Source organism: Chionomys nivalis, chromosome 13 (assembly GCF_950005125.1).
Source record: "Chionomys nivalis chromosome 13, mChiNiv1.1, whole genome shotgun sequence".
Classification (NCBI taxonomy): Eukaryota; Metazoa; Chordata; class Mammalia; order Rodentia; family Cricetidae; genus Chionomys; species Chionomys nivalis.
The window spans coordinates 11,937,770-12,194,678 of NC_080098.1; the positions used below are offsets into that span (position 1 = coordinate 11,937,770).

General features: G+C 41.9%; 2 protein-coding genes and 1 long non-coding RNA gene across 3 annotated transcripts; 1 reads left to right on the forward strand and 2 right to left on the reverse strand.

Moving 5' to 3' along the window:
- Window positions 1-46,645: 46,645 nt before the first annotated feature.
- Window positions 46,646-49,351, reverse strand: Otud1 (OTU deubiquitinase 1). The gene has a single exon (XM_057786893.1). The coding sequence runs from the start codon at window positions 49,202-49,204 to the stop codon at window positions 47,849-47,851; it is 1,356 nt and encodes a 451-aa protein (XP_057642876.1). The 5' UTR covers window positions 49,205-49,351; the 3' UTR covers window positions 46,646-47,848.
- Window positions 49,352-119,909: 70,558 nt separating this feature from the next.
- On the reverse strand, window positions 119,910-136,138 carry LOC130885431 (uncharacterized). The gene is made up of 3 exons (XR_009058172.1): window positions 135,996-136,138; window positions 122,560-122,658; window positions 119,910-120,132 (listed from the first exon to the last, which is right to left on the reverse strand). It is a non-coding gene; the product is annotated as an uncharacterized LOC130885431 (long non-coding RNA).
- A 2,082-nt stretch (window positions 136,139-138,220) lies between these two features.
- Window positions 138,221-233,108, forward strand: C13H10orf67 (chromosome 13 C10orf67 homolog). Its single transcript, XM_057788010.1, has 17 exons — window positions 138,221-138,330; window positions 148,860-148,980; window positions 151,307-151,450; window positions 156,724-156,798; window positions 164,030-164,185; window positions 171,681-171,828; window positions 172,907-172,965; window positions 178,163-178,228; window positions 192,751-192,810; window positions 193,586-193,888; window positions 212,772-212,834; window positions 213,145-213,224; window positions 213,299-213,364; window positions 215,877-215,964; window positions 220,311-220,391; window positions 220,477-220,537; window positions 233,038-233,108. The coding sequence occupies exons 1-17, from the start codon at window positions 138,221-138,223 to the stop codon at window positions 233,106-233,108; spliced, it is 1,752 nt and encodes a 583-aa protein (XP_057643993.1).
- Window positions 233,109-256,909: the final 23,801 nt, after the last annotated feature.

Consider the following 256,909-nt stretch of genomic DNA (forward strand, 5'->3'; position numbering starts at 1 on the left):
AGAGCAAGGGAGATCCTTCCATTTTCTGGTATCCTCTTCAATTTCTTTCTTCAAAGACTTAAAGTTCTTGTCAAATAGATCTTTCACTTCCTTGGTCAGAGTTACCCCAAAATATTTTATGCTATTTGTGGCTATCGTGAAAGGTGATGCTTCTCTGAATTCCCTCTCTGCATTCTTATCCTTAGTGTATAGCAGGGCAACTGATTTTTCGGAGTTGATCTTATACCCTGCCACATCACTAAAGGTGTTTATCAGCTGTAGGAGTTCTTTGGTAGAGTTTTTGGGGTCGCTTATGTATACTATCATATCATCTGCTAATAACGACAGTTTAACTTCTTCCTTTCCAATTCGAATCCCCTTAATCCCCTTATGTTGTCTTATTGCTATTGCTAGCACTATATTGAAGAGGTATGGAGAGAGTGGACAGCCTTGCCGTGTTCCTGATTTTAGTGGGATGGCTTTGAGTATCTCTCCATTTAATTTGATGTTAGCTGTCGGCTTGCTGTAAATAGCTTTTATTATATTTAGATATGACCCTTGTATCCCTACTCTCTCCAAGACCTTTCTGATGGGCATCTTTGTAACACATCCATCCTACTGCATCTGAGGGTCTTGTTGGAAGATGCCGGCAGCTAAATACCAAAATAATTGGAAAACAATTCCTCCGTGATGAACATGTAAGGACTTTATTCTTGTGTTTATTCCCCAGTCATTTTAAAACCACAAAATTACGCAACATTTACACTGTACCAGGCATTAGAAATAACCCTAAAATGACTTAGTCTGTGGGAGACGCACATGGCTTCTGTGTGAACGTGACATGACTCTATATAAGGAACTGATGTAGCCACGGATTTTGGTGTCCATTAGAAGCACAGACCCAATCTCTCATGAATCTAAAAGAATTGCTGTGTAAAATAATCCAAGCCATATTAGCATATGCTTATTTAGTATGCCATCCACTCTTAGCATGAATATTCACCAGTTAAGTATTTGGGGCTTTAGTAATAATTTAGCTAAAAATATTTTTATTCGTGCTACAGAAAAAAATAACAATATTCACTTCTAAGTTATCTGCACTGTAACTCCAAAATAAAAAGATAAAATAGTGAGTGCATGGCAGAAATAAAATAATTTATACCCTGTGGAGGCCCAAAAAGGCCTATTTCCACCTTGACCAATGGTCAGAGAGTTGGGATTCACTGCCAGTTCCTTCAAAGTTATTGTGCTCTACCTCAGACAAAGGTCCCACCAAGTTGTAAATCAGAGAGTTCTGCTCTCACAGGCATGGCTAATAGTCAGACCTTGTGCTCCAGGAATAGAGAAGTAGACCTGTTCCTACCTCAAACCAAAGTCTAAGGAAACAACTAAGTTCCAGTTCCCATAATGGAAATAACTTGGGATTCTACCCAGGGAGTGGTTTGCCTACAGTGTTTTGGTCTAGGGCCCGCGAGTGTGACTTGATGATCTGTTTTGTTCCAGGAACAGAATGTTTAACTATGAATGTTGCCTGTGACCTTCAATTGCTACGTTCATTTCCTGGTATCATGTTAATACAGTCTTTTGGAGTCAAGGGTATGTTAAGCAGTTGGAAATTAAATGCAAGTGAATTTTCAGCACCTATTGAAAAATTCCCTCCCCATACTATCCTATATGTTTCTCGGTTTTATTATTTTCATTCGAGTCTTCATATTCTTTATTATATTTCTAAATCCCTGCACCCTTACCCTGACAAGAGGTATTTTTGTCGAGGCTGGTCTCCAACAACATCCCCTTTTCTATGAGGAATTGACCTACATAAATCAGTGTCTTATATTTCATTTATTTTGGATAATTCTATAAACACTTCCAACTCTTAAATATAATGGAGTTGGTTCTTAGGATACTAATGTGTTTAGAATGAACTTTAGCTCTCCAAAATCTTTAAAGTCTGGGTCAAAAAAATGGAAAGCCAGTCAAGTAATGCTCTTAGCAATACCTTCACCACCCCAGGCATGAGAGAGAGAGAGAGAGAGAGAGAGAGAGAGAGAGAGAGAGAGAGAGAGAGAGAAGCAGAAGAATGGTCACCAACCCAGCTGGAGAAGTGGCAGCAAAACCTGTTCTTATGTAACAGACAAGGCCCACCTTGCCCAGTTACATAATGAAGCATATTTGGCAGGAAGTATAAGAAGGCTGGATTACCATGATCATTTGTAAGTATCCCAGCAAGCAGAGAGGGAAGAACAAGCATCCAGGCTGCTGGTTCATCAGATTCAAACACTGGGGGAGCACACTCTAACGTACATGCCGGAATCAACAACCACCAATCACATGAGGGCCTGTTTCAGGGAAGACTTTAATCCTCAAATTTTATTTTCTTGACTTTTTCCTTCAAATTCCAATCTCAAAAAAAAAAAAGTAAGCCCTAAAGATATGGCTTAATGGTAGAACTCTTGTCTAGCAGGCAAAGGTCCTGGATTCTATCCCTAGCACCATAGAAAACAGTGAGTCTTCACACACAGCCTTAGCTTCCTTAGTCTTTACGGTCTCTAAGCTTCCACTGGGAACTAGTCTTTCTTTTCATCAGCAAACCCAGTTATCGCTTTCTGAATCTTCATCCTACCCTGTGAGGGATTTGTTTGTTTTCCTCTCTGCCTTGCTTCTCAAATTCCCCCACAGACCTACGGTACAAACAAGAGAAGCAGGGTCTGAGGTGGGGTCCCAGACAGTGGTACGTTGTTACGGTGACACCTGTAGCACATTAGCCTCCTGCATCTCAGAATCTATAAAAGTGAGAATGTCATTGTCTACCACCAGGAGCCTGTTAGAGATTCATGAACCGAGTCCATGAGAATCGTCGATTGCTCCACGGCTTATCAGTTGTTTACTTCCTTTATCCCCACAGCCCTGCTTGTTTCCCAGAGCATACAGGTCCACAATTTGTACTTGCCTTGAGCACACCTTCACCTGAACATCCTGCTCAACTTGTCCAGGGCGCTTAAGCCTTTTCTTCACGCAGCTCATTTGGGATAAATGACATCAACTCTTTTCCATTACCTAGCTTCCAAAAACCATGAAATTAAATGAGGATATAAGACCTAGGAACTTAGAACTGGAACATTCCTGAAGGATTTAGTCCCTGTCCAACAGCCACAGCAACTTTCCAGTATCCAGGAGGTTCAGTGCAAAGAATCTCCCTCCAGACACTTAGACCACTGCAGACCCCACACCAGAAGCTATGAATTACCTATCGGCTTGAGAAGGCAGTGATGGGCTTTTCTCCAGACCTAGCGAATCACGAGGTCTAATGCTGTCTAGTTAGTTCAAGTGTACCCAAACATTGGTGTAAAGAGCCTGCTATCTGGGCCCTTAAGAGAGGACAGATATCTAAATAGTTGTGTAAATAAGCATTTGTAATTTAAATCAATTAATCCAAAAATGTATTAAATAGGAAACATCTTAGTATACATCATTGTACTATAAGAAGTTCAGACATAATTTTGGTGTTTTGGAAACTAAAAATATTGGAATATTTGTTATTTTTAAGGACAGAATCCTGCCAGGCAGTGGTGGTGCACACCTTTAAACCCAGCAGCTGGCAGCAGAGGCAGGGAACTCTCTGTAAGTCCAAAGCCACTCTGGTCTACAAAGTGCGTACCAGGACAGCTAGGACTGTCAGAAAAGAAACCTGTCTTGAAAAGAAAAAAAAAAAAAAGAATCTTACTGTATGACCCAAGAAAGCCTTAAACTTGTGATTCTCCTTCCTTTATTTTGTAACTGCTGGGATCATAGGTGTACCCAACAATGCCCAGAAAAATTACATTTTACATTTCTAAAGATAAAATATTTAGAAAAGGACTTAAAAAAAACTGTCTTGATGATGAAAATTATTATTATTATTATTATTATTTTGGTTTTTCAAGACAGGGTTTCTCTGTAGCTTTGGAGCCTGTCCTGGAGCTAGCTCTTGTAGACCAGGCTGGCCTCGAACTCACAGAGATCTGCCTGCCTCTGCCTCCCGAGTGCTGGGATTAAAGGCGTGGGCCACCACTGCCCAGCCTGAAAAAATGTTTTTAAGGAAACAAAAAGTAACTTTATTCTAATGTTTCTGCTGGGATCTGAAATATTGTGGAGGCAGACACACTCTGCTCAACAAACAGAATGGTAGGCTATAACGAAAAGCTTCAGAGCAATACAAGAAAACAGGTAAACACGGCCTGCGACTGCTTATGAAGCTTGTCTTTTCAAAGAGTTATTAACCAAGATAAAAACAAAAGACTTCAAAAGATTTTACTTTTTAAAAATCATTCCGGCCAGTTATTACCATGCTCTGGATTAGGGAGTGCGAGTGAATACACGTACGCTGAAGGAAGGCCAGTCTTCCGCCGCTTTCACCACCTTCCACTGCTGCTGACTTGCAGTTCCTGAACAGGGGCTGCATACACCCGGGCTGTTTCCTCTCCGCTCTCCTGGCTCCGTTAGCTATGGAACCCTCCACAACCAAATGCTAAATACTGAGGGAAATAGGTATTTACTATGGTGTTTATAATAACTACCCAAGAAATACCTCTGATTTCCTAGTCTGGCTTGGTTTCTTATCTTGAAGTTTTTATTTTGAGAGATGATATCGCTGTAGATCGTTCTTGCATCCTGATCTGTCAGTCACAAATTCAGAGAGTGCCTAAGAAATTAATTATGGCTTCCTTTTTCCTTGTCTTTCCTTTTCCCAGTATAATAATCTATTATTTGTCTCATGTTCTGTGAAATACCTTCTGTGTCTTGGTGTAAAGCTCTTGTCCCATGCATGTTGCTTCACTCTGCGATGGACGGCTGCCTCTGTCTTCCCAATGCCTCTTCAAGTATTTGTTTCTAGTCTATCCAAACAACATTCTGGAAGTTCTTGTCAGGCCAAAATCTTTCGAATTTCTTTAACTGTTTAATAGTGATCTTTAGAATGATTTTTTATGACTGATTTCCCCCGTTGTTATCAGTTTTTAAGTAAGAAAGTAAAGCTATGTCTTCAACAGACATGATTGGGCCACAGCCTGGATGGATGCATCCCAGTGAGAGAGGACTTGTTTAATATGCAGGAGACTCTAGGTTTAGTTCTCCAACACAGCAAACAAAACCTGCAACAGTAAGAACAAAACAACAACAATAAAAAGCCAGTCACAATTCCAACACCGAGGAGGGAAGAGAGCTCCACTCTGAGCAGAGGAGCGGCTGGCATTTGCTGGGTGGAAGAGGCAGAATCGGTTTGCTCCAGGGGTCTGAACCCTGGTAGGTTTCTCATGCTCCAGGGATGTCCCACACCCATAACCATATGGGCAGCACTAATTGGACTCGATGGTTAGTGGGGATAAAATCAGAAGGCATGAGTTAGGAAGGGACACAGTGAGGAGGGTGATCTGAAAGGAGCTGGCAGAGTGACCTGGGGAGGAGGTGTGACGAAAATATATGTATGTATGTACATATGCATATGCCAAAATTCTGGAACAATAAGAAAAAATATATTCTAAAAAAGGAAACTAGAGATGTCTCAATATTCCCCTTACATGTAAAACAAATGGACACAAAATATTCAAGTTTTTAGTTCCCTATTAAACAAACACATACTAGTTTTATTCTGTAGTCCTCAGTGGTATTGATATAAATGACCCCACGTTTGTGATTTAAAAAACAAATAAAAGTAAAACCTTTGCAGAGAGGAACTTAACTGATATTCATCACGAAAAATAACCAAAAAGTTCATCAGGTTTCATCATAGCTGTCTGTCTTTCCTGTCACTATGTGTCAGCCGGACAAGACAACTCTCGACAGATGGGAAATTAGCTAAGAGAAAGTCCCTAAATAAACATAACTGTGTCTGTGGCCAGTAAAGACGGGCACGATGAGGTGCAGTGGGGCTGCAGAACCAGTCACATGGAAGCATGATGGTGTCTACACACTACTGTTACTTATTTACGTTCTTTCATGGCACAGCTTGCAGTGCCGAGAGCCAAAAAAGAGCACTCAGTGAAATTAGCCAAATTGAAAAATATCATCAAATCAAAAAGGGTTAGACATTAACTTTGATGACCAGAGTGAGTAAGCTTGGCAGGCTTTCGAGAGAAAAAGGGCAGATATATGTATCAGGAAAACACACATACACACACACACACACACACACACAGAGAGAGAGAGAGAGAGAGAGAGAGAGAGAGAGAGAGAGAGAGAGAGAGAGAGAGACAGGTTTGCCTCAGCTTTTCAACAAAAAGTAGACTGAACAGCTACCCTTTCATAAAACACATTCATGAGTGTGTGTGTGTGTGTGTGTGTGTGTGTGTGTGAGAGAGAGAGAGAGAGAGAGAGAGAGAGAGAGAGAGAGTCTTCAATTTAAAAATAAAAATGTCCCAAAGCCAGCTTGAGATACAAAATCAAGATTCATCCCTAAGAGAAAGCAATAGCAAGTTTTATGGGAAGGCAGGAGTGCGGAGTAGCTCAGCCTCAATCAGTACAGATACATTCAGATATCCACAGGGGTCACTCCAGCCTTCCTGTGACACCAACCTCAGCATAGTCTCACATGTCTGTACAAAATGACAGTGTATTTACATATGTCCTGTACACCTCCTCCCATACTTTATAAACCAGATGATTTATAATATTCAATGCAATAAAAATCTACATAAATAATTGTGTTTTTAGGGAATAATGAAAAGCAGTCTGCATATGTTAGTACAGATATATATATATAAATATGTATGTATGTGTGTATACACACACACACACACATTTTCCATTCTTGGTTGCCTAAATAAGTGTCCATGAGACCAGTGGAGCAGCTGGAGGGACAACTCCACAGGACAATGAGTGATTGTACTTTAGATTTCTCAAAACATTCTTGGGTTCTTTCCTCTGCCTTGTTCTCATTGGCTGGCTCTTCTCACACAGCAGGAGGATGTGTTGTTCCTAAGCAAAGACCACTGCTCCCGCTGCCCTGGCTAACACATTGATGAGATGCTGACTTCCCATCCAACTTCTGAGCCTCACCAAAAGTCATCTGGATGGAAAGCCTTAGGTTGCTGTTGGTTTGTCCTTCTATTTATTTTCAATATTGCAGTTTGGGGTTTACAACAAACCAAGAAGGACTATCCTGTGTGCCCTGTCTTCTCCCACTATCTAAATTGTTCACCAAGATGGCTATATCTTGTGATATAGCCATATGGTAGGCATATCTATAGTTCCAACTACTCAGGAGGCTGAGACAAGAATCTTGAGTTCAATACTAACTTGGGCTACATAAGATGGAGGCCAACTTGAACAATTACCAAGATCATGGCTAGAAAGAGAAAGATAGACAGCGGGGAGGAGCAAAGGAAGGGGAAAGAAAAACAAAAAGAGTAAAAAAGAATGCAGTAAGAGAGAGAGAGTCATTACCACCCCAAGTCCATAGTTCATTTCTTGGGTTTTCACCAACACAGACTACTATGACTTCATCATGACATGTATCATAAAGAACATACCCTAAAATGTATCAATTTCTTAATTGGAAATCTTCTATTTCTATATATTTTTTCTGAGCCAGGAAAACCAGGAAGTGAGGACAAGTGGGCAGCGCCGAGTAGTCCCTAGGGTGTATAAGAAGCTGAGGAAGCAAGAAGGGGGCTCTGCTTCAGGTCCCTGCTTCGAGTTCCTGCCCTGATGATGGGCTGTCACCTTCAAGGTGACTTCCTCAGGTTGTTTCTGGTCATGATGTTGCTCACAACAATAGAAAACAAACAGACGATGAATTGAACTCACAGCACTGCAGGTTTAAACACAGGAGTAAATATGCAAACTCCAGTTGCTAGAAAGTGCTCCAGTGTTTGCTCCACAGAAACAAACCGGCATAGTTAGCTGCAGGGGTGGTTTCCACGGAGCCCTGTGGCTGACTAAGTGAGGTCATGCTGAATTAATACCTGAAGAATAGTATTGGAGAGATGTGTATAAATGTCACAATAAAAAGATTAGCTAGCGACCCAGAGGAATGGTACTTGGGAGGCAGAGGCAGGTGGATCTCTGTTGGTCTACAGAGTGAGTTCCAGGACAAGCTCCAAGCTACACAGAGAAACCCTGTCTCAAAATAATAATAATAAATGATTAGCTAGCATGTTGAAATTAAAAGGCATGCTCAATGCTAATTTCCTCAAATTTTACACAATGGTAATTGAAAAAAAATGCTATTACTCAGTATTTCAGAATCTTTTCTACTACTGTTTGTGGTCTCACCGTTCCTATAAATTATAATTTCTTAATAGTGCCCACCTTTGTATGGATAACAGTGTTGTCTTTATTATCTTGAATACTATAGAATATCTCAATCAATGAAAAGAAAAAGTGACCCTAATTTCATTACCAAGAAATAAACCCTTTTCCATTTTAAATCAGTCCCATTAAAGTATTTTTTTCACATCATAAATATTGTAAGCAACTCTTTTTGTATTTGACCAACCAAAAGCCTTAGGTAGCTCAGAACCCTGTATTTACTTCAGCAAAGCCGGCGTCCTCTTCCGGAGACATTCCAGTGTGCTGAATCAATAATCTCACCAAATTAAAATGAGAGAAAGCAGAGCAAGCACCTCTCATCTCTGGCACGGCTCTTTACTTGATACTTTTGTTTGTGTATTCAATGTTCTGAAAAATGAATTTGGATAATGGCAGGTGAGGCTTATATAAGAGTTAATTTCAACATAATTTAAGAGCAAGCCTCAGCTTCTGGCATGCTACCAAAGACAATTTTAGTAACTTACAGAGAATTTCAAAAAACTAATAAGATGTACATATGGAAGGCGATTATGAAGTCATTTTTAGAGATATCTGTAGCATTCTGCAGCCCAGCCCATGATTTTTTGCAAGATCACAGGCTCCATCCTAATTCACAACTCTTTTGATCAAAGGTTAATATTCAAAAAATATTAAGAGTTCAAAAAACTTAATAACAAAATAACATTTTAAAAGGGTATATGCCCTGAATAGGTAGTTCTCATGGGAAGATATACAAATGACCAACAATGGGCAATGTTCAATATCATTAGCTCTCAGGGAAATGTCAATTAAAACTATGAGATGTGACTTCAGTAAAAATAGATTCTATTATTATTATTATTATTATTATTATTATTATTATTATTATTGCTGGTGAGAGTGTAGAGAACAGAGAACTATAAACCCTGTTAGGAATGTGTATTAGTGCAGTCACGGTGGGCAATAACATGGAGGCTCCTCACAAAACTCACAATCAGAAAGTGATAAGAATCGTCTGTATCACTCCTGGGTATCGTGCCAAATGAAGGAAAAGCAGCAGACCAAAGAGCTGTGGACATGCCCGTGTGTGTTACAGCATTATCCTCATGACTGAAGTGTGGAATCAATTCCCACCCATGAATGGATGGATGCAGAAAATGTGGCGTGTGTCCACAATGGAAACTGGAGATAGAGTGCAATCCTGCCATCGACAGTAGGTTGGACAGATCGTGTCAAGTGAAACAAGCAAGCCATCCACAGAAAGACAAACACCTTGTGAAGTTGACCAGGATACAGAACAGAAATCACAGGAGTCTGGGGAAGGTCGATGAGGGGAGGGTGGATTAGATTACTGCATGCTGTCTGTGTGTGCTGAACTATCACACTGAACTCCGTTAATAGGTACATGAAAATGAAAATTAAATGTTTTAAACATATAAATATATTCCTCTGCAAGTCAGTTTTTGAAGTTAGAATAAAGACTGTTGTTCTTTGACCCGTGTTGTCCCACCAATATATAAATCCAATGACTCTAAAAGGTTCAATAAAATTACAAATTTATTTCTCTCCCTGCACTTGGGGTCGTAAATCAAATTAGCAGTTGGTGATCACTATTACATTACATTCATTTACTAATACATGTACACACCCATATGTGCCACAGCTTGTGTGTAGCAAGGGAGTCTGCTTTCTCCCACCACTGCACAGGTCCCCAGGAAGGAGCCTCGGCACAGTTTACCTGTTGAGCATCTCAAAGGCAAAAGTCACTATAAAGCAGCTTACCACAAGGCTTCCCAAGCCCTTTCTTAGACAACAAATATTGCAACAGCAATGATAAAAGAGTTTGCTATTTGCAAAACGCTCTTAGAATTTTCTCTTCAATCAAAATACCACATTCCGGTTTAGGGCAGTTGTCAAGAACAATCTACACAGTGAACAAGCCCAAAAGCGAGACAGTGAGAACTGAATGGCTTTTCACCTGTATTTTCTGGTTCAGGTGATGCGGTGAGAGGCAGAATCTTTGAAGCAGACACCCACACAAGATCAGAGGGTCCTGCTGTGTGAGATGGGCAAATCCCTGCGCATATTCATCTGCCCTGCTGACAAAGAGTCTGGGGTAGTAGAAAGATTTTTATAAGGTCATTTCTCATATTTAAACAGAAATCAATGACAGATACTTTGCTAGTGTTCCGCCTGGCTTGACGTGGAAAACAAGGAACAGTAGCCGTCCATCAGTGTTTTAGGGGCAGACGCTGAGCCCATTGCTAACCATGGAGAATCAATTCTGTTTTTCGTTCCTGGACTTTGCCAAAGTCATAGAGCAATAACCTCTATGTCAGATTACTTGGCAAACATGAACACAACCAGCCCCCAGCACGGCAACATGCCATCACCTTCATCATCTTCATCCGTGGATTGCTTTCACCTGCTTTAATGTAAGTGGCAGGGGATAAAGCCAAACTCCAGGACTTGCTGGAGACCATAGTGCCGCTCCACCTACAGGTGCATTTTGAGGACCAAAATGCTGGAGATTTAACTATGAGTGTTGGCGTGTTGTAAAAGAAGAGGTTGGAAAAGCAGAAGGTGGGGAGGGAAAGAGGAGTATGAACAGGGAGGGGGAGAGAGGAGTCACTTAAGCAGTGTGTACCCAGGAAGCTATGCACCTACAAAATGAGACCTTAACTGGTCTAAAATACCATTCCCGGGGACACACACACAGTCCAGCAGTTTCCAAATAACTCAATCCAAGTAACTTTCATCACCTGCTCCTTTGTGTAAGTATTGCTGTTAGAACACCACACACACACACACACCAGGCTGCCATTTAAATTCATCTTGGCAACTGAATGTCATACTACTTCCTAAACAGTACTCAATGGAAAGAATTCTTCTGTATTTAAAATTGTTAGAAATATTTTTATCACAAATGTGAATATTCATCAATATGATTAAGAGAGATATCCAATGTCAACATGGGCCTTCACATGCATGCAACCATGTTTACCCACACACATAAACATATATGCACACAACATGCACACGCATGCGCAAAAATAACTAACCAACATATTTACTGTCTGTGAAGAGCAATTCTTTCAAAACTTACCAATGAACAGACCTAAACAACTTTCAAAATATCAGTCACGATACAGATTTCTCTAGCTAAAGAGCTTCAGTTACTAGTGATTACTCAAAACATACTCAGAGATCTTAATTAAATTATTTTCCTAAAATATTTTGGAAAGGAAGAAAGGTTGACTGTCATGTTTGCTATCTTTCCACTACTCTAATAAATTCCTGAGCTATTCAACTTCTCAGTAGGAAAGATTTATTTTGAATCGCAGTTTCAAAGGTTTTGTTCCATGGTCACTTGGCCCTGTTGCTGTAGAGTGCACGGCAGCAACATGTGCCAGTGGAGGTCTGTCCCCTCATGGGACCACAAGGAGAGTCACAGGAAGGTGCCAGCTCCCAATACTCCCTTCAAGGGACTATTCCAAGTGACTAACTTTCTTCCACTAGGCCTGCCTCCTCAAGACCATACTGCCTGTCTAAGGGTGGCAACCCCTAATATAAGCTGAACCTTCCCATATCCATCCCCAGCCAGGGAAATGCCTTGTCATAGACATGCCTACAACCCGACCTGATGGAGGCAATTCCTCAGCCGAGGTTCCCTCGTGCCAGGTGACTTTAGCTTGTGTAAAATTAACAAAAGACTACCCAGCAAAACTGACCTCTTTCAATCTATCAAGCAAGCACATTACTGTTAAACTATAACCTTTCTTTCTTGCTTGTCCCTAAGAATTTATGTTAATATTCATATCACAACATGAAACACGGTTCAACTTTTAAAAGTACTAAGTCTACAAAAATTTCAACCTTTAAAAAATTTCAATGTCTCTTTAAAATATCCAAAATCTCTTAACTGTAGGCTCCTATAAAATCCAAAATAAATAATATTCTTTTTTATTCCAAGAGAGAAGAACCAGGGCACAGTTACACACACACACACACATCTACATTTTCGGTAATATTTGTCCAATCCCAGTAAAAAGCTATCTCCAATCACAACCTAGTTTACCTAACCTAGGTAGATATGTCACAAAGCAAACCCTTCAGACTCCTAAGGCAGCCAGGAGTTAAAAGAGAAAAGATTTACTTTCCATAGCTGTTTCAAAGGTTTCATGGTCATTTGGCCCAACAGTTTCAGGTCTAAGACCAAACATCATGGTACAGAGAATGGTACATAAGCAATTGTAGGTGGAAGTTTCATTCCTGCCGGCAACTCCCAAATAAACACAATGAGGTATATATTAATTACAAATGACTTGTTACTAACTAACTCTTATTTTTAAATGAACTCATATTTCTTAACTCCTCTTTGCCACATGGCTTTGTACCTTTTCTCAGCACGTCATAACCATCTTGCTTCTATCTGCATCTACTTGCTGCTCTTCTGACTCCACATTCTTCTTCCTAGAATTTTCCTAATTGGCTCTCCTGCCCAGTTTCTCCTGCCCAGCCATAGACGAGTCAGCTCTTTATCAACCAATGATAGTAATACATATTTACAGTATTCAAAGAATTGTTCCACAGCAAGCAATGATGCTCCAAACGCAGCAAGAAAAGAGGAGGTAGGCTGAAAGAGCCCCTTCAAGGGCATATTCCCAATGACCTAACTTACTTCCACTAACCTTCGCTTCTTCAAGTCCCACTACTTCCCAACATTACTATCACATATGAACCAAGCCTGCAACACATAGCTTTTGGAGAAGAGTTATTAGCAAGTAGAGACTAGGAGAAATGTAGTTTACCCACACCTACTGTGGGCTTGAGGCCTTGAAAAGACTTGAGAACAGCCAATGATAGTGTCCTGTTTCTTATTCTTGTCTTTAAAAGACTTCTATCTTCTGCATGAGTGTTTGCCTGCATACATGTCTGTGAACCATGTGTATGTCTGGTATCCATGGAGGTAAGAAGAGGGTACTAGGTGCCCTAGAACCGGAACCAGGTGTGTTGTGAGTCATCATGTGGGTGCTGGGAACCGAATCCAGGTCCCTTGAAAGATCAGTAAGTACTCTTAATCATTATGGTCCCATCTCTTCAGTCGTATAGTGTTCTGCTTTTTAAAAAAAAATGCTGAATTTGGGACTGGAGAGATGGCTCAGTAGTTAAGAGTTCTGGCTGCTCTTCCAGAAGTCCTGAGTTCAATTCCCAGAAACCACATGGTGGCTCACAATCATCTGTAATGAGATGATGCCCTCTTCTGGCCTGCGGGTATATTTGTAGAACACTCATACATAAAATATAAGCCCAAAACTTTAAATGCTAAATGTTTATTCACTCATTTTGGGTGTGTGGATGTGAGTGTGAATGCACACATGCCATGGTGCACATACATGTGGAGGACAGAGGGCAACTTGTGGTTTTCTCCTCCTACCATATGGGTCCCAGGGAATCAGACTCAGATCCCCAAGTAGGTACCTTACCTTATGGACCATCTCTTCAGTCGCTAGCCCTACTGCCCTCTTTCCTGACTAGGAAGTCTTTGGGGGAAGAATAAACAGTCCCTTGAGACAGCCTCAGGGGAGTCAAGAACGGAGACAGCATAGGGCAGTCTGAAGCTGAAAGGGATGTGTTAATAACATCTAGAAAGGCCAGAGGCATAGCAGAGGGAGTACGGACCAAGGAAGATGTGAAAATAAGAGACGGGTGCTGGTGGGGTTGACGGTGTGCGCAAGAACTGCAGATGAAACATGACGCCTCCCGGACGCCCGCATTAGCAAGGGGGCTGAGACTCCTGGCGTGGACAGGTTCCTTTTCTATGACGCCTCCCGGACGCCGGCATTAGCAAGGTGGCTGAGACTCCTGGCGTGGACAGGTTCCTTTTCTATGACGCCTCCCGGACGCCGGCATTAGCAAGGGGGCTGAGACTCCTGGCGTGGACAGGTTCCTTTTCTATGACGCCTCCCGGACGCCGGCATTAGCAAGGGGGCTGAGACTCCTGGCGTGGACAGGTTCCTTTTCTGCGTGGGTTGGTTCTTGCAGCTGAGACCCAGGTCTGGAACACGGGCAATGGACTGGGCGAGATCCCTGGGCCCTCTCGCTTGTTTTGGCTCGCCCTACTCCTCGCCCCATGTTTCTCCAGAGACCAATCTTGTTCTGGGGTAATACATTCTTTCCTAATGCATCTAATACCAACCAAGATTCAAATAATAAAATCCATCCTTAATTGAGCGTTTTAAAGAGTGGTGGTTCCCTTGTGGGCTGAAAATACAATGACACCGTGTGGGGCAGCTGTGAGGAGAAAATGAAGACAACCATATGCCTTACGTGAGTGAAGTCTAGTGCTTCCCAAATCCAGATAACAGCAAATTTTCTAAGAAACTTAAACACTGCCTGAAATCTACAGAGTAAAAGCGAAAAGACAGAACAAGACACGGAATTTGTATTTTACTACAATCATCGGCTTCCCTTTCCTCCCTTACTGACATTTGAACAAAGAACAAAAGTTGGGGTATAGTTTACAAGACATCAGCAAATCTTGTTCGGGGCTTTTGAAAAATAGGCTAAGATCTCCACATCCCATCACCTGAGTTCAGGCTCCTCTGGTGCAGAATCTTTACAGAGACCCTGGGAAGCTAAGGGTGGAGCACCCACGTGACTCTGAAGCACCTGGAGTCTGAGTGGCATCTCAGATGATGTATTCTAAACTCAGAAATCCAAAGAATTCTGGGGCACTCCTTAAACCCTCTTTAAGCCAATCAAACTGCACTCTTTAGGGAGGGGCCTGGGAATCTAAATTTAACAAGTCCTCCCAGGTGACTTTTATCACGAAGCAAATCAGGAAACGTGGCTTGAAGTCAGCAATGGCCCAGGTTTACTGAGCACACACCTGCCCTGTGTGGTGCTGTGGGGATGTCTTCATTTTCTAACAGCCAGCCCACTATTGGCTCCTCTTCAATTCACAGGGGAACCACCCTTCTTCAGCCAATTAAGGTTGGATTTTACTATTTGAATCTCCGGTTAATCTCATTTCCATATCCGAGGTTTCTTGAATGAGATATTAAGATCTCTATCACCTTGAGATTATGCACTGGCTTACAAATGAATTTTACAAAGGGCTCTATAGACTTCAATGCATAAAAGAGACACCCCGTGCCTCTAGGTACTTCTAAGGAATCAATGGCTCCTTCTGCTCTTTGTCCAGTGCACTTGGCAGTGTAAGAGTCTGCCTTGATTTTGGAGATTTGAGACAGAAGTTGGCTGCAGAACCGCTATTGAGAGCAAAGATCTTTTGAATAACACTGAGAATCCGAGTCCCGCAGAAACCGAACCAGGAAAAGGAAAACAGAATGATCATCTGTTTGGGCTGGCCCTGCAAGCCCGGGAGCTGGCTGGGCAGAGAATCTCAGCCGCTGAGAAAAAGGTAATGGATATTTCCAGTTTCCTGTCCCGCCCTCCTCCCGCATTCTTATCTGAGTGCTCATCGGTCTTTGGAGACTCAGAGTTTCCAGTTTACTGAAGGCCCGCACTCAGCTTTCCCTTTCTGATTCCTCTTACACTTGCCTGGACTTTACAGTTTGCACATCTTGCACTTTCACGTCTGTGATTATTCAGTAACTGTGTTTCATTCGTCTCCACCCAGGGACAATCAGGACAAATGATGTTTGAGTCCTCTCTCAACAGTATCCTGACTCCTTCAACGCGGGGCAGCTTTGTTTCGCTCTGTAATTCAGAATCCTCCTCCAGAAACTTAAAACACTCCTCAGGTACACACCATTGGGTGTTTTTCTACTTAAGCCCAACGAACTCGGGATAACAATACCTTTCTTTTCTTCCTGGCAGATAAAACGGGTTTCTCTGTGTAGCCATGACTGTTCTGGAACTTACACTGTAGACCACGCTGGCTTCAAACTCACAGAGATCCACTTGCCTCTGTCTCCTGGGTGCTAGGATTAAAGGCGTGCGTCACCACTGCCCAGCAAGAGAGATTTTTAAAGTTCCCTTTTTTTCCCCTAAAGTTTTTGACCATGAGATGGCTCAACAGGTAAATGTGATGTGATTGGAATTTGGGGGAGGCCGTCAGCTTTACAAGTTACTAGGGGCTTTGGGGCCCCTTTTGAGGTTTTTAGTCTCACTAATAAAAGAATTTAAGAGTGAACCAAAGGGAAGCTTGAAGATGTTCTAGTAGAGTTTAAATGAAAAACTCCAGGGTGGAAAGCTGTAAATCTCAGCAGTTCCCTGGAGGAAGAGGATGTTGGGAAAGCAAAAGGCCACAACCCACTTGAGCTAGACACAAAAGTCAGAGGTACAAGAAGCCACCTGAGGAGAAGGAGAGCTTAAGAAGTAAGGAAAGCCAAAAGTGGCAAGGAAAGCATGCTTTGAAAAGAAATAGAAGAAAGGTTGTGATTTTCTGTGTAATTCAGAAAAGTGAACAGAATTACAAGGCTCCAGGGCTTCAGCTCTTTGAGTGACTACCCTACGTATAGAAATTCCAGGGGGAAAAGTACATTATCTAATTAAAGGGATATTTATTCCTCATAGTCCTTTAGTGTGGCCTAAGGTGAACCCTCCTTCCTGACCGATGGTCAGGTGATGGACTGGCCTATTTGAATGAACTCTTTCTTTTATGTTTTGGGTAGCTGTTAGGTCTCCACTGAGACCAGAGAACTAGTTTTCCCTAATGGGCTCCAGGGACCCTGCTCAAAGCTGCTCTCAGAGTGATATTTTTCACCTTAGCCTGAGTTCAAGCTCTGGAACTCATGTGGTGGTAGGAGAAAACCACACACACACACACACACACACACACACACACACTCAAAATCAATCAATCAATATTTTAAAACCCAAATTTGTAGGTCATGTATTTGGCAGGATTTGTTGGTAGGTACGACTTCAGTGTCTACATTCTTCCTACCACATTGTAATACTGTGTTCCCAGCATTTTCTTCAGTGGCTGATTCATGTGTTTATATGTGATTCCCACGGGAACACAGAACACAGACACATGCGGTGCTTCTTCATCCTGGTGGCACACTGAATGGAACAGTGTTGATTCCTCCACCTAGCAAAGCCAACCTCACCAAACCACTCGTGAGCACAACCAATAAAAGGCGCATCAACTAACTTGACATTCCATAGACTTACACCAGAAGCACAAACTCTCCAGTGTTTTTCACCATTTAAATACGGAACTGCTGTCTGGGCAACCACAAGTTTGGCTCACACGCTGGGTGACCTCTAGCATGGAAGATCTCCACTCAGTAGATATGCACACTCAAGGACTCAGGAGTGACCTTCTGATCAATGAAAAGCTTTGATGATTCAATACCAGGAATATTTCCCCTTTGCTATCTGTTGGAAGTGTCAGAACACCATTGCTTAAGATTTGGTGAAATAATATGTTCTGTTACCTGTAATATTACCCAGTAGGGCTCTTCCACTTAGTTACTTACTGTAGAATAGTGAAGAGACATTGAGCTGGAGATCTTTTCTAGGACTTGGGATAAAAAATATACAAAGAGGGTACATGGGTATGTGTCCTCTAATTTCAAAATTGTTACAGATTTGTCTTTCATGTGAGAAAAAAAATGTGTACTTGCTAGATGAAGTCTGAAGGCTCTGCTCAGGGAACTGCAGGCTCAAATACATAGTCAACCCGACCCTATGCTTTACCCATTGCCTCAGCCTCTGTCCTATTTCACACTCTCTCAACACTTAGCTCTCTGCAGCTTTTTCTTTACACAATACAGCAATTCTTTCTTCTTTGTTTTTCCATGTTTAACCTGGAATCCAGAGTACTGAAGAAAGAATTGCTGTATTGTGTAAAGAAAAAGCTGCAGATAATCTCAAACAGTAAACCAAATCCTCTGTTCCTTTACTCTCTGACTTCAATTGCTTAACTACTTTCTTATAATAGTTTTTCTTATAATATTTCCAGACATCATACGAAGTCTGATTGGGTCCCTTCCCACATCTCTGGCCCCATCTAATTGCTCACTGCATAAATATTTTTTGAATGAGTCAACAGCATTTTTCTGTGATTAGAGAGATTTTTTTTTTTTGAAGAGGATGTGAGTTCAGTTCCTAGCACTCATATAGGACAGCCTCAGACCCATGGGAGTCCAGGTCCAGGGGAACCCAATGTCCAGTGTCCCCTGCTGACCTCTGCATTTACATGTAGATCACACACACGTGCACACACACACACACATTCAGGCACACACATATACACATAATTAAAAATAAAATTAAAGCCTGGTGGTGGCAGCACATACCCTTTAATCCCAGCACTTGACAGGAAGATCTCGGAGTTCGAGGCTAGTCTGGTCTACATAGCAAATTCCAGTATAGCCACTGGTACACAGAGAGACCCTGTTTCATAAGACAAAGTTAATTAATTGAAAACTAACATTTTTTTTCTTAAATTTTGTAACTTATGGAAGCATCACAAAACTATTGTGCTAGGACATAACATGAATTCCAGGAACTAATGGTAAATGCCATTGGGAAATACATCTGTTGTTAGTCATTAGCTCTGCTTCATCACCCCCTCGACATCTCAGAGGCAATTTGCGGAAGCCATACTCTTTCATTTCTGGTTGTCTGACAGTTAATAAGGCAAAGCTCAAATAGTATTGTACTAGGAATCAGCTGGGGCTGTTGTAGGGATGGCAGGTTTGACTGAGAGTGGAATGCCGTATCAGCCCAGCAGTGCTAGTTATGAATGGGAAGTCTGGGAATCTAGTAACTGCTCAGCCCGACGAAGGTGAGTGTCTCAGCTGGTCTGCTGAGATCCCAGAGAAGGAATGGATGTGCTGATGCGACAAAGGACAAGCCCCTCGTACTTCCACTGTCCTCTACAGGCTTCCAATAGAAGTGTGGCTGGGATTAAATGTGTGCCTTCTAGCCTCAAGGTCTGGATTAGAGGTGCATGTCATCCAGCCCCAAAATCCTGCTCAAAGGCTTGCTCCTTCTTGCCTCAAGCTCCAGATCACAAGTGTGCCTCCATTTCTGGATTAGAGGTCATTCCAGATATATTAAGTTGACAACTAGGAATAGCCATCATAGCTATCCCTAAATTTACTAACACCCAGCCAACTAACAACAATTACTCAAAACCCTAGGAAGGGAAGTGCCATTGTTGGTGTGATCTATGACACGTTGACAAACAGTAAGTAGATGGTGATGGGCAGGTTTAGTAGTGCGTTGGCTTCATCCCGGGTATCCTCAAGCTCTTGCATTTGGATGAATGGCTGTGAAGCAAAAGACTTCAGACAAAACCCATGATTCTACCTAAACAAATCCACTGAAAAGCAACATAGATGGTTACTTCAACTTATATTTAGAGACGTAAATGAGTCCAGGTAAAAATATATAATTACTTTGAAAAAGACTGCTTTTCAAGATTATGATTCACTTAATTGCTCCTTTCTTAACCAAGGTTTATTTATAGCAGCGAGGCCCATGAGTGTTCTTGGTGCAGGGAAGTGGGTTCTTCAAGTCATGCTTCAAGACTTAGACTGCACCCTAACTAAACTAGGCCACGGGCATGTTTCGTGATTCATTTTCATTGTGTTTTTCAAACTAATCTATTTATCCTGAAAGTCCATTCTCAATTCATTCTCAAAGGCAATGGGGGAGAAAAGTCATTTTTCCAGACATTTTTAATTTAGACTGGAAAGAAACCCAGGGGCTTAAAATGCTTAATGCAATTAGAAAATATCATTTAATTCCTTATCTCCAAAATATAATCTCCTACAATAGACTTGAATGACACAAGTGCACAGAATCGGCAAACACACACAGACTAAAGAACGAATTGACATTAATGGGTTTTGCTATATCAGCTGAGAATCACAAGGGCTTCACATGCTGTGATCAGCCCAGGAAATACAGACGAGCCAGCAGTGCCAGGAACAAATCCAAAGGAAAATTTAGTTATCAGACTCCGATACACTTAGAAATGGCCTGTTTCCTACTTGGAGTCTTCTGACTTGGGGTTAGAGTGACAGCTTGAGCTAAGAGTGCTTCTTGTTATTACAGAGGACCCTGGTTACACCACCAGCACCCAACCATGTTGCTCTAACTCCAGATAACCCAATACCCTCTCTGGCCTTAAAAGCACCTGGCGTGATCACACACACACTAATGTGCACATACACACACAAGCACACACTCACATACATAAAAATAAGACTTTTGCAAAAAATTAAACCTTACTATTATTTAAAGAGAATTTTTAAAAATATCATCACTAATTTTTTTTTTTTTTTTTTTTTTTTTTGGTTTTTCGAGACAGGGTTTCTCTGTGGCTTTGGAGCCTGTCCTGGAACTAGCTCTTGTAGACCAGGCTGGTCTCGAACTCACAGAGATTCACCTGCCTCTGCCTCCCAAGTGCTGGGATTAAAGGCATGCGCCACCACCGCCCGGCAAAATCACTAATTTAGAGGAAGGGCTTGATTTTTTTAAAAAAAAAAATCTTCAATTTAATGCTAACTTCTTTTTGAAGGGAGAGAAAGACCTTGCAAAGAGGCAATGCATCCCACAGTTCACAAGAAACCTGAGTATAAATCAGTAACTTTGATCGCTAGCTTTGTGCTGTGGCAGGTGGGTCCAGGTCCCATGTGCACATGCCAGCACCTGCTTCCCCCAAATGCCTGCCTTCAAAGCCTGCCACCCCAAAAAGTTCCTTAAAGGGGAGGAGACAGCAAGCACCATGCTTTCTCACAGAGGGGTAAAATACTCAAAAATTTTTAGTTTGTAGAGAGGAGAAAAAGTTTGGACAGGCAAAAGAAAACTGCCAGCAAATTTTCATGCTGCAGTAACTTTTCAAATATCTACTCTATGTGATATCTGATGTTATGCAAATGTTAATATGGTAGGATGTACAGAATAGTGGATTACGTACACCAAGATTAGCATTTTCTTTCTTCCCTAATTTAATGAATTAAAGAAACCAGGAATAAACAATGTGTACCCAATTATGTTCTGCTTTCAACTGTTTCCCCAACCACTACTTTAACCTTGATTCTTCATTTTTAATTAGCATCAATTCAGTTTTCAAATAAGCTTACACTTTGAAGTGTTTGGCACACATTGCTGTAATGAATTAAAGAATTTAATAGAGGTGCACTCATCCCTTAGTTGTTGCGGGAGGTCCTTTCGCTCCTCCAGCCAATAGCCGCTGAGATACCAGCCCATTGGGACGTGGTCTCTCTTCCTTTAAAAAAGCGGCCACTTCCCTCCTTGCGCTCTCTCTTACTTCCTGCTCCACTTCCAGCAACTAGACTCCCTTCCTGATTGTGCAGAGGGCTGTTATCTGTGACGTTGATCTGTAAGTTTTTTCCCTTTTAAATAAATAACCATTTTATTAATCATAATTCCAAACTGGTGTTTGTGACTTACGCTTTCGCCTTCATCTGGCGCCCAACGTTTGGTTTTAGGACCCCTCCTTCCCCCACTCGGCTGCCTGCCGCCAGTTTGGCCGCAGCCTGTGCCTTGCGGCCTGTGCCTTGTGCGTGGAGCCAGCAGTTTAACATAAATCATCACGCAGTGGCTTTTCTTGCTGCAGTTCTTTATATTTTCCCTTTAGACACCTCAGATTGACTTCAAGTCCCCACGCAGCCTATCGTTTGCCTCCCCACGTGAATTTAAGCTCCACAGGCCCATGTAGTCTCTGCCCATGTGGTTTGCTCTTTTCTGAGTCGTTTTTAAATCTCCCTTGCAAGCACGGCGCTTGAGTGGCGGGAACCAGAGCACACAGTTGCTGGTTGCTGAAAGCTGCAACCCCTCGGGGCGACTCTGTCACGTGGAGGCATACACAGCTTCCGGGTTACTCTTCTCTACCCCTGGATTCTGGGTTTATGGTTCTGTGTACGGAATTGATTTAATTACATTTACTTTGTTGAGCAACTTGCATTTCCCAGTTTTAAACAAATACTAGGCGGACACTGAAATAGGACCCCGTTTTCATCGTGACTTGGCAACAGCGCCACGAATTTTACTGTTTTGGTTACCAAAACAATGGGTTGTCTCATGCAAGGTTTATATGACTATGGGGATAACTTAATTTACTGGTTACTAGGTTTCAGTATTCTTTTGCATATTCTATCATTTAGGAAGAATATGGCACTCCTAAGAACCATACAATCTTTACTAGAAACTCATGCAGGTCAGGAGATTCAGGATTCAAAAGCTTTGGAATCACAGGTGCAGAATGGGGACCAAAAAATTGATACCTCAGTGAAATCACTAGAAACACATGCAGGTCAGGAGATTCAGGATTTAAGAGAGACAATAATAAAAAGACTTGAAATGATGGAAGAAATTATTGGAGCTGATGAACAGAGTAAGAAGGCACAAGGACAGGATACAATGCCACCACCAGCTATTAGAACTGGCTTACCCAGGGTTTTAGTGACATATCCTGTAATTCGTTCTGACAAAGCATCAACTTCTAAAGGCTCAAAGGGAGTCAGAGAAGCTAGATGGATGCCAACAGCAAGGAATGATGTAAAAGAAATTAAACAAGCTATTGTTACTTTTGGCTTGCACTCTGCATATGTTAAGGAAATGATAAGGACTTGGGCTTCTAATGCTAGAGCTACCCCCATGATTTTTATCAGTTAGTGTCTGCAGTTTTAGATAATGGAGCTTCCTTGATGTTTGGAATCTATTTCAGAGAAGAATCCAAACATATGGAACAGCAAAGAAGAGCAAAAGGTGTGGAGGTTTCCCAAGATCAAATTCTTGGTGCAGGAGAATATGCTGATCCACAGGTCCAAGCTCTTTATTATGATGAAGTACTGTGTCTATGTCACCAAGCAGCTTTAAATGCTTGGAATAGGCTACAAGATCCAGCAAAAAGGGTTGAATCATATACCAGAATTAGGCAGGGACAGGGAGAACCCTTTATTGACTTTTTGCAAAGATTAATTAAGGCTCTTGACATGGGGGTAACAGACCCAGAAGCTAGACGAATACTTCTTGAATCTCTAGCTTTTGAGAATGCAAACACAGAATGCAAAAAGATAATTGGGCCTTTAAAGTCTAGATCAGCACCTATGGATGAATGGATTCAGCATACAATAAATGTTGAGACGTTTAGATATAATGATGACCAAAGCTAAGAGTCTGTATAAATGGCACTTTTATTGAAGGCTTATTAGACACAGGTGCGGATGTAAGTATCATTACTCCAGAATATTGGCATCCGAATTGGCCTCTTCAAGAGGTAGATGTTCAGTTCCTGGGAATTGGAACCCTATCTCATGTAAAACAAAGCACAAGATGGATTGAATGCATAGGGCCCAAAGGGAAAATTGGAAGACTAAGGCCATATATAGCCAATATTGCAATAAATTTATGGGGCCATGACCTGCTACAGCAATGGAATACCCAGATTAAAATTCCTGTAGTTCCAGGAACTCATAATTCTGGGAAGGATATGATGAGGTATTATGTAAAAAGGTCACCAGCCATTCAGGCTGTACAAGAACATACAGCAAATACCAAACCTTTAGAGGTACCAACAGCCCTACCTTTAAAATGGCTAACTGAGAAGCCAATATGGATCAAACAGTGGCCTCTAGCTGAAGATAAATTACAGGCATTGGAACAGCTGGTGCAAGAGCAACTAGATGCTCACCATATTGAAGAATCAACCAGCCCTTGGAATTCTCCTGTGTTTGTTGTAAAAAAGAAATCCGGTAAATGGAGAATGGTGACAGATTTAAGAGCTGTAAACAAGGTAATTCAACCTATGAGCTCACTACAATCTGGAATTCCTTTGCCTTCTCTATTACCAAAAGGATGGCCTCTTATAGTTATTGATTTGAAAGATTGTTTTTTCACTATACCGTTACAAGAAAGGGATAGAGAAAAATTTGCCTTCACAGTGCCTACTTATAATAATTCTCAGCCTAATAGGAGATATCAATGGACTATCCTCCCACAGGTTATGCTCAATAGTCCTACATTGTGCCAATATTTTGTAAGTAAGCCATTGGAAATAATTCGTAAACAATTCCCCAAGTCCATAATTTATCATTACATGGATGACATCTTGTTATCTGATTCAAATAAAGATACTTTAGAAAGGATGTTTGAAGAAGTAAAGAAAGTCTTGCCTAGGTGGGGATTACAAATTGCCCCTGAAAAGACTCAAAGAGGAAATTCTATTAATTACCTAGGTTACAGAATAGGGTTAGAGAACTTTAAAACGCAAAAGGCACAAATTAGGAGAGACCGGTTAAAGACTCTTAATGACTTCCAAAGATTGTTAGGAGACATTTCCAGTCTATGACCAACTGTTGGGATAACACTTGATCTAATAGTTCATTTAAACAAAACCTTAGATGGTGATAAAGATTTGAATAGTCCAAGAAAACTGACAGCTGAAGCAGAAAAGGAATTGACAATGACTGAGGAAAAATTACAGGAGGCACATGTGGATAGGGTGAACCCAAATCTTAGCTGCATCCTAGTCATATTGCCTTCCAGAATTTCTCCTACAGGGATTCTAATGCAGAGGGAAGATATTATTTTAGAGTGGATATTTATACCTAATAAACCAAGTAAAAAATTAAAAACTTATGTGGAAAAAGTCTCTGGATTAATTATAAAAGGTAAGCTGAGACTTCGTCAACTAGCAGGTATAGACCCAGCAGAAATTATAGTGCCTTTTACTATAAAGAAATAAAAAAGTTATGGGAAGACAATGAATCATGGCAAAGAGCTTGTGCTAATTTTTTTGGGAGAAATTAATAGCAACTATCCCAAAAGTGGTAGACTTAACCTCATAAAGAGAACTTCTTGGATTCTTCCTAGAATTGTATGTGATGCTCCAATAACTGGAGCCCGTACGTTCTATACTGATGCAAATAAATCAGGGAAAGCAGGTTATAAGTCAGATGAATTGAGTAAGGTGGAACAAAGCCCTTATAATTCTGTCCAGAAGGCAGAATTATATGCCATTCTTATGGTACTAAGGGATTTTAAAGAACCTTTTAATATAGTTACAGATTCACAATATGCAGAAAGAGTTATCTTGCATATTGAAACCGCTGAATTTATACCAGATGACACAGAGTTGACTTCGTTGTTTATCCAGGTACAAGACATAATCAGGAACAGGCTTTGTCCGATGTACATAACACACATCCGGTCCCATACAGGTCTGCCTGGTCCTCTAGCAAAAGGTAACACTGACATTGATCAATTATTAATTGGAAGCATGTTGCAGGCCTCAGAATTTCATAAGAAGCATCATGTCAATAGTAGAGACCTAAAGAAAGAATTTTCCATTACATGGCAACAAGCTAAGGACATTATAAAGAGATGTCCTACTTGTTCTTTCTATAATCAAACACCGTTGCCTGCAGGGAGTAACCCAAAGGGTACTAAGAGAAATGAAATCTGGCAGATGGATGTGTTCCACTTTATGGAATTTGGTAAATTAAAATATGTACATCACACCATAGACACATATTCAGGTTTTCAATGGGCTACTGCCCTGAGCTCGGAAAAGGCTGATTCAGTAATCACACATCTATTGGAATTTATGGCCATCATGGGAATACCTGCACAAATAAAGACAGACAATGGTCCAGCATATGTATCTAAGAAAATGAAATGCTTTTTTGCTTATTATAATATAAAACACATTACAGGTATACCACATAATCCCACAGGTCAGGCAGTTATAGAAAGATCAAATCGTACTATAAAGGATATGCTGAACAAACAGAAAGGGACCAAAAATACCCCCCAGAAATAGATTACATAATGCTTTATTAACCTTGAATTTTCTTAATGCTAATGAGAAAGGAAAGACAGCAGCAGAAAGACATTGGATAATGGAAAAGTCTGCTGAACTAAATCAACCAATTTATTTCAAAGATGTGCTGACCTCTCAATGGAAGCCAGGAGATGTGCTACATTGTGGAAGGGTTTTTGCTCTTGTTTCCACAGGAGAAGAAAAATTGTGGATACCATCAAAATTAATAAAGGTTTGATTTGAAGAGGAGAAACCTCTTGGAAAGGAGAAATGACAACTCATCCACAATGGTGATATTCATACAGGTGGTAAGAAAAACATATAGAATGGGGGCAGGGTTCTGTTCTTATCTCCACAGGAAAATACTCATCTTTGAAAAATTCAAGGGACCCTGGATGTTTGGATACTGACAGATGGAAAAATACCTGCCCAATAGGAACTATCAAGAAAACTGAATAGGTTGTGTAAGTAAAATATATTAAACCATATTTCTAAATTTATAGAGCTGGTTTTGAAGTTGGACTCTGGCTCAGTCCCTCTCCAATTCCAAGCCTGTTGATAAGAGAAAAATCCAGAGTTTCTGGAGTTTCTGTCTCATGTCAAGAGCCATGATATGGGACAGAAAGAAATATGAGTTTAGAAAACATCTTTGCTTTTCTTCATATCTATCATACTTTTCATTAAATATATCTATCATGCCTTTTGTTGAATATATATATATATATATGTCTTTATGATTAATGTTTAAGTTTTTCACAATGAACAATGAGTTTTTCCTGAAGTGACATTTGAAGTTTACAGGAAGAAGATGGGGCCCCACAACAACAACTCCACCTGGTTGATATGACGTCATGATACTGATAGCGCTACTACAAGACCTGTTTTAGGTACCAGCTGCACAAGACAGTTCCAACTTGGTTAGCTGAAACGGTGCACATCTTATACAACATTCTGGCCAGACCTGCACAAAATACTCAGAGACTATTTGCAATTTTAAAAGACATTGATCTTGAAATTTAACCATCATTTTACTTTCACAGGATCCCCCAGAAAGAACATCGCCCCCATGACAGCTGGAAGTAACTCTAGAGGATGACGTCCTCTCTCCCAGTAAAGTTTGCCCTTGGGTTTAGGGACATCATTTAGGGGTTGATTATAATTAGGATACGGTTGAGGGTTGGGGGAGGAATTTTATAAGCTCAGGGATCTTTTGGGAAAAAAAAGAGGGATAATGGAATGATGGGATAATAGATTGGTACTTGTTGGTACTTGTGAGTTATTGTTTTGAGACAAATATATTGGTATCGATTCTTATATATTGATACAAAGTTAAATTATATTGACTATTGTATGCATGCATGTTTCTACGTCTGTTTAAAACTTTTTTATGTATTGACATATATTGTATTGATATATATTGTATATATTTACCATATTGCAGTGTACATTTCTACCTCTGATTAAGATACTTACATATTGTTTGTGTATTGATATATATTTACCATGATGCAATGTATATTTGTACATTGTTTATATTTGGAGGTCATTGTCCTCATTTGTTTCACAGTCGTTTATTGTCTTAGTCTTTAAGTTAGGTAGATATTGAGAATTATATAGATCAATAGTATTCTGAGTTTGTCGTTTATAATTAGACTAATCAGGTTCTTTAGATGCATAGAGATTATACTCAGTATAGATAGATAATCTTCAAGCTCTTCAAAGAGCTGCAGAAAATGGCCTTTAATCTAACTCAGAGTTTTGTGGTAGTGAGACACAAAATTGTTCCTGGCAACACAGCTCTATTCCCGAGAGAATGTTGAGCACCAAAGACAATCCACCTGGAGCATTTCTTTTTGGCAGAACTGGCCTTTGGGTAAAGAAATGCCCATACCTCAACCGCTGACAGAGATACAGAGTGTTCATCAATGGATAAAACAGGACTGTCATATCCTGCCAAGACAGGGTAAGATAGTTTTGAAAAGTTGCTTGCCTTTGAAAATGGTATGTTAGTTATGTTAGGCCTTAGCCAAAGTTGGTTGCTTCAACGGTGCAAACGTGACCTTGGGTGATTGCCCAGGTAGCTAGTTGTCTCTGTGATTTGTTGCATGTTTTGGAAGTTGTTTTATTGCACTTCCTAATTACTCAGGTAACATTATTTCCCTTCTCAGATCTTCGATGGGGTTGAAGACTATATAAATATAGTTACTTTCCACTCATGACTTGGCCAAGCTATTTATTATATAAGACTTAAGCTAGTTAGAATAGGATATTTGTACTTATTGTATATAATTTCGTAGTAGGTTTAGAACTCTCTTACTTAAACAAAAGGGGGAGGTGTTGTGGGAGGCCCTTCAGCTCCTCCAGCCAATAGCCGCTGAGATACCAGCCCATTAGGGCGTGGTCTCTCTCCCTTTAAAAAAGTGGCCACTTCCCTCCTCACGCTCTCTCTTACTTCCTGCTCCTCTTCTGGTGACTAGACTCCCTTCCTGATTGTGCAGAGGGCTGTTGTCTGTGACGCTGATCTGTAAGTTTTTTCCCTTTTAAATAAATAACCATTTTATTAATCATAATTCCAAACTGGTGTTGTGACTTACGCCTTCGCCTTCACTTAGTTTCCATGGGAAATTGGTTTCAGGACTCCAGAGACTAAAAAAATTTACAAACGACGCTGGGGAGGTGGCTTAATAGGTAAAGAGGTTGCTGTTCCACACGAGGAACTTAGTTCAAATCCCAGCACATGAAAATGGGAGGTGTGACATTGACCTCCACACATATGGTGAAGTTCACCCCCCATAAACCTGTATAAACAAAATAAAATTTAAAGTCCAGAGATGCTCAGGTCCTTGTGTAAAATAGTACCATATATATCCTTCCATATATTTTAAAACATTTTAGATTACTTAGAACACCTAACATAATATAAATTCTATGCAACTAGTTGTTAGCCTGCCTCATTTACATAATTATGACAGGAAAATGGATTTTCATATATTTGACATAAACTCTATTTTTTAGATTTATTTTGTGTATATGAATACTTTGCATACAGAATGGTGCCCACGTGGATAACTGCATCCACAGAAAGCCTGAGAAAGTTTGGGAAAGAATAAAGCATGTTTTCTTGGTAGCAGCAATTTCTCGGGGCTGCTCTGCTTGCTAGAGGCTTTCTGACTCAGCTTTAGCTGTAAAACCGTGTAGCTCGTTAAGAGGTCCTGCCATGAATACTTAAATAGTGTTGATGAAAATCTGACTGCATGCCTTTTGGTTTTCAGACATAGCAGGAAAAAAGCTGTGCCATTTTAAAATGCTGGCCTTTTTGGTCATCCTGCCAGGGCAAACTCTGACTCTTTCACGCAGGCAGTTCAACTACAGAGCATGTGAATGTGGTTTGTGAGCACACTGCTGCAGCTTGCTTGCTGGCAGGGACCTTGAAATGCCATAGAGTTACGGCAATAAACATGGCTCTGGCCAGTACTTCTGCCATGAGGGTGGAAAGCCAAGGAATGGGCTGGATCCAGCCATCAAAGCCATGGCTTTAATCCTACCTATAATGCTTAGTAAATTGAAGACTCATGTGGTCAGAAAAAGAGAGAGAGATACAGTAAAAATAGATTCAAAGATGAAGAAAACATCTAAAAGGTTTACTGTGTGTTTAAAAATATATACAGGCTTAAAAAAGGTTAAAGTCCTTAAAATAAAAAAGAAAGAGAGTAGTTGGGTGTGGTGGTACACACCTTTAATCCCAACATTTTGGAGACAGAGGTAGACTGACCTCTATGACTTCACACACCTTTAATCCCAATGCCTGAGAGGCAGAGACAGACAGATCTCTGTGAGTTCAAGGTGTGGTAGCACACATCTTTAATCCCAGCACTGGGGAGGCAGAGACAGGTGATCTCTGTGAGTTTAAGAATAGCCTGGTCTACAGAGAGAATTCCAGAACAAAGATACACAGAGAACCTGTCTCAAAAAGCCAAAAGTTAAAAGTAAAAATAAAAGAAATAGAGGTTAAAATAAAGCCATGTAAAGATGAAAAATACACAGAGAATATTTATACTGCATGTTATTATGCTCTCTTTGAATTGTTTGAATGCTGAGGAAGGAATAGCAGCTGCTAAAAGATATTTGCTTATAAATGTTGCTGAATTACTGCAAGAGAGGTATTTTGAAAATACCTTGATTTCAAAATTGAAGTCAAAAGGTATGTTACCTTGAAGAAGAGGTTTTGCTTTTGTTTCCACAGAAAACAAGAGGCTCTGGATTTATTCAGTGTTAAGAAAAATCAGGTTTGATCAAGGAAAACCACCTGAGAAATCTCCAGCAGGAACAGATGGCCCAGATGTCTGAGTTCTTCATCCAGATCAGGTTCAAGACTGTTGCCTGAGATGATCAAGACTCACAGGATATTCCAGTCAGGAATTGATCATAATTCTAAATTTTCTTTAGGTCCCCGTAAGATTATCAGTGCCCCTAACCAGCGGGAAGTAGCCTGGAATACTACATCCACATTCCCCAAAAATGGACTATGGATATTTTCCTTTGTTTTTTTTTTTTTTTTTTTTTGTTCTTTTTTTAAAAAAAAAAAGAGGGGAAAGTGGTGGTGCAGGAGAATTGTCTGTATTCTGTCAATCATGTTTTAAATAAATGCTGATTGGCCAGGCAGGAAGTATAGGTGAATCAACCAGATAGGAAGTAGAGACGAGGCTTTGAGAACAAGAGAATTCTGGGAAGAAGGGAGCTCTTTCCTCAGTCCTGCCCAGATCACGGAAGAAGCAAGCAGTATGTGACCTGCCCAGCTGAAAAAGGTACTGAGCCATGTGGCTAACATAGATAAGAATAATGGGTTAATATAAGCTACAAGAGCTAATAAGAAGCCTGAGCTAATGAGCCAATCAGTTTTATAACTTATGGAGACTTCTATGTGATTTTCTTTGGGGCTAACGGCTGCAGGAACTGGGCAGGACAGAAATCTCCAATGAGCAGGATCTCATGTTACATATATGTATTTATTTGTGTATACCAAGTATGTGCCTGGTGCCTACAGAATTCAGAAGAGGAGATCAGATTCCCTAGAATTTAAGTTAGGGGTTGTTGTGAGCCACTTTGTGGGTACTCAGAATCATACTGTGTCCTCTAAGAGAGTAATGAACGCTCTTAACCACTGAGCTCTCTCTCCAGCCTTCACGTTTTATTTACTTATTTGTTTGCTTGCTTTATTTTAAGCAGTTTTGATTCACAGTTGGTTTAATGCATCGATATGAAACCTGCCAACATGAAGAGCTGTGTTTCAAATCAGGAGAAAATAACCCCAGCCCAAAAAGGGAAAGTATGCACCTTTGCAAGTTGAATTTTTATCAGAAAAAAATGTGTAAGTGTATTTCACTTGATAAAAAAAACCATTTTCATACAGCAATACATTCTCACTTGCTGATTCTGAGTAGATGTCCAGAGAGCTGGGCAAATCCAATCCTCTATTCAGAACTTTCTAACTCCCAATCCAGTGCGCTATCTGGACTCAGGTTGCTCTTGAACACTGGGTTAACTGGAGCACAAGTGTGGGAAAGGGACCCAGCCCACTCGTAGGAGCTCCACAACTCCCAACCCAGGGACTGATGGGAGCCACCCTGCAGCCTCACCGCAGAGGAAAACACATCTTCAGTGGAATGAGACGAGGTTATGTATGGCCAAGATCGCCAGCAAACAAGGACCAAAGTCCAAGTCTGGGCCAGGACCAACCAATGTGGACAAGTGTGTAAACTGCAAATAATTATATGATGACTGCAAATAACTGCAGATATCTGGTATGAATTTAGACTCTTAACTTGTAAATTATAGAAACCAGTGCAGGAAGGCAGCTGGGCCTTGGAAAGGGACCCTTGCCAAGAATAAAACTCTCTCCATCATCCCAGGCTCTTAGCACATTCACTACGTCATTCTGAGAACCAGCTACGTTTTCTGCCCCTCTGGGACTTGGTGGAATAAATTACACACATAATCTTTTAAGTTTAGATTCAGTACCCCTGGCACCAAAAGTGCCATTACTCCAAAAGAAAAACCCTGATCCCACATGAGCTGAGTGCGTACCCGGGTACACGGAGCCATCTGCATAGCGTTTATGACTTCCCCTTGATGGATTCCCATGAGCAAAGGCAAGGAGACATTTCCACAGAAAGAGCTTGAATTGAGAAACCCTTTAGACCAGTTTAAATGACAAAGAAACCAAAGTTCAGGAGATTCTGGTTAGTGGCAAGCCGCAAGATGATGGCTGTGCAGAGCTGATCGAGCCCAAGGGCTCTTAGCAGAACTGTTGCACCCAACCCTCCAGTGACAGAGGGCGCGATGTCCCCACAGGCCCCTGTGTGTGTGAACTTGTGGTCCTCAGAGGAAGGCATTGTTTCAGAGGTGGGGCCTAGAGCTGAACAGTGAGTAGCTGACTGGCTGACCCCACCCATCTTTTTCCTGTCTCATTTGTGAGGTAACCATCTGTCTCACAATGTTCCCAGCCGCAAGCCTGCCCACCATCATGTCTTCCCCACCTCAATGGATCTACTCTCTGAAGACATCAGGTAAACGAAATCCTCCCTTCTTTAACTTGCTTCTTCCAAGAACTCTATCAGAGCTATAAGAAAAGTAATACGCCTTTAATCCCAGCACTCGGGAGGCAGAGGCAGGCGGATCTCTGTGAGTTCGAGACCAGCCTGGTCTACAAGAGCTAGTTCCAGGACAGGCTCCAAAACCACAGAGAAATCCTGTCTCGAAAAAAACCAAAAAAAAAACCAAAAAAAACAAAAAAAAAAAAAAAGAAAAGTAATACGCTTAAACAACAATGAAAAGAGACACTTGTGTTTGTTGGTGTTTTTGTTTGTTTTCTGAGACAGGTTTTCCCTATGTAGCCCTGGAAGTCCTAGAACTAACTTTGTACAGTGGACTGGCCTTGAACTCACAGAGATCCACCTGCCTCTGCCTCCTGAGTGCTGGGATTAAAGGTGTGTGCCACCAGCGCCTAGCCAGTATATTTCCCTCTACAGGAAGGCTCAAAGTTATATTTTAAGTCAAGTATACACCAAGAAAAGTCACTCCATTGTTCGAAAGCCGGGTTCTACAGTAAGTTGTCGCCTTCAACACTTCAAACTCACCTCCGTCTTCTTGTTATGGCTTCTGTAACGGAGCCTCATTCTAGGCGGTAAAGTTTCCTGAGGGTTGGAATTCCCCAACCACCAGCTCTCGGGTACTTAATGAGTTGTTACCAGAAATATAATTACTCCTGTAAGGAGTGAGCAATCTACTGCGAACTCTAGTTCTTTTCCTCCGTCTCCTTCCATACCTGAGCCTACTTTGTCATCTGCACAGCAGAGGCCTAACTCTCGCTGTGCTTAAACATAGGCAGTTCATAGCTTACCTCTCGCTCTCCCTCCCACCATGCACAAGTGCCACAGTTATGCTATTAAAAGTATTACATACTATTATAAGAATCAGGGTTTTCATCATTGTACCATAGCATTAAAAATCAGTGCTGAACTAAAATTTGGGATGTGGAGCTTGCAAGAGCCCGTACTGTATTTTTACACTGTGATTTTTACATTATTAAGTTGTGCATGTTCACATTTTTTACTGTCAACAGCTCTACACAGCTCAAAATAAAAACCAGCAGTCCCAACTACGGTCCTCCCATTCTCAGGCATAAGTCCACTCCTGCTCTCCTTACTCTGGTTTTGATTCTACATTTTAACTAATGTGCTTACCTTATTGTTACATTATAGTTATGTGAGTTGATATTTAGTATTATTAAGAATATAAATGCAATTTGATGGAAACATGTAATGTTAAAGTATTTTACCGAAATGTTAGAACACTTGATTTTTACATTTAGACATTACAAGATTTGTTTACTATCTATTAGTATTTTCCTGTGGATGTGTGGATGTGTGTGTGTGTGTGTGTGTGTGTGTGTGATGGGTGCATGTGGAGGTCACAGGACAACTTGCAGGTGTTGGTTCTCTCTTTCCACCATGTTAGCCCAGGGATTGAACTCAGTCAGGTCTTCAGGCTTGGTGGCAAGCGCCTGATCCATGTTTTCAATACTGGAAGATAAGAATGCAATCCTCTTGCATTCTCCATTTTTATGTGCAATCATGCATGACTTGTGAGACCCCTTATGCCCTTGGGGAATTTCATCATTTCAGGAACTCAGAGCATGGATTTATGTAACCTGAAAGGTTATATATTTACTACACTAGCTACACTTAATAATTTGAGTTCTGTAGTAAATATCTTCTAATCAAAGCCCCACAGGGAGTTGGAGGTCATTATTCCAAGGTGCAACTGAGAACATGCTATTCTGAGCTGGGGTTCTCCCAATGATACCACCGCAAAACGTCAGAAGTAAACACCACGAGAAAGCAAGCAGTTGTTTGCTGAATGTCTCTGGTGAATGGGAGACTGCTGGGTGGGGGCTTCATCACAGCTGTCTGGGACACTCTGTGCAGGGGATATTTGTACCCGTGCAGCCCCTGCAGGGCTGGGAGAGACCCTGGTAATATGCTGTAAACTCCCACGTTCTCTCACCAGAACAGCGCATCAACAATTTCAGCAGTCTAAAGTCAGTGACTTTCTTACTTGTTTTAGCCACAGACAGTCTGCTACCTATATTAAGAATACTGAATGAAAAATAAATGAAAAGGAAGGACATGACTGCTCCTAGGTCTGGAGGAGGAGAAAATTTATTGTAGATAAAGGGGGAGCAGAGGCAGAGACATCATGGGGAGTCCAGAATGGGCACAAGCCTAAGTCATCGTAAGAAAAGAAGAGGAGGTGGGGGGAGAGGGGGGACCAGGCGCAGCAGTCAAGAGGGCAAAGGTACAAAAGGGGTGGGCAACCAAAATGGCTGGATTATACAGAAAAGAGCCTCTGCGGGAAGGGCAGTCCAGGTTGGGACTGTGGGATGCTAAGAGGACCTGGTGGCCAGGTCCACTTTGATATGTTAGTCACCTCAGCCACTTGCCCCAGGGTTTGAAACTTAGGGGTCCTGTTCCTATCTGAATCCACAGATCCAACTTCTATGGCTGTCCAGGATGACCCTGTGGATACTTAAAGGGACCTTGCAGTCTGGAAACTGTCACAGAGTTCTAAGAAATCTTTTTCCTAATCTTTCCTGTCAACCAGTGCCATGTTCTATTTCAGGATCACAACAGTCAGATATTGGACTTCCTAGATTAATCTTTTTGCTTTCTTTTTTGGTCTTAATTTTATATTCCATGCCTCCGTGTTCTACTTTGAGAGATTTCTTCCATTTTATCACCCAAATTTCTACTGAATATTTGACTTCAGTTATGCTATTTTTAACTTAGAGAATAGTTTTAAAAATAGCATTCCACTCCCCAGGGTCCAAGACCTTCTCCCTGCAGATGTCATTTGTCGGTTGATTTGTGGCTTATCTCTTCTTCGGAGGTTTGTTCTAAGTCACCATATTCGTTTCTACTGCTCTTCTCCTTCCCTTTCACTTGCTGTTTTCTTCTTGGTTGTTTTGCTGTAACTACCTCATGACATAGTGCTGGTCCTCAGAGGGGGCGGAGCCAGCCTGGAGTGGTGGAGTGTCTCAAGACGTGTGACTTTTGCTGAGGATCCCACTGAGTGTTTCTTTAAACCCAAATCAATAAAAGAAACCTTCCTCAGGTCAGGGTGAAAGTCTGGCAGTCAGCATGCTCAGAATCAGGTTGGGGCAAAGCTGAGGCTTCACCTTTTAACACCTAAATTCCCTGCTAGGTGCCTGATTTCAGTACGGTGGGCCTTTCTTGGTTCTCTATCCAGTGTCCATGAGGTCAGAGTTCCTGGGGTTCCCCCAGGATGGGGAAGCCCTTGACAACTAGACATTAGCATCCATGAAAGCGATTCAGGGGTCCAACCCTGTCTCCAAATGCATGGCCTTTAACTCCACCAGAGGTCACCATGGGTCTTCACTTCTATCCTCTGTTCAGGATTCTGCAGAAGAAGGCTGTGCCCAGACACCCCACAAACTGTATAAAAATTTTCAGTTTTCCAATCAGTTAAATAATTTCCCAGCCCCCCTTGGTGGAATCCAAAGTTATCTCCTTAAGAAAACTAGAACTTAGTTGGATCCTTAGACCTAAAATACACGGTCTGGCTATTAGCCACACCTGTTGACAATAACCTTGAGAGAGCAGACCTCTCTGATCTGAATCTAGGTGGGACCTTTGAGGTAGAAACACAATAACCTTGAAGGAATAGATGTAAGTTCCAACTCCTTGACCTTTGGTCAACATAGAAATAGGCTCACATTTTTGGGCCTCCATAGGCTCTGAGATCTCCCTTGCTCAAGTTTCCCTCAATGTGACACATACCACTTCCTGTTACCTGCTGGTCAAGGAAGTTAGCACCATGTCTTCCTGCAAGCTACCATCCTCCCCACCATGATGATGATACTGGACTGAACCTCAAAAACTATAAATGAATCACCCCAACTAAATGTTTTCCTTACAGGAGTTGATGTGGTCATGGTGTCTCTTCACAGCAATAGAAACCCTAAGACACCTGGCAACCAGAGTTCTAGCCCCAAAACCTACATAAAGGTAGAAACATAACCAATTCTACAAAGTTGTCCCTGACTCGTACATGTGCACACTATGTATGTGCACCCACACCCACACATCACGCATAATAGAATAAAAATTTGAGGGCTGGGGAGATGGTTAAGTACTTGTGCAAGCATGAGGGTCGGAATTCAGACCCCCAGAATTCATGAAATTGCCCATGAAGAATCGAGGCTCAAAGGTGGAGACAAACGATCCCCCCACCCACCCAAAGCAAGTCAAATAGTGAGATTAGCTGCACTGGGGAGCTCTGGATTTTATTGAGAAACTCTGCTTTATTGAACGAGGTGAAAGGAAAATTGAAGATGATTCCTGACACCAACCTTAGTTAGACCTCCCCATGTAAGCTCACCCACATGCATGTGTACCCACACATGTAAAACATGAGTATACATACAAGCAAACACACATCAAAATGGAAAAAAGGTAAAAGAAGCTTACATTGAAAAAAATCTTAAATCAGAGTAAGGATAAAATTGAGAGATATAAACTATGCTCAGTGTGAAGGACCTCGCTCAGGAAAGGGTGTCTCAAAACATACTTTGAGCAGAGGGTACTTGGGAAAAGAGGTGGCCAGCATACATTTCTAAACTCCCCTCAAGTGTCTAAAGACCAGTCCTCTGGGAGGAGCTCAGCCTCAGGAGTCCTCGCCCTAAGAACTTTATTAACCAAAAGGACAACTGAACTTGGATCACAGGAAAGTACCCTGCTTAACTGTCCCATCTGTCAGTGTTCACAGACAGCCTCCATTGACCATGCAAGTCCCCCTCTTCCCTTCCCTGGGCTGAGTGTCTACTACTCTAAGGATCCCTAAGTCTGTAGTCCTCTCCCTACAGCTCAAGACAGGATGTAAGCTTTAGTCACTTGTCCTTTTTATGGCCTATGTCCTATGGGACTCCCATGCATACATGTATAGCTGGTTTTTCCTATTAATCTGTCTATGTCAATTTGCTCCACAGCTCAACTCAATCTAGACTGACATGGGAAGATAATTCTTTAGTGCCCATAAATGTATGTTGGTTCATTCTTGTGATTCTAAAGTATTACAGAAGTAAATATAAAATCCACTGAATGCTAATTCTATACTCTGTGCTTAAGATATATACATAATTGTATCTATAATTTAATACCACCACAGCCTCTGAAATAGATTCACACGAGAGATGAAGCAAGGTCAAAGAGGTTAACCAATTAGTCCAGGGCCTTACATGTGCTAAGTTCTTTAGCCACAATCTGAACCCCAGCTGACTGTTCCAAAGAAGACCCTGGTGAGTAAAGTGATTTGTGAGAAAGAAGGGAGTCTAATGATTAAATACCTACTGTGTACAGCCCGAAAGCTTACACCACAGTGCACACAGCACCTACCTTCAGGCAGTCAGTGTTTGTTGAATCTTTCCTTCCTACTTCCAAAGAGTAGGTTTATCGTTTTTTTCTTTTTCCTAAGTGACTCAGCACATCATTGTAACCAGGCCTTGATTCCTCTCACCAGTTTTCAGTAATTGATGGAGGAGGGTCATCTTTCTATCTGTTGCTTTCATTGGTTAATTAATAAAGAAACTGCTTGGCCTCTGATAGGGTAGAATTTAGATAGGCGGAGTAAACAGAACAGAATGCTGGGAAAAAAAAGCCGAGTCAGGGAGTCGCCATGATTGTCCCACTCCAGACAGACGCAGGTTAAGATCTTTCCTGGTAAGCCAGCTCGTGGTGCTACACAGAATATTAGAAATGGGTTAGATCAATATGTAAGAGCTAGCCAATAAGAGGCTGGAACTAATGGGCCAGGCATTGTTTAAAAGAATACAGTTTCCGTGTAATTATTTCGGGTAAAGCTAGCCGGGTGGTGGAACGCAGCCCCACCGCTCCACCAACAAGTAATTGTAGTAAAATGTCAACTTAACAGCAGGAAAGGTTCCTTTGGCTCAGAGTTTCTGAGGCTTTGGCCTCTGGATGGTTAATGCCATTACCTGGGCCTTAAAGAGAGGAGGAGCAGAAGAGCTCGCATCACAGCAGCTGGGAAGTGGGGTAGGACGGGGCTAGGGTCCCAATGTCCTCTTCAAGAACGAGCTCCAAGGACCTAACCTCTCCACATAAGGCCCACTACCCAAGGTCCCATCACTTCCCAACAGCACCATAAGTTGATGATCAACCCCTTTAGCACATGAGCCTTTGGGAAACATTTAAGATCCAAACAGAACAGATAGCAAAAACAACACACAAAACCCCAGTAGAGATGGGGTAGATGACCTCCAGCCCTCACGCCCACTTACTCTGGAGCTATTGGCAGTGGATACATGCTCCAGTAGTTGGCCATGCCAACAACTAAGCAGCATTAATGGAATTAATGGATGTAGGTGAAGTTTTCCTATCCCAGCAGCCATTTCCCAAATAATCAATACTTGTTATTTATAAATGCTTGCCAATAGCTCAGGCTTATTACTGAGTCTTACATTTAAATGAACCTATGTCCCTATCTATGCTGTACTACATGGCTTGGTACCTTTTCTCAGTACAGCAAGCTCATCTCACTTCTCCCTGCATCTGCTGGCCACTCCTCTGACTCCGCCCTTCCTCATCCCATCATTCTCATTTTGGCATTCCCACCTAACTTTATCCTGTTCAGCTATTGGTTAGTCAGCTTGTTTATTAAATCAATCATAGCAACATATATTCAGTGTGCAGAAGGATTATTCCACAACAAAATGGGTTATTTAAAAAAAAAAAAACAGGAAGTTGTGAGGAGGCAGGTTTGGAGGTAAATGGGAGTTGGAGCAGAGAGATGGGGTGAGTTATATATGAACACATTTCATTGAATTGATGATTGAAATTCTCAAAAATATTTTTTTAAAACAAAGCACACTAAACAATGTAGTTGTCTCTGTTCCCTAGGTTTCATAGAGATCACTACCCTGCTCTGTGGCAACACAATGCTGCAGAGACATTATATTTAGAACAGTTATCATTTTCTTTTTATTAGCTACTTTTACTGAGTTTTGCTAATATGCTACCCAGGCCCCATATCCTCTCTAGAAAACGGGTGACTCGATGTATTACTATTCCCTTTGTCTATACCAACTCATTCATGATTATTCTTAGCACATTTCATTTTGCAGGATTAGTCCCATGGTTAAATCAAGTGTGACTCTTTCATATAGCCTCCTGACCACTCAGCGCTTACAGCAGCGCCTGTAAGCCTTTCTGGGAAAGCTGAATAAAGCAAGGTTAAATCTTTATATATAAGTTAGTAAAATTAGTAAGGTAAAAACTAGAGCATTTACAAATACTAGAAAACAAGTGAACAAAAAACTAATTTTACGCAAACCAGACCACAGACCACACATAAGTATTCGAAAAGAAAAGCACACAGAAAATCAGGAAATAGAATCAGAAAGTAAAAAACAGGAACATGCTAAACAAAGTCTATAAAAAACCTAAAAAGGAAAAAAAATTCTAAATTGTTCTTTCTAAAATAAAATGCATGGCTTACATTGGACACAGATTTTTCAAGATATTTCTGATACACCACTCAAGAACAATTAAGAACAGAAGGAAACAGAAAAACAGTCCAAACTGTGAGATGCCTTGCACAGGCACCACTTGAAACCTGACAACTGCGTTATTGGGGTTCATAAGGACCCTAAATCATAACATCGTAATTCTACTCTCATGTGAAATAATTTAGTTTTATTTACTTCATTACAAAAAACTTCATAGTGTTCATAAAGATGTATGAGCTCTAAGCTATTTCTAATAAGTACAGATTTTGAAAGCCTGCTATTCTGGACCAAAATTCATTTATTCACCTTTCTTGGACAATGTCCTAACCCACCAAACATTTCCAGGTCTAATATTCTAATGTGCTAGGTGCCCAACAAAGAGGACAGAGGTGAACGGTGCATCTTGGCTCGGGAAGCTTTTCTCTTCTTCAACAGCTCCATTCTAGCGATAGTGGTGACCCAGCTCTCCTTACTGTGGTGACAGGTCTGAAGAGTAGAGCTCCCATGCAACCCACACTGTTCTCTTACATCTTTTAAGAAACAGAGAAATCTACTTTTTGCTACAGCAGCTTGGCCTAGCTAGTATAACTGTCTCTTCTCATAGAGTCAAGCTGTCTTCTAAATCAATGAAGTCAGTCCTTGGCAAATCACTGTCCTTCAAGACATTCAGCTTTGGCCAATAATAAAAGCAACAAAATGAACAGATTTTAAAAAGAATCTGAGAAACAGTTTCTTTCTAAAGGGTTCAGCCTGCAGCTGGCCTATAAGTTGAGGTAAATTCTTTCTGAGGTCTCTGCTTCAGGCCCGCTGTGATTTACTGAGACAACAAGCATGGCTTAGAGTAAGAGATGACTTTAAAAGATTACTCCCTTTCGATCTAGTGAGCCCCTTACTAAGGCAGTGAAGTGATGGTCACAGGAGAACTTCCTGACTGCATTCTTCCTCAGCTGTGGCATTTCCCCTGCTTTCATCCATCCTATGACATCACCAGGCTTGTTCATATCTCACTGTGAGAAACAAAAGTGTGAATGCTTCCTGTTTGTCACAGAACTGAAAGCCTCCTTTGAGTTTACAGACTGGCTGCAGGGTGTCACATGACACACTGGTAGAAGCTACCTTCACAATTACCTACTTTGTATGGGGTCTTAAATGGCACCTTAAGCTAAGAAATGCAACCATATCCTCTTCCTCAAAGTCTTCCAACTGGGAATTCTAATTCAGGAGGAATATCAGTTTGGACTTAAATCAGTGTTTCAAGTACACATTACTGGTGACTGTAATATACACATATACACTGCCAACCTACTGGCACCGAGTTCAAAATTAGTTCAAAAAACCTGGTTCAAACAAAGAATGGTGTGTGTGTGTGTGTGTGTCACCACATACAAGCATGTAATTTCTACTTCAATTGCTCTAAAATATCAAATGCACATACCCTTTGGTACCAAGTTATCTTTCTTCAAATCACCACTGCTTATATTCTGATTGTCAGTATCTGAATGTGGGGCGCCTACTCAGCGTATTCAGTCATTACAGTTAATAGAAGAACAAAGTGCTTTACTCTCGTGGACAGCAAGGGCTATGGAAGACCAGTTCACTTCTGGCGTAGACATAATTCATCCTCGTTCAAGAGGTCTCAATAGTGACATTCTCAGGGAGCAGTCACGTCTGTCCCAAGCGTGTCTGCACAGTGCGATGTGGAGGAGTAAAGATGAAATTTGCACTATTTCCAAGCTTAGCAGTGAACTAAACACAGAAATGCATAAACAGAAAGGAGGCGGTGGCAGATAGGTTCATGAATGATTACCTCTGCTAGGAAGGAAGCAAAACATTAACCAGGTCTGAAACATCCCTACTAATTTTGAGGATGTTTAGTACAGCCAGCGTTTGACATTTAAATCAGACATTGCATGCATTCAGAGACCTCTGCATTGGCCAAACCCACAAAGCCATCAGCAACTACCAAAGAAAAGGTAAAAGGAGTGGGGGGCACTTAGCTGTCTCCAGTGGATCAAATCTAAGGCTTAAGCACCTAACTCACAGGGGAGCCTCCCTGTCTAACTAAAACACCACACACACACACACACACACACACAAAACCCAAAAACTAAAAGGTAACTCTTTTAGAGTTAATTCTAATGAAATCTGTCTCTAACTGATGTAGGACATCACGATGGGGTATAAGGACCAGAGAGGCAACTGTGAGAGACCAGGATGTTCAGAGGGGACAAGGAAGAGGAAAGCTGGGGCAGGAGGTTCCCAGGAAGCTGAAAGCCTGTGGAGCAGAAGCTTTTCGGCCACCCACTGAGCTTCCCAGCCGCAGGCCCGGTCCAGCAGGGCAATGCAGGAAGAGTGAGCTATTCTCAGTTACTGTCTAAAGGCACACAAATTCTTAAGGAATTCCATCTAAAGCAATTACTTTGTTTACATTTTTATACACAAACTGACCATTTATTTAGAAATTTCAATGGTGAGCAATAATACTTAGATCAAGTTTTACAAAAAGTGACTGTAACAGTGAATTCTCTCTCTGGTCTATTACTCAGAGGACAATTGGCAGTGACCCACTTTACAGCGGAGGAAACACTGACGGTTTTGATCGGATCCATGCTACTCACCCTGGCCCCACTGGTCAACTGCACAAGCTGTCAGTGTCACTGGACACGCCACCCTGAAGGAATGCTTGAAATGTGTCCAACTTTTCAGGCCAGGCTACAGAAAGGGCAAAGCTAGAAACTGCTATAATCTGGACTTGGTTGGCGTATCCTCATCAAAAGCAAGCCAGACTAAGGGTCTTAGACCAGGCGACATCTTCAAAATCAACTCAGATTAATCAAAGCTCTGTATTTAAATGAGCTTTATAGGCTCAACACCTTAAGGTAGTTGAAAGGTGACATAAAGATAAATTCTATAATTTCTAAGTTTGTTGATTACAGAATTCTAACACTTCAGGGCTAGAGATGTAGCTCACTGGTAGAGTGTATGCTTATGCCATGTGTGAGTTCTGGGTGTTTTTATAACCAACAATTTCAGTTTAAAATGCCCAGATGACTATAAATGACTATGCTCTGTACTTTTAAAGATGCTCTGTACTTTTAAAGTCAAATCATTTTCGATATTATACCCAGTCACTAAATATCAAAGCTCCTATTTCCTTCCAATTTACTCTCCTACTCAGATGCTAAGTACCTACTCTGTTAGGTATTGGGTTGGAACCTAGGAGTCAACAGTAAACACAGTATAGCCTACACCCACTATATTTTACATATATAAGGAACTAGAGGTGAAATACATGTATTCTGGCTTCTCGGTGACTGTTGGACTTAGTCTAGCTACACCTGCATATTACAGCTGTTAAACACGAACATGCTACAGACCCATTCTGAACTGATCGGGTATGTCTGTCTTAGCCAGCATTCTGTTGCTATAACCAGTACCACAGGCCTGGTTTATCTCACAGTTCTGAAGCATGGCAACTGCTTCCAACCAGGGCCTTCTTGCTGCATCAAAACAAGGCTGATGTATCGATTGCAGAGCAGAGCAAGATGCCGGACGGCTGCTTTTGTAACAAAGCTACCCCCACCACAATATCCCATTAATTCCCTAACTCAGCTATCAAAGATCCCACCTTTCATAAAGTCACACATGCCTGGGGACTATGTTCCTAACCTACTTTTTGGGGGAGCTCCTGTTGCGGAATTGTTCCTGCTGTAAAGACGGCTCTCTGCCTAAGGGACCTTCCGATTGGTTTAATAAAGAGCTAAATGGCCAATGGCTAGGGAAGAGAAACTGGGTGGGACTTCTGGGAAGAAGAGAGACAGAGATGCCAGCAGGACTCTGAGAAGCTGGAGAGACACTACAGAGCATAAGTAATCAAGCCATGTGGCAGAAGGTAGATTACTAGAGACAGGTTAGTTTAAGTTCTGAGAGCTGGTTTGGATAAAGCCTAAGCTAAGGCCAAGCTTTCATAGTCACTAAATCTCCATGTCGTTATTTGCAGGCTGGAACGACGAGAAAGTACCTGCGAGGTCCCCAAACCATAGCACCTACATAGAAAATTCTAAGAACACTTTTTCATCCCAGATGCCTTTCTTGCTATCTCATGATAAGAGAAAAATACATATTTCACTAAAGTAGTGCGATTGTCTCAAGATCTTGATTTTTTTTTTTTATTCATGCACAGAAATCACAAAGAAAAGCTTTCATCCTAGGTCTGTCCACACACTCCGAAGCACTGCGTCTCTATAAAGTGTGGTTTCGGAGGAAAGCTTTATACTAACAAAAGTGAAGCCTGTGAACCCCGGGCACAGGTCGCTATCTACAGTGACTTAACCCCAATCCCATTAGATGCATCTAAACAGGTAAACTGTATCTCAGAGGAAACAGCTGAGTGGAACGTGAACAAAAGATCCAAATATTGGGCTTCTGCCAAATGCTAAACTTCCCTGCCATCTTAGATTTCAGGCAGTAATCAAACGCACATTAATAATTATTTCATCACAGGGTTTTCTGTGACTTTTGCTCTTTTAAGGTAGGGTCTCACTACAGATCCCAGACTGGCCTGGAACTTACTATTTAGTTGAGACAGTCTTCAGTTCAAGAGCAACCTGCCTCAGACTCCCCAATAGGATTTACAAATGTGTATCATCACACCCCATTTCTATCATAGCTTTTAATCTATATGCCACTTCAACAAAATATTCACGTTTAATAGTGTGATTTTTCTCACTAATGTACTTGAAAATACTTGTTGCGTTTTTTAGATTCTATCCTCCCCAGGTTTTAGAGGGAAATAAACTCTAAGAAAACTTGTATAACTCACGGTACCAACTGTCTCCCTTCATAGAATGTTGGGGGCCTTGGCTACTCTGCAAAGATTAATTCAAGGAATGACTATTTAATAATTTGCTTGCCAGGCAGATCTTAGTTCAAGGCCAGCCTGGTCTGCAGAGCAAGTTCCAGGACTACACTGAGAAACCCTGTCTCAAAAAGTAAATAAATAAATAAACCAAATTATCACCTACTTTTCCAGCTGTTTATAAGTACTGTGTTTATTGATCTAGGTTTGCCACTACTAACAACACACAAGATCGGCCCAGCAGTAGAAAAGAAATATTAAATACAAAGGAGTGAATCTACGTTTAGTTCTCCTAAAACAAGCAAGCACTAAGCCACACAGAACAAATGAGGATGTAAGAAAACTTTTCAGACCAGACAACTAAAAACAAACCTTCAGCACCATCTTTACACACAAAAACACACTGTGTGTGTGCACTGGTTGCTACTGACACTCACCTGCAAAGACGTAGAAGTATATGCACTTGAATTAATGCTGCACTGGTTGCAGCTGACAACTGCTCTGGATAAATACTGCACTGCATCTCACTACTGTCTCATCTGATCACAAACTCAAAATCCTTACACTTCTCGGTGGGAACCAAGGCGCAGGGATCCTGACTAGAGACATAAATTACCTATTTAAGTCAGTAAGACTTAAAGAAAACATTGAGGAACATCATCTATTGTTTGCTGGTGTAGGTTCTGAAACCTAACAACACTTGTTTCTGACCAAATTATATAACCAGTGGAGACAGAACAAAACTTTACCTAAAAATCTAAGAGATCTGCAATAAAGATTGAAATTTCTGACAATTTTCCTTTCCTTGGTAACCAATGCAATCCTTCCAAGCAGGTGGTTACCAGATTCGGGTGTCTGAAGTTTACACTGAAAAGTAACAAATCCAAATTAGTTATTGTTATTCTACAATCTACCTCATATCCAAATGATACACACAGACAGGTGTGGTTTTTTAGTCTGTGCTGCTGTAACAAAACACTTGAAACTGGGTGAGCTACAAAAGAATCTCTCACTTTTGGGGGGGGCGGGGCGGATTCCAAGAAAATGCCTGTTCCTCATCTTGTAAGGGTCAGTTCCTTACAGACAGTGGCTCTAGGCATTCATGAACTGCAGAGGCCCAGAAAAGGTCTAAAGCTAGAACTTGCAGCCCTTTCATGAGGCATATTTCATTAAAGAGATCACAGCCCTCATGACTTAAATCTCTTCCCAAATGCCCCACCTAGTGGGAATTAAGTTTCAAACTCCTGATTTTTGAAGGTGCATATTTGTACCATAACCATGCATTTTACAACTAAATCTGATTAACACATTTTAAAGTAGATTCCCATAACCAAGATGAAAAGATTAGGTAAATTCAGGACACTACTTTGGCTAGTCTTTAATATAAGAAAGTCTAAGGCAAAAGAATGGGTCACAAACAATAACTGGGCTGATGAATTCCACTTTTCTATTCATTAGTCATTAGATACAGCTATAATTTGATAGGAATTAGAAATAATAAAAGCAATGTCTTGAGTCACTCCACCTTTAAATATATTTCATTGAGATGTACCCTTTGAAATAAGACTTTCCTGTTCATGTGAGAATTTGGGAAAGCATTTATTACAGGTGAAAAAAAAATGTGCGTATTTAAGAAAAATTAAAAAACCACTCTACCCAGAAAGATGTAAAAGTATACATTTTATTCATTCATTCCATCAGCTGAGACCTGCTATATTGTACAAATACAATATTGTACAAAAAAATCACAAAATGTTACAAAATAAAAAAGTACAAACTTCATTACTTAATAAATACACTAAAGGTAGTTAAAGGTGGCAATATAGATGTTTTTCTTTGATTTGGAAACACTGTTTGACCCAGCAAACCATACAAGCTGTTTACATTTTTACATAATACAAGGTAAATTCTACTTTACCTTTTGGAAGAACTTTAGAATGACAGAATATTAAGACAGCAGCCTCCTGCTAAAAATAACGGCCATCTGTGAGGCCCAGCCACTTAGGCTCATTTTTAAAATCTTAGTTGGAACCAAGGAGCTGTGTAATGCAGGAGGCTGAACTTCCCACAAAATTTCATACACGTTAAATGTCTTTCCTAAGACGCTGATGAATAAAAGGAAAACAAACGAGAGCAGCAGACAAATTACTCTAAACCCTAGAGTACAGAATTATCATTCTGCCACGGCAAACAGCAGACTTCTATTCAAGTAAGGCCTGGCACTGTCCTTTAAAGGAAAAAATTCGTCCCAAAGCTATCCTTTCGTTAAATGTCTTGAAAGCGGACTAGTTCTAAAAAAATAACATTTTCCCCAAACAACAAATCCGCTTGTTTCATCAACGTGGAATGGGCTAATCATCTGGTAACATAATGTGTCAAAATATCCATTTGAGATAATTAAGAATTGTGAAACAATGTAAACTAACTACTAAATCACAAACTGAGATAAACTTCACAGAAAGCACTTCTCTGGATTATGCTTAAAAGCCTTTACTCGCAATTGCAACACGTCATAGATGAAAGTACACCCATTTTTAAAAATGTGCAAAAATACATTTTTATAGAAAATAGACTACCAGGAATGAACAAATTCATACCGTGAGACATGAGCTTGCAAACTAGGTAGCGCTCACTTTATACAGCAAATTATAAATAGCAGTAGGCTCACCCAAACCTATCCGGAAACATCGTCCAGGTGCCCAGCAACCTGCGGCTCTGAGAGAACACTCAAACACTGATTGAGGCGGTACACCTACAGCCAATGTACTAGGAAGCTGAAAAGTGCCATTACCCTAATTAGAGTTCCTGCGGCTCTCCCAACAACTGACAGACGCCACTTCCCTGGCTCGTTAGGTCCTCAGACTTTTCAAGAGCATGCATTTTGTTCGATATACATTTTGGACAGGGATATGGCCATGGACTTGGCAAGTTCTTCATCGCGTTTTCTCTGCATCTGGGTTTGCTTGCACCAACTGTCATACTCTGGGTTAGGATAGGAGTGGTCAAAAACAGCATCATAGTGTCCATTGCTGAGCCAACTGAGCCAAATGCTAGGCCTTAGGGAATCCTCCGGGCCCAGATAGTGGATCATGGTAGACACGGTGGGGCTCTCCAGCCTCCCTCCAGTAGTTAAGTGGATATTCACATTCAGCATCTGCCCCATGGCCAGCAATTCGGGGTACCCGGCCCACGCCCCGTCTTGCGCAGCAGCGATGATAAACTCCCCCACGTCGCCCTCAATCAGGGGGCTGAAGTGGTCGAGGTGGTCGGCGATGTAGTGCACAGTCTGCTCCCTCAGCTCCCGGTGCAGGCTCTGGTCCCCGTACACGGCCTTGCTGACGGCTCGGTAGAGGCAGTTGCCGTCGGGGATGATGTGGAATCGGTACTTGTTCCTCTGCCGCAGGTACTTGTCCTGCCTCTCCACCTCGGCCAGGTACAGGGCGAGCTTCTCGTCTCTCGGGTCCGCCCGGGGCGCGCCGACCGCTTCGCCCGCGCCGTTCTGGGCCGGCTCGCCGCTGCTCCGTGCGAGCGCGGGCACGGGCTGAGCCTCGGCCTCGGGGTCGTGCCGTCGAGGAGCGTCGCTCCCGGAGGCGTCGCTGCGGCCGCTCGCCCGGTCCCAACCTCGGGGGCTCCGCTCGGCCCGGCGCTCCTCGCCCCACGGCCCGGGGCCGGGTTCGGGGCTGCCGGGGGCCGGGGCCCGGTGCTGGGCGGCGGCCAGGGCCTGGCGGTGCTCGCTCAGTCGGAAGTTCCTGTCGGGCGCGTCGCGGGCGGCGACCGGGGCCGCGGCTTCGTCGGGCCGGAGCAGCTCCTCCAGCAGCCAGGCGGAGGAAGCGCGGCGCGGCGGCGCGGGGGCTGCGGGCGACGGCAGCAGGAGGCGCTCGGCGCCCAGGGCCCGCACGGCGATGTGCGCTGTGGACGTGAAGTGCGGCGGCAGCGGCGGCTTGCAGCACGCGCCGGGCGGGGCGGCGGCGTTGGCGGCGGCGGTCCCGGAGCGCTCGAAGCAGGCGGAGGAGAAGGCGGGCATGGCGGAGGCGTTGGCGGCTTCGCGGGGCTCGGTGGCAGCGGCGGCCGGGCGCTCTCCGGTATCCGGCTCCGGGGCGGCCGCGGGGCCGGCGGACTGCAAGGAGACCTTGAAGGCGGAGGCGGCGGCGGGCGGCGCGGCGGCTGTGGGGCCCGGTGTGCCCGCGGGGTAGTGGGTGCACACGCTGCTGTAGAGCTGCATGGCCGCGGCCGCCCGCGGCCCCTTATAGCCGCGAGCCCGGGTCGGGGACACACCCTCGGGCGCAGCCCGGAGCCCGAGAATAGCGCTGAGCTCAGAGCCGCGGGCCGCCGCGTCAGGAGCCGCGAATAGAGCCCGGGCCGCGACCCAATTCCTGCTGCGCCACAGCGCGCGGGCGGCCAGAGGGCACCGGAGGGCGCGCGCTCGGCCCGGGACTTGAGCGCACGACGCTGCCGCGGCTGTGCCCCGCGCCGGCCGCTGGGGACGGTTGGAGGAGCGGCCCGCGCAGCCGAGCGCCGCCCGCCCGCGAGCTGGAGTGCAGCGCGCGGGTGCTGGGAGGCGGGGCCGCGCTTGTTTACCTCAGGCCGCGCGGCCGCGTCACGTGGTCCCGCTGGAATGCGCGCCCCATTCAAGCGGGGGCCGCCCCGCCCCTAAGTGGCGGCCTTGTGGGCGTGGCCCGTGCGGATGGGGGGCGGGGTTGGGCTTCGGGCATGCGCAGTGAGTGCGCTGCCTTCTGCACGGCTGGTACCGGCTTCCAGGTACCCGGAGGCTGGTCTGCAGTGTGGCGCTGGGACGCGCATAGCGGGGGCAGACCCATAGGTTAGAAAAAAACCGAGTTTCTAAAAAGCTCTGCTTTGGAGCTTGCAGGGCCTATGGCGTTCAGCAACTTCTTGAGCCGTTCCTCGGGTTCATGTGTTTAGGTCCGGTCTTCACCGTGGTCTTGCTCCCAGGCTAAGCAAAAATCGACATTCCTGAACCCCTAACTCAAGTCACCTGGGAAATACATGAGCTAACAGAAGTCTTTAAAACAGCTTTCCTCAGAATGCCAAATGACACACCACTCGAGGCATTTTCAAAGTAGATGCGGCAGCTAAACTTTGAGGCAAGAGGGAGGCTTACAACCTGTGTTGTGGGACAACAGAAAAATTAAAAACAACCGTGTTTCCTTTGCAGAGGTACTTACTATAACAGTAGTATTTGCTATATGCTAAGCTTCACCCCGCTCTTAAATTTAGTTTCCAAACATTCAGACTGAATTTGGAGGCGGAGGCGCGGTGGCCATGGGGCCCGGCGTGCCCGCGGGGTAGTGGAAAAACAGCCTGTAGCTTATGGTACATGCCACCATTCCGGTGCAATGTAAGTTCCGTTTGTTACTTTGGGTCCTGCCTTGGGGATTCTGAGTCTCGCTGAAGAATTTTAAGACTCAGAAGGAAGCTTGGGGACATTTTTATTTATGTTTGAGAGAGTAGGCAAAGCGCTAATCATGTCAGGTGGCCAGAGAAGGGAGGAGAAGAAAAAGGAAAAGCCACGCCCCTTTAAGTAAGGGCTGGAAAAGGCGGGCCAGCAGGTTCAGCGATGGAGTTTGGCCAACTGTTGCACCAGTAAGGGGTGGTGTAATCTGCCCATCAGGAAAGAAATGGGTGTGTTCTAAACACACATTTGTGTCCCCTTAGCCCGTTGAAAAAAATGGACATACACCCCAGGGATCTGTCACTGGGAGAAGGAATGGCTGAAGCCCTGGGGGCGCCCAGAGAAGAAACTTATTTTCTGGGGATGACATTGCAGGATTTGAGCTGAGAGAAAGGTGGACTTGCTAGTGTTTAGTTAACTTGTTTTGTCTTTAAATCTTACCCTGATGTCAGGAGACTCAATTCCAGGACAGAATTTGTAGATTTGTCTGGATTTCCAGTGTGACCTCATTGAATAAATCTCCCTTTTCTGCTCTCCATTATTGTGGCACCTCTACTTGCCTTATTGAGGAAAGACGGCCAAACCTGAGTTAGAACACAGGCTGTGAGCCGTCTTCTGATAACAGTAGCTTTAGAGAAAGGTGAGACAGCCCAAGAGTGTTCATAGAAACATGCCTAATGTCTCCAAGCAGACAGAGTAGAAGGGAAAGTTCCTCTTTCCTGAAAAGAGCTCAGAAAAGCAGGAAGGCCAGGGCCACAGTGCTCTTAGCAGAGACTGACAGCGGTGCAGTGTGGGCCGGGTCTTCTGGGAAAGAAAAGTATATTAAGAGAATCAACATTCCTTCCCCCTTTCCATTATATTAGAGCTTAGACTGTGCCCCCATGCTGGGCTGGACACAGAATCTTTTGACCAGGAGAAAGTAGCTTTGTCTTAATGCTCCTCAACAAAGCTTCCACCTTTTACAGGGTCATTTAAATCATGAAGCACTTCCCTTTCTAGGTGTGGGGGAAGTGATTTCTAAAGTCCCCTAGGGAGGGTTCATCCTCAGTGGCCTCCCAGCTGGCTAACAGCTATCTAGATTCTAAACAGAAGAGATCATTAACAATGAAAGCTCAGCCTTAGCTTAGGCTTGTTTCTAACAGTTATTGTAATTCAAATTAACTCATTTCTATTAATCTATGTGCTGCCAAGTTGATCGTGGCTTTTACCTCTCCTTCTGCATGAAGTCAGAATTGCTATCTAGGACTCTTGGCTTTCAAGGACTTGCTAAATCCTAGGTACTGTCAAATGCTCGTATGTTCCAACCTGCTAGGTAAATTCATTGTGGAGAAAGTAAATGACTGCCATTATAAGGAAGGCTAGATTTTGCCCCTGACTTACTGGGGATCCATTGTTCTGCCTTTAAGCAATGATGTTGCTCTCAGCTCAACCTTCAGCCTTTCAGTACCTGGAGCGGTGAAGCAAGAAAATGCTATTGACAATAGGATAATTTTCAAACAATATTTGCTGAGTACCAGTGTGTGGCTAGCAGGGCTAGTCAACATAACAAGAGCCTGAGGGAGATAAAGAAAATATGAAAATTCAATCATCAAGTAATCCGTGGCAACAAGTTGAGGTAAGCACAAGAAAGCAAAACAAAGCGTGCCAAGTACACAGAAGACAGGTGTGTCTAGTGTACCAGTTAAGAAGAGGCCCAAAGACAGAAAGCCTAAGCTTTGACATAGGGCACTGCTTTTCTCCTTTGGTTCCCGTGAGCATGGTAGACTGTACAAACTGTACATTCATTGTGGGTCTCAATAGGATCCATAGATCATCAGAAAGGCCTCCCTGGGGACGAGAGGACTAATGGTTCAGTTCTGGAAAAGCAGAATTTGTGTGTCTACAATATTATGTGCAGAAAAGTAGCAGAAATTCCAAAAACCAAGATTCTAAACTAGAACTTGTTTAATACACTAGAAAAATAGGAAATGTTAGCAATTATCAATCAGAAACCCAGTGTGTTTGTTTATGCACACACTGGATAAGGTAGTCAGCGAGGAGCATTTGTCAAGCACCAACTATGCTGCCAGTTAGAGTCTCCCATGCTTTCCGGGCGGCACAAGCCAGAGGTCTATTTATAAAATACAATCCTAACACATTTTCCCGTGACACGTACACTAAGAACCACCAGCTCAGTGTTTCTTAACTTCCCCAATAAAGTGAGATTTCAAAAACACTGTAAGCGCTCATCCATTTCTTCATTTGTCAGTTATTTCTTTATAAGCCTGCTATGGAAAGTGATGGTAGACCCAAACTTCTAAATTCCAAAACTTACCACAAGCCTACAGTCATGCAAGATCCTCATGCTACTTCCTTGAAGACAAATATGAGTCAATGCAATATATTTCATAGTTGAAGAGTAAATTTATACGTTTAAGATCAACTGATTTTTATTGTAGACATTTATGTTACTTTATGTGTATGTATATGCCACATGTGTTCATGCCTGAGAAGGCCGGAAGAGGGGATGAGACTCCCTAGGACTGGAGTTACAGTTGATCGTAACCCACCTGACCTTGGTACTGGGAACCGTGCTGGAGTCCCAGCTACTTAGCTATCTTTTCAGCCTCTCAAATGCCTTTTAACAGTATGTCAGGGCAATGCAGTTGAGAAACAATTGGATATCTGCATGCAACAAAATAAGTTAGATTCCTGTCTCATAATATTCACAAAAATTAAAATCCCAAAGTGTTGTGGGATATTTGTACACTGTGTGAAGTGATTGGTGTAATAAAGAGCCAAATGGCCAATGACTAGGCAGGAGAGGGTAGGCAGGACTTCTAGCGGAGAGAGGTCAGAGGGATGAATCTAGGCATGCAGAGTCTCCAATCATACATGGAAGAAGCAGGACAGGCAGTACAGAGATGAGGTAACCGAGTCATGTGGCAGAGTGTAAATTAGTGTAAATGGGTTAAGTTATGAGAACTAGTTGGGAACAAGTCTAAGCTAAGGCCGAGCATTCATAAGTCTTCATGTCCTTGTTTGGGAGCTGATTGGCAGGACAGAGAAAGACTCATTCCACCAAAGACAAGAACTTAAGACCTTAAAAACTCTTAGAAAAAAAGTTTGGCATAGTTCCTCATGGCTGTGAGTCAAATAATAGTTTCCTAGGTATGACACTAAAAGCATTAACTACAAGAGAAAACTCATTGGGCCTCACCAAAGTTTGAAGCACTTCAGTTAAGACACGTAAAGAAATTGCAAGAATAGGAGAATGAATTTACTTGCGAGTCATATATCTGATAAGGAACTTGTATCCAAAATATACCATATGTAAAAGTTATATAAGACAGAAGTGAATATTTGAAACCCGGTCTTTTGAAGGTAATTGCAACATATTTTCCCAAACGACATATACAGCCAATAAACACTCAAGACGCTCAGTATCACTGGTGTTCAGGAAAGCAAATTGGAGCCCCAATAAGATGGCTACAAATACCAGGCTAGGCAGGGTGTGGTGGTGCAGGCAGATAAATAAATAAAGTTCTTGAGAAACAGAGGATCTTGAATCAGGCTAATCTGATTTAGAGTGGGAGATGAAGGGGCAGGATAGTCAGCACTGGCAGCTATATGGATGGTTGTGTGTGTATGGGGGGGGTGTTCAAAAGTACAGTGCCTGCCTGTAACAGTCAAGACCTTCATCTCTAGAATCCAGCACTGGACAAAAAGATAACAGAAGCAGAACTGGTGCATTGCTTTTGAGATAAAATTTTGAAAAGCAGTTTGACGGTCCCACAAAAGATAACTATATTAATAAATTTTCTACTATTACAACCAATACCTAGTTCTGGTACTGTGTATGTGTGTGTGTGTGGTTTACCTGTGGTATGATGATCATCGGGCTGCCCAGAACATCATCCCTGCATCTCAGAGATGAATGGGAAGCTCACCGGCATGGCCTTCCTGTATTCCTACCCTCAATGTGTCTGTAGTGGATCTGCCATGCCACCTGGGGAAAGCTGCCAATTAGGATGACCTCAGAAGGTAGTGTAGCAGGCATCAAAGAGTGTGCTAACAGGCATCCTAGGCTCCTCTAAGGACCAGCTTGTCTCCTACAACTTTAATAGCAACACCCACTTTTCCACTTTTGATGCTGGGGCTGGCATTGCTCTCAATGACAACTTTACAAAGCTCGTTTCCTGGTAGAGGTATAAATATGACTACAATAACAGGGTGGTGGACCTCATGGCCTACACGGCCTCCAAGGAGTAAGAAGCCCTGGACCACCCACCCCAGAAAGAACACGGAAGGAAGAGGGAGGTTCTCTACTGCTGACCCTGTCCCAACCGAGCCTGCCAACACTTAGCATGTCTCCTCACAGTTCCATCACAGACCCCTAGAAGAAGGGAGGGCACCCAGGGAGCCCTGCTCTCTTGAACACCATCAATAAAGTTACTGCACACACACACACACACACACACACACAGAGAGAGAGAGAGAGAGAGAGAGAGAGAGAGAGAGAGAGAGAGAGAGAGAGAGAGGAGAGAGAAACCATTTATTTGAGTGTAGAGGGGTCAAGGGCACAGTGCCAGCATCTGAGCAGCTATGATGAAGGCTTTCCTATGACAGACAGCGTCACAATGGCAGCTTTACATACAGGAGGAAGTCATTCCATGGCAGCAGAAGAAGTCAGGTTAAGATGATGAGGGTGGCAGTAATCTGCCACCAGTAATTCTCAATCGGCCCCACCCCTCTGGACGTCATCACTCTGAAGTTCAATCTCCTAGCACATGAAGCCTAGGGAAACATACTCAAACCACAGCAATTACTCAGAGAGTTACCCATACAATCCAGAAATTTTGTTCCCAGAGAAATGAAAACATATGTATCTATATTACAACTTGCCTATCCACATTCACAGTAACATTATTCATAATAACCATAAAGTAAAAACAACTGAACTATCCAGCCACCAAAGAGCAGATAAACAAAACGTAACATATGCATGTGATGGGATATTAAACTAGTCATAACTGGAACAAGGTATTAACACATGCTACATGAATGGACCTTGAAAACATGCTGTGTTCATTTCTTTCCTTGTTACTTATTCAGGAAAGAAGAGTTGGTTTTGGCTTTGAAAGCATCCTGTCCAGTTCATCGGGGTGGCGAAGTCAGGGAAACAGAAGCAGGCTGGTCATACTGAATCTGCAGGCTGGAACCAGGAAGTATTCATCTTGCTTTCTCCATTTTTCTTTCTGGTTCAGTCTGGGACCTCAGCTCATGAGACAGACCCAGCCATATTCATGGTAGGCCAAGAGAGAAAGGGAAATTTCATGGGAGCAGGAGAAGGAAGGTCCCCTGACTCCCAGATCCAGTTGAAGCCTTTCATCAACAAAGAAGCAAGAGTTCCAGCATTCACAGTGCTTAAATCCTTTTCACCACAACTGTTCCAGAAATCTCATCAGAGAAACCCCGTTACAGGGAAAGATCCGTTCTAAGCTCCTTGTGAAACTCTTGTGGCTTCCAGTTTCATCTGATTGTCTTTTCATCCAAGCCGTCCCTAGAGCCACCCCATTTGTTAAGACAGAAAAGAAGAAGAAAGATTCTTAGCTGCTTTTTGAGATGTAACTTGAGAACCATCAAAATGGTAGACTGTGTAAGGCCACTGCTAGGACAATAACTCACTTTTCTGGAGGTGCGGCCCCACACTTGGGCATGTCTTACTTTTGCTGCATTTCTTCTCTGTATAAATGCTTTCAGCATGTCTGACCTGAACCCCGCCGCACCTCTCTCTCTCAGTCCTCTGGTCTGAACAGTTTATTTCATTTACAGTTCAATCCTGCTTCATAAACTGCCTAATTCTGAAACCATTCTACATCAAACACATGAATCTTGGCTAGCCCTGAGTCACAGTCCCAACAAAGTAGGGGAATACTGTTGGGGTGACAGTGTCCCTGTCCCACCACTGACAGCCCTTCCTTCCGTAGTTAAGCCTCTCTGGAAACACCCTCACAGACATGACCAGAGTTGTGTCTCCCTGTGACTTTGAATGTAGTCAAGCTGGCATTGAGATTAACCCTCCCACATTATGTGAAATAAAGCACATGCAAAATGCTACTTATTGCATAGTATCACTTATATAAAATGCACCTCTTAAAGGGAAATCTGTAAGTCAGTGCCCTAAGTTTGATCCCTAGCTCTGGAAAGAAAGAAAGATGGGGAAAGAAAGGGGAAGGGAGGGAGGGAGGGAGGGAGGGAGGGAGGGAGGGAGGGAGGGAGGGAGGGAGGGAGGGAGGGAGGAAATAGTGGTGGTCAGGCAGGAACTAGGTAAGGCAGTAATGTAATGCAGGCTAATGCTAATTACTAATGTGCTTCCTTGGGGCCGACAGAAATGTTTATATACTAGTACGGCACTGTCTAACAATTTAGACGAGCTGGTTGAGTGGTTAAGAGCACTTGTTACTCTTGTGGGATTCTTAGGTTCAGTTCCCAATACTGACCTGGTGATTCACAACCATCTTTAACTCCAGTTCCATGGGGATCTAATGCCCTCTTTGACCTTCATACACAAGTGAAACACTCATATACATAAAGTAAATCTAAAAATAATGTTAAATGTATTTGAAAACCCACTGCATCATACATTTTAAAGTGATGTGCTTTGTGGTGTGTGAGTTATGTGTTGTGCTTGGGAGGAAGGGATATATTTCTCGTCTGTAAATACCTCAGCACAACACAGAGACATTACTGTGTAAATTGTAGGCAGTTCTATGTACGCTTCTGGTAGATTCATGCCTGACATTCCAGCACCTGGAAGTCAGAGGCAGGAGAATTATTGTGAGTTCAAGGCCAGCCTGGGATACAAAGAAAAACCCTGTCTCAAGCCCACCTCCACCTTCACAAAATACTACTATAATAGAGTTGAAGCTTTCTGAAGCCAAGTCATTTATGCTCAGGTGGAATGAATATTTAAGGAGTTGCATGTTAAAATCCTACTTAAATTTATAATTTTGCTTTTCCTTATACATTTTTCAGTATTAAATCTGAAAATATCCATGGCCCAATGTTTGCATCATAGTCAAACAGATCACCTGGGGAGATTTGGCTATCTGGTGATGATCCATTATGCTAATGTCAAGGCTACCAATGCACTGTACACTCCCTCTGTTCTTCTTGTCGTCTCATCTGTCACATGATCATGAAAGAACCAAATTCTGTCAGTATTACTGGGACATGAGGGCTGGCATGTCATATTAATGGTGACTCCTGGCCCAAACTTTTCTCATCTCGGCACTGTAAGCGTGGCTTGTGGCTTCTTCTCAGCACTGTTTTGAACAAAACCCATGTTCTGCTTCGGGGTCCAAGGAAGACACAACTGGGGAAAAAAAGCCCACAGAAAACTGTAAGTATCTCCTGAATGCTGTCAAATCAAACAGAATGTAAGCAACAAAGGCAAACCTCCCAGTGAACAATGTGTGACGAATATATGCTCATCCTTAGAACGCTCACTCTAGAACTGACACTCTAAATCAATAAATAAGAGACTTCATAATGTGCAAACACCTGAACAGTTTTTCCCTGGCTCATCTACCATGGCTGACACGCCACTGGCAAGAAATGACATTCCCAGGAAAAGTGAAAGCGTCTCACCAATTTTAACCTTCAGGTTCTCTGAAACTGAATTTAAAAAAAAAAAAATGATAATTGAATAACTTTAATCCTTTGCTACAGATGAAAATCCTATTTTTTAAAACTTATTTTATTATTATTTTTGCTTGGTTTTATGTTTTTCCAGACAAGGTTTCTCTGTGTATCAGTCCTGGCTGTACTAGAACTCTCTCTGTAGACCATGCTAACCTCAGATTCACAGAGATCCACCTGCCTCTGCATCCCAAGTGGTGGGTTAAAAGTCATGTGCCACCACTCAGTGAAAATCCTATTATTTAATGATCTCACAGCTCTAGGAAATTTAAATCAAGTAATACTAACAAATCAAATAATCCACAAGTTTTTGTTTCATCCTGAGTTTTTTTTCCTTGAGAATGAAATTGCAACATCAGGATGTTACAACATTTATGTTTAAATATAATAATTGTAGCAGGCAAACTCATCTAAAATATGTCAAGCATTTATCATTATTTCTCAGCACTGAAAATATTAAAAATAATTTACTACTGAAATACACAATTTTGAAGTTGTACAGTTTTGAAAAGAATATATACATGAGCCTTGGACAACCATAGCCTGTTAATGACTTTTTCTGTGCAGTGACTAAATGTGAAGAAACAACGTAAGGGAGAAAAATCTAGCTTGCCCTCATGATTTCAGAGGTCTTATTCTATCCTAGAGGAAAGGTTGTGATGCATACAAGCAGCTGACATGACATTCAGGAAGCAAGAGACGATGCTGTATTTAATTTTTAAAAAATTCCATCAGAGCCCAACCAGTAGGATGGTGCCACTTACATGCAGAGCAGTCTTTTCCCCTAAGTTAATTCTCTCAAGAAACAATCCCTCCAGATATACCCAGAGTTGGGTTTTCCTAAATCTGTTAGGAGATGCTCAATTCAATCAAGCTGTCGATCAATATTAGCTAAGACATCCCATCTAATCAATCTGTAATTGGTTTGGGGTTTTGTAAGAAAAAACCACAGAGAAAGGATTGACCCTGTGTGCGTGGGCTTGGAAGAATGACTGGAAGCTGATGGCAAATAGCCGGAGTTGCTATCTACTGATTAACAAGCTTGAAATCTGCTCAGAGGTGGCATTTGTCATCTTACGAATTCAACTGAGACCTGAGAAGAGTCGGGACTGTTAGTCACAGGAGGTTTAAATGACATAGTTTGAATATTTGTCCTCATGCTCAGCTTTCAGTCACTTGGGCCTGAATGGGAGGAGCCCTGCACTCAAGTTCCCTGAATTCTGTTCCTTTCTATTAAAAAAGGAAGGGTTGAGAAGCATTTTGATCTGTGCCCTTCTGCCTACCTCTAACTAACTTCACCTATATGGTGGTCAGGTCTCTTACAATAACCAGGCCTGATAGATTTAGAAGGCAAAACACGTAGCGTTGTTTATAAAGAGCTTAACAGAAAAGAATAGGTGAGTGAGCGAGCATGTGCAGGCTTGCACGCATACTCATGTGCGCGTATGCACACACACAAACAAGTTGAGTAACAAACATAATCAGCGGTTGCCATGGGTGATTTTAACACAACTCAGTTGTCTGTATGACATTACTAAAAACTATCCACTCTCTATAATCCTTTCCTAGTCTGGAATTATCTATAAATGAGTGGACTTGAAAGTATTTTTCACCTCTTTAAAGGCCTTTGGGGAATCTCCAGTGGAAGCAAAGAACATAGCCCTGCTCCATGCTCCTCCTGTAAGGGTGGAAAGACAGAAACATGCTCTTCATGGCCTGGAGGTAGATGCTGAAAATGCCTACCTATTATACAGCTATTATCCTAAGCCTCAAGAGAAGGGGAGCAGGGCTGGAGAGATGGCTCAGCAGTTTAAGAGCATTGACTGTTCTTCCAGAGGACCTGGGTTCAATTCCCAGCACCCAACGGCAGTTCACAACTGTCTGTAATTCTGGCTCCAGGGGATCCAACACCCTCACACAGAGTATATACAGGCAAAACACCAGTGTACCCTAAATAAATAAATAATAAATAAATCTTTAAAAAAAGAAAAAGGGAGGAAGAGATCTCATCTTCAGTTATTTCAAACTTGCTCTTAATTTCTGAAAACAGGAATTGAAAGCAACGTAAATATGTAAAAAGGCTCCAAAGGGAAGGGGTTGTGGATTGGTGGTAGAGTTCATGTCAGAATGCATGAGGCTCTGGCTTCCAAGCTTGATTCCTGAAAAAGTATACTTCCATTACATAACATCTTCTCTACCTCCCATCTCCTCATCTTCCACCCCAGTGGGAACTAGTATGTATTTCATGTATATATGAATATCATACATATTTCATATATATATATGATATATATATATATATATCATGTACATTGTGCTCATAGAATTTTTCTGCTTTTCATCATAGGCCCACACTGCATATTTTCTTTACAATAGGTCTTTATTCATTGTGTTGGATACTTTTTATGTCACAAGACACAACTCTTTGTTTTTAATTTATTTATTTTTTATTGAAAATTTCCACCTCCTCCCTTCTCCCACTTCCCTCCCCTCCCCCACTTCTCCTCCCTCTCCCTCTCTAGTCCAAGGAGCAGTCAGGCTTCCCTACCCTATGGGAAGTTCATGTCCTCCCTGCTCCCCCCAGGTCCAGGAAGGTGAGCATCCAAACAGGCTAGGCTCTCACAAAGCCCGTCCATGCAGTAGAATCAACACCCAGCGCCATTGTCCTTGGATTCTCAGTCAGCCTCCACCGTCAGCCACATTCAGAGTCTGGTTTGATCATGTGCTCCATCAGTTACAGTCCAACTGGCCTTGGTGACTTCCCATTAGATCAGTCCCGCCGTCTCAGTGGGTGGACGCACCCCTTGCGGTCCTGACTTCCTTGCTCATGTTCTCCCTCCTTCTGCTCTTCATATGGACCTTGGGAGCTCAGTCCAGTGCTCCAATGTGAGTCTCTGATTCTATCTCCATCCATTGCCAGATGAAGGTTCTATGGTGATATGCAAGATATTCATCAGTGTGGCTATAGGATAAGGCCAGTTCAGGCACCCTCTCCTCTGTTGCCCAAGGAACAAGCTGGGGACATCTCCTTGGACACCTGGGAACCCCTCCAGTGTCAAGTCTCTTGCCAACCCTAAAATGGCTCCCTTAATTAAGATATCTACTTCCCTGCTCCCTCATCTACCCCTCCTCCATCTGATGATGGAGGATGGGACCCCTAAGTAAGCTCAGGGTGGGAATCTCTTCACAAACAGGGCTTTCTGAGCCACACATGGACTTTTGGGAAGACCCAGGTGGAAGGAATTGTGTCTGACTAAAACTCTTGGCAGAAGCTTTGCTGAGCACCTGCGCTGCCTCTGGACAATGGCACTGGGAAACGGAGGTTCATACAGGAGACACTGGAATGCACACTCACCCCCATCCTCTCCCACTGCTTCTCATTGTGTAACTGCCCGGCTCTATCCTTTAAACAAACTGAGAAAGCTTACAGAAGCATTGCCCTGAGTTCTATCAGATACTCTAGCAAATTAATCAGACCACAGCTGGGGTCAGAGAGACTCCAGGCTGGGTGACACAATCTGTCGAAACAGCCCAACCTGCTAAGGGACCCAGTGTTCAAAGACATGGGTCTGTGACAGACATTTTATTTTAAACCATAAGAGGTACCAAGGTTGAGAAACTGGCATGTGCATGTGTGCATGCACACAGACACACACACACACACACACACGTACATATCATACACATGTACATATTGGACACACCTTTTGGCAACAATGAGAACATACTCTATGATTTTCTGTCATTTATTTTTAACTTACATGCCTAAACAAAACTGTATACTAAACTATACTTCTACAATATCTTAATTGCATTTCAACAAATCAGCTATTCTTGAATCTTTTAGAAAAATTGTAACGTGCTTGCATAAAGGCATGGTGCTTGTTCCAGACAGTCTGTGCAGCAGCTCTCGCTCTGCCTTGCCTTACTCACTTAATAAATGCTTGAGAATAAAAAGACACCTAAGAGACACACTTTGAAATGACATTGGATCCTCTAACACTACCCGACAAAGGCAGCTTTATTACAAGTTCTTCACCGTGTTTCAAAGTTCATCCATTTTAATTGCTATATTGAGACAGCCAGCTCATTCAGTACCTTGCCCTAAGGTAGTGTGAACTGCACCTACGGCTGTGTCTTAAGTTTTGAGAACGCCCTTCTCCCTCTTCTATTATCTACCCCTAACCTCAGCTGAGAGAGTTATAGATACCTAAATATGTGATGGTTGTTCCCACTTTCATTCTGTAGCCCACAACCCCCCACACTCACATGTATGCACGCACACAACTGAGTCATTTAATATAGTAGCACCACCTTCTGTACACAAGATTAGCCCTGCTTTCTGTTTGACTTCTAAATGTTGGTTATGTCTTTAGACTCATTTCATGGGTACCATTGATGTGACTTAGAATTTGGAAACTGGTGTACTGAACCCAAGTCTTTCTCTGACTAATCACGGTTTTACAGCATTGCCAACTCTTTTTGTCCTATCATTGGAGAACAATGAAGTAGTTTGTTTTCTTTTTTTCATGCATGTATGGCAGGCTGGAGATTGAACCCTTGGCCTACACATGATAAACACGTGCTCTACATCTGCACTACAACATCCCCAACCTCAGCAGCGTTTGAATTTTAAATAAATTTTACCGATTAAGATGCTATAAATATGTCCATTGGGTTTTCTTTTCCACTCTTTTTTTTTGTGTTGTGCAATATGCATGCATGTATACATGCACATTTCCATGCATGTGAATGCTCATGTGTGTACACATACGTGCACATGGAGTTCTAAAGTAGACACTGGCTATCTTCATTTATTTATTGAAGTGAGGTATCTCAGGGAAGCCAGCGCTCATCAGTTCCACCTCCTCTAGATAATCAGCCTGTGCCAAAATCCCCTGTCTCTGCCTCCTGAGTGCTGGGACTCCCCAGGCAACTGCTCCGCTTTCCAGGCTTTTTAGTGGGTACTAGCGACCTGAACTCTATTCTCAAGCTGGCATGGTAAGTGCATTATCCACAGAGCTGTCTCCCAAGCATGAGTACATTTTTGGAGTATACTGAGACATTGTTATTAATAATTATTTTAGATTTGGTGTGACTTGAGGGAACCCCAAACAAAACAGGATGTATGATTACCAATAATAGACTTGGAAGACACAGAGCTAACTTCTGTTTTCTTATCATACCATGAATGTTTATGGTCTGTGGTATTTGGCATATGAGTGTTACAACTTGGTAAGGTGAGCTAGAATTAGTTCCTTGGGATTCTCCTCCCAATCTCAAAACTAATTAACTTTGAGAAAATGATTACATTTCCATGACCTTTAATTATCCCATCTATAAAATGACAACTTAATGATCTCTTTAAGCTTTAAAATTATATGATTTTACGCTGTAGGACACGATAAGAAGCAATCTATGAAAGCTTACAGTATAAATGGGCTTGTGCAATACCTAGGTACTGCCCACATCTAATTTCTTAGAACGCTTTAATCTGGACACCAGAATGAGACAGAACCTCTGGACTGGGCTCAAGCAGGGAATAGACATGTGGAGAAAAGCATTGAAGGCTTCAAAATAGTTCCCTTCTGCCTATAGGGCCATACTTTAGAGAAAAAAAAAAAACATGATAAGAGACCCCCTGTGATGGGCAAGAATCTTGGGAAGAACATCAGGAAAACACCGCCTCCAGAGAACAGAGAATTTGGAAGCAAAGGAAAATGTGCCAAAAGATCGAGCGACAGACCAGCACACGCGGTTTCGAGAACCGCTGACTGCAGCGTTTGTCATGTTTGTCACTGTCCAGCATCTTTGGTTTCTTATGTGTGAGGGGACTATGTGTGCCTGTCTTTGGGTGAGGCTTATGTGAATGGATGTCTGTGTATGTGTCCTGTGTACATGTTAACACACTTTGTTGATGTCAGAGATCTTCCTCAATCATTCTCCACCTTTTCACTGAGGCAGGTCCTTGCAATTGGATCCAGAATTCTAATTCAGATAGTCTAGCTAGTGGGATCCTATCTCCTCTGCAGATCAGTGGATTATAAATAGGCTGTCATTCCCACCTGCATTTATGTGGTTCCTGGAAATCTGAAATCCATTCCTCAACACTAGTGCTAGAAGTGCTTTGCTATCTCCCCTACCTTCCGGTGTCTTTTTAAACACCCATTTCTCCCTTACATGCCCTTCCTTCTCCACATGGAAGCCTGGATTCAATCATGAAGCTGCTGACAAATGATGGACAGGATTCAGGCTGGGTCCCAGTCATCAAACGTGCTCATCTGCCGTGTACTTAAGTCGCAAAATAATAAAAATAAGTAGCTGAAGGGAGTCCCCAGCAATAGCCCGGCAACTTTGGGGGACCTATGCACAATAGCAATAACACAATAGCAGCTTTCTTTTAGAAGCAGTTGTTGCCACAGTGAGAGATTCCTAAAGCTTGATTCAGACTTTTCCCTAGACATTCTCTGAATGTTCTCAGGCCATTAAATACACTTAAAACTACTTACAGTGGACACTGTTGTTTGCAACTAACAACTCCAACAGGTACTACACAATGTGTTCTATTAGTAACACTTTGTCAAAGAGATAAAAGGATAATTTGTACTAAAGACTTGAAACTCTGTTTGAAACTATATTCTATTCTGGACATTAAACGTGGTTATCTGGAAAAAGAAGGAAGGCTGGCTGTTGAAAAATAGATACAAACAGAAGTAAAATAGTAAAGGGGAGTCCCTGTAGAACTTTAGAACACCAGACAACACGCATGTGTTTGACCTGAAAAAGCAAAAATGATTTAGTATGGAGGTCCTCTTAAATGTTAGCACATGGGGGCTTGATATGGACACTTTCGGGCCAAAGTTAATTCACCTCAGAGGCCTCAATATTATTTGTCTTAAAATACTAGCTCCTTATTACAAGTTCATTGGAATCCCAGAAGAATAGAACCAGAAAACAGGTCAAAAGAAGAAATGACCTCTTCTGACTATAGGGAAAGTTCGGAAGAAAGACAGGAGAGGGAGCAAAGAATGTTTAGAATCAGGTTCAATATAACCAGCTACATCATAGGACTGGAATCTGTGTGTTAAACTATTGCAGCAAGCTGATCATGAGGCTGCCCTAATAAATAACAGGCCAAGACATGATCATTTCAACTCTGTGACCCACACTTATGCTGTCACTAGAAAACGCGGGTTAGTCATTTCACAGTCTAGTTGAGTGACCTTAGGTCAGTCCTACCCACACGACAGCCAACACTGGGCATAAAGAACAAGGTGGGGAATAGAGGAGAAATTAAAGTTGAGCAGTTAGTCACTTCTGAACTAGTTTGTCATCTTTATTGATTTGCCTTGGCTTATGTAACTTTCACAAATATTACCTTCTTGGGTATCTGGGACTTGAAAATGTGAGGGAAGAGACCATGGAAATGATGTCATGGGTGCACTGTTAGCAGGGCACCTGCAGCTGCTGCTCATAACATGGCAGGGTAGGAACCATGGGCATCAAAGTCTTGCAGTCTAAAACGAAATCCTGTTTCTCATTCACAAAACAAAGTGGAGCAAGTTGAAGGGGATGATCATCTGGGAAACTGCTTCTGCTCTCACTTGCAGAGAAATCACTCCTAAAAGTTTTCAGTCTTATCCACAGCTGACTGGGAGATCTCACTGCTTACGGTGACAGCTCAGCCATCAGAACTGAGCCGAATTCCACACCTTCAGTTTCCTTAGGACATCTTATTTGAAGACTAGCAATGATTCACCTAAGAAAATGTTCTACAGATTAAGTGGGGGGAAATTTGGAAAGGAAATGGATGACAAGTTTACCAAAACACCTACCAAAGATCAATAGTATATTAGTCATCTATAGCTTGTGATTAACTTCCAAGACACTCAATGGCTCAAAATAATACATGTTACTTATAGGAGTTTGTGGACACCTAATATCAGGAGAATAGGGCCAAGAAAAACTACAAGACAGGTTACATATATGCTGATCCCTCTACATGAGAACAGCTCTGAGACTGCATGAGACATAAATCTTGTTAGCCACGGAGTCCTCACGATGTATTATTACATGGCATCCTTTCATATGGCATGGTTGCCGATTTATATTATAGTTTGGTTATGCAGTACAAACTTGTAAAGTTGACAGATATCTTTTACCTCAAACACAGAACAGAAATCTTTACCTGCTTTGTGCACACTGTACATTCCATACTTGGGATACTACAGATGTATGTTACCTTTAAAAGTTTGTGTCTTTTCAGAACAAAAGGATCAGACATCAATGAAGACAAGTAGCCCAGGTGATTCAGCCTCTCAGAATGCCCCTGTTGCAGTTTCCTCAAAAATCAGCATCCAGAGCAACTTCAACGCTGCTGGCTGATACAGTCCAGCCTCCCAGACTATTCTAGACAGGACTTCAGACAAGCCCTGCATTTTCCTATTACATAGAGACTGAACAACAAATGATACAGCTAGCTCTCCCAGGACTTGACCATTATCCCTTTTTCTCAGGGGACCCTGAAGATGCTGCTACCCCCAGACAACAGAAAGTAATTTTAAGAACATGATGCCCACATTCCCAAGAGGAGGGGTGTGTTATTTTTTTTCTCATAGGCTGTTCACTTACTACAAATATTGACATTTCAACAGTGGAAACTAAGATTTTATAAAGGTGATAGGGTTTGCTAAGTATGCCTCAATATCCACTTAAACTTTCTATTTCTGACACTCCAACCTCTGTAGGTTTGGCTGGACACATGGCTGACCACCTGAGGATGAGAATTCTGAGTCTCCATTGTTGCTGTATGTGTCATGGGATTGAATTGTAGTCAATAGAATGTGGCCAGAAGTGATTGTAACTTGTAGATCACTCCCTTTAACCTTGTGTCTTCTGCCACCATCTGTGTCTCATAGTCCATATGATAAGAGTACAGATACGTGATGTTGAATTCAATAATGCAATTAAGACATACAAAATTTCAAGTCCGTGGATGACCACATAAAGCTTAGACTTCCTACTTTGAAACATGTATTGTTATTACTGTGTGTGTTTATGTGACCACAATGTGGGCACACGAGGGAATTATCTGTGAGGGACTTTTTGTAGGGAGAAACAACTTGCAGAATTCACAGCCTATCAAAGTAGCAATTGTACCAAAGTCCAATTTGGTGACCCAATGAGTTTTATTTGGTCTACTACCAAGAGCCTGGGCCAAGGGTGACAGAAGCAGGGATGACTCACAAGTCCTGTCACTGTGTCACAGAGAAGCCCACCCTAACACTCACAATGTTTTGTGAGCGGGTGACAATTCATGAAAGCTCTATTCATGGATCCCTATACACGACTTGCTGGTGGCTCAACATATTCAAGAGTGTCCTCTTGGCAGGGCTGGTTGTCAGTCTCTTCTCTCAACAGTTGTTTACTCTCCTATGAAGCTGGAGAGGGGCCTTTGAGAATCTTCCAAGTTACTACCTTATCCAGACATAAGATGCCTTTTTACCTCCCTAGTCTCATGAACCTCTACCTCCCTACTACAGGGAATGTATCAGTTTGGAGAAAGTGCTATACAACTGGCCCTGAGGTGGAAGAATAAGAAGGAGTAGGGATAACTTTGTTGCAGAGTTGGTTCTAGGGATGGGGTCTGAGGTGAACAGGATTGCATAGCATGTGCCTTTACCCCCTGAGCTGACTTGGGGCCCTGCACTGCCTATTTCTAAAGTAAAAGGAAAATAATGGATCTGACTCAATTCACTGTTATTTTGTTCGCTATTAGGGTGGTTAAACCAATATTCTAACAAGTGCATTACCTTGTCAGAGAGCACACAGCAGCAGAGGCAGACCTGGGGCATCCTCAACCTGCCATATCCTTTGACAAACACAATGCCCAGCCAGAGGAGAATGCTCCCTGATGCCCTCTGTCAATGCACTGATGTGTTCTAAGAGTTCAGTAAACATCTGAAAACAGTCATCCATCGCTGACAGTTGTATGCTCTGATTTATGACAATCAGAGCAAAGGCTCCTCTAAAGTGGAGTTCATCTGATTCTGTTAAGTGATCTGCTTTTTGGAAGTGAGCTCTGTTTATCACTCTTCCGAGGTTCTGGCTCATTTTCCATGGAGCATAAGTCTATTTGGGAGATGTTACGTTTGCTGATTGTTTTCAAATGAACTCTTCTCCAGGCATGTTTTTCGCTGTAATCCTGTTTACATGCCTCCATCTTACCACCTTTGTATAGCTCTTCCTAGCCCATTCTAAAAACAGGAGTCTACATAGCTGGTATTGAGCCAACACCTACTAGTACAACCACACTTGTTCCCAATAAAATACTGCACAACTTCTATATTGGTGACTAGCCAACATGGCCTGCAAGACCTCCCCACTGCCCTAGCCTCTGTGATTCTTTGTCAAGCACTCCACAGAATTAACAGTCCCCAGAAACCAGGTGGAAACCTCCATTTCCATGACCCAGTATCTTTCATCTTAACTGGCACTTCTAGCAATTGCTAGCATTTCAAAATGTCTCTGGAAAGTCAGGCATGCTAGCACACACATTCAATCCCAGCACTCAGGAAGCAGAGACAGGTGAATGTCTTTGAATTTCAGGTCAGCTTGGTCTACAAAGTTAGTTCCAGGACAGTCAGCACTATACAGAGAAATTCTGACTCAAACAAAACAAAACAAAAAGTTTCTGGAGTGATAGCCAGTTTGTGTCTTGCAAAGCAAGTCCATAAAAATTTCAAGTTGGGTGGTGGTAGTGCACACCTTTAATTCCAGCATTTGGGAGGCAAAAGCAGGCAGATATCTGTGAGTTTGAGGCCAACCTGGTCTCTAGAGCAAGTTTCAGGACTGACTACATAGCTACTAAAAAACCCTGTCTCGAAACACAAACAAACAAAAATTTAGTATCTTGTCAATTGTCAGTTTCCATAGGTAATAACTCCTTCAAAAGAACCTGTCAGTAACCAAAATAAATAAATAAATAAATAAATAAATAAATAAATAACCTATCAGTATAAAGATACTAGCAATAATAATAATAATATAATTTTAAAAGCTGCTATCCTCTTGATAGTTCTACATCTTCACAAAACTATGTGCATACCCTTATGATTCAAGGCCTGTGTTTGTAATATTATCCAAAGTCTTCCCTACCAAATCCCTCTCACTATAACACACAAACACAGATAAACACACACAAACACACATAGACATACATATACAGACACACACAAACAATACACATAGATGCAGACACATATACAGACAGACACACATACACACACACATAGAAGTAAACACATGTAAGCTAACAGAACCATGCTATAGAGAAATGAATTAAATCATACATAATTCAAACCTACTTTCTGTAGCCTAGCTACTGTTCCTGCATAACCCTACAGTCTTTGAAGGAAAGGCGTTCTGCTAGCCTACAGCGTTAAGACACAATCCCTGTAGCTGCAGTCCATTTCTGCATGAAGCCTCACTTGGGTTGGTAATTAAAGAGTAAGCCCTCCTCAAGCAACCTCACCTTTTTCTCTTCCACTTTGACAACTCTAATATAATTGATATGACTTTTATGGTTAGCTACAGTGACATTACTTGAAAAACAGAAAACACATGCTGTAAAGCATTTGCATTTTCCCTGGTGTTTAATCAGCAAAATAAATGTTAGCAGCCATTATTGGTGTTAGTATCAGTAACAGTATTGTTACATCTACAAAGACTAAATTTCTCTTGTCTTTCTGCTTAAGCTCCCATGTGGCTCTGATCTCAGGCTTTCTGTTGCTGAGAGAAAAGAACACGACTAAAAACAACTTGGGAGGAAAGGGTTTATTTCAGACTACAACTCTCAGGTCTCTATTGCTGAGGACAGTCAGGACAGGGATTCAGTTAGGAACCTGGATTCAGGAACTGACACAGTGGCCATGGTGGAGTGGCTTGATCAATATGAGTTGCCCGGTCACCTTTCTTATACAATTCAAGATCACCTGCCTAGGGGTAGCGCCACCTGGTGTGGCAGGCCACTTGTTTGTTTCCTGGCAACACAGACCCCTGAAAATAATCACACAGAAACTATATTAGTTAAATCACTGCTTGGCCAATCACTTAAGGGTATGCTAGCTAGCTCTTATATCTTTGGTTAATCCATTTCTATTAATCTGTGTATTGCTACATGGCTGTGGATTACGGTAAAGTTCTGTTCAGCATCCGGCATCTCTCTCCAGTGGGGCTACATGGCTTCTCTTTGACTCTGCCTACTCTATATATCTCTTTTCCAGCCTGGGTATATTCTGTTAAGCCTTTGGCCGAAAGCAGCTTCTTTATTCATCAACCAATAAAAGCAGCACATATACAGAAGGACTTCCCACACCAGCCACCAACAGTGGTCTACGCCCTCCCGCATTAATCATTAATCAAGAAAATGTCTGATAGTCTTGTAGTTCACTATCCAGGGAAATCAGAGCAGGAACTCAAGTAGAAACCTGGAGATAGGAGAAGAGGCCCTGGAGGAATGCTGCTTGCTTGTTTGTTGCTCATGGTTTGCTCAAAATGTTTTCTTGTAGCACCCAAGACCACCTTCCCAAGGGTGGTACCAAGGATAGGCCTCCCCATATCAATCATTAATCAAGATAATACCCCATAGGTTTGCCTATAGACCAATCTTACAGAGGCATTTTCTCAGTTATGGTTCCCTTTTCTCAGATAACTCTAGCTTGGGTCAAGTTGATTCAAAACTAGCCAATCCAGCTCCCCTTGCTTTTCTGTCTTTCTTTTTCTCTCCCAATGCCAAGGGTTGAACCTAAAACCTTGCAGAGGATAGGCAAACACTTTACCTTCTGAGCTACATTCCTAGCCCTTCCCAAACTGTAATATTTATATTATTATTTATATTTTGCTTATAATGATTGTGAACTTGGCAATATCTAGAGTCCCATAGGAAACAAGCCTCTAGGCACACCTGGCAGGATTCTCTTGATTAGATTAACTGGGATGGGGAGACCCATTCTGAAAGTGGGCTTGGGTCCTTGACTATAGAAAAAGAAGAAAGTGAACTGAACACAAGCATTCATTATTCTCTGCTTGCTGATGGAGATGCCATGTGAGCTGCTCCACTCTCTGCTCCCTGATGGAGATACCATTTGAGCAGCTCCTTCAGGGTCCTGCTGCCTGATTGCCCTTCCAGGGTGGGCTGTACCTTCCTTCCTTGAGTTGCTTTTGACAGTCTATTTCACCACAGACACAGAAAAGCAAGTAAGACGCGATTATTTTCCTTGCTGGTGTTTAAACAACCGGATAAATGTTCGCAGTCATTATTGGTGTTTGTATCAATAATTGTCTGGTTATATCTAGATTGGATAAATTTCTTTATAGTGTACAGTGTCCTTTGAGGAGGAGTGTATCTTATTTCTAGCCCTCTCCTCATATCTTGCTTCTTCCATTCAGGTCTGCGTTAGCTGTCTCTTACCCACGGCCACCCGGAATTTATCACACAGATGTAACCCACAGAACCTCTCCATTTTCTAGACAATAGCTGTGTACAGACAGGCGCTGTGGTTTGCATCAGGATATTCTCCGACAGGGCTCATCTTGTCGCACTAATTTGAAAGCTGCAGAGCTTTAAGGTGAGGCCTGGATGGCACAAGCAGGTGATTATGGTTAAGCCTTTGAAAGTCATACCTGCCTCTGGTTCTGTCCTGTGCTCCCCGCTTCCTAGTTGGCACCATTGTAAGAATCTTGGTCACAAACTTCCACACAGAATTACTCCCATCCATACCTTCCCTACTGTAATGGATTGAACTTTATCTAATCCAAAGTGAGTTTTTCCTCTCTGAAGTTGTCTCTGCCTGGAATTTGACCAAAATAACTCAAAAATAATTAATACAAAAAGAGAGTCATCAAACTTTCCCTTGTTGAGTGTCTTCATAGGTTTTCTGGCAGTCTATGCATGGCAAGTCAATATTTGAAGAGGAACTTGTGCTCTCTCTTGAAATAAATCAGTGCTTTCATTTTGAAGCAATTCATATCCTTTGTAATAAGACTGAAACCAAAACAGAAACATGAATTTATACGTAGCTTCTATATGTCAATATATGAATGTCCTCTTTTCTTAAGCTAAACTGTGTGTTTTCATTCTATGTTTTATAAAATGGGGAAAAGAAAGCATAAATATTATGTTATTATCATTCATTCTTTTTGTTTGCTTGCTTGCTTGTTTGTTTTTGAGATAGGGTCTCTTATGTAGCTATAGCTATCCGAGAACTCACTATTTAGACCAGGCTGGAGTTGAGCTCATAGAGACCCTCCTGCCTCTGCCTCCTGAGTACTAGGATTAAAAAAGGTTCATTCATTCTTAGTAGCAGGTTAATAGACATGTAGCTATGCATAAATTTGATATCTTTCTCTACTAATAACATCTTCAACGAATACAGTTGAAATACAAAAATGCTAAGAAGATGAATTATAATATTTTTAAAAAGATGATCTATGGTTAAGTTACTCCTGTTTTAAACACCACAGTTTAGTCACGCTGATCAGCATTTGCATATACTTTTTAAAGAATGAAAAATGGTTTTTTTTAAATTGTGTGTGTGTGTGTGTGTGTGTCTCTGTGTTGTCTATATGTACATCTGTGTATATGTGCATGTCTGGTGCCAGGGAGGGTACAGGATCCCCTGGAAGTGGAGTTACAGACAGTTGTGAGCCTACATGTGGGTGCTGGGAATCAGACCTGGACACTCAAAAAACAAGAAGTGATCTTAACCTCTGAGTCATCTCTCCAGTCTCTTTTTGGACTTTTTTTGAAAAAAACTGTATGTAACCCTTTCATCAGTTCCGTCTTTCCAGGGAGGACAAATACTCACATGCACTCAGAATTAAAAGGAGTGAGCGAATCTTTTGTTGTTATTTTCCAGACAGGGTTCTCTGTGTAGCCCTAGCTTTCCTGGAACTCGTACGGTATACCAGCCTGGCCTCGAACTCACAGAGATCTGCTTGTCTCTTCCTCCTGAGTGCTGGGATTAAAGGCGTGCGCCACCACTCTTAACACTTTAAAATATAGGTCAATGACTAGTTAATTAATTATGCCACATTCAATTTAGAATCCTCCCTGAGGAAATTTTTATATGCCAGATAACCTGTGATACTTCTGATGTGCAGTGTTCAAAACTGAAGAAAAGTATCTGGTACTTATTTTTCTTCTTTTGTAAATTTGTGTTGGGGGGAGAGTTTCTCTGTATGGTCTTGGCTATCCTGTAACTCACTCAGTAGACCTTGAACTCAGAGATCCACCTGCCTCTGCCTCAGGAGTACTGGGATTAAAGGCACATGCCACCACTGCCTGGATCTTTTTAAAAAAAAAAAAATTAAGATTTATCTTATTTTTAATTTTGTGGATATGTGTGTGTGGGGTGAACTTGTGAGTGCAGGTGCCCTCTGAGTTTAGAGGTGGAGTTACAGGCAGTTGGGAATTGCTCAGTATGGATGCTGGAAACCTAATTCAAGTTCTCTGCAAAAGCAATACACATTCCAAACCACTGAGCCATCTTCCAGACCCTTATTAATCACTGGGCCATCCCCAAGTCCATATTTGGCAATTCTTCAAAGGGAGAAATACAGTTATCTTGTGACTCGGGAATTCCCCTTCTGGTTATGTGTAAAATGCAGTTTCTTGATGAACAAAGCGTGTTGCAAGCATTCAGATAATGATCTCATTCACAACTAAAGTCTAATGTGTTGGACATGGTAGAACACCGCTGTAGTGCCCCCAAACTGGAGGCTAAGTAGGAGGATCTCAATTTCAAGGTGGCACAGTGAAGCCCTGCTTACAAATATAGATATCCATCTGAAATGAAAGAAGGCTTGAGCCTTAGGAGACAGTTGCCAGAGCAACTGTCTAAGCTCTAACCCTGGCAGAAATAGGGAAAAAAAAAAAAAAAAAAGATGTGAATTCCAGGGAAAGGAGGCAGCCTGCCTTCAGATCTGGGCAGCTTTGCCACATATATGCTTATATTTCCTGAAGATACCTGCCTTTTCACGGCAGGATCTATTGACTAACACTGTTGCTTATTCACGTGGTTGGGGGAGGGGTGGCAAGGAGCTGAACACGGACCGAGGCTGTTTGCATCTAAAACAACACGAAAAAGAAGAATTGCAAGGCTTTGGGTTTGAGGAGAAAGTGAAAAGTCAAATCTATGGATGTGCTCACACTCTGGATTGAAGAAATGATTTTGCCAGGAATAAAGAGGTCAAGAGAGTGACCTCACCAAATGGAAAGAAAATGCACAGAAAGCTGACAGTTCTGTCAGTCCGCGTGTGTGATAGGGAACCTGTCCAGACAGGTGGGAAGAACTCATGGTTCAGCAAGACATTAGGCTTGAAGAATGGGCCAGGCACTTTAATAGACTAAAGGAAACACAAGCCTGTGGAGTAATCACTGAGCAAGAGCCTCACTATTCTCCAAGAAAATGAAATCAAAATCACAGCTACATCAAGCTTGTAGTCACTGGACGGTCTGTAATGAAACAAAACAAAAGCAGAAATCTAGAGGCAAAACGTAGATTAGTTGCCACCCTCTGCTGCGGGGGCGAGGAGCTGGGGAAATGGAGGGCAGTTTTGACAGCTAACTTGTGTCTCCTGCGACTGAGAGATGATGTGAGCCTTGACGGCTTTGAACATATTAAAGACCGCTGGAGGGGACAATTTCATGGGCAAGCTGTATTGTGTTAAAATAGTGTCTCAATAAAATTCAAAGAACAGTAGCACGTGCTGATTAGTGAGCCCAAGAACTTAGGAACTGTACCCACTAGGGCGAGGATGAGAACCGAGGCCGCCCCCATGGCAGAGACTTGGGCAGCTGTTCAAAGTGACAAATGTGGAGTTAGGGGACCCAGAAGTCTCCTAGGTATATGCACAGAAGATACGAAAGTGCTGTGGAACATTATCTTAACCAGACAAAGATGTGCTGTATTTGTTTACGCTGCAAACTATTACTTGAACTGTGTAAAGGTGTGTTACTTTTGTTTCTGCTGCATTGTTAAATTATGTAAAGATATATTGCATTTATTTCACCTTGGCTGCCTAAGGTGAAACCAGTCAGGTGATTGGTTTAATAAAAGCTGAACAGCCAATAGCTAGACAGGAAAGGAATCGTCAGGGCTCCCTGCCTATGCAAAATTCCCAATCAAGCCAAATTAAAACAAGCCAAATTAAGAAATACCAGGTTTAATGAGAGTTCTGCACTCTCGGGTGGCCCAGAGGGAAAACCAGGAAGCCTCACAAAGGCAACCACCAGGAGGGAGAAAAGGAGCTGATTTAAATGCCCTGGGAAAAGTGGGCCTGACCACCCCCGCCCAGGGAGGGGTCAGGACCTGGCCTTCTGGGATTTGGAGTCCATTGTGCTAAATCTCAGGGTCAGGGGGTTAGGATAGATTCAAGGGACTGGGGCCTAAGCTCCCAACTTGACAAAGAACAAATAGGAAAGGACAAGAGAAGAAGAAAAGAGGGAAGAAAAGAAAGAGAGGGACACGTTCCGGGCAAGAAGCCAGGAGCCACCAGCCAGTCTCTAGTCAGCTGCCTGCCAGCCAGGAGAAGCAGTGAAAGTAAGATATACAAAAGTAAGGAAGTAAAAACTCCTAAGGCAAAAGGTAGATGAGAAAAAGGTTAATTTAAGTTAAATTAAAAGAACTAGCCAGAAATGAGACTAAGCTAGGCTGTGCATTCATAACTAATAAGTCTCTGTGTCATGATTTGGGAGCTGGTGGTAGCCTAGAAGAAAAAGCCGCATCCAAGTCAGTGTGCTACATAGATGAATCTTGGGAAAATAATGCTAAATGAAAGAAGTCACAACATCTGCAGGATCTATTTAAATATTGCTCAGAACAGACAAGACCTTAGAGACAGAAAGTGAATCAGCGGTTGCCTGAGTCTGGAGGGAGAACGGGAAGCGGGGAGTGATTACTATTGGTATAAGGTTTCTCAGTGGGATGGTGGAGCTGCTCTAAACTTAGGTAGTTTTGTGACTGTAAATAAGCATTAGAAAATGTTGAATGTGCCAGTTGTGCTGCGGAACATGGTGGTTTGTGAGCTACAACCCCAAAGACTGCTGAATATGTGAAAGAGTCTGTAGGACAGGATCAGCCTGCAGTTGAGGTCATTCTGAGGACAGTCCCTGTCCCCTGCCTTGTCCCCCTTTCACACTTTTCCTTCCTCCTAGTGCGTCTGTCATCTTCATGACTCACTGTTCCTCTCCCTCCTCTGCAAGTGTCTTTTATTCTTACCTCCTTCCTCAATGTGTGCCGCAGAGATCTGCGTACAGATCTTAAATCAGATTAATGTATGTTGCCTATAGCTGGGTGAATTAAGATGAACCTTTCTCATAAAAAAATAGCTAAATCTGCCTGTTGCTTCTTCTGGAAGATAGGGATTATGACTCCCAGACTGAGTCTAATCGAGGCAGCTTTCCGCAGGTTAGGGCTCTGGGGCACTCCTTTGAGAACCCTCATGCTTTCCCTAGGCTAGTATTTGCTCAGGGGTCCTAGCCTACACTATGCTGACTTCACTTGAACTGTAAAGTCTCTACCTCCCAGAGTTAGGATTTACCACCCGTTAAAATCCATTTTAGAAAAGAAGGTATACCCCTCCATCTGAATGCCACCCCACATGTCAAACCTCACTCCTCCAGAGCTAAACTTACAATGACAAAAGAACGGAGGATGGGGAAATGAATGGCCTCAGAATAGTGGGTAGAAATAGCAACTTCCCTTTTTCTGTACGGCTTGGGTTTTGAGCGTTTTTTTTTTTTTTTTCCTTTCCCATCCCTCTTTTTTCAGAGAGAGAGACTGTTCTTTATGTCAGGCTGTGACATTATGTCGGAGACTCTAAAATACCACATGTGTCATTGGATGGGACATTTCTCAGAAGGGCATTAACTTTGGGAAGAGTTTGGGCGGTCCCAAATGACTCAGATGTAAACGATGAGTCAATTCATGTTGCTAAAACTGTGTTCCCTTCATCTCGGCCTTTGGAATATTGGATTCTTTCAGCTTGGCAATGGCAAGCATTTATTGATTTCTTGAGTAGATTCTTGTGACCATGAGAATGAAGACCAAAGTAGACCATCTTCCCGTGTTGATGCAGTCTATCAGGCATTATCTGATACCTGGAAAAAAAGGATGGACTCAGGAAACAAGATTTTTGTTTTTAACCACATTAAAACCATTTCTGACAAAGCTTCTCAGGAAACTGACATACTGTCAACTATTCAATAATAAACCAAGACCGGATGACTTTTACTGAACACATAGCATATTTTTCAGCATGGAGAGAAAGCCCGTATTGTCTCCGGCCACCACACAGCAAGCTGCCTGCTTGCTGTCACCTCATAACAAATGTTGTTTGAACAGAACCCTCTAGGATGAGGTCACATATGAGTACTACTGGTCGAGGGTTTTGTTGTGAGCACTGTTTCTTAGAAACTTTCCATATCTTCCTTCAGTTCAACCCCTCCTCCATTGCATAGGAAAGTTAGCATATCACCATCAAGCTACACAGGAGGAAACTGAGTCACAGAATAAGCAGTAAGAAGCAGGACAAGGTTTAAACCTTGTCCTAGCCAAGGGACATTCTTTTTATGGCTGCACTTTCTGGATTTTCTATGTACAAAGTGCTTCTGGGGAAGAGTCTAGCGGCTGGGCTGTTGTGATACAGGCAGGGAGAATTAAGATTGACTCAGATGAGTTTTGTTGTAGCCTTTCCCTTTCTGAGTGCAATTCTGAGGACCCATCTGGAATCCTCACATTCCTGAAGGGATCGTGAATTACTATATAAACATTTTATTTATCCAGTTGAGGCAGACACTTAAGTGACTAAAGTCATGCGTTCATAAGGGATAGGAAATGGGATCTTAATACATAAAGCTCTTCAAGTGTGGGCTTCTAGAATGGTTCCAAGCTGGGCCTTACTGGCATCTGCATTTAATCTCGGCATTCAGGAGGCAGAGACAGGAGGAGCTCTGTGAGATCTCTGTATGCTACACAGATAGACCATGTCAAAAAAATGTCTCCATATTTGATAGTTTACAGTATCTTGGCAGAGAAATCGCAAGGCCTTGGCAGCCGGAGATTTCACTTGGGATCCTCCCCCTCAGGAACTTCATCAATACTGTTTGATCCAGACGTGTTTCACAGGTTTAAAATTGTCTATTTCTTCTTGAAGAACTGATAAAAGCTTAATACATTCAAGCAGTCTAGCTAATCAATAACGTATCTGGGGCTAGAGTTTCTGACTTACAGAGATACTGATGTCACACTGTTTGTGGTGATGAGATTGTGACATAAATAGTGGCTCCAATAGGAGCCTAAGATAGAGTGTAGAGTTCTTTTAACATTCGTATTATTATTTGTGTGTGTGTGTGTGTGTGTGTGGATGTGTTGTGTGTGTGTGCGCATGCACGCGCACGCTAGGGGCACACACGTGGAGGTCAGATGACAACTCTGTGGTTCTGGTTCTCTTTTCCACCTTTAAGTGAGTTCCAGGCTTATGTAATGAGCACCTTTACCTGCTGAGTCAGCAACTCAGCAACACCCCCCTCATATTTTAAAAGATGAATAAATTCATAGTTAAATAAGGTTACTCCAGATAGCTAGACACCCATTTCTTGGCTTTTATTAACCTATGTCCTAACAGTGTGCTTCATCACACTGGTTGGCAGCCTGCTGTGAGCTCTTCTACAGAGTTCCTGTTTCGGTCATCTTTTCGGGACGGTGTTTATGACACGCAGAGCACATGGCAGCAAGCAAACAGTTATTCAGTGCAGACCCCGACAGCGCAGCACCGCTAAGACAAAATTAAGTAAAAGGTACTTTTATATGTCTGTTCCAGTTGTATTAGCAGCTTCAAAGGGCATGGAGTTAAATTACAACCGAAATGCTGGCTTTTTAGATGTGCAAAAGCGAGGTGAGGACCGCAGTGTAATGAATTTTCTTAGGTGTCCATCTTTTTACTTAGAAAGTATTAGACACTGACCCTTCTCCAGATAAAGAAAAGTACTTAACTGTCACAGAGAGTGTAGAACTCTAAAATAATTCTGAGGCCTCTCAGCAGTAATGGTCCTCCCTCCCCTGGTAACCAAGGACCTAACAACTACACACGCACATACTGAAATGTTCGGAATTTTCCATCTCCCTAAGTCCTTGTGAATGTTCTCCAAATAGAACTCAGTTATTGAATAGGGTCAAGATAACCCTTAGGTGTTGACTCAGTTCCTGGTGTTTTGACTCAGTCCCTGGGAAAAGAACAAAGTAACCCTCAAATGTTTCCTCTTACCTCACCTGATCTGGCAACTGCTCTCCAGCCAATTATTGGTAATAGCCCTTTGAATAATCCAATCATAATAGTTGAAGAACAACCCTCAGACTACCCCCATTGTTTCTGTGGCGTTTTTCTTTAAAAGTACCCTGTATCATCTATTCAGGGTCTTTCTGGCTTCTCAGATGCTGAAAGACCCTGTTGCAACAGAATTAATCAAATCCTCATGCTTTTACATCAACTGTGGTGTGAGGATGGTCTCTTGGGGCAACTTTTCCTCAGTGATTGGACTCCAGGGTCAAACAAGAACAGGATAGATGTGGTTCCTGCCCTCTGGAACTTGCCTTCTTGGAGAAAAGAAGAAAAGTAAACATTGAATAATAAAAATATTTATTACAAGTGATGAAGACACTGTACTGTATAGTTTTGTTTGTTTGTTTTGTTAACTTGACACAAGGTAGAGTCATTGAGAAAAGGAACCTCACTTGAGAAAGTGCCACAGTCGGACTGCCTGGAGGCATTTTCTTAATTGATGATACTGTGTCTGGGAGGATCCAGTCTACTGTGGGTGATGCTACCCCTGGGGAGGTGATCTTCAAAGGTATAAGAAAAGTAGATGAACATGAGCCTGGAGAGCAAGCTGGGAAACAGCAATCCACCATCACCTCCTTTCCTTCCTGATGGACTGTAGGCTGTAAACTGAAATAAACCACCAAATAAACCTGGTTCTTAATCACAGCTATAGAAAACTAAGGCAAGGGCCAATTTCCTCCATCAGAGCCTACCAGGAGCTCACCTGTAGTTGAACAAGTTGATACTGGCCCTTGCATTCAAGAGAAAACACACAATGTGAATTGTGTGGTGTGTTGGAAAGAGAAGCTGGGATAACTCTGATGGGTAAGGAGTCAGAGGCCCTGTTACAAACAAGGCTAAACATGGAGGCACTTTTGCCAGTGTTGAAAATAATCAGCCACCTAGTTAAGTTTAGAGGGAGAATGTGATATTGAGTGAACCACATGGTGGCCTTGTTCTTGTCTTGTTCTTTGCTTTGATTCATTTCGTTGTCGTCTCAGAGGAAACTTGTCCAAGTTTGAGAGTTTATAATATTGCTTATATCTGGCTACTATAAATGCCAGGACAGTTTCTGCATATCAATACTTCGTCTTTCCCACCCCGACTTCCAGAGGAAACAAATAAGGGATCAGGTAGCAAGTGCTGGTAAAGAAATCTATGTTCCTTGGGGGTGATTAGCTATTGTTCTTATCTCTCCCAACATTTTATCCTTGGAATCTTGGGAAAGAAACTAAAGGACACAGCAGTTAAAGATGCAACTGGGTAGGTATCTTGTCTTTCCATGTGGAAGAGGGTGTATGTGTGTGTGCATTTGTGTGCACTTGTGTGCACATGCATGTGTGTGTGTGCATGCATGTGTGTGTGTCCGGAGGGGAGGAATGTTAATGAAGAACATAGTCGGAGTGACTTGGATTCTTCTTGTTTATCCAGTCTCTGACAAGACAGCACATACATGCTTAGTGACAGAGCAAGCATCAGTCTGGTGAAACTGACTACAAAGTAGTTCTAACCATCGTCTATTAATAGCTATCGGTAACACAGGCCTCAAATAAACAGGCAAATGTCAGTGATGTGAGTCCCGAGGATGATTGCTGGTACATTGGCAAGAATTAAAATAGTGGTTTTAAAAAGAGTCCTAAACGTAATGAAATGCCTTCATTTTTCAAGCCCCCCCCCCCACTAAATTCACTGATCGCTCAGCATTCTATTTTTACTAGAAGGAACTATATTAGGAAGATGTTTGCTGTAGATGCTGTCTGGGATGTCATGGCAACCACTTGCTTTTCATCAGGCAGTTTGTGTCAAGATTATACATTTAGGAACTTTCCGCAGGATGCCTAAAATGATGGTGTATTTCAGCCATCACTTCAGTCATGGGAGTCTTATCCAGAGGCTCATAAATTCAAACTTGCGTGAGAGAAGGGTGGGACACGAGGATCACCTATGCTTCTGGAGAAAGCTTCCTTTCTTTCAGCAACAATGGGTGACTTAACAGACATTCTGTAGCTGGCAGACACAGGACACAATGCCACCACACAAGCTCAGAGGTGAGGCAACAATCAGATCGTGAAATACAGTTCAGCCCTGGTTTCTTAACCCTGCTATGAAGCATGACACCAAAGACTGCAGGACTCAACTTCCCTAGCTCAATGATAATAAGAAAGTCCTTGAAGCCTTATGTTTCTGTGGTTGGGGCTTTCCTTTCGTAAGTCTATGTTCAAGAGAATCCTCCAGCATTTCCTCCTAGACAGAGCAATGTGGTTAAGAGTTCATGCTTGGAATGAAAACAAGCCTAGGTTTAAATAAGCCCTGGCTCTGCCCACACACTTGCTATGTGTCCTTGGAAGGGTTCCTCATTGAGAAATGAACCTTATAATAGTAACTAGCTCATAGGGTTGTTGGGAGGAGCCACAAGAGCTTAACTTAGTATCTACCTCATACGTTATATTAGTTACGTGAGTGTGGTGGTTTGAATGAAAATGGCCCCCACAGGCCCATATAGTTTCATTTTTGGTTCTCAATTGGTGAAAATGTCTAAGTGGGGGTTAGGTGTGGCTTTGTTGAAGAGGTTTATCATTAGGGAGGACTCTGAGGTTCCAAGGCCCATGCTCTCCCCAGCTCACTGTGAGTGTTTGTGACTCAAGATGTAAGCTGTCAGATAGGGCTTAGCATCATGCATGCCTGCCTGCTGACCTGCTATTCCCCTTCCCCATCACGATGGGCTTAGACACTAACCCTCTGAAACTGTGAGCCCCAAACAAACAATTTCTTCAAGTTGCCTTGATCAGGGTGTCTCATACAACTAAAGAACAGTAGCTAAGACATATGAGACAATAAAATAAAACTTACTCAGTATGGTGTTTGACCCATTGAAAGTAATCAATAAGCATTAACAAATAGCAATGCCAGCCTTAACAGATATTCCCCTTAGGGAACTGCTAACATAACACATGACTAGCCAGCCTTGTAGAGTTAAAAATAATCAGACCAACAAATCCTCTTCATAATAAAGTGAGTCTGAGATGTGTTAATGTTCTCACATTGGAGCATAGTGTGTATTCTTTAGAGTTCTCTGCACCTGCAGCCTCTAATCACGCGCAGCCGACAGTCCATTCCATTAACCTACACCACCGAGATTAATCAGGCCTGGGGATCAGGCACAGAAGGTCTCTGCAGAGGCCTCTTTCTTAGCTTTGTGCTATCACAGAAGATATAATTATCATGATAGGGGGTTGATTATTTCCTGTGGACCAGGAAGCAGAGAGGAAAAAAGAGAGAAGTGGCAGGCATCCTAATGCCCCCAATGACCTAACTTCCAGTAGATTCCATCCTTTCAAGGTTTCACTGCCTCCCAATAGAGCTATGAGCTGAGCAGGGAATCTTCAATACACAGGCCTCTAGGAGATATTCAAGAGTTGAACTGTAAGACCACTGTACAAAAGAACACACTAAATGGTTGAATTCCAGACCTAAGCCAGTGAAAGACTGCATCCTAGTTCTCCAGCTTTCCACACTAATTTTAATGTTCATAGTTTTCCTAAGAGCAGAGTTAGTTTGCTTTCCTGCTCTAAGTTACATATACATAGAATCACATGCGTATTTTGTCCTTTGTTACATACTGCCTGGCAGTCAGTTATATATATTTATATAGTTTATATATATAATACATATAATATATGTAATATATTAATAAACCTCTATTAACTCCATGATTACTTCTGATGCCTCTGGATTTAATTCAAATTTTTATAGTTTTATAAATACTGTATATTTATTATTTATCCAGCTATAATATAAGTAATAGTTAAAAATACCAATCTTGCAAAAATAATGAAGGGCCCTTCATAATCTCAGCCAGAGACAGTCCCTGCTGTCTCAGTTTATACCTCTAAATTTCCTCTATGTTTACAGCCACTTGATTAGGATAAACATGGAGTGTTAAAAACACGCAGATTCATTTTTCTCTGTCAATAAATTTGTTTTTCTCTGTGGAGGTTTGAATCAGATGTCCTATGTAAGTCTCCTGAGAGTTTGATAGTCTCTAGTTTGTGGCTGTTTGGCCTTGTTGGAGAAGTGTGTCACTGGGGTGGATGTAAGGTTCCAGAAGCCTCCTGAATTCCCAGTGAGCTCTCTTAACCAGTGCTCCAGTGATATCCTGCCTGTCTGCTGCTATGCTCCCCGCCACAATAGTGACAGACGCTCCTGTCCCTCTGGAACTTTAAGGCCCAAATCAACCTTCCCTTCTACAAGTTACCTTAGCCAAGGTGGGGTTTTTTTCTTTTGTTTTTCTCAAGACAGGGTTTCTTTGTGTAGCTTTGGAGTCTGTCCCGGAACTTGCTCTGTAGACCAAGCTGGCCTTGAACTCACAGAGATCTATTTGCCTCTGCCTCCTTAGTGCTGGGATTAAAGGTGGGCACCACCACCACTCAGCTAGCCAAGGTGTTTTATCACAGCATTAGAAAAGTAACTAATAGAAATTCTAAGGTGGGGAAATTCAGACACTGTACAAATCAGATAATCTAGCATTCTGAAGAAGGCAAAACTCTAGTGAGAGTCAAACAAGTGTCTGGCAGAGGTGCAGCTGAGGAAGAATTCTGGGTAAGGGGGAAAGGGAGGAACACTGGGTAAGGGGGGAAAGGGAGGGGGAACACTGGGTAAGGGGCAGTGGAGGGGGAACACTGGGTAAGGGGCAGTGGAGGGGGAACACTGGGTAAGGGGCAGTGGAGGGGGAACACTGGGTAAGGGGCAGTGGAGGGGGAACACTGGGTAAGGGGGCAGTGGAGGGGGAACACTGGGTAAGGGGCAGTGGAGGGAGGAACACTGGGTAAGGGGGCAGTGGAGGGGGAACACTGGGTAAGGGGGCAGTGGAGGGGGAACACTGGGTAAGGGGGCAGTGGAGGGGGAACACTGGGTAAGGGGCAGTGGAGGGGGAACACTGGGTAAGGGGCAGTGGAGGGGGAACACTGGGTAAGGGGCAGTGGAGGGGGAACACTGGGTAAGGGGCAGTGGAGGGGGAACACTGGGTAAGGGAGCAGTGGGCTGGATAAGGGGTCACACCAGGGAAGCAAGCCTTAGAAATAGTGGGGTAGGGGTTATGCTCTGACACTGTAAAATGGGTGCATGTCATCATTCATTTGCAAAACCCACATCGTTAGTAGAGACTTGTTAGTAGTGATGGTATAACTGATTGACAGGAAGTGTGTAACTAAGGACAGAAACACACAAGCGACTCTACCTAGATGTTAGAAAAATATAAAGATTAGACTTTAATAATATTTTGTACAAATATTAGTTCATAATTACAGCAAATGTACCATGTAATTGCAAGACATTAGTAAGAGAGGAAACAAGAAAGGGCTTGGGGGTTTGCAACCTCTCTGAATTTCTCTCTAAAACTAAAACTGCCCAAGAAAGCAGTCTCTATTTTAAAAGCCAAGTTAACAAGTCTAGGTTCTTGTGAAAATTATACTTCTTATGGTAAGATCCAGGTTCCTTCTAAGTCACCAATGTGGCCCCCAGCTTGCCCAGGGTACCATTATTGTCTGCATGGATAAAAGTAGGACACAATCAAGTCTGGATTCCGGTTGGAGATAGAGGGGAAGAGAGGGTGAAGAAAGCATGCCCACCGTCCGTGAGTCCAGACCTGCACACTGCTCCAGGAGTTATTCTATTTTGAGGACTTAGTCACTTGTCGCGGCTGAAAGAAATGCTGCAGAATATCTACACAGGTGCCTAAGAAGCCAGGAAGCAAGTAAGAATTAGGCTGTGGATAATTGCCAGACACACAAACACATGCACTCATTAGTACGTATTTTGTGTTTTCTATATATGTTTAAATACATATTGTAATTATTTTCCCTGAAAAATAGGATCATCTAACACCATGCCACCTATTCTTTGACATTGATCTGGGACATATATGCATGTTGCTTTGCCCTTGAAATATTAGTGACAACAGTAAACTATTCTGTTTACAGATTTGCTGTTTTAATTGATTTCTGCTCATGAACTTCCATGCTGTTCTACATTTTCCTGTCTTGCATTTCCAGACTGGTTCAGGTCTATATTTCCATAGTCACCTGTGCCTCTTCGCTGAAAACGAGGCAAAAGTTTAATGAATAATTTATCACTGCCTTCATTTGTCTTTTTTTGGATTTGTTTTGAGACAGGATCCCTCTGTGTAGTCCTGGCTGTCCTGGAACTCACTCTATAGATCAGGCTGGCCTTGAACTCAGAGCTCCACCTGCCTCTGCCTCCTAAGTGCTGGGGTTAAAAGTGTGCACCGCAGCACCCAGCCCCCTCATTTGTCATTTTACATTAAGCAGGCAACCAAGCCGTAAGTTAGATGGCTTGTCATTTGCGGATGAACTCTCTTGAGAACCATGACTGCATTTGTCTTCTGTGACGCTCCACCCAGGTCCAGGTGCTAAACACACTGCACTCATCAGATTAGTTGTTTGAGTGAGGGTGTTAATTATTTTATTGTCACCGTGCTAAAAGATTTCTGCTCGTCCTAGAGGTTCAGCTCATGGTTGGCCCATTGTGAGGCAGGAGTGTGTGGCTGCACAGGCTTCACCTGGCAGAGGCTGGGGAGCAAAGAGAGACCAATGGCGCTCTCTGGCCCCCTATGTGCTCTTTATTCCACCCAGGTCCCAGACTGTGGGATGGCACCACCCACATTCAGGAAAGGTCTTCATCCTTAGTTAATCCTCTGAGACATTCTCCCAGGCACACCAGTAGGTGTGCGTCACTAAACCAACAGGCACTGCTTCCTCCAGTGAAGCTGGTAATCAAGATTAGCCAGATGACTGAAGAAGGGAAGTACCTCAGAGTTCTCAGGGCACTTCTGGGATAATTCATAAAGTGCAACTGCTTCATCAAACTCATATGAACATTGCATGCATTTATAGCTGCTCCAGGCTGACCTCCAAAGAGTTGATACTGAGCTTTAATTTCATCTGCAGGGAATGAGAGGCTCCACCTGCCTCTGCCTCCTAAGTGCTGGGGTTAAAAAGGTGCACACCGCAGCGCCCAGCCCCCTCAATTGTCATTTTACATTAAGCATTTTACCATATCTCCCACACTTTCCAACAAAAAGGAATGCGGATTTATCTTTCAACAAAAATAAATAAGATCGAAGAGAGCAGTTATTTTAAAACCTGAGTTAAAGCATCCCTATAGTTATGAATAGAGAAAAATGTTTCTGTTGTGGGAGAAAGTTGAAAATCATAAAATGGTGACTCTTGTTAAATAACTGTGTCTGTTGGGTGTAGTTAGAAGGAGGCTTGCTGGTTCCTGGCTGCTTAGCCCCGAAATAATCACACATAAACTGTATTAATTAAATCACTGTTTGGCCCATTAGCTCTAGCTTCTTATTGGCTAACCCTTACATCTTAATTTAATCCATTTCTATTAACCTGTGTATTGCCACATAGCTGTGGCTTAGTGGCTAAAGTTCCTGTGTCTGGTCTCCGGTGAGGCTACATAGCATCTCTCTGACTCTGCCCTTCTTTCTCCCAGCATTCAATTTAGATTTCCCTGCCTACCTAAGTTCTGCCCTATCAACAGGCCAAGTCAGTTTCTTTACTCTTTAACCAATAAAAGCAACACATAGACAGAAGGACCTCCCACGTCATTTGGGCTCTCTCTTTTTTTTTCTCTATAACATTTCTGAACACTAATTCAATGTTCAATACAGCTTAAATATATCTTGGTGTATATAGATGGTGTGTTATCATAACTTTCTTTTTCTTAAAAAACATTAGACGGTAAGGGTGTGCCTCAGTGGTACAGTAAATGCTAGATATGTGTAAGGCTCTTCATCTCCAGAGCCACACAGAAACAAAGCAAAACCCAAGTCGAAATAATGAACATTTAAAACCAGTTTTGAAAAACAACAACATTATGCAGAAAATGACACATATTTTAAATCTTTGGTTCAAGGAATGTTTACAGACTCAATGTGCGTATATAACAAATCTCAGACCAAAAAAATGAAAACTATCTTTACCTCCCAGAAGTCCACTAAGTACCTTTTTACTTATACAGATGTTCATCTCAATGATGTCAGAACAATCATTGATACTAATATTGACAGACATTCTTGCTGTTATTGTTTTTATTATTAGTGAGTATTGAACCAAGGCCCTATACACTTATACACAGACTCTACCCTTGTTCTACGCTCTCAGACAGAATGTACGTATGTATGAGTGCAGTTAAACCACACTTGTATGTAGTGGCGTTTCCTCCATCATTACGCTGCATATTTTAAAGGCAGATCAATGCAGACAAATAGAAGGCTGCTCACGTCATAGAGAGCTAAACTTAACATCCCTGGTCACTCTGCACATTCTCTGAGGTTTCCAGATGGCACCAAAAGCCAGCCACACAAGTCATGGAAACAGCTGGGGACTCTGTGTAACAGCCAGTGAGGAAGATGATTCAGGTCCAGGGCTATTATTAGAGTCAAGTATGTGCTAACTGTGTAAACAGATCATTAAATAATCTCTTGGACAAGGAGAGAGAAGAGGAAGAGTAGACTTCGCAGGCACTTTCTCTCTCCCCACTGTACCATCCAAGTCCAAATCCAGCATCATCAGCATCAGTCTGGGTTCCCACGGCTGGACTCCATGTATCTGTCAGCTGCCCGGGAAGACCAAGCAGCAGGTGTCTGTGCATCTGTGAGTGACTCAACTCAGTGCAGTTCAAACAGTGCTCCACACAGCTGCAAACGAAGTTCCAGAACTTTCAATGAGCAGGCGCACTTTCTTTCCCTTTGCTCTTTTACCATGTTTTCTGTGACCTCAGATATGAGTGCTTATTCTGTTAGACTTGCTCTGCTGCTGCCACTGTGTGTGGCAGTTTGGTTTAGGGTAATTGGTTAACATCTTATATATGAAGACTCAAGTCAATATAAACATCTACATGCGTTTACATGGAAACAAATCAGTCTTCCCCAAAAGAGACCCATGAAAACAAAATCGACCACATAAACAAACCAACTGTGGTACAACTTGAAACAGGATCAGTCCTTGCTTCAGTTCCCAACACAAAACTCTGTCTCAACTCCCCTAGTGACAAGGGCACCAGAAGCATCTGTTGCTGTAATGTCTGGTTCTTGAAACATCTTGTTAAAACCTCGGGGATCCACCAAGTGGCAACTGCATCCTTATTTCAGTCCTGTGAAGATTGGCTTCAGTGTCAACTTGTCACAAATTAGAATCACCTGACTAGGAGCCTCACCCAGAGAAGTGTCCTGGTAGCGTTCATTGATGTGCAAGTCCCCACGCTGAGTGAGAGTGCGCCTTTGCTCACTTGGCTTTCTCTCTTGCCTGCAGAGCCTTTCTTCTCATTGCCATGTTGATTTACCCTGGTGTCCCTGCTGCTGCTGTTACTAGAACCAGCATTTCCAAGCTCCCATCACTGACGGAGGACCAGAGGCACTCCAGGAACCTCCCAGGTTTTGAGTGTCAGATCAGGACTTCAGCCTCAGCTCACTCACGGACTGAAGAGCTACCAGCTTCTCAGCCTCTTGGTGTGAAACAGCCATTGTTACTATCTAAATGTAAGTCGATTATCATACAAACAAATATGCATATATGTCATCCTATTGCTTCTATGCGTCTAGAGAACTCTGACAATCCAAAATCCTTCGGATCACTTTGGAATTGGTGGTAATGGGGTAAACTTGGGTCCATGAGGTCTACAGACAGCATTAGAACACAGTCACGTCTCCGGAAAGAACAAATGATCTTGGTGTTAGTGTGCCACTTCACCGTCATACACCAGTCTTGGAAAGAGGCTAAATCACTGGAGACTGACTTCTGTAGAAACTCTTAGACAATAACACTCAAGGAGCTTCCAGTTGAACACACCAAGGGGCTAGCAGGATGGTGGGCCCAGAGAAGATCATGGAGTTGCCAGTCCTACAGGCCAAGTCTTTGGCTTTGGGTGCTCCTCTTTACCTTTTGCAATGTGTTTTCAAACAAACGGCTATAGTTTGAATATGAAATTTCTCTGGCAGTTCATGTGTTAGTGTTTGGTCCTCAGTTGGTTAGTACCATTTAGGGGGGTGGTAAATACTTCAGGAGGCTGGGCCTACCCAGATGAAGTAGGTGACTGTTGGCATGCTTCTGAAGTTGTACCTGCTTCCTAGTCTTTCGTTCTGTTTCCTCTCCACTATGAGGTGAACAGCAGCCTCCTCTGCGAGCAGTCACCACTATGGCGTTCTGATGGAGTGTGTAAGGCCAAGTGTCCATGGACTGAATCCTCTGGAGTTACAAAAAAATAAAACTTCTTTCCCTGAAGCTACTCAGTCAGGCATTTTGGTTTCAGCTACACAAAAGCAACTAGTTCAAAGCTGAAAAATGCTTTTCCCTCAGCTCCAGGAGCCATTCAAGCCAATTAGTCAAACCTGAGAGGCCCATGGGTCAGGGGCAAGGATGAGCCACAGTACAACTGGTACCTGAAGAGGACAGAACATTGTGGGAGTGAGCCTTCAACCTGTGGGGCTCTGTCTCTGAGTAAATAATGTCAGAACTGAATTATAGAACACTCAGTCGGCGACTCCTGGAGAATTGCTCAGGGTGTGGAAACTCCCACACATCAGATCACAAAAGCTTTCTGTGCTGTGCTGAGTGTTTGAGTAGAAAAGAAAAAAACAACTTGTTTTTCCCTTAACACACACACAAAACATTTTAAAGAAGTAATAGTCCTAAATGTACCAAGTAATTACAAATTTGACTTTCAATCTTGGCAGACTCCATCAGCATTCAAAATCCTGGTGAAAGAGAGAAACTGTCTAAGAGGGAATAAAGTTCAGTGTCAGCCTGCAGCAGAAAGCTTGGATACAAGTGTCTGTCTGACAAGCGCTTTCTTTCACATTCTCTTCTTGTTTTGCTATCATGAGGACATGACGGCCATTGTGATCTGGTGACTAAGGGCCGAGTGACAGGAGAGACAAAGGAAAACAACCCAGGTTTGTTGGCTTTACAAAGCAGGTTCTGGAAACGGCCACACATTCTGTCAGCACAGTTACCCTGCACTGTTTGGTTAACGAGGGAGCGGTACTGTGAAGCAAGTCAAAGCCGAAAGTTGTGGGGGTTTCCGGACTCCCTTCAGGCCCGTGAACAAATGCACCTCATGAACGCTGCAGCAGCTAGGGTCCCAAGGAAGCCTGGTGAGGTTTGGAAGGGTTAAAGCAGGTAAAAGAGATGGAGGTGGACTTGAAGCCAGGTTTGTTATTTTGATTGCAGATTATGACTTTCCCAAATGGAGTCCTATGCAAGTGAAGTGCTTCTGAAGAGTTACCCTACACAAGTCTTCTGTTTCTTGGATTGAGCACTAAAGACTTGATTACTGATAAAGAATAAAGGTTTGTTTTTAGAGGCTGGGAAGTCTAAAGCTAAGGGCTACATAGGGTGAGGTCCTCTCTGCTGGTAGGGCCTCAGCGGTAAGGGCCTGCTGACAGGTGCTCTGTGGGTCCTGAAGCAGCACAGGGCATCATGGGAGACACAGCAAGCATGCCCCTTTGGGTCTTTCTTCCTCCTCTTTACTCTTCTTTCCTTCCTCCCTTTCTCTTGTTGTCTTTATTTTTTATTTCTAGGTGAGATCTTTCTTTATAGACCAAACTGGCCTTGAATTCATGTTTTTCCTGACTCAGACTCCTAAGCTAAGAGTAAAGGTGTGTTCCTCTTCTTTCCCTTCCTCCTCTTCCTCTCCTTTCTTCTCTCTAAGGAACAAATTCCCCCACAAGCCCCTCCCCTCAGCAATGCTTCTTATACTAATTGCTTCCCAAATCCCAAATCACCAGGTGACAGGGTGAACTTGGGTAGAGCTGCCCAAAGCTTGGTCACAGTCCTAGTTTATATGCCTGCCTTCTGAATATGATTACTGTAAACTTTGGAGGCACATGGTTCTCTCTACAGCCAAATGGCTTATGGGCGCTCCTGGCATAAGTACAAATAAATGTGTGAAGGCCACATGACTAAATATTTCGATATGAACAAAGTCCCACATAAATGATACTGATCCTTCTATCAAGATGGACGGAACTTTAAGATGCTCTGGATGGCTAGGCTCCATTTTGTAGTTCTCTTACTCCTTGTCATTACAAACCGCAGGTGACTACATAGGCCCACACTTACCCTCCTCTTCCCAGGCCTTAAAGGAGCTCTTGCCATGCTTCATGTTGATGAGAACTCTGTGCCCGACCTCACCACTCAGGACCCTGCTCCGTGGGAAGACAGACCTCCCTGTCTTCACACACACACACACACACACACACACACACGCACACACAGTCTCTATAAAACAATTTGTGGTCAAACTGGGGAACTTAGGACCACACTCCAGAAGAGTGGGGTGCAGATGTTGTATGGGCACATTCTTTAATGCGGTCACCCCATGCAGAGGCAGCAGCTGGAGGAGCACCAGAGCCAGGTCCTGCTGGGTGTAGGGTCCCTCCTGCTGGGCCTATGGACAGCAGGAAGTGCTCATGGTCCCCAAGTCAAATGTAAAGATGGATCCTTCAGGCAGTCAACATTACCTTTTAAAGTGAATTCAATTTTTTTTTTAGCTAAGTAGGCTATCAAACATGAAATGATTTTTGATGTTTAAATTCCAGTAACATTTTTTTTAAATCTTGACATCTATTGCCATACCAAATGTATACATTCCTATACCAAAATATCTGATGAAAATATCTGAAGGAAAAAAATCTCTGTTTTACTTCGTGGTGGAGAATGGCATTAGGAGCATGAAGTTTGTGGCTGAGTTGTAGCCACAGGCAGGAAGCAATGAGAGACTCCCAAGTGCTGACACTCCACCCACTCCCTCCCTCCTAGTCAGTCTGGCCCTGAGTCTACCAGAGGGTTGCCACCCATACACACAGGGCAAGTTTCCCATGTCGATAGAAGCTTCATGAGGAATGAATGCTTCACAAAGAGGTCAAGAAGTTTGTCGGTAGCTGATTCTAAATCCCACCAAGGTGGAGCTTTACCGCCGCCATATTTCTTTTCCTGTTTTCATACCACTTCATGGCTCCAAAGACTACCTCCACACCTGCCCAGTTAAAGGTCATTTCTCCCCCTAGACACTCAGCTCCACTCTCTTAGCTTTCCTTCCCTCCTCTCCCTCCGACTTTCCCTTCCTTTAGCTTTTTATTATATGAGGCTTACCTTTCTTAAGAAAAATTCCAGATTTTTTAGACATCTTCTACCTCTTTCAACTGGGGTTCCTCCCGTCTCACAAATTTACATCTCAGGCATCTTTAACAGAAAGGGAGGCCGCGGAAGGGGTGCTGAGACTAGAAGGGAACTGGGGGTTGGATGCGGCCGACGGGTGGTATGGAAAGAAAGAAAGAAAGAAAGAAAGAAAGAAAGAAAGAAAGAAAGAAAGAAAGAAGGAAGGAAGGAAGGAAGGAAGGAAGGAAGGAAGGAAGGAAGGAAAGAAAGAAAGAAAGAAAGAAAGAAAGAAAGAAAGAAAGAAAGAAAGAAAGAAAGAAAGAAGGAAGGAAAGAAAGAAAGAAAGAAAGAAAGGAAGAACAGCTTCTTTGGGTGGAATCTGAGAAGAAATCTGAAGATATGACTCAGATAGCCTCAAAATACATCAAATACATATTCCTCCTTTGGTGGAAGAATACACTGAAAATCTGATTTATAAAAGTACAATGCAGGGAAATGACTTAAAATATATTTGTGTGACATGAGTGTTTTTATTGATTAATTTGGTTTCTTGTCTAGTATGGTTTTTTAAGGGGCAAATGTTCCTCTCACACTTCAGGACGTACCATGTGGGCACCCCAAGCACACATTTCCTTTCTGCTGGCACTGTTGGAGGGCGGGGTGAGGACTGAACCTGGGTAGAGTGTCTGACCGCTGAGCTATAACTCCACGTCCAAGTTTTCTTAAGTTCAAACGAGAGGTAGTTTTCCTTTGAATTTTGAACTTGTTTTTGAAAAGTAAAAATAACTACGACATTGCTTCCACTGGCACTTAGCTTATACAAATGTTAATGTTTGAAATAAAAATATTATCTTCCTTCAGCTGTATTTGCTCAAAGGCTGATAGCTTGGTATGTGAGGTTCTTTCTTACTGAGTGCTATGTTCTTTCTAGGAGACAGCTCTGGAATTTCATTTTGAATAACATGAAGAAAATAAGGGTAGATCAAGAGCATAATTTATAGGTGATATTTTATTTTAAGAATGTACTAATTCCATAAAATAAAGTATGCTGCCTTCTTTCAAGGCTCCACTTTGTATTTTAAAGGCAAATTCATCCTCTGGTTGCAGATTTCTTCAGAAACCCTGCTGGAAAGGAGACATCTGCTTCCTGTGAGATGAAGCCAGAGCAACACTTCTCGGGGTTTTCAGCCGGGAAGTGCGGTAGTAGGACAGTGTTGGTGCCGAGGACTGCGCGGTTAATTCTGGAGTAGGCAGGAGAAGCTATTTGGAGCTGTAATTTTGCAGTAACTAGGTCTTAGGGACATGAATGCCAGGCAACTCAAGTATGAATCATCCTTCACTTCCTGGTTCTTTTTCTGACATTTTAAAGGGCTTCTCAGCTCCACATGATGCTCCATTTGTGGAGGGCTTGGAGGCCTTTTGGTCCACGAAGGTGAACCATCAGCGAGAAGCTCGACCATGACTTGGTATCTTCACTGTTATTTGGGAAGTCTATTAGGTTCTAAAGACGATCAAGGGAGCTGAGGCACCAAAGGAGTGAAGTACACAGCAGTTGTCCCTAAGCTTAGGACCACATCCTCGATTTGGTTCTGGGCTTTGCGTCTCAAAGAGGACAGAAAGGTTGGAGAAAGTTGACAGGAAACACAAGTACCATTAAAGGTTTGAGAAACCAGTCCCATGAAAAGCTTCAAGGGACTCTGGGAATCCTCCTGTTGTCGAGAACTTGAGCTCAAAGGGCTGAAGTTTTCATCTGTAGGGTGGCCACTGACTTGCCACTCTACAGAGAGGCTTTCAGTTAAACATCAAATGACCTGACCCTGGAAGGATTTACCCCCAAAGAACTATGCGTGCAAAAAGCACAACTCTCATCTCATAGGTGACAGTTTATCCTGGAGCCAAATATAAGGGAGCATGGCCTGGGAATGCATATTTAGGTTACCCCAAATTCCACGTTCCAAGGGGGAAGTTGTTTCATGAAGCTTTTATAGTAACAGAATCAAGAAAGTCATAAATCAAAATACTTTTCAACTACATTGGAGGAAACATGAGGTAGGCAGATGAAAACACAGTAGAGAGACTCTGCTGTAGATCTCGGATGCTATTGTACACCCCAAAAGATTCACCTAGTGCTCATGGAAAGATTCAGTCAGGTACAGAAGAGGGTACTATGGATATTGAAGGGCCAAAGATGGCCCAAGATAATTACTCTTTGGATATGTAACATTCTAAACTCTCCACTGAAACTCCAATCAGCTAAGGGTCTTCCAGAAGTTTCAGTGAAGGATTGAAGCTCTTTTCTGTAAGCTTTTGTCCACAGAACATAGAAAATTCCTTTGCAAAGAACAATGAAAAGTAGGGTAGATTTTAAAAATAGATCTACCATATGATCCAACTATCCTACGCTTGCATATATATCCACAGAAAATCAAAGCAACTTGCTGGAGAGAACCCTGCACACCACCCATGTTCATTCACAGTAGGGAACAGAAGCAGCAGAGGTGCCCATCAACAGACAGAGTGGATAAAAATATACATGCAGCAAGAGAGCCTGTCTCAAGGGAATAGAGAACAAGAGATGAAGACTTCCAAAGTCCTCCTCTAGCTTCTGCATGCACACCAATTTACACACTCACACATGTGCATCACACATAAACACCACACACAATGGCTATAAATACAATGGAGTATCTTTTAGCCATTTGCAGCAGAACAGGTGACCTGGAAAACGCTTTTTAAAGTGAATACACAAAAAAAGGTAGATATTGTGTGCTTTCTCACACAGTGGGAGCTAAACAAACAAAATAACATGAAAATAGTCTGAAGATTGGGAAGGGTCTGAAGGTGTGGCGGGAGAATGGGGGAAGGGAAAGCGCATTTGATCACTGCAGGATATATGTGCATATGGAAATACCGCACTGATACCTGTTCATGGATACAGTTTATATCTATACAGCTACACACACACATAGACACACACACAGAGGTATAGCTGTATAGACGAAGAGAGGGGAGAGAGGGGAAAGAAGGGAGTGAGGAAAAGAGGGAGGGAAGAAAAAGAAAATGATTTTCAATTTTCAGGTAGGAGAGAGCTTTGGCATACCTGATTCAAAGAGAATGCAATCAATAGTACTCTTGAATTTTTGTCTTAGTTTCACAGCCATTTCCACTTACATAATCAATGATTGATCTTATGCTGCAAATGGCGAGACTCCCAACCTCAAAGTGAAGATTAAGGTCAGTCAGACATCGGTGGCGATTCAGTAAACAATGCTTAAGAAGACGACAGTGCTGTACGCAAGAGCCCATTTCTATTGATGTTTAGACCAAATAATTTGTGACTAGAGATTATAATCTCTTCAGCTGGATCTCAGCTTCACTGGTAACCCACAGAACTTACAGGAGGGTCTGAGAAAATGGCTCAGAAGCACAAGGACCTGAGCTTGGACGCCCAGAACTAATAAGAAGAGATGAATCAGGCAGTGGCCTAGAACCCCAGCCTTGGAAAGGTAAGGGAGGGGAGGAGTCAGGTGGTTTCCAGAAGTGCTTAGGCTGGCCAGCCTAGCTGAATTGTTGAGTTTCAGGACTGTGAGAGACCCTGTCTCAAAAAGCTAAAGATGGAGCATGATCAGGAAAAGACACAGAGCATCCACCTAAGGCTTGCATACATGCACGTGCACGCACACACACACACACACACACACACACACACGAGAAAGAGAGAGAGAATAAAACTTAAGCCGTTGGGAATTGTGCTAGCTATACAGGCTTAGTTATAAGTGAATGCTTGGGTTTCCCTCCTCCACATTTGTATGTTGAAATGCTCAGCCTCACAGGAAGAGTATTAAGAGATGCCAGGTGATTAGGTCATGAGAACAGAGCTTCATAAATGGAATCAGTGACTGTGGTATGAGGTGTGTTTGATATTTCTTGCTGGTTCCCATTGCAGAGGATTTAAATCCCTAAGGTGCTGTTGGGTATTGTGGTTTAGATCTGGAATGTTCCCTACAGGCTTACATTTTGAAACCCTGTCCCTAGCTGGTGGCCCTGTTTCAGGATGCATGAGCTCAGCCTAGTGGAACCTAGCTGACAGAAGACGTCAGTGGAGATAAGCCTTTGGCGGGGCCCCATCCCTGCTTCTGGAGCCTTCTCTGACTCCTGGTCACACTGTTGCCCAGAGCCTCAAAGTCATAGTCCAGCCATCATGAACTCCATAGGACTCCTGCCATAAGGGACTATAGATCCTTTAAACCCCCCCCCCCAAATTGTGGGTGTTTTCTCACAACAATGGGAAAGTAATAAATAACAGGAGATAGGAGTGAGTTTTCTCCTCACAGTGAGTCAAATACCTGAACTTATCCAAAGAGATGACTGGGGGGGGGGGGGGGGGGTGCTCCTCCATAGTCGCAGAAAGAGTGCTGATTCCTGGAAAGGCCAAGTGGAATAAAGGTAAAGATCAAACAGTAGGGATCGGGGGCCAAAGAGAATAATTATTACAAAAAACAGCTTGATCTTTGAAGAGTTTCCAGGTTGCTGAACACATGGAGGAGCTGTGGGGGCAGGGCACTCAGAGACACATAGGATCCCTGGGGCATTTCTTCATTTGACTGATTCTCTTTATCCTTTAGATAAACTAGAAAGCATAAGCAAAGCATTTCCTGAATTCTGTGAGTCACTGTTGCAAATTAACCAAACCTCATGTGGGGCGCTGAGAACAGTTCGTAGCCCGTCCTTTGCCTAGAGGCCTAGACTGTTGTCGTCTAAGAAGGGCACGATCTGTGGGATCTGACGACGTCTCCTAGGAATGTCAAAATTCAGCTGAACTGGGGGACGCTGTTGGCTACTGAAATATCCCTTATTGAGTATAGAGCGAGAGAGTGTAGCTGTTTTTCTTTATTGCAATCTTTTAAAAATGTCTTTCTTTGCTGCCGCTTTGACCACACAAGGACAGAGTGAGGGGAACGCTACTGTGAACCAAGAAACTTGTCCTCCTCTTGAGACATGGATGGCGGCACAGGATTTCCTAGACAGCCATTTCTGCTGTTTATAAGCTACCCGGTCTACGTAGCACCCAAACAGACCAGAACAATTATGAACACCTGTAATTCAAACACTGTTAGAACAATTTAAATAATGAAGAAAATGTATTTAAAATTGCCGTGCTGTGACTGCAATGTACTTTTATTTGTAGAGTCCTTCGCTTGCTATTTATTTTGACCCTGTGGATTCTCAGATGACTTTGGAGACTCAGTAGGGTGTGGATGATAAGCTGTATAAACATGCCTATAAGTGTTGACTGTTATAAAAAGGAGGAACCATAAATCCTGAGCGTTTGCATGGGATTAAGAAGGCTGGAAATGCCCCGTCCTCAGGAAAGCAAAATCTCCTAAAGAGACAAATGTATTTGCTAGCAGGTCCACACTGCTCATTATACTTAATATTTTTAACTCAAAATGTCTATATACTTCATTGCCAGGGATGCTAAAAATATCAAAGAAAATTTAAAATTTAATTCTCAATACTAATGTAACAGTAACACAAGGATATTTTCCAAATTCATTTAATATAAGTTTAATATTAAAATCTAGAATATGAGACAATTGTTCAAGACTCATGAAAAAAGTCACTATCAGAGAAGTGTGTGTGTGTGCCTCTGTGTGCCTGTGTGTGTGTGTGTGCCTGTGTGTGCCTGTGTGTGTGCCTGTGTGTGTGTGCCTGTGTGTGTGTGTGCCTCTGTGTGTGTGTGTGCCTGTGTGTGTGCCTCTGTGTGTGTGTGTGTGTGTGCCTGTGTGTGTGTGTGTGCCTGTGTGTGCCTGTGTCTGGCCTGGAACTTATTAAACTGGCTGGCCTCAGAGCTATGAATTACAGGTGTGCACCACCACACCCAGCTCATAAATTTTTGTTTTGTTTTTGAAATGTGCTCTCTCTACATAACCCAGGCTGGCCTGGAGCTCACAGAGATCCCCCTGCCTCTACCTCCCCAGTGCTGGGAACAAAGGTATGTGCTACTACCACCTGGCCTTCATAGAGATATTCTTAAATTGGGCTATAATCTGAATTAAGATCTAAAGAAAAATAATAAAACAAGAAACAAACCTGGGTTGAAAACAAGATTAGGAAAAATAAAATTTGTGTGCAAGCTATTTTTAGAACATTTGAGAAAATCTTATATAGTTTATTCATAAGTCAATATTTATGACTAATGTCAGTTTTCTTAAGTGTAGTGACAGTTGTGGATGTGAAATGCATAGCCTTGGTTTAAGATGATATGTCTTCCCTCTATCTGTGCATATATGTGAATAGCCAGTTGAATTTTTTTTCAAAATGCACAACGGAAAATTCAATAAGACAAATACAATTTCCAGATATGTATATATAGTATGTATGTGTGCATGCATGCCTGAATATGTGCATAGGCAAATTAAGCAAAATATGGCAAAATGCTAAAAACTTTGAAATAAAGGAAATAAAATGTGTGTGCATTTGCTATTTGCTGTGGGATAATGCTCTTACACACTGTAAAGATTGGTAAAGATATTGGTTTAGTAAAATGCTGGTTGACCAGTAGCCACACAGGAAATGTAGGCGGGGCAACCAGACTAAGAGAATTCTGGGAAAGGGAAAGGGAGAGAGGCAGTCATCAACCAGAAGCAGAGGAAACAAGACGAGGCTACTGTACTGAAAAAAATAGCAAGCCACGTGGCTAAACATAGACAAGAATTATGAGTTAATTTAAGTTATAAGTGATAGTTAATAATAGCCAAATAGTTTATAATTAATAGAAGCTTCTGTGTGTTTCTTTGGGACTGAATGGCTGCAGGACCAGGGAGGACAAAAACTTGTGTTTACAGCTATTCTTTAACCTTTCTGTAGTTATTTAAATTTTATTTAAATAAAAGTGGTCATGCAATGTTATAGAATATTCATTGAAGATGTGTTGCATTTGTTTATGCTGTGGAATATTTGTTTAATAATACAAAGATGTGTTGCATTCTTTTCTGTTGCATTTGTTTAACTCTGTGGAACTGTGTTACTTTGCCTGTCTAAAATGCCTGGTTGGTCTAATACAGAGCTGAATGGCCAATAGCTGGGCAGGAGAAAGGACAGGCGGGGCTGGCAGGCAGAGAGAATAAACAGGAGGAGAAATCTGGGAAGAAAGATGAAGGAGCAACAAAAGGAGGAGAAAGGACACCAGCCATCCAGCTGCACAACAAGCCACAGAGAAAGAAGTAAGGAAAGGTATATGGAATAGAGAAAGATAAAAGTCCAGAAGCAAAAGTTAGATGGGATAATTGTTAAAAAAAAGTTCGCTAGAAACAAGTGAAGCTAAGGCTGGGAGTTCATAACTAAAATAAACCTCTGAGTGTTTATTTGAGAGCTGGGTGGCAGGCCCCAAAGAGTAAAAGAGCAAAGAGTTAAAAAAAAAAATCAACTACAATGCAGTGACTTCAAAATAATCAACAAACTCTGATTAGTCATTAGGAAGCCATACAGTATCTGAGTTTACAAGAGCAATTTCCTTTGATGGGATTGTTTTCTATCAGCCCCTTTCTTTTCCAGGCAATACCTGCTGTTCAAGAATTCACTTTAATGCACAAGCTTTCAACACCAGCTGAAGCACTAAAGGAATTGAGCACAAAGGATTATGTGCAGGTTGAACATTCTTAAGCTCCAAAACCTGAAATTTGAAAAGCTCCAAAAATCTGACACTATCTGAGCAACAGGATCCCACAAGTGGAAAATTCCACACTTGACCTAGTCGGGTGGCTCACAGTCAAAACACAGGCTCACTGAAGATACCATACAAAATTACCTTTAGGAGAGGTGCCCAAGGTGGAGATGAAACAGAATGAATTTCGTGTTTAGACTTGATTTCCATCTCAGGGATCTCTGTCTATGCAAATCTTCCCAAACTGGAAAACTAAAACCTGGAACACTTCTGTTCTCAAGCCTTGCGGGTTTCAAATGAACACTCATTGTCACCATTCATGGTTTTGTTTTAACCCCTAGTTTTTAGAAATCCCATCTGTGTTGCCAGTGTAAGCATATCTGTCAGTGGAAAGTGAATAACAATTAGGGGCATAATTAAAAATGCCACAAGCACTGGTAAGATGGCTTAGTGGGTAAGAGTGTCTGGGGTCAAATGTGAGACCCTGAGTTCACTCCTGGGATCCACGTGGTGGAAGGAGAACCGAACACTTAAAGAGAATCTCTAGACTTGACTGTCTGCCTGTTGAAAGAAAGGACGTTAGGATTTCCCCCTGAATCTCCTGTTGGCATAAACCCTGGTGGCACCCAGAGGAGAAACAACTTGGGAGGTGACCTTGCAGGCGGAGAGACTTGGAGCTGAGACCATGTTGTTTAGTTAGATATGTCTCTTAATTCTACCCTCATGTCAGAACCCCCAAAGACAAAATTGGAGGAGTTACTAGATATCATTGTCCCTCTTTCTGATATGGCCACATTCTATGTCCTTTTTTTGCTTTTTCAGTGTTAATTTGGCTCCTTTAAATTGCTTACTGAGGAGAAGTGGATGAAGCTGACTTCCTGGGGCACAGGCTGTGAGTCCTCAGTATAAAAATATGAGTTGTTCTCTGACCAGACTATTTCCAACACGCGCGCACGCAGACACACACACACACACACACACACAATAGTTCACTCATTAAATAAATGACTAAATAAATAAATAAATATTTTTTTTCAAAATACCTTGGGTTCTCAACCTTTAAAGTATCAGCTCATAAGCCTTAGGCTATCATTTGCTCAACTATTTTAATAGTGCATAGAATTTATTTAAGCAGGCTGCCCGTGGAACACATTCCATTAATACAAACTGCCATAATTCTAAAATATTTGATGCTCTGATTTTATCAAGTGTAAATAATTAATGAAATTCTGTTTCATTTTGCCAGCCTCAGTTTTTCAATTGGCCTATCACAATCCCATGTTCATTGGTGGTTTGCCTACGGGCTACAACTCGCATATTTCATATTTAGATTAGAGAATCCTTCTGGAATGCTGCAAGCTTGTTTTGCTTTGCTGATTGAATTCTTTGTAAGTTGTTTTGCAAAAATAATCCAGCTGGCTCACAAAGGGCTCCACCCAGTAACAGCTTCAGAAATACAAGTTGAACAGGGCATTTTGTCTCTGCTTAGGAATTGCCTGAGTCACCGGATGACTTGTTGGGTCTTGAGAGCCTACTGAGCAGAACAGGCTGGGCTGTCACAGCAGCAGTGTGGCATGTCAACTTCAAATCACGTTCAACGTATTTATGGCGGTTTTTCTCATTATTATATCTACATTCCAACATTTCTTTGGAACCACTCCCTGCTGAAACAGTATTCCAACTCCCTTGCTTTGCTCTGTCACATAAGGAGTGAACAAGCTGGGGGGAGAAGGAACCTTTAAGATATTCTGAAAACATGTAATGCATTCTTGCAGGAAGAAGCAGTGCCATGGGAGTGTTTTGTGCAGGAGAGTTCGAAGGCTCTCTGAGTAATAGCAGAAGAGAGAGCTAGTCATTATGACGTGTTTACTTCTGCGGAGAAGAAGCTGAAGCCTTGTGCCATGGACACATTTGAAACAAATTATCTAGCTCATGGAATGTGAGACAGAGCAGACCAGAATATAAAAGTTTGATATAGATACACGTCTGCGTACATGATCTATCCAAGTCCTGCATTGTTGAAGAGTTCCAAGAAAATACTCCTCACTTTCACACACGGATCATTTGACTTTAATGAATTGAGAACAACTCAGAGTGAATCACAGTGAACATATTCTCCTAGATGGGGCTCCCACTCCCCATTTCTACGTCTACACTCCTTGCTCCCTATTGCCATAGAATTGTGCAGTTTTCATTAAAAGGTATATGGCATCCAATGTCTGGCATGTAGGACCGGAAAAGGCTGAATAAAAGAAGTTTCAAACAGGCTTGGTGCCCTTTTAAGAGGCCTGCTGCTGAACACTTGAATGGGATTTCTGAGTGGTGGGCAATGTTTGCTACTCAGTGGGGTGGCGGGAGACTAGGTAGAAATGCCTACGTACCTCAGCAGGGACCCAGAAACTTCCCAGAACTGATGGACCTGATTCAGACCAGGATCCATGGGCATGAGGGTCTGAGCTCACCTACCCAGAAGTGGGAGGAGCCAGCTGCCAGGCCATATCCTAAGCAGAGACAAGCAGTGGGAGGGCCTAGGCTCTGCTTTAGCAATGCAAGGTCTGGTGGCAAGTGCATGACTGCGGGCACTTAGAAGGTCAAGACCAGACCTGCCTTGAAAAACCAAAACCAAAACAAACAAACAAAGTCAGAACCAGAGAAAACCTCTGAACAGATGTAGTATGGTTAAAAATGTGCTTAGAAGCTGAATAAAGAGCCGGACGGTGGTGGCGCACGCCTTTAATCCCAGCACTCGGGAGGCAGAGGCAGGCGGATCTCTGGGAGTTCGAGGCCAGCCTGGTCTACAAGAGCTAGTTCCAGGACAGGAACCAAAGCTACAGAGAAACCCTGTCTCGAAAAACCAAAAAAAAAAAAAAAAAAAAAAAAAAAAAGAAGCTGAATAAAGAAAAGGAAATGGATAGATAGTCATATAAAATAAATAGTTTAAAAATAATGAAGTGGACTCTTTAAAGAAAGAGTAAATTAACATAAAATAAGCCAAGTAAAGATGGGACATACACGGGTGTCTGGATCCTTTCTTGACTTCAAATTGTTTAAATGCCATTGAAATAAAAAGCAGTAGCTGCTGAGAGACACTGGATGTAAAAACTGCTAAATTAAACCAATCTACATAGGTTAAGAATGTCTTAATTTCAAATGGATATCAAAAAATATGTTGCTGTGGAGGAGAAACGGTTTTGCTTTTATTTCCACAGGAAAAAGCTATGGATTTCTTCAAAGTTAATGAAGACCATATTTGATTGGGGAAGGCCTCCTGAAAAATCTTAGCTATAGACATGAAGGAAAAAAGAAAGACAAACTGACGTATAAGCTGATCCCTTGCCATGAGAACAGCTCTGAGACTTGGTGAGAGGGGATAAGTTTTGTTGACTGCAGAGTTCTCATGCCTTTCATATGACATGGATAGAGGTTTGGCTACTTACAGAGTCCAAACAGACTTAGAAAGTGAACATATGCCTTCTACCTGCTCAAACAAAAAGCAAAAAAAATCATCTTTAGATGAACTGTGCACACCACACATTTCCTACTTGTTTTAATGTAGATATATGTGTTACCTTTAGAAGTTTTGTGTTTTCAGAAAAAAGGGACCAGATACCGATGAAGACAAATACCCCCCCCCCCCCCCCCGTGATCTAACCTCAAAATGCCTCTGTGTCAGCTTCCTCAAAGTTCTGCATCTAGAACAACTTCAAAACTCCTAGTTGAAATGATCCAGTCACACACACTACTCCATCAAGGACTTGGATAATGCTTGCATTTTCCTATTACACAGAGACCGGACAACAAATGATACAACTGGCTCTTCCAGGACTTGACCATTATCTCAATTTTCTCAGGGTTCCCTAGAGATTCCATCATCCTCAGATAACAGGAAGCAGTCTAGAGGACACAATGCCCACAGTTCCAGAAGGTGGGGTAATTGACTTTTGGTTATTTACTAGGTTATGGATGTTTATCATCATTTAGGGGTTTGGTGACAAGTTGTTATTAGTCATGGTCAGGGAGAAAGCTAAGGAAAGTTAATTAGATTCAGGAATCTCTTTCTGAAGGAAAAAATAGTATAGAAATGACAGAAAAAGGATAGATTATTGAACCTAATTTTAAACTAAAAAGCAACTACTAGTCTTTTTTTTCTTTGTTTGTTTGTTTTTCGAGACAGGGTTTCTCTTTTGGAGCCTGTTGTAATAAGAGCGGCGGGGCTGCGTCCCCGGCACCCAGCCGCCCGCATGGCTAGCTTATGCCCCCAAATAATTACACGGAAACTGTATTTTTTTGAACACTGTCTGGTCCATTAGTTTTAGCCTCTTATTGGCTAGCTCTTACTTATTGATTTAACCTATTTTTAATATTTTGTGTAGTACCACGAGCTGGCTTACCAGGAAAGATCTTAACCTGTATCTGTCTGGAGTGGGAGAATCATGGCGACTCTCTTACTCGGTTTCTTTCTCCCAGCATTCTGTCTGTTTACTCCACCCACCTAAGGGTTGGCCAATCAAATGGGCCAAGGCAGTTTCTTTATTATTTAACCAATGACTTTCCTCCATCATTTAAATGATGGAGGTGGGTCATCTTTCTATCTGTTGTTTCATTGGTTAAGTAATAAAGAAACTGCCTTGGCCCCTTTAATAGGACAGAAAATTAGGTGGGTGGAGTAAACAGATAGAATGCTGGGAGAAAGAAGCCGAGTAAAGGAGTCGCCATGATTCTCCCACTCCAGACAGACGCAGGTTAAGATTCTCCCTGGTAAGCCAGCTCGTGGGACTACACAAAATATTAAAAATGGGTTAGATCAATATGTAAGAGCTAGCTAATAAGAGGCCGGAACTAATGGGCCAGGCAGTGTTTAAAAGAATACAGTTTCCGTGTAATTATTTCGGGGCATAAGCTAGCCATGCGGGCGGGCGGCCGGGTGCCGGGGATGCAGCCCTGCCGCTCTTACTACAACAGGAGCCTGTCCTGGAACTAGCTCTTGTAGATCAGATTTGAACTCACAGAGATTTGCCTGCCTCTGCTTCCTGAGTGCTGGGATTAAATGTGCGCACCACCACTGCCTGACTGCAACTACTAGTCCTAAATAGTTTACGTTGGTATGGATTTTGTGTATTGATATAAATTTAAGGTTATTTTTGTTATACTGTATATATGTTTCTCCTTTTGTTTAAGGTATTTTACCTATGTACCTCAATTAATAATGTAATGTAAATTTCTAGCCCTTGAAATTTATTATTCCAAACTATTTAGGATAATAGGAAATACAGGTTAGTAGTTAATCATCTATAATGATCAAATTTGTAGCCTTACTAGGTATGCTTTCAAGGTTAACAGAGATATATTTTAGATAGATAGATGGTCTTTAAACACTTCAAAGACCTATAAAATATGGCATTTAAGAAGTTCTAACAACCTAAGGCTTTTCATGACAGTGAGACATGTCTGCTCCTAGCAGCATCAATTTACTTCAAAAAAGGAAAAGGAGTATCAAAGAACTTCCATATGGAGTTTGCTTTTATTGTGTCAAAGTTAGCCACTGGGCAAGAAATTTCCCTTGCTTCAACTGCTGACAATATGCTGTTCAAACTGGACAAGCAGGAGATAACAGAAGCCGACTACCAAACTTTACCAAGATAAGGTAGGCAAGTCCTCCAAAGTTCCTGCTTCACAAAGAAGTTTGTCAGATTCTCTAGGCCTTAAAGATGGGTGTGTGCCCCAACATTTCAGAAGAACTTTGGGGTTATTCTCCAGGCTGCCAGATGGTCATTTCTATAGTTTTAGAAGTTGTTTGCTCTGCACTTCCTGTTTACTCAGGTAATATTATATCATTCTTGGGTCTTTGATGGTGTTAAACACTAGATAGTTATAGTTACATATTTCCTTGCTACCGAATTCAGAAAAATAAAACTCACAAAAGAGGTGTAAAATGCATGGAGTTGAAAGACATAAAAGCTTAAGTTGTTTATCTAAGAAAATGTTTTAAGGTCTAAAAATATTTTTAGGATGGTAGTGCAAGTTATAATAGAAAGTGGTTTAGGTATAAAACTTTAGATTCATCAAGATAAGAAGGATCATAGAGCAGTTTCTCTAAATATGCCAAATACAAATGGACTGAAACACCGTGAATGTAGTTCTTACCTCATAATTGTTCTTATTGTATACAGTTCTACTATGAATTAAAACCTTTTCTTTTTATTTAGAAAAAAGGGACAGAGACCCACATTGGAGCACCGGACTGAAATCTCAAGGTCCAAATCAGGAGCAGAAGGAGAGAGAGCACGAGCAAGGAACTCAGGACCGCAAGGGGTGCACCCACACACTGAGACAATGGGGATGTTCTATCCAGAACTCACCAAGGCCAGCTGGACTGGGTCTGAAAAAGCATGGGATAAAACCGGACTCGCTGAACATACTGGACAATGAGGACTACTGAGAACTCAAGAACAATGGCAGTGGATTTTTGATCCTACTGCACGTACTGGCTTTGTGGGAGCCTAGGCAGTTTGGATGCTCACCTTACTAGACCTGGATGGAGGTGGGTGGTCCTTGGACTTCCCACAGGGCAGGGAACCCTGATTGCTCTTAGGATGATAAGGGAGGGGGACTGGATCGGGAGAGGGGGAGGGAAATGGGAGGCACTGGCGGGGAGAAGGCAGAAATCTTTAATAAATAAATAAAGAAAAATATAAAAGTAAGGTATAACTACAAAAAAAGAAAAAAGGGGGGAAATGTTGTGGGAATTTGTACACTGTGTGAAGATGTATTTCTGTTATTGGTGTAATAAAAATCTGAACAGTCAATAGCTAGTCAGTAAAGTATAGGTGGGACTTCCAGGAAAAAAAATACTCTGGGGAGAAGAAAGGTGGAGTTTCTGCCAAATGCAGAGGAAGCAGGATGAGCAGTATGGAGATAAGGTGACAAGCCATGTAAAAGAACAGAACAGAGATTTTAAAATCTGAGTTAATTTAAGTTATAAGAACTAGTTATGGAGTTCCGGGCTGCGGAGGCACCGGCAGGCAGGCCCTGGTGGCGGAGGCACCAGCAGGCACGCCTAGGCGGCGGAAGCACCGGCGCGCAGGCAGGCCCGGGTGGCGGAGGCACCAGCACGCAGGCAAGTCCGGGCGGCAGAGGCACCGGCGTGCAGGCAGGCCCGGGTGGCGGAGGCACCGGCATTCAGGCCCAGCAGGCAGGCCTAGGCGGCGGAAGCACCGGCGTGCAGGCAGGCCCAGGTGGCGGAGGCACCGGCAGGCAGGCCTAGGTGGCAGAAGCACCGGCGCACAGACAGTTCCGGGCGGCGGAGGCACTGGATGCAGGATAGTGCGGGCAAGAAACAGTGAAGCCTGCACTGAAAGCAGATTGCCCCGCTACAATTAAATCAAACCCAATAAATAGCATCAGTAAGAGGAGATGGGCAGACGCCAAGGCAAGAATTCACCCAACAATCTGAAAAACAACATGAAAACACCAGAACCCAATGATCTTACAACACAAGGACTTGAACACCCTAACACAGGAGAAGAGGAAAAAACTGACTTTTTGAAAGCAATAGAGTCCCTTAAACAACATGTAAAAAACGCCCTCATAGAAATGGATGAGAAGTATAACAAAAAGTTTGAAGAAATGAGTAAATACGTAAATGATACCCTGGGAACCCAAGAAAAAACGATCAAACAGGTAATGGAAACAGTCCAAGAATTGAAAACTGAAATGGAAGCAAGGAAGAAAACACACACTGAGGACCAGCTGGATATGGCAAATATAGGTCAACGAGCAGAGACTACAGAAACAAGCATAATCAATAGAATACAAGAGATAGAAGAAAGAATCTCAGATTCTGAAGACAACATAGAGAAAATAAACGGACTGATCAAAGAAAACACCAAAACCAACAAATTCTCATCACAAAACATTCAGGAAATATGGGACACAATAAAAAGACCAAACCTAAGAATAATAGGGATAGAAGAAGGAGAAGAGGCACAGCTCAAAGGTCCAGAAAACATTTTTAACAAAATTATGGAAGAAAACTTCCCCAACATAAAGAAAGATATTCCTTTGAATATTCAAGAAGCATACAGAACACCAAACAGACTGGATCAAAAAAAAAGTCCCCTCGCCATATAATAATCAAAACACAAAATATACAGATTAAAGAAAGAATATTAAGAGCTGCAAAGGAAAAAGGCCAAGTAACTTATAAAGGTAAACCGATCAGACTTACACCTGACTTCTCCATGGAAACCATGAAAGCCAGAAGGTCCTGGGTAGAGGTACTACAGAAACTAAGAGACCATGGATGCAAACCCAAACTACTATACCCAGCCAAGCTATCATTCACTATCAATGGAGAAAACAAGACATTCCAGGATAAGAACAAATTTAAACAATACGTTGCCACAAATCCAGCCCTACAGAAAGTAATAGAAGGAAAATCACAACCCAAGGAATCCAACATTGCCAACACTGCCTACAATAACCCAGGCATCTAGCGACCCTTCAACAGCACAACTCAAAGAAGGGAGACACACAAACTCTTCTACCAAAAGCAGTAAAAATAACCGGAGTTAACAACCACTGGTCATTAATATCACTTAATATTAATGGTCTCAATTCACCAATAAAAAGGCACAGGCTAAGAGATTGGATACGAAAACAGGATCCAACAGTCTGCTGTTTGCAAGAAACTCATCTCAACCACAAAGACAGGCATCTACTCAGAGTAAAGGGTTGGGAAAAGGTTTTTCAAGCAAATGGTCCTAAGAAAAAAGCAGGTGTGGCCATACTAATTTCTAACAAAACTGACTTCAAACTAAAATCAATCAGAAGAGATCGACAGGGACACTTTATACTCATAACAGGAACGATTCAGCAGGATGAAGTCTCAATCCTGAATATCTATGCCCCTAATATAAAAGCACCCACTTACGTAAAAGAAATATTGCTAAAACTCAAGGCAGACATCAAATCACACACACTAGTAGTAGGAGACTTCAACACACCTCTCTCACCAATGGGCAGGTCAATCAGACAGAAAACTAATAGAGAATTAAGAGAATTGTTGGAGGTAATGAATCAAATGGACTTAACAGACATCTATAGAACACTCCACCCAAATAGGAAAGAATACACCTTCTTCTCTGCAGCTCATGGAACCTTCTCGAAAATTGACCACATACTTGGAAACAAAGGAAACCTCCACAGATACAAAAAAATATCAGTGTCCACCTGTGTCTTATCAGATCACCACGGATTAAAGTTAGAAGCCACCAACAAAGCTACCCCCAGAAAGCTGACAAACTCATGGAAACTGAACAGTCAACTACTGAACCACACCTGGGTCAAGGAAGAAATTAAGAAAGAAATTAAAGTCTTCCTTGAATTTAATGAAAACAAAGAGACAACATACTCAAACCTATGGGACACGATGAAAGCAGTGCTAAGAGGAAAGTTCATAGCACTAAGTGCCCACTTAAAGAAAACGGAGAAAGCATACATTGGGGACTTAACAGCACACCTGAAAGCTCTAGAAAAAAAAGAAGCAGACGCGCCCAGGAGGAGTAGAAGACTGGAAATAATCAAACTGAGGGCAGAAATCAACAAAATAGAAACACAGAAAACAGTCCAAAGAATCAATGAAACAAAAAGTTGGTTCTTGGAGAAAATCAACAAGATTGACAAACCCCTATCCAAACTAATTAAACGACAGAGAGAGAACACGCAAATAAATAAGATCAGAAATGAAAAGGGGGACATAACCACAGACACAGAGGAAATTCAGAGAATCATTAGATCTTACTACAAAAGCCTGTATGCCACAAAACTGGAAAATGCAAAAGAAATGGACACTTTTTTAGATAAGTACCATATACCAAACCTAAACCAAGACCAGGTGAACGATCTAAATAGACCTGTTAGTCGCGAAGAATTAGAAACAGTTATCAAAAATCTCCCTTCCAAAAAAAGCCCAGGGCCAGATGGTTTCAATGCAGAATTCTACCAGAACTTCCAAGAAGAGCTAATACCTATACTCCTTAATGTATTTCACAATATAGAAACAGAAGAGTCATTGCCAAATTCCTTTTATGAAGCTACAGTTTCCCTGATACCAAAACCACACAAAGACCCAACCAAGAAAGAGAATTACAGGCCTATCTCACTCATGAACATCGATGCAAAAATTCTCAATAAAATACTGGCAAACCGAATCCAAGAACACATTAGAAAAGTTATCCATTATGATCAAGTAGGCTTCATTCCAGAGATGCAGGGCTGGTTCAACATACGCAAATCTATCAATGTAATCAACCATATAAATAAACTGAAAGAAAAAAACCATATGATCATTTCATTAGATGCTGAAAAAGCATTCGACAAAATTCAACACTCCTTTATGATAAAGGTCTTGGAGAGATTAGGGATACAAGGGTCATACCTAAATATAATAAAAGCTATTTACAGCAAGCCGACAGCTAACATTAAATTAAATGGAGAAAAACTCAAAGCCATCCCACTAAAATCAGGAACACGACAAGGATGTCCACTCTCTCCATACCTCTTCAATATAGTGCTTGAAGTTCTAGCAATAGCAATAAGACAACATAAGGGGATCAAGGGGATCCATATTGGAAAGGAAGAAGTTAAGCTTTCATTATTTGCAGATGATATGATAGTATACATAAGCGACCCCAAAAACTCTACCAAAGAACTCCTACATCTGATAAACACCTTTGGTAATGTGGCAGGATACAAAATCAACTCCAAAAAATCAGTTGCCTTCCTATACACTAAGGATAAGGAAGCAGAGAGGGAAATCAGAGAAGCATCACCTTTCACGATAGCCACAAATAGCATAAAATACCTTGGGGTAACTCTGACCAAGGAAGTGAAAGATCTATTTGGCAAGAACTTTAAGTCTTTGAAGAAAGAAATTGAAGAGGACACCAGAAAATGGAAGGACCTCCCTTGCTCTTGGATTGGGAGGATCAACATAGTAAAAATGGCAATTCTACCAAAAGCAATCTATAGATTCAACGCAATCCCCATCAAAATCCCATCAAAATTCTTCACAGATCTGGAGAAGACAATAATCAACTTTATATGGAAAACCAAAAAACCCAGGATAGCCAAAACAATCTTATACAATAAAGGATCATCTGGAGGCATTACCATCCCTGACTTCAAACTCTATTACAGAGCTACAGTACTGAAAACGGCTTGGTACTGGCATAAAAACAGAGAAGTTGACCAATGGAATAGAATAGAAGACCCTGACTTTAGCCCACAAACCTATGAACACCTGATTTTCGATAAAGGAGCTAAAAGTATACAATGGAAAAAAGAGAGCATTTTCAACAAATTGTGCTGGCAAAACTGGAAGTCAATCTGTAGAAGAATGAAAATAGATCCATATCTATCACCATGCACAAAACTCAAGTCCAAATGGATTAAAGACCTCAATATCAGTCCAAACACACTGAACCTGATAGAAGAGAAAGGGGGAAGTACTCTACAACACATGGGCACAGGAGAACACTTCCTACGTATAACCCCAGCAGCACAAACACTAAGGACATCATTGAATAAATGGGACCTCCTGAGACTGAGAAGCTTCTGTAAAGCAAAGGACACTGTCACTAAGACAGAAAGGCAACCCACTGACTGGGAGAAGATCTTCACCAACCCCGCAACTGACAAAGGTCTGATATCCAAAATATACAAAGAACTCAAGAAATTAGACCGTAAAAGGTTAATCAATCCAATTATAAAATGGGGCACTGAGCTGAACAGAGACTTTTCAACAGAAGAAGTTCAAATGGCCAAAAGACACTTAAGATCGTGCTCAACTTCCTTAGCAATCAGGGAAATGCAAATCAAGACAACATTAAGATACCATCTTACACCGGTCAGAATGGCTAAAATCAAAAACACCAATGATAGCCTCTGCTGGAGAGGTTGTGGAGAAAGGGGCACTCTCATCCATTGCTGGTGGGAATGCAAACTTGTGCAACCACTTTGGAAAGCAGTGTGGCGGGTTCTCAGGAAAGTCGGGTTCAACCTACCTCTCAACCCAGCAATACCACTATTGGGAATATACCCAAGAGATGCCCAAACATACAACAAAAGTATATGCTCAATTATGTTCATAGCAGCATTGTTTGTAATAGCCAGAACCTGGAAACAACCTAGATGTCCTTCAATGGAAGAATGGATGAAGAAAGTATGGAATATATACATATTAGAGTACTACTCAGCAGTAAAAAACAATGACTTCTTGAATTTTGCATACAAATGGACGGAAATTGAAAACACTATCCTGAGTGAGGTAAGCCAGACCCAAAAAGAGGAACATGGGATGTACTCACTCATATTTGGTTTCTAGCCATAAATAAAGGACATTGAGACTATAATTCATGATTCTAGAGAAGCTAAATAAGAAGGTGTACCCAAAGAAAAACATATAAGCATCCCCCTGAATATTAACCTTCATCAGGCGATGAAAGAAGACAGAGACAGAGACCAACATTGGAGCACTGGACTGAAGTCTCACGATCCAAAGGAGGAACAGAAGGAGAGTGAGCACGAGCAAGGAACTCAGGACTGCAAGGGGTGCACCCACACACTGAGGCAATGGGGATATTCTATCGGGAACTCACCAAGGCCAGCTGGCCGGGGACTGAAAAAGCATGGGACAAAACCGGTCTCGCTGAACATAATGGACAATGAGGACTACTGAGAACTGAAGAACAATGGCAATGGGTTCTTGATCCTATTGCACGTAATGGCTTTGTGGGAGCCCAGGTAGTTTGGATGCTCACCTTAATAGACCTGGATGGAGGTGGGTGGTCCTTGGACCTCCCACAGGGCAGAGAAACCTGCTTGCTCTTTGGGCTGAGGAGGAAGGAAGACTTGATTGGGGGAGGGGGAGGGAATGGGAGGTGGTGGCGGGGAAGAGACAGAAATCTTTAATAATTAAATAAATTAATTAATAAAAAAAAAGAAAGAAACAAAAAAAAACTAGTTATGAACAAGCCTATGCTAAAGTCAAGGTTTCATAATTAATAATGTCTCTGTATCATTATTTGTGAGCTGGCAGCCTAAAGAAACATCCAACTACAGGTACATATCAATCGCCATTCATACCCTACTTCCACTGAGTTCAAGGACAATGTTTTCTCAAGGACAATGTGGGCTCTAGTTAGCCTTGAACTCAAAATCTCCCAGCGTGAGTGTTAGAATTAAACACATACCATTACACCCAGCTAGAGCCAATGTTATCTTTAATATTATCTTGTGGGGAGGTGAGTTTGAGACAGGATTTCTCTGTGAAGCTTTGGAGCCTGTCTTGGAAGTTTCTCTGTAGACCAGGCTAGCCTCAAAATCACAGAGATTCACCTGCCTCTGCCTCCCAAGTGCCCTGAGATTAAAGGTGTGCATCATTATCGCCTGGCTTAATATTATCTTCTTGTACATTACCTTGTAGATAGAAATGCCTCTACAGTTGTTTATAGGATTATTAATGGACTGGGTAGAGGAAGTTATAAAAGAGTAAAGAGTGACTTTTGGCAACCAGGAAAACCTGGAGCGGATAATTGCTTTACTTCTGCTCATATAATTTGTAAACAACTGAAAACAGTCCCTTGGTACCTTTTATCCTTCTGTGCCCTTAGACCCTCTATCTCTTGCTCCTCTCATCTTTGAGCTCCAAAAGTCTGCAAAAGCCATTTGCTCCTGAACTTCTGAGGCTTCAAAAGATGATCAGAAGTGATCATGGAAATGCACAGTAAAATGACTTTGAGATTTCATCATACCAGAACGGCTAAGACTTCTAAAAAAATGCTCATGTAGAAGGATTTTTCTTTGGGTTGCCATCTCACAAGTAACGACACAGAGACTTATGAATTATGAAAGTTTGGCCTTAGCTTAGGCCTGATTTTAGCTAGTTCTTATAACTTAAATTCTGTCACATACCACCTATCCAGCTTTCTCATGTCTCCTCGATCTCGCTCCCAAGCCTAGAATCCTCCTCCTACTTTCGTTCTCTGCCTGGAAGTCCTGCCTATACCTCCTGCCTTGCTATTGGCCACTCAGCTTTTTATTACCTTCACATAGTGTGCAAATATCCCGCAACATGCAGGTATGGATGTGAGGAAAGGGGAACACCTATTCAGTGCTGGTGGAAGTACAGAGTGGCTCGGTCACTGTGGAAATCATTTACAGGTGCCCTCCCCCCAAAACTAGAAACAGTTGTATCTCATGATCCAGCTACACCACTCCTGAGCACATCCTCAAAGGACTCCATACTCTACTACAGAGATACTTGCTCACCTGTGTTCATTGCTGTTGTATTCACAGTGGTCAGAAAATGGAAACAGCCCAGATGTTCATCACCCAATGAAAGGATACTGATAAACTGTCATATAAACACAAAGGAATATTATCTAGATACAAAAAAATGAAATTCACAGGTAAATGAAAGATATGGAAACAATCATTCTGAGTGAGGTAACCCAGATCTGGCAAATCAAACTGTGCATGCCCTCTCTTATATGTGGATGCCAGTTTTGACTATTGACATAAGGGTGTTCAATTGGAGTACCCTAGAAATCAGGGAGCTAGTGCCGGGCCATGGTGAAGAGGCAGTTTCAAGGAAGGGAGGACTGTTAGAATGAAGGTGGTAGGAAGAAGGGAAGGAGAATAGTGGAATAGGAAGGGTTAAATGGGGTGGGAGCCAGGAAGGCAGGAGAGAGGAGGGAGTATGGGGAGGAATAACTAACACTAAAGATGTTTGAAAAAGTCATCGGGAACCTAGTACTGCAGAAGCCTCCCCAAACACATACATATGCAGTTTTTAAAAAGAAAGAAATGGATAGAAGTGGCTGTACCTATAATCCAAGTGGACTCAGGTGCCTTTGGAAGAAATATCTTTGCCATTATTCTAAGATGGGTCATTCCGTCGAAGGTGTTGGAGAAGTCTGGGCTGGATTGCTCAGAGAACAACCTACTGAAGGAATTGTAACCACATCGGCACCCTGATTCTGGTGCTTTTCTCAAGCCTGTAAGGGCTAGGGAGCTTCTCCTATCTCTCCTGCTATCCCTCCTCCCCATGTGGATTTGCATCTCTGAGTCTCTACCAAGTACCCTAGCAACATCATCACAAGGAGCTCAAGCAATCCCATAAAGCTCCCTGGAGCAGCAGAACCTGTTTTAAACTTTTTATTAGCATTTAATAACACCTACCAATAGCAATGATTTCAGGAAGCCATGGGCCAGCGTTTCAGGTCCAAAAGCATCAGGTACCCAGAATGCCTCCTCATAACTACTGAAACAAGGTTTCTTTCACCCTATTCCTGGGACCCTTCAGTCCCTAAACATCATTCCCAAATGCAAACAAGAGTAGATGCTACCGTGCCCTGTCTAGGTCCCTAACACGATTCATGAACTCACATTTATTCCACAGTAGTTGGGGCTATTGTTGTTGATGATAATTTCTGCTTAAGTAGCTAGCACTTGGGGAGTGAAGAAAGGGACCCAGTTCTCTCCAGCATCCCAGAATTTTTAACAGCATGGTCTATCAAGAACTAGACCCCTCCAACCCTAACCGTTCTGGGTTACTTTGAAGGGTTCAAACAAGCCTTGAGGGTTTTGCCCACCAGGCCTTCTGACAACAAGGATTGATGCTGAAGCCATGTTTGTACATTGTGAGTTTGACCTAGAACACATGTCACACACAGAGCCAATCAGATTCTTTCTCTTGGGTCTGTAGAAACCAGCTTGAGAATGTTGGTCTCTGTGTGCTACATGTGGCAAGTATGAGTTTCTACTCCACTTATTTGAGAAGAAACAAAATATTCCCAGAAAGGTAAGAACGAAGCCAATATTTGGGCAAAAGCAAAGATGGCAGGAGGGCCAGCCACTTGTTCGGTCCTGTGCAACGTGAAAGGGGCCTCTTATTCAGACAACAATATAAAAAATAAACTAAATAGGGCATGGGCTGTCACTCAGTGGTTGAGAACTTTCTTAATACTGCCAAGACTCTGCTCCCTAGCACCAGCCAAGTGAAAGGACTGATAGCAAACATTTTTTCTTTCTTTTGCACCTGTAATGTTCTGTCTCTTTAAGAGACAAGCCACGCCCACTCCCTTTCTGGCTGCAGCCTTAGCCTCTCTCTCTTCCTGTCTCTCCGGAAAAAAAGCAGCTGCTCCCTCTCCCCACCTCTCCCCTTTCCCCACTTCTCTCTCTCTCTCTCTCTCTCTCTCTCTCTCTCTCTCTCTCTCTCTGTCTCTCTCCCTCCTCTTTTCCCCTTTTCCCTTTCCCTCCATAACCCACCTAATAAATGGTGTGCCTATCTCTGTGTCTCCCACCAGCTGGGGACCAGCCACCTTCCTGCTGAGTGGTCCTGTGCCGTCCCTGCTTGGGACTGGCTGCTTTGGGGATCCTGGCAGTTTGCAGCAAATCCATTTCATTGGTGCCGTGATTTTTCAGCAAGTTTTGCCAGTTCCTGTATCTTGCAGTGTTTGCCTGTATTTGTCTCTAGTAGCTTCAGAGTGTCGGGTCTTACATCACAATCTTTCATTCATTTTGACCTGCTTTATTTTGTACAAAGCAAAGGAGGGTTCTAGTCTCCTTCTGCATGTGGTTATCCGGTTTTCCCATCACCATTGATTGAAGAATTGGTCTTTTCCTAATGTAAATTTTTGGAATCTTTGTCTAAAATTTGGTGATTGTATCTTTGAGTCTTATTTACAGGTTCTCTGTTCTAATCCACTGGTCTATGTGTCTGTTTTTGTTATTTTTAAATTATTTATATATTTTGTCATGTGTACTGGTGTTTTATCTGCACATACGTCTGTGTGAGAGGGTGACAGGTCACCTAGAACTGGAGTTACAGACAGTTCTGAGCTGCCATGTGGGTGCTGAGAATTGGACCCGGGTCCCCTTGGAAGAGCAGCCAGTGCTCTTAACCCCTGAGTCATCTCTCCAGCCCCGTTGAGTCTGTTTTTAAGGCATGCTGCCTTTGTAACTCTATAGTATAATTCATTGTTGTTCCTCCAGAACTGTTCTTCCTGCTGATGACTGCTTTGACTATTCAAGGCTGTTTGAGCTTCCAGACCAACTTTAGGACTGTTTTTTTCTTGTTCTGTGAAGAACAGCATTGGAACTTTGGTGGGATTTGCTAACTCAGGTGTCATCATGAATTTAATGACAACTGTAATGGTTAGTCTTTCTCTTGTAATTGGTAATTCAGAAAGTGTCAGTAAAATAAAAGGAGGAGGACATGACTAGCCCTAAAGTATGGAGAAGATTTTTATTGCAGACATAAGGGAGAAAGAAGGCAAAGGGAAGAGTCCAGGCTGAACATGGCCAGCATGCTACCCCGGACCATGATAGAAGGGGAGAGCAAGAGAGGAGCCACTGACCAAGAGAGGCAGATAGGCCAAGAGACCAAAATGACTGAGTTATACAGAGATCAAGTTGGGGGAAGGGGAGGGAGAAGTTCAGGAGAGTAGTGGGCAGGGTGGAAAGTGCTGAGTGAGACTTGCCCTAAGTTGAGACCTAACAAAAGGCATACATTAGGTTGATTTATTTTGGTTGTATTATTTGACAGTTTCCCCTAATGTAACTTCTATGTGCCTCTTCTGACCACATCGTGCTCTTGAAATCTGTTATCATTGATTTTTTTAATGTTCTCTTTAGTGAACTTCTGCATGCAGTAGCTTTGAACTTGACAGTGTGCTTGCTCTTTCAAATCAGTTAGTTTAAAAATAACTGCATTATTTTCTGTGGCCCTCATTAAGACCTATATAAAACAACCTGTTCTGTGAAGAAATCTTCAGGGAAGGCTTGCAAGGGGGAGGTATTTCTTGGTCTTATCTAAAGTTCCTTTGGTGTGCAGGGATTCAAACAACAGATGATTATCTCTAGCCATTGGCCACACTTACTTACCCCCAAGACTACTTTTATTAGGAGATCTGACCTCCCTTGTATCTTCCCTTCCAGAGGTCAATTGCCTCTTGCTGCTGTCAGAAAGAGTCGAGTTGCCTCTGAGGAAGTAGTTGTGTTTGTCTGAGTGGCTTATGAGGTGTGTAGTCTGGTATGCATGGTGTGCATTTGAGGTAATAGAGCTTTGTTGTTTCTTAAACAATTAGAAATTCCTGTTTTAAAAAATTCCCCAGAAAAATATAGCGTGAGCCCATCAAGCACACTAGCCCGAAACAGGTACCACCATTTTGAGAACTGTTTGGATTTCCTCCCTAGGCCAGATATTCATTCTTATCTGTGTAGGGTGAACCCAGATTCTTGGGTGCACTAAGAAAGTGCTTTATCAAGGAACTATACCCTAATCCGCACCTGTTTAAGTGGAAGCCCTACCAGCTTCCATACACCCAAAATGGTTGGGATGTTTGCAATCCCCAGCTCCAGCCATTTCAATCCCCGCCCCTCCCATACTCAGGGTGCCAAGCTGAGGCCCCTCCTTCCGGACTCCACCCCTGAGAAAGCCCTCCATCCACCTGAGGGCATTTTAATGGCACCTCCTTGTGGTTTCCCCTTCTGGTTTTCTCCTCTTCTCCTGGGGCCATCAAAAAACGCTTTTCTCAGATTAAATCTGAATTTATTAATTCAGTTTGTTTGGTTTATTATGTCAGTGGTGGTGGCGGATGTCCAATATCGCCATCTATAAGCGCTCGAAATTCTAAAAGATGGCTTAAATGATTAAGAAGTTAACTGCTAAATATTTCTTCAGGTTTACCGAACAGAATCTAAGGTGACCCTTAGACAATGCCAGAATGTGTAAGGCCTCTCCTTGTTTTATAAATCTATGCATCTATGCAAAAACACATCAGCTATTGTGACGTTTAATTAAAGAACGCAGGCCTAGAGTTCAAGGTCAATATGTTCTAGTCAGAGAAAAGAGGGAAAGGAGAAAAGAAGACTTAGGCCCTGATGGTGAAGCCTCGGGTCCAACACCACCTACTTCCTGCTTGTGGTCCTTTCTTCCCCACAGGTTCCCTAGGACGGTCTTTTGAGGGGGACACCATCCTGATCCCCACCTTCTTAGACTGCCAGCCCCCAGCAAACTTGACTTGCTTTCCATCAGATCTCACGTCTCAAGCACTGGTCTTTAAGCTGTCGCAGATGGACTTGGGTCCGCTTAACTGCCCCAAATTAAAGACTGGAATTCCTCTTTGGCATTTCTATCTCTGGAATGCACCGGCTAGCTCTTATTCTTGGGTCTGGGGGAGCTAATAAAACAAACTCTCATAAAACTGTGAGGGACTCGGTATCTGCTGGGGAAGTTGCAGCAGAAGGCATGGCTTTATACAAACAAGAAGTTGCTGTTAGCAGACATGTTGACTGTCCACCAGCACGGGCTTCGCATGAGCTCTGCCTAGTCATCCTCTTCACACACATGGATTGATTGCCCTAGATGGGAAGACATGACACTGGCCTTTAGCAAGGAGACTGTGATTTAATAGCAATACGTGATTGTAGTAGTTCTGATAGGGTGAGAGTGGGAATAACAGCCCGTAATAGGAAGGCGGGGAGAAAAGTGTGAGTCAGGAAATTAGGGTTCGTTCTCTTCCCTTTCCGTGGAACAGTCAGGAAGTAGTGGGTTAGAGCATCTCCACATACAGCTGTCATTCAGTTCTTCCTGCTCCTCCCACTTTGCCATGCCCTTCCCTCTCCTCCAGCTGCTTCCTTCTCTTCCCTCAGTCCCTCTTCAGTCTTCCTGCTGCTTGTATTCAATCAGCTTCTTTACTTCCCACCTCCCTTAAGATCTCTTTCCTCCATCCCTGTGATCTTCTTAGTTTCAGGACCTACAAGTACACATATAAACACAAATACATACAATTCAGGCTCTACATCTGAAAGACAACATGCAGTATTTGTAATGACTGTTGTGTCTCTTTAAGAGACAAGCCATGCCCACTCCCTCTCCCTTCTGCTGAGGCAGGTTGATCTTCTGCTTCCGGCCTGAGCTCGCTCTCTTTTCCATCTTCTCTCGGAGAAGCAATTTTGCTTCTGCCTCTCTCCCCACTTCTTTGCTTCCCCCCCCTTCTCTGTCTCTCCTCTTCTCCTCCCTCTTCTTCTCCCTCCCCTCCATAAGCCCTTGAATAAATATTCAACCTCACTCTGCATGTTGTGCCTATCCATGTCTCTGTCTCTTGTCCTCCTGCTACATGTCTCCCTGCCTAGGACGAGCCACCGCTCAGGGACCGGCAGCCATCTCTGCTTTGGACTGGCTGCTCCCAGGGCCTGCTGCCTGCTGCCACATGACCTGCAACCACCGTTTGGGGACCTACAGCATATCTGCTGCTTGCTGCTGCTGGGGATCCTGCAGCATTTTTAATTTTCTCATTACAGTATTTGTGAGTCTGGCTTATTTTGCCTAACATAATGTTCAATTGCACCAACTGTCTTGCAAATGTCAGGATTTCAGGATTCTTTGTGGACACTAAAAATCTCATTCTGTATTACATTTCCTTTATCTATCTATCATCTGTGAGTGCTAACATTCCCAGGCTATCACACATAGTGTGAGTGTCTCTGTGCTGTGCTGACTTGTATATGAGTTCTTAATGTATAGACCTAAGAATGGCACAGATGGGTCTTATGGTAGCCCTGTATTCAAGGGTTTGTTGCTGTTTGTTTTGTTTTTACATTTACCGTGTGTGTGTGTGTGTGTGTGTGTGTGTGTGTGGAGAGAGAGAGAGAGAGAGAGAGAGAGAGAGAGAGAGAGAGAGAGAGAGAAGGAATCCAATTCAGATCATCAGGTTTGACATCAGTGTCTTTAACCACTAAGCCATCTTGCCCATTTCCATTCTCAGTTCATCTGAGGATCTTCTATACTCATGGTCTCAGTTCTTAGAAATGCAAATATAATTCAGGGCCGAGCAAACAGCTATGGTGAAATGTTTGCCTAGCATGAAGCACTACACAGCAGCCCCTCCAAAGAAAAAAGTCACATATATATATACATATATGTGTGTATATAAATATATCATATGTATATCATGTATACATGCATATATAATTTGTATATATATACATGTATATATGTGTATATATAATTTGCACACCATACTATTTAGCCTTTTAAAGTATACATCTTCAGTGGTTAATTAATTTCAATTGTCAAACTGCTGTGAACTGGAGTGAAGAGGGAACCTCAGCTGAGAAACTTCCCAGTTGGCCTATGGGCATGTCTTGATTGCTAGTTGCTGTAGAAGGACACAGCCCACTATGGGTGGTGCCATCCCTAGGCAGGAAGATCTGGACTGTATAGCAAAGCTATCTGAACACAAGCTGTGGGGCAAGACAGAAAGCAAACCAGTAAGCAGCATTTCTTCTGTCTTGGAGGTTCTTGCCTGAGTTCCTGCCCTGCCCTGCCCTGCCCTCCCTCAGGGATGCAGCGTGACCTGGAGGTATAAGATGAAATCTCTCCCCAAGTTGCTTTAGGGCACCATGGCTATCAGAGCCACAGACTGCAAACCAAGATAACATTCCAATAATTTTAGCATATTCACCAAGTGTAACCTTGGCCCTGTCAAATTGCAACACACTCTTGCCATTCTCTAAAGAAGCCTCCCTGAGGAAGCCTGCTTCTTCTTGTCCCAGGAAGCCCTTATTTACCGCACCTTCTCTCTCTCCTTCTCATCAAAGGCGTTTATGCCTTTGCCTGTTCCGGAAAACTCATGTACATGGGACCATAAAATACGGGTTTTGTTTTCAATCTGGATTCTTTTCATTGGTGCAGGTATGTCCACAGTTTATTCAGAAAAAAATTAGGGAGTCAATTCCAAAAGTGGTAACACAAGAATGTAGAGGAGAAAAAGTAATACCATTTTTTCACCCATTGCAAGTGTCATGGCTGCACCCCCATCCCAAATGACAGATGGATAGAAGAAACTTTTTACAGGGGCTGGAGAGTGCTTTGTGGTCAAGTTTGCAGTATGCAGAAGCCCACGCAGGATGGGCCACTACTTCCTGTGCCTCCAGATCCAAAGGATCTGATGCCCTCTTCTGATCTCCGCAGATACCTACAGTCAGGTGCAGACATGTGTGTGTGTGTGTGTGTGTGTGTGTGTGTGCAATGTTCAATGCCCTTTGCTAAAAAAAAAGAAAAAAGAAAGAAAGAAAAAGAAAAATCTTAAATAATTCAGGAGCCAAATCCATCCTGCAAAAATAAAACATTATGACCCTTTCTTTCTGTTCAAACAGAACCACAGAGTTCAAGAACTAACCTTGAATGATGCCAAGAGCCTCTAGAACTTCATCCAAACCTAAACAGAGTTGTGATTTGTTTATCTTTGCATGAGGGGAGCAGAGATGTAGATGGCTTCCTAGAAGAAACAATTATTGAAGTTGTCAGGGCACCGCTAGTTAAACATTAACTGACTAAACATCCATCCCTGCATCCATTTTTTGATTGAATCTCGATTCTAATAGTCTTTGGGCAGATCAATAGGGCAAAAACTGAATAGAAAATTGACCTTCCCAGTCTGAAAATCGTTCTAAGTTTTCTGAATGAAGCACAGAGGACTGGACCAACTCCACTTCCTTTCTTTGGCTCAAACTGTTCAGCTCTTCTGTTTTCAGAAACCTCAAAGCATATCAGTTGACCAGCTGTCCTGAATGTGGCTTGGCAGGTTTGTGCATGGACACTGAATGAATTCTAAGGGGAAGAAAGAAAGAAAGAGTGAGCAAAAGCAGACGAGTGTGGGCAGATGTGATGGCGGTGAAGGTGAATTTCACCCGCGTTTGGAAAGCCTGGGGAGAGGAGAGTCACTCAACACCAACTTGATTTTGTTTTCCTTAAAAGAGAACTCTTTTGCTTTGCCAAAACTATTCTGTGGGTCTTTCCCCGTTCATTTCTCACAAAGATTTAGTAGCAAGGGCTGTGTATTTTGTTCTCAAGAGTTTCCTTTTAGACAGCGTTGTGCTGAGGTTCTGGGGCTTTACGTAGCAGCTTCCCAGGAATCTGTGGGAAAGCCTAGAAAAGTGTGTGAGCTCGCACCCTTGGTCCGACCCAGACCCCCACCAAAGCTCATCTTCCCTGCAGAGCATGTGGCTGGCAAGCTCACAGCTCGTGGGAAGACGTAGAAGTGTTTATGAATGAGGCAGAAGGGCCATTTTTCTTGTCCCTGCATTCCATGACATTTACTGAGTGACTGTCACCTTAGAGAGATCAGAAGCTTAGGACTTTTTACCAGGACCCCAGCGACAGAGTAGCAGCTGGGGCAGGAGGGATGCTTTGAGATCGGCTGGCCCAGTTACCCTGGATTGTGTGGCCATTGCTGTGTTGGGCTAAGTGACTCCCAGAATACCTTCCACCTTCCTGACAGTCTACTCTTGTCCTTTTAATTGAGTCTTAAATGAACCGGAAGCTGTTTCTTCAATTAACCTGTTTATCTCCTGTTAGATTTCATCCTCAGCTATAGGAAATCATTGTTCTAGAAAAGCTTTCTGTGGTCCTACTTGCTAAAACAAGTTTGCACCTTGTTTTAATTTAATTATTTCTTTGTATGTCTACGGATGTTTCGTTGGCAAGTATACCTGTACATCACAACTGTGCCAATGCCTGCAGAGACCAAAAGAAGGCATTAGATAGGGTAGAACTGGAGTTACAGACAGTTGTGAGCTGCTGTTCTGGTGCCAGGAACTGAACCCCGGGCCTCTGCAATAGCAGCACATGCTCTTAACTGCTGGCCATCTCCAGCCCCAAAAGTTTGGGTCGTAAATGTGCCTCTTTAGTGTTGAAAAGTTAGTCCCCATGATGGTTGACCTTCACTGTCAACTTGACTAGATTTGGAATCCCTCAGGAGACACACTTCTAAATGTGTTAGAGCATTTCCAGGCAGGTGTGACTGGGATGGGAAGGCCTCCCTGACGTGGGCAGCGCAGTCCCACAGGTTGGGATTCCAGAAGGAATCAAAAGAGTAAGGGAAAAAGTAAAACAAGGATTAGCATTCATCTCTCTGCTTGGTCCTGACTGTAGACACAATCGGAACAGTTGCTTGACGTTCTCACCTTTATGCCTTCCCTGCTGCGAGAGACTGCATCCTGCAAACCATGAGCTAAGGTAAATGCTCTTTCCTTGAGCTGCTGTTGCCAGATATTTTGCTCCTGGCAACAAAAAAAATAACCAATCCATCCTCAGTGCAGCAAGGGTGAGAGGTAATAGGGTCATGATGATCTGCTCTCGCCATGGGATACGCTCATTGGTGGATCAGTAGCTGGAAAGGTGTGTAGACAGGGGTGTTCTAATAAAAAAAAAATTACCTTGCTCTTTGCTTCCTGCTGCTGTTTCGATGTCAAAATACCAGAGAACGCACCAGGAAGAAGTGGTTTCTCAGGCCTCCTTGTTTTAGAGGTTGGTGGTTTGTTGACTTCACTGATTTGGGGCTTGTGTGAGATAGAACATCATAGCAGAGAGAATATGGCAGGCACACTGGAATAAGGCTGCTCATCTGCTAACCAGGAAACAACGGAAAACAAAAGAAAGGAAAGGACTGGGGTCTGAATGTCCTCTTGAAGGACATAGTTCTCTAACATACATAACCTAACCCCTCTACTATGCTCCATCGCTACATGTTCCACCTCCTACTCCACCTCTGGAGGCCCTGCCTCCTGATAGCATAGCCTTTAACAAAAGGACTTCAGGAAAACAGTTAAAAATGAACCTATACCAGAAGTCAAGGCATCACTGAGTATCCAAAGAAAGAGTTCTAAAACTGTAGGATGAGAAGGCAACTGGGAAAAGATCAGTAGATTCAAGTTTTGTTTGTTTTTACAAGAGAAAGAGCCGAGCATTTCAAAAGGCCAGAAAGAGCAAGCAAGACAGGTCATAGGGTGCATACACGCATTCATATATAGGGCATGCCAAGGAATGTTAGCTACCTGCTTCCCCTTCCGATTTGCTTCATTTCTTTAATACTGGGACCGTTAATATTAACGTAGTCACATAGCCAATCAAAATGAATGACAACCACTGTTTAATTGGTAGGGACCATTAGCCTGAGCTCTGCTAATAAAGACCAACAGAGGCATTGTCTTCTGGAAGCATCTCCAAACGCAATTTCTCTGTTTCTTGGCACATTCGATTTCTTCCTCTTTGCCTTCGGCTATTGTGCAGATGCAATGGCCAGGGCTGAAGCACTTGGAGAAATAAGGTGACCATATTCAACGAGTCAAGGTGCAGAAGGAAGCTGGTTTAGGTGGAGCTGAGCCACCTCACTACCTGTGATTGCCAACTTCTACACAGAAGGGCAGTAGACTTCTATTGCATTTTGAATACCCTTTCTGGATGGTTATTATACATAGACAAACTTTTCCCACTGAGCTAGTGGCTTTGGTTGCGGGAGCTTAAAGACCTCTGTGTTGGTTTATGAAGTGAAATGGGGCTCAAAGGACGAGGGGAAAAGACTAGAGAAGGGTGGCAGAGGTGTGGAGAGAGGGAGGCTTGACGTAGCGATGCGAAAACGTAAAGCAGTGTATCTGCTTTGTCTCTGGGCTCCAGATCAAATCCCCACTCTCCTCTACCCAGATGTGGCTGCAAAAGCTGACTTCAGTGCACTTCCAGTAAGCTTCTCTCCTCCTCCAGCTCCGTCTGGTTTGGTAAACCCCAGGCACAAGCTGGAGAGTGAGAATGAGCAGCCAAGCTTTGGACATGTTCAGCAGTGACCACCCTACCCTTCTGAATTCTGCAGCCCCAGCCATGGTTGGGTTCTGGCTTGCCTCTGATGTTCCTGAGGGTGCTGGGATACACTCTTGTTGGATTTCCATCACCAGGACCACACCTCACCAAGTTTTCCCTTCATCAGCCCTCCTCAGCCCCTTCGAAGTGAATCATCTGCTTCCTGTTGGGCCCTGTTGGGACAGGTGTTTTGCTGGGTTAGGTCTTTTGTGAATCTAAGTATATCAGCCTTTTAATTGTGATTAATGTAGCTATGCTTTGATAGCTCTCATTCCATTTTGAGCTTTTCCGTATAACCCACGCTGTAACGGAGCCAAGGGTGGGCTGAAAGTCACCTTAAGAACATGAGCCAGTGTCTGGAACTTTCTGTCTGTCCAAGGTTGACATCTGGAAGTTAAGATAATACACCTCTTTAAGACTATAAATCCCAGGGACCTCAGACGGCCATTTAAGACACACCTCTCATTTGGACAGCTTTTCCCACAGAGACATAAAGTGTTCTGCACTTGGATGCCTTTCTCATGGCAGCCCTGGGTGTTGAACTAGCGGATGATTAGCGTAGCAAATGCTCTAGCACTGAGCTATATCCTAAATGCTACCTTGCATTATATGTGGTAGGGGAGGCAGATTTTTTGTTTTATTTTGAGATAGTATTTTGCTATGCGGGTCATGCTGGCCTTGAACTCATGATTTTCTTGCATCAGTTTCCCAGGATTGCTGATATGAGACAACCATATTCTTTTACTTTTTTGTTTATATTTTAATATATTATTAAATTTAATATGGTATATATATATTTGCTTATTCTGCCTTTGTGTCTATTGTAATAAATTGATTAACTCAGAAACTGTCTTTGTCATTTGAGTAGAGACTCTTAGCCAGTTAAGATTGTCAACAACTACTAAGGAACTGGACCACTTTGTTTGATCTGGCATGACAGTCCCTGACTGGGGCAAGCCCTGAGGTTGCTGACCACAGTCCATGGTGAAATCAATAGCTTTATGCTGTGACTCTCACAACTGTATCAGGCCTGGGTAGAGACAAAGAATAAGTTAGAAGTCAGCTAGCTGTATATACCATGAAGAGTCAAATCAGTGACCAAATTATCAGTATTGAAATAATAACCCAGAGATTGTCAAGAGTGATGGAGAAAGAAAGGATAGGACAGAAGTCTGGAGATTGCAGAGTAGCTACATTCCTGGAGGCCCTACAGTCGGAGGCTGTGGGGTAGGAAGGGGCTGCATGCTAGCACTTGACTTGCGAAAGAGTGAGACACTTGAATCAATGAGCCTAGAAGAGGTCAGATAGCATCTGAGGGCTTCTAAATATCCCCAGAAGGGTTAGAACGAATAGGAGGCTTTGCCTGGGAAAGCCAGGCAAAATGCCAAATGATGTTCAGAGTGAAAAATATTCTCCAAGGCTATCCCATCATTTGGGAACTGGTGGAGGGCGGGCTTGGCACAGGCCTTGAAGAAGGGAGCCTTTCCGCCTGGCGTAGCTGGAGAGAGTTCAGGTGAGAAGGCTGGGAAGGCTATGGGACCAGGCATGCCCAAGGAGTGTTTAGCGTCAACTGGATTAACTGGAGTCCACAGAGAGGAAAAAAGAAAACACGGAGAGATACAGAAGGGACACCCGAGATCATCTCTAGAATCAATGAGTGATTTACTGGATAGACTCACAAAACTTAGACAATGATTATGACTATGAGCAAAAGGAATTAGAATAAAATCAGTCAAGGGAGAGATACAGGGAGAGATGTCTGGAAGAAACAAAACAAGCTTCTAGGGCTTCTTGGAAGTTCTAGGATGTGGTTAATTCTCCCTGAAGCAAAAGTAACAGACAGTAAGCTGTCACTTAGAAGAGTGCTAAAGTCCAGACTTTTCCCAAAGGATTTTACAGTGTCATCTTTTCCTTAACAGTGTGCAAACCCTAGACTCCAGGAAGAAAAGCTATTCTGCATGAACCACACTGTCTACACAGTTTAAACACGCTGACACTTACCAGTTCAGAAATGATAGGGACCCTCCTTATCCCAAGTTGTCAGAGCTAGCCAAGGGTCAACCTTGGTAGCAGGCCACATTCAGCTAGCATCTCAAGTGTGCCATGTTCTGTGCAAGGAATTACTAAGGCTTTATCCCAGGAGGACATTAGACACAAGCTTAAGGGCACTTGCCTAGACACTAGCAAGACTCATGGAGATGAAAACAGGCTCATCCGGAAGTGATATGTAGGATGTTGGATTCAGAATTATTGGAATTACTGGAAGAAGGAACCGTAGACTGCAGAGGGTCCAGCCTTTTGCAGGTCAGAGAGACTGGGAACCAGATGCTGAGTTGGCAAGAAAACACACAGACTTCTTTTCTGGGGGATAAAATCTTCTCTTTTATTTTATTATTTCTATTGCTTTTCATTTTTAACTCTGCTCTTTTTGTATTCTGTTCACTACCCTGATATTTCCCTTCGTTCTCTTTACTGATGATTTCCTTTTTATTTTTATTTTTCACATATATATGCATATATATACATATATGGTATTCATGGTATGTATATATATATATATGTGGTATATACATATATATGGTTTATATGCCCCAGAAAAATCTTTCAAGCAATATAAAAGTTACAATATGGTTACATTCTATTTTTTAAGTGAATGATTCCAATGGATACAAGTAAAAAAAACATTTCCCATTTCCCTTACATGATTAAACATTTTATGTATTACAGGTAAAACACGAATTATCCCCAAGAACCCCATACAGTTAAATGTTTATCTTTTATACTTCTCATAGATCAGGACCCTTTCTGCCATAACTGTTTATATAGGCAGAAGATTTTATAATTGCCAGAAAAACAGGTTACTAGTTTCACTTTTTTTAAAAATTTATTTATTTATTATATATACAGTATTCTGTCTGCATGCTAGAAGAGGGAACCCGATCACTAGTTTCACTTTTTATATTTTAGAGTCCAGACCAATTATCTTTTTTCTTTATTTGTTTGTTTGTTTGTTTGTTTTTGAGACACGGTTTCTCTGTGACTTTGGAGCCTGTCCTGGAATCAGCTCTTGTAGAACAGGCTGGCCTCAAACTCACGAAGATCTACCTGCCTCTGCCTCCCAAGTGCTGGGATTAAAGGTATGCGCCTCCACAACCACCTGGCTAGTCCAACTATCTTAAGTAGCCATCCAATTCTTCATTTTCTGGTTACATGAATTGAATCGTTTAAAGCATTGTTTCAGCTATGATGCACACTGGAGCCTGTCAACACATTTCCCAGTATCAAAAAGAGCTTGAGCTAGCCTGACTTCTGGGACTCTACTGTTCTCCTTAATCATTAGCCAAAATCATAGTCTATATGAATTACTCAAGAGAAACTCATAAGCCTCAGCTGTGTGACACTTTCCTGTTCCTGTTTTCGCTACTCTGCAGCTCCTGCTTTATCGGGGTGAGAGCACTACTATATCCTACCTTCTATATTCATTTCTCCCCTTTACTAGCCTCTACCACGGTCTCTGAAACTCAGCTCTGGTGATACCCTCTCCACAGAAGTGCCGAACAATCCCTAGGACAGCGTGTGGATGGGGGCAGCTTGAGTGCACAGGAGAGAACAGGGCCAGAGGAAACCCTCGGGTGGATAAGACCCTAAGTGGGAGGATGATGCTGTTTGACGGCTAGCTGAAAACTCCCTTGTTTTTATGTTCTTCTGGTGGCCTCTTTGCCTCCCAGAGATAGCAGAGTTGGTAGTTTCAGTTCAAGGTGACTTTTGGATCAAAAAAGCTGTCCCACGCTCATGGAGAAAGTTTGGTGGTAGGGGCAAAGGGACACATGAATAAAGTCTCCATCCCTGCAAGCATGCCTGAAATTTCATTTCGTTTTGTTTCATTTACTTTTTAGTGGTAAGGATGGCTTTTAGGACTTTGGACATGTTAAGCAAGGTGCTCTAGCACTGAACTAAATCTCCCTTGCCTTGTTGAGATAGTTTTTAATCAAAGGAAATTACTACAATTGATATTATTTTATTTATTTAGATATGAAGGGAAAAACAGAACCAGAAGATGAAAGATTTTTTTTGAGAATCTTGTCTATTAATGTAAGCAACACTGAGAAAATGTGGAGGAAAGAATAAACTCATTAATAACCTCACCTCTGTTGTATCCATTTTCTTTTCTTTTATGTCCTGTTCTTTTTAAAAATTCTTTGCACATTGTAACTACAAATGCTCCCATAGGGTTTTATGATTTTACTCATAGGATTCAAGTAATTTTGTGTCTTGTTTTTACAAGGTGGTACAAAATTTTCATATTTATTCATATTAAGTCCCATCCTCTTTTTGTAAGGGAAACCTATTATTTTCTTAATCAGCAATTAGGGACTAATAGCCCTTTATCAGGAAGGCAGATCACTGGAGTAGAGTGTCTCTGTACTTTACCACCCCCTCCCCAAATCAGGTCATGATCATCTAAGGAAGTCTGAGAGCTGGAGCTGCTGGGGTGGGGTCAGAAGGGCAGTCTTTGGAAGAGGAAGCCTGGTGACCCCAGAGGCCAAGCCCATGACCTTGAACACACAAATCTCCCTTCAACTAAACTGTCAGGGTTAACAGGGAAAACAAATTCTAAAACCACAGACTGTGCCAAGCTTTGGAGTTTGAAGAATTGGTACTAAAAAGTTTTCAGATATAGTTGCAAAGGAGGCAATGTTGATGCAGAGATAGGGAAGGGTACGATTAAAATTCACTAAGACACACTAAGAAACCATGGGCTGGGTTGTTACAGGCAAAAGGACCAGTGCCAGTGAATTCTTTAAGGTGAAAAGAGCTGAATGAGGGAAGCCTCTCTTGGCTTTGCTACAGTTCAGGCATAGTTCCTGATTTCTCCCCAGGTAACAGGGAAACAAAAGTCCCAAAGAAATGTGTTCCTTTGTGACCCGAATACTTTGTGAGCATTAAAAGATCTTGGCACAAGCTCTCCTGCTGTCGTCTGAAGCCAGAGTAGTAATTTGGGAGAAAGAGCATTAGGAATGTGATCTTCCATTTACAATTTACCAATAAACAGGGTCACGGAAAGTTTGAGGAACCCATGGGAATTCCTCTTTAATGATCTTAAGCAAAATGGGAAGCCACATCAATTAAGCAATTTCAGACATCTTGTATGTTGTAAATGCGCTGCTTCTCCATTTACACAGAGAAAAACAAGACATCCCCCCCCCTTTTTTTTTTTTGATCTAGCAGTTTGAGTCTGCATCCTAGTGATTCTCTGTGATTAAAAAAAACAGTGATCTCAGCATGAAGAAAGAGAGAGAGAGAGTTTTGGTAGTGAAAACATCATTCTCTCGTTTCTTGTCCAGTTTCTTGTCTCTGCCCATTTGTCACTGGGCAGACCCATTTCCAGAACAGCTGTGACAAAGAATCCTTCATATCTCCAGCCCTGCTCCTTTCGACCTGTGCAGGCCATATGCACTTTTTGCCTTGACTTCTGTATCAGCTTTTTATGGAAGGTTCTTTAGATGTTTCACATCTAGAAGGAATTCTCTCCCTCTCTCCCTCCTTCTCTTCCTCCCTCCTTTCTTTCTTTCTTTCTTTCTTTCTTTCTTTCTTTCTTTCTTTCTTTCTTTTCTTTCCCTTTTCCCTTTGATTGAAAATAGATTTCTTTCCCTGTTTACGGCTTTTCCTCCCTTTACTTCTCCTAGTCCCTCCCCACCTCCCCTCCCATCAGATCCATATCCTTTCTGTCTCTCCTTAGAAAACAAACAGACTTCTGTGGGATAATAATAAATTATAATAAAATAAAACAAAAACTAACACACCAGACCTGGACAAAACAAACAGAAAAAAAAAAGAGCCCAAGAAAAGGCACAATAAACAAGAGACCCCCCCCTCGTTTGCATACTCTGGAACCTTGGAAAAACTAAAATGAAAGCCATAACATATATGTAAAGGACCTATGGGGTAAAAGGAAAGAAGAAAAAATATAATTAAAATAAAGAATAAAAATAGTAAGATAAAATTTTAAGAGTGGTTAGTTTCCCCAGTAAGACTCTCTCAGAGCAAACGGCTTTCATTTGCGAGTGGCTCTCAGTTGGAGGGAATCTCCTTTCTCAAGATGTAATTTTCTGTCCTTTTGCCATCATTTTCTCGACATAGCAGCATGTGATTACAGCTGTTTTGAGAGAATCTGTCATTTTGCATGAGTTAGTTTTGTCTTCCCAATTAATTAACTTGAAAATAATTCATCGGGTTCCCCTGCCTGGTTTTCTGACATTGACTCCTGGGAATTTGGACTTTGGATGGTGTTCTGGGTGGTTTGTTCAGTCTTATTTATTTGAGACAGGCTCAGGTATGGAAGCCTGGCCTTGACCTTACTATACAGCCAAGAATGACTCTAAACTTCTGATATTCTTGACTCCGCCGCCTGAGTTCTGGAGTTGTAAACACGAACCATGGCTGCTTTATGAGGCACTGGCAACAAACTGAAGATCTTTTTAGGTCAGCACTCTGCTCGGAGCTACATCTCCAGCCTGAAGTCTTCCTGAGAGACTTTCTCAGTTACCATTCATTTAGCAGTTTTTTATGGAACACCTACCATGTAGAGGGCAGTGATGAGGGCCCTGAGATGATGAGGAGGAACAAGATGGAGCACTCTGTACTACCCAGCAAAATCCGTTGCACTAAGAAATTTTTTATTTTTTTCTTATGGCTTCTCACAAAACTCACTGATTTGGGTAATAGGAAACTAGGATTTCTTGGAATGAATGCTTTGTCTTCTGAAGTTTGATAAAGGTAAAGATAGCTGTTTCCACAGGTAATGGGGAAGCAGAGTCCCCAAAGAAGCCTGTTTCTTTGGGACCTGGTACTTTGAGAGTGCTACAAGGTCTTGGCAGCAGCTCTCCTGTTCTAGTCTGAAGACTGATTGGTAGTTTGGGGAAAAGAACACCGGGGAAGCAAGCTTCCATTTACAAGTTACTAATTTGCATTGTAACTTTGATCTTGGGTAACCATGAATACAAGTCTCAGAGAACCACGAAAAAGATCACAATGAAATCAGGTTATTTGAAGCAAACTGGGAGGAACTCACTGGGATCATCAGCCTTGAGTCAGCTTCCTGGGTCTTGTGAGTCCCCCCTCCCAAGGAGGGACCGGTTCAATCTGGAGGAAGGGGCTGCACAAACAAAGAAACTGAAAACCAGTCCTTTTCAAAGTGGGGGCTTCCTGCTTTGAGCAGCAGTTGCTGGGTCATCATTCCCACACTGTTGATTCCTGCAAACCTGGTGGTGACAGGAACCAACTGAATGATTCATCCACAGTACTCTGGATGTGCAGAGAAGGGTTTCCAAGCAACAAAGCCAACTTCACAGCAGCAACAAGCCTGCCTTTCAAACTACTGCGGCTACCATGTAATTCCTCCTCTAAGTACTCAAAGTTGCTAAATACAAGTTTTGGCACAGAAATTCATTTCTGTGTTAAGAGTTTAAAGCTAGGCCATTCTGCTTATAGTGGCACACACCTTTAATCCTAGCATTCAGGAGGCAGAGGCAGAAATCTCTGTGAGTCTGAGGTCAGCCTTGTCCAGACAGACAAACAAACAAGGCTATATAGTGAGCCTTTGTTTGAGCTATATACCTACATCTGTATATACATACAAAGAGAGACTGTATTGATTGCAGGTGCACAGTGTTAATGGGAGAGCCCAGCTGCCTGCCAGATAAAATCTAACTTGATATACCTGGAGGGGACCTCTTGATTCTGAGTCTTGGCCTGACATAGGGGATCTAAACTGTCTGCAGTTAATATCTCTCTCTCTCTCTCTCTCTCTCTCTCTCTCTCTCTCTCTCTCTCTCTCTCTCATAATATATCTGGCAATTTATGAACCAGAGACAGTGATGATATGAGTTGCCCCTCGCCATGCTGTGAATATGTTTATATCCATTGGTTAATAAAGAAGCTGTTTTGGCCTATGGCAGGGCAGAATATAGCTAGGTGGGAAAGCCAAACTGAATACAGGGAGAAAGAAGGTGGAGTCGAGGGAGCCACCAGCAGCTGCTGGAGAAGCAAGATGTGAGGTAACAAGCCATGAGCCTTGTGGTAAAATATAGAATAATAGAAATGGTGGACAGAAGAGAAACCTCTAGTTACACAGGCTGGCCTTGAACTCAGAGACCCTCCTGCCTCTGCCTCCCCAGTGCTAGGATAAAAAGAGTGCACCACCACCCACACCCTGCAGTTTTAACAGTATAACACAAGTTCTATGAGTGTAGTAGCTCAAAATAACCCTGCTCTGTGTTATGTGTAGGGTTGGTGCTGTCTTTGGAGGGAATGATTAACTTGCACCATAGAAAGTAAAATCACAGATCAGGAGTCTTCAGCCCTTACTCTGGCCCAAATCACATTTGTGCCCAGATTAAGTCTTTGTCAAATGTATACACCAGAGAACATGAACTGGTCATTGGCCTGCTTCCTTGTGACAGCAGAATAGAGCAGGAAACAGGGTGGGCCCATGGGATGATTTATACAAGTTACAGAAAAGCCTGGGCTGCCCTCCTTCCCAGGATAAGAGACGCTCTCTGGGTCTGATGACATAGAGTTCCCAGTAAGGGTCTTTAAAATTCTTATTTTGCTACTCTCCATTAAGGTAGTATTGTAGCTGGTAGCTTTTTCTTAGCATCTTACAAAGGATTAAGTCTTCCAAGGCATTAAATATAACGATTGTCCCTATATTATCTCCATCCAGATTCCAACTTGTCACAGTCGCCCTCCTCTGTACTACAATGGCAGCACACCACAGGGTTCCTAGGTCATAGGCAGGATGGAGGATCCTCGGCAGTGAGCTCACATGCCTCTCAAGGGCTTTTCTTCTCAAAGTCCCACTTGGTCCTTGTTCCTTTCTCAGGGGCCCTGATTTAAAGTTAGCTCTAAACACAGGAAACAGTCCAGCCAGTGCTCAAGGACACCTGACAGCCAGCATCCCGACATTAATGTAGGTCACACCTGCCCAAGCTCTCTGCCTCGCCTATCATTGCGACTTTCATTTCAGCCAGGTGCCAAACAATCACTAATGGATATTTACAGTGGAGATGGTAAGTTGCTGCAACCCAGTTTAAGACATGATCTAGTCTCTTTGGTTTTACCTCTAAAGGATTTAGGACATAAAATTGTCCTGGCTGGCGGGGCTTCCCTGTTTCCTTTCCCAACCCTTTACTTCAGATCTCCAGTTAGGGACGGAGCATTACATAAAACAAGTTTACATAACAGCACCAGTAGCACATAATCACATATTATGGCTGGTGATAAAGAAAAAATAAGCACTTCCCATAGCATGACTCCCTCAAAAGAATTTAAATTACAAACCTAAACTGAAACCTCTTGGGTTTTACTAGAGTTACAGAACCGATAATGTCCAACTAGGATATATAAATTACCATGTTCAGAGATACCACTTGACTCTTAATCAAATCCTCCTGCTACTTAATCTAAGGTGCAATCCCTCTTGATAATTGGCAGGTGACATTTTCATAGGAAGCCACAGCCTATTTATACGTGTGTGTGTGTGTGTGTGTGTGTGTGTGTTTAAGCTGTGTCCTCTGTCCTATTGGCTGAGGAAGTGAAGAATTATTCTAGCTTTTGAAATGTTCAGCTTTTAGGAAGCTGAAAACCTTGGCTGTTGCAGTTGTCTTCTTCGGGGGTGGTTTAGGAAGAGGGAAGATTGTTTTAAGAGCATGGTTGGGGTCTGTTTTATAGTGTGTTGTGTGGGCTGCGAGTTCTTCTGACTTTACAGATTAAGCCAAACCGCCTGTTGAGAAAGGCTTGTTAGCCAGCTTTTGTACATAAAACACCAGAGCTTGGGAATGTTAAATATAGGAGCCCAGTACTCGAAAGTGAGTTTAGAGCCGATATTTCTAATATTTAGCCTGGAGTCCATGAACTTTCTCTACTAAAACCGCCAATGAATCCCACATCTGATGAAAGAAGACTAACTTCAGTATGACAAACCTGATTGTGCCAGGCCTCCTTTCTGGAGGTGAGATTGTGATCTGAGGTGAACAGCTGTATAAGCCAGGACAGTCGGAGATTAAACGCAGGTGGCCAACAGGAAATGTTACGCTGTCCATAGTTTCACACTTGTTTCTTGGTGCCCTGCATACTGAAAACTGAATCTCCTTGCTAGGTGGCTGCAAAGTTCCAATAAAGACGTTTTGTTTTGGTGGGTGTTTCTAGGGAATGGCATAACTATGCAGCCTGATCAACAAATGCCACACAGCCCTGACCAATGACTCATGAGCTCAACTGTGAGATCTTGCGTCAGTTTCAAAATATCATTTATAATTACCTAAGCCACATAGCCAAGAGTTTATCACAACTCATTATACTATCTTGACTCTGTTCTAATTTAATCTTTATTTTTCTAAAAAAAAAAGTGTATGGTGAAGAAAAAGACAATGTATTGTAGATATCTATATTAAAATACTTTTATATAATAAAAGTCTCCTAAGTTAATGTTGAATTGTTTTCAAATTGTATATGTTTTTTAAACATAGGATCTCAAGTAAGATTGACCTTGAACCCCCCTATAGAGAAAGGATGACCTTGAACTTCTGACCTCTTGGCTCTAGAATGCTGGAATTATGGGCGTGTGCCACACACCCAGTTTATGTAGTGCCAGGACTTGAACCCAAGAACGTGTGTGTGCTGAGCACTCTATCATGGAGCTACATGCCCAGCCCTAGAAGTTAGAAAATTAAAAAAAAAATTACAATCTCGGTAGAGCAAAAATAGCCCTGCCCCCAAGGAAAACAAACCTTTAAATGTTATGTTGTTGTTGTTGTTGTTACAATTTCTCTTAGCCATCTTATATTCTTCTTCCCTCCCTCTTTCTGTCTCTTTCCTTCCCCACCCCCTCATTTTCTGAGACAGGGACTAAGATGGAGTCTGATATGACCCTGAACTCTCCATCTTCTTGCCTTCTGCCTGTATCCAGAGTGTTGGGAACATGAGTCTGGGCCACCACACACTACTTCTGTGTGTAAGTGTAAAACAGTGCTGGGGCTGGGGAAATGGCTCAGCTGTCCAGAGCACTTGCAGAGAGTCAGGGGTTTGGTCCCCAGTAGCCAAAAGGCAAATCACAGTGGTCTGAAACTCCAGTTCCAGGAGATGAATCGCCCTCTTCTGTTCTCCCAGGGCACTGTAAGCAGGCGCCGGTGCGTGCACACACACAACACACACACACACACACACACAGAGAGAGAGAGACACCACATGTTTTAAACATTTAAAGACAATGGTGATGTTAGAGTGAATTTCTTTCTGTTTTATACTCCTACCACCAAGCTAATTAGGAGAGAGAAGGGAAAAAAACCCAGTAGCTTCTGTAGACAATATAGTGAAAAGAGAATAAGATCACTTAGCTATAAAACAAAGAGATGGCACCTTGAGCTTAGGTGTCCCTTGTCAGCTGTTGTCACTGGGTGATCCACAGTTGAGAATGATTGATAGTTTCGTCACTAAAAATAGCTTCTCTTAATAATGGTAGCTAGTGAGTTGAATTCCACCGTGCATGGTATAGTGGGAACTGCCTTTCTATTAAATAAGGATGTAGGCCTGTTTAACCTCTGCAGAGGAAGTCTTTGCTCGCAGCCCTCTTAGTGTATGTGGTCAGGTGAAGGCGGCAGTATTTTATCAAGCCAGCTGCTCTCCTGTGGGACTGCTGACAGCCAAGCCTCTTTATGTCACGAGCATAGCTAATAGATGGGGTCACTAGTTTCCATCTTCCCAGAGGGTGACATTTGGTAACAGGCCAAGCAAAAGAGAGCGACAGGCGCGTGGGAGGGACATTGTCCAGCCAGGAAGGAAGGTTGAGCTCAGAGCCTCGGGAGTGAAGGAAGTAGAAAGGGTCTGGAGGCATGTGGGCCACAGCAGAGTTATTTACGGGGTGCAGCTTTCCTTGGAGACGTTTTAGGAGCCGGCTGGGTTGTGGGCGTCCGGGGAAGAGGTGCTTTGTCCCAGGGTATATGTTTGGTAGGGCAGGCAGCGGAACAGAGAGGCACCTCCGCAGCCCTCCCTGCACCTCAGCCACCCCACCCCCACCCGCTCTCCGCTCCGCCCCGCCCCCATCCCCACCCACCCTTCTCAGGTTTCCCTGGGAGTCGCCATGGCAACGGACGCTGGCTTTTGGGATTGATCCTTTCAGAATTCAGAGAGCTGGCGCACAGCCCGCGGGCATGGCGGACGCTGAGTCTGAGAACTGGGAGGACACGTCAAAGACCCAAGGATGCCGGAGGATTCTCGAGACCCTCCAGGGGGCTATTGAACAATTTCAATACAACCCCAGGTGACCTGCCCGCTGAGCCCACATACCCCAGAGCAGGCCACAGCCTCGTGTCTTTTGATTTCTTAAGTAAACCCTAGGTTAAAAGCTCAGGCTCAGGGCTGGATTTCAATTCTGCCTAGCTTCTCACCCCGACCTGACTTGGGCGTTTTACTTCTCTATGTCTTTATTATCTCAACTGGGAACAGGACAGTGGCCAACTGTGCCTGCTCGTCATCGAGCACAGGGCATGTTAAATGTGTTCACCTAAGTATGGTCTAGAAGAGAGTCATACAGAAATGGCACAGAGCTGCTTTAAGAAAAATACCAGAGACTCCAGCTTTTAAACGCAGATTTCTTTGACTATTCTAAGGCTGAAAGTCCAAGCACTGGGCACTGAGTTGGTGTCTTGTAGTTCTTTCCCATAAACACTTTCTTTGGGACCTGCAGGGGTACTGTCTCCCAACTTCCCCACTCTCTACCACCACCACCCTGACTTTTTATAACGGTACAGTTCTATTTCAGAGGCTCCCACATCATGATCCGTTCAGCTCTCTTGACCCCATATCTAGAAGCCATCAAAAAGTGGGGCGTTGACATGGATTTTCTTAGAACTAGAGCACTCCCCAAAAGCACAGAGACAGCCAGTCATACGCCTTTGTGTTATTTCAGTGTCCTTGGCTTTCATTCCTCCTTCTTGGGATTCTTTGACCTCAACCCTACTGTTGTTATTTGGATAATGTAGAGTTGACATTTCTTGTGTGTGTGTTGGGGGTGGGGGACATTTTTCTAAAAACACCTTTTCAAAGTAGTGGGCACAAAAGCCTGGGTTAACTGCTATAAGATGTAGTTTCGTAGGTGGAGGCTTTGGGGAGCCAGGTAATTGGTTCTAGGCAAGCCCAACACCATGGTAGCTCCAGGTTGCTGCGGCGTGGGTGGGGGTGGGGCGGTTGCCTATAGCTGGACCAGTCCAATAGTGGGCTTGACTCAGTGACGCAATCCCAGTCTCCCTAGTGCAACTGTATTCAACAATAGGTACGTTGATCAAACCGAGTAGGGGTACATGCAGACCCTGATAAAAGTACGTAAAGACCCTGATATGTGTCAAAAGCACATATCACAGGCAGTTCACGGTAGACACCAGTGGATTACACTATGTGTAATCTGTTCCTAAGAGTCCCTTTCTCTTCTGGATTTCTTGACATTCCACCGTGGAATAAGTCCCCAACAGCATTCCAGCCAGACTCCAGGGACTGACTGACCTCTGCCGAGTACTGTACTAACACAAATTGACTGAGTCCAGGAACCACTAACGCCCATAACATTTTTTCTTCAGTGAACCAGGTTGGAGTTCTGAAATGAGTGGGAGAAGCTGAACACCCCCCATCACCCAGGGATCTGAGCATAGCTGGGTTAGGGCCTGGGAAGACAGCCATTCACACAAAGACAGCTCAACCATGGTGAAGTAGACATTCTAGTTAGGAATCAAGGGCAAACTAGTTAAGTCAGTGACCATATGAGTCAGGCAGCATTGACAGAAGAGACAGAAGCAAAGGGTAGCAGAGGAAATCGTGTGTGCATGTTACACACCCCCAAGTCACCGAGTAGAAAAAAGGGGGGATTCTAATTTTAGATATGGCTCTCAGAAATACTTCGCTGTGCTGACATTAAAAAGAAACTGCAGGGAGGAGCCAGGCAGATAGATCTGGAGCCAAAACCCTGGCTGAGAGAAAGGGAAGGTAGGGAGTCTGGGTATAGGAATACAGGAGGCCTGCATGGCTGTAGCATAGAATGGGGTGAGGCAGAAGAGAGATGGTCAGATTCCAGGGTCCTAGATCACCACAAAGACTTCAGCTTTTATTTCCAAGGAGGTGGGAGGCCAGGAGGGTATTGGCGTAGAGTCCCGGCATTCTCTGACTTACCTATCTATTGGTTTGTTCTGCTGTTTTGACAATAGACCATAACAGGGACAAGGGCACAAGTGGGGAAACCAGTTAGGGGACTTGTATAATATCGATCAAGAAGGATGGTTTCGGGGACTTGCTATGAGGGCCTGAGTGTATCTTTAGCCATGTACAAAGCTGGGCATAGTGAAGCAAATCTGTAAGCCCAGCTCGGGGGTGGGGGTCCCAGGTGCTCACTGCCAGCCGCTAGTCTAGCTGATACAGCTAGAAGCCGGAACTCATCAAGTGGTCCCATTCCAAAAGCAAGGAGGCACACAATAGAGGAAGACACTCAACCTCGACTTCTGGCTTCCCATGCTCACACACAAGCAGATAAACAGACAATGCTTGTGGAAATTGTGGTCCTGTGGTCACTGGAGAACAGGACGCAGTCCTTGGAGGAGCTGAAGATGTGATCAGATTCTAATTACTCCTTTAAAAAGGGATTGGTCAAGTTTACTGATGGACTGCCATGCCTAGGACAGTCTCCAAGGTTTCTGACTTGAGTAGCTGGAAGAATGGGGTTGCAATTAACTTTGTTGGTAAAGGGAATGTGAGCAACAGGATGGGGTGATGTGATAAGCTCCCCTTGGGATACAGAATATCAGCAGTGACTGTTGAAACATCTATTTAAGCAGTTCAATAGTGAGGCCTGCAGGTTGGACGAGGGGTCCAGTTTGGTAAATCAATTTGGAAATAATTTGTAAAATGATGCTGTGTTAAGTAAACTATAAGATTTGGTAATATCAGCCAGGAAATACATATATAAATTTATACATATATAAATTTATATATATAAATATATATAATTATATATATCATACATATATATTTGATTTGATATAATTTATATCAAATATATCTTTGAAACAGAAAACAATAAAAGAATATTTTCCTTAAATAACATTGAGCCATTCACCACAGTAAAAATTTAGCACCTCTAATGTCATCTTCATTGACTAATTCGTTAACCAGCATTTGTGAGGATGGACTGACTATTCTAGGGCTCAGTGGGATGTGCTGCTGCAGCTTATTAATAAATATTCATGGGTCTGTTTCGTATAAGTTAGCATATTAATTTTGTGTCTAATTTGTTAAACGTAATTGTTATCTCCCAAGACCATGCTTTATGCATAGCGAGCAACCCATTATTTGGGAGAATTGCACAGACTCTAATTAAGGACTGTGTAGGAACCACTTAGCTAAGGCCTTGGGATGTGGGCTTCCACTCTAGACTGTGCTGTTAGCATCTAAACTTAGACCTACTTCTGATTTGAAGAGAAGCTGAAGAATGAACCTTCATATTTTATTTAGATTCTGGATGAGCCGGATCTTTCTAGATCAATCAATCATACAAGAAGTTAAGACTGGGGTGGGGACCTTACACTCCCAGATCTGTCCCCCACCCCTGGTTTACAGTTTTAGATGAGTTATTTGCCTTTGTTAAACCTCAGTTTCCGCAGCCTTGAAACAAGATGTTGGAAAATTACTGGAAGCAGAAAAAGTGTAGATTAAAGCATACATCTCAGCAAAGCCTCTGGGGCAAGTTGCTCTATAAATAGGTGTATTGTTTTTAAACACTCCAGAGGGTTTATCTGTAAAATTACATATTTTATCATTGTCCTGTTATGTTTACAGAAAGAATAACCAAACATATTATGCTGTTTCTAAACCATAACCTGAAATAGCATATTGATAATAAAAGCTATTCACACACAAAATTATCCACATTCTATAAAACTACTACTCAAATAAAGCGGGTTTTTTTTTTGCCTAAAATAGGAAGAAATAAAAGAACATAAATGTCAAATCTAAGGGAAAATGAAACTGAATAGAGAAAAGAAGCCACTTAGCATTGGGGGAGGGTGAAAGATTACAGCTCTAGACTGGAAAAATAATAACAGGAGGTCTCTTAAATGTACAGTGTGCAGACTATAGAGAATCAGGGTACATCCAGATGATGGGTTCCATCTGGTACATTGATGTAGCACCCAGGGTTTGGACACTTTAGAATTCCCCCGACTAAGATAAATACTTATTTGGAGACAGCATGGGAGACACTAAAAGTTTCCGGCTACTAAAGGCAAAGAGACTTGGCAGAGGCTGTAAGCTGCGCTGGTCTGCAGGGAAAGCTTGCCCACTCACTGAAGAACACCACAAAGTTCAGGCGGGCCAAAGCTCCTTACCGAGCAGGATCTTTTTGCTGTCTTGGCTGCTGTGTTTTCAATTGGTCTTTACCATGGCCATGGAATACTAAGAGGCATTTTGAGAACTCAGGGATCGCCCAGAGTCCTCCTTGACTCCATGTACAGCAATCACCCAGTCGAACCTTGATAATCAGATTTCAGTCATTTCATGCAGGAGGGTGATCCCGATTTTATGCCTTCAGTTCAGTGGCCTAAGGATCGCAAAACAGCCAGGTTTCCTGACTCCCAATGTCGTCACTGTTTCTTATAAGGGATGCTTATAGTCTGTCCCTATTCTTAAAAGTTCATCCGTGTAACTCCTCCCTAGATGCTCTTGCCACCAATCTTTTGCCTTCCTGGCTACCCATGCTCATAAGTTAATCTAGATGTCTACTCCAGGTGTTTCATCCAGAAAGAAGCAGTGGACAAACAATTGTTCCAAGTGTTAACAACAGGAGAATATTCCTTCTTAGCTCTCATTCATGTTCACTTCTGGATGGCTTTGCAGGACTGTACAAGCCTGCCATGCAGTGACAGGTCCATCTATCTGTTAATTGGGCTTGAGATTTTCTTATTTGGTCAGCTGCTCATAATGTCCCACAAGGACACAGAATGATGTAGTCTAGAAGAGTTCTTCAGCCTTTCCCAGGTTTTTATATATGTGACACTTGCACAAAGTCTAGCGTTGACATTCTGTACAGTCGTCAGCTATAACGCAGCCTCCTATGATATGACACAACCAGATTCAGGTCGTGTTTTTACAGCAGAAATGCCACAAAGAAGAGCTGTTCTCTCTTCAGGGATTCAGTGTTGGCAACGCTGTTCAATTAACTACCATTAGTAACAATGACCTTGAGCTAAGTTTGGTGGCACAGGCATTTAAACCCAGCACTTGGGAGGCAGAGGCAGGTAGAACTCTGTGAGTTCAAGGTTAGCCTGGTCTACAGAGTGAGTTCCAGGAGAGACCCTGTCTGGAAAAACAAACAAACAAGCAAACAAACAAAAATCATACTGGTCTTGTCCGCTTAGTGTCTTCCAAGGTTCTCTAGCTCAAATGGGCCGTTTTTCTTGTTGTGCTGCGTTTTGTCTTGTTGGTTTAATATTTCCTTTACTTAAATGAACTTATACTAACTGGCCTCAGCCATCATGAATGACTTTCATCTCAATTGCTCAACCTTGTGGAGGTTGTTGAGTACTGGTTCTGTTTGCACCATGATTGTATACTTCTAAGGGTCTTCTATATTTTGTTCAATTTCTATTCATCACATCAATACAAATCTCTTTAACTATTCAGTTTCTTGTAATTTGATGCCTCCAATGGACTATATTTATTCAGTGCATTATAATTTAGTACTTACTTTTATTTCTATGCTCATATTGTCCTCAATACAGCCAGTGGGACTCTTTTCGATCCAGAATCTTCTTTGTTCTCTCATAACCCTCATATAACTCTTACGATAATTTATTGAGTATTTGTTGATTTTTCTCATATGAAAATGTTATGGGTTCATTTTGCACTTGTTTGTGCATAATTTTATACTTTTATACCTCTCTCGGATTACTCTCCTTCCTGAGGGACATGATTCCTTTTAGAGGTGGATGACATTTACCAAGTAATACCTCACTCACAGGATGCTCATTGCTACTGGTGTTTCACTCTTGTAGGTCCCTAGTCAGGTATAAATAGAAACAAATGTATATGTAACTAGATGATATATGTTTACACACACATATGCACATACATTCACCTGTAACTATCTGTAGACCTAAGTATATAATATATGTATACATATATATTCATACAATCATTTATTTGTAAAACCGTGACCTTATACCAATTTTTCTAGTTTTGTTCCACTGTCTTGGGGTACATTTGTTGTAGGAAGGCCATTTGTTGGTTCCTGGCTACTCAGCCCTGAAATAATCACACAGAAACTATATTATTTAAATCACCGCTTGGCCTATTAGCTCTAGCTTCTTATTGGCTAACTCTTACACATTAACTTAACCCCATTGCTATTAATCTGTGTATCACCATACTGGCTAAAGTTCCAGTGTCTGTCTCCGATGGGGCTACATGGCTTCTCTCTCCTGACTCCACCTTCTTCCTCCTAGCATAGTTTTACCCGCCTACCTCTGTTTCCTGCACAGGCCCAAAGCAGTTTCTTTATTAACCAATGGTATTCACCGCATACAGAGGGGAATCCCACATCATACATTCCAGCCTATTCATTTTCTACACTTATTAATATTTTTTCAGAGACTGAGAAACTTCCCTTCATCATCTTTAATACACTTACTTCTTCATCCAGTATTTCCAATTCTGTCGTCATCACTGGCTCTCTCCTATCTCTTCTTGTGCCTCCTCATCAGACCTACCTCCTTAGCTACTGGGCCCACTGGCCTTCTCTGGTTGCTCCCAAGTTTTTTTGCTTGTTTGTTTGTTTTTTAGTCATTCCCTTGTCATTGTCTACCTTGTTGACTCCTCCATGATGAGAAGTTAAGAGGGTCGAGAAGGAAAACTAAGGTGGGAAAGAGGGGAAGTATCAACTATTTTAGGGGGTAGAACTGTGAGCAGACTTCAGCACACGACACTGTGTATGAACGAACGCATGATGCTCAGATCATTAGTTTAGCACACGATACTGTGTATGAACGAACGCATGATGCTCAGATCATTAGTCCAGTACACGACACTGTGTATGAATGCTTGATGCTCAGATCATTAGTCCAGCACACAATACTGTGTATAAACACATGGTGTTCAGATCATTAGTCCAGCACATGATACTGTGTATGAACGAACGCATGATGCTCAGATCATTAGTTCAGCACACGACACTGTGTATGAATGCATGATGCTTAAGTCATTAGTTCAGACACAGATTTTGGAGGTTAGAAAAAGATGACTGAATTTGATTATTTTTGATGAGGAAAGATATCAAAGTCCTATGTGGAAAGATAGGAACACAATATAGATTTTAGCAAGATACCTCAGGAGACAATGAAAATGATAGATTCAAAAATAATCATTTAGGGCTGGAGAAATGGCTTAGCTGGTTGAGGCACTTACCACCAGGCCTGAAGACCTGAGTTCAATACCAGGACTCACATGGTAGAAGAAGAAAACTCAGTCCTCCAGGTGACCCTCTGACCTTGACATATGGGTGGTGGCATGTACATATGTGTGTATAAATAAATAATATATATATAAATATAAATAAATAAATAAAAATTTTAAATTATTAAAATTGAAAAGTTTAGAGGCTTATGGTGATGTTAGGAAAACTCTCCATGGTCATCTAAATTTGTTTGTTTAAATAATGCAGTATAATACCATAGTTAATCTTACATATCATGATACTTTATTAGTGTTTTTCATTAATTATTTTCAGAGTTGGTTATAGATTTCATAGGGGGCAGAGCCTTAAATATTGATGATTATTTTATTGATTCTCATAAATTGGTATTAAGAAGAATATTCTATACTGCCTGGTCTTGAATGAGCAATTGTTGTATTTCAGTCCCCAATGTTGGGATTACAGGTGTAATTTATATTGAGTGTCCCATCTCATCCCCAGTTCTCACAGATGATATCCCCAGTTCCCACAGGTGATATCCTAAGTTCCCATAGGTGATATGGAAGACCCAGATAGGTGTCCACATGTGGGGCATTAAACTCAAGGAGAAGTTCCTGGGGATTATGGGCCACTATTTTTGTAAAGATTAATTTGTTAATTTTTGTGTATGTGTGTGTAGACGTGTTTGGCCTTCATGTACGTAAGTGTAAGTGTGTGCCTGGTGCCTAGGGAGGTCAGCAGATAGAGCCAACGCTCCTGGAGTTGAAGTTACTAATGATTTTTTAGTAGCCATATGGGTTCTGGGAACCAACCCAGGGTCCTCAGCAAGACCATAAACATTTTTATCTGTCAAGCATCTCTCCAGCCTGGCCACCATTTTATGTAAGTAACAAGATTGCTTCCTGCTAGGGGGACGGTGCTACCTTGTTCTTCAAGGTTACTCTCTGAAAACATAACTTATAAGGGACCTACAGAATGACTTCTTGACATCTCCTAAGAGAATATGCAGGGATGAGGAGGGCCTGTGGAGATTTCTAGAACACTGTTTCAGTGAGAAAAACACATAAGCTCCTAAGCTGAACTAAACTAAATATAAAACACAATTTCTCTGGCAAAAAAAAAAATCAGAAATTTTAATTAAAATCAGATGCTTCATTTCTGTCTAGCTACTGCTGAAGATAAGGTTTGTCATCATAATATTGATGTGTGTAAAAGCACAATTGAGAACTTAGTGGGATTAGTTGAAAATCATTATTATGAGTATTAAATTTTAAATTTCAAATGAGCTTTTGATAGTTGAATACTGCTGTGCTTTCATAGTTTTCTTCAACTATGATGAACAAATTGTGATATTTGAAAACCTGACAGTTAGCCACGCATGATGGTGCACGCTTTTAATCCCAGCACTTGGGGGTTTAGAAAGGTGGATCTCTTTGAAAAAGAGGTCACCCTGATCTACATATTAAGTTCTGGGACAACCAAAGATACATAATAGAAAGACCATTCCTCAAAGAAAGAAAGAGAGGAAGAGAACAACAGAAAGAAAATGTGGCGATGGTGGTGGTATAATAACACCCCTCAGCACCAATGCCAACACTATTTCTCTAGGGCTCACTGTGCACCAAGCACCACATCAAAGTGATTCTAAGATTAATACACTCAGTCTATCTATGATCCTGTGGACTCTGCACTCTTGTTATCCATAAGATGAAACTGGGGGCATGCTGGAAAGATCTGGCTCAGTGGTTAAGAGAACTGGTTGCTCTTCCAGAGGACTGGGTTTGGTTACCAGCACCCCGTAAAGGCATACAAGTGTGACTCCAGTTCCAGGGGATCAGATACCTCTTCCAACCTCTTCTAGAACTAAGCATGAACATGGTACACAGATATACACGAAGGCAAAACACCAATACACATAACATTAAAAGAAAAATATAAGAGGAAATTAAGGCAAGGAAAAGTTAGCTAATTTCCCTGAAGTCACGGGGTTACAGCGTCAGTCAGGATGCTTCCACTGTGGCAGGCAGAGACTGCCTACGGGAGGTATCTATCACGTGACAATACAGGAGGAGCAGAGGTGTGGCAGGCTTCAGAATTAGCTAACTCTTCAGTGGAGACATCTACAGCTCTGCCCCTGCTCAAGAAGAAAGGGAAGGCCACTGTGCCCCTAGCCCCCTCTGCCCCCACTTCTCAGCAGAGGAGGAAGAGGAATGTCTACTCTTTGCATCAGAGCCTCTGTTTCTACTGGATTTTCTTGACTCACTTGTTTGCTTGCATCCACCCTCTCTCCCTCCTTTTACCTCCCCTCCCCATCCCCACTCCCCTTCAGCTGACATTTTCGAAACAAAAGGTTGTGATAAGTTTGATCAAATTGATGTGTACATGCAGAAAGAGAGTTTTCTTACTAACTTTTTAAGACGCTTGTCATTATAGAGCCATGGAGGAAATGTACAAAGGCTGGCTCCTCGCCTCTGCAGATACTTTGGGAGTAGAATTTCCCAATCAGGGACACAATGGTGATCATCTAAAGCAGAGCTCAAGCCTTTTGGCTCTAGAGCCTGTTGGAGTTTCTACAAAGTGTCGACAACCTCAAAAAGCTTTGGTTTATGTTCATTGTATCTATAAATAGTTATCATAGTCAAAATTAAAAAGTAGAAATTAAATGTATATTTATAATAACTCCTTTAGTATAGTGATAAAATCACATGTTAATATAAATAATGAACTTTAAGGACAATGTAACCATATTTTTCAGAACTAAAGTTTTAAGGTGAAAGTGTCACTGTTTTTTGCCAATCTTTTTTCTGCCTGTCTTAGAGGCAGGCAGCTGATTTATCTTAGCTGCTTCTGCATTTTAGCGACCACACAGCCTGGAGTCATGGCACACTCCAGCGAACTTTTGTGAGAGAGTTATAGGGAAAAGGAAAACCTCCTAATATTATTATGGAAAACTAAGTTTCCTCTTGTGATTTCTCCCACAGATTGCTCTGGAACCTCAGGTGTTCTCAGATCACACCAGGATAATCTCCATCTTGACATAATTCCTTTAGATATGACTATGCATAAATTACAATCATCTCTAGCAATAGCACAGGATAAGATATTAAGATAATAGACTTAAGTAGATCATATCTCGGAAAAGTGGAGAAGGCATACAGAGGTGAGGGTGCCACAGTGTAGGGAGTCTGATAACCAGGCCAAGGCCAACTCATCCATGACCAGATATTCCAGAAGTTTCTTTATTGAATAATCTCTTGCAGTATTGTAAATATAATCAAATTTACCGCCAAATATGTGTGCTTACACTTTTCTAAGGAAATTTGGTATCTCTATTCTCTTTCCAGACTTACTATTTCGGATAATTTGAAGATTGGTTTTTTCACTTCAGACCATGCTACTCAGACAGATTGCAGTGAAATTTTGCCATTGAAAGATTTGACTCAATCAACAGAAAAATTAATGCAGGTAAATCTGGGTGCAACTTCTAAGATAAATTTGTATATTTATCTTTATGGGGTAATTTTTTTGTTTGGGGAGGGAGTTGTGTACTAGAAATCAAACCCAATGTTTCATGAATGTTATAAAAAGCACTTGTCATTAAACAACATTCCTATACATGTGGTTTTATGATGTGGGATTCCCCCTTTGTGTGCTGTGAAAGGATTTATTACCATTGGTTGATAAAGAAGCTGTTTTGGCCAATGGCTTATCAGAATAAAGTCAGGCAGGGAATCTGAACAGAGATATAGAGAGATAGTAGGTAAAGTCAGAGAGACGCCGTGTAGCTTCCAAAGGAGACAGATATCAGAACTTTACCAGTAGGCCACAGCCTCATGGCGATACACAGCTTAGTAGAAATGGGTTAATTTAAGATGTAAGGGCTAGCTAGAAATATGCCTAAGACATTGGCCAAACAGTGTTGTAATTAATATAGTTTCTGTGTGATTATTCAGGTCTGGGCGGCTGGGAAAAGAGCGAGCAGGCTCTGCTTACAGTTTCATACATCTGTTATTTGCAACACCGAAGTGATTGAGATGGTCTCAGAATACTAAGGTCTTTGAGGAACTTAGCAGAATGATACTTGCATTCTTTTTAAGCTTTAAAGGTTTACTCTTAGTTTTGTGTATATGTGTGTTTTGCTTGCATGTGTGCCTGTGCACTGCATGTGTGCCTCGTGCTGTCAAAGGTCAGAAGAAGGGATCAGATCCCCTGGAACTGCAGTTATGGTTGTGAGCTCCCAAGGGTGTTGAGAACTGAAGTCAGTCCCCTGCAGGAACAGTAAATGTTCAAGCCCCAGCTGTATGTTACAACTGATCTAAGTTATGATCTATACTTGCGGTGTTTATATCTTACATATGTGAGTCTGTTCAGTGAAACTTCTCTGCTTTTGACATCTGTGAATATTCTCTGCTTATGATACATTAAGAAAAGTAGAAAGTATTTTACCTATAAATAAATGAAGACAATAAGATACTGAATGACTTTCTAATTGTATCACATTGTCAAATCTTATCATTTCCCTTGGAGTTTTTGAAATTGAATGAGAATAGAGTATTTCATAAATATAAGATATTGAGTTATTAAAACTACCACATGAATTAAAATACTGCTATCAATTGCCTCAGGTGCCTTATTTTTATTTTTCATCTATTTGAAAATCATTCCATATCTATACATAAAGATCTTCCACATAGTTGAATACAGTAGCACATACCTGGAATCCCAGCTAATCAGGAAGCTGAGACAGGAGGATTACTTGTTTGGAATCCACCCAGGAAGCTTCATGAAACACTGTGTCAAAAATTAAATTCAAAAGAAAAAAAAAGGAAGAAAAACAATAACCAAAACAACAACTGGGGAGAAAGCTTAGTGAGACAGAGAGCTTGTCCAATTTGTGCAAGGTCTTGGGTTCAATATCCAGTGTCTTATTTCACAACTATGTCACAAGACGCACATCGCATTGCTATCCCTGTATTGACTGACATTTTAGTAGTGTCTAATCTTTACCTACGATGAATAATCCTGCATGAATTCAAGCACCAGTAAATCTGTGGCGTAAATTCTTAAAAGGGAGCTTGTGAGTCAGAGGGTACACACATGAGTCACGTTAGAGGCCACTGCCAAGTTGCCCTGCTGAAAGACTGCAGCACTTTGCACTGTTAAGAGCTTTTGAAGGCGTCACCTTGCCACATGCTTGACAATTTGTTGTCTTCTTTTAGAATGACATATTTTGGGGTACTATCTTTATAAGTTTCTTCCTCAGTAGCTTGGTGTTCTCAAACTAAGTTTCAGTAGGGAAGATTTAGATGGCAGTAGTGTGGGAAGCTTTGGGAATCTTCTCTGAGACACAGTTCACAAGCACTGGCTTGCTTGTTCTTGCCTCCTCTTCTGGCTTCTCCTTCCCACATAGCCCTCTCTTCTGCCCCAGGAGTTCATCTAATCCTAATCTCATCCCTGCATTCCCACCTGTAAACATCGTGGTCATGCTAAGGTTTCATTCTCTTAATGTTTCATGATGGAGATTAAATTTCAACATAAATTTTGGAAGGAACAGGCCATACTCAAACCATACCACTCCACTAGTATATATTAATTTTGAAATTAAATAGCATTTTGAAAACCTAGATGCCATGAGAGAGAATTGTTGTACTTCTTCAATAAACCAGACCTGAGAGATGATCTTCAAAGGTAAGCCAGGCACCTGGTCTATCACTCCAAATCAAGGAATGTGCTGGAATATTGGCGCCCAGAGTCTGACTCTCTACACTGACAAAAGATTTTTATTTTGTAGATGATTACCTCACTTCAGGTGGATTTTGGATTCCTCAAAGATTTAGTTCAACTGAAGTTTGAGGACCGACTTAAAGAGGAGTCTTGGAAAATTGTCAGTGTGCTTCACGACAGGATTTTAGAAATGAAAAAATATTATCAACAGGTAGGTGCGCCCTCATTTTCTCTACCATGGGGGTGGATCCCGTGTGATGTGTGCAGGCTTTGGATGCAACCACCTATCAGGGCAGCTGCGCTGTCTGAGCTGTGTCTCCAGGAGCTAATACTGTCAGGAATTCGGGTAAACTCTTCGTGTGGGACCGCAGCTTTCCTTGTACAGTTGGTATGATTGTTACGATAGAGAAACAGGTTAATTTGCTCACAATTTCCAATCTGGCAACAGAACTTCAGATTCTCTGCCAGATACTTGCTTTTGAATGTTTTTAAAAATATAATACTTTTGTTTATTCTTCGTTAATTTCATGCATATGTACAATGTGTTTTAGTGATGTCTATCCCAACCCCTCTCTCCAACTCCCCCAGACTTTCCCCTAACACATGCCCACCCTACTTTCATGTCTTTTTTTTTTTAAATAAAATCCACTCAGTTTGCCTAGTGCAGCCTGTATGCATATGTGCAGTCTATTATAGTCATAGAGTGAAAAAAAATGGTTTCCTTGCCCCAGCATCCACCAGTTATCAATAGCTTCTCGGCTAGGGGTGAAACCTCATGAACTCCTCCCCATCCACATGGGAATTACTGACTGACTTGAAATAACACGGTCTTGCTTAGGTAACCATAGCTACTACAAATTCACGACTGTGGTGGCCACGTCGCATGCAGAAGACCGCAGCATCCTTCCACATTCTCTGGTGCCTACGCTCTTTCAGCTCCCTCTTCTGCATTTCCCATGAGCTCTGGCGAGGGGTGGGGGATTGTAGATGTCCTACTTAGGGCTGAGCATTTACTTATTTCTCCTCATGTCGACCACTTGTGGGTCTCTGCCTTGACTTCCTCCAGTGAAAGAAGAAAGCTCTGACCAAGGTTGAAAGCATCACTAGTCTTGGATATAAAAATGAATATTTAGAAAGCCTTATTCTTTAGGCCACTGGGGCTTTGTTAGAAGGCAGATTGACAGCATGTCTGTTTAACAAAACAGTAGTTGTAGTAGGAGGGTAGGTTACCCACTTCTAGGGCTGTGGCCTCAGAAATTATCTCATTATTTTGTGTGTATGGGTGTTTTCTTGTGGGTATGTTTGCTCCCTGCACGTGGCGTCTGGTGCCTATACAGAAGAGGGTATTGAATCCACTGAAATTGGAGTTATAGAGATTTTGTGAGCATCTTTGTAGGGTTTGGGAATCACACCTTTGGTCCTCTGGAAGAGCAGCCAGTACCCTTAACCACTGAGCTATCTCTTCAGGCACAAATCGTGGCTTTTGATCAGGATTATGGTACCTGGAGTAGATTCTTTCCTGTGGAACAGGCTTCAGATTCAGTCAGAAAACAACTAATGAACCCCCCCCCCCAGAGCAGTCCTGCTGTGATCGCAGCTTGGTCATATCTTGCCTGGCATGTCAGCATCATACCTGCAGGGTCAACTGCTTGGCATGTCACTGATGATTTTGCACTCCCAGTGGCCTGCATGGTGTCTTTGGCATTATGAAAGCTGACCAGCAAGGAGGAAGTCCCCGAGTCTGTTCCAGCTTCATCTCTCTACACATGGAACCAAAATGTTCTGTGTTTCCAGGAGTGAGGCCCTAACATCTAGTTAAAAGGGCAAGGCACAGCAATGGCGGTAGCCTGTGTTGTCCTGGAGGCCTCTGGAACCTGACTGGCCAGTAGATCAAAGGACAGTGTCCCACAGCTGGCATTGGGATTGTCACTTAACAACTGTCCACTGATGCAGGGTACCTTCATCCAAATTCCTTCTTTAAACGTGCGCGTGCACACACACATACACATGGGGGAGGATGGGTTTCTCCACTTCTTCACACATCCTTTTGTTTGGTTAAGCCACTTCCCAACATTCCTGCCTGACTCCCCATGCCTCTGCTCAAGCCTTTAACCCCCAGAATCCCCTACCCAACTTTATGGGTTTATTTTTGGAGATTATAATATAATCACAATATTTCCCCAATCTTTTCCAGCCCTCAAACCCTCACATATACTGCTTTCTACTCTACTTCAAATTCATGGCCATATGTGTGTGTGTGTGTGTGTGTGTGTGTGTGTGCTTAGTCTATATAATGCTACTTTTATGTATATTTTCAGGGCTAATCATCTGACACCAGAGAGCCAATTATTGTGCTTTTGCTTGGAGAGGGCCAGCTCTCCCACTCCCAGCTTTCCTGGGTTGCCTATGGTCTTGGGGAAGGTTGCGGCTTCATAGCCTTTTCTCCCATCCAGCTTTATCCATTGGTATCAACCTCGTCCAGCTCACTTTTGGGCTGCCGTGTTGGTGAACTTGCACTACATTTCTGTCACAAGTGCTCTGCATTCTCTCCCCAACTGAAGCCCTCTTCCCCTCTTCCTACCATGTGCCCTCTCTAGCTTCCTAGCCACTACAGACACTACAACTTGAAGGCACAAATAAAAACATTCAAAGCCAAGCCAAGATCTACATATGAAATTTTTAATATTATTTATCTTCCAGGGCCTAAGTGACTTCACTTAGTGTATTTTCCAGTTTCATCCACTTTTCTGTAAATTTCATTTTTGCAGCTGACTAAAATTCCATTGTGTAGCTGTAGCATATTTTCAGTCTCATTTATCAGTTGACAGATATTTAGGGTCATTTCATTTCCTAGCTGTTGCTTGTAGAGCAGCAACACAGATGAACGATGAACACAGACAAACAAGGATGTGCCCAGGAATGGTACAGCTCGGTCATGTGGCAGTTCTAATTTCAGCTTTGTGAGAAACCTTCACATTGCCTTACAAAGAGGCTGTACCAATTTACACTCCACCATCAGTATGTAAGTGTTCTTCTTGCCCCTTACCCTCAACAGCTTTTGTTATCTTTTGCTTACTTGGTGATAGCCATTCTGACTAGAGTGAAGTGGGATAGTTTTAATTTGCATTGCCCTTAATGGCTAATAATGTTGAAGATTTCTTCAATGTCTATTAGCTATTTGTGGCTTTTGCTATTTTGAGAGCTTTCTGTTCCGTTCCATAGACCAGTTTTTAAAATTGGGTTGCTACCTTGATGTCTAGTTTCCTGGAGGTTTTTGTTTTGTTTTGTAAATTATAGATCCTAAAGTCTGCTGGATGTACAGCCAACAAAGATTTTCTTCCACTCTGAAGGCTGCCTCTTCACTCAATTAATTTACAGTTTTCTTTGCTCTTTAAAAACTTGTAGTTTTATGTGATCCCATTTATCAATTATTGATCATATTTCTTCAGAGAATGAAGTTCTTTCCGCCCAGAAAAACCTTACCTGTGCCTGTCTTTTGGTGTGCACACTGTTTCCTCTAACAGTTTCAGACTGACAGGTCTCTTGCTTGATTCATTTGGAGTTGATTTTTGTACAGGGTGAGACACAATAAAGGGGTTTGTCTAGTTTCATTCCTCCACATGTCAATACCCAGTGTTCCCAGAATCTTTTCTTGAAGATGTTGTCTTTTGCCACAATGTGTATTTTTAGTGAGTGCCTTCAAAAAAGTCAGGCAGCTGTAGTTGTTAAATCTCAGTTTTCTGTCCTATTCTGTTGATTCACAAGTCTGTTTTTGTCCAGAACCATGTTGTTTGTGTTACTGTGCCTCTGTAAAATGAATTGAAACCAGTCATGGTGATACCTCCAGTTGTATTTGTTTTGCTGAGGATTGCTATTGGCTGAAGGAGTTTCCACAGCATAGATCTGTTTATGTTGTTTGTCTCATTTTTGGTTTAATTTTGGTCATCTTCCACATAGAAATCCATACATTGCTGTTACACTTTCAAATTTATTGAAATATAAGTTTCTAAGATAATAACTAATTATTTTCTGAATCTCATTGTTATCTGTTGCAAAGGCTCCATTTTAACTACAATTTCATTAAACTGAGTCTTTCTTTCTTGTGGCTAGTTTTTATGTATGTAGTGTTAAACTAGGTCTTTCTTTCTTTTGACTAGTTTGTGTGTTTGTAGTGGCGTAGGCATGCAATCACCGTGATACCCATGTGAAGGTCAGAGGTCCTCTCCTTCCACTGTGTGGGTTTCAGGGAATCAAACTCATGTCATCAGGTTTGGTAGAAGGTCCCTTACCTAGTGAGTCATCTTGCCCACCCTCTTTGGTTAGTTTGACTAAGGGTTTGTCAACCCCAGTTTTCAAAGAACCAACTCTGTTTCATTGATTCTTTGTATTGATTTTGTTGTTGTTTAATACTGTGTCATTAATGTCTGCCTTAATCTTTATGGTTTCTTTCCATCTGCTGACATTTTGTAGGGTCTCTGGACCTTTTAGGCTAGCCTGATCTACACAGTGAGACTTGCTATAAAATAAAATATTAAAAATCGGTATTATTTCTGGGCTATAAAAGAAGACTCATATTTTAGTAACCATATAATAGTAAATGCTTTGCTAAGCATTTTGAATACATTTACATGATCTTCAAGTGTCTCCAAATCCCCAAATGGAAAGTCTTGAGATACAAATTTTAGAAACCAACTTTTCCAAGTTTAATACCTTATATTAGTCCAAAACATGGGGGTGGGTACAATATTTAAATCCATCCTTTCTGACTCTAATACCTGTTTGCTGTTTACACATCATGCTAGACTCAGAATGGATATGAGAATCAGAGTATTTTTCTAAAAAAAAAAAATGTTCATTTTTAACCTAAGCAGATATAATCAAATTTATTAGAAGAATAAAATTATTATAGCCTATAGATCAGCAAAGCTAACCTTTTATGAACTTATTCCATCAAAAAGTAGAACTGGGCACTAGAGACATGTGTCAGTGCTGGCTCTTCTTTTAGAGGACTGTGCTTTGAGTCCCAGTACCCACATGGCAATTCACAACAATCTCTAACTCCAGTCCGATGGATTCTGATTCCCTCTTCTAGTTTCCCTGGCACCAGGCTCACAAGGGGTACACAGCTATACATGCAGGAAACACACACACACAAAGTTAAAATTAAAAACAAAAAAGCATGCAGGCTACACGACCATGTGAATGTAAATAGATCTTATTCTTTTTCTAAGCAGTTCTAGGAAAAGTCTGTAAGACTTTAGTTGATGTGTACAATGCAACATTGTCAAGTTGATCTGTATTTTATCCACAGCCCCTTTGTATTGCTCTTGGGTAATCAAAGATGAAAATTAAAATATGCCACAATAGCTTCAGTATAGAAGAAATGATAAATTGAAACTCTCAAGAGACTGATGGGGAATGGTTGCTCTGCCTTCTTACCCAGGCAGTGCCGTGGTACTTACTGCATTTGTCTTTGGTTTGCAGTCTGAAGACACCATGAGAAAAAGCTTTCAGCAACAGCTAAGTGATGCCATCGCTGTTATCAGAGGGATGTACAAGGTGGGTGAGTGCTGCCAAGGACAAGGCCAGCTTTGGTTCCTGCGTGTGCAGGGAGTGGAGCTCGCTTTGAGCGTCCACTCTTTACTTTGAGCTTTGAGGATATGTTTCCTCAAATTTCAGGTCATCTCAGAGAATTTGGGCTTAGACTATTGATGCTCACATTAAGTGCCCAAAGTCACACTATATGATGTCAGGCAAAACTTTCGAGACAACTGGAAAACGGCTCTCATTTCCCGAGCACCTGGGCAAATCATCCAAATTATCCAAAGTTCCGTGGTGAAGATGCGGCCAGCTAGAAGAAAGTCAGATAGCCCTAAGACTAGAGTTCCAAAAATAAAGTCTGAACTCCCAGAGATGCAGAAGCCTCCCCAATGACAGGTTACTGCTGTGTGCTCAGTATGGTTCTTCACTCTCACAGTGGGAAAACGCATACTCTCAAAGATGATTTTTAGACTTAGTCAGCACCTTAGGAACTGTCTTTGTATTTACAGCTACAATCTCATATTTCATTCCCATATACTTCAAAAAGTATTTATACTTATGGTCGATTGGCGCAGTGATCACTGCATGGCATTTGGCACGTCTGCATTTAACTATGTAACCGCATGTTTTGTGCTCTAAGATAAGGACGCTGCCTTTCTCGCTGTGGCCCTTCTCATCACTGAGCATCAGTTAGTAACTGTGAGTGGATGCTTTGCTGAGCCTGTTGTGGATGTTGGTGTTGCTTGGTTCTCACCCAACCTCACAACTGCACATCCTCTCCTCTTAAACTCACAGAAGCGTTTCCAACTTTATAGACTGAAAACATTAGTTCCACCCTAGCTTTCCTTTTACCAATGGCCTGGACACTGGAAGTCAGGCCTGACCAATGGGACAGCAGGTGAGTTTCTGTACGGCTTACAAGAAAGGATATATGCAGATTGAAGAAACTCGTCTTAGTTGCTTTCTATGGCTGTGCTAAACACCAGAACCAAAAGCCACAGGACAGGAGTTCAAGGCAAAAGTCTGGAGGCAGGAGCTGAAGCAGAGCTTACTAGTTTGCTCACCATGGCGTGCTCGGTTGCTTTCTTATTCAATCCAGTAACACTCAGAGATCTTGGCTCTCCCATATCAGTCATCAGTCAGAAAAACACCCCACAGACTTGCCTATAGGTCAATCTAAGCGAAGCAGTTTTTCTGTTGAGATGGCCTCCTCCCAGATGAGTTAAGTTGAAAAAAAATCAGCACAGAATCCACAGGAGAAAATATCACTCTTTTTCTTTTTTGTATTTATTTATTTATGTGTGACAGTCATAGGGTAACTTGGTGGAAATGGTTCTGTTCTTCCACCTTCATGTGAGTTCTAAGGCTGTGTAGGGCTCCCTCAGGAATACCCAAATGCATGAGTAGATAAGTGGACAGCAAATTATTGTTTTCACTATTTTGGTTGATGTATAAAAATTTCCACCAAGCCGGGCGGTGGTGGCGCACGCCTTTAATCCCAGCACTTGGGAGGCAGAGGCAGGCGGATCTCTGTGAGTTCAAGGCCAGCCTGGTCTACAAGAGCTAGTTCCAGGACAGGCTCAAAACCCTGTATCGAAAAACCAAAACCAAAAAAAAAAAAAAAAAAAAAATTCCATCAAAAACAAACAGACATACTTGAAAGTTATTTTAACTCTTCCTAATTTTTATCTACATATTTTGTGTGTATGTATGTATGTATGTATGTATGTAAACATGAGTGTGTGTGCCCATGCAGAGGTCAGAGAAGGATGTTAAGAGTTCTACTTTTGTCATCCTCTGCTTAACCAGTTGAGACAGGATCTCAACCCAGGATCTCACTGACCCTGGAATTGCCCTTTTACAGCTCTGTGGGCTGACTAGCATGTCCTGGAAATCCACCTGTCTATGCCTCAGCACTGGGTAACAGATGCACGCAATATGCCCGGCTTTTACTGGGTGCTGGGGTCTGTCAGGTCCTCATGCTTGTACAATTCTTATGGAGCTGTCTCTCCAGTGCCCACATTACCTTTAAACACGCATTAGTACATTTACGTACACTTATAGTGTGTGCTTCATATTTTACACACCTTCTGTTTTTGAGGTTCTGGTAATTGTCTCTCACAAGTACTAGCCCTCCCTCGTGAGATGACATTTGCTTTTAAGTTTTAAATTCTTGTCTATGAATTCATGCCCTTTTGAGTTCTTTGAGCCCCCAGGATAGTGGGAGCTTTCTTCCGAGAACACTTGCATTTGCTTCTGTGAGATTCTACGGGTCTGTGTAGACTATAATGTCTTTCTCAGCAGAAATGTTTTAGACTACCCAGATGTGTGAACATGGGAGAAGATTTCTTAGGATGCTCCCTGCCTCTGCCCTTCTTTGGTCTATTCCTACAGCCGCTTTCCAGACAGGTTCTAACTCCAGCCGTGGGGGGAGAAGGTGCAGAGTGCAAGATGGCTGTTTCCGACAGCAAGAGTCTGGCCCTGCCCTGTGCTGTCTGTTCCATCTTTAATAGGCCGCTATGACAAAGACATGGTTGTATTTTCTCTATGGCCTATAGTGAGCTAGAAGCTAACTTAGCAGCATTCATCTCTAGGGCTTGACAGATAGTGTAATGACTAAGACTACGTGTCTAGGAATCTGATTGGGATTGCCAGCCCTCCTGGGGAAAGTCCAGAGTAACCCCAGCAGATGGGAGTGGAGGCAGGGGGATTGTTGAGGCTTGTGGACCACCAGGTTCAGTGAGAGACTGTGTCAAAGCAAAAAAGCAGAACAGAGTAAACCACAGGATGTCCTTCTGGGACAACTGCCTGGGACCTCTGTACACCTGCTGCACCCCCCGCAGACACACAACGAATTCTCCAGAATCTTTGTTTACAGTGCAAGAGTAATTGAGAAATCTATGGTTTATTAGAACAGGTTGTAATCATCAGTCATTCTTCAATAATTCCTGCAGTACTGGTTTTCATAGACTTCAAATGTTCAAAAATACGGCAGAGTAATGGGTGTCACTCCTCACATGTACAATTTCTATTTCTGGGAGCAGAAGCGGAAATGGCTAAATTCTGCCCTTTGCCAAGTTTTCATAAGCATATGCTAGTGCAGAATTTTTAACCAAGCCCGCACTAGTGCGGTTGCTTGCCTTGTTGGATTAAAACATTTGTCTCTGTTAGGTTAAATTAAAGCCATTATTTGAATCTTCACTCAGACTTGTTAGCTTTGATTTGACTTATGACCTCACAAGCCTTGCTAATCCTGGTCACCTGCTTTGCTCAGGATTAATCATAAGAGAACAGTTGAACCTGGGAAATACAACAGCCACAGGGCTGTGGTTTTTTTTTTTTTTTTTTTTTTTTTTTTAATATAGAGCAGAGGACAAACATAACTGGCTCTCTGCTGCCCCCTAAAGACGAGTTAAGGATGGAGTTACTTCTCCCCGCTCTGGAGTGTGGCTCTTAAACTTACTTAACTTTCAAGTATTTGTGTGAGACATTATACTGTTTTTACTTCCAAAAAGAAAGCTTTAAAAAGTAATATCATTTCTATGTTTCATTTTTAAGAAAAGTATTGCTTAATCTATACTTCTGATAAAAAAAAATGAAGCTACTGTCAGTATTTCAAATGGAATTTTAATACCAGGACTTAGGTGTTTATAAAACCTATAAAACAGAGAGAGAAGGCCACCACCAGCCTTCAAGCTGATAAGTGTCACTTTAGAATGCCATTTACTGGATAGCTTCTTTTCCCCTTGATATCTGATCTTTTCTTTCTTGATAGCTTTAGATTCACTTCAAGTCTGTCTGAATATTTTGTGGCCCTATATGAAAATTATCAAAAAAAAAGAAGGAAGGAAGGAAGGAAGGAAGGAAGGAAGGAAGGAAGGAAGGGAAAAAAAGGCTAGTCTAGTGTGCTGGCATGAGCCTTTGATCCCAGACTTGGGATTAATCAGTCTCTGTGAGTTTGAAGCCATGCAGGCCAAACAGGACTACTTAATGAGATACTATCTCAAATGAACAAATGAAAGGATCTATTTACTCTGAATTGTAGAATTTTAGCACTTTTTGAATTAATATTTTGTGTCTGTGTGTTTTGCTGGGGATGGAATCCAGGGCCTTATGACTAGGCAAGTGTATAGCAAGTTTTATTTTTATTCTATCCTTCTTTATGATTTTCTTAGCATGTTTTATTCTTTCAAATAAACTAAAATAATTTGGAGGATTATTTCATCCTCAACAAAACTTCCCTGTTTGCATGTTTTTTAAAGCTTGTTCAAGGTCAGAAATTATTCATAAATTGTGGGGGAGGTTTTATCATTTATAGCATTCAATTTCCCCAAATAATAATGTGATTCATTTCTGTTTTCTATATTTCAAAAATTTTTTATAATGTTACTTACATAAGTTATAGATATTTTATGTAGCCAAGCTTTCCCTAAGTGTAATAGTTTATTTCTTCAAAAGATGTAATCTTTTCTGTCACATTTTTATGACTTATTCCTAGTGTATATTGAAAATGTTGGTACAGTGAAGTCACTTAGCAGCTTTATTAAATGCAGTTTACATAGCATAGTACAACTTAACAGTGGTGTGCAATCAGCAGCACAATTCAGTTTTAGAAGATTTCACTACACCTCGAATGCAGTGGTTCTACCTTCAGGGGTTTCCTCGCCTCGTCAAGAGAAGAGAATCTCTTCCAAGGAGACTCAGTGAGGATGAGCTCCTGGCTTGCTGATGTAGTTGCTTTGGGTTTTTGTTCTTGTTGTTGTTGTTAATCCAAAAGGTCACTAATCCCATTGGTTAAGTAGTGTTTCATATATGTAGGATGATCTAAGCTCCTTGGTGTGAGACAGAAGATCACCACCTCTCCCCATGTCTGTCATTCTATAATTTATCCAGACTTCATTCTCGGACAGTACCAAGCTATTTGAGGTCATTTGCCTTCCTCTAAACACCTCAGGTTATTACCACCACCCTGAAATGTTCACATGTTTTTCTTCTTTTCTATTTCTCATGTATTCAAATCTACCATTTTCTTACTGAACTTTTATGTTTTATCTATCATTAAAAGTGGAATATTAGCCTGGGGGAGTAGCTCAATGGTGGAGTGCTAGTTAGCATGTATAAAGTTCTAGGTTCAACCCCAAGTGGTGACAAAAAAATTAATGGGTTAGCAAAATCCCCTTATAATTATCATATTGCTACTTCTTTCTTAAATTGTTAATATCTATTTTGTATATTTCAGTGATTGTTGCATCCTTTACATAAATTGATTCATTATTAGGCAGTGACCTCTGTCTCTCGTGAAAACAACTGGGTCCAAATTTGTCTTGTCTGATATTAGTATAGTTGTCCTCCTTCTCTCTAGGTTAGGAATCACAGGGAAAATCTTGTGTTACCTTAAGATTTCAGGCCGTGTGTGTCCTTTAGGCTAAAGTGGGTCTTTATAGGAAATACATTGTTGCACGTTGTTTCTCTTCCATTCTTCCACGGCTCTACCTTTGGTTAGAAACTTCCATTCGCCCATAGCTGAAGTCGCTGCTGAAGGGAAGGGCTTGCTGGGGCCATTCTGTCTGTTGTCCGAGTTTGTGATTCTTTTGCTCCCCTTCCCCTTTCTTACCACTTCCAATTTGTTGCCTTCTTTGAAGTCCTATGCTTTGCTTTGTTTTCTTGTTGTCTTTGTGTACCTACCAGAAGATTTTTTAAAAATTTCACCTGTGGTTGACAAGAAGCGTGTATAAGATACCTCGTAGTTAAAAGCTCCCGTTTCCAGGCGTGGTGGCCATGCCAGCACCCATAGGCTGGAGTAGGGAGATCATGAGTTCTAGGCCAACAGGTGCCACATAGAAAACTCTGTGTCAAAAAGCTGGGGGAAGGAGACAGAGAAGGAGGGAGACAAGGAGACAGGGAAGGAGGAAGGGATAATTTTAAGCTAATAGTCACTTAATTTCAATGACATACAACCCTGAACACTTTAATATTTTCATTCATCCAATATTTTATGCTATTGATGTCACTCTTTACATTTTTTAAAATTATTTATTCATTAACTACTTATTGTAGCTATAGTTACTTTGAATAGTTTTGTTTGAACACTCCAGACATGTACCAGGGACAATGATGAACCGTATTCTGCCAGATGCTGGGGATTCAGAGGTACTTCTGGATCATGGCTTTTGTGGGGCTGAAGCTGGGTTATGGGGTGCCCCTGGAATAGGAAACTGAACTAATGCTTTCAGGTTTACTTTAGGAGGCCCGTGTGAGCATGTCTCCTGATGGGTCTCTGGATGGACAGGGCTGCTTCTGTATTGGGTGAGATGGATTGGCTTGCAGGGCTACTCATGCAATGGGATATGAATCGGTAGACCTTCCCCTGAAGGCATGAAGGCACATACTTCCCCAGCGGTCCCTTAGTGGGCTCTCACTGTTAAATGATGACCAGGGATGTTCCAAGGTGTTTCGGGATTTGCTGTGTGGCTAACAGCAATGACTCAGGGGCCTGGAGTACCATGATTGCTGCTCAGGTCCTGGGAAGGTGAGACTGCTCTCAAGTCACGGCTGAGACAGGCATTAGATGGATTTCAAGTTTAGGGTCTGAACTGAGACAGGCATTAGATGGATTTCAAGTTCAGGGTCTGAGCTGAGACAGGCATTAGATGGGTTTCAAGTTCAGGGTCTGCAAGCGTCACAGACAAGTGGACCTGCTACCTACCAGAAATGCGGGTGGGCTTGCTTCCTTCTAGATTTTTTAGCAGCTTGTGTTTGTGGTGGGACCAAACCTGGAAGTTTGTGGCTGAGTTCACAGTGCAATGGGTCTACTTATGACTGTTGTGAAAACTGTCATTATTGAGCCTACGACTTGGTATAGACCCACCCTCCCGAAACAGCACTCTTCGGGGTCAGCCAGACTTGTGCACCCTTCTAGCCGGGTAGGTCTTTGTCTTGACAAATGACTACCACAGTCTTGTGGCTGTGGGAGAGATGCCTGTGGAAAACGTATATTTTGTGGGAAGCCTCCTAATCAGTCATCGTCCTCTTCTTCACTCTTACTTGGATGACATAAAATCAGAACAATGTACCATGCTTTGTGTTTTATCAGATAATGTGATACTGTACTGTTTTATTGTGTACTTTAATTTAGAATTATTTTCAAAGAAATGTAAGAATGTTATAAAAATAAAATAGGTTTACAAGATATCAAATTAAAATGAAGCAATTTCTGATCAAATTTTTAATGTTCCTCTTTGCCTTCCAGAAATTCTTTGAGATAGAAGAAGAAAAGGCTGCCCTGCAAGATGAAGCAAACGTCAGAATGAGCTTTCTAGCAAAAAAGCTGAAAGAGAAAGAAGAAATTCTTAAGGATTTAAGAAATGAACTTGAACAATATGAAGAGAGTGGAGTTAAAAAGGTTGTAAGTTTAATTCATTTTTATAATAAATTATAGTTAATAGTAATTAATGTAAATAGGATTGTAGATAGCAATAATTCTGGGTTAAAAAAGAATAAGAACTGGACTGAGGCGATGACTGAACTGCAAGCATGAGGCCCTGGTTCAGGCTCCAGCACCCACAGAAAAGCCAGGCATGGTGACACTGTGGGCAGGGGCTGAGACAAGAGAATCCTCAGGGCTTACTGGTCACTCTGTCTAGATAAATCGTGGCCCCCAGGCCCAGTGAGAGTTTCTGTCCCCCCCCCAAATAAGGTAGAGAGTCAAAGAGGAAGACTGCTGATGCTATCTCCTGGCTTCGGCCTCTACAACACAGGTGTACAGGCACACAAACACACACCCATCCAGAAGGATGTAAACACGTGTGCACACACATATCCATTCAAACAGAAAGATGAAAGGGGTTGGTTCGGTGTATCTTGGCACTCACTCTACAATCTAAGCCAGTCCAGCACTTTACTACTCTATGGCACATTCTAGAAAATCCATAGTTGTAGTGAGGAGCTACGGGCTGCATTCCTGCCGCCTGGCTCCTGGCCGCCAGCTAGCTTATGCCCCGAAATAATTACACGGAAACTGTATTTTCTTTTAAACACTGCTTGGCCCATTAGTTCTAGCCTCTTAATGACTAATTCTCACATCTTGCCTAACCCATATTCAGTAATCTGTGTAGCACCAGTCTTACCGAGAAAGATTCAGCATGTCTGACCTGGTGGCTTGCTTCATTGTGTCTGCCCTGGAGAGGAGTGGCATGGCGTCTGCTTCACTTCCTCCCAGCATTCTGTTCTGTTTTCCCTGCCTACCTATGTTCTGACCTATCAGGCCAAACAGTTTTCTTTATTAATCAACCAATGAAACAGCAGATAGATAAAGACCCTTCCTTCTACATCACATAGTAATTATAAAGAGGGGCACCATAATTGTCTTCAAATTTTAACTTATAATGGAAATGAAATTGCCCACTTGCCAGTGACAAGAAAAATCCTGTTCTAGAGAATAACACTGTGAGTTTTTATTGTAATTTCTAAGCCTTCCATCCTTTCTGTAGTCAAGATGGTTGAAAAGGGACAAAACCAATCTCCCCAAGTCAGAGGCTTCCAACAAGCCAACTGGGATTGAACAGAATTGAGGCAGGATGGAAAGACAGGAGAAATTATGGGGGTATGAGAAAGACAAAGAGCCTGTTACTATGGAATTGAGCAGAAGGCTCTTGCTAGCTGAGAATCAAGAATTCTAACACAATTTAGCATTATTTATTATAAACATTACTAACAATAAATGTCCTTGATAGACACTTTTGGGGCCTGAAGGGATAGATCAGGGGTTAAGAATTCTGGTTGCTCTTCCAGAGGACCCATGTTCTGGGCCTAGTAACTATGCTGGGCCATTCACAACCACTCAGAATTCCAGCCCAGGGGATCCATTGTCTCTGACTTCTACACACACACACACACACACACACACACACAATCCTTTTTTTAAAGAAAGGAGATTGTAATTTCCATTAAGCCTGCTAAAATACCAGTCAGGCCCGTGAGTATCTGAGCTTTGTGATCTTTCTCTTCTCTCTGGGAGTCTCACAAACCCAACTCATATTCAGTGAAGATACCTTACCTTCTGAAGTTTTAAGTTTTCAATTGTAATTCTGTTCAACACATCTCAAGAACCACCCTGTGGTCTCATTCACAGTCCTTAGCAACCATTTGGAGATAAGGAATTCATAAAGTCCTCTTTGCGATGACTGCATGTGACTGAACTATGCCTCTCACTTGGGTGTTTCTTACTTTTTCCCTGATGCTTCTTTCTGTTAAAATCCTCATGCTTAGGGGGGAGGGGGAGAGGGGCGGGAGGAGGGAGAGGGAAATGGGAGGCGGGGAGGAGGCGGAAAATTTTTTTAATAAAATAAACAAATAAATAAATAAATAAATAAAATCCTCATGCTTAAATGCAAGTTAATTCTTTTTCTCTGAATGAACTCCAACTCTGCTGCAAACTAGATCATTCTGGAAATCCTTTCCATGGTCTAGTCAAGGATCTGGCTTTATGTAGTGGAAGCCCTGGAGGAGAAGTCTTCCGGATGCTCCCCATAGTGCTGTAGGACTGCGCCTTTCCTCCTGTCAGGTAGTGCCCTAACGACTTTTAAATCAAGATGTCGAGAAGGAAAATCTCAAACTTCCCTACTGATGGTCTCCCTAGCAAGAGGAGCCAGATACCATCTTCCTGATTAGACCCAGGGTCAGAGCAAACACAATGTGAAGAGCAGAAAGGAGAGCTTGAAGTTCTGTCTGGGAGGAATGTAAGAGAAAGGCGAATTCATTCTCATCTCCCGTCAGCTCAGCACTACCATCTGGAGCCCAGCAGTGAGCAGTCCGAAGCAGGACAGAATTTTCTCATGACTCTCTAAAGACAAAGAAGATGACTGAATGGGGGTTGCAGGACTAAGGATAAATAGGTGAAGCTAGAAGGCACACACACACACACACACACACACACACACACACTGGCCACCAATCCAGATTGAGTCTCCCTTGTCCAAAAATACCTACAGCTGGAAGGGTTTCAGATTTCAGAATTATAGTGTGGATTTCAGAGATGTTGGATAGCAGGCAGCCTGTGAAAAACATATTACTAAATTCCCTCGGAACAGACTTCCCTACGACTCTTGCTGTGTAGTTCTCACCTGTAGCTTTTGACTGGGTTTCTATTTAAAGTTTCATTATAGATAGCTGCCCCCTCTAGCGGCTCAGAAATCCTCTGAGACATTTCTCAATGCTAACCTGTAACTGCATTTGGAGCATAGAACGTAGAGAAACGGTGAGGATGCCAAGGGGACGGTCAACAAATGGCTCAGCAGGTGAAATGCCTGTAGCACAAATCTGATGGCCTCAGTTCCATCCCTAGAGCTTTAAGGTGAGAGACACGACTCCACGACTCCACAATGTTGTCGTCTGCCCTCCACACAAATGCTGTGGCACTCATGCCCCGTCCTCGCCATTTGCATGTACAAACATTACTAATGAATGAATATTCAGGGGAAATCTTGAGGAGTATTTTTTTTTTCATTTAAACACTGCTTGACCCATTAGTTCTAGCCTCTTATTGGCTTGCTCTTACATATTGATCTAACCCATTTCTAATATTCTGTGTAGCACCATGAGCTGGCTTACCAGGAAAGATCTTAACCTGCGTCTATCTGGAGTGGGAGAATCATGGCGACTCACTGACTCAGCTTCTTTCTCACAGAATTCTGTTCTGTTTACTCCACCCACCTAAGGGTTGGCCTATCAAATGGACCTAGGCAGTTTCTTTATTAATTAACCAATGAAAGCAACAGATTAATACAAGATCCACCTCCATCATTTTCCCTTTTTCTGTTTAAACCAAAAAGAAAGGCTCTCACTTTAACATAGTAAGATTACATATAGCAAAACAGTTATCAAGCAAGAATTACAGTTACAATATTTATATCTATTTTATCTTTTATCATAACTAAGGAAAACGATAACTAACCATTCTTCAACTCCATCAAAGACTCCAGAAGGATATAATATTACCTAAGCAAACAAGAGATTCGAGGAGTATTTTTGAAAACATGTGAAATAAACTAGCTTTGCCTAGTCTATTTAAGACTTGATTGATTCGTCTAATAATCAAATCACACCAGGAGCTTATTTATGTTAATAAACAGTCATGCTGTCTCTCCTGGCTTGGCTCTGAGAGGAATTTGATGGGATTGGCTAGAGAAGGACAGGTTCAGTAAACAAGGAGCCTAAGTTACATTTGCAGCCAGTGGAAGGCAGAAAGGGATTTTCAAGTTACAGAAACCTGGGTTTCTAATGACATCCTTGATCTCAGTTTTCCTGAGAACAACTTCATTCCAGTTTTTATTCTGTAGGAAATCAGTGTGGCTTATCTGCAGATTTGTGTGTTCTGGTTTGCTATGCTGTCTGTTGAGCAATCTCCCTGAGAACTGTAAAGAAAGCTACCCCATTGCAGTATGTCTGTGTGCCTGTGTGTGCCATGCATGCGTGTGTGTGTGTGTGTGTGCACTCGCCCGCCTGTGCACAGCACACACTGACTTTAATTTCAGCTGGAGTCCTCGTACTGGATGGGCTTTTCATTTCTCCCTCTTACCCCAGTGTGGCCAAGCTGTGCAGCCACCACCACCCACCCTCCACTGATGAACAGATCTGCTTGTTGCTAACCACACTGAATTGGAGGTGTCCTTCACGGATGGCCACTCTTCAGGGCTGCGCTGCCCTAGGGTGCCACTTTCCTGGCTGTCACTCATTTGGGAAGCACCTGCTCTTCTGTGTGGCTGTCACGAAGCAAGAGCACACATCACAGTCCTGCTCCCCTCCACTCCCGCCATCTAGAGATTAAGATGTCCAAGTGCCGTCCATGGAGTCTGCAGAATTGAGATGCTAATGTCACAGAAGAGAACTTCTCAGACCCTGGCTCATATGCATTACCTGCAGAGATTGCTCAGATACAGACCATCATAGGAGGTCTGGGCTGGAACCTGAGATGCCACCTCTCCAGCGTTCACACATGATGCCTACACATTGGGGCAAGAGTACATCAAGAGAAGGAAGGTTCTGCATCGTCCTGCTTTGGAAAGCACTTCTTTCCAGTATCAGCTTGGAGTTCTGAGACCTGCAATCAGACATACTGTGAACCTTATGCATATTCACAAGAGAAACTGCATTTATCCCACCAATTAAAGGCCTCATTTTCATAAAATGAAAGAAAAACAAGAGAAGGGAAAGTACTTTCATGAATGTAAAATTCCAGGATGATTGTGGACGACACGATCTTGGCTTATACCGAACCTATAAGTAACCAGCTAACTTTCCTTTAGTGATCTGCGTCTTCCTCAACCTTGTTTTATGAATGCAGTTTCTTTTTAAGGAAATTCATGGTTAAAGAGAGCCAGAGCTAGCAATGTGGGGCAGATGGCAGAAGGAACATCACCACAAAACTTGCCACTTGAGTGTGAGAGAGGAAGGCAGCAGCCAGGACTAAGGCTTTGTTCCCTTTGCTAATGAAGTGTCCTCGTTTCCCTGGGTGTCTGAATAGTTAATTACTTGCAGTTCCTGCAGCTGACAGATGGTGGGGACAGAGCTAAAGACTCACCTCTGGAGAACCAGGGCTGCAGATGGATGGAGGAAGAGTGCCTCACTTTAGTGGGTTTTCCTTGGATCTCGCTTTCCCACACGGAGGCTCAGAAAACATATTGCCTGGGAGCTTCTCTTACTTTGATCTTCATCTGGTTTGCTCAAATAGTTCTTAGGTTACGGACAATAACAGGCATCCATGTAACCCTCTGTGGATGGCCTTGAATTGCCAGGTGTCATGTCAAATACATACTTAAACAGATTCAAGCTGGTGTTGTTCAATATATACAACACATATATAAAATCCCTTAGACCATAAACACATTCTCTAACTGTCTTAGCTTTAACGGTGTGAGACGTAGAAATACTGAGCCTCCCTTAATTTTTTTGAGAAAACCATGCTGTTTCTTAACTGTTCATTAGGCCAGTTAGCACTCCTTTAGTTCTGCATGTTAGGATCTGAGCACTATGGTTAGATAGTCTAGTTAGAAAGGTGAAGAATTTAAGAGCAAGGACTTAAGGGATGCCTCAGTAGTTAAGAGCACTGGTTACTCTTCCTGAGGACGGCATTCAATGCCCAGCACCCATATGGCAGCTCACAATTGTCTGTAACTCCAGTTTCAGGGATACAGCATCCTCTTCTGACCTCCAATAGCACCAGGTAGACACACGGCACAGACATACATGCAGGCAAAATACTCATACACATAAATCAGTGTGTAAGTAACTAAATAAATCTCACTGGGATAGCCAGGCTGGGCTATAGAATACTAGCCTGTTCCAATGACAATAAATAAAATTAGTGATTATTATGCTGGGATAACCTAAATAGAGTAAAGATTCAAAAGCTCAAAGATTTGTAATTTGTATATCCAAGCTTAGTATAAAACTCAACAGCATATTCAAATGCTATTAAGTCCAATGTATAAGATTATAATTCTATTAGTAAATCACTAATTTAAAAGGGTTTGTTAATGTACTATAAAATATTTCAATGCTTGTTTTTCTTTTAAAAAATTATGATCACAGGGAGAAACATTTTAATTATTTACTTTCTGGTTTCTCAAAGCTAAGTCAGAGTACAGTCCTAGAAGAAAATCGGTGCATTGGAAAAATCACTTTGTTTCTGAGTGTCTATCTATTCTTATTTATCTACAATCAAGGAATTACTGTAAAAGGAACGACTCATAATTCAGCTAAGATTACTTTGAAGCTCAAAAGTATTTTCAAGTCCATGGGAATTTCAAAGCAAGACATGTAGAATTGTTTTCCTATTTAGCATAATAATGCAACCGTTATTTTTAAATTGCATGATCCGCAATGGAGTATAAAATTCTGCACCAGCCTCTGTGATCCATGACATCTTAATTTTTTAAAGTGTGTCCATAAAACGTAGACAACCATAGGCGAGTATATTCAGATGTTTTCAATAGCTTTGAAACAGACAAGAGGAAGAAGAAAAAAAAAGGGGTACCCTCCCCAAATCAACTTCCATTGCATAGGAAAAAGCCTCTGTCATAACGGACATGGCAAGATTTAAACAAAAGACACACATAATAAAAATGTAAATGAGTTTGCTTTGCTAAAACTATAACTTTAAAGTCTTTTGTTGTAAGTTATCCTGAAACCTTCTTACAAGGTAATCACTTTGCATAGAGATTTAAACCCTAGTCTTCAATAGCGTTAACTGCCTGCACAGCCCCTGTGACAGGCATGCAAAGTCACGTTAATGTTCAGAATATGAATTGCCTCTGGGTGGCTCCTCCACCCAGAAGAAAACCAACTGTGTGGATATCTGGGAGCCTGATGGGCTCCATGCGGCTCCCAGCCTGCACACGTCACCCCTTGACATGTGATGGGTTCCTCGTGACACTGGCAGCACCGACACTGGGAAGTGCCACAAAGCAACAAGCCCCCTCCTTAGTCTTGCACTTTGCCACCCCCTGGCGCTGCCCATCCACGGTCTCCCCAGCCTGCCTAGTTACAGGGCATAACACTTCAGATCCTGAGAGGGAAGTGTGGGTGGAGGGGCCCCAGCTGCCTCCCCGGACACAGCCTCCATAATAAATTGACCTGAATGATGAGGGCACACAAACAGTATGATATGCATAATTCCTGTCAATAAAGTGTCCCCATGTGCTGGGGTCTTTGTACAGAATGTACTGAGCCCTTTCTTCCAGCCTGTTCTATTTAGTCCCCTTCCTTTTTGCTATTCATATTATAAGTGTGTAATAGAATTCAGAAAATTATATGATAGAGGCTCTGCATCCGCATTGCCTTAGAGTTGCATATTTAAACCCTTGGTTCCCTGCGTAGAAATATGGAATTCCCTGTCTTTGCAGGACAATCTAGGCAAGGAGGCCAGCTCTCCAAGGCCAACCTCAGAAAAAGAACTTATGGAATGCAAGATGGAGAACGAGAGGCTGCTGCAGGTGATTGCGATGCTGGAGGAGGAAGCGCAGAAGAGACTGAAGGAAAACTCAATACTAGGTAACCCTTCCGGCGCTTCCACGGAAAACGTGACACGTCACAAACTGTTGTGTTTGGCTTTTCCCCTGACATGTGTTTAGTTGCTTACACCTAGAAGACAGCAGTGTGATAGCTGTCTTTGTTTTCCTTAAGATAGCTTCTCTTGCTTGGAGCATAGGATATATCTGTGTTTGTGCGACCGAGCCGTGCCATGTAAATGAACTCAGAGTGTTTGTTTCAAAAAAAAAAACAAACAGAAATACACATGAGCCTTAGCAGAAAAAAAAAGTGCTAATCAGTTTGTTCTGCTTCGCTTAGAAGTGCTGTAAAGAGACGTGTGCTCATTTTCCTTCACTATAGCACACATAAGGGAACATGTTGGGGTGTACTTGTGGAGAAGCAAGCTCAGCCTCTCAGAACAAAGTGCTAGGACTCACACTCAATTTTTGATCCAAATTATAAATGCAAATTTTTCCTTCGGCGCTTTAGATTCCCTTTTGTTTAGTCAATAAGCATCAATAAAAATTACAATTTTGTCACCAGAAGCATACTGCTGTAAAGTGCCTTTAAAATTTGACTGTAGCCATTATATTTGTGGTTTTCTGTATGATGTTCTGGTAATCTACAGTGTGAAAGCAGGGCAAAGACTAAGAACACGGGTGTGAGTATTGGCGAGATGAGTCGTATTACGGTGCCCTGTGGTACAGGATGACATCGTGCCTCTGTGACGCCGTTTCTCTTCTGATGTGGTGTGATGATGCTTTCTCAGGTTGTGGTCTTTCTTGGCAAAGCATAAAGAGCCACCTGCTAAAGCACTTTGTATTGGCTGGAACTAACGGCAAAGAATGCCCACTGCTATACTGATGAAAAGCATCCAGCCTCAGCCACATTTACTTCTTACTCCCTATCTGACTGGCCAGCCTAACAGCAGGAAGAAGGCTGTGAATGTCAAGGGCATTTGTGAAGGTCACGGTCCTGCTAGGACTCGTGAACACCACACCTGCCCGTGCCTCCGTGGCCTGCCCCAAAGCAGGCGCTTTGAATACAGGGGCATAGGTGTGTAATTTCATGGTCGGCCTCTCTCTCCTTTTGTTTACAGAGGATGAAATTATATGTCTGAAAGAGGTCGCAGACCAGGATCAGCGGACTATTCAAAAGGTACGAACATCTTTTACATTGATAAAAGACTCTTTTTATTTATTTATTTTTCTTTCTTTATTTATTTATTAAAGATTTCTGCCTTCTCCCCGCCACCGCCTCCCATTTCCCTCCCCCTCCCCCGATCAAGTCCCCCTCCCTCGTCATCCCTAAGAGCAATCAGGCAAATGGACGGAAATAGAAAGCACTATCCTGAGTGAGGTGAGCCAGACCCAAAAAGAGGAACAGGGGATGTACTCACTCATATTTGGTTTCTAGCCATAAATAAAGGACATTGAGCCTATAATACGTGATCCTAGAGAAGCTAAATGACTCTTTTTAAATTGAAATATCAGCACCATTGGTGAAATGACAACATGTCCAGGGTATCCTCAAATGTAGAGAAAGTTGACTTAAACATTTCCCCATTGTGTCATTTTAACAACATATTTCCTTATTATCTGGAATAAAGGGGCTAATAATAAATAAAAATTCTGAGTGAAAACTCACTGGAGTATTGAACCTTTGCTTGTGAGCATCAATCGCTAAGAGTGAGACTACATTGCCACATCTTTTTTTTTTTTTTTGAGTGAGAATGAATTGGCTTATTCTGCTCGGCCAGTATTGGTATCATGAAAACCAAGAATTCCCGTACACCTGATGCACAGCGCCACAGCAGTAGCTCTTACCCCAACTCGCCACCCCCATAAGCCACCCTGCTTAAAGTCTCCTGAGCAATGCTCCTCCCCTGTACTGTGATCCCCAGTGCAGACAGCACACTATCTCACCTGTGCTGAGGACCATGCTCGAAATTCTGAAATACACTCCTCTAGGGATACATAGAATGAAGAAGCATTTGGAGTTTATAAAATTTACAGATGGAAAGGCAGACCCACATCCCCAAGTTATTCCAAGAAATGTATGTATTTTTCCAGTAACCCAGCCAACTATCAATTTTAAGTTAAATTGAAAGTATGGATCTTGGGGCTGGAGAGAAGGCTCAGGGGTTAAGGGCATGGGTGCTCTTCCAGAGACCTGGGTTCTGTTCCCATAACCCAACCAACCAGTTATAACTCAGTTTCATGAGATCAGATCCTCTATGGACAGGGCACACATTTGGTACACAGACATATGTGCAAGCAACACAACCATATATATAAATATAAATATTTAAAAATAATGAAAGAAAATACACACACGCACACACACACAACCTTTGCTCTTCAATTACACAAGTCACATTTCAAAAGCATGATGACCACACAGACCCAAGTAGTTTGGGGTCTGATTTTGCAGTGTAGGATATTCCTGGAGTTTAGATAAAACTAGTTCCAAGAACCGTAGTTAACACTGATAGGTCAGAATCAGGCTGTGGTTTCCTCCGCTAGGCAGGTTTCCATGAAATGATTTCATTTTCTCAGGCATCACCTGGTCTCCTTCAGCAACACTGTAGGCCCTACTGTTACAGACTAGGAATGGCGTCTGTGGGGAGACAGTCCCAGAGTCTCAGAATTGGTTCCATTCTTGTAAAAATAAAATATCCAGATTCTGCTTTTACCCGACCTGTGAGGGAAGTGCACTGTTCATTTAAAGCTCCCAGACCACTCATCTTCTCTACCTCTGGGGAGAATGAATTACGGAGGTGTCCTACTCTATGTGGAAAACAATATGTGGTTAACGCCAAAAATGTCCCCTGTAAGTGGTCAAGGATGCAAACCATGCCCCGTGTGAACTGACCTCCCTCAGTCGCAGGCTGCCCCAGCTTCTAGATTTGTGCTACCCAGGGCTTTCTTTCTCCCAGCCACATGTGACCACTGGACGTTTGCAACATGGCCAATGCAACTGAGGAGATTCATTTTGAACAATTTTAACTTTAAATGAAAAAAAAATTCAGTGCTTGTTTCAATAAATGGAAAAAACCTTCATGTTTTCAATAATTTAGATAATGAATCTGCCTTCTTATTTGTAAGTTTTCTGAAATCTACATAGATAAGAACTTAGCTCTCCAATTTTCCCTATAATTAAAAAAGATATATATGCATGTGTTTTTTAAATTTTTTCATATAAAATTTGAGATATTTCCCTTATAATTCTAGTATTTATTGATACTTGTATTTTTGTAGGAACAGATAAAAATATAGTTTTAGTGTTATGTTTTACCTTTTAACAAGGCTACTCTGAAATGGAATTTAAGTATATGACTCACAATGTATTTCTGTTTGCCAGCTCTATTTTGGATAACTATAGCACAGTGGTTCTTAGCTTCCTTCCTAATGCTGTGACCCTTCAGTACAGTTCCTCATGTTGTGGTGACACTAACCATAAAATTATTCTTATTGTTACTTCATAACTGTAATTTTGCTACTGTTATGAATTACATATATCTGATATGCAACTCCCTATGAAAGGGTTTTTGGACCTTTCACTATAATCTGCTGTAGTATAGCAGATCTCTTTCAGCTCATTGATGAAACACGATTAATAAAAGCTCTGAGTCAGGCGGTGGTGGCACACGCCTTTAATCCCAGCACTTGGGAGGCAGAGGCAGGCCAATCTCTGTGAGTTTGAGGCCAGCCTGGTCTACAAGAGCTAGTTCCAGGATAGACTCTAAAGCCACAGAGAAACTCTGTCTCAAAAAACAAAATTCAAAACAAAACAAAACAAAAAACAAATAATAAAAGCTCAGAGGCAGATATTGGGGTACAACCTGAAGACCAGAAAAGCAAAGCAACCAGCCACTGGCTCTTATCTCAACCTCAGTCAGCAAATGGTGATCTTGCCTCCAGGAAACCTCAGAAATGAGAATGAGCCTAAGAGCTGTCTCCTCCCATCTTATAGTCCTCTCTAGTTCTGGGATAAAGGGCATGCACCACTACCACCTGGTTTCTATTTCAAACTAGTGTGGCTACTGGGATTAAAGATGTCTGTCACTGCTGCCAGGTCTGTAAGGGTGAGCAGTGTGACTGTTTTACTTTTCTGATCCTCAGGCGAGCTTTATTTATTAAAATACAAATGAAATATCACTACACACTCATCCTTGGAAAGTCCTGTGTTTCTCTTGCTTTTCCTTCCAATTACTGGAACTTAATACAGACGCAAAATATAGACTCACTTATCGAGGAGAAATAATCTAGACTACTAGGTTCCTGCTTTATTTCTGACTTGCCCTATAGACTAGTTCTTCTTTCTCCAAGGCTTACAATGTATGTAGTAGAGATCATACTGTGTGTGGAAGTGGTTTGCCATCTGGAAGCAGGTGAGACGTTGCTGAACAAGAAAGAACAGATCTTTGAAGTGTGTTCCTAATACCCTTCAGTAAATTAGTTCAATGGTGTTTATTAGGTGGTTTTGAATGTCACACACTGCACTACTGTCAGAAAAAGTTGAAATGTGTGGATATGTATGTATGTACATACATACACACACGCGCGCATACACACACACACACACACACACACTGTGCCTGCTGTGAAGTCACGGACCAAGATCACAGAACAGGGTAACACATAGAGAATAGAATCTGGCTCCATCTGGAGGGTTCTAGAAAATCTTCCCAGACATTCCCAGGCTCTTTCTTCTCCTGGTCCTCTTGGAAGGGCTGCTCAGAAGACAAGAGGGCATAGAAGCTGGCGTCCAAGTGTGAGTGTTGCTGAGTGGTGGGAAGTGTATTCCAGGACTTTCTGACACGTGACATGGCTGTATGAGGGACCTGTTGAGACGACAAAGTGAGAATCTGTTGTAGAGCGCAAAGAAAGAAACTAGAGGGAATGTGGGGAAGAGGCAGGCGGAACAAGAACGAATGTAAAAAACAAATTTGAGTATCAGCTAAGACACAGGTTCCCTTCTTTAATCAGTAGCTGTAATAAGTTGAAAGCGGGCGTGACTCTCACCTTCGGTCTGGGATCGCGGCCCTGCAGTGTAGAATTCAGTAGCGTTTGTGCTTTAGTTCCAGGGATCTAACAAAGAGACTCGAAGCCTGCTTTCCATCTGCTGCCACCTCACAGTCCCTTTTTGAAACTGCCACTCTGGTAGGTGGCAGACCAGGAGGCAGAGGGGACAGTAGGAGTGTGATGCTCAGTAAGCTGGGGAAGCTGTAGGAGGTGTGCCCAGCTTGGGTTAGATCGAAGCTGGCTGAACTGCCTCCCAGAAGCCAGACAGAGCTAGGCAGAAAGAAAATGAGAGTCCAGAAGGGAATCCTAAGCGCCATCAGAAGCCATCTTTTAAAGGGCAAGGTGTGTGGTTTCACTAGCTGGGGCAGAGAGGTATATGAGATGGAGGATGGCAAAGATCAGACACAGTGGAAAGGGTCACTCATGCCAAGGGGTTGGATGCCTTCCGAGTCCTCGGAGAAACCTGGGCACTGTGCTAGGCTCAGACTTGGGTTTCATCTAGGTAAATACAACTGGGCGGTGGTGGCGCACGCCTTTAATCCCAGCACTCAGGAGGCAGAGGCAGGCGGATCTCTGTGAGTTCAAGGCCAGCCTGATCTACAAGAGCTAGTTCTAGGACAGGCTCCAAAGCTACAGAGAAACCCTGTCTCGAAAAACCAAAAAAAAAAAAGATGAATAGGAAGAGGAGGGGGGTCTGAGCCAGGGTGATGAGTCAATGGGCAGCTTAAAAAAACAGTAGACAATATAGTCTTGACTGTGACTCAAGATGTTTATCAGATTAGTAATTACAATTAATTGATTGAGCTGAGCAAAGGCCTAAATTAAGGTTTGAATTTTACCAATAAAAACAGAGATTAAACTACAAAAACAAAACAAAACACAAAACAAAAACAGAAACAAGAAAAAAAAACTGCATAGGGACAGAGATAAAATGTGTGGTTTTTAGGGGAATTTTCAGTCAATATGAGTATAATTTGATATGCAAATAAATATAGCACAAAAATCTGAAGCAAGAGAATGTAACATACGGAAAGTTAAGCAAAGTTGTCACGGGAACTAGGCTGACTCACTGGGCTGCATGGTGAGGTCATGTTTGAGGGTGGCAAGGACAGTTCTAAGTACATTGGCATTGGTTTTGGATATTACGTTTTGTATAATAATATTATCAAAACATAATAATCTGTAGGAAATTACTTTTCTCTTTGGCCATATTGTGATCCATTTTTCTCCCTTATTAAAATGTGTTTTTACCACACTCTTCTGAGGAAAGCATTTTAGGTGTTGTATTCTTATCTTTAATCAAAATGCCATGTTTTTCTCTCTTACAGTTAATGGACAGCAGAGACAGACTGAGATATGAGTTGGATTGTGAAAAATTAGCCGTTCAAGATATGGTAAGATGATTTATATTCCCTCTAAGGAATCTGAATTCGAGACTTTAATTTTTTTAGCTGCTGCTCCTGTAACTTTGCTGTGAACTGTTTGTTTCTACTTCATCAAACTCCTAAGTGTACATATAATTGTAGAAACTTCTAAGTAGGTGTGGAGGGGGACATCTGAATGATGCTATGATAAACTGGAGGTAAACTCTGGGTAAGAAACAGTCTGCCCACTTATAACAGTGTACAAACTACTTTCATTTTATTCTGGAAATCTGAAAGCAAAACAGAAGCTGAGAGGCCAGGATTTTGAAGGATTTGCCATTTTCAGTTACAAATTCCAGTGACTGACAAGAAAGGAGCCCAGCTAGATAGTTTGGCATTCTGCGGTAGTCTCATAAGACAACACTGCCTTTTCAAGTTCTTTAAAGAGAACTTTCCAGACGGCTGGCCTTTTATCAGTTCCTCCCCACCCCCAGGGCCCTCGCCACCAGCTTCTGGTGCTGGCCTGGCTGTCAGCTGATCACCACCACTATGTCTTTGTTACAGTGAACTGTGTTTATTATAATAAAAAATAAAACACAGCTTGACTTGGGTCTCCAATGTGCCTGGAAAGAATATGATTCTGTCTGCAGGAGACAAGGTTGCTCCAGGAAAGCCACACCACTTCGGATCCTGAAACATTGCCTTTTTCACAGCTTGTCACACTTGTGCCAAGTTGTGACTGTCTCCCCAACTCTGTTTTGTTACTCCCGGGCACCCTGTGTTTTGGGTTCCTTGTCATAGAAATTAATGGAAAACAATGGCCCTGGATTACAATGAAGCCCTTCTATGAAACCAACTTGGAAATGCAGGCGAGGGGGAAAAATTAAGACCCACTATTCACAAACACCACATGTTAGCAATTGCCTTATTTGGTCCTTTACTTTCAAATACCTGCATATAAAAAGCTGCCCTCTGTTGAGTACACTTGGTGAATTTCTGGTATTCTCGCGAAGTCCAGCCTCTGCCTCCAAAAGAGTTAAATATACACGTAGCAATTAAAGGGGATGTTTCTACTGGGGGGAAGTAAATGTGACTTTGTTAGCTTGTCGGCAGCCACGGAAGAACGCAGCGCTCCAGCAGTGAATTCGCGCCTGTCCTGGGAGTACCCCCCATGCCCTTTGCTTTTTTAAAGACTGTACGTGTTCAACGGGTGCTATTGTCTCACCCACAGGGGAACCAATCCCGTTTTATTTTGTTGTTTAGGAGTTTGTTGAGCCCCAATCTTGTTGCCAAGCAGCAAGCGTCTGCCTCAAAAACCAAACAGAACAAACAAACAAAAAACAGAACAACATTAGAGTTTTTAGTATGCTTGGAACTAGTTTGGGGAGGTTCCGGTTTTTAGACTGTCCTCCAGACGAAGGCCGTCCTGGTGGACTTGCTTCCCTCCACCTCCCCAGGGCATTGGTCCTGCATGAGAAGGAGGTGATTTGGGGGATCGTTGGCACTGTTGTTTCATGCTATGCTGTGTGTCCATAAATCAGAGGGGAGGAGTCTTTGGAGGGAGTAGAAGAATGCGGATGTGGCCTTTATTTTATAAACAGCTATTTTCTCACTGACAGTCTCCTGTTCTTTGGTTTTCTGTTACTGTTTCCCACAATACTTTCTGGCCTGTTGAAAGTCTCAAGTAAGAAGTCAATATATGTTTTTAAGAAACAACCCAATAAGCATAGGTAGGCAATCACACGTGGTATGTTAGAACTGTCATGAGACAAATATTTGAGAAATCGAAGCAGGAAAGAGTCATTTGGGCCTACAGTTCCCAAGGTTCCAGACTGTGGCTCACTGGAACCATTGTTCCTAAACCTGTGATAAGTAGAACATCTGGGGCCAGAAATGGTGGCGCTTGAGGTATCAGGACAAGGACAACCAGAGGGACCCAGGACAAGATAGAGTCCCTAAGAACATGCTTCATATTTTCTCCAGCTAAAGTGTCACCTTGAAGTTCAACTACTTCCTAATAATGCCGGCCACTTATTAATCCCTTAGTAGTATACACATCCATTGATTAGGTCAGAGTACTCATGACCCAATAGCTTCTCCATGGTTGGGTCCATTTTCTACAGATTTAGCCTTTAACACACAAGTCTTTTGCGGGGCGGTGGGGGGGAGTTTCATATCCCTGCAATAGCATATGGAGAAATTGTATCCCTAGGAGGGACTTGGAGAAACATAGGAAAGAGTTCTTCATCTTCCCATGGCCCTTAAGCGAATGTTTTCCATTTGTCTTGAAGTGTACAAAGGAGTGAGTTCCCCATCAGAAGAGAAGCTTGATTGAGCCTCTTCCTTGACCTGATACCCATATGCCTCATCTCTTTCTGCTTTCTTGGTGCTGCCTAGAGTCAAGACAGACAATACAGTTTGGACTCTAGTGCCATTCTGGACACAATACTAACAGAATCCTGGGGCTCCAGATGTCCAAATTCCTTTAAGTGCATGCTTCAAGTCAGTCTGGTCCTGTTATGTGTGGCGGTGTCTGGCCAACCAGATGGGAAACTGATGTTTCCAGTGGTCTGAGGAAAGAAACCTCACTGATCCCAAAATTCTGTGAAGACTAATACTGAATGAGCAGTAGTGGTGTGACTGGGCACAGGCTGTCAGAGGAGATCTTCTCTTATGGTCTCACTACCCACTGCTCAGTCCAGTGTGTCCCCTGCAGTGCTGGACAGCTGAAAGCCCTGTTCAACCTGAACCATCTTCTTATGCAGTCCCAAAAGCAGAGGGCAAAACCGGCGAGAGGAAGAACGCCCTCCGTTTGTGGTTGTTCGCATAACCTCTGAGAACCTCCACTGGGCACTCATGAGAGCTGTGAAAGACCTAGGGGAATTGATGCCTTATGGTTATGAAAATAATTTATGATTTACAGAACCCAAAACGGCTTTAGGGATTCTGAGGATTCTCGGACCACATTTTGATAGCTGCTATACTACTTAATAGTAAGTTGGAAATATACCTAGCCAGTTGTAAAGGAAATGTCTTTGCTCTGTTATTCTTTTGATCTTCTTCCTTTCCAATTCGTTTATCTTCTAACAACCTTTCCTTGGCACACTGCTGTCAGAATGTTCCCTTAACCCCCTCTCTACTCTTTTCATTGTTCTTTATCACGTTCTTGAGGGGAGAACCTGCTGATCTCCCTGTTTCAGTCTCCCAAGCCACAGGATCGCAGTCGTCCAGCCACACCCAGCTACATTACTATATCCCAATGGACTGTGCTACTAATGTTGGGCTCAGGCGGAAAGTTCCAGATGTGGGGCTAGAGAGATGGCTCAACATGCAGAAACACTTGCTGTGCAAGCATGAGCTCCTGTATGCCAGGTGTTTCCCTGTGTGCCAGTAACAACTCCAGAGCTGGGCACAGGAGGCGGAGCCATGAGTGTGCTCAGGGCTTGCTGCCTGCCAATCAGTCTGAAAATCGGAAAGTTCTAGGTTCAGTGAGAGACCTTGTCTCAAGGAATTGAGATGGGGAGCCATAAAAGAGAACACTCAACACCAGCCTCTTGTCTCTTCTGCTTCCTTTAGTAGTGCCGCAACCTGCTGGGCAGTGGTTCTCAACCTGGGGGTCACAACCCCCCCAGAGGTCTCATATTGGCTATTTACATTAGGATCCATAACTGTAGCAAAATTACAGTTATGAAGTAGCAATGGAATAATTCTGTAGCTGTAGTGGGGTGGGGGTCACCACAACTTGAGGAATCCTTCAATAAAGGGTCACAACATTAGGAAGTCAAGAACCACTGTTAAGTTTCTACAACCTCTCAAAACAGAGCCAACAGCTGGGGACCACAGGTTCAAATACACAAGCCTTTGGAGGAGATTTTACATTCTAATCATAACTACTATCACGTGGAAGTGTGTCGAAGCCATCTCTCTCTTTAAGGAAGGGCAGGGCCGTCACACACAACTATGAGAAGATGCGTTTGTGGCCTAGCATCTGCTTTTACTCTTTCCAACTGAGTACTTCATAGGTAAGATGTTCAGCAGACCCGAAGTGAGTCCCTTGCAGCTCTGCCAGGCATCTGTCTGTAACGACAGCTCTTCTGAGAAACATCTGTGGCCAGACAGCTCCTATTGGAACATTAGCTTAATTTTTGAATGCTAATCCTATGCTTAGATTTCTTTGCTCTATTGCTCTAGCCAAAATCTTCACGTAACTAAGAATAATGTGTCATGGAAGATCAGTTTTAACTGGTTCTGATTTTAGAGAGGTTTTTGTGCTTCACCATCAAGTATGATATTTGTTATAGGGTTAACTCCTGCCTGAAGAGGCTTCTTTTCCCGTAAGAATGGGCGCATGTTCAATGAAGCAGACCAGACGCTATTCTCAGATACTTTGAACACGTCTACTCAGATAATCATACAGCTTTCCCCTTTGATCTGATCATGTCCAGTTATTACATTAATAGCTTTTATCCTGTCATTAAAAAAACTCTCTGCACTTTTTTTTTTTTTGCATTTTGCAACCATTGCCTTGTATTGTGAGTGAGGCTCATCCGTGTTTTCGCACCACCCTGCAAATTATTCTGAAGTAGAAGTAGATAGGACTGATTCCCAGATACTGACTTATTGATTTATTTAGAGACTTAAAGTACTGATTGTACTGCCTATTTGCCAAACATGACTTCATTTGCGACCTAGAACAGCATGACCTAGAGAAATACCTGAAACAATGGATTGTTGCCCTTAACAACCTGCTGCCTGCCACATAAACTTGCCTGTAGGACCTCGCTTGCTCGCTCTCCTCACCTTGTGGTTTTAGATCATAAAATGAGAATGCAAACTGGACCAGACACCCAGGCCTTTCAGGAGCTGTCCCGGCTTCAGACACCCAGGCCTTTCGGGAGCTGTCCCGGCTTCGGACACCCAGGCCTTCCGGGAGCTGTCCCGGCTTCGGACACCCAGGCCTTTCGGGAGCTGTCCCGGCTTCGGACACCCAGGCCTTCCGGGAGCTGTCCCGGCTTCGGACACCCAGGCCTTCCGGGAGCTGTCCCGGCGTAAGTCCACTGTGAGGTCTCTTCTCCACCACTCTCGCTGCTGTCATAGAGTGCTTATTCCAGAAAGATTTTCACAACAGTGGATGCCATTTTTCCTGCAGGGAAGAGACATTGTGATGGTTTCCACTTGATGACCCTCCTTATTCTGAATCTTTCTGTGCATGTGTCCTGGCGCCATGCCCTTTGTATGAGTCTACCCATTGTAATTTAATGTTAATTCCTTATTTGCTAAATAATTTTCAAAAGTAACTCTGCTGATGTATAGTACTGACATCGCCATAGGGTTCCACAGCCTCCCAATTTTGCAAACAGCATTTTTTTTTATTTTATTTTTGACCCGTCAGTCTGGTATGCATGATATTTAAGTTTATTGCTTTAACCTGTTTCATTGATTATTGGTAAAATCAAATACCTCATGCTATATCTCATACCTGAATGACTTCTTTTCAACCCTTCCTGTTATTGCCTATTACATAGTAAAACTTTATTTTTATTAAATTGGGTTTTGTTGTTGTTCCCAATGTCTTGTGAATCCAGTAATCAGGTTTCACTATTCTTCATGTGGGTATCCAGTTTCCGCATCACTCTTTGTTGAAGATGCTATGTTTTCTTCAGTGTGTTTCTTAGTATCTTTGTCAACTAGGAAGCCATAGTTTAATGAGCTTAGATCTTCTGATCTGCTCCACTGGTTTATACGTCCATGCTATCAACGCCATGCTGGTTTTGCCATCCTAGCCTTGTACTGGAACTTGGAATTAGATATGGTGTTATTTCCAGCAGGATTCTATTTTCAGGATTGTTTTTTACCATCTAGAATCATTTGTGCTTCTATATGATTTTTTTTTTTTTGGATTTTTGAGACAGAGTTTCTCTATGTAACAGTCCTGACTGTCCTGGAACTCACTCTGTAGACCAGGCTGGCCTGGAACTCAGAGATCCTCCTGCCTCAGCTTCCTGAGTGCTGGGATTAAAGGTGTGCACCACCATCATTACCCAACTTCCATAAGAATTTTAATGTTGGGGGTTTTTGTTTTTTGTTTGTTTTTGTTTTGTTTTGTTTTGTTTTTTGCCAGTTTCTGTGAAGAACAGAGCTAAAATTTTGATGAGTGTTACATTGACTCTGTAGATTGCTTTGGCACGAGGCCATTTTCACAATGTTAACTCTGCCAGTCTGCGACCTTAGGAAGCTCCTCATTTTCTACTACCTTCCCCAATTTCATTTTGAAGCCTCTTGCTTCCTTGGTTAGTTTTATCCCAAGGTCTTTGGGAAGACAGTGCTGTTGCGAATGGGATTGTTTCTTCGGTTTTCTCAGTATGTTTGCCATTGACATATTCGGTGGCTAGTGATTTCTATTATGTTAATTTTGTTTCCTGCCACACAGTAACTGATGGCATTCTAACTTTGATGAGGGTCATAAACTAATTTAAGAAACCAAGAAAATTTAAAGTAGAATATATCTAAAGAAAACTACTGCAGGTCACATTATAATTTAATTCCAGACAGCAAGAGGCCAGAGGAAAAGAATTATAGCCAAAGAAAAGTGGCAGGACTTTAAATTGTATTAAAATAGAACACATACTCAACAACATTGCTTATCTAAAAGAAGTCATCACACAGAAATGATGATAGAAAGATGCGAAGCCTAGGAAAGGAGAATGTGTGAGAGAGAACGATGTGAACAAGCAAGGCTGCGGACTGTTCTGTGTGTTGTTGAAATCGATGTTCACAGCTGGTAAGACATTGTAATACCATCTAATGTTCTATCCTCCAACTATGCGGAGGAAATGTCCAAAACAAATCCAATTAAGAGCTGCAAGTGTGAATAAGCCAAGAGAGTAACATTTTACCTTCTCTGGTCAAATCAATGCAAAAAAAGCAAATAACAAAGATCATAGCAGAGATTATTAAAACTGAAAATAGAAACATAACAGAAGTCAATCAAAAAGAGATGAGGTTTTTAGGTTTTTTTTTCACTTTTTATTACTTTATAAATAATACCATTCAAAATTTCCACTTCCTCCCCTCCTCCCCCTCCTCTCCCCAACTCCCCTCTCCCCCTCCTGTCCTAAGAGAGAGTAGGCCCTCCCCCCTCCATCCAGGCTTAGGAAGGTATGCATCCAAATAGACTAGGATCCCAAAAAGCCAGTGCATGCAGTAGAGACGAATCCCAGTGCCATTATCATTGGCTTCTCAGTCTGTCCCAATTGTCAACCACATTCAGTGGGTCCAGTTTGATCTCATGATCATTCAGTCCCAGTCCAGCAGGATTTGGTGAGTTCTCATTAGCTCAGGAACACTGTCTCAGTGGGTGGACCAACCCCTCATGGTCCTGACTTCCTTGCTTATATTCTCCCTCCTGCTCTTCAACTGGACCTTGGGAGCTCAGTCCAGTGCTCCAATGTGGGTCTCTGTCTCTATCTCCATCTGTCCCTGGACGAAGGTTCTATGGTGACATTCAAATAGTCATCAGTCTGACTATGGGACAAGGCCAGTTCAGGCATCCTCTCCTCCACTGCCCAGGGTCCTATCTGGGATCATCCTCGTGGACACCTGGGAACTCCTCTAGAGCCAAGTCTCTTGACAACCCCAAAATGGCTCCCTTAATTAAGATAACTTCTTCCCTGTTCCCATATCCATCCTTCATCTATCGCAACCATCCTACTCCCCCAAGCTCTCCCGAACCCTCCCCATATCCCTTCTCTCTCCCCCTTTTTTCTTTCCCCCATCCCACCCCCACCCCCATGCTCCCAACTTTTGCCTGGCAATCTTGTCTGCTTCCAATTTCCAGGAGGACCTATATATGTTTTTCTTTGGGTTCACCTTATTACTTAGGTTCTCTAGGATAGTGAACTATAGGCTCAGTGTCCTTTGTTTATGGCTAGAATCCACTAATGAGTGAGTACATACCATATTCCTCTTTTGGGGTCTGTGCTATCTCACTCAGGATAGTGTTTTCTACTTCCATTCATTTGCATGCAAAATTCAAGATGTGATTGTTTTTTACCGCTGAGTAGTACTATAATGTGTAGATGTGCCACAGTTTCTTTATCCATATTTCCATTGAGGGACATCTGGGTTGTTTCCAGGTTCTGGCTATTACAAATAATGCTGCTGTGAACATAGTTGAACAAATGCTTTTGTAGTATGATTGGGCATCTCTTGGGTTTATCCCTAAGACTGGTATTGCTGAATCCTGAGGTAGGTTGACTCCCAATTTTCTGAGAAACCACCACACTGATTTCCAAAGTGGCTACACACATTTGCATTCCCACCAGCAATGGATGAATGTTCCCCTTACTCCACATCCTCTCCAGCATAGGTTATCATTGGTGTTTTGATTTTAGCCATTCTGACAGGTATAAGATGGTGTCTCAAAGATGTTTTGATTTGCATTTCCCTGAGAGCTAAGGAAGTCGAACATGTAAGTATCTTTTGGCCATTTGAAATTTTGTTGAGAATTCTCTGTTCAGTTCAGTACCCCATTTTTTAATTGGGTTAGAGTTTAATTTCTTTCTTATTTCTTCCTTGACCCAGGGGTTGTTTAGTAGTTGACTGTTCAGTTTCCATGAGTTTGTAGGCTTTCTGGGGATAGAATTGTTGAATTCTAACTTTATTCCATGGTGATCCGATAGTACACAGGTGGTTACTACAATCTTTTTTTTTTATATCTGTGGGTGTTTGCTTTGTTACCACTTATGTGATCAATTTTTGAGAAGGTTCCATGAGATGTTGAGAAGAAGGTATATTCTTTCCTATTTGGGTGGAATGTTTTATAGATGTCTGTTAAGTTCGTTTGATTAATTACATCTGTTAGTTCTCTTATTTCTCTGTTAAGTTTCTGTCTGATTGACCTGTCCATTGGTGAGAGAGGAGTGTTAAAATCTTTTACTATTAGTGTGTGGGGTTTGATGTGTGATTGGAGTTCTAGTAATGTTTCTTTTACATATGTGGGTGCTTTTATATTAGGGGCACAGATATTGAGGATTGAGACTTCATCTTGCTGAATTGTTCCTGTTATGAGTATAAAGTGTCCTTCTCCATCTCTTCTGATTGATTATAGTTTGAAATCAATTTTGTATTAGGATAACCACAGCCACTTGTTTCTTAGGTCCATTTGCTTGGAAAACCTTGTCCCAACCCTTTACTCTGAGGTAGTGTTTATCCTTAGGTTAAGGTGTGTTTCTTCTAAACAGCAGAATGTTGGATACTGTTTTTGTATCCATTCTCTTAACCTGTGCCTTTTTATAGATGAATTGAGTCCATTGATATTAAGTGATATTAATGACCAGTGGTTGTTAACTCTGGTTATTTTTTTGGTGGTAGTGTTTGTGTGTTTCCCTTCTTTGAGTTGTGTTGATGGAGGGTTGTCAGATGTCTGTGCTATTGTGGGTGTCGTTGGCTTCCTTGGGTTGAGGTTTTTCCTTCTAGTACTTTCTGTAAGGCTGGGTTTGTGGCTATGTATTGTTTAAATCTGTTTTTCTCATGGAATATCTTGTTTTCTCCATCAATGGTGAAAGAAAGCTTTGCTGGATATAGTAGTCTGGGCTTGCATCCATGGTCTCTTAGTGTCTACAGCACATCTATCCAAGACTTTCTGGCTTTCATGGTTTCCATTGAGAAGTCTGATAGGTTTACATTTGTATGCTACTTGACCTTTTTCCTTTGCAGCTCTTAATATTCTTTCTTTATTCCGTATGTTTTGTGTTTTGATTATTACATGACGAGGGGATTTTTTTTTTATCCAGTCTATTTAGTGTTCTGTATACTTCTTGTACCTTCATTGGAATATCCTTCTTTAGGTTGGGAAAATTTTCTTTTTTTTTTTTTTCTTGCTGATTTTTTTTATTAATTAATTTAATTATTAAAGATTTCTGCCTCTTCCCCGCCACCACCTCCCATTCCCTCCCCCTCCCCCAATCAAGTCTTCCTTCCTCCTCAGCCCAAAGAGCAAGCAGGTTTCTCTGCCCTGTGGGAATCAAAACACAAAATATACAGATTAAAGAAAGAATATTAAGAGCTGCAAAGGAAAAAGGCCAAGTAACTTATAAGGGTAAACCGATCAGACTTACACCTGACTTCTCTATGGAAACCATGAAAGCCAGAAGGTCCTGGATAGAGGGAAAATTTTCTTATATAATTTTGTTGAATTTATTTTCTGGGCCTTTGAGCTGGAATTCTTCTCCTTCTTCTACCCCTATTATTCTTAGGTTTGGTCTTTTCATGGTGTCCCAGATTTCCTGGATGTTTTGTGTTGAGAATTTTTTGGGGTTGCTGTTTTCTTTGATCCATGAGTTTATTTCCTTTATTGTATCTTCAGTGCCTGAGATTCTTTCTTCTATCTCTTGTATTCTATTGGTTATACTTGTCTCTGTAGTTCCTGTTCATTTACCCAGATTTTCCATATCCAGCCATCCCTTAGTTTGTGTTTTCTTTATTACCTCCATTTCGGTCTTGAAGTCTTGAACTGTTTCGTTTACCTGTTTGATTGCTTTTTCTTGGTTTTCTTGGGTATCTTTGAGGGATGTATTGATTTCTTCTAACTTTTTGTTTGTCTTCTCTTCCATTTCTTTAAGGAGTTTTTCACTTCCTGATTAAGGGTCTCCATCATTTTCATAATGTTATGTTTAAAGTCAAATTCTTTTATTACTTCTGGGTTGGGATGTTCAAGTATTCCTGTTGCGTGCTTGTTGGATTCTGGTGTTATCATGTTGCTTTTCAGGATGTTGGAGGAATTCTTGCATTGGCACCCACCCATCTCTTCCTTCAAATGAGGCCAGCAGAATCTTGGTGTCTTGGTCCAATCTTTGCTATGGCTGACTGTGTACTTGGGAGTTTTTCTTGGTCTTCCCTCTCTTAGGTCCCCTCAGCACTGGAGCAGGCTCTCAGATCCCCTCTGCCCTGAAGCTGGCTGTGGTGGGGGATCCAAGGACCCTGCAGATGAAAAGGAGTGCTTGGGGTCAAGGTGGAATGGGGTAAAGAAAGCCAGCAACAGAGAACACACCCCACTGGACGACCAGAAAAGCTTAGGGAATTGGAGAGGGCCTGGACTCAGTTCCCCAGGACCATCAGGCCACGTGGCCACTCACTCACCTCTCTGGATCCACTCAGTATGGGAGCAGGGCCTCTTGCTGGGGAGAAATGAGTTTTTTAAAGAAATTGGTTTAATTGATAAATCTACCAAGACTAACACATGTACAAAGAGATGGGTAAAATTCCAAAATGAGGGCAAATTGAGATACCAAGATAAGGAGTGCAGATGTGAGGAAAACAGGACTTCTGTATCCTGTCCTTTGTTGTCAGGGGTTTCTGTCCTGCCCAGTTCTGACAGTCATTAAGTCCCAAAGGAATCACACAGAGGTCTACATTAGTTATAAACTGATTGGTTCATCAGCTCAGGCTTCTTATCAACTCTTATAACTTATATTAGCCCATTATTCTTGTCCATGTTAGCCACGTGGCTCGGTACTTTATTTGGCGAGGCAGTCACATCTTGCTTCTTCTGTGGCTGGGTCATGACTGCAGACTAGTACCTCATTCTTCCCAGAATTCTCCTGTTCTCATTGACCGACCTCTATTTCCTGTCTGGTTATCTCGCCTATACTTCCTGCCTGACTACTGGCCAATCAGTGTTTATTTAAAATATAATTGACAGAATACAGACCATTGTCCCATACCACTACCCTCCCAAAGCTTAGGAGTCATTGTGAAAGAGGGGCGGGCAGTGGAAGAGACAGGCAGGGGATGAATAAAAGGCAACAGTGTCCTCCAGCCTAGGTAACAACAGGACCAGTGTACCTGTGAACTCAAAGACACTGTGACAGCACACACAAGCCCAGTGCAAACTGAAGCCAGACCAGACCTCAGCATGGGAAGGGCAGGCAGACATGGAGTCCTACTCAGAGGTGAGGGGCTGAGCTACTAGGAGAGGAAGAGTCAGTTACCTTTAAGAATGTGACCTCTGGTAAGTCAACCATGCTCCAGTGGAAGGCCACACCTCTAAGAAAATATGGGCAGCACAAATTGGACTTGATAGGTGGAGAACAAAGGGGGGGGCAAAGTTGGGAGGGTAGAAAAGAGGAGGAGGCTGAATATGATCAAAATACATTATAGGAAATTCTAACTTTCTTGAAAGAAAACCAGGAAAAACAATAACAGCTTTATGTTCCTAAATTTCTCAATGTTAAGAACTAAAGCAATTGGGTGCCCAAAGCAGGTAGTTTTCTGTGAAATTAAATTCATGCTGATCTACACAGAAAGTTCCAGACCAACTAGCCAGGCTAGGGTTATGCAGTGAAACACTGTTTCAAAAAAACAAAACAAAAGATAACGAACATCAACAGAACAAGCCACCACCCATAAAACCTGAAGCAATCCCTGTGAAAACTCCAAGGTTAGAATTTCCATCAAACATTTGTAGCTTCTCACAATGTATTCTGGAAGAGGAAATATCACTTCCCGATGAGTTCATGGCACTAGTTTTCCCCATGATAACAATCTAAATAGAGACAGTAACAAATACAAGTAAATGGAAATTTGTTGTATGTAGAAAGAAGTACGAGCTGTGGTTACAAAAGGTTTATTTGTAGTGTGTAACATACCTCAACTTTTGCAAAATAATTGTGATGGCTATTTTTGGTTGTCAACTTAACTCTATCTGTAATGAACTAAAACCCAAATATCGTGGTATACCTGAGAGATTTTTTTTCTTAATTAAATCATTGGAAGTGGGACGATCCATTTTTAATCTGGCTGTTTAGAGGATGAAAGATTCACCTTTATCTGGACCACAACTTCTGCTGGCAGCCTGCACAAAGGACATGGTAGATGGAAACTTACTGTCTTCACCTGCTTGCTCTAACTCTCCCTGGCAAGTCCATTTCTTCATTGGTCTTCAAGTCCATTAGAGCCTGCTTCTTTAGGATTCTGGTATATTCCTTTTTTTTTTTTTTTTTTTTTTTTTTTTTTTTTTTTTTTTTTTTTGGTTTTTCGAGACAGGGTTTCTCTGTGGCTTTGGAGCCTGTCCTGGAACTAGCTCTGTAGACCAGGCTGGCCTCGAACTCACAGAGATCCACCTACCTCTGCCTCCCAAGTGCTGGGATTAAAGGCGTGCGCCACCACCGCCCGGCTGGATTCTGGTATATTCTGAAGACCAGTTGAGATGCCCAGTCTGGTGGACTGAACAACTACTGGGTTCTTGAACCTTCCGTTGGTAAACAGCCACTGTAGATGCTCTGGGTTTACGCAGGTTTTTAGAAACATTTTTAGGTTGAAAAATTGGTGTTTTAATATATCCTACATTAAATCAGACAATCCATAAAGGGGGACATAGAGCTATTCACTTAGGTCTTTAATTCCCACCAACAATATGTCATTTTCAGTATTGATATCTTACATATTATATTAAATTTATTTCTAATTATTTTGTAGTTTTGAAACTGTTGTAGATGGAATATTTTTAGAGTTTTAATTCTTAAATAAAGAATTACAATTGTCTGGGCTGTGGTGGTGCATTCTTTAATCCCAGCACTTGGGAGGCAGAGGCAGGTGGATCTCTGTGAGTTCAAGACTAGCATGGTCTGTTTTCTTACAGCAAGATTTTGTCAAATTTAGGAGATTTCTTTTATCGCTAGTTTCCTAAGAGTTTTTTTCTTCATCAGGAATGGCTGTTGAATTTTTCCAAATGCGGTCCACTGTGAAGTGATCACATTGTGTATAGCAGAATGAATGCTATATTTGAATGCTAAGGAATTATTGAATTCCTGTGAAATCTGGGTTGAATTTGACAATGGCTGTGTTGAAGATTATGGAGAAAACAAGTTTTAAACGGTTGCAATAGGGTTCAAGTATAGCATTAGATCTGAGTTCACACCACTGATACGACTTGATCTGGGCCTTCACAGGCATCAGTGACTACCCTCTTAGACAGCAAAATGTTATAAGACACATTTCTGGTGACTTCTGATCAGCGCTTAGAGTGAGAAGGTTTCAGGTATAATAAGATGAATAGTTACATGTATTTCCCATCACCTTCCAATTTCACATAAGTCACAATTAGACTAATTGGCATTACTAATAAATTCCTATCAAACATGAATTAAAGCATACATTAATAAAATATTTTGATACATTTATTTTATGCCTGGAAATCAGTATTAACTTTTAAAATAAATTTTGTTCTTTATATTGTTGAGATTTAGCTGTTATCTTCTATTTTTTTTAAATTATGAGGCTTATATAATATAATAATGTATCAAAATATCACTTCATAAGCAAACAACATATGAATTTGTATAGCCTGTAATACATAAAAGCCATAAATAGATGCTAATTGAAATAGTCATACTTACATGTTCTTCTGTTCTTATTATAAGGGACTTTTATGTACAAGTTTGTTTCTTTTTAGCACTTAGCATATAATCTGCTTGAGATGTTTTGTAATAATTTCTCCTGTTTAATCTTTGCAAATGATAACAGATCACCAGTATGGCCCTTGGTTTTTACAGATCAATAAGCAGAAAGAAGACATGGAATTAAGAAGAAAGTACGCCAGTATAAGCGCCAAGGTTGTATGGACTCTACCATCATCCATCTATCTCGGTTACTGTGCTCTCTCTCTACATTCAAGAATTCATGCTCTCCGTTGCTTCCTAATAAATGAGGGTTTTTTTTTAAGTGCTTGATATCAAGAGTAGACAGTGCTCTTGCAGAAGAGTCTGGTTCCTAGAATACAACCTCAATAGGAACTTCAGTTCCAGGGGATCGAGCATATTCTTCTGAGCTCTGAGGATATCAGCATTCATGTGCGCGCGCGCGCACACACACACACACACACTCACAAGAATTAAAATAAATCTTTTAAAAAGACTCATTTGAAATTGAAACAAGATGAGCATGTGGAGATAGAAAATAAGGAAAGTAGGGAGAGGAGGAAGAAAGAGAAGCAGCAAGCCATCCCTCAGAGAGGCTGCTGCAAACCCCAGCGCACACATCCCTCCTTCACTCTTCCCTCCTTCTTCCTTTCCCTTTCCCACCTTGACACAAACCTCAGACTACCACCCCGCCAGCTTCACGAGGACTGTATCTTCACAGTGCTGCTGAGGAACGGAGGAACGTCTGTCTGTTTTTATATTTTCTTCTAGAACAATGGGTGAAAGGGACATTTAGTCCCAGCTGCTAATGAAGGCAGGCAAGAGTGGGCTGTGAAGCTAGGAACAAAGGTAGATTCACACTCACTGAGAGTGAAACTGCCCGCTCTGAGGTTCTTGCTCGGGGCAGACAGATAGAGGGTACAAATCTAAGGGGTGAAATAAAAAATAATTCTTGCCTCTTTTCGAGCAGAGAACAACCAAAGGAAGAGAATCTGCTTTCTACTTACGACCTTCGAGCCATCAATCCAAGAATGTGACATCAGCAACTGAAAGCGATCATTTTATAAGGCCACCTTCTGCTTCCCTCAGTGTATCACCGAAGCTCAAGAAGAAGATAGGAAAGAGATACATTGGTGCTGCTGTTATGCCTACTCCTGTTCGTGCTGAAACTCCGGCTCCTGCTGCAGCGCCCACTCCTGGGGTTCCTGTCATGGCGGTCACCACTCCTACTGTCATTACCAATTTCCTCGCAAAGTCCGAGAAGGATAAGCATGTAAGAACCATGTACATTACCACCATCTGCTCACTTCACGTGCTTCATGTGTGCAGGGTTCCTGTCTTGTTAGCCTTTTCTGGCTGCAGCCTCATGCCTCCCACCTCCCACTTTCTGTCTGGCATTATTCGGGCCCACTGTCTAACACACCGGGCTCTCACATAGGAGTAAGGGTTCTGGCAGCTAACCAGGGTTAGCTTGATAGGCCCCTTAGCTTTCTTAAAATGATTCCTTTGTTACCCATAGCTGGCTGCATTGTGTAGGTTAGTTAGTAAGCCTTAATGACTCTATTGAATCATTAGAATCTGAGAAGCTGCATTCCAAATGCTTGTTAAGGTGCATATCTCTAACTCCTTACTGTGTGGTAGGATATTAATGATGTCTTCCTGAAGGCCATGGAAGGATCCTATCCTTTTGGTGACACAAGAGTCTGCACTGGGCAGTTAGATTAAATAACATGATTAGGAACAGCTACACGTGAGTTGTACGCTGCTGCTCTCTTTAGCCATGTGAACAGTCAGTTCTCTGAAGTTCAGCTGACTGTTGGCTTGTGACAGTTATGGCAGCCCCATTCCCTAGGCTTGGGTTCTAGTGCACACAAAGGAGAAAGCTAGCTGAGTACAAGACAACTCTCCTTCTGCCTCCTGACTCTGGGTCTAGCATGACCAGATGATGCCACCCCTTGCTGCTTTGACTTCACCGTGCCAGGCCAGACTCTATAACTCAGAGCCAGAGAGAAGCCCTTTCTCCCCTAAGTTTCTTTTATGAGGGTATTTAACAACAGCAACAAGTAGTGAAGGGGCATGGCTTATTTTTGGGTATTCCCAAAGACTGCCCTTTGGGATGATCCTGGGAAAATTTTCTTTGTGCTTAGTTATGAGGATATAGATGGTTGGTGCACACAGGCAGTAAGCACCATGAACTTTGTAACTAGATCATATTCTTTTTTGGTCTGACCTTCAGAGAGTCTTAGATCCAACTGGTGACTCATTGGACCAATGGCTAGCCCTTGACATGGTGTGTTCACTTGGATGTTTAGATCTCCTGTGTTCCAAGTCCCATGTCTTCCCCCTCTCCAGGTGACAGAATCTGCTTATCCATAGGACTTGGAAGAACAGAGTAGAATTATACGGTTGTGTGTACCTTGTTAGAAAACAGGAACAGGAAAAAATACAGGCCTCTTAAGCCATTTAATCAGAGAAGTAGATCACTCCCTTCTCCAGTGACGAAGTGAGACATGGGGAGACTCGGAGTAGCTCTAGCAGAGAGTCAGCCCACTTGGAAGAAAGCTTCGAGAAGTGAGAAAAATCATCCTCAGATGGTATAGGTGTTTGCCTGTGTGACCCCAGCAATCAGGAGGCAGAGGCAGGAGGATCACTATGAAGTTGAGGCCAGCCTGGGCTACCCTACCAGCCCCAAAAGAAAACCAAGAGACAAAAAGGAGAAGAAAAAGGAAGGAAGAAAAAGTATGGGAGGAGAGATAAATGTTTCCACTGTAAAAAAAAAAATAGGAAATAGAGTCAGGTAGAGGGCTATATGAATCTCTAAGGAGAGACTTTGCATGTGACTGGTAAGTGACTTGGTTCTAGAAGCAACTGTTTCATAATCCAGATGTTGAGAAGTACATTCTTTAGTTCCCACCAAACAAAAGCTGATTGAAGGGCTGGAAAGATGGCTTGCTGGCTAAGATCGCTTGTTGTGCAAGTGTTGAGGACTCATGTTAGAGTGTCCAGCATTCGTGATAAAACTCAGGCATAACTATTTATGCCCGTACCCTTCACCATTCCCAGGTGAGACAAGCCAGCCAGCCAGCCTAGCCAAACAATGTGTCTTGCTCAGCAAGGGACACCATTTCAAGGGAATAAGGCAGAGTAGAGTGGATATCTGAGGCCCTTCTCTGAACTCTGACTGCTTGGAAAGGTACTCCCATGTCTGTCTGTCTGTCTGTCTGTCTGTTCCCCTCCCTCCACAACCTCTCTCTCTCTCTCTCTCTCTCTCTCTCTCACACACACACACACACACACACACACACACAAAGAAAAACTAGAACTAAAACCTGGTCTGAGTGGTTAGTGTCTCCTGTGGCAGGAGCAGGGAGACCAGCCGTCCACCCTAGATGGCCATGTTAGAAGAACAAGGATTCCTTGCCAGAGGATCATGTGGGCAATACTCTGTCACCTAGTTTTTCAAATTTTTTTTTAAAAAAATGTATGAATATCTGCAGATGTAGCTCAGTGGTAGAGCACTTGCCTACTATGTCTGTACCCACAGGTTCCATTGCCAGCACTCACAAAAGACGATCTTCACTGAAGGCTCACATCGTAGAGCCAGATTTTCAGGAGTACAGCTCTGTGTTGTGGGGAGGGAAGAGACACTGCTCTATTGGGCAGCGGAGGGAGGAAGCACTGGGATCTGAGGGGTACGCTCAGGCTGCCGCTATGCCTCCTTGCTTTTTGAAGTTTTTGTCTGGCACAGAGGGATGACCTTGTGGTTTCACAAGATCACTGACTTGTAAGCTTTACTTTTTGAATGCTCCTCCCCCTTGAAAAGCAGATTTTGAACCATCTTTAGGTAAATTCTCAAGACTTTTTTCATAGAATGAACTTAAGCAGGTTGTTATTTAAAAGATTTATGGCCATTTAGCTGAATTCAAGGGGCCCTAGTTCAAGCCTTAGGCTTCCTTATTGAGCTGGTTCCAGGTCCGGAAGGTGTCAGTGGACAGTGAAGTGGGTACCTTTCAGTAGCGTCTGAGATCTTAGGTCCTAGATACCAGCTAGAGGGGAGCAGAGCTGTGTCAAGCCAGGCCCTGCAGCTGAGCTGCCATCCTGAGGTCCCAGCAGCAGGGGGCAGCTGCACTAGCGACCTCCCTGCCCCCCTTCATGACCCTAAGGCTGGAACTGAATCCTGGATCTGTGACTCAGAAACTCCTGTGCCCTCAATATAGATAAATGCTGAGCTTTCAACATTAACAGGGTCACAGGAGCCCTCCTCCTCCCCACCCGCACACATTGCCCTTCCCACTGAGAAGACACAAAAAGAGAGAGCAGAAAGCAGACTTAGGGTATCTGAGAAGTATAATTTCAGTTGGCTTTTCTCCTGGAATCACACTCTCTTCTGATCAGAGTGATTGTTATCGAGAGGTTTCCAGAGCTTCAGGGAACATTCTGTCAAACGGTGAGACTCTCAAGTTAATGTTTAACATTAAGTACAAATCGGAAAAGGAGGGGCATGGGGGCTTAAGCTGGTCCCCTCACTGACACAGTAATTGATTCAAATTTTAAATCCATTTTCTGGTTCACAGTTGCTGCTGCCACCTATGTTGGCAGTCCCAATCCCATGGTCACCTTCCCATGTGATTCTTCTTTCAGTGTGTATTAACTCCGTCAGTGCCACAGTGCTTAAGATTACCTTTAAATGTCTAACTCAAAGGATTGCTAGACCTCTTTGAACGACCTTTGAAGGGCTTTATAATATCTCCTACGTGCAAATGACCACGCGGAAAGCTCGCTGCAGGACCTTTGCATCAGTCATTTCTCTTCCTAATTAATCATACTTATTTTCGAAATCTGTGTCATTTGGTGGGAACGGTGCATATGCCGCCTGGGGGAGGCACACAGTGATAAGGGCAGTGTTTAGCCAGTCTGAGAAACCATGACACACGCATTGCCTTCAGATATCAGTTTATAAACGATTTCACAACATAAAATTTGTATTTGTACAGGGTACTTATGTAAAGTTTATCTTTTGATAGCTGTAAAACTGTTCAAATACTTGGGTTTTATGTACCAAGGTTAAACTGGATTCCCAGGTTTCCCTTCCACCTCACCCCATCCCAAGTAATTAGTTAATTAAGGTCACACCCAGCAAATGCTTCTCTGGAAGACTTCGGAGCCTCCTTTGGAGGAACCTGGTCTGTGTTACAGGCCATATGACATGTGCTTTGGACTACTGAGGGCTCTTCTGTGTGGGAAATAGGACAAGGGACAAGGCCAATCTTGTTCTTGTCACAATACAAAGCAATTCCTGTAGGCAAAAAAAAAAAAAAAAAAGAAAAAAAGAAAGAAAGAAAAAAATCTCCAAAAAATAAAGGAACAAAAACTATAAAATATTTAACAATGACTAGTATTTTTGCAATAATCTGCAGTTGTGACTATAATCATCCTGCAAGCTAGTAATTTTTAAAATATGACTGTACGATACCAAATTATTATTATCTCCACCATTCAATTCTCTTGTTTGGCAAAATTACACATAGCGTTGAAAACAAAGTGCCCAAGGGAAGAAAGCGATAACCTGCTCATTGTCTCACTCCCCCATTCGTCTCCCCCTCGGCTGAGCCTGGCAGATCAGAGCACAGAGAGAAGCCAGCACTTTTTCTGAGCTGGGAATGCCAGGGAAACTGAGTCAGACAAAGAGGGAGATCCTGAATGTGACCTGTGTGATCTTCGGAGGCTGTCAAAGGCTATTAACTATATTTTGATAATTATGCTGATGCAAAATAATTTCGTGATGCTGAATTTATTATGGTGTGAGTGTGTGCATACATGAGTGTGTAATTGGTGTGTTTGTGTTTATGCATGTGTGTATGTGCATGTGTGTGCTGTGTGTGTATGGGTACTCTGTGTATTTACATGTGTGTGTAGGGGGTATATGTGTGTCTGTTGCAGTGCTTATGTGGACATCAGAGAACAACTTAAGGAAATTGGTTCTGACCTTCTGCCTTGTGAGATAAGGCCTTCCTGAGCTGCACACCCGAGCCTAGCTGGCTCAGGAGCTTCCAGCAAGTGCTCCTCTCTTAATCTCCCTCTTGTTGTTTTAGCAGTGCTGAGGGTACAGATGTGCACCTCCACATCTGGTTCTAGGGATTGAATTCAGGTTGTCAGCCCTGTACAGAAGCTACATTTACTCAGTGAGCCATCTCTCTGCCTTTAATTTTGCTTCTTTGTTTCTTTAAGATCAAAGACTTTGCCGTGTGGAAAGGATCACTGTACGGTGGTACAGTGATTTGCTGAGCTTTAGAAACAAAATTCTCATATACCACTAAAACAAATTCCCCTTTAGTTTCCGCTCTAGGAGACCCAAACTGAAACTCTGAGCAATCGCCTATTTAAAATTAAAGCGAGCTAAGCATGCTGATGCCTGCTTACACTCCTAGCGTCCTGGAGACTGGGACAGGAGACCTGTGAGTTGAAGTCAGCCTGGGCTACATAGCGAGACTCCCTCATAAACAAATCCAGTAATCAGTTAATAAACTGAACATAGTGGACAATGAGGACTACTGAGAACTCAAGAACAATGGCAATGGGTTTTTGATCCTACTGCACGTACTGGCTTTGTGGGAGCCTAGGCAGTTGGATGCTCACCTTACTAGACCTGGATGGAGGTGGGTGGTCCTTGTACTTCCCACAGGGCAGGGAACCCTGATTGCTCTTCGGGCTGACGAGGGAGGGGGACTTGATCGGGGGAGGGGGAGGGAAATGGGAGGTGGTGGTGGGGAGGAGGCAGAAATCTTTAATAAATAAATAAATAAATTTAAATTAAAAAAAAAGAAATAAAGAAATAAAAAAAACTAAATAAAATTTAACCTAAAAGTAGTGTTTTATCTTCCATATAATTTTATCTTCGGTATTTCAATGATGAATTAAATATGTATTTTCAATATACTTGGAACTAAAAATTGCTAATGAAAACAGCATTTAGTATTTCCTGAACAAATGAAAAATATTTAAAAGTTATGTGAAGAACTTTATACCGTTTTTAAAAAGTTTTACATTTACTTATCTGTGGTGGACCACGTACAACCAAGGCCCACATGGGAGAATTAGTGCTTGTCTTACACCCTGTGAGCCCTGGGCCGTGAGTTGTCTGTCAGACTCAGTGGTTTAGTGCCCTTACCTACAAATCCATCTTCCTGCCAGGATCTTATAGCTCACTTGCTTAGTTGAAAAAAAAGAATGTAAACTGTTGTGTGATGTCCACAATATTTCCCTCTTAATTAAAAACTGGAGATTTGCCATCTTTCTAAGAGTGAGAAACAGACAAGTTGGAGATGCGGTAATTCCCTACCCTCCTCAGCCGTGGGCAGGTGCTACGTCCTAACCTCAGGTGGAGTAGCATCCTTAGTGGCTTGGTCTCCAGAGCAAACATTTTACCCTCACTATGCAAAGTGGTTTTGTTCCCCACACGTGGGCTTCAACCCTTGCTTTCTCACCAGCGAATTGACACCAGAGCCTCTGCAAGAGCCTGGGCGCCTGCGAGGCACACCCTCTTTCCCACATACCACGCTGTTGCTCATCGGCACGGCCGTTATTGCTGAGACCAAGGCTGCTGTTCGGTTTTGCCCGCCGTGCCAGGGTGGCATCCATGCTTGCAAGAACCACAGCAGAGGCGCGCACTGGTTGCGGGTTGTGTTGGCTCCCGGCTTCGATCCTGCTCTAACAGCCTAGCATTTCTTCTTGCTCTCTACTGCTCCAAGCTTCCATTTTTCCTCAAATCCCAAGATTTGGTCTAGAGAGTCAAGATACATCTTTTTATTCTCTGTCTCTCTTTAGGAATTAAACTTTTCTCTTTTGTTTTCCTCACCTTAATGTAATCTGTTTATTCATCAACAAAACCAGTCTTGTCAGGCGAATGCCCAGTGTAATTCCAACACTCTAGAGGCTGAGGCAAGAGGGTCACCAGCTATGAGGCCACTTTGTACTAGACAACATCATCTCTAAACAAAACAGTTTTTAAAGGAGAAAGAAAACAAATTTTGAAAGGGAAGCTGTTTATTCCTCCATTGTTACATTTTATTTTCAACTTTCATTCCCAAACAACTTCAGGTAGCCAGTAATATTCATTAAATTGATTTAATGCTAGACAAATCAGGTTTTTATTAGTTTTGTTAGCCTATGCAGCTTAAATAGGGACCGGACGCTGGCTTGCTGTTGTTGAGGCAGGGTCTCACCATTTAATCGAAGCTAGCATTGACCTCACAATCCTCCTGCCTCGGTCTTCTGGGTGCTAAGTTTGCAGATGTGTGCCATAGCAAAAATGAGCATTTTATCTAACCTTTTTTAAAAACATATTTTTAAAATGAGGGCTGGAGAGATACCTCAGCAGTTAAGAATGCTTGCTACTCCTGCAGAGGGTCTGAGTTAGAGCTGAGCTAGGTTCCCAGAACCCACATCACAGATAACTGTAACTGTAGTTCCAGAAGAACCTGTACACATATATGCACACACAAACACATACACACACACGGGAAAGGGGGAGTATAAGATAAATATCTTTAAATTTTTTTTCAAGTGCTTACAACTCTACTAATACCATACCATATACCATATATAAGTGTGTATATCTTTCCAGTCATTGAATGAACTGGAGCCACATGTTTCTATGCATGTGTATGTGCATATATTATATACATATGTGTGCATACAATTTTACACACAAACATATAATATAAATATATAATAATATATAATTATACACGAATATATATATCATACACATACATACTATATATCACTATATATTAATGAATATAGTTATATGATAACGATATATATGGTTATATATTATAAATTATATTATATATAATACATATCATATGCTTGTATGTGCATACCTCAGTCAAATGACTCCATCACAGCAGCAACTACCATGAATATTGTAAGCTCTACTAAGTCCAATGTCTGAACATATGCACTAAACATTTTCAGAATCATTAAGCATGAACCTGAACAACTTAGAATGTAATTCCAGTGATCTGCTTCTCTAAGTGAAACTATGTAAGTCCCAATTAAATATACAAAATTTCTATATCTGGTTACATTGAACAGATCATATGCATGATTAAAGATAATTATTAAAACAGATTTCAATACATTTAATGTTAAAATTAGATTTTAATTCATTTATGCATTAAAAAGGCTAGGAGAAAAGTTAAAAAAGCAACAAAAAGATTTCTGAGGAACGCAGACTCTAAGGAAGAGTCACCACAGCAGAAATGTCAGGAACTCTCTCAATAAACAGCTTAGCCTTCAGTTTAGAGAGAACACTGCCAAGAGTATTTCAGCAGCTACCAAGAAACACGGTCCACATGTCTTACTCCAAACGCCTCTGGGTGTGTGTTTCCAGTTTTCCATCAAAGGCTTAATTTATTTTAGAGATTTGAATATGATAGACTACAAAAAGACAAAGATGTTGCCATTTTTAACACTTATTTTTATGTGTATGGGGCTCACACGTGCCATACATAGCATGTACGTGACCATCAAAGGCAGCTTTCAAGACTCAGTTCTCTCCTTCCACGCTATGGATTCTGGAGATCAATCTCGATCCATGATGCTTCGTGGCTAGCACCCCTACCTGCTAAGCTATCTCTCTGGCCCTTATATTTTAATATAAGTAATTTCATGTAGAATTTTATATAATTGATCCTAGTAAGATTTCCATTTGATGTCAACATTTACACCATTTTTGGAGGCTTCAGGTCCTTGTGTAGATCTATGATCATATTCTCTCTTTTGGACAGTTGATAATAAATTCTCAGTTTGTGTTTGTGTTTAGAAGAAATCTTTATTTTAGCTTATTTTCTGAGTCTAGAAAGCCAGGTTGACAATTTTATTCTCTTTAATGTTCTGGAGATATGAAACCATTGCCTTTGGCCTACACCTTCTGAGAGGACTGAAAGACTTCCTTGGGCTGCAGTGTGGCTCAGTGGTAAAATGTGCAAGGCCCTGGGTTCCATACACAGCACCCCAAGCCCCCCAAAATTTCCCCTTTATTTTGCTTTTCAACAGAGATTGCTTTTTTGGGGGGGGAGGGAGTGTTTGCTGTTCAACCCTGTCTATTTCAATATTAATATTTATCTTTATGCAGTTTCTTGGATTTGTGATTTGATATTTGTTGTAGATGCAGTCCAACAATAATAAAATTGTTACTCAACACACAAGTACAGGTTCATTTGACCCTCTGAACTGCTCCAGAACCCTGGAAGGCTCTGCCCATGAATAGTGAAATTATACATGTGCTTCTAACCCTCTTCCTTTGCCTGACCCATGGCTACACCTGGAACAATACTGGTGTATGAAGATAGTTGCTTGTTAGTAAGATATAAATAACATTCATATAAAAGTCAGTCAATCATTTAGTAAAGGTTTAGACAGAAAACAACTCGTTTCTTTCAGAATGCTTTGACCTCCTTTCCTCTGCTGGGATAGAATGCCATTTGTTGAAGATGGTTTCTTTTTTCTATTGTATAATTTTGGCTTCTTTTTTAAAAATCAGGCATCCATATGTGTGTGGATTAACATTGGTGTCATCAACTGGATTCCATTGATGCACCTGTCTGTTTTTATGCCAACACTATGTGGCTTTCATTACTATATAAATGCTTGAAATCAGGGGTGGTGATGCCTCCAGAGGTTCTTTTATTGTACAGGATTGTTTTTAGCTATCCTGTGTTGTTTGTTTTTCCATGTGAAGTTGAGCATTGTTCTTTTAAGGTTTGTGAAGAATTCTTTGGGGATTTTAATAGGGATAATATTGAATCTGTAGATTGCTTTTGGTAAGATGGCCATTTTTTTACTATGTTAATTCTACTTGTCCACAAGCATGGGAGATCTTTCCATATTCTGATATCTTCTTCAGTTTCTTTCTTGAGATTTGAAGTTCTTGTCATACAGGTCTTTTACTTCCTTGGTTAGAGTTACACCAATATATTTTTTATTATTTGAGGCTAAGGTAAGGGCTATTGGTTTTCTGACTTCTTTCTCAGCCTGTTTATCATTTGTATGTAAGACGCTACTGTTTTTTTTTTTTTTAAGTTAATCCTATATCCAAGCACTTGAATAAAGATATTCATTAGCTGGAGGGGTTGGGTTCCCTGGTAGAGCTTTTTATAATTGGAATTTTCTTTGGGCCACCACCAGCTCTCAAAGACACTGAGACATTAATTATGAATGTTGGGCCTTAGCTTGGGCTTATCCCACTAGCTCTTTTATCTTATTTTAATCTGCTTCTATTCGCCTACACTTGGCCTTGGGGCTTTTAACTTTCCTTTCATTCTGTATATCCTATTTCCCTGCTTCCTCTGTGTCTATCTGAATGGCCCCTGGTATCTCCATGGCATCTCTCTCTTTTTTGCTTCCCTTTCTGAGCCTAAATTTCTCCTCCTACTTACTCTCTCTGTCCATAAGTTCCTCATATACCTCCTACCTCACTATTGGCCACTCAACATTTTATTAAATCAATCAGATGCCTTAGGCAGGCAAGGTAAAAGAGCAATGCATCTTTACATAGTTAAACAAATGCAACACATCTTTACATAGTTAAATACTCCACAACAGTTTTGGGGGTTGATTAGTATACTATCATATCATATCAAATAATGATACTTTCACTTCTTCCTTTCCAATTTGTATTTGAATCTGATTTCCTTATGTTATCTTATTGCTCTAGGTAGAACTTTAGGTACATTATTGAATAGGTATGGAGAGAGTGGACGTCTTTGTCTCATTCCTCATTTTAGTGGAATCTCTTTGAGTTTCTCTCCATTTTCTTTGGACAAAGGGCTGTTGTATATTGCTTTTGTTATGTTTAGATATGTCTCTTGTATATCTGATATCTCCAAGCTTTCTATCATTGAAGGCATGTTGTATTTTGTCAAAGGCTTTTTCAGCATCTAATGAGATGATCATTTTTTATAGCTTATTTATATGATGGATTCACAGATTTTTGTTTGTTGAACTATCCCTGAATCTCTGGGATAAAGTCTATTTGGTCACAGTGTGTAACCTTTTTGATTTGTTCTTCAATTTTGTTTGCCAATGTTTTATTGAGTATTTTTGCATCAATGTTGATGAGGGAAATTGGTCTGTAATTCTTTTTCTTTGTTGAGCCTGTGTGGTTTGAGTATCAGAGTAACCATGGCCTCCTAGAAAGAATTTGGTAATGAATTCTTCTGCTTCTATTTTGTAGAATAATTTGAAGAATATTGGTATTAGCTCTTTTTTGAAAGCCAGGTAGAATTGTATGTTAAAGCCACCTGATCCTGGGCTTTTTTGTGTGTGTGAGTCTTTTAACGATAGCTTCTATTTCCTTAGGGGTTATCAATCTATTTAAGTTGTTTATCTGATCTTTGTTTATCTTTTGAAGTATGACCTAACAATTCTCTGGATCTCCTCAGTGTCTGTTCTTATGTCCCCCATTTTGCTTCTAATTTTGTTGATTTAGATATTCTTCATTTTAGTTATTTTGGATAAGAGTTTATCTATTTTGTTGATTTTCTCAAAGAACCAACTCTTTGTTTCATTGACTCTTTGTATTGTTCTCTTTGTTACTATTTCACTGATTTCTGCCCTCAGTTTGATTATTTCCTGTCAGACACTCCTCTCAGATGTGTCTTCTTCTTTTTGTTCTAGAGCTTTCAGGTGTAATGTTAAGTTAATAGTATAAGATCTCTCCAGATTCTTTATAAAGGTACTTAGTGCTATGAACTTTCCTCTTAGCCCTTCTTTCATTGTGTTCCACAAGTTTGGGTGTGTTATGCATTCGTTTTCATTGAATTCTAGGAATTACTTAACTTTCTACTGTTTCTGTTATTGTTGAAATCCAATGGTGATCTGTTAAGATACAGGGGGTTATACCTATTTTTTGTACCTGTTGAGACATGCTTTGTGGCTGAATATATTGTCAATTTTAGAGAAGGTTCCATGTGGTACAAAGAAGGCATATTCTTTAGTGTTTGGGTGAAACTTTCTGTAGATATCTGTTAGGACCATTTGAGTCATAACATCTGTTAGTTCCATTATTTCTCTGTTTAGTTTCTGTCTAGATGACCTGTCCAATAGTGAGAGTGTGGTGTTGAAGTCTCCCACTATTAACATGGGATAGGTGTTCAGAATTGAGATCATCTTGGTAGATTTTTCCTTTGATGAATGTGAAATGGCCTTCTCCATCTCTTTTTATTAATTTTATTTGAAAGTCCATTTTCTTAGATATTGGGATAACTACACCAGTTTGCTCCTTAGGTCCATTTGATTGGAAAACCTTTTTTTTCTTTTAACTCTGAGGTAATATCTATCTTTGACGTTGAGATGTGTTACTTTTATGTAGCAGAATGATGGATCTTGTTTTTGTATCCATTCCATTAGCCTGTGCCTTTTTATTGGTGAATTGAGTGCATTGATATTGAGAGGTATTAGTGACCAATGATTGTCAAATCCTATTATTTTGTTGGTGGTGATAGTATGATGTGTATGTGTGTGTGTGTGTGTGCGCGCATGTGCACATATGTTTGTGTATTTGTATGTTTCTCTTCTTTGGACTCTGCTGGTATGATATTATTTATTGTCTGTGATTTTGTGTATATAGTCAACTTCCTGGGGATGGAGATTTCCTTCTAGTACCTTCTGTAGGGTTGTGTTTGTGGATAAATATTGTTTAAATTTGACTTTGTCATGAAATATCTTGTTTTCTCTATCTATGGTGACTGACACTCTTGCTGAGTATAGCAGTCTGTGCTAGCATCTGTGGTCCCATAAAGTCTGCAGCACATCTATCCAGGACTTTCTGACTTTTAGAGTCTCTGTTGAGAAGTCAGGCATAATTCTAATAAGTCTGTCTTTGTATGTTACTTGGCCTTTTTCCTTTGAAACTTTTAATATTCTTTCTTTGTTCTGTATGTTTAATGTTTTACTTATTATGTGGTGAAAGGATTTTTTTTTCTGGCCTAAGCTATTTGGTGTTCTGTTAGCTTCTTATAACTTTATAGGCAAGTCCTTCTTTAGGTTGGGAAAATTTTATTCTATGATTTTGCTAAATATATTCTCTGGGTTATTGAGCTGGTTTCATCCTTTTCTGTTCCTATTATTCTTATGTTTGGTCTTTTCACAGAGTCCTAGATTTTCTAGATGTTTTGTGTTAGAAAATTTTTAGATTTAACATTTCATTTGACTGATAAATCTATTTCCTTTATCCTGTCTTCAATATCTGAGATTCTTTCTTCCATCTCTTGTATTCTGTTAGTGAAGCTTGCATTTGTAGTTCTTGTTTGCTTACTCAGAATTTCCATTTCCAGGATTCCCCTCCTTTGTATTTTCTTTATTGTTTCTATTTCCATTTTAAGGTCTTGAACAGTTTCATTCATCTATTTTTTCTTGGCTTTCTTTTAGGGATTTATTGCTATCCAATTTTTTGTTTGTCTTTTCCTCAATTTTTAACAGATAATTTCATATCTTCTTTAAGAACATCTGTCATCTTCATAAAGTCATTTTAAGCCCATTTTCTTCTGCTTTAGCTGTGTTGAATTGTTCAGGTCTTGTTGTTGTAGGACAGCTGGGCTCTGGTGATGCATATTTCCCTTTCTGTTATTGATTATGATCTTACATTGGCATTTAGGTTTTTGGATTTGAGGTGATTGTAAGTCTAGGTGTTGATTACTGCTTTTGTCTTTGTTGTATGGGAGTTTTGTCCCTTGGTTTCTCTTTCCTCTCTGGTCTTCTGACTTCAATGGCTAAGAGTCCCAATGGCTAGTATATCTTCCGGCCCAGTGCAGTGTCGCCTCTAGGGTTTTTTGAACCAGGGTTCCCTAGATCTGGCCTGGCCTCTAGAAGAGACAAAGTTTTCTTCTGAAGTTGTAGACCAGAATATGGAGCCGGAAAGTTGGTGGGTGGGGTGTGAAGTCTGGGTTTGTTGGGCGCACTTAAAGGGGTTTTGTGGGTAGTGGGCAGTGCCTTACCTGAGGCTCCTAGGACCAGCCTAGCATTCTGTAAGGCTGTCAGGTCCTAGAATGGAACTCAGGGGAGAGGATGCTGTCTGGGTTTATTGGGAAGGTTTTAGGGAACTTTAAATTTAAGAAGTTATTTAGTAGAAGTGTTAAGAAATGTAAAAATTGTGAGCTCTGTTATAAAACTATAGTGGGGTTTTCCTGACCTGACTGCTTTGTCCCAAATAAACACTCAAAAACTTAATATTAATTATAACTGCTCAGCCGATAGCTCAGACTTGTTTCTACCTAACTCTTTTTGGGAAGAGTGGCAGTTTATACATAATTTATTCAAACACATAATTAAATACATAACAGTCAGCTTCTTTATTAAACCAATCATAGTGAGATATATTCACACAGTGTACAGAAAGATCATCCCACAGCGTTAAACAAAAATTATTTTCATGATTTTTTAAAATTTTATTTTATGAGTATAGGTGTTTTGCTTGCATGTATGTATGTATGTCTGTGACCCACTTGTGTGCCTGGTACCCACAGAGACCAGAAGAGGGCACTGGATTCCCTGGAACTGGAGTTACATATGGTTGTGAGCCATCATGTAGATGCTTCAAATGGAACTTGGGTTCTCTGCAAGAATAGCCAGTGCTCTTAACTCTGAGCCATCTCTTCAACCCCTAAAATGAATATTAACAGTTATGAAATTTTAGTTATAAATTCTAAATAAACATACTTGGAAAAATGATTCATAACCACAGTTTGATAGCACAAGTACAGTCATTTAACTTCTGTTTTCCCACTCAGGAAGCTACAGGTTGTCCCATTAATATGGCCATTGGTTTTCACTTCCATCCATTGTTTGGCAGTCCAGTGTTTGCACTGTCAATGGAGTGACCACATAAAGACCAGCATGTGTATTCCAGAGAAAGTGGAATGTCAGCAGCTGGCAAAACAAAATGACAGCTTCGTGTGGACAGAGTTAAGATTCAATATAATGTACTGTAACAAGGTGGAAAATTTGACTTGGGAAAAGGAACAAATACTATAGTCAATATGAGGTGCTTTGCTTTGCTTTGTTTTTGATGAAAAGAAATGCTATCTTCATAGTCACAACTCAACTGTCTTTTGAGAAAATCAAATAATTATTTGCATTACAGAAGATATGCTGCAGCAGTCTTATCTTCCATGGTTGGCTTCTTATGAGAAAAATAGAACCTTAAAAATTATACTGAGTTTTACTACATATTCAAACAAGGAATGCTAAAATAAGTCTTTAATTGCTGACGTTAGTCTGGATGGTATGAAGTTAGACATCAGTGTCTTCCAATATGACTTATTGTTTTGATTTTGTTTTCCTAAATATCTGAGCTTTTAAAACTTGGGCATGTTTTCTTTAGCATGTTGGGGAAAACCGTGGAGTGCTTGACGCTTTTGTTCAGTGACCTCCATGGCCTACAGCTGACCAAAGGGCACTGAATTCACCCTGTACCCCATGCCTTGGTAGAGAGACTATTCAAGTAGTCTGTCCCTGTGGAAGACAAATAGATGGAGTGATCCTTAAGTGTGTGTCTGCCTTGTGTCACCTTAGTGACTTTTTTATTTTCTTAATTCTTCCCCAGCTTTTCCAATGGTTACACAGAATCTAAATATGTTCAAACTCAGGGTTAAAAGGCTGCCTTCAGACATGGTGAACCTATAATTTTGGTTAATTGTTGTTTTATTTGTCTGTTTGGTTTAGGAAACAGAGTCTCTGTGTATCTCAGGCTGACCTCAAACCTAATCCAGAAAAGAATCTCGAACTTCTAATCCTTCACCTCCATATCCGAGTGCTGGGTGCCATTGTTCCTGGTGGTCAGGGTTTGGATCAGATGTCTTGTGGTTTTGGCTTCTTATTCAAAGAAGTGAGATAAAAGCCCACATAGATCTTTAAAAGTAACAAGGCAACTTTATTCAAGTCAAAGCAGTAGTAGATATTAGAAATGAATATATAGTCAAGATTTACCACAGGCCACATGAGCAAAGGTCTCAACAGCCTCAGTTACATTTTGGGACTTCCTTTTATGGAGTTTAAAACAAGTTGGGTTGTTAAAAAGTTTGGATGATTCTCTATTTTACTGACAGATTGTTATACAAATCTTTTCTCTACTGTGCATGTCCCTTCCTATAAGGCATCTAATTTTAATTATATGCATGCTCAATTATGCATAGGCATAAGATAACAAGCAGAGGGTTCTTCCTAAAAGGCCACTTTAGGGTATAGTTTGCCTTGTTGTGCATATACCCAACACTAACTCAAGAAAGAAGGACTTCCCACTTTCTGTGACTGGACACAATGAAAATACTAATGAACAAGACCTCTGTAAGTTCGATCCTTGTTAAAGAAAGGAGAAACTCATTACACTGTTAAGAAGGGATGGGTATATACCTCCATAGAGATTGGGGTCCTCCGCTATTAATAGGTTGCTAGGTACATTGTTCAGAGAGAGAGAGGCTTCCATAATACATGCAGATGAAAGTCTCAGAATGACGAAGTACATTGTTAGAAGAGGGGTGTACAAATATCCCCAACCAGGTGGAGTCCTAGGTTAAAAAGCTATTCCCTATGCTTGTCTGACTCATCACAATGCCAGATAAACATGGGCTGCAGTTTGGATTTGGAGTTTCATGCATACTAGATCAGCACTCTACTAATTGGGCCAAACCCTCAGCCCTGAATTAAGTCAACTTCTGGATTTCATCACATTCTGCTTGCTAGGCCAGTTTGCATTTTTGTTTAATCAGTGTAAACACTTTTCACCACTATTATCAAGAAAACAACGTAAGGGGAAAAAAGTTGTTTTGCCCATAGACATTTCTGTCCATCTTGTCAGGGAGGGTAGAATGGAACCAGGCCACTCAGATTATGGCTGACTAGAAGCAGAGAAGGAATTGCCTCCATTATCTGGTTTCCCCATTTTCACCTTGTACTCCATAGCTCTCCTTGCCTCCAGTCTATAAAATGGCGCCACACACATTCAAGATGGGTCTTACAGCTCAATTATGCCTCTCTGGAAATGCCTTCTCAGATTTACCCAGAACTGTGTTTCAATCTACAAGCAGGATTGCATAGATTGGCATAGATTGCTCAGTGGGTAATGTTTTGCGTGTACACACAAGAACCTGAGTTTAGATCCTTGACACCTATGTGAAAAGTTGGACATGCAATGTGCCCCTGTAATCACAGCACTGGGAAACTGAGACAGGAGGATCCTGGGACTTGCTTGGCAGTCAATTTAGCCAATCATTTAGTTCCAGGTTCAGTGAGAGACCCTATCTCAAAAATACAAGGTGGATAGTGATAAAGACACCCAGCATCAACCTCTAAACTCTACACACAAACACGCACACATACACACATGCACACATGCATGCACGTACGTATGTAACAAACAAATAATAATCTCATATGCACTTCTAAATCCAGTCAAAATGATGAGTTTAACCCATGAAGTGGGTAAAGGGCTTCCTGACAAGTCTCACCTCATGGGTTCCATCCCTAGGATCACATGTCAGAAAGAGAGAGACAACCTCCACAGATTGTCCTCTGATCACTACATAAGCCAGAGGCCCATGTTTGCCTCCCCCACACAAAAACATGCTAGACAAAATGTAATAAAAATAATTAAAAATAAATTAGCCATCAAAATCCAGGGCTGAATTAATCTGATGCTGTCATTTCTCTGCACACTCCCATACACATCCTGCACATATTCCCTTGGCACATGTGAGTTTGAGGAGGCTCACATTGGTGGGTGACTGACTTGTATCATCAAAATACTATTCCAAATTTATCAGTCTGAGTGCTGGTCCTTAGCTGCCCATCAAATGCCAATACCTCTCACTTCCTGGGTTTGCCCCATCTTCACCTCAGCTTTGATTTTTGGTTACCTGGGAGAGCTCTTTCTCTTTAGGATGCTAAGCTGCTCAACTCTCTCTAACCCATTCTCTGATGCAGCCAGTTCTACCAAGAAGGGTAAGGGACCACTACTTGAAAAATGCAGCAGTAGTATTTGAGTGGGAACTTTGTTGTCTACTGCATAGAAATATGAGTTCATTGACCAAGATGTGTGTGTGTGTGTGTGTCTGTGTGTGTAGTTCTAGGGATGGAACTGGAACTACATGTGAACCAGCTAAGTATTCTGCCAGTGAAGTACATTTCCAGTCCAGCCAAGAGTTCTCTCCACAGTTTATATTTGTATATTGGTGAATTCAGGTGGGTATGAGGACATGCCCATTAGAATTCATTGACCTGTATCTGCTCTGGAACCATGTGGCACACACACTCTCCCTTTTTATCCTATTCCTCCCTCTCCTTCTCTTTCAGACAAGGTCTCTCACTAGCCTGGACAGTAAGCCCCAAAGATTCACCTGTCTCCTTCTCCCCATCACAGGGTTCCAAGCTGATGCTACCAAACCCTACATTTTTAAAATGGATTCTGGGAATGGAACTCCATTCCCAGGACTTGCAAGGCAAGCACTTAACCAACTATCTCCCAAGATCCTGTACCCAACATATTGTCTCACTTCCAAAAAAAACTGCTGGCCCTTCTACAAAAAGTTTAGCAATGAAAACTTACAGTTTTCAAGTACTTTTTTTTTTTAAGCTTATGACTTCATTGAAAAATACCTTCCTGCTCCTGCTTCACTGTTTTAAAGGGTATAATGGTGAGTGGGGTGAAGAGATGGTTTAAGTAGTTAAGAGCACTCTCTGCTCTTCCAGATGACCTGGATTCAATTCCCACTATCCATATGGTGGCTCACAATCATCTGTAACTCCAGCTCCAGGGGATCTCATGCCTTACTCTGACTTCTGTGAACAGCAGGCACACAGGTGGTAACATATAAGTAAAGCACTCGTGTACATTAAATAATCTTTTTAAAGTTTATAAAAGTATAATGGTCAAGTTTGACCTAGCACTATAGCTGTCATGGCCCAACTGCACGTGTGTTGCGTGCACACTGAATTTTAGGGATTAGATGAAGCAGTGAAGACCTCCAGGCTACAGTTGGCAAATTCAAGTCTCTATTTTCTTTTCCAAACAAAGATAGACAAGCAGACAGAAAGGAAAACTGTCTTCATGCAGTAATGTGACATTTTGTCTTTACTGTGGTTTATTCTCTTCACAGGTTACATTTCTACTACCTCACATGGTGTCTGAAGAAGTGTTTTTAAATTTACAGATGCTTAAGGTATGAAAATGACCACTAGGAACTCCACTGTTAACCTCATTATTGCTTGTGGATCCCGGCTATTCCCAGGAAGTAAAGTCAGTCATTTACAGGAAATAGGAGTGTGTGGTTCTAAAGCCTTCTGACCCCCAGGAATTTGCAAGGCAGTCTTATTATTCGCTCAAGGGACTCTCTCAGCATTTCTTTCTGTCGGTTGTCAACAAGTGTCACTTACTACCTAGCAGAAATGGCATTTCCTCATACAGGAGGAAGGAGCAGTGCCGTCCATGTCCTTAACCTTATGCTGGGTTCCTGTGCTTTCTGTTAAAAGGATGAAGACAAGAGAGTTATGCAGGAGGAAATAAAAACATTAAAAACTACACTGGAGAATGCAAGGAAGAAAATAGAAAGGTACTGGGCTTAATGATCCCATGTGGTCTGTCTGCAGCTGAGACACTATTTAACCACATGCAAATGTGTTCCAGGATTCAAAAGGACACTGATCGGATCAACAAAAACTGGGAGAGGAAATATCTCATCCTCAGGAACAGGTAGAGTGTACCCAGTGTAGGTGTGGGTGTGCAGACAAATTCCATTTGGAGAAACACAGTAGAAAGAGAATTCTCGTGTTTTTCTCTATATATTAATTCACGTTAAATAACCTCACATACTTGCAATAAGAACTGCAACATGGTCTAAAATAGAAAAGTATTTAGAGTCACTTAAAAGGAACTGTTCTCTGGTTCCCCGTTTCTGACCTAGCTTCCTCCACAGCAGTTTACATGTAATCCTGAAAGAGGCTCTGCACCACCTTCACAAATCGCCTCACATGCCAGGCCCTTTAACCCAATTCCTTAATCTCTTGCCCACACTTTCCTCTCACAGCTATTTAATTTCTTCTCCCTGAATTATGCCTGCTTTTTTCTAAAATGGTGAAAGTGGAACTGTGGAATTCTGGGCCAGATACTGCAGCACCCATCTGTGATCCCAGCACTTGGAAGGATGGAGCGGGAGGATTACTAAGAGTACGAGGCTAACCTTGGCTACATCATAAGTTCAGAGACAACCTGGACTACATAAGTAAAATAACAGTCCAAGAAAACATGAACATGAAAGGCTGGAAGGAAGGACAGGAGGAAAGGTTAAGGAGAAAGGGAAGAAGAAGCTGCAACCCCAAGTAACAGTAGCTAATGCTTGTATTGAATATAAAGGCTATGCTGAGAAAATGCTGCTTTTCTCCTTTGTTCTATGTCATGTGAACATTTAAAATGCATTTCCTGACCACTTGTTTTCACCCCATATTTTCTTAGTTATCACACACTGGAAGTTTCTTTGCAAGAAACTTAATAGTGAAGGGCAGTGATGAACTGATGAACTTACAGTTCATGCTTGACACGAGTACACTGCATTTGCTCTACAGGGCAATAATACACTACATTAGCTCCCATGTCATAAGCACGATACCCATCGTGTATTGAAAAGCCTACACCTGATGCTGAAATAGTTAGGACTGGCTAGCAACCAAGATCGCATGTGATACCAGAAATGATTCCAGATGGGGAGCCCAGGTCCCCTGCTTAGGAGAAAATGTCTTTCTTGTTTGGTTCCCCATACCTGCTGGTAATGCTTATGCTCCATGAAGTGTGTCAGTTTTAATTTTGGCTGTCTGATACAAGGTCTCACTCTAAAGCCCAGGCAGGTCTTGAACTCACAGCAGTCCTCCTGCCAGAACCCATGTGGTGGAAGAAGAGAAATGATTCCCATTGTTGTCTTCTGACTTCCACAAGCACGCTGTGGCATGTGCACATCCACACACACTAACACGGGGGAGCTAAAAGGCAAGAAATGATACCGCAGTTGAAATAAATGGGAAAATGGATTGAGCAGTGCGTAGCTAGCAGGTGTGAGAGGGGGAAGCAGAGCACACCTGCGCACAGGCGTGCACACTGCACACATTACGGAGTGGAAATGGGGAAGGAATGGGCATTTTTGATGTTGAGGAATATTCGGTCCACGATGACCACTCTTTCGGCACCCAAATATGTATGTCTGACCTGCATGCAAAAATGCATCCCGGGGTGTTTTAAGTCTTTCTCTTTTCATCCCACCCATCGCAGGGTCAGCTCAAGTCTAAACCCTTTCTAAGACTCGTATCTCAAAGTCTTAATTCTCCTAATCTAAATTGAGTATCAGTGAAGTTCTGGCTATAAATTCATTCATTATGGGCTCCCAAAGCTGTGAACAAGTCCATTTGCTCCCAAGTGCAAAGTAGGGTGGGTATTGTATTGACATAGTTGTCAATAATACTTACAAATATTCACGTTCAAAAAGAAAGGATATGGGAAGATATCTAAAAAGCCATTAGTTGTTTTTGTTTTTGTTGTTTTATTTTGCTTTGTTTCTGGTGCTGGGGGTAAAACCCACGGCCTTGCCCATGCTAGGCAATTGTTCTATCACCGAGATACCGCCCCCATTTTGCTGTGATGTTTTTGTTCACTTACAATCACTAGAAAAAAAAATGTCCAGCCATACTCCCAACTCATCTATCTCTAGCAATGAATCTCCTCATTTTAACACTGTCTACAATGGGAAGAAGCTAAACATTTCCTAAAAGATCAGTTGTGGTTCTTATTACTTCTGATGCTTCATTTCTCCAATCTTAAGTCAGCGAGAGCCTCCCAAAGATGAAGAATGCACTGTTTTTACCTAATCTTTGATGATTCCCTTGATTTTTACTAGAATAACATATCTTAGAGTCCCCTTGCATATTTGTTAACTTATATCTAGAAACAGCTATCTTAAAAATACCCTTATTCATTTCAGAACCTACAGTCTGCAGGGATCGTCATTGCTGTTATTTCTATACATTTTTAGACCTAGGAAATAGTTATTCATAAGGAAGAAGAAATAAGCTAAAATTAATATTTTTATATTTTTACTTGGCAATATTTAAACTTTTTGCATTGTGATCCCTACCTACATGGTAAGTGTTGGTCTTGTCCTATGATGTTTATACATCTTATTCTATTGATACATCTTATTCTATTGCTTCTTTTGTTGCAGTTTTCACGCCCTGAAGGATGAGATGTTCACCAGACACACACTTTTCCGGCAGTTTGCAATGATTGACGACACCTCTTTCAACTATGTTGTAAGTGCTTTGAACGCGTGAGCTCTTATCTCATTCTAGGCTGCAGTGATAACACAGAGCAGGCACTCTGTCAGCTACTGAGGGCAGAGAACAAAGTGCAGGGCCCAACGAGCTCAGTGGGAAGTGCAGATGTGTAAATAAGGCTGTCACCGTGCAGCGTGGCGGCTGAGCTCTGATAGAAGTCTTCAGACTTCAGAGGGTGCGATACTCATTCTGCCTAGTAGGGCCTGCCCATTTGCTCGTCTTTGACCACAGATACGATGCTTGGGAGTATCAAAGCTCAAGTTCAAGTCTCCAGTCTCTTCCGAAGGGAAGGAGTAAGCACCAACTCATTCGTTCTCAGATTAGAAACGGCTGTTACCAGATTCGCATCGCTATGACAAAATACCTAAGACCTTTGAAGCAACGTGGTTCACTTAGCTCACAGGAGGCACTTCAAAGTCCATATAACATCATATAGGCTGGCGGCAAGGGCTGCACTTGCAAGACAAACAGCAATAACAGAAGAGTCTGTGGGGACAAGGTGGTCACATCCTGAGCCAGGATGCAGAGAGAATAAGAGAATCCAGGCTTGCTCCACGGAGCCACCATCTGGTGAAAATTCAAGCGTTGTACGAGCAACCTTCTGAGAGCACACCCCAAAGTGACCTAAGGACTCCCACGAGGCATCGCCTCTTGAAGGCGCCATCACATATTAGTGCCATGTTGGATATCAAGTTTTCAATACGTAAATTTGGTGGCACAATATTTCATATTCAGACCAAAGCATAGCAGGCCTGTAGACAAACTCAGCTATGATATAGACTATTACTTACCTGTTTTGACAAGAGAGTACCGCTTATGAAAGGGAAGGCTGGCCAGTCTAAGAAGCAGATCTGGTAAATTCCACCTGACAAGACAGTCGGCATAATAGCAAATCTTTAAGCTTCTGCCGCCTGGCTGCTTTCCTTGGATCAGTCAGGCTGTTTTGTTTTGTTTTGTTTTTAGAACAGAGCATAAGAAACAGGCTGTAGGATATTGCTTTAAGAGGCTTACGGTCTAAAATAATTTTCTTTCCAATTCTTTTCATCAATTTTCATTTTTAGACCATTTTCTAGGTTTAAGTTCAGAAGTGTTCTAAAGTATTCTGTCAAGACAGTATTTTAACTAGATTTATTTAGAAACCTGAGGATTTTAAGAACTGTCTCCTGAGCCAGGTAAAAGTGGCGCACACTTTTAATCCCAGCACTCAGTAGGCAGAAGCAGGCAGATCTCTGTAAATTGGCAAAACAGCCTGGTCTACAAAGTGAGTTCCAGTACAGCCAGGGCTACACAGAGAAACCCTATCTTCACAAACCAAAGAAAAAGAAAGAAAGAGAGAGAGAGAGAGAGAGAGAGAGAGAGAGAGAGAGAGAGGAAGAAGAAGAAAGGAAGGAAAGAGGGAGGGAGGGTGGGAGGGACGGAAGGAGGGATGGAGGGACAGAGGAAAGAAAAAGAAGGAAAGAATTGTCTCCTGAGCATCCCAAACTGGTCTACACAAGAGAAGAACATGCGCAGAATCCTCCTTCCTTTCTTTCCCCCTTCTCCCATAGTTTGTAAATTCACTTGGCATTCTCCTCATCTTAGATGTGTAACCAGCTGGGCAAACAAAACAGAAAGTTCCACAAGAAGGCTATGTCACTCAGTCAGACATTTCTAGTACTTTTCTAGGGTAGTTAGAATCAATGTATCTATTCCTTAAAACTGTACGGCTAATACTTTTATTTGTGGCATTGTATTTCTTAAGTCTCCTTAGCCACAAGTTGAGCATACCTGCTGCAAATAAATCAATAAGGATTTAACTTTTAATGCTATGTCCTATGGCAAGCTAGCAGATATAGCTGTCTGGAAAAGCTTCAGGCCTGTTACAGGTTTCCCTTATATGCATGATACATAAGTATTCATCTTCTCACCTCAGTCCTGTAAGTACATGTACATCTACTTTAAATCACTCCAGAGTCATCGTGACGCAACAGGGTCTTGTTAGTCACACATTTTAAGTGGATTCTGAGTTGTGTCCTCTACCTCTGAGTTAAAAGAGTCTTTGACCACTCTTAGATGTATTTGTTAAGTTTGGCAAATGTCCTTAAAGCAAAGTGAAGCCATAGGATGGAAGACATGGTGCCCACCTTTTCTTACTCTTACATCTGACAGCATTCTTGATTACACTTTATTTTTATTTTTTAAATTTCATGGGTATAAGTATTTTTTCTGCTTGTGTGTAGATGTACCATAAATGTGCCAAGTGCCCAAGAAGGCTGCTGAGTTCCCTGAACTAGAGTTACAGGTGACTGTAAACTGCCACGTGAGTGCTGGGAACTGAACCCTGTTCTCTGAAAGAGCATCTAGTGTTCTTACCCACTGAGCCATCTCACCAGCTCCTTGCTTATATTTCCGCTGGTATAACAACTTTGAGGAGTATAAGAAATGAAAGTTTTATTTGGGTTTAAATTTGGGTTTTAGTAGTTGAAATTTTCCCACATCGTATCCACAATTGTCTTCACAGTCTGTTCATTTCTCATGTCTCTGCCTGTTTCCTGAGGCCACGTGCTCTTGTACATGCGTTTTCTGTGCCACTCCCCGCTGTGGTGCGCTCCACCGTACACCCAGCAGAGTTAGCCTCTTCTCACAAGTGTTTTTCACTCACTTAATGTAGGTCAACTGGTTTTTCCCCATCAAACATTTAACCCCACACCTCTTTGTGGGATTAGGCTTTAGGGATAGGAGAATGCATGTATATGAATACATAAATAAAGATACACAAATCACCAAGAGAGAATAAGGAAATAAATAAGAGGGGGAAAACATGCATTCTAAGCAATGCACAGGGCCCCGGACTGTTTCTGGTGAGCATGCATAATGCACCTTGAACTGCATGGCCTGCACGTCTCCCGTCATGACTTAGTAGTAAATGGGTAACAGTGATGCATGCTTCTGCTCAAGACTTCTAGAAGAAAGTTCCTCCCTTGTTTGCTTTATCTCTTGCTTTTTTTGCCAGTCCATTTTTAGCAGTCTGGGCACACTGCTGAAGCTTTCAACAGCTATGTGGGATTGGAAGTAACCTTATAACTTCTGATCTGTTCCTGTGTGGTGCCCTTCCATATCTGAAGGGCATTCATTCTAGGACCACACAGAGGAACCAAGGTCCTTGGATTCCCAATACCTGTATTAGTTTTAGAAAGCCTTAGTATTTGTGTGTGATATTTTGCAATTCTCCATAGACTTTAATTCTCTCTAGATTACTTGTACTACCTAATGCAATATATTATGTAAATGGTTATATACTGTATTGCTTAGGGAATAATGACAAGGAAAAGATGTCTATACATGTTAAATACAAAAATAATTTAGATTTTTAAGTGTTTTTCTCCACTGCAGCTTGAAGCTGCAAACACAGGACTACGCCCACGGAGGGCCAGCTTGTAGAAAATCCCAAGTTGAAGGAATGGATCAAATGAAAGTAGAGTTGGAAGAAACATTGAGGAGAATATTTTTCTTGAATTGTCTCTCCAAACAGCCTCAGTAAAGCAGCGAATCTTTGCTACTACTTTGATGATGACTCTGATGCTGTTGACTGGAGTTGGGGCAACTCTTTATTACCCAGGCTATTCTCAAATGTCTGCTTTAAACAGCCCTCCTACATTAGCCACTCGAGTAGCTGAGACTCTAGGTGGACACCACCGCTAGTTTAAAGAAAAGGATCTCTCCATCTGTTTGTGAGTAAATAAGTTAGAAGCAGGGTTTCCATGTCACAGTTGAGGAGATGAAGGTGTTGTGGCAATTCTTGGAAGTCAACTTGACTACATCTGGAATTAACTGGAAGTCAAGTAGCAAGGTACACCTGTGAGAGATTTCTGACTGAATCATTGAAGTGGGTAAACCTACCCTAAGTCTGGATCTTCTGAGGCGGAAAGATTATATTAAATTTATACCACACCTTCTGGTGGCAGCCTATGTAAAGGACATGGAAGAAAAGGAAGCTTGCTGTGTGCCTGCTTGCTGTCGATCTTGCTAGCAAGTCCATTTCGTCACTAGCATAACAGCTTACTTCTTTGAGACTCTAGCATATACCGAAAACCATCTGAGACATCCAACCCCTTGGACTGAACAACTACTGAATTATTGGACTTTTCGTAGGGAGAAATGCATTGTTTGAATAGTCAGATTATAGTCTGTAAGTCACTTTAATAAATCTAAATAAATTTTAGATTTTTTATATCTATTCTGCTTCTCTAGAGAAGCCTACCTAATACAAAGGGCATCTACATCCCTTTGCTGTGACTGTGATTTCATCTTAACCCACCGTACCTACTGTTTGTGTCTTTCAGAAAGTTAAGCCCGTGTTTGTGCACTCCTCAATGAACGTGACAGAGTCATCCTCTGCTACAAATGCTTTTCAGACAACCATGGTAGGACAATTGTTTTCCCCTATTAAATATTTAATTGGTTGATATTATTGAAGCTCAGTAATAAAACTTTTTGGTTAACGTGCAGATGGAACATAACTTTGTGGACATACCCAGTGACCAGGTGACCATTACACGCCTGCCAAAAGGTAAGAGTCTAGGGACTGGGAGTAGAGATGTTTTCTATATGTCAACTTAGTGCATCTGAGGCCCTGGCATTCATCACAGAACCAAAGGAAACCGGGTAAGACTCCTTATTGTCAGGGAAAGAGGTTCACATGGAGAATGAGTACACAGGACAGGTTACCTTCGTGTCTCATCCTCTTCTGAGCCCCTATCTGTAGTTCAGGCTGGCCTCCAGCCTCACAGAAATCCTCCCTCCTTTTGCTTTTCTTATTTAGCTTACAGTATTGGGTACCATGGATGAAACTGGGGCTTTGCAAGCAGTTCGTAAGACTTGCGCATTTCTGCATTTTGACTGCTGCTAGGTGAAAATGAATTTTGTCTTTCTTCAAACTCAAACTATCTCAGTTAAAATCTCATTCTTTTTAACTAGACTGCAAAAAGAAAAAAAAAATCCCAAACCCCAAGCCCTGAATCTCTAGTTAAATGTCTGTTTATCCAATGCAATAATTATCAGGAAAAATAAGACTGTTTCCATTTCTCTTTGATCAATCCCTAAAGAGCTTCAAATTGGAAGTGTTTTACACTAAAATTAATTTTTGTCTATTCACATCTGCAAAAATTTTCTCTGATCTTGGAAACCAAAATAAATCTGTGTAAGAGTTTCAGGGTGAGGGCAGATATACACACCGAGAGAAGCTGTGGGCCTAGGGTGCATCTCAGCGATAAGAGTGCTTCCTTAGTGAATATGAGACCCCAGGTTCAGTCTCCAGGATTGGGGGAAAGAATCCATTATTTAAAGTTTATAAATTTATAGAGCACAATGAGCAAATAGAATTAACAAAATATAGCATTGTTATTTTGAATTATGAACATTGACTGTGACTGATCACTGAGTGAGCGATTCTTTCGGCATATCTGGAAATGTTTAAAAGTAAACTGGTTAATGAAACTTTCTGTGTGGGGGGGGGGGTGTGCGTGTGATAAGAACTCAAATCCTGGCCTCTGCAGAACGCGTGAAGAGTCTCCTTTCCTGGGCGTCTGTACAGTGGCAGAGCTTCCTGTGGTTGTATGCGTCGCTGGTATCGGGTCAGTGGTTGTCTTCCTAGGGACAAAGGAATCTTAGAGCGATCCCAGTGATGGACGTTTCCCCAGGACTGACAGTATATTACAGTCGTGCTCAGATTAGACCCCATAGTTTAGGAAACGGCAATGTTTAAAGTTGTCAGTATTTAAATAATGAATTATATCTGTTAAACTGCAAATCCCAACTCATATGGTAAGTTATTTCTAAGGTATCTACATATACTATGACTTATCACATACACACAAAAAATATAAGTTCATAAATTTAGAGTTTGATGTTGACCTGAAACACACCACACTCCTATATAATTTTCAATTGACTTTCCAGAGACAAGAAAATCCAGCTAAAAATATTAATATCACAAATAACTCTACATGGTAAAGCAGCCCCGGCTGAGACAAACACTACCCATGCCTTCCTCGTCCTGGGAAATACAAAATGCTGCAGAATCATCTCTACCAAGTCCTCTAGAGCCATCATTTCACTTTTTTATCATAGAAATCAGATTTAATATAAATACTTTATGTGACAATGAGTTTTCATAAAGCTGGTGATTTTGGCTGTCACCAAAATAGATAGCTGGGCAACCCTTGGTGTACTCACGTGAGCCATCTCCTAAGTAAAGAATATTAATAAGGGAAACCCTACCTCTTGGGGCACTCGTGAGAATTAGGGTTGAAACAAGACACAGAAGGAAGACATTTTGTGACACAGCAGCAGAGTCTGCCTGCCTCGAAGGCTGACTGACTCCGGCTCCAATCTCAATTTGTTCCTCAATCCCTAAGCAGGGATTTCCTCTGTGTGAGAGCAGAGGCGACCCCACCCTGTCACTCATTAAGAGGATTAAATAAAATAATCTCCTAGAAGACATATGGAGCTAGTTCTCCCATTTGCTTCTCTTCAACAGCCATTTTTAATGCAACCCCAAACTCAAGCCTGGCAGGTGTATATTTTAGTTTACCACGTGAATTAAATGAGGCTCTAAGTAGTAGGTGCATAAATTAAAATAATTTCACCTTTGTTTCCTTAATAACTAGTTTTCATCAGGCATGAGTAAAAATGAAGTTTTATCAAAGTAAACTAAGTAAAACCGAGGTTAGTGCGTACAAGGTTTAAGGAAAGTAATTAAAATAATAACATATAATCAAAACAATGTGATATCAGGGGGGACCAGCCTAAGCAGGCTGCAATTGACTTCTTTGTTATGAGTCCTGAGAGATCTAAAGAGAGAGAGCCACAGGGCTTCATTCATGCAATGGCCAGTTTTAAGAGATTAAAAATATCTAATAGAAGGGAACTAAAAAAAAAAAAAAAAAACAACAAGGCACAACACTATCTGCAAAATCTCAAAGCAGTTTTTTACACGCTAGTAATCATCCCAAGAGAGCACAAGGAAGATTATTAATTTGTTTGCTGCTTCCCTGTGATAAAATGTGAGATGTGAACCTCCCATTGTGTGGCCCCCGCTGCCCACCGGCCTTATGTACTCAAGCAGACCTTTCTCACAGCCCAGTAATTAGGTGTTATTGACATTGTAATCTCTGGAAACGTTCTTAATGAGCTCCAAAGACACGAATCCCATAGATAAAACCTCAAAGTTACTGGCTGTGTAAGCACCTTGTCAGGAAGAGAAGGCTCAAACATCAGTATCTGTGTCAGGGGAAACCCAAACTGAAGCCCAGATTACATTGTATAGTTGATTTTCTGGGATTTCTAGGAAAGAATACCCAATAAATAGGTTACTTAAAAGCTTTTGGAGAGTAGTAAAATGACCATGATATATTTCATTAAAAATTTTAGGATCTTTTTCACCCTTTAAAAATTTGGACCTGAGAACAGTTTCTTTGAAGTCTTTTGTACACTACTTGGCGAGACTAAAACCTGATGCTGTTTTAAATACATTTTTTTTTTAAGAAATCACACAAGGAGTCGGAAAGGTAGCCCAGTGGTTAAAGCACTGCTGCTCTCCCAGAGGACCTGGGTTCAATTCCCAGCACCAAAGGACAGCTCTCAAGTGTTTGTCACTCCAATTCCAGAGGATCTGCTACCCTCAAACAAATACACATGCAGGCAAAACACCAGTGCATATAAAATAAAAGTAAAGCTTTAAAAAAGTAAGGTGTGTGCTAAAAAAAAATCATTCAAGAGGTTGGAACTTAGATAAAAGATAAGCAATTTTAAGCTTTTGTAAAATTAAAATCCAACAAGCTACTGTTAGTTTACATATCATTTCTAGACTCTCAACTACAGTTAATTAGAATTTTAAAGATTAGCCAAATTCACACTCAAGTGCATATTTTAAAGTATAACTGCATATAGAACAGATACAGAGCATCTTTAGTTTCTAACTAATCACTATAAATGCTAATATGTGTATAGAGGCTGGGCCTGGCAAACACCTATAATCCCAGCACTTGGAAGGAGAGACAAGAGAACCACTGTGAGTTTGAAGTCCAGCCTTGGCTACAAAGTTCCAAGCTAGGATGGACTTCAAAGTGAGACCCTGCCTCAAACAGCAGCAAATTTAGATGGGATTAACCCTTGAATTATATTTAACATCGAGACTAATCTGCTCTTTTAATGTACAGTACAAAGAGGCCGTAAATGCTAACAATGTCGTCGCTACCGACTTGTATACTGTTTCCTTTGCAGTTCTCAACTATTCAAACACTAAGTCACGAGTCATCTTTGTCTCAGAGATTTGAGCTGATTATCTTTCTTTGAAAATTTTCCTTGTTTTTCATACATTCTAGGAGATCTTTCCTGCTTGAGACCATAAACTTGAGAGCATTAAGCAGTGAACTGAAATCTGAACCATCAGTAATCTTTTAGTTTATCCTTGCAAATGCTGTAAAGGCTGGATCGCATAGAAAAGGGTCCAGAAGCCAGCTGTATTGAAGAAGTTATGATAGAATTAAAAGACTTTCTGAAGAGTTGTCCACAGGTCGAAGAATGTATTGGATAACAAAGTGGGTGGAGGTGCAGCTGACGGTCAGGGCCTGACCTACCGTCCCCTAGATCTCTAGATCCCGTAGATCCCTCGTTCAAGTCCCATGAGTGCACAAAAGAAAAGGACAAATGAAAAAGAGGAGTAAACTTTTTTTTTTTTTGAAAATACAGTGCTTCAAGGATGGCTCAGGGGTTAAGAGCACTTACTTTCCTTCCAGAGGACCTGGGTTCAGTTCCCAGTACTCATAACAGGGGGCTCACACTGCCAATAACTCCAGTTCTAGGAGATCCAGTGCCCTCCGACCTCCAGAGCACACATAAATGAAAATATATAAATTTTTCTTTAAAAAATAAAGAAAATGCAGTGCTAATATTTTAAAAGTTTATTGTACAAAGTTCAACGCTAATTAAACTGTACTTCATTAATTTGATTACTATCTTTTATTAACTAATTTTACTCATATTTGTAGAAATAGGTGTACTTTGTTTAATAAATGCCAGGGAGCACAGTTCTTATCATGTGCACACCCAGTACTAAGAGGGCTGTCTGGTGCACGTTGGTTGAGTTTATTTGTTTACCTACAAGGTCTGGGAATACATTTCAACAGGGAAGTGCTTGCCTAGCATGTGCAAGGTCCCGGGTCCCATTGTCAAGCAAGAATGGAGGACCTCATAGTAGAAGAAATACCAACATAAAACGAAAAGGGATGGACAGCTGACTCCCTGCTTAAGAGCACTTGTAACTTTTGCAAACCGCCTGGATTCTGCTCCCAGCACCCACATGACTGCTAACTTCAGTTCTAGAGGCTCCAACACCCTCTTCTGGCCCCATGGCATAGCACACACAAGGTACATATACATACATGTAGGCAAAACACCAATGCACATAAATAATCTTTTTTAAAAATCTTTTTTTAAAAAATAATCTTTTTAAAAGGATGTCATAGAAAGGAGTGCTTTGTCTGCTTCTCTTAAACTTATCCTATTTCTTAAATTATTTGGCTGGCAGTGGGATGTCCATGCCCTCGACTTTCCCCTATGACTGTTACGTTTTCAAATTCAATTACTGTGTTTTGCTCTATGTCTTGAGTTTATTTTACCTGTTGTAGAGTTTATCTATGAACATACAAGTTAATTGCTCTTAACTTAAAAATATGAATTTGAAATGCTTCAGAAGTGAAAATGGAATGCACAAATAGAAAGTTCTGCACCATGAAATTTGGTGAGATATACAAAACTCACACGGTGCATGAAGTAACGTTCATTCAGGCTGTCTGTACCAGGTAGGCATGAAACATAGATGGATTTTCTTGCCCCCTTGTAGTGTGGAGGTCAAATTCAGGGCCTTGAGTATAGAAGCAAGCACACTCCACCAGTTGGAAACACAAACCAATTTTGTGTTTAGACTTGAGTTCTATCCCTAATGTGTTTCATTGTGTACCCACAATGTACATGGCATATTAAAAAATTAAATGAATACAAAACAATACTGTTCCCAAGAATTTGGGTGATGGTTATAACCAACCTGTACATACACTCATTCTCCTATTGGTGAGGATTTAGAAACCTTCAGCTTACTGGAGCCCAACCCACAGCTGGTATTAATACTCAGTATTTCCCACAGAGTGGCCTATAGCAGGCCAGCCACTGCTGTTTATAATTAGAAACCAAACCCCTGAGCTCCAGAAACTTGACAGTATCCAACTTACTGGATACTGATATATCGACACGCTAATTTACACATGTGCCAGAATTGCCAAGTTTGCATTGACACAAATTTCTACAGATTCTTGGGGTACTGTACCTTTTCATTATGGACCTTCTGCTAGTTTGTGAAGTTGCATCTCATTTTTGAAGTCAAATATCCTGATAGCTGGCGAGAAGAATAATTTTATGTGCATACTGACTGACCTTTGGGCTCCTTTTCTGTGGATTGCAGCTGACTTTTGTTTGTTTGTTTTCTCATTATTGGGCGCTTCTTCTTTCCTGTGGTTTCCTGACGTCTTTGGATTCCTAGCATTAGCAGATTAGTGGCCCGGATGCTTCGCAGTCCATGCACTTTTAAAATTTTGATGCCTTTTGTTATACTAAAGTTGCTTATTTTGAATTTACACACACACATACTTTTCAAACTTGTAATTTAGAACTTTTCTTAATTCTTTTAAATAAAGAAATTGTTGCTTCTCCAGAATCCCCTAGTTATCCAACAAATCCCCTAAAAGTATTATCAATTTTGTTTTCATACTTCAGGCTTTTCAAACACTAGAACTAGTTGTCATGGAAATCAGTGTTGTGACTTCGACAACTAAAATTTTGTTCCTATAGAATAGCTGATTGCCATTTATCCTCCCTACTCAGCTCCTTTCCAATGTGTAACACACCGCTGATGCACACCACATCCCCAAGTACACACGGGCTTCTTCTAGCCTATCTACTCTATGCAACAGATCTTAATTTTTGTAATCACTGATACCAGAGTTTAAATATCTTTTATTCTAAAATAAATCTCAACACTAGGTATAATAATTCTTTCCACCATGTCTGGAAAATTATCCCTAAGACATCTTAGTTCCTTGTGTGGTCATGTGAATTTTAGGTTCAGCCATTTCAACTTCCATTAAAAACACTCTTGGTATGGAAAACATTCATATTTTTATAATATTGAGTCCTCATGGCTGCGAACATAATTTTGATTGATTTGGAAGCCTCTTTATCATCTTTATCAATGTCATGTAATGTTTTTAGAAAGATCTTGCATACCTTTTGTTAAATTTGTTCCTAAATAATTTTAGATATGTAAACAACTTGCTTTTTATGGTTATTTTAACAGTTTCTTACGATGTAAGCTAAAATATTTATTACTGTTACTTTGCATTTGTGTTTTGATTTTTTTTTTGAGTGGGTCTCTCACTGTGTAGTCCTGGTGCCCTAGAACTTGCCATGTAGACCAGGCTAGCTTCAAACTCACAGAGATCTGTCTGTGAGTTGGAATGGTGAGATTGGATCTTCCCAAGAGCTGGGGTTAAAGGTGTATACCACCATACCTGGGCCATTTGGTTTGATGTTCATGAAACTAGTTGAAGTATAATCTTTCTAATATCATCTCTGAAAAGATATCATTCTTGTGTAGCCTGTAATCATTTATAATTTGAAAGACTTCTCTTGTCCGTGTATAGTCCACTTCCTTCTTACTGCCCTGGATAAGTTTTCCCGTATTATCATAGAGTCCAGGGACCACACCTGTCTTGTTAGATTTCTTTTCTCTAGTAGAATAGTTTCTGATGTCATCTTTCAATGCAATATTTATGGCACACTATGATAGCTAGTCTTTCTGAAGTCCATAAAACTATGTTCTTTATGTAAAAACACAGAGACTTTTATAATAAACTGGCGACTAATTTTTATCTGGGAACTATGTTCTCTGTCTATTGAGCTTACTGTTATTCTTTCTTTCCTCTGATCTGCTAATGTGGGAAAACGTGAAAGTTTTTTTGTATGGCTAATATTTGTAGTTTTTGACTTTTGTATATGTGTGTGTCTTGAATTTTACAGTATGCACTTATAAGATTTTTCTTCTGGGTTTATAGTCTTTAATTTTCTCTGAAACTACCCTTAACCTAGTTTAGATATAAAGGTTATACCAGGCTCCTAGAAAGAATTGGTTTGCTATTCCTTTTTAAAATTCATTAATTTGTATTCATTTTTGAAGCCAGTATCTTATTCTGTTTCCATCCTGACCTCAAGCCCTCCTCAGTCAGCCAAGTGCTGGGACTGAAAAGCAGGTGCGTCATTGCCCAACACATGCCTCTTCTTCAGACTTTTGAGGGGAAAAACAATTATTATCTGTTGACTGATGTTATATCAAATTTGTCAGTAGTTTTTTGTTTTGGGTTTTTTTTTTGTTTGTTTGTTTGTTGTTTTTTTTTTTTTTTTTTTTTTTTTTTTTTGAGACAGGGTTTCTCCGTAGCTTTTGGTTCCTGTCCTGGAACTAGCTCTTGTAGACCAGGCTGGCCTCGAACTCACAGGGATCCGCCTGCCTCTGCCTCCCAAGTGCTGGGATTAAAGGCCTGTGCCACCACCACTCGACTGTCAGTAGTTTTTACCAGTTCCTTGTTAAGGTGAGCATGGCAATTTTTTTCTAGATGAATAGCTTGTCTAGGTTCCAAATACATTGATAAACTACACTGTATTCTCCAGTGGTTTTAAAACCTCTATATCCCTTCTTTATTCTATATGCTGACTCATATTTTTACTTTATCCTTTTCCTCTCAATTTTATTAAGGCAAATTTTTAGTCTGATTCTGAAGTACTCATTTTTGATTTATTGGTGGACCACTATTGCTTAGATTATTTATACACTTTGTGACTCTAAAACGTGTTTTAACTATATCCCATTTTGACATACAACACTTAATCCTTGGATCTAAGTATTTTATGCTATCTTGGTTTCTTCTTCAATACGTGGCTTTTTCTAAGCACTTTCTCAGAATTGCTTATTCTTTAATGAGTGAAATCTGGTTTTCCTGTCTTTAACTCAGAAAAGTGGTAAGATTTTGATCCTTAGAAATGTGTTCATAACTCTTTCCTGAAGAACTTTGTAAGAATTCCATGTGAATGCAAAAGCAACCTGCACATTCTGTTCGTTGGAGGTAGAATTCTAAGACATCCTATTGGGTCATCTTGCTAATTTAGTAATACAGATGTTCTCTGCTTCCTACTCTACTCTAACTAATATCTTGCTTTCGTAAACGGGGAATATAGAAATAGCTCATTGTGCCTGAGGACTTGTCTGTTTTTCTAAGTAATTCTGTACATTTTGACTTATTTAAGAATCTATCTAATTAGCCAAATTTATTATTTTTATTGGAGAATTATTGAGTGCACTGTCCCTCTATAACCCTTGTAGTTCTTTGATGTTGTAAATTATATTGTCTCATATAGCTAATAAAACAGTAGAGCTCTTATTAATATTTACATTTCAGGGGCAGGGAAATGTGTGATTAAGTAAGAACACTTGCTATTTTATTCATTGAGCATGGGTTCAAATCCTTGTAACCCAGATGGAAACAGCTGTGCGCGGTCACATGGACTTGTGAGCCTGGAGGCAACACAAACAGGAGGACTGCCGACGCTGGCTGCCTCAAGTCTGGCTCCAGGCTCAGTGAGAGATCCTGTCTCAAAATGGAGAGTGATGGGGGAGGACAAATACCATCATGAGTGACCTCTGTGCTTTGGCCCTCATGCACACCTACCCCACACACACATGTGCACACACACGCATGAAATTTAGCAACATACAAAAATAAGCTTGTACTGTGTCTTTTCAATATTTTTACAATTTATTGTATTATTTTTCTAATGTAAGCAACTTACATTTGAATTTTTTGTATTTCTAATAATTATGGTGTATATGGATGTATGGATATATGTCCATGTGCTCATATGTAGGTGGATATGTACACTTGTTGCTGTGTATATGTATGTGGATTCTAGCAGACAATCTCAGGTATTGTTCCTCGGTGTCTTTAAATAGCCTGGAGTCAGCAAGTAGACGAGGCTGGCTGGACAGGGAGCTCAGAGATCTCCCTGCCCTACTTCCCTGGCATTACAAGAAAGAACCGCCATGCCTGGAGTCTGCTCCTTGAGTGCATAAAGCAAGCACTTTACCAACTGAGCTGTCTTCCAAGCCCTCATAGCTGCTTTCTAATAGGGGAATATTATGCTTAAAATTGTGATTTTTGATAGACATGTACTTATCTCTGGCATCATCTTACCTTTATATTTCCTGGTATTTATTTCACTTACTAGTGTGCTTTACAATATTTCCTTTGTATTGGTAACATTTTATATACTTTCTCTCCCTTTGCTTTTAAAAGCTTGAGGTATCATTTATTTCCTTTAAATATACACATTGGTTTATGTGTATATTGTAATATATGTGCGTGTTTAAAGTGTCATTGCTTCAACACTTGGTTTAGTGAGAGTCTAGTGATGGCAGAGTCTATGTTCAGCGCTTTAACTCATTATTGGTGGAAGTTTAACAAGACGCCAAATTCTAGGTTGGCAATGTATTAGTTCAGTCTTGTTGCTATGACAAAATACCCAAGACAATGCAAACTTAAAGGACATAGCAGGGAAATCGTGGCAGCAGGGGCTGAAGGGGGCTGAAGGAGAGAGGATTGCTAGCAGTGTTCAACTCACTTCCATGTATTCAGTCCAAGACCACAGCCCATGCAATAGTGTCGCCATGGGTAAGGCGAGACTTCACACCTCAGTTAACCTGGTCTCCACGTCTACCTCAGGTGTGCTTAGAGGTCCTCTAGATCCTTCCGTGTTGGCAAGCAATATTAACTGTCACAGGTGCCTGTTCTCCTTCCATATCTGCCATTGTATTAGTACCTTTGAGCCACAGTACAGGGTTCTGGGAAGTTGGTGGCAGTTTGTCAGTAGCTTGTGGGTTTTCTCCACCTTTTCATGGTTTCCTCTTTACTCTTGGTGCTCACTGCCTCTGTAGTCCCTTAGGTTGTGTCGGTTGCTGCCAAAACAGAGCATATGGCTGAGGCGAGATGATTAGTTCTTTGTTTGCATCATGAAAATTCTCAGCTGCTAGTTTTTCAAATATTGTTTTTTCAACATGCAACATACCCTAAATTATTTTATCCTGAAACATCTCTCAGTCTGTTCTACAGTCTTCGAATCCACATGATTTTTAAGTTTCTCTATTGTGGATAAAGGTGTGTGCTTCAATGCTGTCTTCCAGTTTTCTAACTCTCTCTCCAGCTGTGCTGGTTTAAACCTTGTTTCAGTCCCTCACTATTAGCTTTCATATTTCCAAGACATTTGATTTTTAATTGGCTTTTTTGTTGTATCTAGTCTTTCAGATACTGTTTTGGCATATTTTAGATATAACTTTGCTTTATATTTTTAATGGACATTATCAATTATCTCATTGAACATAAATACACGTTTTAAGTCATTTTCAAGTTTTCATTACCTTGACTATGTCTGCAGTGAATATATATTCTGACATCTATTGCCATGTTGCTGTTTGTTTGTTTTGTAGTATGAGTCAGGGTTTATTTTGAAATTTGGGTTTATAGTTATAAATATCTCTCTCCAGCTATCACTCTCTCTCTCTAGCCTCCCTTCCACTTTCTATATTTTCCTCTCTGTCTAGAGTAAACGCATTTTAACTTGCTTGTCTACAATGATTCTACATCAGATAGGGTCACATGGAGGCACAAGAGTGCTGTAACTTAGATTTGGGAAGTTCCCCCAAAGCCAGAGTGTTAAAGGCCTATTGTGTATTGAGAAGTGGCCAAACCTTTAAGAGGTGAGACTCAGTAGGAGATTTTGCTTTATTGCTGACATGCTCTTAGGGGATATTGTGGACCACTGACTTCTGACTAGAATGCGAACTGCTTTGCTCCACTAGACATTCCCTTTCCTGACACTGTCCCATCTTCAGAGTAGGGCCAATGGATGGTGGGTGAACTCTGAAGGCACATTACAAAGTAAACTTACCTTCTTCACAGGCTGATTTCCTCAGGTACTGTGTAATAAGTATTGTATAGTATTGTAAAAAAAAACTTACAAACACTAGGGTTTGGGACTTCAATATCTCTCGAGGACATGGGATTCAATCTAAAGCAGACTATCTTATTATTTTGAAATTTTTACTACAAAAAATGCTTTCCTTATTTTATGCAGTATGTCTTATTTTATTTTTAAATTTTACTATAATATCCGTGTGGAATATTAAATAATGAATTTACTATACCATTCAGTGCTGGGAACACAGGTAAAAAATCATTCACTTGTATGTGTTCAATACTCAGTACCACACAAACATACACAGGCACACACACACACACACACACAGAGAGAGAGAGAGAGAGAGAATACACACAGAGAGAGATGCACACAAACATACACAGGCACACACACACACACAGAGAGAGAGAGAGAGAATACACACAGAGAGAGATGCACACAAACATACAGACATACACAAAATAGACACACACGAAGACACAAAGAGACATACACAAACATACACAAACACAGCCTTGTGTCATGTTCACAATAAGTCTATTGCACTTTTAAATGACTTGGTACCTGTTCTGTCTGAAACATGATTCCAATTTCAGGAAAAGCATGTGTATGGGTTGAATTATGTCCAATCCTACCACTCCACTAATGGAGTTTCCACCAATGAAGTTCCAAATTTGTTTCCTGTGAATTATATGTCTTAGCTTTAATAGTGTCTTTGCAGGTATGATCAAATTTCAGTGAAGTTATTAGCTGTGTAGTAATGAAATAGGTACTGTTCCACTTTCTCTAAAAGCTGCTGACTCCTCATCTGGACTGAAAGTTTAGCACGTCTTCCTTTATTTGTGTCTGTCTATCTGTCTTAGCTTAGCTGAAGGCACAGAGTTAAGTCACCACCCTTAACTTTTCCTCTTAAGTGACCTTCGCTACGTCCAACAGCACTACGCTGGACAGACAGGGCCCTGACACCAATAAGAACAATTCTCAGTGAGAGCGAGGCTGAATCTTAGAGCAGAAATAATCATCAAAGAACCAGTGCCTTATCCTACTTCAAGCAATAATAACTTCTTTGGACCACACTGAAGTACCAGAACTGAGACAACATTCAAGGAAACTGCAAATTCATCAAGACTATTTAATCGTGTGTACATCTTGCTCCTTGGTCCAAACCTTCCTCTATTTAAACATAAAGCTCATGTCTATACCCTGAAGATGAACTTGGGATCAATGGACCCCTTTACCTGTTCTTCCCAGTGTGGCCACGTTGAATAAATCTCCTTCCTCTGCTTTTCCCCACTACTTGTCTCTCTAATTGGTGTATGGGAGACAGCTGATAGAACCTAGTTTGTCGGTGCCTCCGGACTCAGGCTTTTTCCTTAAACTCTCTGGTTATATCAAATCAGCGTATCTGGTATCAGTATTAGAGAAAAACACGATATAAACACCCAGCACTCCCAGGGAATGCACTGAGTTATGACAAATTGGGCTGGGGAGAGGAGAGAAAGAAAAAAAGATAAAGAGAAGAAAAAAGGGGTGGGGCGAGAGGAGGAAATCAGGGGAGGGAGATTGGCATGATTCTACTGCAAGTAAGAAATGAATGATTGATAGCCATCACCAGCAGTTGTGGAGAGGCAAAGAAGGCATGCACCCAGTCTCAAAGGAAGCATGGCTTTCTGATTTCAGATGCTTGGGTTTTAGACTTACAGCCAACTAACCTAGGAACGAATACATTTCTATGAAGCCAGGCAGCTTGGGAAATATGGTGGTCTGAATGAGGACTGTCCTTCACAGGGTCACGTATTGAGCACTTTGTATCCCATGTGGTGGCAGCTTGGAGGAGGTTATAGAGCCTAAGAAGCAGCCCTCTTGGAGCTCTGTTCTGCCCCTCCCCCTCCTTCCTGTGTGTGGGTGAAACTGTGATAATCCAGCTTTCCACTCCTGCTGTCATGCCTTCCCCACCATGATGGACTCCTTTCCTCTGGACTCATGAGACAAAATAAACTCTTCCTGAAGTTGCTCTTGCCAGAATGTTTTATTGCAACAGAAAAGTGACAAAGGCAGAAATTGGAACCAGGAAAGAAAAACTGTTACTGTAAGGAATCTGACCATGTTGGTTTTAAGAGGAACAAAGAAGACTTTAGAAATGAGGAAAACTTTATACTATTGGATTAGAAAACCATTGATTGCTGTAATCAGAGTTTACCTGGCCATTCTAGTAGGAGCCTGAAAGACTGTAATGCTAAGAGCTATGTGAACAGTGGATCCTAGAAAATGAGGTTTCAGAAGGGAACAAGAATTCTATTAGCAACTGGGATAGACGACACTCATGTGATATTTTTGCAAGAATCTGGCTAAATTTAAAAACAATGAAGTGACTCCTAGGACAGAGAGGGCCAGAGGAAACAAGCTCCACCGGGAGCAGAAGCCAGGAGCAAATCCAGCCCTGGGAGCCAACCCAGTCCTGGGACACTGGCAGACCAGGATCAAGCCAATGACCTGACTCAGAGTCTGTGATCTCCACTGGAACCAGAGTGGGACTGAACCAGCTACCTAGGACACCGAAGAAGCTCCAGGAGCAGAAACCAGGAGCAAACCCAGTCCTGGGACACGGGTGAATCAGGATTGAGCCAGCAACCATATCCAGAGTCAATGATCTCCACTGGAACAGGTACAGGGGAGTAACCACTGAGTGAGTGAGCCAGAGCCAGAGACTGCTGAGGGTTTGGATATGAATCTGGGATCTTCAAGGGAGTAGACCTAAGCCAACACCCCAGTGGGTCTGGGCAAGAGTTTAGGATCTCCCAGGAACTAGGCCAGAGCCAGGACCTCTGTCAGCCTGGGCATGAGTGAATGGGGGTCCTCTGAGTGAGTAGACAGGAACCAGAGATCTCGACTGGGCCAAGTGTGAGTCTGGAACCTCAGAGAAAGTAGGCTTGAGCCAGGTCCTCTGTGGGTTTGGGCATTGGTCTGGGACATCAAAGGGAATAGGCAGGAACCTGGAACCCCTCGCACTTCTGTGGAAGTAAGCAGGTCCTCTGCGGGTTTAGGTGCCCCCAAGCCTGGGACCTCAGAGCCAGTAGACCAGAACCAGAAACCTTTCCAGATCCAACTCCAACCCAGGGACTTCTGCAGGAGAAACCCAGACCAGAATTTATAGATACAGGTCAAAGCCAGTAACCTAGGCCAAAGTTGCCCTGAGGCAAGGGACTCCACCTTGGGCAACAAGTTCCACAGGAATGTCTCTGAACAAGCTACCTAGGACAGAGAGGGCCTGAGGAAACAAGCTTCATCAGGAGCAGAAGCCGGGAGCAAATCCAGCCCTGGGAGCCAACCCAGCCACAGAACTCTGGTGATCAGTCCTGAGCCATCAAACCAGAGCCAGCGACCAGATCCAGAGTCAGCGATCTCCACCAGAACAGGTCCAACTCCAAGCTAGGGACTTCTGCAAAAGGAGATCCAGACCAAGATTTACAGAAACAGATCAAAGCCAGCAGTCTAGGCCAAAATAGGCCTGAAACAGCAAACTCTAAGGGAGCAGAACAAAGCACAGGAGCACTGAGCTATCTCCAGGAACAGGAATTATCAATGGGGTAACTAGAACTGTGACACTGACTGTATCATGAGGAACAAACATCTGAGCTTTGGATTCACTGGAACTTAGATTATTCAACAGAATCTCAGACAGCCCCATCACACCTATTAGAGGAAAAGATGAGTAGAAAAAGTAAGATCACACACTACACCACAAAGAGCAACACAATACCAGTAAAACCTAAAGACCCTACAAAAGTAAGACCTGAACAATCAAATATGGATGAACCAGAAGAAAATGATCTAAAAAATAACTTCAAGAGAATGTTTGAAATTCTTAGAGATAAAATGAGAAATTCGCTTAAAGAAATGGAGGAAAAAAACAAAGGACGATATCAACAAATCACTTAAAGAAAACCAAGAAAAAGAAATCACACATATAAAAGAAACTCTTCAAGACTTGAAAACTGAGATAGAAACAATAGAGAAAACACAAGACAAAGGAATTATAGAAACAGAAATTATGAAGAAAAGATCAGGAACCACAAATGCAAGCATGAACAGCAGAATACAAGAAATGGAAGAGAAAATCTCAAGCACTGAAGCTACAATAGAGGAAATAGACTCATCAGTTAAAAAAATTAAATCTAACAAAAACTTAACCCAAAATATCCATGAAATATGGGACATCATAAAAAGGCCAAATCTTAGAATAATAGGTATAGAAGAAGGAGAAGTTCAACTCAAAGGCACAGAAAATTTATTTAACAAAATCATAAAAGAAAACTTTCCCTACCTAAAGAAATATATGTTTATGAAGATACAAGAAGCTTACAGAACAACAAATAGACTGGATCCAAAAAAAGTTCTCTCTCCACGTAATAATCAAAACATTAAAGAATATTATGAGCTGCAAAGGAAAAAGGCCAAGTAACATATAAAGGTATGTCTCCTGACTTCTCAGTGGAGACAATGAAAGCCAGGAGGTCAGGGCCAAGCATTATGCAGACATTAAGAAACCACAATGACAGCCCAGACTACTATACCCAGCAAAACTGTCAATCACCATAAAAGGACAAAACAAGATATTCCATGACAAATATAGATTTCACCAATACCTAGCCATAAACACAGTCCTACAAAAAATACTAGAAGGAAAACTCCAACCCAAGGAAGTGACTACACCAACAAAAACACAGACAATTGATGACTCATTACAGCAAATCCCGAAGAAGAAAAAATGCACAAATTAATATCACCAACGATGAAAACTAAATTAACAGGATAGCAATCACTGGTCATTAATACCCCTTAATGTAAATGAACTCAACTCACCTATAAAAAGGCACAAGCTAATAGACTGGATATAAAAACAGAATACATCCGTCTTCTGCAAACAAGAGACATATCTCAACCTCAAAGACAGACATCATCTCAGAGTAAAAGGTTGGGAAAAATATACCAATGAAATGGACCTAAGAAACAAGCGGGTGTAGCTATCCTAATATCTAACAAAATAGACTTCAAGCTAAAATCAGTCAAAAGAGACAAAGAAGGACATTTCATATTAGTTACAGGAAAAATCCATCAAGAGGAAATTTCAATACTGAACATCTATGCCCCAAATACAAGGGCACCTTCATATGTCAAAGAAACACTTCTAAAGCTTAAATCACACATTAAACCCCACACACTAATAGTGGGAGACTTCAACACTCCCCTCTCACCACTGGACAGGTCAGTCAGACAAAAAATGAACAGAGAAATAAGAGAACTAACAGATACTATGACTCAAATGGACATAACAGACATCTATAGAATATTCCATCCAAACAGAAAAGAATAAACCTTCTTCTCAGCACCTCATGGAACCTTCTCAAAAACTGATCACATACTCGGTAAAAAAACAAAAAAAAATTGGAATAACCCAATGTACCTTATCAAATAATCATGCTTTAAAACTAGAAGTTAACAGCAATACTAATTCCAGAAAACCCACAAACACATGGAAATTAAACAATGCTCACCTGAATCATCAATGGGTCAAGGAAGAAATAAAGAGGGAAATTAAAGACTTCCTAAAATTCAATAAAAATGACCACACAACATACCCAAATGTATGTGACACAGTGAAAGCAGTGTAAAGAGGAAAGTTCATAGCACTAAATGCCTACATAAAGAAGCTGGGAAAATCCCACACTAGTGAATTAATAGAACATTTGAAAACTTTAGAACAAAAAGAAGCAAACTCACCTAAGAGAAGTAGAAGGCAGGAAATAATCAAATTGAGAGCTGAAATCAACAAAATAGAAACAAAGAAAACAATACAAAGAATCAATGAGACAAAGAGTTGGTTCTTCAAGAAAATCAACAAAATAGACAAACCTTTATCCAAACTAACCAAAAGGCAGAGAGAAAATATCCAAACTAACAAAATCAGAAATGAAAAGAAGGAGATAACAACAGATACTGTAGAAATACAGAGGATCATCAGGTCATATTTTGAAAACCTGTACTCCACAAAATTGGAAAACAAATAGCATAAAATATCTTGATGTAACTCTAACCAAACAAGTGGAAGACTTGTATGACAAAAACTTTAAATGTTTGAAGAAAGAAATTGAAGACACCAGAAAGTGGAAAGATCTTCCATGCTCTTGAGTAGGCAGAATTAACATAGTAGAAATGTCACTCTTATCAAAAGCAATCTATAGAGTCAACACAATGCCCAGCAAAATCCCAGCAAAATTCTTCAAAGACCGTGAAAGAACAGTACTCAACTTCATTTGGAAAAGCAAAAAACCCAGGATAGCCAAAACAATCCGCTACAATAAAAGAACTTCTGGAGGCATCACGATCCCTGACTTCAAACTCTACTACAGAGCTATAGTACTGAAAACAGCCTGGTATTGGCGTAAGAACAGACAGGAGTACCAATGGAACTGAACAGAAAACCTGGATATCAATCCACACATCTTCGAACACCTGATCTTTGTTAAAGTAGTAAAAAATATCAAATGGAAAAAAAAAAAGCATATTTAACAAGTGGTGCTGGTATAACTGGATATCAACATGTAGAAGAATGAAAATAGATCAGTTTCTATCACCATGCAAAAAATTCAAGTCCAGACAGTTTCCTGCCATTTCACTAAGGCTACCAACCCAGAGCAGTGAGTCCCTGGCCAGAGGGCAGGCCTCAAGGTCCCCGCCAGGGAAAGCTGGCCCTTGCTGCTGGGGCTGCAGTCTCTGCTGTGATCTGCTGGACCTGCTCTGCCTGCGCCCTACTTCCCTTAGTCCCTGGCTCATTGGGGCATCCAGGAGTTCCTGTGTAGGTGCCGAGAAGTTTCATCGGGACGGGTGTGTGTGTGCTATCCTGGGGCGGACTGTCCAGGTAGAGAGCACAAACACCCCTCCCCCAGCTCCTGCTGCAGGGCTTGCTCTCCTACACACCCGCCCCCACCCCCACCCCCAAACCTGCCTTGTCTGCAAGGTCCTTAGCTGTGGAACAGTTTCCTGCCATTTCACTAAGGCTACCAACCCAGAGCAGTGAGTCCCTGACCAGAGGGCAGGCCTCAAGGTCCCCGCCAGGGAAAGCGGGCCCCTGCTGCTGGGGCTGCAGTCTCTGCTGTGATCTGCTGGACCTGCTCTGCCTGCGCCCTACTTCCCTTAGTCCCTGGCTCATTGGGGCATCCAGGAGTTCCTGTGTAGGTGCCGAGAAGTTTCATCGGGACGGGTGAGTGTGTGCTATCCTGGGGCGGACTGTCCAGGTAGAGAGCACAAACACCCCTCCCCCAGCTCCTGCTGCAGGGCTTGCTCTCCTACACACCCGCCCCCACCCCCACCCCCAAACCTGCCTTGTCTGCAAGGTCCTTAGCTGTGGAACAGTTTCCTGCCATTTCACTAAGGCTACCAACCCAGAGCAGTGAGTCCCTGACCAGAGGGCAGGCCTCAAGGTCCCCGCCAGGGAAAGCGGGCCCCTGCTGCTGGGGCTGCAGTCTCTGCTGTGATCTGCTGGACCTGCTCTGCCTGCGCCCTACTTCCCTTAGTCCCTGGCTCATTGGGGCATCCAGGAGTTCCTGTGTAGGTGCCGAGAAGTTTCATCGGGACGGGTGAGTGTGTGCTATCCTGGGGTGGACTGTCCAGGTAGAGAGCACAAACACCCCTCCCCCAGCTCCTGCTGCAGGGCTTGCTCTCCTACACACCCGCCCCCACCCCCACCCCCAAACCTGCCTTGTCTGCAAGGTCCTTAGCTGTGGAACAGTTTCCTGCCATTTCACTAAGGCTACCAACCCAGAGCAGTGAGTCCCTGGCCAGAGGGCAGGCCTCAAGGTCCCCGCCAGGGAAAGCTGGCCCTTGCTGCTGGGGCTGCAGTCTCTGCTGTGATCTGCTGGACCTGCTCTGCCTGCGCCCTACTTCCCTTAGTCCCTGGCTCATTGGGGCATCCAGGAGTTACTGTGTAGGTGCCGAGAAGTTTCATCGGGACGGGTGAGTGTGTGCCATCCTGGGGCGGACTGTCCAGGTAGAAAGCACAAACACCCCTCCCCCAGCTCCTGCTGCAGGGCTTGCTCTCCTACACACCCGCCCCCACCCCCACCCCCAAACCTGCCTTGTCTGCAAGGTCCTTAGCTGTGGAACAGTTTACTGCCATTTCACTAAGGCTACCAACCCAGAGCAGTGAGTCCCTGACTAGAGGGCAGGCCTCAAGGTCCCCGCCAGGGAAAGCGGGCCCCTGCTGCTGGGGCTGCAGTCTCTGCTGTGATCTGCTGGACCTGCTCTGCCTGCGCCCTACTTCCATTAGTCCCTGGCTCATTGGGGCATCCAGGAGTTCCTGTGTAGGTGCCAAGAAGTTTCATCGGGACGGGTGAGTGTGTACTATCCTGGGGCAGACGGTCCCGGTAGAGAGCACAAACGCCCCTACACTAAGGCTACCCAACCAGAGCAGCGGGCAGGCCTCAGCAACCCCCGAAAGGGAGCGCAGGCACCTCCAGCTTGTACTGCAGTGTCGCCTGTGTTCTACTGGACCCCGCCCGACCCCTTGCATTCGGCCTTCTTTACGCGGGTCATTGGAATACCACGCATCCATGTTTTGGTGTTGAGAAGTTCACCTGGAAGGGAACGGTTCCTGCCCCTACACTGAGGAGATACACCTAGAGAGTTAGTCACAGCAAAGACTGGTCCAAGACATCAGGCCTCTCCTGGCTCCATTTGAAGGAAAAGATGGGCAGGCGCCAATGCAAGAATTCCCCCAACAACTTGAAAGGCAACGTGACATCACCAGGATCCAGGAATCCCGAAATGAGAAGTCTAAACCCTAATACAGAAGAATTAGAAGAATTCGACTCAAAAGTGAATTTTATGAAAATAATAGAGGACCTTAAACAGGAGGTGAAAAACTGCCACAACCAATTAGAGATTACAAACAAAAAGGTAGAGGAAATGAATAAATCTCTCAAAGATACCCAAGAAAACCAAGAGAAACAAGAAAAAGTAATTAAACAGGTAAGGGAAACGGTTCAAGACTTGAAGAACGAAGTGGAAGTAATAAAGAAAACACAAACCGAGGGAAGGATGGAGATGGAAAATTTGAATAAACGAACAGGAACTACAGAGACAAGTACCACCAACAGATTACAAGAGATAGAAGAAAGAATCTCAGACACTGAAGATACCATAGAGAAAATAAACACTCTCATCAAAGAAAACAGCATAACCAACAAATTCTCATCACAAAACATTCAGGAAATCTGGGACACAATAAAAAGACCAAACCTAAGAATAATAGGGATAGAAGAAGGAGAAGAAGTACAGCTCAATGGTCCAGAAAATATATTTAATAAAATTATAGAAGAAAACTTTCCCAACCTTAAGAAAGATATTCCTTTGAAGGTCCAAGAAGCATACAGAACACCAAATCGACTGGATCAAAAAAAAACATCTCCTCGTCATATAATAATCAAAACACAAAACATACAGAATAAAGAAAGAATATTAAGAGCTGCAAAGGAAAAAGGTCAAGTTACCTATAAAGGTAAACCTATCAGACTTACACCTGATTTCTCTATGGAAACCATGAAAGCCAGAAGGTCCTGGATAGATATACTGCAGAAACTACGAGACCATGGATGCAAGCCCAGACTACTATACCCAGCCAAGCTTTCGTTCACTATAAATGGAGAAAACAAAGTTTTCCAGGATAAAAACAAATTTAAACAATACGTAGCCACAAATCCAGCCCTTCAGAAAGTAATTGAAGGAAAATCACAAACCAAGGAGTCCAACAATGCCCACAATAACTCAGACATCTAAAGACCCTTCACCAGCACAACTTGAAGAAGGGAAACACACAAACTCTACTACCAAAGAAAAGAAAGAAAGAAAGAAAGGAAAAATGACCGGAGTTAACAACCACTGGTCATTAATATCACTTAATATCAATGGACTCAACTCACCTATAAAGAGGCACAGGCTAAGAGATTGGATACGAAAACAGGATCCAACATTCTGCTGCTTACAAGAAACACACCTCAACCACAAAGACAGACATCTACTCAGAGTAAAGGGCTGGGAAAAGGTTTATCAAGCAAACGGACCTAAGAAACAAGCAGGTGTGGCCATACTAATTTCTAAGAAAGTTGACTTCAAACTAAAATCAATCAAAAGAGATGGAGATGGACATTTTTTACTCATAACAGGAACAATTCACCAGGATGAAATCTCAATCCTGAATATATATGCCCCTAATATAAAAGCACCCACTTATGTAAAAGAAACGTTACTAAAACTCAAGGCAGTCATCAAACCACACACACTAATAGTAGGAGATTTCAACACTCCTCTCTCACCAATGGACAGGTCAATCAAACAGAAACCTAACAGAGAAATAAGAGGATTAAGGGAGGTAATGAATCAAATGGACTTAACAGACATCTATAGAACATTCCACCCAAATAGGAAAGAATATACCTTCTTCTCTGCAGCTCATGGAACCTTCTCGAAAATAGACCACATACTCGGTAACAAAGCAAACTTACACAGTTACAAAAAAATATCGGTAACCACCTGTGTCTTATCAGATCACCATGCATTAAAGTTAGAATTCAACAACAATGCTATCCCCAGAAAGCCTATGAACTCATGGAAACTGGACAGTCAACTACTGAACCTCACCTGGATCAAGGAAGAAATAAAGAAAGAAATTAAAGTCTTTCTTGAATTCAATGAAAACGAAGACTCAACATACTCAAACCTATGGGACACTATGAAAGCAGTGCTAAGAGGAAAATTCATAGCATTAAGTGCCCACTTAAAGAAAACGGAGAAAGCACACATTGGAGACTTAATAGCCCACCTGAAAGCTTTAGAAAAAAAAGAAGCAGACTCACCTAGGAGAAGTAGAAGACTGGAAATAATCAAATTGAGGGCTGAAATCAACAAAATAGAAACACAGAAAACAATCCAAAGAATCAATGAAACAAAAAGCTGGTTCATGGAGAAAATCAATAAGATTGATAAACCCCTATCCAAACTAATCAAACGGCGGAGAGAGAATACGCAAATTAACAAAATCAGAAACGAAAAGGGAGACATAACCACAGACTCAGAGGAAATTCAGAGAATCATTAGATCTTACTACAAAAATCTGTATGCCACAAAATTGGAAAATGTTATAGAAATGGACACTTTTTTAGATAAGTACCATATACCAAAGTTAAACCAGGACCAGGTGAACAATCTAAATAGACCTGTTAGTCGCGAAGAATTAGAAGTTGTTATAAAAAACCTCCCCACCAAAAAAAGCCCAGGTCCAGATGGCTTCAATGCAGAATTCTACCAGAACTTCCAAGAAGACCTAATACCTATACTCCTTAATGTATTTCACAATATTGAAACAGAGAAGTCATTGCCAAATTCCTTTTATGAAGCTGAAGTTACTCTGATACCAAAACCACACAAAGACACAACCAAGAAAGAGAACTACAGGCCAATCTCACTCATGAACATCGACGCAAAAATACTCAATAAAATACTGGCAAACCGAATCCAAGAACACATCAGAAAAATTATCCATTATGATCAAGTAGGCTTCATCCCAGAGATGCAGGGCTGGTTCAACATACGAAAATCTATCAATGTAATCCATCATATAAATAAACTGAAAGAAAAAAACCATATGATCATTTCATTAGATGCTGAAAAAGCATTTGACAAAATTCAACATCCCTTTATGATAAAGGTCTTAGAGAGATTAGGAATACAAGGGTCGTTCCTAACTATAATAAAAGCTATTTATAGCAAGCCGTCAGCTAACATCAAATTAAATGGAGAGAAACTCAAAGCTATTCCACTAAAATCAGGAACACGACAAGGTTGTCCACTCTCTCCATACCTCTTTAATATAGTGCTTGAAATTCTAGCAATAGCAATAAGACAACATAAGGGGATCAAAGGGATTCAAATCGGAAAGGAAGAAGTTAAACTTTCATTATTTGCAGACGATATGATAGTGTACATAAGCGACCCCAAAAACTCCAGCAAAGAACTCCTTCAGCTGATAAACACCTTTAGTAGCGTTGCAGGATACAAGATCAATTCCAAAAAATCAGTTGCCCTCCTATACACAAAGGATAAGGAAGCAGAGATGGAAATCAGAGAAGCATCACCCTTCACGATAGCCACAAATAGCATAAAATATCTTGGGGTAACCCTAACCAAGGAAGCAAAGGATCTATTTGACAAGAACTTTAAGTCAATGAAGAAAGAAATTGAGGAGGATACCAGAAAATGGAAGGATCTCCCTTGCTCTTGGATAGGGAGGATCAACATAGTAAAAATGGCAATTCTACCAAGGGCAATTTATAGATTCAATGCAATCCCCATCAAAATCCCATCAAAATTCTTCACAGATCTTGAGAGGACAATAATCAACTTTATATGGAGAAACAAAAAACCCAGGATAGCCAAAACATTCTTATATAATAAAGGATCGTCTGGAGGCATTACCATCCCTGACCTCAAACTCTATTACAGAGCCTCAGTATTGAAAACAGTTTGGTATTGGCATAAAAACAGAGAAGTCGACCAATGGAACCGAGTAGAAGACCCTGATTTTAACCCACAAACTTATGAACACCTAATTTTTGATAAAGGAGCTAAAAGTATTCAATGGAAAAAAGAGAGCATCTTCAACAAATGGTGCTGGCAGAACTGGTTGTCAACGTGTAGAAGAATGAAAATAGATCCATATCTATCACCATGCACAAAACTCAAGTCCAAATGGATTAAAGACCTCAATATTAGTCTGAACACACTGAACCTGATAGAAGAAAAAGTGGGAAGTACTCTACAACATATGGGTACAGGAGATCACTTCCTACGTTTATCCCCAGCAGCACAGACATTAAGGGCAACATTGAATAAATGGGACCTCCTGAAACTGAGTAGCTTCTGTAAAGCAAAGGACACTGTCACTAAGACAAAAAGGCAACCCACTGACTGGGAGAAGATCTTCACCAACCCTGCAACAGACAAAGGTCTGATCACCAAAATATATAAAGAACTCAAGAAACTAAACTTTAAAATGCTAATGAACCCAATAAAAAAATGGGGCACTGATCTGAACAGAGAATTCTCAACAGAAGAAATTCAAATGGCCAAAAGACACCTAAGGTCATGCTCAACCTCCTTAGCGATAAGGGAAATGCAAATTAAAACAACTTTGAGATACCATCTTACACCTGTCAGAATGGCTAAAATCAAGAACACCAATGATAGCCTTTGCTGGAGAGGTTGTGGAGAAAGAGGCACACTCATTCATTGCTGGTGGGAATGCAAACTTGTGCAACCACTTTGGAAATCAGTGTGGCGATTTCTCAGGAAATTTGGGATCAACCTACCCCAAGATCCAGTAATACCTCTATTGGGAATATACCCAAGAGATGCCACATCAAATGACAAAAGTATCTGTTCAACTATGTTCATAGCAGCATTGTTTGTAATAGCCAAAACCTGGAAACAACCTAGATGCCCTTCAATGGAGGAATGGATGAAGAAAGTGTGGAATATATACATATTAGAGTACTACTCAGCAGTAAAAAACAATGACTTCTCGAATTTTGCGTGCAAATGGATGGAAATAGAAAACACTATCCTGAGTGAGGTATCCCAGACTCAAAAAGAGGAACATGGGATGTACTCACTCATAATCGGTTTCTAGCCATAAAATAAAAGACATTAAGCATATAATGTGTGATCCTATAGAAGCTAAATAAGAAAGTGAACCCAAAGAAAATCATATAGTCATCCGCATGGAGAGGGGGAAGTAGACAAGATTCCAGGGCAAAAACTGGGAACTTGCGGGTGAGGTGGCATGGGGCAAAGGGGAAATGGGATGAGAAATATGAGAAGGGGAGGATGGGAGGAGCTCGGAGGATTGGGATGGTTGGGATATAGGAAGGATGGATAGGGGAGCAGCGAAGTATATATCCTATCTAAGGGAGCCATCTTAGGGTTGGCAAGAGACTTGACTCTTGAGGGGTTCGCAGGTGTCCAGGAATATGTCCCCAGCTGGTACCTTGGGCAACTAAGGAGAGGGAACCTGAAATGACCCTATCCTATACTGATGAATATCTTGCATATCACCTTAGAACCTTCATCTGGCGATGGATCGAGGTAGAGACAGAGTCTCAATTTGGAGCAACGGTCTGAGCTCTTAAGGTCCAAATGAGGAGCAGAAGGAGGGAGAACATGAGCAAAAAATCAGGACCACGAGGGATGCACCCACCCACTGTGACAGTGGAACTGATTTATTGGGAGCCCACCAAGGCCAGCTGGTCTGGGACTGAATAAGCATGGGTTGATTCCGGACTCTCTGAGCATGGCGGTCAATGAAGACTGATGAGAAGCCAAGGACAATGGCACTAGGTTTCGATCCTAATACATGAACTGGCTTTGTGGGAGCTTAGCCTGTTTGGACGCTCACCTTTCTGGACGTAGATAGAAGGACCTTGGTCTTCCCGCAGGGCAGGGAATTTGGACTGCTCTTCAGTATCGAGAGGGAGGGGGAATGGAGTGGGGGGAGGAGAAGAGGAGTGGGGATAGGGGGAGGGAAGTGGGGGGAGGGCAATATTTGGGAGGAGGGGAGGGAAATGGGAAATGGGGAGCAGGTGGAAATTTTAATTAAAAAAGAATAAAAATAAACAAATAAGTAAAAAAAAAAAATTCAAGTCCAAATGGAGCAAAGACCCCAACATAAAGCCAGCCACATTGAACTGGAAGAGAAAGTGGAAAGTACACTTAAACACATTGGCACAGGGAACCATTTCCTAAATATAACCCTAGTAGCAGACACTAAAAGCTTCTGTAAAGCAAAAGACATGGTCAACAAGACAAAATGACAGCCTATAGAATGGGAAAAGATCTTCACTAACCCCACATCAGACAAAGGTCTGATCTCCAAAATATACAATGAACTCAAGAAATTGGACACCAAAAAATCACATAATCCAGTGTCCCAATATTGGTGCAACTGTGGTCTACGAGGCCCGGGAACACTCCATCTGGCAGCCAAACTTACCTGTGTCATCCATGAGGTACTGGTTTGGGAAACAAGGAAAAATGCAAGATTAAGGGAGTTCTGTATTCTTCCTCTGTGGTTTCAGAAAGCTGCTAGGGCCAGGAAATAAGTTGATAGGGTCACAGTTCCTTCAAAGATGCCCTGAGAAGCCACTGAATGAAGTTGTTATAAATGTGGTAGAGACCTCAAGATATTGGAGATGCCAGAATCATGAGACATCCTCTACCAAGGAGAGTTGTATACAGGGAATGGAAACAGATCAAGATAGAGATTTATATCTCAGGCAGCAAAGCTGCAGGACGGAACCACCTAAGCCCTTTGAAACCAAAGACCCAGATGCTGAACATTGAGCTGTAGGATTTGGTGTTTGCCTGCCTTCCTACCCTTCCTCACTATGCTCCCATTCCTCTCTTTTGGAATGGTAATGTGGCTAATGAGTCACTGTATGCTGGGAGTATGTAAATTGTCTATTTAACTTGGGGTCATAGTTAAGAAATTACCTCCAGTCTTAGATTTTGAACTTTTGAGCAGTATTGAGACTTTAAAAATTATGGGAACTTTTGAAGATGGACTAAATGTATTTTTGCAGTATGATATGACAATGAGCATGAGCTTATGGGGACCTGGGGTGGAATATGGTGATTTGAATGAAAAGTATCCCCCTCTGGCTTGGTCCTCCACTGGTGGTGTTTATTGGAGAGACTACAGAAGCTTTGTGTAGAGCCTTGCTGAAAGAATTAAATAACTGGGGTGTGGATTTTGAGGCTTGCAATCTCTCCTCACTTGGGACCCTCTGTCTCTGTCTGTCTCTCTCCTCTCTCCCCCTCTCTCTCTCTCTCTCTCTCTCTCTCTCTCTCTCTCTCTCTCTCTCTCTCTCTCTCTCTCTTCTGGGTATGAGTGAATGAAAACGCCATGCCTTCCCCACCAAGATGAACTCTATCCCTCTGGAATGCGAAGCAAATATATTACAACAGAAAAGTAACAAACATGAAGCAAACTCAGAATAACACTACAACAATGTGAGACAATCATATTAGATAGATTATATTCTGCCAACCAAGTTGAGGGATCTAATATTTCCATTTGCCTCACAAGAGATATTAAGGAAGGCTGGAGAGATGGCTCAAAGGTTAAGAGCACTGACTGATCTTTCAGAGATCCTGAGTTCAATTCCCAGCAACCACATGGTGGCTCACAACCATCTGTAATGGGATCAGATTCCTTCTTCTGGTGTGCATGAAGATGGAGCACTCATATACATAAAAAATACATGAATAAATAAATCTTAAAAAAAGAGAGATATTAAGGAGTTCCATCATTTGCTACCTGCCATGATGAAGCCATGGCTTCTTGCTTAGAACTCTTCTGTGCTTCTTGCTTAGTTAGAACACTTCTGCACCCCCACTTCAAGACTTTCTTTGGCAATAGGACTTCAAACAGGGTAAGGTTCCTATGTGAATGTGTTTGCTGCATCCCTGGCAGTTAGGAAACTAACAAATGTTTGACAAGACTGAACTGCAGTGGCCAGGGAGTTGACTCAGTAGTGCTTGCCTGGCAAGCACGGGCACCTGAATTTAATCCCAGAACTCACGAGAAGGTATTAGGCTTTGTGGCTTTCCCTTGTCATCCCAGAGCTGGAGAAATTGAGACAGGAGGCTCTCTGGACTCACTGGCCCAGCAGCCTAGCCTGCCTGGTGAGCTCCATGATAACAGACCCATCTCAAAGGAAGTAGCTGGCTTTACTAAGAACAACACATGCATGTATTTGTTTGCCTGTGTACCCCCACACAAGGGCACACACGTACACAAAACTGAGTCTCAAGTTCATTACCTTGAGATTCTATTTGATACAGCAAGGTTATGCTCTCTCAATATCCCTAACTGTCCTCTCACTAAAGAGAGCACATCGTGGATTCTTCCTGAAAACACTCCCAGCACCCTTCTCTCCCTCCCTCCCATGAAGCCACTCCTCTCTCCAGCTCTTGCGTGCAGATAGACTCTGGATCTTCTCCATCTGCCACTCTGAACTGCCTTTGCTTTGAGCATCAGCTGTCAGGGTCACCAAGGATTTCTCTCTTTGCTTCCTTGACCCTCATACTTTGTTATTTCTTCTTTGGTCCTTTAGTAGATCTCCAGGGCTTTCAGGCTGAAAGTCAAGCAACTCAGAGTCCCACCTCTCTCCTGCATGAGCTTCCCAACTGATGCTAGCAGTTTTCTTCTGTTTGGGCTACTGTAGATGTCTTTACCCAAATGATTGGTCTTCTGCGTGGCTGCTGGGTTGATTAGTATTTGGCTGACCATGAGCGGCCTCACACAGGCAGTCTGCAAAGCTAATGGTCAATCAGATTGTCTCTCATCATCAAGCAAGCTGATTCAGGCTTGTTCAAGATGAACTTGGGGTTCTCAAGAACAGGGGATAGCAAACTCCATGTGCAAGGTTTGTTCAAATTTCTACTGGCTTCACCCTTTGCCCTCTTGCTGTATCTATCAGTCAGATAAGATTATGTGACCAAGACTAGGGTTAGTGTGGAAAAAAAAACACAAATGCTGTGGATTCTAAGGGGCCACATCATCTTCTAGCTTTCATCTCTCCTTGTTCATTCATTCATTCATTCATTCATTCATCCCTCCCACGAACTTTAGGAACATCTACTGTAATTAAAGTAGGGACTAGGGACTAAGGACACAGAGAATTTTCCAGGGCTTGGAATTCTGAGGCAGTAACTGAGAGCAGCACCCTCAGTAGATGTCAGATTTGCAAAGGTCCCAGGAGGTAGGGTAGCAGTCTCTACACTAGGCATCATTCCCCAGAAGCTGCTTTCTGGTGACTCAGGATTGCTTATCAGCACCCCTGGTTACCTAGGATTGCCTAGCAATGGCTTCTTCTCCATGAGAACCGCCCAGAACTGGAATATAGAAGAAAAAGGGACAGTTTTTAAGAATATATTTTGACATTTTAATTAGGGAAAAACCATCACATTAGTTTGCTCATACATAGTTCAAGCATTACATCAATTGTATAATGTCAGGATTCCCACTAAATATCTAAAAGTAGAAGGAAGGCACCAGGTGGGAAGAGCAGCATAATCCGGAGGCCCCCCAATGGGAATGGCAACAATGTAATCCTAGAAACTCCAGACTGTGGCCTTGTTTATAGAATAGCTGCTTGTGACTTGGAATAGCTCGTACTTGCAAAAACTACATAGCCCAAAAGTCCAAATGAAAAGCTTTCCAAAAGAACTCCAGGAAAGTTTCCCTATTAAGGAGATGTCTTGTTTCCTGCCCTGGGGACAGATCACATTAGGAGCCCAGGCTCTCTTGGAGGAAGGGGGGACAGGGTGGGGCTTCATTTTCTCACAAATGGGCAGTGTGAAGTGCATCTGTGAACACTGCATAATTTGTTATGTTCTACAAAGAGGTGGGTTTTTGTTCCACACACATCAGAGCTGTTCGGCACTGTCACCCATGATCTCTATTCAGGGCCTGCAAAGAAATGGGTCTTCAAAAAGTGAAAGGAAAGGAAATTTTTCTTTAAAAATTAGATACAGATTATCACTTGAAAATGCAGGAGGGAATTCTACAAGTGATGGTGTGTGGATTAGCTCTGCAATGGACACCCCGCCCTTCATAAAGATGCACAGTAGCAGGGCTCAGCTGTGACAAATGTGTTTTATTACTCCCCAAACTGAACTGCGACTACCCATCTAATTTAAATGAGGAATGCCGGGTGAACTTGAACTGCTTCTTGGACATGAATGACCAGAGAATTTATTTGAAGAGACATTAAAGGCTAAATATGGTAACTGTCTCTTTGATGTTTTGGCATAGTTAGTTCATTAACATGCCTTTCATAATTATGGTTATTACTCTTTTCTGGATAATTGCATATCAACCTGAACAAAAAAGCAAAAACAAAAGTTTATGTACAATAATTCAAAAATAATAGCAGTTGTATAGTTAGTAGTAAATATTCATGTTTTTATATAGTTGACTCTTTTAAAAATAATTTCCATGTACAAGAAGAAATTAAGTTATAAAAATATGGATACCTTCACTGCATGATGTGCCACTCTCTGGATGACTTTTTAAATGCCTTCCGTTTCTTCAATAAGAAAAACAAGCATCCTGAAATGGGCTTCTTAGCCAACAAACCATTTCCCTTCCTATTGGGAACTGGGCAGCATGAACTCTCCCTGGGGGCATATCCTTGGCAACTCTGACAACACTATGTAGGCAAGGTACCATGATATGGCAACTTTTTGTCTCCTTGTGTGTCTATTCACATTTAAGATAAGTGATGCTTTATCCCCAATAACTAATACTAAGGTATAATTTGTGTGTGTGTGTTATATTTAAATATTATCTTTTAAATCATCCACAGAAACTCTAAGAATAAATTATAAAATCATGTTTCGTGTTACTAGTGACTCTTTAAATGGAATTTCTTATTGAAACTTTGTCATTAAAGCAGAAAGGCCTTTTGGTTGTGTCCACACAAGCATAATGGATTGTGTATGCTTGTGATGCTGAGGGACTCTTGCCCATATGCTTCACTGCAATGCTACATGAATGAGGCATTTACCAAATCAGGCCCACCACATTAAACAGAAAAACAATCTTTATCCATGGTAACTTATCAGTTTCAATTAATCAACCTTAACAATGGAAATTCTGATGTGTTCAAGCAACTTGAAAGCAATAGGTCATCTCCAGGGCAGCCATGTTGTGTCTTTGTGCCTAAGGTTTCAAACAAAGCAGCATCTCCAATAAATAGACATACATATACATACGTGTGCATATATATACACACACACACATATGGGCAGTTAGAGCTATGCTGTGTAGTGCCAACAAAAATGCGTGTGGACTGTATATGTATTTTTTTTTATCATGGTAAATGTAATTGTCTGCCTTCAAGTATTACTTTTTGAGCTCTGCAAGTTTAAACAAAAGGAAAGAAATCTCCATTGGATGACCGTTCTTTCAGTTTCTGTGCTGCTATGTGAATAGCATTGTGCACACCATTCCAGTGGTTTTGAAAAGGGGTAACCATTGGTTTGATTTGGTTACACGGTTTAGCAAAGAGCTCCCTCCCACTGCCTTAGGGTCTGTGAAAGGTCTGTGACCTGTTTAGAACTGCCAAGGGAAATGTCATGTTGCCCCTCCCAAATGGGAGTATCTGCATTCATTTGATCAGTATAAAAAATGATTGGGGATGGTGAGATCACTGCTTTTGAATTGCGATTTATAGCAGTTTACAGAAATGCACATTGTTGGAAAAGAAAACATGGAAGTGTTTCTTTCTAAATTGCATTACCTGTGAAATGTCATTAGTCTTTTAAGGATACTTACATCCCCTTTTTATTATTTGAGAGACCTGTGTTGATTAAAGAAAATCAGAATTTCAGAATATTATGGGTTTTCTTAACTTACATTTTTGTCTTGCTAGTAGAATTTCTGGGAGGAACACGGCTCTGCTGGAGTCTGTAGGGTGACTGGCACTTCTTATTATGCCCAGTTACTAATCCTGGGACATAATCTTTGCTAAATGAGAGGCATTAGAAAATCCCCAATTAGCTTCCACAGAAAATAGGATTCATTTGTGGTGAAATGCCTTGACTACGTACTGGTTTCTAAGAGGAAAACTGAAGTCTCTGGCTGCTTAGCTCTACCCAATTTCCATTACTCTGTCAACATTTTAAGTCTTTGTGAGGTGGTATCCATGCATGTGGACATGTAGACTCAGCCTCTTCTGTACATAGGTAGTGTGTGTGAAAGAAAATGCTAACAGAAAGTTAGGTAGGCTGTTCAAGTTCATAAACTCTATTGCAGCCCCTGGGGATTCAGGGTGCAGAACCTGGTGCTTCTTTATTGTCCACCCAGGTCTGGAGAGCTCAGTCTTTACATCTCAGACCATGCAATTCCTTTGAAGAAATCTTTGAGACAGGAAAGTTACCTCAGGAAAGGCCCTTAGGGCTCCCCTCCTTGGTAGTTGACTAGAAGAAAACAAGCCTCCTTCAGAAAAGCCTTGACCCACGCAGACTCTGAAGCACTCCACTTTGAACCTCGCCACTGTTGAAAATAGAGCTTGACACGTTTTTATCTTTGTCCTTGTTGAGCCTTGGAGTGACAGCCTGGCTCTCTGTTCCCCTCTCCTACTGCCTAGTCAGTAAGTGTCCACATTGACACCTACCGGTGACCACAGGCTGAAAGTCTTTGTTGCCTTCTCCATGCTCACTCCTGGCTTTCAGGGAGCTCAGTTCCAGACCTTTGTTTATCTTTAAAGCTAAAACATCACATCTCTGTGACTTTCCTTTCTCAGACCCCCAGCACTTGGCTCACAGTTTATACACCAGGTAAACATCCTCCCTACAGGGCAGAATCTAGCCCAGGAGAGGGAGTGGCGTCTTCCAGTTCCACAGCCTCTGGGCACTTCTTTAGTTTTCTTTTCTCCCCATTCCTAGCTTTCCATCTTACAGACGGGAATGTCAGGTTACTTTAGACAAATCTCAGTTCAGAGAACTGTCTCCCCTCCCCCGCCCCGCCCCGCCTTTTTCTATTCTCTCATAATGACTCATAATTCTAAGCAGAAGTGGCCTTGCTCACAGACACCTAAGCCCATCTATCTCTACAGCCTAGAGCTGCGGGAAAGCTGTCACAGAGGCAAATTTGGCTGGCACAGCCTGTTTTGAAACCTGAGGATGATCTGACCCCCTGGCCTACCTACCTATTCACCACTTACCTTCCTGGTGACTTAAAAAGCCCCCAACTAGGCAAGGGCCATTTTAAAATGTTAAATGCAGGGAGAGTGGAGGGGTCTGAGAGGGTGGAGAGCGACTGGTAAAAGAAAGGTTCTTATCTGTTCATCTTTCCTCATTTCTAGCGAGGTCGTTTACATCTCAATCTCAGGAAAAGCATTTGGAGAGATCATCCAGGCACCAACACACTCCTAGAAGACATGCAGAGCCAGGTAACTAATGGCGCAGCCATCTGGGCTTGGCAGACCCAGCCTCAGATGAAGACGGTCCTCATCCTGGCTGGCATAAGACTTGCCCACCCCTGGCAAGTGATACTGTCTCCAAGGTGGCTCTATACTGATCATTTCAGCTCTGCTCTCCACGTACAGGAAGCAAGCCTGGTTCTTCGCTTAGGTGGAGATGTATATGCGCCTTTACGCATATTTTTATTATTTCAATAAAAAATAAAAATAAAAATCGAGGCCCTAAGCTTGTTTGACTCGCCCCCCCCCCCATGCATCCAGTCTATTATGCAAAGCCAAATCAACTTGCTACCTCCTGGATCCACAGTCTAAAGCAGGTGTGCATGAACCAGAGGCAAGAAGGTCTTGCGTTTCCCATTGGGAGGTGCACTTTGTCCTCAATTCCTCACAGGACTCTTTAGAGGCGTCCTAAGGCAGTAAATGATTCTTTGGTAAGTGAGGAAACTCTTTGGAGTTTTGTTTCTTGGTAATAAGGAAGACCAAGATTAATGAATGTACAATTGCTCTGTCGCAAGCCAGATACCACTTACTGCAGAGACAGGGCGCTTCTCTCCCATGCGTAATGTTCAACTTTGTCTTCTCTATTCCCTGAACTTCAAGGCTGTCTGCCTTGTATCTGATTCTAGATGCTGGGCAACAAATTCTAAGGTTACTTACTAAGTTGCAAGCGATATATTTGGAGTAGCTGTCACATAAAGCTGGTCCGAAAGAAAGCTGGGGAGGCTATTTATTTGTGCGTAAAAGGAACAAGCGTTAACTGGAGAGAGACCTGTTATTTTGAGCGCCAGTACACGGGATGGCATGGGGCCGCGGAGCATTATTCGAGCTTCATCTACTATGCACTATATGCCACCGCCTCCAAAGGAGTGTTGCCCTAGAAACTTGTTTTAAATCTGCTGCTATATATCAGCACCTTGTTTTAGCAGTCCTTGGCTGAATTACAGTTACACAGTTTGGCGCTTCTTTCAAATTTCCTCCCATCAGTTTGGCTAAAGAAAGGAATTTTTCTCCTTTAGAAATGAATTGGCTTAATTAGTAAGTAGATTAATGGCAATTGCTGGTGAGTTGGTTTCCAGCAGAGTTTCACCAGAGAGGGTTAATCGGAGTCAGGTCTGGAATCTTTCCCAGAACTGGCTGCCAGCCATTCCCACCAACCAATCAACCCTACACGAAACGACGGATATCACATAAAATTTAAACTCTCTGTGTCATTATCCTGGACCAAAATTCCATGGAAGTGACTTCTGGTTGGATGTAGGAAGACCTTCCATTTCAGAATTTCGCTGGTCATTCTTAACCTTGAAGAGTTATCTGGGTACCAAAGTGGAATTTCAAATGGCACAATGAGTGTCACCACAGACACGGAGTGAATTGGAAACTCCAGAGACTCTCCCCCAACTTTGGATTTAGAGACCTTGCAGCCCCTCCCAAGGCCAGCCCTAAATCTGCTACCCACCAGAAAGCTTTGAAAAGTTTCTGCTGTAAGCTTTGCAGCCTTTTCACTCATTTTTTTCCATAGTGATAAAAAATGCATTCATAGTTTAACTCGCAGCTGCATTAGTCTGGCAAAAAAAATCCCTGCTGAGAAATGCATATAATAGGAAAAACAGATCGGCTGGACAGCAGTGTAATTAATGCCAGAAAGGGCTGAGGCCGGTTTCATAGTTTGTCTTTTGAGGATATCAAGACCAGACCTGGTGAAAAATGACGCATGCTTTAGCATTTCAGAAAGCTGGCAACTGGCAGGCCTTTTCCTTTTTTTCTTTGACTTTCTACGGAGGAACAAAGAGGTCGGCAGAACTAGCTAGGTTGTAATGAGTTCTATGTCCCTGGCACATTAAGTGCATCATGGAAACATATTGTATCGAAATAGTTTGGAGGAGAATACTGGGGATGAAAGAGAATGGGTGCTTTGATCAGCTCCCTGGGGTCCTGAGCGCGCACAGACTGACTTGCAAGGAGTCATTCAGCTCCAGCTAGACACACTTACAACACCATTCAAAGAAATTTGCATATCTGTAATTTATCACATTGGTCCAGATCATTATTGCAAGGTAAATAAAAGTTAGTTGAATAAAAAAAATCAATCATTGCAAATATAGAGGAAACTGTGAAGTGAATTGTGAGATGAAAAACAGAAATAAGTATGTCCAGAAACATGATGGTTTTGAGTTGACTTTAATTTTTCCGGCAGCTTTAAAGCAACAGGTTATGTTCTGTCCAACAAACAACAATAAACCCCACAGGAGTGGCCACAATTTCTGTGCCTTTCTGCTTAAGAAGAGTACACTTGTAGCTTCCCACTGGAATGAAATTATAAAGTTGAACATGATGTGTGTGACTGTAACTAGCCCCTAACACACATAAAAATTGGTGCACACTGGTGAGAGGTGAGAGACAGCTTAATCTCCTCCGTATCTGCAAGTGGTAAGGTTAAATCTCATTTTTCCCTCCTGTTGATCTCATTGCCAAAACCCTGTTTGCTGAATTTAACTCAAAAAGACGAAGTATCCAGACACCCAGTCAACAGGAAAGCTTGCTTTCCAATGTCCCATGAGAACAAGTGAAAATTTAACAGGCAGGCATTGTTCTGAGTTTTTAAACAACCCAGTTAAACAGCAAACAAGAATCTTCAACTTGACCTTGGAAAAGGCTGTGTGCCTGCAGATAATCTATCAAACAACTTGGGATGACAATGATATATTTCA

What these genes read in the sequence shown, in the direction of transcription:
- Otud1 (XM_057786893.1), bottom strand. Translation starts at nt 49,204, where the DNA reads ATGCAGCTCTACAGCAGCGTGTGCACCCACTACCCCGCGGGCACACCG.
- C13H10orf67 (XM_057788010.1), top strand. Translation starts at nt 138,221, where the DNA reads ATGGCGGACGCTGAGTCTGAGAACTGGGAGGACACGTCAAAGACCCAA. An exon ending in AGTCCGAGAAGGATAAGCAT is followed by an intron (nt 193,889 to 212,771) that starts GTAAGAACCATG and finishes TTCTCTTCACAG; the next exon opens with GTTACATTTCTACTACCTCA. An exon ending in TAAATTTACAGATGCTTAAG is followed by an intron (nt 212,835 to 213,144) that starts GTATGAAAATGA and finishes TTCTGTTAAAAG; the next exon opens with GATGAAGACAAGAGAGTTAT.